General features: G+C 40.2%; 1 protein-coding gene across 5 annotated transcripts; it reads left to right on the forward strand.

The window, feature by feature from the left end:
• Positions 1-13,361: 13,361 nt before the first annotated feature.
• LOC149173433 (Rhomboid-related intramembrane serine protease family protein) lies at positions 13,362-213,620 on the forward strand. 5 transcript variants are annotated; one of them, XM_089424599.1, is made up of 8 exons: positions 13,362-13,517; positions 13,620-13,750; positions 80,796-81,545; positions 117,759-118,029; positions 140,909-141,074; positions 173,476-173,646; positions 184,451-184,605; positions 213,289-213,620. In XM_089424599.1, exons 3-8 carry the CDS (start codon positions 80,867-80,869, stop codon positions 213,548-213,550), a joined length of 1,704 nt encoding a protein of 567 aa, XP_089280725.1. In that variant the 5' UTR covers positions 13,362-13,517; positions 13,620-13,750; positions 80,796-80,866; the 3' UTR covers positions 213,551-213,620. The 5 variants fall into 5 exon arrangements, with proteins under 5 accessions (XP_089280725.1, XP_089280726.1, XP_089280724.1 ...); XM_089424600.1 differs by having other exon boundaries at positions 13,620-13,733; XM_089424598.1 differs by having other exon boundaries at positions 13,620-13,709.
• The last annotated feature ends 74,738 nt before the right edge of the window (positions 213,621-288,358 follow it).

Here is a 288,358-nt window from a genome sequence, read left to right on the forward strand (position 1 = left end):
TAGCATTTCTATTTTTAACATTCCTTGTTGCTATTTTCCACATTGGTACCTGAAATTCTATTTATAGAAATGTTATTTATAACATTTCTATTTTTAGCATTTCTTGTTGCTATTTTCAACACTTCCTCTCAATAAGAAAGACATTCAACTCGAACCCAATCCTGAACCTTTGGAATGTTCTGCATGCAACAATTCTCTCAAGTGTTGTTGCTCCAGTAACTCAAAAACAAAATAATATCCAACCTGAATCAAAATGATGCCTCCGTCATCAAAGTCTCTGACTGCTATTGCCTCTCTCGATTGAAAACTCTACACCTCTGTGCCCTTCAGTATCTGACTACTCTAGCCTCTGTCACTTTGATCTCTGACTGCATCAATCACACTAATTCCTCTTTCTGCATCCGTGCTGATGCTGGTCCTATCTCCCAGCACTGCATCGGCACTACACCTCCTCTCATCATGTTGGACCGTGTTTCCCACTACTGCACTACAATTCAGTTACTGAGAAGTAAGTAACTGATCTCCCAACTGACCTCCCTGTTGGGCTAGAAACGCCCTCTGATGCTGAAGCTTCCTCTGTTGGTCCATCCACATCTGTCTCTACCCATTAAGCTAGTCCTGCTACTCCTCGTTGGGGCTCCCATAGCAAGGTCTAATCAAAGAGGCTGGTACCCTAAGGATCCTACCCCTATTTCAGCCTTCTTGGGACTATAACTCCACATCACCCCACCTCCCACCTGGAGGTATGGATGCATGTGATCCCTCTGCCCACTTGGCTTGAAATTTCCCCCTACTGGAGGTCTCTACGTGAGTGGATGCCTCCACTCGATCTCCTCTTGGTTTCTTCAGTTGTGGTTTCTCCACAACCTCCTGAAGCTGCTTCACCAATTATGGCTCCTCCACAATTGTCTGAGACTTCTTCTGGCACTACATGTTGAGAGGTAATGTACTCTCCCTCTCAACCACCAAGTCTCCAACATTTTCCTTGCTCCTCAAGGCTTTGCATGCATCTTGAACCTCAAGAGCATATAGGGTCTTGACTCATGAACCGATCTGCTTTACTTATCTCATGGTGATGTGTCTGAGGAAAACCTTTCTCTTACTGAAGACTACATCATAGCCTTTGTCCTCCAACATCGCAATCGATACCAAGTTCTTCTTCAATCCTGGCACATACTTCACATCTGTCAAGGTGATGCGAGCTCCATGCTCCCTCTGAAAAGAAACTGTGTCCACTCCTGAAACACTATACTTTTCATCATTACCCATCTCTATGCACATCTGGAGGTCTTTCGCCTCCAAGGTACTGAACAAACTCTTATCGCTGGTCATGTGGAATGAGGCTCCACTGCCAAGAAACCAACTACAACCCATCATCGATGAAACCATGCATGCGATGAGGGTAAAATCCAATTCGAACTAAGAGGCTAATGCCTCACCTTCCGATCCTTTCGAGGATCCCTTCATGGACTTCTTCAAAGGGCAATCAGTTGCATAATGTCCCATCTTGTGAATTCGGTTTGCACCTGCAATCCCGAACTTCAAACTTCAAATTCTTCTCGGTAAATTGTTTACAGCTATGATAACCTTTGCTCCGATACCATGTAGAACTTTTAGAAATTTCACCGTAGATTAAACTGATTATGCAATGTAGTAAAGCAAAATACTTAATCTACGTCTACAATCAAACTTGTGGAAGCTTAATCGATTTTGAGCAAGATCAAATAGAACACATATAATAGAGAAGAAGGTTCAATCACACATGAAACACAGAAGAATACTCTGGGGAAAGCCTCTGCTAAAAGCCCCGCTATCTGTATTATCATACAAGTGGAAATATCTCAGGATTACACAAAGCTTTAGCTCACAAGCTATCCAGCTCTCCGTACAATCCCTCACTGCTGCTCATTGATAGAATAGACAACACATATGCCTTCCTTCAGTCCTCCAAGCCTCTTATTTCCTTGCGCAATTTGTCCTGGGTCCTCAAGCTACCACCTGTGTGTAATAATCCCTCACACATTGCTCTGACCTTTGAAATAACTGCGCAATCCTAAAGGAATGAATTCCTTCTGCATGGATGAGTTTCCTTTATAGGAAAATTCCTCCAACTGATAGTACATTGTCCATTCCATTAATCTCAACTAGGTCTTTCTCTGAACTAACATGCATGAGTTATTTATGAGAGAATATTCAGTTATCTGGAGAACACTAGTTGCATGCATGCATGAATTAACTGACTGAACTCAAAATTAGTTCCTCAAACTGTTTGGAACTAATTTAACTGGACTTAACTCAGTTAACTGAGCTAACTAATTACAACTCAAATACAACTCATTCTTATCTCCTTAATTAAGGGATAACTTCCTCAATCAAAGGGATAACTATTGCATGTCTTCACATAGACTTCATGTTTGATTTTCTCCAACTAATTAACTCAAGATGAATTAGTTTATTATTTTTCAAATAGCTGCTGAGACCAAATTTGAATTTGAATTCTCAATTTTAATTCAGGGACTAATTAAAATTGGAATATATCCTGAAATGTTATCTATAGCAATACTATTTTTAGCATTTCTATTTTTAACACCTTGTTGCTATTTTCCACACTGGTACCTGGAATGCTATCTATAGCAATGCTATTTAAAGCATTTCTTGTTGCTATTTTCAACAGATATTATGGTGGAAGTAATGTTACAACAACAATTTGCAATTTAAATCATTTCTTGTTGCTATTTTCAACAGATATTATGGTGGAAGTAATGTTACAACAACAATTTTATGTGTATATGAATTGGAAGGATTGTTCAAATGAATTGTGGAACATTTTAGAACTAAGTTGGCAGATGGATATAATTGAAGATTTAACCATTGAAGCCAAAGAGCATTTTGCCCTATGTATGGAAGAATTGGAAGCATAATAAGATGAAAAGGTAGAGGAACAAAAATCTTGGTGTGTAGATCAACTATGATGCCAAATCCTCCTTGGGCATGCTTGGGTGAGACGTTGGCAAGATGGCCTAGAATGTTGGAAAATTGCAAGGGCATAATTGGTGGACATGCAAATGTGGAAGATCTTCCAAACCTTTTGTAGAACTTGGATGCTAGATGGACTAAGGAAATGGGCTTGATAGCCACTTACGTTCTCATTGGGAGTCGATTGGTTCATTATCTAGGAGCGTGAAGTGAAGTTTTGGGGCATTTGAGAAAGTGTTGTGTGGAATTTTTGTTGGGCATAAACATGATAGAATAACATGGAGTTAAGAGTGGTGACCTTTCCTTGGTCTAAAGAGTTGTGTGGAGGAACTAAAATGGACATGGAAAAGACTAGTTTGGGCATGAGGGATGTGCCCTCCCACAAATGAGCATGACAATTGTATTGACCATCCAACCAATTTGAGACTCGAGGGCATTAGTGCATAGAAGCATGTTGAAGATGGTCAAGTAAGGACATATTAATAGGTTCAAAATTTCAACACTTAGATGTTTTGGAGGTTTTGTGATGGAACTTTGGTTTTTAATGGTTGTAAGAGACAATCATAGTAGTGATCGTAGCCACCACAATGATTTGTCCATCCATGGATGAGAGGTTCATCCATGGAAGGGTGAATTAGTCGTATAGAAACTTTGGATGGAGAATAATGCATAGAGTTGGGCACCTATGGTCGATCGTTGTGTATGTCAAGATTTGAAAATTTAGGGTTTCCAATAATCATTACTGTAGAACTTGGGATTTATAATAGACATTAGCATAACATTTTTGAGTTTTTATCAGTCCTTTGTTGTGGATGGATGCATGAGTTCATGTAGTGACTTGGAGGATAGGAGGTCCATATGGATGTCTCCCAGGATGACAATGAGTTTTAGTGGGGGAGGATGTACGACCCTCACTTAGAATGGTGTTGGGCGACCTTCGTTGAACCAATGTGGATGGATTTGTTAGGTAGGTGACTTGATTGGGATGCTAGCGATGTGCACTATGGATGAGCTTAGATGTACTTGTAGTTGGGAAAGAAACATTTTGGGGTTGCCTCAAACAAGTAGATGCCTTGGCTTGTTGGCCAAACAAGACTTAGAAAAATGTCTTGGCCTATTCGCAAGATAATGTAGATAGCTTGTAGAGCCTTGGGTATGCTTGCGGATATGTAGGGCGCACTTTAGACTTGGGTGATCTTGTGGATGAATAGGACACGCTGTGGATGCGTCAAGTTAGACACACTAAGGAATTTTGGTAGATTTGGCTGGAGACATGAGGAGTTGGGTGCCAAGGCTTAAACAAACTAGTTGAGTGAGAGCATTACACATGGGGATTGAGTTGGATGATCAAGATATATTGAAGCATAAGTTACCATAGATGTAATCATGGAGTGTACTTTCTTGGTAGACTCCCTTAGGCAAACGGTCCATGGGCACATACTTATGGAAACATCTTGGGCATACAGTTTGGGTGCGTAAGCTTGAAGGTGATTGGTTGGATCCCATGACTTGCAGATGAGTTGGCCTTGGGCGCACTTAGATGAATGAACATAATTATCAACTGCTTGGGCATGGATAGATGGAATGACCAAGAGCCTTAGGCACACCTGGGCATAGATGGAGTTGCATATGAGCAGCAACGAAATGACTAGGTACAAAATGAGATGACTTGATAAAACGTGTCAACTAGGGTGTAGATGAATTAGGCAGATGACAATAAGACGACCTTGGTGTGACTTGGGTGGATAGGTATGAAATAGAATGACTCCACCAAAAAATTTGGAATTAAATGACTTTGGGTCCACTTTATACAACGTGACTTGCTAGATGGTGGGAAATGATCGTATAAGTAGATGGGCATCTCATTGTGTTGAGTCAAATAAGAAAGAGAAAAGGAGTTCTTCGTTGTGCCAAATGATCAAAACAATGGAATGAATTGTGCTACGTTATTGAGAGGAGTTTTGAAACGAATTTTGGAATAACTTCTCAAACAAGTTCGGGATGACTTCTCAGACGAGTTGGGATGATTTCTTAGAGGAGTTCATTGATGAATTTTGGGATGAGTTTCAAAATGAGTTCAACTTTGTGCACGATTCTTAGAGTTTACTTGTTTGGATTTTGTTGGACAGTGTTAGAAGAAGGTAGTGCACCTTAGCATTTAAAGTCCTATTGTAATTGAGTTGTGGTAGTGGTCAAAATCCCCTCATTATATCTTTGTATCATATTGCAACATTCTTATATGTGTATGGATAAAGGTGTTAGACATTGACTTGGTGCCACTCGAACCACATGAGTTGTGCATTGTCTTATATATGGGGTTGAATGTTACATTGGTCCATGTATGCTTTATTTGACTATTTGTTGGATTAGTTAAGTATGGTTGTGGAATGTTTTACTTCACAATTGGTTGTGTGCCTGGTGTGGTGTTGGACACAACTAAGTAGAGTAGTACTTGGTACATTGGCTAACGCATTATAGATCAAGGTAAGGTCATAGGCAAACCTTCAGTGAAGAGGCGTAGCTTGGTTGTAGTAGGTGTGGCTTGGCCCAGTCATCACAACCAAAATAATGCAATGTTGCTTGACCTTAGGTGTTGGAACAACTTAGGCAACAAATTACAAAAAAAGAAAGAATTTCCGAGTGGACTACAAGTCTTTAACAATTGACTTCTCTTAGTTAACTAAGTTTAAGGAGATGGAATGTGAACTACATCTCATTAAACTAGCTAAAAATCTCTAAAGAGATGAAGAATTTACTTTTCTTAATTCACTAAAATTAAGGAGACGAAGAGTTAAAATTTACTTAATATTATCTAAAGAAAATATAGAACTAATTTCTTTACATGAATATGTAAACCTCGTGGAGATATATATTTCAAATTATATGAAAAACATATTTATACGATTAAAACAAAATATATATAATTTTTATGTGATTTTAATTAATTTCATATGGATATGTGAAATATTTTCCACAAATACATATGTTTTTTTTTTCCCCTGGGAAAAAGTCGTAATTTTCATTAAGGTTAAGAAAATTACATTTTGCAGATGCCGAAGCATATTCAAAAGCAGGCTTGTGCCTGTCGAGTTCATTTTATAGCTGCTATATACAAAAGTCTCCACGCAGGGAGCATGTAAATAAGTCTGAGCTATGTTCAAAATATTGTGCTGGCTCTTCGCAGAGAGCAATATATACTGCTGTAATATAACAAAAAGATTTACTGTTCAACTGTATCTACATACTGAAAATAAACAAAAACTGCATATGTATATAGGCTTATAGCCCATCATTCCAATTGTTCATCAAATGGCCGATGATAGTACTGATAAAAGGTGCCATTGTCTTCCTCTTGGATCCACCATTCCTCCCCTATTCTGTGCGCTGCCTCTTTGGAGAGCTGATCTGCAGTGGTGTTCTGTTCCCTGTAGATATGATGACAGACAAAAGATTCAAAGGAAGTAATCAATCTCTTTGCTTCGTCAAGAATATGTCTCAAAGCAAAAGCATGACAATGAGATGCATTATTGAGCCAATTGCAAACAACTTTGGAGTCACCAAAAATCTGTAAGTGTCTGCAATGTTTGAGGATAGCAAAATGAATGATATGCTTGGCTGTGATGAGTTCTGCGAAATTGTTTGTGCCTCTGCCTAAGTTAATTTGAATCTTGAAGCAGTGTCTGTCATTTAGGTGAAGTATGGCTCCCCCCCCGCACCCATCATCTTGGGCAGAGCCATCAAAAAAAGCCCAGGGCTTTGATGGATCAATGGGGATAGGAGTGAGAGTTCTCGGTGGGTTGGAGAGGTCCTCCTCAGGTAACATATTATAATCTGCCACAGTATGAAGAATAATCGATGGCCAGTGTGGCATTTTCAGTTGGAAGATAGATTGGTTACGGGCGATCCATATAGCCCAACAAACCAGCAGGGGTAGGTTCTTGGCCTTGCCTGTATGCTCTAAGCACCAGTTAGACCAAGCCTCCTGAAGGGTGTTCCCATGCCATTGCTTCAAATGTGGGATATGAGATGTAATAGACTGCCAGAAGTTAATGGTCGTGCTGCAAGTTAGGAACAGGTGCTCTGTGCTCTCTTCCGCATTAAGACATAGATGACAGCGAAAGGGTCCATAGAAGGATCGCTTCATGAGATTAGAACCTGTGGGAATTTTATCAAAGATGATATTCCACATCAGTAGTCTCGTCCTGGGCGCGGCCTTGAATTTCCATATCGACTTCCAAGTGGGTCGGATGTCAGGTGGTTTATGTGGCTCCATAAGTTTGAGGTATCCCAACTTGGGTGAGTACACTCCATGTTTTGCATATGCCCAGATAATCTCATCTGGTCCTTCCATAAGTCTGATTTGTGCTTGTGTGAGAGCAGATGTATATTCCTTCCAATCATCAGTCCATTGGTTAGGCAGGTTTAGAGCTCTGGCTGTTAACCAAGCCTGCTGGAGGAAAGAGGAATTAGCTTGGTCACCAATGTGTTTGATATGTGTGATACCTCTGTCATGGAGATAGTGTATGAGGTCAGCTGGCAATCTGTGGGCATTCCCGCATCCAACCCATGGGTCCACTCCAATACGAACTGCATTCCCTTCTTTTATCCGCCAAGTGATGCCATCTCGAAGCAGGGGTATTGAGTCAATGACAGCTTTCCAGATGTTGGAGAAGAGATTATTGTGTCCATGTCTAGTACAAATCCAATCTAATGTGGACAGTGGCTTAATGTATTTGGAGTATGCCACCCGGGTCCAGAGACTGTCTGCTGTGAGTAAACTCCATCCGAGTTTGGCCGCCAGAGCTTTAGAGAAGATAGCCAGCCTCTTTATGCCCCATCCTCCCCAGCTCTTAGGTTTAGTAATGGTCTCCCATTTTACCCATGCAAATATACGCCCCGGCTGGTGTCCTTTCCAAAGGAATCTGCAACATATGCTCTGGAGCCTGTTCAGTATGCCCCTTGGAATCCAAGCAAGGGCCATCCAGTACACAGGTGTGGCTTCAATGACCGCTTTAATGAGTACAAGTCTTCCCGCTCTCGAAAGATATTTGTGGTACCAGACTTGTAGCCTCTTCTCTACTTTGGAGATAAGCCATAGCCAGTCTGCAATTTTATAGCCAGATGGTTTCAATCTAAAACCAAGATACTTTATTCCATCAGATAATTCCAAGGTGACAAAGGGGAAGCGCTGTGAGGCGTAGTTGATTTCATGTGCCGAGCAGCCAACTGATGTAATAGTGGATTTATTATTGTTGATCTGCATCCCCGTGGCCTGCTGGAAGAGTAGGAAAGAGTTATGTAAAGTGGAGGAGTCACCGATACTGCCATTCAGGAAGATGAGAATATCATCAACGAATAGAAGGTGAGTAAGGAAGAAGTTATCCACTATTTTGATTCCAGAAAATAGATGGCGATCTCTGTTGGATGAGATAATCCTACTCAGTCCTTCCATAATAAGGAGAAAAAGTAGCGGAGAGAGAGGGCATCCCTGCCTGAGCCCTCTCTCAGCAGTGAAAAAGGGAGTAGCTTCTCCATTGAGGAGGACACTGTAAGATACATCAGTGATGCAGCTCATCATCCATTTGATGAAATCATATGGGAACCCAAGATGAGTAAGCAACAGTCTAAGGTACAGCCAGTTTGTTCTGTCGAATGCCTTAGAGAGGTCTACTTTGAGAATCATTCCTTTCTGCTTCTTGATCTGTAGAGTATGCATAAGCTCCTGTGCTGTAGCTATGGCTTCATGGATCTGTCTGTGGTGTAAGAAGGCAAACTGTTCAGATGATATGTGCTGTGAGAGGATGGGCTTGAGGCGGTTTGCAATGATCTTGTAAAGACAGTTACAGAGTGATATGGGCCTGAAATCATCAAAGGAGATCGGATCATCAGTCTTAGGTATGAGGGCGATGAAGGTGGATTTGATAGCTGATGATATCCGACCTCTTCTCCTGCTGTCCTCCACTATACTCAATAAATCATGGCCCAAAATGTCAAAAAAAGAGATGTAAAATTCAATGGTCCATCCATCTGGGCCAGGGCTTTTATCCTTTTTAAACCATTTCAGTGTGGCTTCCAGCTCATCCATGGTCACCTCCTTCAGTATCTCTTCCGAATTGTCCTGGTCCACATATCTGGGAAAGAGTTCAGCCACTGTCATGATCTCCAGTATGTTTACATTCCCTGGCGCCTTGTAGATACCTCTGAAGTGTTCAGTGGCAAGCCTGGCCAAGTTCTGCTGATTAGAGATGGTGAGGCCATGCTCATCCTTTAGTTCCCATATAGTATTGATGGCTTTCCGGCCATTGGCAAATTTATGATAGAATTTTGTGTTGTTGTCTCCCTCAGTGAGCCAAATAGCCCTGCTTCTCAATCTCATGCTTTCTTCTCTTTCCTTCAAAATTTGAGATCGTTTAGCAAGCAGTAGGTTATACTGTTCCTTACTCTCCGGAGTGTTGAAAGTTCCTGATGTAGAATTTTCATACTCAGTGATGATCCGTTCTGCCTCCATGAGGGTGTGGTTATCCAGGATCCGCTTCTGATGTGCCCATTTTTTAGTAATCTGCTTGAGTTCTGTTAGCTTCCTGACAAAGCCTGCAGAAAGATCCTCATCTTCCCGGATAGGGTTGTTCTGCCAGTATTCATGGACCAGCTGTATGAATGAAGGATCTTGTAGCCAGGAAGCATTAAATTTGAAAGGGCTCTTAATTTTACGAGTGAGGCCATCTGCCTCCAGGAAGATAGGTCTGTGATCTGATAAGCCACCGGATCCTACCCATTGACGAGCTCTGGGTAGATCATTGTATAACTGTTCTTTAATGAGGAAGCGGTCGAGTCTTCTGGCCAAACTCTGATCACCACTCCTATTATTAGTCCAGGTATACTGTAGTCTAGCAGATGGGATGTCCACCCAGTGGTGGTCCTCCAATAGGGAAGAGATGGTATCAGAGAGAGTATCCACTTGTGCCATATGCCCCCAGGATTCACAATAGCCCAGGGAGAAATTTAGGTCCCCCCCCAATATAATGTTATCTGCTTGAAAGAGCCCCCTTTCAAGAAGGGATCTCCAGAATGTAGCTCGATCAGAACAGGGTCCATAGACATTTATAATGCGGAGATCCCTCTCAAGTGTATGATCATATATATCGAGGCCTATGAACCCTTTGCCTCCCCAAAAATTGCAGATGTCCACAGTCTTGTTACAAACCCCTATTGCCAGGCCTCCAGATCTTCCTGATGCATCAAGTGCATGGAATGTCCAATTCGGGAGCCAAGAGGTAAGAGAGCGAATGAGATGGTCTGCTTGGCAGAGGGTCTCCTGAAGAAAAATGATATCCAGTCGTTCCGAGGTTAGCAACCTCCTGAGTGCTAGTTTTTTGGCTGAACTAGCAAACCCTCTACAGTTGAATGAGAGGAACTTCATGAGGGGGGAGGGGGAGGGCCATCCTTCGCTCTAAGGGCCCCAAAAATGGTGTGCTGTCGCCCAAGGGCGACCTCCTCATCCGCAGTCTGCCTAGCTTTAGTAATACGAGATGGACGACCTCGTGAGGTCTTGTGGGAGGTGGGGGGACTAACAGGGTCAAGTCCTACAACATCCGGGCCTCGGTCTTTGATCCGAGGACGAAGGGAATAACGGGGAGATGGCCTGGATAGTACCAAGGTCGAAGTGATCAAAGTGGGGGGAGCCAAAGGAGGAGGGGGCGGGATCGAGCAAGTGAGTGATGAATGAGATTGAGTGAGTGATGAAAGAGTTACAGGGGGAACAGAGTGTGAGACCGATGTAGTGCAAGATGCATGAGATGTCAAAGAGATAGGAGGAGATGACATACCCGTAACCGCTGAGTCCGCCGGAGGGGTCAGTGTGTGCTCCTGAGCCTCTGAGGACGTTGGCGGTACCGGGGGAGGTGCAACAGTCTCTATACTTGCAGGCCCTGATCCTTCCTGAGGTGCATCTTCCCCTTGAGAGCGCTGATGAGTCTCAGGAGGCTGAACCGGATGTTGTTCCAGAGGGGTCGATCGGGTGATATCAGCGACCTCTTCCTTCTCATTCCTTTGTGATTTCCGAAGAAGCGGGCAATCCCTGTAGAGATGCCCTACTTTGTGGCACCTGCGACAGCGATATGGGATACCCTCATAGTCGATAATCTGCCGTCGCGCCGAATCTTTCCACTGAATAGTGATGTACTCATAAAGTCCTCCCCTAGTATCCATGTAAATAAGAATCCTGGCATAAGCCATCATGCCCGTCTGTAGATAGGACTTGTCATAGCCCATATAGGTTCCGAGTGCATTGCCTATGCGCTTGAAAATTTCTTCAGACCAGTATTGAAGAGGGAGTCCGGGTAATCGAATCCAAATAGGTCCGACCCCAATCTGCTCTGTCTCAGGATCAAACAAGGGTGTCCATCGCTTAAGGAGCACAGGCGCATGGTCAAAATGCCAATGTGAGGATAGAACCCAGTTTGTGTGATCGGCACGCGCGAACCTCAGTGCAAACCATCCCCTCACAAATGTCTGCACAAAGGGGATATCTACCAAGTGATGCCCCCAAATCTCGGTAGCCCAGGCCTTCAAACGTGCCGCCGTATAGCTGCGTCCCCTGATGCGCCCGACCAAAACCCGATCTGCAAAGTCCATCGCTTCGCCCCACTGTATGTCCTCTTCCAGTCTGAGGAAATAATCAACTTCTCTTGATTTGAAACACTTTGATTTCCTTCTAGGGCCGCCGGGAGGGGTAGGGTTCCGCGGATGACCAGATGCCGGAGGAGAGAAATGAGCTGGTACCGAGGGTTGGAAGGTGGCAGGGATACCGGCAAGAGAATCGTGAGTAAAACCAGATATGGGGCCCGAGAGCGGGGGTACGGATGAAAAACAGCCTGATGAGGGACCAAGGTAACCCAAGGGGCCGGATGAGGCAAGAGCCAGGTTAGCGTTGTAAGGAAGGCGGTGAGTTGAATCGGCAGATAGAGGGACTAACCCTGAGGTAGGGTTTAGGCTACCAGCAACAAACCCCAGGGTCGCCGGAGAGCGGGGAGGCGTCGAGAGTGCCGGCCAGGTGGGGGGTTCATCCGGGAGGACCACCGGCACAGATCTGGAAGATTCACCAAGCGAGTACTGTGAGTAAATCCCAGTAAAGTCATCGTAGAACATACCTTCTGAGCTGGCGTTTGGGGTTCGCCAGATGGAGACCCCCTCCAAGGGGTCAGCAGAATAATCGACGGTCTCCAGGTCCTCCATAGTCATCTGCGTCTCGGAACGGTGAGCTTTTTGCGGAGCAGTGAAACCCGGCGAAAACGACATGTAGCGGTTGAAGGTTCAATGAGAAACCGCCGCAAACAGGTGCGATACCACAGGTTCAGGTGAACGTAACCCCCGAGAGTCGTGAATCCAGACGGCGATAGAAACGGAGGTGAAGCTGACGGATAGAGTGCGCGTTGGTGAGTGAACGGAATGCGAGTTAACAGCGCCTGCAGGGTTTCAGAAACCCTACCCTAACCTTGAACGCGCGGTAGTCCTTCGCGGCTTCCGCATCATGACCCTCACACCATCTCTTCCACAAATACATATGTTTAAAAATATGACATTTATAAATACCTATTCAAATATGGAATGATTAATAACTTGACTATTATGCACAACTTGAGTGAATTTAATGGTTAATAACATATGTTTTCTCTTAAAAGTCATAGGTTCAAATCTAGAGAGAGATAGAGTATGTATACTTCCGTAGTCAAATCCCTATATCGAGGAGTGTCCTTTGCCTCACAAAAAAGAGGATCACACACCAATTTGGTGTCTAATTTAAACATAACCTTAAAATTAAATTATTTTTATTACAATTTAAAAATTCTATATACACATCATTAAACTTACAAAATACATTTAAGTACTTTGTCAACTTAAATAAATGCTTTTAAACACTTTTTTTTAACCATGATGAATTTGTAATTCGTTGGAGTAATTTGAACGAGGCCCAAGATCAAACCTAACAACTGCCACTATAACACTAAGAGTATATCTAATAGCCCATAAATCATATATACTAAGAATTTATGACTTAACAAGAGTCAAAACTCCATAAAAATAGAAGAACCTACTCCTTGAGCCTTATCACAACAGGACAAAAATACCCCTCAAATTTAAAATCAAATAAACATTAAAATCTCATTCATTATGCTAACCACTCAATATTCCCAACCGAAAAAGACTTTTAAACATCTTTACTGAAATATTCCCAACCGAAAAAGACTTTTAAACATCTTTAATAAAGCAATGAAATATTCAAACTTGACATTGCTTGTGAAATTCCGACCCTCCACTCATGTTTAAGCCTTGCTTGCTCATTCAGCACAAAGTTTATCCCTTGAAGATTCAGCTTCTTTCATGATACACCCATAGTAAAGTGTCGAATATGGTCAAGGAGAGGAGATTGCAAGAAACCTTTTATATATACATGATTGGTTGGCTGTGATCCGCTGGTCACTTGACCTCCCACTTGGTGATTTACACATGGCATTTTGCTGATGGATGACATGGATAAGATGGTGAGAAGATCTGACTCGTCCTTACATAATAGGCCACTATGCATTCCCAGCCCCCAGACGATTTCATATTTTTGGATAATAAGGTGGTAGTTGTCCATACAGTTATCGAGGACAGCTCCAACAAATGAAGAGGAGTGGCATAAAAAGCAATGAAATCATAACATGGCGCATGATATTTCAACCATTTGCCCGGTACGCCGCTTAGCAATGACCTCTGTAACTTTCTGTTCCAGGCCATCCAAACTTCATTTTCAACTATTAATTTTGAAATGGTTACCTCTGAAATCTTTGTACAAAGTTCTGGGTTTATCGAGTTTTTGATGGTGTCTGCCTGTGCAGCGTTTTGGATTAGTATTGGTAGAATGATGATGATATCCTTGTGCGTTTTCATGCGTTTTGATTTTTCAGCCAGAATATTAGAAACATTGACCTGGGAGTAGTCCTCTCTCTCTCTATATCGGGTTTGCCTTTTTGTTTTGATTCTATTCAGTTAAAGCAAGAAATGCCATTGAATCAGGAAATTTGATAACTTGACCTAAAGGGTAAAAGCAACATTGTTAAAAGGTCTCATTTTATATGCTCCTATAGTTCGTCTTGGTCTCATAGCGGAAGACAAAGACAGAATTATAAGTGACAGGAAGTAGCACAGAATCATCTAAACCTGAGTATGATATGCACCTTGAGGTTGCCCAGGTGGAGCTGCATTTCTTAAGATCATTATGTTAATTGTGTTTATTTTAGGTGGTTGGGAGGAAGGATTGTTATCTTCTTTACCCATATTCAATTCCTACAATTGACATGATGATCTTCATTGTAATGGTGTTGTAATGGTTTTGAGCCTCCTTATTGAATTTGAGCTGTACCTGAGCACTAGAGCAGTCCCTGAGCACTACAACATGCATATTCCTGATATGGAACATAAAGATATTTCTTATTGTATATGATGCACCATTTAGATTCAATGAACAATTACAAACAGGAACAGATATACACAAATTGTTGTAAGGATTAACCCGCCCCACACCTAGGCTCCAGACTGTCCTGATTCCCTCGGTGCAATAAAATAAATTTATGCGAATAGCTCTATGTGTTTTGAAACTGTAAGTATTTAAAGTTAGGTGGAGGGTTGATATAGAATGCAGCTACAGGTATGTGAAGTTAGGTAGAGGTTGCTTCCCTTGCATATAGAATGCAGCTACAGGTATGTGAAGTTAGGTAGAGGTTGCTTCCCTTGCATATAGAATGCTGCCATTGGCAAAATTTGCAGGGTGTACTTATGTTTGGGGACACATCGCAGTCTACTCTGTTTTGTGATTATAAAGAAGCTTCTAAAAGCACTGTCCGTGTCTTATACTGTTTTACTCTGTATTCCATATACTTCAAATTCTAGTTTGCCAGCTACATTATTGGATCAATGTTTAAAGTTGCATTGAAAAATAGTGTGTAGATAAGCTGTTATTGTTGCCTTCCCTGAATGGAAGTTGCTCCTGTAAAAGTTTGATCTTTAGTAATCAAATCATCGCGTAAATGCTTCAAATAGCATTATAGCTCTCAACTTAATGGGTAAACGTGATCAGGGATAAATAAAAGGAGTTGACTCCCATAACTACTTGGTTGTATTCCTCCTATGTTTTTTTTGGTTGGAGAGTGGGGCAGGGGTTGTTAAGAAAGAAAAAACCCTCTATCAATGCAAATATAATATACATTACAACTGGCACATTTTCCACTGGGCAAAACAGATCTAGGGTCTAAAATTCAATACTTGACCCCGGTCTAAGCTAAACTAATACAGGTCTGATATTTTACATTTAACCCCCAAACTAGATCTATTGAATAGTTGCTATCCATACTAAAAAGAACAGACCAGAGCTATAAGAGCTATTACATTTGTCCTCCAGCCTGGCCGCTATGCTGGTGCCAAGGAGGGGCAACTTTCTTCTGATTTTTACACAGCACATTGCATTATCTTTCTCCTTTCTCTTTTCTATTTCAATTCAACCTTTACTAGTAGGGTCTAAAATAGTCTTCCTTGAACTTGTTGAAATCTCTAGCTCTAGTAATTGCAATGCTTCCACAAGTTTGTGAATGGTTCACGTCTGAACCCACTGCGAGGACTCAGGACAGGAGATAGTCAGTTGTAGGGGGAGCTTCTTCTCCACCAGTGGATCAACATTTCCTTCACACTCCAACATGATTTCCTTGGGGTTACCCTTGCTAAAAGCATAGATTCAGACCACGGAGAAGGCTGGCTTAACCTCAGTGGCCAGGGTAATAAACGTTACCACGGCTTTGCCAACGGCCATGATAAAATATAGAGGGTGATTGGCAGATTAGATAACTTTACCATGGCTTTGCCAATGGTCATGAGAAAAATACTGTGGTAATATCATAGAGGGAGATTGGCAGATTAGATTGGTATCGACAATAATGTTTGTGACATTTTGTATGTGCCTTGTGGACTGAAGCCTGATGTCCATTGAGTCTTTTAGAGGCCAATTACTCCATGAACCAGGGGCTTTTTCTATATCCACCACAATTTCCACCTCGTCTGGAAAGTCTAGGATTAAGACTCCCTGGCACAGAGTGTATCAATCCTGTATCCTTGAGGAGAGAGCTCCAAGGCTCAACAATCCAAGCTTGGAAGTTTTTCAGCTTTGGTAAAGAGCCTTTGAATCTGTAGATCATCTCGAGGGCTCAGACCTAGGAGATCGATGCAATGGTTGACTTGTCAATGTAAAATGACAGAGTTGAGGGCGATGTTCTTTAAAGGTTATCTTCCAAAGGGTTGAACCCATAGGTGGAAGATTCTTTGAAGCTAGGGCAAACTCTAAGACAACTTTTGTGGGACCTTGTAGGTCTGCCCTTTGTAGAAATTTCAAGAATTGGGCAATGAATGCAACTTCTGAAATTTCAACTCAGCCTTGAGGTTTTTGTTGATTTGGGGTAGCATCGAATGTGATCTAGCCACAAATTGGTGGAGAGGCTAAGGCACATGAGATCTCCAATACCCAGAAAGAGTTTGGGCAGATTCTAAACAGTTTGGGAGATATTAAAATAATTAATATTTTTAATGGACTCCCTAAGTCTAAACTTAGGGAACTTAAAATATTAATGTGAATTAATATAAAACTGTGTTAGAATGGTCCAAAAGTCATGGATCAAGCCAGATCTAATCTTAGCCGTTGATTAGGGACTTAATTTCGGCCGTTGAAATGTCAACGAGAAAAGTATAAGAGGAGGCTTGAGGGTCACTTGGAGAACACACCAAGAGATCAAGATTTCGACTTTCTAGGGCTGGGTTTGTTGAGAAAGTTGAGAGAGTGATCAGAGTTGTAGTTGAGGGGCAGTGAATACAGAAGCAGAGAGATAGAGATAGCAGTGGGAGGATCAACGCAGTAGCCGGAGAGAGGGATGCAGAAGCAACCAAGGGTTCACACAGAGCCAACCAGGAGCTGCGCAGTGCCTCAGAGGGCCAGCGTGGGTGATGCAGAGGGCCAGAGGACTGACGCAGTGCCTCTAGAGGCTGACGCAGGCCAAGCCAGAGTGACGCTGGGCTAACGCTGGGCTAGAGAGAGGTTGACGCAATCCCTAGAGGCTGATGCTGGGGTTTCATGGGGCAGATTGGCGCTGCCAGAGTGTTTAGCCGGGGTTTCAGCCGAAGTATTTGCTTCCGAGTAAAGAGGTACTATTGTCGAGATTTTTCTCTATTAGGTGAGCTGGATTTGGCACCCAGATTGTATTCTGAAACGACTTAATAAATCAAACCCTCAGATAGCTGCACCAGTTTTCCGACATTGGGTTTTTCCGGGGACATTAGTCCAAAAACAACGGTGTCACTTGTGTGTTTGTTCTGTTTCCTTCAGTTGATGATCTATAATGTGTTGAGCATGCACTTGTATTTATTTCCAGTATTTACATGGTAAATAACTTGTTAATTAACAGAACAAGTAGGTAGGGATAAATCAGTAAAGTGCATGAAGGGTTTCTAACGGGTTAGACTTAGAAATTCCAACATGGTATCAGAGCGTGGTTGCAGATCACAGGGGAACTAAGGACTTCAGCCGAGCAGAGAAACAAAAGTGGAAAACAACTGTTCCGAGTGACAAAAGCTATTCCTAGCAGAGTAGCAACAAGGAAGGGGTGACGCAGTGCCTGCATCATCAAGATTGAGCCAGGAAGAGGCAGCACTGAGGCTGAGGGAGGCAAAGACAGGCTCACACAGAGGCCAGGAGGGTTGACACAGTTGGCTGAGGAAGCTGATTTGCTGGTGTCGGGATTGCGCAGAGCCTAGGAGCTCTAACCTTTAGTTTGCTGAGGTTTAGGAGGTTGTGGGTAAGTTGTAGAGTGGAGCTGGTGGGGTGCTGTAGTCAGAACAATACTTAACAGGGCAAGGCCAAGGAGGAGGGAGTTGCTACCGAGGATTTCTAGTCGAGAAATCCGGATCAGTGGTGCAGCTGCAATAACGATCGGAGTGGGGGCATCTCGACATTGGCAGAAAGATTTCTAGAAGGGAAATCGAGGCTCAAAGAGAGTCACACTAAAAACTTCCAAGAGGGAAGTAGAGTAGCAGCGAGATGGCAGTGAACAGGGTAAGAGACCAGGACAGACTGGACGGAGCCTCAAACTTCGTAGTCTGGAAGGCCAGAATCCCATCCGTTCTAGATAGGAATCGTGTCAAGCACTTCGCCTTGAGGACGATAGCTATCCCAATTGACCCAGTTGATAATGACAAGTATGAGGATGAGTGGTGAGGGCCAAGAGCATCCATTTTGACAGGGTCAAGGACCATATAGTACCACATATTGCCGAAAAGGAAATGGCAAATGAGATGTGGGAGGCCTTAAAGAAATTGTACTAGCATACTTCTGTGCAGAGAAGGATGTTACTAGAAAATCAGCTGTGATCATATCAGATACAGAAGGGAGAATAGATCGACCCATTCCTCGATCGATTGAAGGAGATCTGGGATCAGTTGACTTCCATAAGGGCAACGCTGGATCCAGAATTGATGGTGAGAACAGCCCTGAACACAGTCTCAGAAGACTGAGAAGTGTTTGTCCAGAGCATACTGGGCAAGACGACCCTTTTAGATTGGGAGGAAATGTGGGCTGCTCTGAGCCAAGAAGAGATTAGAAGGCTGAGCAAGGCGGGAAGCAACGGCAAGGGGATCAGAATCAAGGAGGAGGAGGTGGATGATGCCCTAGCATCTGAGGGAAAGCAGGAGAAATGGAAGAAGGACCTCTCCAAGGTCAAATGCTTCCATTATGGGGAGCTGGGTCATTATGCGACCTAGTGTCCAAGGAAGAAGAGCAAGGGAGAGGCCTTCGAGACCAAGGCTGCGCCAACAAGGGCAGAGAAGGAAGTGGAGACAGACGATGACTGTGCCATGAGTGCACACACACCACTTGAGCGGAAGTGGGGAGACATCGAGCTGTAGTCAGACGGACTACAAGCGATGAGGGGCAGGATCCTCGAGGTACCTAGCCTCTTGGATTAGACCTTGCTACGGGAGCCCCGAAGAGGAGTAGCAGTACTAGCGGATGTCAGTAGAGACGGATGCGGATGGAGCGATAGAGGGAGCTACAGTGCAGGATTCCCAGGACAATGTGAGGCAGCAGTGTGAGAAGCACGGGAGTGTTGCACCAATGCAGGATGACACAAAGAGGTGTGCAACGGTGCGAGATGCATGGAGTTGTTGCAACAACGTAGAGGTTAGAGAGGGAGAACTTGTCAGCCACATAGGGAGTTTCAACATCAAGGGTGTCTCTAGCTTGACAGAGATGTCAGAGTTGGGAGATCAATTACTTACTTCTCAGTAATTGAGTTGCAGTGCAGCAGTTAGAAGTGGTAGTGCTATGGGCAGCACGATGCAACATGATGAGAGGGGTTGCAGTGCAGATGCAGGAGTGGCTGGGGCAGGGCCATGGGCAACAACACGGATGCAGAGGGAGTTGCAGTACAAATGCAGTAGTGGCAGTGGCGGGGCCATGGGTAGCAGTACAGGATGCAGCAGTGCAAATGATGGGCAACATGCCTAGCATCAACACAGGGACCGATGCCAGATGATCAGGGTGATACTTAGTAAGAAGTATTGCTAGAGCACAGTCCTCGCTAAGAGGGAGTGTTGATTTGGGGTAGCATCGGATATGCTCTAGCCACGAAAATTGGTGGAGAGGCTAAGGCACATGAGATCTCCAATACTCAGAAAGGGTTTGGGCAAATTCTAAACAATTTGGGAGATATTAAAATAATTAATATTTTTAATGGAGTCCCTAAGTCTAAACTTAGGGAAATTAAAATATTAATGTGAATTAATATAAAACTGTGATAGAATGGTCCAAAAGTCATGGATCAAGCCAGATCTAATCTTCGCCGTTGATTAGGGACTTAATCTCGGCCGTTGAAATGTCAACGAGAAAAGTATAAGAGGAGGTTTGTGGGTCACTCAGAGAACATACCAAGAGATCAAAATTTCAACTTTCTGGGGCTGGGTTTGCTGAGAAAATTGAGAGAGTGATCAGAGTTGCAGCTGAGGGGCAGTGAAAACAAAAGCAGATGTTGATTTGGGGTAGCATCGGATGTGCTCTAGCCACGAAATTTGGTGAAGAGGTTGGGGCACATGAGATCTCCAATACCCAGAAAGGGTTTGGGCAGATTTTAAATAGATCAGGAGATATTAAAATAATTAATATTTTTAATGGAGTCCCTAAGTCTAAACTTAGGGAAAATAAAATATTAATGTGTATTAATATGAATCTGTGTTAGAGTGGTCCAAAAGACATGGATCAAGCCAGATCTAATCTTAGCCGTTGATTAGGGACTTAATCTCAGCCGTTGAAATGTCAATAGGAAAAGTATAAGAGGAGGCTTGAGGGTCATTTGGAGAGGACACCAGAGTGATAAGTCATTCTATTCTCTAGAGCGGGGTTTGCTAAGAGAGATAGAATTAGTGATCGAAAGTTGCAGCTGAGGGGCATTGAGTACAGAGGCAGAGATAGTGCTGGGAAAGCAGCAGAGCAGCCAGAGAGAGTGACGTAGGAGTAGCCAGTGCTCATGCAAGGGCAGCGAAGTGCTGTGCAGAGCACCAAAGAGGCCAGCATAGCTGACACAGAGGCTCAGAGAGCTGACGCAGGGCCTTTTGGGGCTGACGCGGGCCAAGATAGGATGACGTAAGGCCAACGTTGGGCTAGGAGAGGCTGACGCAGTCGAGATTGGGCAGACTCTGGGGTTTCTATGGCAGATTGGTGCTGAGTAGCTGCCGGAAGGATTATTCGGGGTTTCAGCCAATAGATTTGTTAGAAACTGAGAGGTATTACTGCTAAGGAAATTCTCTGTTGGGTAGGCCAGTTTCGGCACCCAGATTGTACTATGATATTGATTAATAAAAAAACCCTCAGATAGCTGCACCGATTTTCCTACATTGGGTTTTACTGGGGACATTAATCCAAAAATAATGGTGTCATATGGTGTGTTTGTTTCTGTTTCCTTTTAGTTGCTGATCTGTAATATGTTGAGCATGCACTAGTGTTTATTTTCAGTATTTACATTGTAAATAAATTGTTAAGGAAAATAACAAGTAGGTAGGAATAAATCAGATAAAGTGCATGGAGAGTTTCTAAATAAGTAAACTTAGAAACTTCAACATGGTATCAGAGGTTGATTGCAGATCACACGAGGACTAAAAGACATTAGTCGAGTGGAGCAACGACAGCAGAGAACAACTGTCCCGAGGTGACAGAAGCTATTTCTAGCAATGTAGAAGCCAAAGAGTGTGACGCAGAGCCATCCAGGGCCACGCAAAGGAAGCCAGGAGATGCGCAGAGCCTCAGAGAGGCCAGCATTGCTGACGCAGAGGGTCAGAGGGCTGACGCAGGGCATCCCAAGGCTCACGCAGACCCATCTGGGGTGATGCAGGGCTAGCGTGAGGCAGAGAGGTGCTGACGCAGTTCACAAAGAGGTAGTTGCTGGGGTCTAGAAGGATGCAGGAATATTGCAAAGTGGAGCTGGTGAGGTATTGTAGTCAGAACAGTACCTAACAGAGGAGTGCCAAAGGAGTTGTTACCGAGGGTTTCTAGCCAAGGAACTTAGATCAGTAGTGCAGCTGCACAAGTCAATTAGAGTAGGGGACATCTCGACAAGCGGCAAAAGTATTTCCAAGAGGGAAATCAGGACTCAGAGGGAGTCCAAAAGAGAACTTCCAGACGGGAAGTAGAGACTCAGAGGAGTCGAACAGAGAACTTCCAGGAGGGAAGTAGAGGAGCATCATGGCACTACATGGGGTAAGAGACCAGGATAGACTGGATGGAGCATCGAACTTCGCAGTTTGGAAGTCCAAAATCTTATCTGTGCTTGACAGGAATCGTGTCAAGAACTTCGCCTTGAAGGTAGTAACTGTCCCAGTGGACCTCAATGATAATGACAGGTACGAGGAGGCGATGGCGTGGGCCAAGTGCATTATCCTTTACAGGGTCAAGGATCATGTGGTACCACATATAACCGAGAAGGAAACGACATTTGAGATGTGGGAGGCTCTCAAGAAGCTATCCCAACATACTTTTGTGCAAAGAAGAATGTTGCTTGAGAATCAGTTGAGGTTGTATCAGATGAAAAAGGGACAATCGATTGACACCTTCCTCGGAGGACTGAATGAGATCCGAGACTAGTTGACTGCTATAGGGGCGACATCGGATCAATAGCTAATGGTGAGGACAACCCTGAATGCTGTCTCAGAAGACTGGGAAGTATTTGTCCAGAGTATACTGGGCAGAGGGACACTTCCACCTTGGACGAAATGTGGGCAGCTCTTCGCTAGGAAGAGATCAAACGACAGTTGAAGACAGGTAGCAGCAACAAGGGGATCAAAGTCAAGCAGGAGGAAGATGTGGCCCTAGCATCTGAGGGAAAGTAGGAAAAGCGGAAGAAGAAAGATCTCTCCAAGATCAAGTGCTTCCATTGTGGGGAGCTGGGTCATTATGCGACCCAGTGTCCAAGGAAGAAGAGTAAGGGAGAGTCTTCCGAGACTAAGGCAGCGCCAGCACGGGTAGAGAAGGAAATTTTGACAGATGATCACTATGCTATGAGTGCACACGCACCACTTGAGCGGAAGTGGGGAGACATCGAGCTGTAGTCAGATGGACTACAGGCGATGAGGGGCAGGATCCTCGAGGTACCCAGCCTCTTGGATTAGACCTTGCTACGGGAGCCCCGTCGAGGAGTAGCAGGACTGGTTGAGTTGGGTAGAGGATGCGAATGGAGCAGCAGAGGGAGCTATAATGCAGGAGTCTTGTGACAACGCAGAGCTAGCAGGCTGTAGCAGTGCGAGAGGCACAGGAGTGTTGCACCAGTGCAAGAAGGCACAGAGAGGTGTGTAATGGTGCGAGATGTAGCAGCGCAGAGGTCAGACAGAGGGAGCACTTGTCAACGGTAGAGGGAGCTTCAGCATCAGTGTGTGTTTCTAGCCCAACAAGGAGGTCAGTTGGGAGATCAGTTACTTATTTTCAGTAACTGAGTTGCAGTGCAGCAGTGGGCAACACGATGCAACATGATGAGAGGAGGTGCAGTGTTGGGAGGAAGGACCAATAACAACACGGATGAGGAGGGAGCTGTCGTACAGATGCAGCAGTGGCAGTGGCAGAACCATTGGCAGCAGTACAGGATGCAACAGTGCAGAGGATGTTGGGCAAGAAGGCTTAACATTAGCACAGGTACCAATGTCGAATGATCAGAGTAATACTCAGTGAGGAGTATTGCTAGAGCACAATCCTCACTAAGAAGGAGTGTTGATTTGGGGTAGCATTGGATGTGCTCTAGCCACGAAATTTGGTGGAGAGGTTGGGGCACACGAGATCTCCAATACCCAGAAAGGGTTTGGGCAGATTCTAAACAGATTAGGAGATATTAAAATAATTAATATTTTTAATGGAGTCCCTAAGTCTAAACTTAGGGAAAACGAAATATTAATGTGTATTGATATGAATCTGTGTTAGAGTGGTCCAAAAGACATGGATCAAGCCAGACCTAATCTTAGCCGTTGATTAGGGACTTAATCTCGGCCGTTGAAATGTCAACAGGAAAAGTATAAGAGGAGGCTTGAGGGTCACTTGGAGAGGACACTAGAATGATCAATCATTCTAGAGCGGGGTTTGCTAAGAGAGATAGAATTAGTGATCAAGAGTTGCAGCTGAAGGGCATTAGTACAAAGGCAGAGATAGTGTTGGGAAAGCAGCAGAGCAGCTAGAGAGAGTGATGCAGGAGCAACCAGTGCTCACGCAGGGGCAGCTAAGTGCTGCTCAGAGCACCAGAGAGGCCAGCGTAGTTGACGCAGAGGTTCAGAGAGCTGACGCAAGGCCTCCTGGGGCTAATGCAAGGGTAGCGCTGGGCTAGGAGAGGTTGACGCAGTCCAGATTGGGCAGACACTGGGGTTTCTAGGGCAGATTGGTGCTGAGTAGTTGCCGGAAGGATTATTCAAGGTTTCAGCTAGTAGATTTGTTACAAACCGAGAGGTATTTGTAGAAATTTTGAATAATTTAACACATATTCAATGGAGATTATCCTGATCATGTACTATTGCGGAAAACATACACAATACATAAGCTCCTCTACGTTGATCATCAATATAGCAGCATCAATAACAATAAAACATCAAGAGCATTCACACATTAACACAGTATGTATCCCGGGGAAAGCATCTCGCTAAAAACCCCAACTATCTATATATTAATGATTGAGTCATGTAACATTACACAGCATAATACTTCTCACAAGTATCTCCACCTCTGTTACACACAATACAGCTCAGATCTGATCTCCAAATCTCTTCCACTGCTTGCCTGCCTCCACTGCTCAATACCTGCTCAAGAACTGATGAGAATGGCGCACCAAACTCGTTTTTCACCTGCAAAATAGTCACTCATTCTTTGTTGGACGTGAGCACAAGCTATAATGTGGGCAAATACGTGAGCAAACTCATTGGCATACTCAATCCCTTGATTGTGCAAGATCTGGTGCACAACTATAGTCACAACTGATAGCAATCTGATTCTCTACCACCTGTCCCTGTTGAACTGAACATGCACTGACATGCAACTGAGTTAACTGATGTATTCATTAGTTGTATTATGAGTTAATAACTTGTGAATTAATTAATAACTAATTCACCCAACTCATCTCTAGTCTATTTGCCAGTTAGACTAAATACAACCAGTTTAACAAAGCTAAACTGAACACAACTCCATCAACTCCACAATCAACTCCACCAAACTCAACTGATTGAGTTCTAACTGAAGTCATGCATGCAACAACTCAACTGACTCATAAAAAAAGCGTATTTCCTTCTGACAGCTGCATGTGCCACCTCTGTAGCTCAAACTGAAGTGCTCCAAGAGAATAAGATTAAGTTTATAGTCCAAATATTATTGTGAGATAATAATATTTGACTTTTCTATTTTTGACAGCCAGTCTAAAAATAGACTTTGATCACTCACATTGTGATCACTCACACTTTCATCAAAAATAGAAGTCCATCTATTTTTTCCCAACTTGATCAATCATCCATAAACAACAACCTGCAATCTATAGACATGATCCATATGTCTAAAAATAGACATAGTCTAAAAATAGACTTGCGCCAAAAATAGCCTGCGGGCCCACTTAGTGAAGGCGACTCTTTTCACTAAGCTCCATCATCTTGTTGCAATCTCAACACTCCCTCTCGACAAGATATGGATTATCAGCAACCCCTATCCTGCCTCGGTGGTATTCGAATTTGCTCCTGGTGAGAGCCTTCGTCAGAATATCAGCATCATGATCCTCCGTTGGAATGTACGAAAGTAACATGATCCTCCGCTGCACACAATCTCTGATATGATGGTACCTGATGTCAATATGTTTAGATCTATCATGAAATACAGGATTAGCCGAGAGTTTAATGCAACTCTGGTTATCACAGTAAATCACAGTAGGATCCAAATGAGAACCGAACGAACCAACTAGGATCTTCCTCATCCATATAGCCTCGCATGCAGCCAAACTTGCTGCCATATACTCGGCCTCCGCTGAACTGAGTGCCACGGATCTCTGCTTCCTGCTGTACCAAGAAACTGCTGTCGATCCGATACTGAAGACCCCTCCTGATGTGCTCTTTCTGTCCGTTGGGCTCCCTGCCCAATCTGCATCCGTGAAGCCACATAGCTTCACCTCATCCTCCTGTCTGTACCACAAACCATATCCCGATGTGCCTCTCAAGTAGCGCAATACATGCTTGCCCGCCTTCCAGAAGAGCTTGGTAGGCTTAACCATAGCTTGTGAAAGCTGGTTAACTGCATAGCATATATCAGGTCGTGTATTGACCAAATACATCAACAACCCCACCAACTGTCGATAAATAGTGGCATCCACTTCTTCTCCCGAAGTGGCATCCTCCTTCCTCCAACCTCCAGGAAGAGGAGTATCAACAGGCTTGCAGCTATGCATGTTGAACTTCTCCAGTATCTCCCGAGCATACTTGCCCTGAGAAACAAATAGTCCACCACTGCGCTGCCATATTTCCAATCCCAGGAAATAGTGAAGGAGGCCCAAATCCTTCATCTCAAACTTTGTAGCAAGATCCTTCTTGCATGATAGTATCAACAGCTCATCACCCGTTAGAATCAAATCATCAACATACAGTACAATGATAAGCAACTTACCCTCCACCACAATCTGGTATAGGTTCGGATCCGCCTCGCTCTTGGAGAATCCAAGTCCTGTGAAATAGCTGTCTATCCGTGTGTACCAAGCACGTGGTGCTTGCTTCAACGCATACAGCGCTCTCTTGAGCCTGCACACATGCGACTCACTGCTGAAGACTTCAAAGCCTTCGGGTTGCTCAATGTACACCTCCTCCTCAATGACTCCGTTGAGGAACGCAGTCTTCACATCCATCTGATGAATGTGCCATCCCATCTGCGCTGAGAGAGCAAGAATCGTCCGTATGGAAGAATACCTTGCGACAGGTGCAAAGGTCTCCTCATAATCGATCCCCTCAATATGTGAAAAGCCTCGGGCAACAAATCTTGCCTTGTACTTCTCCACACTCCCGTCAGCTGCCTGCTTGACTTTGTAGATCCATCTCGAACCCACCACTGATTTCCCTTCCGGTCTAGGAACAATCTCCCATGCACTGTTTCTGACAATAGAATCATACTCTTCCACCATGGCGTCTACCCATGCGGGATCCTCCACAGCTTCCTCGAAAGAGGATGGCTCAGTCACAACACACTTGCTCATAAGAGCCATGTATCCAGTGTACCGATCAGGGGACTGTCTCTGCCTGCGTTGGGCTGTAGGTGGTCCTAAAACTTTCTCTGCATCTTGAGCCAGTCGCTCAGCTTCTGTCAAGCGCTTTCGCCCTTTGATGGTTGGCGCTGCATGAGTGGTCTCTTCCACTCCATGAACCTCGTCCTGTGGCTGATCCACGTCTTGAAGCTCATCCTTAGGAACTAATAGCTCCTCATCTGCATGCAAGTGTAGCTCCCTCTCAAGCGAACACTTCATGGCTTTCTCCTCCTGAAATTTTATATCTCGTCGCACAACAGTTTTACCACTGTCTGGCAAATACACATGATAGTTGTGGGGCGTATCAGTGTACCCCACAAATATCCCAACCTCTACGGTCGGCTCCAACTTCTTCCTGGCATCCTTCGTCACATGCATGTAAACGTTAGCACCAAAAATCCTCAAATGAGAAAGATCAGGCTTCTTACCAGAATAAGTCTCCTCAGGTGTACTCATGCCAAGTATCCTATGAGGACAACGGTTCTGCACATAAACCGCTGTATTGCATGCTTCCGCCCACAAGTGAAGGGGTAGGCCCTGATCATGCAACATTGCCCGTGCAACACCCACAATCGTTCTGTTCTTCCGCTCAGCTACCTCGTTCTGCTGTGGGTTATGGGGAGCTATGAGTTCTCTACGAATCCCTTCTGTCTTGCAGAAATCCTTGAACTCGTCTGAGATGTATTCACCACCATTATCGCTCCTAAGAGCCTTCACCTTCTTCCCCGACTCCTTCTCGACCAGTGCTTTGAATTCACAGAACTTTGAATATGTCTCGCTCTTCTTCTGCATGAAGAAGATCCAGCACTTACGAGAGAAATCATCAACAAAAATCACATAATACCTGTGTTTTGCTGTCGAAGCAACTGAGAAAGGTCCACGCATGTCTGTGTGAATTCTCTCAAGGATCGTCGTGGCGCGACTATCCTTCTCGTGAAAGGTGGCTTTCACAAACTTCCCCCAAGTACACCCCTTGCACTGATCTGACTGTGCAAGTGTGCCTTTAGGAAGCCCTGTAGTGATCTGCTGCAGTATCTTCAAGGCTCCATGGTGAAGGTGACCCAATCTCCTGTGCCACAACTCGCCATCATCCCGGCTCACCAATCCTTCTGCCTTGCCTGCCATTGCTGCGCATCCATCTACATGCAACTGATAAAGATTCCTCACTCGAACCCCTATCTTCCGGGTCTCACCAGTTGTCTTGTTGCGCAGGAAGGCCTTTCCCTCGCTGAAAACAACATCATACCCCTTGTCTTCTAACATCGCCACTGAGATGAGATTCTTCTTCAATCCTGGAACATGCATGACTTCCTTCAATACAAAGGGTTTACCAGACTCCCTCTCAAAGGAAATGGTATCGATACTGGTCGCACTGTATCTACCATCATCGCCCATCTCGATGTGCACTCCAAGATCTTTGTCCTCCAGATCAGAGAACAAATCTATATCTCCCGTCATGTGAAAAGACGCACCACTGTCCAAGAACCACACTGATCCCATCACACTTGAAACCAAGCATGCGATCAATGAAAAATCAAGCTCAAACTGAGAAGCTAAGGCCTCTCCCCCTGCAGATCCAGCAGCTTGCTTGTTCTTCTTCTTCTGCGGACAATTTGTGGCATATTGTCCGTGCTGGTGACAGTGAAAACACTTCACCTTGGACATATCCTGCTTCTTGCCTTTCGCACCAGACTGAGAAGCTTTCTTGCTCTTCCCTTTCTTTGCTTTGGCAGCCAAAGCACAATTCTCTTCATCAGATGCCTTTGATGAAGATCCATTCTCACCTTTATTGTTTCTGAGTTTATCCTTGAGCGCCAGGTCGCTCTTGCTTTGGAATAACATTTGCAATCCGTTGAAAGACATTTCAACAACACTGTTGCAAATTCGATTTTCCACCAGCTCCAAACTCAACTGCTTCCAATCCAAAATTCATGAGAACACAATATTTCTCGTACAAAGATTGACTGTATGGGCATTCACTGGATATCTCACCTTCAAAAAGAAGGATGAATCCAGAGGCTACCTGGCCCGATTACAGACTCTGCCTGAAGAAATAGAATGTAAACATTTCCTGAATAGTAGATCTGATGATCAATCCTCGCTTGATATCCTGTAAAAATCTCTTCTACAAATCAAGCAGCTCTGATACCATGTAGAAACTTTTTCTACAATTATCTAGCTCGCTCTGATACCATGTAGAAATTTTGAATAATTTAACACATATTCAATGGAGATTATCCTGATCATGTACTATTGCGGAAAACATACACAATACATAAGCTCCTCTACGTTGATCATCAATATAGCAGCATCAATAACAATAAAACATCAAGAGCATTCACACATTAACACAGTATGTATCCCGGGGAAAGCATCTCGCTAAAAACCCCAACTATCTGTATATTAATGATTGAGTCATGTAACATTACACAGCATAATACTTCTCACAAGTATCTCCACCTCTGTTACACACAATACAGCTCAGATCTGATCTCCAAATCTCTTCCACTGCTTGCCTGCCTCCACTGCTCAATACCTGCTCAAGAATTGATGAGAATGGCGCACCAAACTCGTTTTTCACCTGCAAAATAGTCACTCACTCTTTGTTGGACGTGAGCACAAGCTATAATGTGGGCAAATACGTGAGCAAACTCATTGGCATACTCAATCCCTTGATTGTGCAAGATCTGGTGCACAACTATAGTCACAACTGATAGCAATCTGATTCTCTACCACCTGTCCCTGTTGAACTGAACATGCACTGACATGCAACTGAGTTAACTGATGTATTCATTAGTTGTATTATGAGTTAATAACTTGTGAATTAATTAATAACTAATTCACCCAACTCATCTCTAGTCTATTTGCCAGTTAGACTAAATACAACCAGTTTAACAAAGCTAAACTGAACACAACTCCATCAACTCCACAATCAACTCCACCAAACTCAATTGATTGAGTTCTAACTGAAGTCATGCATGCAACAACTCAACTGACTCATAAGAAAAGCGTATTTCCTTCTGACAGCTGCATGTGCCACCTCTGTAGCTCAAACTGAAGTGCTCCAAGAGAATAAGATTAAGTTTATAGTCCAAATATTATTGTTAATAATATTTGGCTTTTCTATTTTTGACAGCCAGTCTAAAAATAGACTTTGATCACTCACACTGTGATCACTCACACTTTCATCAAAAATAGAAGTCCATCTATTTTTTCCCAACTTGATCAATCATCCATAAACAACCTGCAATCCATAGACATGATCCATATGTCTAAAAATAGACATAGTCTAAAAATAGACTTGCGCCAAAAATAGCTTGCGGGCCCACTTAGTGAAGGCGACTCTTTTCACTAAGCTCCATCATCTTGTTGCAATCTCAACAGTATTACTGCTAAGGAAATTCTCTGTTAGGTAGGCCAGTTTCGGCACTCAGATTGTACTCTGATATTGCTTAATAAGAAAACCCTCAGATAGCTGCACCGATTTTCCCACATTGGGTTTTTCCGGGGACATTAGTCCAAAAATAATGGTGTCATATGGTGTGTTTGTTTCTGTTTCCTTTTAGTTGCTGATCTCTAATATGTTGATCATGCACTAGTGTTTATTTTCAGTATTTACATTTTAAATAACTTGTTAAGGAAAATAACAAGTAGGTAGGAATAAATCAGATAAAGTGCGTGGAGGGTTTCTAAATAAGTAACTTAGAAACTTCAATAGCAGAGAGGCAGAGATAGCACCGGGAGGATTAGCGTAGTAGCTGGAGAGAGGGACGCAGAAGCAACCAAGGGTTCACGTAGAGGCAGCCAGGAGCTGCGCAGTGCCTCAGAGGGCCAGCGTGGGTGACGCAAAGGGCTAGAGGACTGACACAATGCCTCCAAAGGCCGACGCAGGCCAAGCCAGAGTGACTCTGGGCTAACGCTGGGCTAGAGAGAGGCTGACGCTGGGTTTTCGTGGGGCAGATTGGAGCTGTGGAGCTGCTGGATTGTTTATCCAGGGTTTCAGCTAGAGTATCTGCTTCCAAGTAGAGGTACTATTGCTGAGATTTTTCTCTGTTGGGTGAGCTGGATTTGGCACCCAAATTGTATTCTGAAACTGCTTAATAAATCAAACCCTCAGATAGCTGCACCAGTTTTTCCGTGTTGGGTTTTTCCGGGGACATTATTCCAAAAACAATGGTGTCACTTGTGTGTTTGTTTATGTTTCCTTCAGATTGATGATCTGTAATGTGTTGAATAGGCACTTGTATTTATTTCCAGTATTTACATGGTAAATAAGTTGTTAATTAACAAAACAAGTAGGTAGGAATAAATCAGTAAAGTGCATGAAGGGTTTCTAATGGGTTAGACTTAGAAATTCCAACATGGTATCAGAGAGTGTTTGCAAATCACAGGAGAACTGAGGACATCAGCCGAGCAAAGCAGTAGCAGTAGAAAACAGCTGTCCCGAGTGACAGACGCTGTTCCTAGCAGAGTAGCAACAAGGAAGGGGTGACACAGTGCCTGCGTCATCAAGATTGAGCCCAGAAGAGGCAGCGCAGAGGCTGAGGGAGGCAAAGATAGGCTCACGCAGAGGCCAGGAGGACTGACGCAATTGGCTGAGGAAGCTAATTTCCTGGTGCCGGGATTGCGTAGAGCCTAGGAGCTCTAACCTTCAGTTTGCTAGGGTTTAGGAGGCTGTGGGTAAGTTGCAGAGTGGGGCTGGTGGGTACTGTAGTTAGAACAGTAACTAACAGGGCAAAGCCAAGGAGGAGGGAGTTGCTACCGAGGATTTCTAGCCGGGAAATCCGGTTTAGTGGTGCAGCTGCACTAACGATCAGAATGGGAGCATCTCGACATTGGCATAAGGGTTTCCAGAAGGGAAATTGAGGCTTAGAGGGAGTCACACCAAGAACTTCCTGGAGGGAAGTAGAGGAGCAACGAGATGGCAGTGAACGGGGTAAGAGACCAGGACAGACTGGACGGAGCCTCAAACTTTGTAGTCTAGAAGGCCAGAATCCTATCCGTTCTAGACAGGAATCGTGCCAAGCACTTCGCCTGAAGGACGATAGCTATCCCAGTTGACCCAGTTGATAATGACAAGTACGAGGAGGAGTGGCGAGGGCCAAGAACATCATTTTTGACAGGGTCAAGGACCATGTAGTACCGCATATTGCCAAAAAGGAAATGGCAAATGAGATGTGGGAGGCCCTAAAGAAATTGTACCAGCATACTTCTGTGCAGAGAAGGATGTTACTAGAAAATTAGCTGTGATCATATCAGATACAAAAGGGAGAATAGATCGACCCATTCCTCGGTCGATTGAAGGAGATCTGGGATCAGCTGACTTCCATAAGTGCAATGCTGGATCCAGAATTGATGGTGAGAACAGCCCTGAACACAGTCTCAGAAGACTGGGAAGTGTTTGTCCAAAGCATACAAGGCAGGGCGACCCTTTTAGATTGGGAGGAAATGTGGGCTGCTCTTTGCCAAGAAGAGATCAGAACGCTGAGCAAGGCGGGAAGCAACGGCAAGGGGATCAAAATCAAGGAGGAGGAGGTGGATGATGCCCTAGCATCTGAGGGAAAGCAGGAGAAATGGAAGAAGGACATCTCCAAGGTCAAATGCTTCCACTATGGGGAGCTGGGTCATTATGCGACCCAGTGTCCAAGGAAGAAGAGCAAGGGAGAGGCGTCCGAGACAAGGTTGCGCCAACAAGGGCAGAGAAGGAAGTGGAGACAGATGATGACTGTGCCATGAGTGCATACACACCACTTGAGCGGAAGTGGGGAGACATCGAGCTGTAGTCAGACAGGCTACAGGTGATGAGGGGCAGGATCCTCGAGGTACCTAGCCTCTTGGATTAGACCTTGCTACGTGAACCCCGAAGAGGAGTAGTAGTACTGGTAGATGTCAGTAGAGACGGATGCGGATGGAGCGACAAAGGGAGCTACAGTGCAGGATTCCCAGGACAACGTGGGGCAGCAGTGCGAGAAGCACGGGAGTGTTGCACCAGTGTAGGATGACACAGAGAGATGTGCAACGGTGCGAGATGCATGGAGTTGTTACAGCAGCGTAGCGGTTAGAGAGGGATAACTTGTCAGCGACATAGGGAGTTTCAACATCGAGGGTGTCTCTAGCTTGACAGAGATGTCAGAGTTGGGAGATCAGTTACTTACTTCTCAGTAATTGAGTTGCAGTGCAGCAGTTAGAAGTGGTAGTGCTATGGGCAGCACGATGCAACAGATGAGAGGGGTTGCAGTGCAGATGCAGGAGTGGCAGTGGCAGGGCCATGGGCAGCAGCACGGATGCAGAGGGAGTTGCAGTATAGATGCAACAGTGGCAGTGGCAGGGCCATGGGTAGCAGTACAGGATGCAGCAGTGCAAATGATGGGCAGTAGGCCTAGCATCAACATAGGGACCGATGCCGGATGATCAGGGTGATACTTAGTAAGAAGTATTGCTAGAGCACAGTCTTCGCTAAGAGGGAGTGTTGATTTGGGGTAGCATCGAATATGCTCTAGCCACGAAAATTGGTGGAGAGGCTAAGACACATGAGATCTCCCATACCCATAAAGGGTTTGGGCAGATTCTAAACAATTTGGGAGATATTAAAATAATTAATATTTTTAATGGAGTCCCTAAGTCGAAACTTAGGGAAATTAAAATATTAATGTGAATTAATATAAAACTGTGTTAGAATGGTCCAAAAGTCATGGATCAAGCCAGATCTAATGTTAGTCGTTGATTAGGGACTTAATCTCGTTCGTTAAAATGTCAACGAGAAAAGTAGAAGAGGAGGCTTGAGGGTCACTTGCAGAACACACCAAGAGATCAAGATTTCGACTTTCTGGGGCTGGGTTTGTTGAGAAAGTTGAGAGAGTGATCATAGTTGCAGCTGAGGGGCAATGAATACAGAAGCAGAGAGGGAGAGATAGCACCGGGAAGATCAGCGCAGTGGCCAGAGAGAGGGACGTAGAAGCCGGAGAGAGGGACGCAAAAGCCGGAGAGAGGGACGCAGAAGCAGCCAAGGGTTCACGCAGAGGCAGCCAGGAGCAACGCAGTGAATACAAAAGTAGAGAGGGAGAGATAGCACCGGGAGGATCAGCGTAGTAGCCGGAGAGAGGGATGTAGAAGCAGCCAAGGGTTCACGCAGAGCCAGCAAGGGCTCACGTAGAGGCAGCCAGGAGCGGCGTAGTGCCTTAGAGGGCCAGTGTGGGTGACGCAGAGGGCCAGAGGACTGACGCAGTGCCTCCAGAGGCTGACGTAGGCCAAGCCAGAGTGACGCTGGGCTAACGCTGGGCCAGAGAGACGCTGATGCTGGGTTTTCGTGGGGAAGATTGGAGTTGTGGAGCTGCCAGAGTGTTTATCCGGGGTTTCAACCGGAGTATTTGCTTCTGAGTAGAGAGGTACTACTACCGAAATTTCTCTTTGTTGGGTGAGCCGGATTTGGCACCCAGATTGTATTTTGAAACAACTTAATAAATCAAACCCTCAGATAGTTGCACTGGTTTTCCCGCATTGGGTTTTTCCGGGGACATTAGTCCAAAAACAACAGTGTCACTTTTGTGTTTGTTTCTGTTTCCTACAGTTGATGATTTGTAATGTGTTGAGCATGCACTTGTATTTATTTCTAGTATTTACATGGTAAATAACTTGTTAATTAACAAAACAAGCAGGTAGGAATAAATCAGTGAAGTGCATGAAGGGTTTCTAACGGGTTAGACTTAGAAATTCCAACAGTTTACCAAATCGATTCCCTGTGAACTTTGAGCCTTAAGGTTGATCTAAAATATTAAATTATAGCAGTAATATCTCCCTTCCCTTCAACTCAATTTCATTCTACAACCCAAGAGAATAAATACCATATGGGTCTATGTCAATGCTGCAATGCTACAGCCCTTAGGGCATAAAACAGATCTGATTTTTCTTATTACAGCAGAATATAACTGCAGTAATTATGCTTCTTTATCTTTCAGATGTGTTAAATCATATAACCAATTTAGCTATATGTTACGTCAAATCAGCATGAACAAGGGCTGAAATCTACTCACTCATAGAAATAACATAAGCTGAAAATCAAATCTGCAGTTACACAAAATTTGGAATTGGAAACTTCACACACACACATATATGAAGTACAAGTACGTGCCATAGCTTTATCACAAAGCTGGTAACTTCATATATATATATATAATACAAAGTATAAATACATGCCACAACTTTATCACAAAGCAGGTACAAGTGAAGCTTTCCAAACCCTAGCTATGAAAACCATGAAAACCCTAGCCACCAACTTCTCCTAGTTCGGAATCACTCCCAACCAAAGCCTTGTCACTCTGCTAAAGATCCTCAACATTCTTGCATCGACATCGAAAAGTTGTCCTTGGCACATATACCAAACTTGTATCATACAAGCACTCCACACTATTGCTTTTGTCTTCTATAGGGATAGCCTTGTTGCATCACACAAGTACATGGCATGATTTGGATTGGATCATTATATTATTTGTCATCTATATCGATGCTTTCAAAGTGGAGAAATAGGAGGAATTAGATTTCAGGGTCATCTTTATCAGTGGGTCCTAGTTTGGAGAATTGGGGCTTGTTGACCACACTTTGTCAATAGTCCAAGGAAGCCGAATGCAAAGACATGAAGAAATTTTTTCGAAGTTCAAAGTCATCAGCGAACACAGTTTTATCATTGTAAACCCAATTTCTGCAAGTTATATTGTAAATGATGCTAGTATCACTGTTTAATTATGTAAGAACACCTAGGTAAGCCTTTGATGTTAGCAACGGATTTCATCCTAGGAAGTTTTTTAACCTCGCTGAATTATGTGTGTTTCTAAACACGGATAATCGACAAAGTTTTTCTTCCAACTTAAACCCCAAAACTAGGGTGGAATCTCTTGAAAAGGTCTTAGGTGAGTCCTAGTGTTATATCGAGTCTTTGTAAAAATGTGTTTGGGAATAATTTAAGCACATTTGGTTAAATTATATTATTACAAATGCACTTGGTCTATACTAGATCATATTGTGTCACAGAATTAGGTAATGTCATAAGGGTCTATGTGTAAAAGTGTATTCCCCCTTTGAGGGTTGAATTAATTATAATATCTTAATGTAAAAAGATATTTTTGTGCATGGTCCCTCATACTTAGACACCATGACTAAAATATTTTGAGGGTGGAAAAATTATTAATCCCCTCGAGTGTCAATTAAATTAAAATCCTAAGCCAGAAAATTAATTAATTTTGAGTCAAAAATAATTATAGAGAAATTTATTTATCTCCAAGTGGAAAATTCGTGGGTTAAAGAGAGGTCAATTTTTGAAGGCCCCCACCAAGGGAAAAATAGATATTTTTAAGAAAATTTGAACCCTTGGCCCTTGGTGGTTAAGTCAAAGTCAAATTTTTGAGGAAATTAAAAATGAGTTTGAAGAAAAATTCGAATTTTTCCCCAAAAGTAAAAATTCGACGCTGGAGATTAAAAGATTATCAAGCTATTTTCAACGGTCGAGATTATTTTGACGGGGATCAAGCCAACTAGTCGTTATTTTTTACTTGGAGGGGTTTCTCTATATAAGGAAGTCATTTTGCTTCTATTCGATATCTTTAGATGATGTAATTCTTGAACACTGATATTAAGCTACTGCTCTACTGGGAACATTTTGTATCGTAATAGAAAGATTTTGAGGTTCAGTTCATGGTGTTTTTCTTCCGCTAATTTGTGGTATGTGTTAGCTCTGTGTGATCCTATATTGTGCTAAACATTGATAAATAATTGTTATTTCATTTGTTGGTGATAAGAACATTTTATTAGTACATGTTATCTTAGGTGATTTGGTTCACCATATGATCTAACAATTTTTCTTGAGAATATTATAGAGATTTACAGGTATGCTAGCCCTTGAGCTCCAAGTTCACAGACTGTGGGGAAGAGCTGACTATGTTTGGGCTCTGAGATTTCTTTATGGTATTTGATTTTGTAGGAGGGTTTCAACCAATATTTATTTTTCGAAATTTGCTCATCCATTGTTATTTATCCAAACTTATTTTCTCCATTTTTTTTTAAATTCTGTAAATATATATTTGTAATTATTTGTAAATAATTTTTAAATTATTTCTAACCCATTTGTTTTGCAGCACTTGGGGTTTTATTATTTTTTGGGGTTTTATATTTTGTATATATATTTGGGGTTTTGGCATTCTTTGATTTATTTGTGCAGGTGAACTTCAAGTTGATCAAGAGAATTTTGCTGGGGTTTTGAGGTAGATCTAGGCCTAGGAAGGCAAGATCTAGCCTCCAAGCTCAATGTCCAACCTAAAGAAGAAGCTGTCCAACAATTTTGCAGCAAATTTGTAGATAAAATTTTGTTTGTAGGGGTTTCAAAAATTTTTAGGCCCTAAGGCTTAGCTGTCTACCCTTTTCTAGCCCTCTTTTCCACTTGGCCCCCTTGGTTTGGCTAGCTGCAGGCCTGAAAAGGCCTCAGCCTCCCTTGTTTGCCCTAGCTGTGGGCCTCAAAAGGCCTCGACCGTCCTTTAGAGGAGTTGTCGAGCCCTCAAGGGGCCTTGACCCCTGCCGTGGCCTCTAGGAGTCCCTCCTCCCTCTCAGCTTCCCTTTTTCACCCAGCAGCAACCCTTTAAGGGGATTTTTCCTTGGCCGCTAGCCCTTTATGGCTTTTTCGGCCCCAACGTCAACCTTTCTAGGCTTGACGTTAGCCCTTGTAAGCTTATCTCCCCTAGCTGTGACCTTTTCTGGTCCTTTTGGGCCTTCCTGTGCCCTTGTTTGCCTTTTCTTTCTTCTTCTAGCCCTAGTCTTGGGGTTTTCGAGCCTTCTAGCCCTTGCCCTAGTCTTGTATTCAGTCATTTCTAATTTGAGCGGGCTAACATTGTGATTTTGCAGCGATATTAGAGCTAACTTGGTGATTGCAGGTAGTCAAGTCCATTGGAAACTTCATTATCCATCTACAAGGCCTCAAGGCCTCTTGGTTTGCTCTCTAACCCTCTTGTTTCATCACTGTCCTAAACTTGAATTCTGAAGTATTTTATGACAACAGCATATTCAGGGCCTAAACATACTCTAAATAAGCCTAAATTTACTAATTGATCACCTAAGGCATTTATAATTAATCTAAAGTTGAATTTGAGTGCATAGAAGTGGGTTTTTGTGGACTGTTGGGTAATCTTCAGATCTGATATGTTTGCTACAGCCACATAAAAATACCTACAACAGTGATTAAATTTCATAAAAGTGACATAATAACTTATTTGTGATCAGATTTTTTCATTGTATTGTCACTTGCACTCATTGAGCTTATCTCTCTATGCATATTTGATCAATTTTTTTAGGTTGTCATAATAATTTAAGCGCTGATATTTACTGCATAAAGATCTGATATAAAATCTGCAGTGGTGATAAAAGTGGTTGAAGGTTATCTATCTCGCTTGCCTCTTGTTTCTTGCATCTTGTGGATTTTTGATAAGCGTTTAATTGGATAATTGGGTGATTTCCTATCGCTGCAATCATATGATTATTCACATATACATATTGCATTTCTGCATAATCATCATCCATTTGCGCTCTTGCATTAACACACACAAGTGCCCTAATCAAATTGGTGAGTGTTTAGTATAATTGGCTAATTGCTCTAAGTGACATTGTGGATAAATGCTCTAAAATTCTCATTGCCATTATTGTCATTGGATAAATAGATTCATTATAGAATTGGGTAGCTCTTGTGGATGCTATTTTAAATCTTAGTTGTGATAAGTCTTCTATCTAATTGGCATATTGGTGAAGCATTGATCTTGCATTATTTATCTCTTGAGCAATTGTCTATTGATATCATTGGCAACATTTTCTGGCATTGTTAAGTTTTGAGCACTTCTTGTGGTTGAGATTATTGTTCACTTATTTGTTTAAGTATTTTATTGTTCATCATCATAACTAAGTACTTAAGAAATTTTGATAATCTCACCTCACGGGCATTCACACCTTGCACTTGTATATTAGGATTAGTCTCTTGCATTAATTAATTTACTTCCAAGCATAAGCTTGGTTGATAGAGACATAGGCCCACCTTTCTCATCTAGCTTGAGGAGTTTAACATCTCTTTAGTGGTTAACACGGTGACTTTGTAGTCGTCGGATCCACAGTCTCTGTAGCGCCGGAGGTATCGGGTGGTTAGAACCTAAGGGGAGGTATTGTTAATCAACCCTTTGTTTACTTCCCCTTGGCTTCTCTCTCACAACCTACTCTAGAGAATAGCTTCAAAACAATTAAGAGGAATGACACACTTAGAATAGACATATATTTAAAATAAACCGAGATTCTGCATCTCACCTAGATTGTAGGATTTGCATCTCATTTAGGATAGTGAAACATCCTTAAGCAACAATTGTTCATCCGGTGACTTGGTAAAAATCTATCTTAAGCAAGTAATTGACTCCATTTAAGGCACTAGTCTTTCAAATCAAATCAAATCCAATCTCCAACTTGCTAAAATTAACCAAGTTGCTAGGCCATTCAGTTGTGTCTCCTGGTTTTGTTGCTAGGCCATTCAGTTGTGTCTCCTGGATTTGTTGGTTGCCAACGAATCTTCCATCTTTACATTTCATAGGGACTATCCCCCATAACTTGCTGTAGGGAGACAACTAAAACAAAGAGGATAGGGATTAGAGTGACAACTCTCGCTCAAACTGTACAGGCATGATGCGACAATGGGGCCTAAAACCTTTCAAAGGCATTTTGAGGCCTTAAACGAAGCTTGTGGGGTTTGAAAACTCCCACTTGTGCCAAACCACTGGTGTTGTTCTATGCTCAGAGGCCTTTCCAATGGTGCAAGAATAACATCAAATGGAGTTTGTATCCAAAAGTTATCCCTCTCGTAAGTTGATCTACTGTGTTGATCACCATTGTACGAGTGGATACCACGTCCATCCCCATTACTCATGCATATGGGGCTAGCCATGTGTGGACATTGAAGAATACTCTAGAAGGTTTAAACTCGTAACTCTAGTTGAGGTTTGAAGGAGTCAAACCTTACCCCTAGTTGGCTATCGGGCTATGTTATCTACCAAACCACTAGGAGGAGTACAGGTTCCTTTCGATGCTATTGTATTTTGTTCCATAGTTGAGCAGAGCAATTGGGAAGAGTGAAAAACAAAGGGGATTAAGATTTTGTAGTAGCCATACAGGCCATGGGACTCGGTTAACTCCATAGAGAGTACCGCTTTCTTTGTACTAGCACATTTTCCATACTAGATAAAAGAGAGGAGAGTAGCCTCACCTTCTAGCTAGGTTTTCTCGTAAAGGTTTCCCACTCCAGAGATTAGCTTCCACTCAACAAATTACTTCCCCCTTTACGGTGCTCTCAAATCAGGGCACCAAGTGATAGATCGAGAAAGTACAAAGCATCATGATGTGTGCAGGGGGTGTGCTTTGGGAAAGCACACCAAGACATCTTTCCAGAACAGTGACAACAGAGTTGCAGGGATCCTTGACTTGATTCATTCTGACGTATGTGGTCGTATGTCCCATGTTCCATTGAGTGGATATGAGTACTATGTGACATTCATTGATGACCACTCCAGGAGGACATGGATTTACTTCTTGAAGACCAAGGATGAGGTCTTCCGAAGATTCCAAGAGTTTAAGGCTCTTGTGGATAACCAAACAAGGAGGCAAATCAGGGTGTTGAGATTAGACAATGGGGGCAAGTACACTCATGTGAAGATGAGGGATTTTCGTGGGAGTGTTGGCATCAAGAGGGAGCTCATTGTGCCCTATAACCCTCAATAGAATGGGGTGGTAGAGAGGAAGAAGATGACCATTGTGGGTGTAACTAGAGCGATGTTGCATGATCAAAGTTTACCTTCCTTCTTGTGGGCCGAGGCATGTAACATTGCTGTATATTTGCAGAACAGGAGCCCACACAGAGTCTTAGGGAGCAAGACTCCTGAGGAGGTGTATACCAACAAGAATCCGAAAGTTGGGCACATTAGGATATTTGGGTGCCTTACATATTCACACGTCCATGAGGAGAAGAAGACAAAGTTGGAACCCACTGTAGAGAGGGGTATCCTAGTGGGTTACAGTGAGACTAGTAGAGCCTACCATATATATCTTTCTGCAAAGAGGAAGATTGTCCTTAGGATGTAACATTTGAGGAGGTCTCGGGAGGTTGATTAGGTAGAGAAACAGGCTCCTTAGCAGGGGGCCACACCACAGGTTTCAGGTGCATCAGGTGGTACTTCAGGATCAGGAGGTTCACCTTCTTCAGGGGTGACCAGTTCATAGAGCACAGTTTCGCCTGGTACCGGATCACCTCGTGTAGGTTCATCAGGCACAATATCTTAGATTTCAGGTTGGCTTTAGGAGACCCTGAAGGAGGCTCAAGAGGCAGTGGGGAGACCCAAGTGGTCAGTGAGGGAGATAAGATAAGATAAGATAAGATAAGATAAGATAATTTTATTAATGTCCAACGAATGACCACAAAGTAGGTCAAAGGGACTGTCGGTTGCATAAGGGGGCCGTGCCCAGTAGGAGAACCAATCGGTCTCCTCAGAAAGACAAATGATGAAAGGAAGATAGAAACTAAAAACTAAAAGCGAGGCTGGTTGGGAAGAGCGAATGGAGCTCCGATCCCGGCCACGCCTGTTGATCTCTAGACTGCGTCGTAGTCTCACTGGTGAAGAAGACCCTGGGGACTCGGATGTGGGAGTACACTACTCCTAGCATCCGAGGCCGAGAGAAAAGAGCTGTGGGTAGTTCAGCAAGGTTTGCTGGTTTGAAGCGGTGGGCGCTGGTTGCCTCCCATTGTTGGGTGAGAGCAAACCACCAGAGAGGTTGGGTGGCTTTGTGGCAGATGTTGTGGAAACAAAGCCAACTAGTTTTGAGAAGGCCATTAGACAACAGATCTGGAGGGATGCCATGTTGGAGGAGTATGCTGCTATCACGAAGAATGATGTCTGGGAGGTAGTGCACGTCGTGATGGGAAGTCAGTTGTGACTTCTAGGTGGCTCTACAAGATAAAACATGCTGTAGATGACAGCGTGGAGAAGTTCAAAGCTCGGTTTGTGGCGCGGGGGTTCTCACAAGTAGAGGGAGTTGACTATGAGGAGACCTTTGCACCGGTTGCTCGTTATACTTCCATTAGAGTAGTGATATCTATAGCAGCTGAGATGGGATGGAGGATTCACCAGATGGATGTGAAGACTGCCTTTCTTAATGGTGTTATACAGGAGGAGGTGTACATTGAGCAGCCTAAGGGATTTGAGTTGCATGGGAGGGAGTCTCATGTGTGTAGGCTGAAGAAAGCCTTGTATGGGCTGAAACAGGGAACGAGGGCATGGTATGAGAGGATAGATGCCTACTTGCAATAGATGGGTTTCCAGAAGAGTGATGCAGGATTCAAACCTATACATGATCTTGGTAGGTGGCGATCCAGTCATTCTGATACTCTATGTGGATGACTTGTTTATTACAGGGGAGGACAGACTCATCCAACACTGCAAGAGAGATCTTGCTTTAGATTTTGATATGACTGATATGGGGCTGATGCATTGCTTTCTGGGGTTCGAGGTTTGGCAAGAGGATGGACATATATTCGTTGACTGGGCAAGTATGCAGGAGATATCTTGAGGAGATTCCATATGGATGGCTGCAGGTCTATGGCTACTCCTATGATCACCAACTGGAAGAAGTTACATGATGCTGATTTCAAGTTGGTGGATCCCACTTTGTATCGTCAATTGATCTATTCATTGATGTATCTGGTTAACACTAGACCGAATATTTGTTTTGCAGTCAACACATTGAGTCAGTTTATGATGGAGCCCAAGAGAGTACACTGGGTGGCTGCAAAACATGTGTTGAGGTACTTACAGGGCACAGTGGATCATGGTTTGGACTATGTCAGATGTGATGGAGTTAGATTGATTGGTTGCACAGACTCAGATTGGGCTGGCAGTGTTAGTGACCGGAAGAGTACTTCCGGATGTTGTTTCTCATTGGGCTCAACAGTTGTGTCATGGTTCAACAGGAAACAAAAGTCAGTGGCATTGAGCAGTGCAGAGGCAGAGTATATGAAAACTAGTCAGGTAGGGTGCGAGGCATTATGGCTTTGCAAGATGCTTCATGGTTTATTTGGTCAGATGTTGAGACCAACTACGATTTATTGTGATAATTAGAGTTGTATTAAACTCTCCAAGAATCCAGTATTTCACAATCGATCAAAGCATAAAGAGATCAGATACCACTTCATAGAGGCTGAGTTCAGCGAGGGGCAGTGAAGCCTGAGTATATATCCACTGATGAGCAGGTAACAAACATTCTCAACAAGTCTTTGCTAAGAGGCAAGCATGTTTTCTTCAGAGACAGGATGGGAGTGGTGAGCAACACCTTCCTCGGTAAGAGGGAGTGTTGAAAATAGTACCAAGGAGAGGTGTTACTAGGCTTTTATCCCTTTTAGCCTAGTGAGCACATTAATGGATTTTGTCTCAATGACATTTATGAGTTAAATTAATGTCATGGGTGGAAAAGGTACTTAGAAGTGTTGTACCATGTACTTTTTTCTAATATTAAAGTCACTTGTACTTTATAAAGTGACTTTATGTGTAAAGTACTAAGTGTACTTTTCTAATATTAAAGTGAGGTGAAAAATCACTTTATGAGAGAAAATAGAAAAGGTACACAACTTGAAAAAGGTACTAGGAGACTTTTAAGTGATGGGGCCAATGTATGAGGGGGGTCATTTGGGAGAATTGATCTCAACCACACATCTTGAGATTTGGAGATTAAATCTCAGCCATTGGATCCTAGGTTTAGGGATTCAATCTTTTCCAAGGAGACAAAAGAGGGAAAAGGGATCTCATTCTTCACTTCACACTTGAGAGAGAGCATGAGGAGAAGAGAGGAGAGGAGAGACTTCATGAAGGAGGAGAGATTGCAGTAAGGAGGATGCTCGAATTTCTAGAGGGAGGTCGTACAACAACACAAAAATCGAGGAGAAGAGCAACTATAACAGGCATGAATTTTGAGGCAAGGAGACATGATTTTTGAGGGACTGTAGCATGAATTTTCAGCAGAACAACTCGAAATTCGAGGAGGATTCTATTGCTGTTAGGCCCAAAATTTGAGGCACGAATTTCGGGACAACAACCACTGTTAGTGTGAAAATCGAGGCAGCAGTCAGGCATGAATTTCGAGGCAGAATTCTGGGCACATATTTCAAAGAGCTGAGCTGTGAGAAAATGCAGAAATTCTGAGCATGAAATTTTGTGAAAGACATAAAATTACAGCGGGCACAAATTTCCAGAAATTTGCATTTAATGCTATAGCAGAAAAGGGAGATAAGTACTATCTTTATTTAATGTACTTATTCTAAATTTCTCAAGCAATAAAGCCCTCCTTTAAAGACTGGTCTTCCCCAAGAAGCTGTGGGGTTTTTTCAGGGTCAGCTTGACCAAAAACAAGTGTCTCATATGTGTGAATGCTTGCCTAAATTTTGTATTAATTACCAGCTGATAGGAAAGTGAAAAATAGTAGAAGTACTTTTTTAATGTTTACTGTTATCACCCCAAGAAACTCACCTAGGTTGTAAATCGGTGATGCTCAGGAACATTAAAAATTCAACAGTTTTGTTGGATAAAATGCTGGATCAATGGAAGATATGCAACACCTTTAAGCCAGATAACCACTCCTACTATGATTTACCCCAGACATGGGTGAAGAACCCCAAACTACAAGGCTTTCAACCACCAACTACTCACGGTTTAAGGTAAAAGTGACAATGGAGAAGACTGATTGCACCAGCAGATACACAGAGCTCTGTGATGGCCAGCTGCAACCAGTTAGAGGATCTGCAATACTATTATTCAATGGACAGTGAGGATGACAGCTCCCTGATACCGAACAATAGCAATCTACAAGCAATTTTCAGTGAACCACTAAACTTTAACATAGAGGTGGGATGACAACCCCTCTGATATTAAAAATCCATAGCACATCAAATAAATGCAAGCAGGCACAACCTAGAACATAGAAGAAGAAGTGGAAAGTGAGCAGGTGACAGCAAAAGAAGCTTATATTAATGGAAATCAAGACCAGAAGTTGCAGGTCTCATGGTATTAACAGTCTCCAGAAGTTAAAATGTTACATAAGCTCTCATTCATCAAACACTCCTCTCCCATTACATCTGAGTTCTAAGTATATATAGTGTTACAATACAAAATATCTCTACTACACATGCGTGGAGGAGCCCATAATGGATCACCAACCGCTTTGACTGCTTAGCATGGGTCTCTGCTATAGTGTGATTGTGTCAGTAAACAAAATTGATCTTCTCTAATATTCTATTGTCCTTCTGTGGCAGCTGGAGCATTAACTGAAAGACGCCCTATGACTGATAAATGCAGTGATCTGCTCGAGGCTGTCCTTTTCAATCGTCGGCCACTCTCTTAGTTGAATGCGGTTACTTGTACTGTTTTAAACAGCGCCCCGCCACTGAAAAATACCGCCCCTCTTGCCATTTTTAAACATGAATGGTCCATACATGCATAACTTCTCTATCGGGTTGCCTTTCGGGTCGCAATCGCACATGATAGCCGACCAATCCTCTGTTTGAAAACACATTGAAAAATGCTGCAAAACACGGGAAATTTGCCTTTGGCAGACTTGAAAGCATATATATACTTTGCTTCCCGGACCCCATCGGGTCCGGGCTTCATCGCTATCGGCACCCGCCAGGCATCCTTTGTATTTTCTTTATACAAAGAAAATACATGAAAAACATTTAAAAACGCGAAGGGCGCGGACCTGAAATATTATGAAATGGAGTGCTGTACTGTCGTCGGGTCCGGCCCATCGGGTCGCAACATAACTCATGGTAAAGCCCGCCCCCTTTGTTATCGCCGATAGCGATATCAACGATCGCTCATCGCAAACATAAAAGCCCCGATTTCTTTGATAATGCCGATGCAATATTGCTGTGGACCCGAAATAATATAAAACGGAATGTTGAAGGGCCATCGGGTCCGGCCCATCGCATCGGCACATAACTTATGTTAAAGCCTGCCCCTTGTAATTGCCAATAGCGAAATGCTGACACGATCTGGACCGTTGATCGGCCAGATCCAACGACAGATATGATTTTGGACCCTTAAGTCTGCAACTTTGGTTTTTCGCATGATTTCAACGCGCTTGTGCCTCCCGATAGAGTGTTCCCGCCTTCTCAAGGGCTTTCCTCTTGCAACTTTTTCATTCGGTGGAGGCCTTAAGAGGATTTTTGAAGGCTTTTGGGGCACTTTGCATCCATTTTTGGGCATCCTTCTGTGCGCAAACAACCCAATCAGGACTACATTTGATCCTCAAATGTTGGATTATGTAGCAGAGCTAACACTGGCTCCTTCTGGGGATGAGATCCTCCCTGTGAGGTCTCAAGAACCTGCAGACCAATGCCTTCATACAAAAACAGCTATAAAAACACTTGCCTAGTGTCCATTGGGCATGGAGTCAACTAAGCATACAACATAAAAACTGAACAAGAAACTATTTACAAACATAAAAGCCTGAAAATTTAAACTTCAAAATTTGCCCATTTGCTGGGCCACCAAAATTGTTTCTCCTGTTCTCAGCCTGGTTCATCATATATCAGCAGGACAGGATTTATTTGATCATCCACTTCAAACAGTTTAGGACACTTGAGCTTAATAGGTAGAGATGATCGGTGCTTCATTCCCTTTCTGTGTGTTTTCCTCCTTGGACGTTTTTCAGAGGAGCCTTTGTACAGCTGCTGGATAATCATGGTTGCAGTGTACGAGTCTGTGTCTTTTGCGGCCTGCTACACTAATATAAAAGATGCACCATTGTATCCTTGTGCAGGGGACACAGAGACATTTTCTGCTCGTTCATCTTGCTTAGAACAGTCCTCATCCAAGGAGGAATCCCAAAACTGTACACCCTCTTCCTCTGTTAATTGATAAGCTGCCTTTTCAGTCTGTGTGGAGGCCATCTGAGCAGGTTTCATAATATCAAGACTGAGATGATCAGCTTCAGCCTCGATCATTGAACTATTTCCTGCCTCAGTGTTTAAGGGGCAACTAGGAGGGATTTTCACTTAAGCAGACAGAGAAGCAAAAGATGATGGGGAGCTTTCCTCCCTGTTTTTAATCACTGAACTGGGGACAATAGCAGGCTGGAAAATTTGCAGATCTGCATAGCCATGTAAAGATGAGCTGGCTTCAGGCACAAATTCTTCGAGGGGGAAGGGATCTGCTGCTGACTGCCACTGCTGGTCAACTTGTTCTTCTGCAGTTACGACAAATTGTTGAACAGTGACTTTGGATATTGCTTCCTCATAAGCAGCCCTTGTTAAGAAAGGAGCACCTTCCAAAACATGGACCTCCTCCTCTTCGGGATGCTCTTCTTCCATGACTATATTTTGACAAAGGGTTTTCACCCTTTGATCTTTGTTTACCTCTCTGCTTCTCTGCAAAATCTGCGCATGCTCATGTGTTCGTCTACATGGATCTGGAGTTGGAAAAGAAATAGAACAATGAGCTCCTGCTTCTTCAAAATGCTGCTCAGCTCTCAACTTGGAAACTTCAGAGGTCAAAAGCTTGATCATCCTAGCTAATTTATCAATCTCAAGCTCTGAGGATGATGAGGATTCACCTCCCTGACTTCTGCATTCATCATCACCTTCAAGTCTTCGTGCAACCATAATATTGGCTTCTACTTCAAAGGCTGCAGCTTGCATATCAGCCAAAGAAGTACATCTTCGTTCTCTTAACAACAGGCAAAATTGAGAATCGAAGGCATTGGCATATGTGAGCATGGCAGAAGAAGGGGTAGGTTTTATTTCTACTGGCATTCTGTTGTACAAATGATTAAATCTGATATTGAAATCAGACAACAGCTCACCATCTTCTCTCTGCAAGTTCCCAAATTCATCATGATAGAAGAGCAGATCTTTATTATTTCCCCAGTGCTTTAAAAATATATCATCTAAAGCATCAATGTCTGCAATGGACCTAGGGGGTAAATCTCTAAACCATTTTCTAGCCTCCCCATCTAGGCTTTGAACAAAAACCCTCATCCAAACATCCTCTTCATTGATATCTAAATTGTCAGCATAACTATAAAAAGCTTCAAGATGTTCTTCTGCGGTCACTCCCTCAGTTCCAGTAAATCTAGGCATATATTCCATATAATCTCCTACAAGCATGGCATTCAAAGGGGTAGGCAAGACCAAAGGTGCATACCTAGCAGCAACTATTCGTTCTATCTTTGAAAGGGCTTGCTGGCCTGCCATGACCGAGGTAAGGTAAAAAGATACTGGTAAACTGAGTGATATGAATCAATAAAGAGGATAGGAGAGACAGAGGAAAACGATAGACAGCATGGATGCTTCTTTCAACTGAGGTCCGAAAGGGAAATGAATGGGGGAAGGAGCTGAATGAATCTCTGAAGGAAATACTTCAATCAACAAGATACATAAACTTCTTTAAGGCTTACCTGACCCTGATGCTCCTTCTACAATATTTTCTTCGATTAATGATCTTCTTAAGATCAGGCACTGGCCAGCTAGTGATTTCTGAAGATTTCTCCGAGCAAGCTTCACAAACTGCGCCAGAACTTCAATGTGGAGTCGCCAAAGGATGGCCTTCCTCCAGTGGAGTCGCCAGACAGATGATTACAACCAAAATCTGTGTTCAAGCCTTGTCTGTCATCAAAGCTTGAAGCTGTGTCGTCTCCCAGGGAAGATGAGCTTCGATTCTCCTCTCCCCGGCAACGGCGCCAATTAATGTTATCACCCCAAGAAACTCACCTAGGTTGTAAATCGGTGATGCTCAGGAACATTAAAAATTCAACAGTTTTGTTGGATAAAATGCTGGATCAATGGAAGATATGCAGCACCTTTAAGCCAGATAACCACTCCTACTATGATTTACCCCAGACATGGGTGAAGACCCCCAAACTACAAGGCTTTCAACCACCAACTACTCACGGTTTAAGGTAAAAGTGACAATGGAGAAGACTGATTGCACTAGTAGATACACAGAGCTCTGTGATGGCCAGCTGCAACCAGTTAGAGGATCTGCAATACTATTATTCAATGGACAGTGAGGATGACAGCTCCCTGATACCGAACAATAGCAATCTACAAGCAATTTTCAGTGAACCACTAAACTTTAACATAGAGGTGGGATGACAGCCCCTTGATATTAAAAATCCATAGCACATCAAATAAATGCAAGCAGGCACAACCTAGAACATAGAAGAAGAAGTGGAAAGTGAGCAGGTGACAACAAAAGAAGCTTATATTAATGGAAATCAAGACCAGAAGCTGCATGTCTCATGGTATTAACAGTCTCCAGAAGTTAAAATGTTACATAAGCTCTCATTCATCAAACACTCCTCTCCCATTACATCTAAGTTCTAAGTATATATAGTGTTACAATACAAAATATCTCTGCTACACATGTGTGGAGGAGCCCATAATGGATCACCAACCGCTTTGACTGCTTAGCATGGGTCTCTGCTATAGTGTGATTGTGTTAGTAAACAAAATTGATCTTCTCTGATATTCTATTGTCCTTCTGTGGCAGCTGGAGCATTAACTGAAAGACGCCCCATGACTGATAAATGCAGTGATTTGCTCGAGGCTGTCCTTTTCAATCTTCGGCCACTCTCTTAGTTGAATGCGGTTACCTGTACTGTTTTAAACAGCTCCCCGCCACTGAAAAATACCGCCCCTCTTGCTATTTTTAAACATGAATGGTCCACACATGCATAACTTCTCTATCGGGTTGCCTTTCGGGTCGCAATCGCACATGATAGCCGGCCAATCCTCTGTTTGAAAACACATTGAAAAATGCTGCAAAACACGGGAAATTTGCCTTTGGCAGACTTGAAAACATATATATACTTTGCTTCTTCATCGCTATTGGCACCCGCCAGGCATCCTTTGTATTTTCTTTATACAAAGAAAATACATGAAAAACATTTAAAAACGCGAAGGGCGCGGACCTGAAATATTATGAAATGGAGTGCTGTATTGTCGTCGGGTCCGGCCCATCGGGTCGCAACATAACTCATGGTAAAGCCCGCCCCCTTTGTTATCGCCGATAGCGATATCGACGATCGCTCATCGCAAACATAAAAGCCCCGATTTCTTTGATAATGCCGATGCAATATTGCTGTGGACCCGAAATAATATAAAATGGAATGTTGAAGGGCCATCGGGTCCGGCCCATCGCATCGGCACATAACTTATGTTAAAGCCTGCCCCTTGTAATTGCCAATAGCGAAATGCTGACGCGATCTGGACCGTTGATCGGCCAGATCCAACGACAGATATGATTTTGGACCCTTAAGTCTGCAACTTTGGTTTTTCGCATGATTTCAACGCGCTTGTGCCTCCCGATAGAGTGTTCCCGCCTTCTCAAGGGCTTTCCTCTTGCAATTTTTTCATTCGGTGGAGGCCTTAAGAGGATTTTTGAAGGCTTTTGGGGCACTTTGCATCCATTTTTGGGCATCCTTCTGTGCGCAAACAACCCAATCAGGACTACATTTGATCCTCAAATGTTGGATTATGTAGCAGAGCTAACATTTACAATAAATGCATATTGAAATTTATATCAACATGACAAAACATGTGGGTTGGGCCTAAACAAACACATGCAAACTTGTAAACTGGGTTAAGGGTGCAGATCATAAATTTTCTACAACTCCAACGATCAAGATTAAAACTTAATCAATGGCTAAGTTTATTTCTTAATCGATCCATGTGAGTTTCTAGATGATTCACACCTTTCTCAATTAATACTTATTAATTAGTCCCTTTTCCTACGTTTAGACTTAGGAAATATTTAAAAATAGGCTAATAATCTAATTGAGACACTTCTAGGTTGAATTTCCAGAAACGATTTATGGGTTATGGAGAACTCTTGTGTTTTAGCCGCTCCACAAAGTTTCGAGACTAGAACACCTCTGATGCTACAAAACTAACATTCCGTCTTAACGAGAAAGGTGTTCTAGTGTTGCACTACTGCTACAACACCCTGTCTCTATATCACCCTCTGTCACGCTATTGATGTTTGGCCACTGTGACTGATTGTCACTGCCCACCAACCACTGCGCAACTTTGATGCTGCATCTGTGCTGCTGCTGACATTGTTGTACTGCTGCCAATTTTACATCTTCACTGCGACTCCCTCTCATCTGTTGTTGCTGCTACTGTAACTATTGTAACTGAGAAGCATCCTAAACATTGAATCAATTGTGTCTCTATGCTTTCTCTTGAGCATTTGACTGCTACTAGCCTCTACACTGTCCATTGGGGAATCTGCCCTGCTGCTGACTCTACCTCTGAGCCACTTGCTCTGCTATCAACACTGCTCTGTGCTCCTTAACACCTAACTGCTACTAGTCTGCAACTGTCACCCCGAAATATGATTGCAACACTGGCGCTAATCCATCCTGCTACTGAATACTTTGGGCCCCTGTAGCAAGGTAATGATCCATGAGGAGGACACCTCAATGGACTCTGCCCAAACTCTGCGCTGCTATGGGACTATAGCTCCATATTGCCCCACCTCACTCCTGGAGGTATAACTACAAACATGGCGAATTCTTCTCCAACTTGGATCACAACTTGTCTATCTCTGTTGACACTGCCACCTGGTCCTGCTTCTCTTGCTTGTCCTTCTTCATGAGAGGACTCTCAGTACTATAGTGGCCAAACTCGTCACACCTGCAGCACTTGACCTTAGATAGGTCCTTCTTCTTTTTCTCCCCCAATCCCTGATGGGACCCTTTGATGTTAGGGCCACATTCTCTTCTTCCTTCTCACCCTTCACGCCCTTGCTGCTACTTCCGCTGATGGTGCTCTTCAACAGAGCTTGCCTCAACTCCTCCTGCTGTAGGTTTGACCACATCCTGTCCCATCTAGGCAAGTTGTCTCGACCCAAGATACTTTGGACAAAGACTTGCCACTCCTCTGAGACATTGTTCAGTGCCAACCGTACAAGCTCTGTTGGTTGAGGTGCCTCCCCAATGGCTGCAAGCTGATCACAGACCTCTTGAATCTTGGTGAGGAAGGGATCTATGCCTTCACCCTTCTGCATCCTGATGCTTCTCAGCTTCTCCTGCAGGAACATCTTCTGCTGCTCGAAAGTATTCTGATATAGCTGGTCGAGAGCATCCCACATCTCCTTGGAAGTGTTCTTGCCAGATATATGTGAGACTATATGGTCTTGAACTCCATCTAGGATCAATCACTTTGCCTTCGCCATCTCTTTCCTGTATTTCTTCAGCTGATTTTCATCCTGGCCAATTGCCACTACATTATCTGCATACGACTTCAGGCCATACTCATCCAACAGGAAGGACATCCTAGCCTTCTAGATGACAAAGTTGGAGGCTCCCTCCAACCTGTCCTGATCTCTAAGCCCAAATGTGGCCATCTCTAAATCTGGACAAAAATATCCCTCTTCCTCTGCTTGGCTGCTGAATCTGCTACTCGCACTCCCTTTTGGAGTGAGAAAAACTGGCTGCAGCAATTGCTGACTGCAACTAGGAAAATTGAATTTCGAGGCTAGAAACCCTCTGAGAGAAATTATCTCCGTGTCTGCCTTTCTCTTTCACCTGACGTTGATTCTGCTACTGTAAACTGCTGCAAAACCCTTTTGTGCCCAAACAAGGAATCTGCCCAGTCAAAATATTGGACTGCTGCTCCCTTTGCCTACTGAAATCACTCAATCTAGCAAGCCGAAATTTTTTGCCAACCTCTACTGAAAAACTGAACTGACCAACAATTCACATTGCCTGGCTTAGGCTCTGCGCAACCCCCATAAATTTGTTCTGCTGCTCCCTCTAAACAACAAATTTCTTCCTCCGCTTCTGAGCTTCTCCGTCTGATCAAAATCGCTCTGATACCATGTGAAAATTTCAACTATTGCAGCAACTGAAAATTATTCTTCTAACTGTAAATTAATTAACAATTTATTTTCCCACACAAACAACGAATAATTCACAATTGCAATTTTCACCAAATTAAATTTTGTAGAAGATAAACTGGAAACTAAGAAAATACTAGCGCACACACAAAAATTGGACAACTTGGGAAAACTGGTGCAACAACTTAGGATTTTAATTACTAAGCAACAATGAAATAGTATGAGTACAATCTGGATCTCGAAAACTGGCAATCCTGCAGAGAAAATACTGGCAAAAATCTAGTGAGGATTTTTCCTCACCCCACAAGCAATTCGGGCTCAATCAAGCCAATCGAACTAGCTCTTCAACTGCCTCTGCGCAGGCACTGCGTCAACTTTGCACAGACTTGAAACTTTTTGGCCTGGAACTACCTTGATCTAACTTCTAACTGACTGTCGTTGGTCTGGAAGCCTCTAGCTTGGCTCTCTAGAAATTCTTCCGGCCACTAGCACCTGAAATGACCCTTCCTCCAGCTGAATTGAATTGCCCTCTAGAGGCTTCTGTGCAACCCTTGTGTCAACCTCTCTGCAAGCTACTCTCTAGATCTGGAAAATCTTCCTTTGGACTCAGTGTCCCTGCTGTCTCTGCTTCCCTTCTCTGGCTCGAACACTTCCGACAATTGCTGCTGCTCTCTGGAGGATTGAACTACCCAAGGAAATCGATCTCAAGTGTGTCAAGTGTATATTCTCCATCTACCCATCGACTTCTTGTAATCTTCTATTGGGACTCCAACAACGAAGATTAAAACTTAATCAAGGGTTAAGATTATTTCCTAGTCGATCCGTGTGAGTTTCTAGATGATTCACACCTTTCTCAATTAATATTGATTAATCAACCCCTTTTCCTAAGTTTAGACTTAGGAAATATTTAAAAATAAACTATTAATCTAATTGAGACACTTCTAGGTGGAATTTCCAGAAACGATTTCTAAGTTATGGAGAAATCCTGTGTTTTAGCCTCTCCACAAAGTTTCGAGACTAGAACACCTCCGATACTACAAAACTAACACCTTACAAGTTCTCAAATCAGAAATATAGGCAGCCAAATGCTTTTGAATGGAGTCAATCAAAATTTTCTTAGCTTTGACCTCACCTTTTCTATACTTCATTTTCGCAGCAACAGGTGCATTTGAAGGAGGCTCCACCACTTTTCCCTGCACATAGTACAATACTTCATGCTCCTCCAAAGTCAGGTCCAAAGTCATCTTCCATGCATGATAGTCAGATTTATCATTGAACTTGTCCTCAGTCTTGAAGTAAGATGTAGATGCCATGAAGACTTGTCCAATAATCTTTGTCCAATAGATCTCTTATTAATTGCTTTTCTCTCTTGCTTGGGCTTTGTCCTTACCTGGGCTCTGATACCATATTAATTTTAGATAACAATGTTATGTTCTATGCTTGCAACAATTACTTCAATGTCCTTTGGTTAGCCCAATGATAATTTCCACTTATTTCCCAATAGCAATCACATAAACCACTAATCACATTGATAATAACTATAGATAGAGCATAAACAATAAAATGCAAAAGACAAGCTAAGAAAAGAGAACACAAGAATCTGGCTCAAGCTAGGGAAAAACCCTAATATGGGGAAAACCTTAATCATTTCTTATTATAAATATCAAATGTTCAACAAAAAGAGAGTACAATAATACAAAGTCAAAGTCAAAATTGACTTGCCAAATCACTGTCCAAAACAACCTTGTCAAATCTGCAATGCTGCTCTCAGTCAACAAAAGTCAAATCAACCCTAACTAGAAAGTCAACAATAACCAAATTCTGGTCAAACTTCTCCAAAACAACTTGGTCAAAGTTTGCACTTCTTGCTGCAGTGAAACCAGTGGTCAACTAGCCCAAAAATCCTCAGTTTTTGTGCCAATTAATGCGGCCTACCTAAACATAAAATCTCCCACAAAAACCGCAGTCAAAGGAGGTCAAATACACCCAAGTTAACGTTGGTCCTGAAATTCGACCAATCTGAAACAACCACCCGTCCCTTCGCACGTTTGAGAGATTCCTTCTATTTCTGAGCTATACGAACCAATAGAATGAGGAGAGAGAAGATTGTGTTGAGTGAGTGAGGTGCCAAATGAGGTTGGAGGACACTCTTATTTATATGATTCAATGAGGGTCAAAAGACATGTCTCTTGGGCTTCACGAGCCTACATGATGATGTGGCCAACCTTGACAATTTGCACATGTGTGAGATTTACTTCAAAAACATATTTCTCCTTGTTTGAATTTAGTGATCATTAGGTCGATTTTGGTCCTCTCGAAAGAGGAATTCAATGCAATAATTATCTCCATCAAATGAGTTGTCCAAAGTGGAATTTGGCTCTAGTTGCCAACTTTAACACTTCTTTAGTGCATTCCAATCATCAAATAGTAATGCATGAAAAATTTCAGCCATTAACAACAGAGCAACAATAGAGATCATAGTAAACAATAAGACAAGAGACACCAAAAATTATGCCAGTGGCCAGGGAAAAACCCTCAAGGGGAAAACCCATCAAATCTTTCCTTATGAGAGAGAGAGTTCAATTAATCAAATTGTACATTAGCATATTTCAGTCAAGACATCGACATAGACAAAAACTAATAATTAGGCAACCTGCCACAAGTGCTAGATCAATTCTTCATTATGCTAAGACAAACTTCCTCAAATTTGGTCTCTAAGAGTGTCTCTTCCTCAACGTCAGAGTTTCAGATCATCACAAAATCATAACTACACATACTTCATCGACTTAGCATGAGTGTAGACCACAAATTTCACATAGTGCAGACCTCGCATAGGATAGACCACATACTTAGTATAAGAGCCACAAAACTCGCACAAGTCACAGAGAGATGGTGCCAAAGAACTCATATAAGAAATGCCACAGAGCTCCATAAGACATGCCACATATCCGTATAAGAGATGCCACAAAGCTCCATAAGAGATGCCATAGATCCACATAAGAGATGCCACAAAGCTCCATAATAGATGCCGCAAATATGCATAAGAAATGCCATATAGCTCCATAAGAGATTCCTCAAATGCGCGAGAAGACTCTCAGATCCGCACCTGCTTAGCCTCAGACCTTCGTTGTTCCGTAGAGATGAATCTTCCTCAGACCGGAACTTACTTAGCCTCAGACTCGAACTTACTTAGCCTCAGACCTTCGCATAAGCCTCAAAGATAGGTAACCCGAAGTGTGCGTTGGAGGAGAGCAAATAGGCTCTATTTATAGTTGTTCTTCCATGCGAATAAATGTGTCTCTTGGGCAGACCGACTTGATTGATCTTGGAGGTGCTGACTTGGTCAACATCAAAAATATAATTTTTCTTCTTTGATTTGCCAATGAAAATAGCCACCATAGCTACCAATTTTCAACATCAACGACCACAATCTAACTCCAATCGATGGATAAGATCACATCAACTTCTAAAAATCTCTAGAGGAAAATGAATTTGTCTGAATTAATCCTGATAAATTAACACATATCCCTAAGTTAGGAAAATAACAAAAACTAGTTAGTTAAATCTAATTAAGACATTTCACTTAGAACCTTTTTCTAGGTATTGGAGAGAATTAATCCGCCTATGCTCATAGCCTCATAGACACCATCTAAGACTAGAACACCTGTCTGAGCTACAAAAACTAACATCACTTCTTTTTGGGGTTTGGAAATACCTGATAGGGTTGTCTATTAGCCATTTCTACCTAGGGAGGTAACACCATGATGTGACTAAGGCCCCAATTTTGGAAGAGGAGCCACATATGGTGTTATTATACCCATTTATTTCTTTCTGGGTTCACTTAAATGCACTAATGATTAATGTACCTTATGATGAAAGTTGCAACACTGGATATTGTGTGTAATCGGTTGGTGTTTCCATCTATAGGTTTGGGCAACTTAATTGTGGTGCAGGTTCTCCAAAGGGACATATTGACACCCATAGGTGATGCGTTGAGAGCCCTGGGACTATGGACATTTGTAGAGCATTATTCATAGCCATGGGCACTTTCAGCACCCATAGCTTCTACACTTTTCCCTATATTATCAATGGGATGATGCACCTGGACCAACATGCCCTTAGTTGGCTTAGCAATTCATGAGGGTCAGACAGTTGATCTAGGGCCCATCTGAGGTTTTTCTCATACCTTGAGACATGGTAAGGCTAGCACCATATTCAATGCACCATATTCAGTGCCCTCAGGATTGGAGTAGAGACAAAGATTCTATCACTTGGAGACCCATGAGACCTAGTTTTGTGCCCTAGAACCATTTTTGGGGGCTATAGGATGACTTGCATTCATTTATGGCTAGGGGCCAACCCTTAGGCCTTAATTTTAGAGGCCCTCTTCACACATTATGGCACAAGAAGGCCTTGACGCAAGCCTTAGAAAGGCTTATGACTAGATGACGTCAACATGTTGGCGCTTCTAATGGAGATTTATCTTATTTGCACATTGATTACTAGGTTGGCCTGTGACCTAGAGCCTTATTATACATTATTTTACAATTTTAGGGGCTCTTTAGGCATAATATGCTTTAGTAGGACTCATAAAAGATCATTCCATTTGATCTTCTCATCATCAAACTTGTGAATTTCGGACCTCTTAGAGAACTCACACTTGCTTCTTATGGGTAATTTTGGAGATGCTTGGATGCATTTTGATGTATGGAAGCTGATTTTGACATTATTTGGAGCTATTTCTTGGTCTAATGGAAGAATATATTGCATGCTATCTTGTAAGTGGAATCTATTGTTGAATATATTTTTCTTGAATGTTTAATGCCTGGAAATATTGATTCTAGGTTAAAATTTTGTGCCCTAAGTTAGTGAAGATGAATTTGTTGAAGAATATCTAAATCAATGTTGTATGCATTACTCATTGTAACATGTAATGAATGTTCCTAGTGGAGTACTTCTTGTTATTCTCCATCAAAATCCATTATTCCATTAAGTGGGTAAAGGCTGGAATTTTGATAGCTAGGGCATCAAATTTTGGCCTCCTTAGAGGGAAATTAGGCTTATCTTATGTGTTGTAGACTTCATATGCCCATAGGACAAGGCACTAGTCGAATCACTGGCGATCATCTCAAATTATTACCCATAACTCTCTTCTAAATTCGGTCCTTTTAAGGCTAGAAGGAAGACCTAAGGCTTTGAGCGAAATTCTAGGGAGGAGGCTTCTTAGGGTTTTGAGAGCCTAAACATCAAGATATAGGTCTTGGCTACATGACCTATCATTTTGATGGGCATCCACTCAAAATTCATCCATAAAATCTCTTGCCCTAGGTGTTGCCCTAAGAGGGAAACCCTAGTTTCCTCTTTCTCAACTTGAGAACCTTATTGAAGGTTTCATGAGCCTTGAAATTGTTGAAATAACTCACAGGAGACCTTTTCTCCTTGCCTTGACTTTTGGGAGCTCCAACACTCGCCTAATCTATCAAACCCTAGGTGTTGTGCACAATTTTCTAGGTCTTCTTGTAGAAAGCATATTACTTCCTATTGAAGCCTTGAGCCATATATTGAGTCTTTCTTAAATAGGTCCTAGCTTATCACCTGTGAACATCTTTCATAGGTGATCTTATCCTACCAAGACTCCTGCCATTGGTGAAAGTTTGTAAAGAGTAGAGGGTTTTGGCTATGGTGACAGTGGGTCACTACCCCATCGTTAGCACTTGGTTTAGCTTTAGCCTTGTTGGGTTCCCTCTCCAAGGCCTTCTCAATTTTGTGGTAACATGCCATATATTCGGTGTACCTTTGTGGTTGTCTACTCTGTCTGACTGATGTACAAGGAGCACCAACTCGCTCCTGCGCCTCCTGGATCAACTATTTTGCCTATCTTGCTTTCCTTCTCCCTATGTTGGGAGTCACTGCTTGAGTTGGATCCACTGTCTTCTCCTCATCCTTTCGCTGCTTGGCCTGCCATCAACATGTACAGTTGTAGTCCGAGGTGCTGGCTGACCCTCCTGGTTGGGAGCCTGCTCCTCCTCCTCCTACACGCTCTAAGGACTTACTTAAAGCCCTTCCCTCCTCAAACCTCACATCTCTCCTGATCATTGTCTTCTTGTGTGCTGGAATATACACCCTGTACACCTTGGATGTCTCACTATAGCCCACAAAGATGCCCTTCTCTGTTGTGGGCTCCAACTTCTTCCTCTTCTCCTCTAGAACATGGCAGTACACAAGGCTACTGAATATCTGGAAATGTGACACATCTAATTTCTTCCCTGTAAATGCCTCCTTTGGTGTAACTCGCCTCAACACTCTATGCGGGGTCCGGTTTTGCAAGAAAATTGTTGTATTGCATACCTCAGCACAAAGAATCTTGGGCAACCCCTGGTCATGCAACATGGCTTTGGCCGCTCCAACTATGGTTTTGTTCTTGCGCTTTGCCACCCCGTTCTATTGAGGATTATATTGTGTATTGAACTCCCTTCCTGATGCCCTCTTTGACACACAACTCCTTGAGTGTGTTTGAGGTGTACTCCCCACCATTATCAGACCTCAACGCCTTGATTTTCTTGTCGGTCTAGTTCTCAACAAGGCCTTAAACTCCAGAAACTTCGAGAAGACTCCATCCTTCCTTTTCATGAAGAATATCCAAGTCTTCCTTGGGTGATCATCTATAAAGGTGACATAATACTTGTACCCACTAATGGATGCCGTAGAGAAAGGACTACAAACATGTGAATGAACAATGTCTAAGATACCCTTGGCCTTGTTATCTCTACTTGGAAAAGATGATTTGGCATACTTGTGAAGTTTGCAACCCTTGAACACCTCATGTTGATCGACATTGCACTGTGGCAGTGTTGTTGCTATCTCCGTGAGAATCTTTAGCGCTCCATGGTGCAGATGCCCAATTCGCCTATGCCATAAATCCCCAGGCTCGCTACCTGAGTCACACCCCCCTTTGCTGGTTAATGGTGTCGTTGGTTCAAACTGCAATTGATACAGACTCTTGTGTCTAATCTTGATCTGCTTTGCAACCTTGGAGTTTGAGGGTTTTATGAAAACCCTACCTTGTCTAAAGGTTAGCTCGTACCCCTCATCCTCCGATGCTGAAACTGAAACAAGATTCTTCTTGAGCCTAGGTATGTAAGGGACATCTTTGAGATAAAGAGGGTTACCAAACTCCCTCTTAAATTGCACTGTACTAGTACCCTCAACTCGATACTTTCCATGATCTCCCATCTCAATCTCAAAATGCATGTCCCTTTTTTATAGTTTGCTGAAATACTTCTTGTTTCCCGTCATATGATAGAACACACCACTACCCACATACCATAAACTAGTAGCCACTAAGCTTTACGTGCAAGCAATGAGTGAAAACTTCTTCTCAAAATGAGAAGAGAACTCCTTCTTGGACCTGTTGCACCTATTTTGTCACAATTCCAAGGAAGTAGTTGTACACAATTTTTCAAAGTTCAGAATCATCAACCAACCAATTATCATGTCATTGTAAACCCAATTTCTGCAAATTATAATGTAAATGATGCTAGTATGACTGTTTAATTATGTAACAACCTAGTTAAGCCTATGATTTGGCGACGAATTTCATCTTAGGAGCTTTTTAGTCTCACCGAATTATGCATGTTTCTAAATGCAAATAATCGACAAAGGTTTTCCCTCTAGCTTAAACCCCAAAGCTAGGGTATAATTTATTGACAAAGTCTTAAGTGAGTCTTAGTGTTTTTAGTCGAGTCTATTGTAAAAGTGATTTGGGAATAATTTAAGCTATTTGGCTAAATTATTTTATTATAGATCACTTGGTCTACTAGATCATATTGTGTCATAGAATTGGGTAAATATTATGAGGGTCTATAACGAATGGGTATTCCCCCTTTGAGAGTCGAATTTGTAATTATCTGAAGTAAAAATATTTTAATGCATGGTCCCTCACAATTAAACACCATGGCTAAAGTATTTGGGGGTGGAAAAATAATTAATCCCTTCTTGTGTCAATTAACTAATTTTTCAGACAAAATTAAATTAAATCCTAAGCCAGAAAATTAATTAATCTAAAGTCAAAAAATAATTTCTAGAGAAATTATTTTCTTCAAGTGGAAAATGACAAAAAAAAATCGTGGGTCAAAAAGAAATTAATTTTTGAGGTCCCCCACCGAGGCAAAAATTTGTGGGTCAAAAAGAAGTTAATTTTTTGAGGTCCCCCCACCAAGGCAAAAATTGGATATTTTAAGAAAAATTGAGCCCTTGAACCTTGGTGGTTAAGTCAAAGTCAATTTTTTGAGGAAATTAATCCAAAATATTTATTTTTGGATTAATAAAAAATGGTTTTTATGAGAAATTCGAAAATTCCTCAAAAATAAATATTTTTGATGGCAGAGATTAAAAGATGATCAAATATTTATCAACAGTCGAGATTATTTTGACAGAGATCAAGCCAACTAGCCGTTATTTTCCACTTGGAGGATTTATCTATAAATTAGAAGCCATTTGCTTCTCAAGTCATGATGATGAAAGCTCTGACTCTAGTCGATGTAATTTTGTAATGCTGGTTTTGTTCCACTGATCTGCTGGGAATGTTTGAAATATCATAATAAAAGACTTTGGGGTTCAGTTCATGGTGTTCTTTGTCTGATGATCTGTGGTATGTGCTAGGTATGTGCTTTCCTATATTGTGCTTAAAATTTTATAAGCTTGTTTATTCATTAGATGGTGATAAGAACATTCTATTGGTAGATTTTGGGTCTATCTTAGGTGATCTGATTCGCCATATGTCTAATAAGTTTTCTTGAAGAAAATATATAGTGTTAGTTCTTGTAGCATCAGATGTGTTCTAGCCTTGAATTTTGTGGAGAGGCAACAATACATGAGATCTCCAAAACCCAGTCGTTTTTGGAAATTCCACCTAGAAATGACTTAATTAGATTATTAGTCAATTTTTAAATATTTCCTAAGTCTAAACTTAGGGAATATGACTAATTAATCGGAATTAATTAAGTTATGGTGTGAATGTTCTAAAAACTCACACGGATCGACTTCAAGTTAATCCTAGCCATCGATTAAGATCTAATCTTGGTCATTGAAGTCTCAACAAAGGATTATAATAAGAAGTCGACGGGGCTTGGAGAACACACTTTGAGAGTTCGATTTCACTGGCAGATCAATTTCTAGAGTAGCAGCGTTCAATTGCCGAAGAGAGCCAGAGATCGAAGCAGTGTGTGAAGGGCAGGGACAGTGATCTGGAGGAAAGATTATCCAAATCTGGAGAGGCAGCAGCAAGAGAGCCGAGTTTCCCAGAGAGGCAGCGTTGAGGGACAACGCAGTTGCTTCAGCTAGGTAGTTCGATTTGGAGGAAGGAAAAATCGTTCTCAGTTCCAAAGGCTGGGAAGAAGCCCTAGAAGGCCGGAGAGACGATTTCCTCAACATCCGAAGGCAGAATGACTTCATCAGAGCTTAGTCCGAGGCAAGCCGTTTAGACAGCTACGCAAAGGCTGACGCAGAGCTCTAGGAGGCCGAGTTTTGGTAGGCAAAGTCGTGCCAAAGATTGCTTGTGGGAGAAGGGTAATTCCCTTCAATATTTTTCCTAGATTTTCTTGCTGTTTGGATTGCCAATTGGGCATCCATAGATGTACTCAGATTTAACTGTTGCATAATAAAATTAAACCCTCAATGCTGCACCGGTTTTCCCGAGTTGGGTTTTTCCGGGGACATGGGTCCAAAAATCACTATGTCATTTTATGTGTGTGTGGTTGTATTTCTTCCAGTGTTTATTTCTTCCGCAATCTATTTGTGTAGGTTGCAGTGTCATTGATTCAGTATTTGCTGTAGCTCATAGTAACTAAATTGTTTAATTTAATTAACAATTAGGAGAATTATTTCTAATTTCTCCAATAGGATTCTGGTTTTGGAATTTTCACATAGAGTTCGTAGGTTTCCTGACCCTTGGGCTCCAAGTTCATAGAATTTGGAGGAGAGCCGACCTTGTTTGGGCTCTAAGAATTTTGTTTGGTTTTCTTACTTCGCTAAGGCTATGGGCAATTCCATAACTTTCGAAACACATTTGATATGTTGTCACTATTCGTCATTTAAAAATTATTTCTCAAAATATATTTTTATTTTTAACCATTGTACATTTGTAAATTATTTTTGTAGAATAATTTTTGTAAATAATTTTTTTTGTTTTGCAGCTAATTGGGGTTTGGGTTTTATTTCAAATTTTTGTATATATTAGGGTTTTGGGTATTTCATTTTTCATTTGTGTAGGTGAGCTTCAAGAAGATTTGCTGGGGTTTGAGCTAGATCTAGGCCCTTGAGGGTAAGATCTAGTCTCTAGAAATTTTTGCAGGGCCAACATCAAGAAATTTTGCAGTGAAATTGAGCAATATTGAAGATTTGAAGCAAATCAAATTTTTGGCAAGGGTTTCAAAAGTTTTTTAGGGCCTCCAAGCCGAGCATCCTCCCTCTAGCTTAGCCTTTGCCCTTGTTTACCCTTCCTTGGCTGGCCATAGACTTGAAAAGGCCTTTAAGGCCTTGCCATGAGCCTTTTTTCCAGTGTTGCACGAAACACCCCTCTCGGATCAAAACCCCGAAACACGATCTCTACGGATCGCGACCGGTTCCGCCGTGGGGCCCCACAAACACGATTTTTTTAAAATTTTTACTTTTCTAGTGGTTGGGGGTGGGTCCAAATTGGGTTAGGGTAAGGAATGAAGGGATTAAAAGGCCCTTTCACCTCTCATTTGCTTACTTGTATTTTTTGAGAGCTTGGAGAAGAGAGCTGGGAGAAGAGAGGAGAAAGAGAGGAGAGACTTGAGGAGAGCTTGCAGGAGTGAAGAAGGAGGAGCTTGGAGGAGTATAGAAGGGCTTCCATCTACAAGAGCTAAAGAGGTAAGTGCAAACCCCAAACTCCCTCATTTTTTTGTCATTGTTTTTTGTATTTTTATCCTCTCTCTCCTACTCTTTCCCATTATTTAATTGTAGGTTGTCCACCACCTATATTCATATTCCAAGATGGTGTTCTTTTGGCTTCTATGTATCATTCCACTTTTGGTTTTAATGATGGCAAGGCGGGATAGGAATAAAAGGGAAGAAGAACAAGAGGATAGGGGTCCCCATATGAGTGACCCAATGTATGATGAGGAGGAAGGGTTTGAAGAGGAAGGGAATGAACCTGAAGGGAACACTGAAACACTAGAGGGGAAAGCTGCATTGACACCCTTGTGGAACTATGTGACCAAACTTGAAGGGGGAGAAGGTGGTGGAAGCTACAATTTTTTGTGCCCTCATGGTTGTCATGGAAGAAAACCATTTAGTGGTTCATATACCCGTGTGAGGAGGCATCTTTGTGGGGTGATGGATAGTTATGATAAAAAGGGCGCTATGGGGATACAAATTTGCCCAAACATTATAGCTGAACAAAGAAGAAAATACATCCAAATAGAGGAGGTTGACTTCTTCCTACCGGGCACATCTGAACGGGAAACTCCCAACCGCCTACATACCTCCCCTTTCGTGGCACAGTCTTGGACAAGTGAAAATATCTTCAAGCTCAAGGGACACACACAGATGCTTAGCATTTAGTAAAACACACAAAGGCAGGCACCATGTTGCGTTGGCCCAGATCTTTTCAAATTGATCATTTGATGTTTCCTCTAGGGTTTTGACATTGGATTGAATACAATAAGACAACAAAAAAGCAAAAAACAAAAAACTCAGTCGGAATCAAGTGCAACCTCTAGATTTGGTAGCTCATATCCTCATGGTACTTCTGCAAGCTTTGGAGTTTAAAGAACAATAGGGGATTTCCTGAATGTTGCTAGGAGGGATGATGTGGATGGAAATATAGTTCGATTTCTTTGTGCTTGCGGTGTATCATTCAATGTGCTTTGCTCTCCCTATTGGCATGAAATGGTAAAGGTCATCAATGAAGTCCCAAAAGGATACAAGTCGCCCAACTATGAGAAATATAGAACAATGTTATTAGAAAGAGAAAAAGCAAAGGTTCAAAGAGCTTTGACACAAAATGAGTGGGTGGATTGTGGGGTATCCATTGTATCAGATGGGTGGACAAATATTAGAAACCAACATTTGATAAATGTTCTTGCTGTTTCTGCTAGTGGTGCAGTATTATTACATGTCTTGACTCCTCCACGAATGCAACTTCCCAAAACATTGCAGATCTCCTATTGTAATCAATTAGAGATGTTGGTCCGAATAATGTGGTTCAAGTGATCACAGATAATGCAGCAAATTGTAAGGAAGCATGAAAAGTTATTGAGCATACTCATCCACACATATTTTGGTTTGGGTGCTTGGTGTACACATTGAACCTTTTGATACATGATATTGTGAAGCATAAATAATGTGGGTGGATTAATGAGCTTTACAAGAAAGGGAAGCAACTCATTAAATTTATCACAGGGCATACAAGGGTAAACTACTTCTATGGCACTTACTCCCAAGTTGCAGTCGCTTAAACTTGCAAAAACAAGATTTGCAAGTTAATACCTCACCTTTAGGCGACTAGTGAAGGTGAGACATGCTTTAACTAATATGGTGACCTCTGAATCATGGGAGGAAATTAACATTGATAAAGTTGGTGGTGCTAATGTAGCCAAGGACACTATTCTTGACATGTTCTTTTGGTCACAGGTTAAATATGTTTTGCAAATCACCAAATCAATTTATTACATGATCAAGTTTGCAGATTTAAATCGGCCAATAATTGGGGAGGTGTATGAGCAAATGGATAGCATGTTGGGGCAGAGTAAAGACATTGTTGAGCCTAGAGATATCACCTTGTACAATTATATTCGTGCAGAGGTGGAGAACCGATGGGAAATGCTAAATGTTCCATTGCATGCATTAGCATATGTTTTGACAACTAAATACTATCATCCATCATGGCTTTCAACACCAACACTTGGGGGGGCGGGGGTGGGGCGAGCAGGAGAAAGCAATACTTAGATCCAGAGGTTCTAGCAAAATATATGATTGCATTGGGTAAATTAGTCCTTGATGAGGAGGAGGCTGCCATGGTATGGAAACAGTTGAGCAACTATACGCTTAGCACTGGTCCATTTGGGAGCATGCATGCAATTAGAGATCGAGAGAGTTTTTCTTCTCTTGAGTGGTGGAGCATGCATGGAGGTGCTACTCCACTTCTACAGACCTTGGCATTGCGGGTGTTATTACAGGTGGTAAACACTTCTTTCATCCGCAGTGTTAAAAGGAACAAATTGAGTTTAGACCGGGCAGAGAGCTTGGTTTATGTTCATTACAACTTGTGATTGTTGCCCCATTACTGTGATGATGCAAAAACTAATAAAGACCTTAAGGTTTGGGACAGGAACCCAAAGGAGCCCAATTTGGAGGATGGAGTGTTGTGATTAGAGCAATTAGAGGATGCTCTTATATAAGTATGTCTATTGTGGTATGAATTTCAAAATTCAGTCAATAAGTGGTATGTCCATTGAACTCAAATGTGATAATTTTGCTCATAAAGCATTTCTCTAATTCCCGTTTTTAATTATTTTTGTTAACTATTGTTTCTTTTGCTATGAATTTTTTGAGCGATTCCAGGATGATGATGATCGAGTTGAGATGCCACCCCCATCTGGTCCCTTGGTTCCCAGGTTCCATGGTTCAACACTAACAACAGGGGCTTTGTCTTCATCAGTTTCAGTTCCCTTCCCACAACTTGCACATGCACCATCTTCTTCATTGCCACCACGTGGAGGCCCACCGCCACGTACTCTTCATGGTGGAAGGAGGAGAGATTAGTAGATATATTCACAATTTACTACTTGTCATAGATTCATCACTAGACTTGTAGGCTTGTTGTGAATTTGAACATTTTTGTCTTGGCGGTGGCCAAGTGGCCTATTTTGTAAACATTATTATTTGAATTTTGGACATGTCTCATGTTGACAGTAGCTCACCTGTGTTGAAGTTTCTAAGTTTACTTAGTTAGAAACCCTCCATGCACTTTATCTGATTTATCCTACCTACTTGTTATTTTTCTTAACAAGTTATTTACAATGTAAATGCTGAAAATAAACACTAGTGCATGCTCAACATATTACAGATCAACAACTAAAAGAAACAGAAACAAACACGCCATATGACACCATTATTTTTGGACTAATGTCCCCGGAAAAACCCAATGTGGGAAAACCGGTGCAGCTATCTGAGGGTTTTCTTATTAAGCAATATCAAAGTACAATCTGGGTGCCGAAACTGGCTTACCCAACAGAGAATTTCCTTGGCAGTAATACCTCTCAGTTTCTGACAATTCTACTGGTTGAAACCCCGGATAATCCTTCCGGCAGCTACTCAACATTGATCTGCCCTAGAAACCCCAGAGTCAGCCTCTCTCTGGACTGCGTCAGCCCCTCTCTGCCTCACGCTGGCCCTGCGTCACCCCGGATGGGTCTGCGTCAATCCTGGGAGGCCCTGCGTCAGCCCTTTGGCCCTTTGCGTCAGTCATGATGGCTTCTTTGAGGCTCTGCGCAGCTCCCGACTGCCTCTGCGTGGCCCTGCATGAGCCCTGGCTGGCTCTGCGTCACTCTCCTTGGCTACTGCACCGCTCTCCCGGCATTATCTTTGCCTCTTTGTCTCTTTGTACTCAAATGACCCTTAGCTGCATCTCTTGATCACTAATTCTATCTCTTAGCAAACCCCGCTCTAGAGAATAGAATGATTGATCACTCTGGTGTATTCTCCAAGTGACCCTCAAGCCTCCTCTTATACTTTTCCTGTTGACATCTCAACGGCCGAGATTAAGTCCCTAATCAACAGTTAAGATTAGATCTGGCTTGATCCATGTCTTTTGGACCATTCTAACACAAATTCATATTAATACACATTAATATTTTATTTTCCCTAAGTTTAGACTTAGGGACTCCATTAAAAATATTAATTATTTTAATATCTCTTAATCTGTTTAGAATCTGCCCAAATCCTTTCTGGGTATTGGAGATCTCATGTGCCCCAACCTCTCCACCAAATTTTGGTGCTATATCACAGTAAGGACCTCGATGTGATCTCTGTCTTACAACAAAGAGAATTCGGTGCTACTACAACAAAGAGAATTTAGTGTTAACACAGGAAGAAGGTCACAAGTGTGTGACAAGGTCTCGGTACTATTACATGAAGAAGGTCTCGAAGCGAAGAAGGTTGAAGTGGAAGAGGAGTCAAGAAGAAGGTTGACTGTCAAGAGAACTTGTGTCTTGGTCTTGGTCTTGGAGTGGAAAATAGGTCAAGGGTCTTGGTCTTGGTATTCGTCAATTGGAATCTCTATAAGAATAATTTGTGCGGGTTCTCCTCTCAAAGAGTGAGAGGTTTTGGCCCTAGCTCATAGCCTACATTCTGCTTCTCTTGTCTATTTATGTTCATGCATTGGTAGCTTTTTGATGAAGAAAAACACTAATAACTTAAGCTAAGAAGATCCTAATCTAAAGTTGTATAAAGCACTCAAAGCAGCTACTAATTGAAGAGAAATCACCTAACTATTGATATCCTAGATTTCTCAACAAACATAACCAAAATAACATTGAGTGCAATCCATCTCTAATCCAAAAATACATCAACAAATAGGCTCTAGATGCCCCTAGCATCCAAAAAAAATTATGCTACAACAAATGCCTACATATCATCAAAATCATTGCTTATATTGGGATCTTTGTCATCAATATAACCTTCTAAGCATTAAAATAAGATAGAAAAAACGTAGCATGTCAAGTCAATATTTTGTTTGACTGATGGGTACATTTTTAGTAGAGTTATGATTAGAGGAGTTCGACATCCAATGCCACTAATATCAAAGTACATAGAAGGATTGGTGATCTTTATTAAATACTAGTTCCTTACCCTTGTACATGACAAAATCCAATGGAAATGTTGCAATCCCCGCAATTCTAAAGTCCTGAAAAATTGTTAAGTCTGTTGGATTTTGAGTGAAATCTAAAATTCTACTTTCTCCATATGAAATCCAACGAGGTTGGAACTATCTTCAAACATCTCAAGTCATTTCATGTTAATGTTAAAAATTTAAGCATGGAAATGTAAGATTAAAGAGAATGTCACTTTTACTTTAAGAATTTAACATTACCATGAAATGCATAGCAATACTAGGAACATAGGCTTGAATATTAGGTGGAGGGCCATAGGCTTGAATATTAGGTTGGCCTAGGGGAGAATTAGAAGTGGGCCAAGCAAATGAAAAAACCAAAAAATAAAAGAAGGAAAATTTTTTACGCTGCATAAGAAGGTACAAACTGCACAAAACCAGTCCTGAACCGGCCTAGTCAGTACCGAACCGGCCTATTCCAGTTTGGAGGCCCAGTTCAGACTGGTTTTGGGCCAAAAATGGCCAGACCGGTCGGTTCCACCGTTTCCGGTCTAATTCTAATAACATTGGCTAGAACGGAGAGGTCGAGGATCAGGGTGACAATCCCCAACTTGAATCGTTGTCACATCGTGCCTGTACTATCTGAGCAACAACATTTTATTTGGCGCCGTTGCTGAGGACCAATTTGTTGGACCTTGGTGTTACGACATTGTTCTTAATTATCTTCACTTTCTCATTATCTCATCATTCCTTATCCCATCAATGCCACATTTTCTGGTGTTGTTGTGATATTCACCTTATCTCTTTGTCTTTTCATCACCTTATCCTTTGTCCTCTCACTAATCTCTTCATCTTCTCTATCCGCACCTTTAGCACTTGGACATTTCGATTGGTTCCTGTTTGGGTGGCGACTCCACTTATTCATCTATTCACAAGTGCTTACTCTAGAAGAAATCCTGGTAGCTTGTTTAACCCCACTCCCGATCCTGAAAAGGCCCTGAGAGTTCGGTTAAACACATTACATTCTAGCAAGCATTTAAGCTTTCTCGGATAGGAAGCCCTCCTTGATATCCACTTGCTTTTCCTTAATCCCACCAATCAAGAATTCATGGATTATTACAGGCCTTGCAACTTTGCCAACATTCAGGGGCATCCGCATGATATTCTATATGACTCTACTATGAACAAACTTCCAACATTCCAGGGGAATAATGCAATCAATGTTGATGCTCACATAAAGAAGTTTATGCTCATGCGATCGCATACAATCATGAGAATGTTAGAATGAAGTTATTTGTCCTTTCATTAGAAGATGATGCATTGGAATGGTTTCATGACAAGCTTGATTATGCTTTTGATTCTTTGCAAGCTCTCACCAATGCATTCAAAGATAAATATGGGGACAAGAGAGAAGGTAAATATTTGGTCAAAGAACTTAACTCCATCAAGAAAAGGGAAAATGAGACAATTGAAGAGTTTAATTAGAGATTCAATGGTATCCTTAGAGACATGACTCAAGATTACAAGCCACCTGACAAGACAATGTTAGAACAATATCTTGAGGCTTTTTGTGTTGACACTCAATATGAGATAAGACGTACCAAGCCTGCCAATTTAGCTACTGCTCAGAATACAATGGAAGAATTAGAGAAAGATAAGAAGGCTTCAGGTAAGTCTGAGATTCTTGGTTTTGAAAGAGGTCCAGTCAAGAGTAAAGGAAAGGAAATTAAGGAGGTAGAGCATGATCCCATTAAAGAATTAACGCAAATGGTTAAGGAAATGAGAATTGAACATGCTCAACAAATAAGTGCCATGCAGTCTAGGTTGATTCAGATGGAACGAAATCAAGCTCAGAATATTCAACCTAGAAATAATAATAACAATAGAGGAAACAATAATCCATGGCCAAGAAGGAATCCTCCTAATGATCAGAGACCTCCTACTCCTCTTGAGTCTGCCAATGTTGTTGATCAACCTATCCCGTTTTGTAGACCATGTGAAAGTTTCCATGAAGAAAGTGCATGTGCTATTGCTAGAAAAATCTTCGATGAAGCAACAAATGAACAGATAAATAATGTAAGTCAAAATTCTTCCAAAGAAGATTGTTGCACATATATGATTTCCTCCTCTTTTGCGATCAATAACTTCAGTAACGAAAACGATTCTATCACACGAATATATGGTGAACCTCCATCTGAGGAACAAATTCTGGAAATTGCTAAAAGTAAGGGTTATACTTATCAGAGAAAAGGTGTTGATGATGATGCAGAGACAAGGTGTTGGAGTAGTTCAGCACCAGAACGCCTTCCTCGCTAAGGAGTGTTAATTTTTGTAGCATCGGAAGTGTTCTAGTCTTCAGACTTTGTGGAGAGGCTAAAACACAGGAGTTCTCCATAACCTAGAAATCGTTTATGGAAATTCCACCTAGAAGTGTCTCAATTAGATTATTAAGCAATTTTTAAATGTTTCCTAAGTCTAAATTTAAGAAAAATGGTTAATTAATTAGTATTAATTGAGAAAGGTGGTAATTATCTAGAAAATCACACGGATCGACTAGGAAATAATCTTAGCCATTGATTAATGTTTAATCTTGGCCCTTGGAGTCCTACAATGAGATTATAAGAAGAAGTCCATGGGTAGATGGAGAAACATACTTGCGACACTTGAGATTGATTTCCTTGGGCAGTTCAATTTCTTCAGGGAGCAGTAGCAGTTGCCGAAAGAGTTTGAGCCAAAGAAGGGAAGTAGAGAGGGGCAAAGACAGGGGAATCTAATAAGAATAATAATTTGAAAGGGTTTTCCCCATAGTCGGTTTTGCCTTGGTCTCTGACCAATTCTGGTGTCTCTATGTGTGAATGCTTTTCTTCTATTGTTCCTTTATGTTCCACTGCATTGATGATGATGATATTGTTCTTTCTATATAGTTGCATATGCTATTGAATAAGGATGTAAATATGAATAATGTTATGATGTTGTGGGTTGAATTTAATGTGTAAATGAAGAAATGCAATTATCAAAACAAAGAACAATATAGCCCTAAGAAAATTTAACATGTTATTAGCGTTGGGCTGAAGAAAAATGATGGAGATCACCCCTATGACGACACCATTGAAGGATGCAACAGAGGATGGTGGAGACTAAAAGAGTACTAGGGTTTGAAGGTAACCCTAGGCAATTAATGTATTAGAGTTTGATGGATATTACGAGATTAGGGTTTGAGAGAAACTCTGGTTTATGGCAAAGATTTGAGATATGAAATCTAGAAACCCTAGCATGGTCAATGTGAAGATGCTCAAGCACTTGTGACAAATTTGATGAAACCCTAGATGGGATAGTCTCTATCAGGCCCGATTGCCGATAAAGTTGGCTGAAATATTGAAGGAAACATTGTTATATGGAGTTGGACAATGGACAATGTGTTAGTTTTTGGTAGCATCAGATGTGCTCTAGCCATGAAAATTGGTGGAGAGGCTAAGGCACATGAGTTCTAAAGAACCCAGAAACCGTTTGGTGAAATTCTACCCGGATTGTATTTTATTAAAATAATTAATATTTTTAATGGGGTTCAATCTAAACTTAGGAAAATTAAAATATTAACGGGTATTAATCAAAATATGGGTGAGAATGATCTAGAAGGCGGATCAAGTCAAGTTTTAATCTTAGCCATTGATTAGAGACTTAATCTTGGCCGTTGAAGTCTCAACGAGAAAAGTATAAGGAGGCTTGGGGTTCATTTGAAGACACACAAAAAGTTGATTAGTCAATTCGATTTTCCTAGGGCAGGGTTTGCTAAGGAATTCAAACAAGTGATCAAGCAGTGAGGATCAGAGGCAGTTCTGGAAGGAAGTGATTTCCAGTTTCAGTGAATATACTTCAAAGAAGACAGTGAAGGACAATAGAGCCAGCGCAGTGCCAAGGAGGGACAATGCAGAAACTAGAGGAGGTTGACGCAGAAGGACAATGCATCAACTGGAGGAGGTTGATGCAGAAGTGTTGGGGATAGTAGAGATCAGTGCCAGGAATCACTGTGGGTGATTGGCATGAGAAATCTCGATTTCTCAGCAGCAGAAGTAGCAACAACCAAGGTTGACGCAGTCAGAGGGAGTCTCCACGCAGAAGTGATGCTGTGGCTGCGTAGGCTCACACAGAGACTGCGCAGTGGGTCATCCAGGAGCTGGGGACAGTATAAAATTTCCAGATTTAGTGTGAGAGAATTCTCAGTTATCTTCTTTGAGTGGATTTCCATTTTCTCTGGGGCATCCAAATTGTATTAAAAAATTTACTGCCAATAATAGAAAACCTCAGACCTGCTGCACCGGTTTTCTCACATTGGGTTTTTTCGGGGACGATTGTCCAAAAACAAGTGTCAATGTGATTGTTCATGTTCGAAGCTCACATCTCTGTTTTAGTGTTTTAGGCTTCAGTCTCTGGCACAACATAGAGAAATCTCGACTATAGTCGTTCACTGGTCGGCTCATTCGTGCAGTCGCTCGCACAACATGTCCTCCATGCGAATGGAAGTTAGGGTTTTATTTTTTAGTTATCCAAAGTTTTTGCTCGTTGACCGCAGTGTTCGACAGTGGATTGCAGACAACGACAATTCATTACAGGCTTCAGGATCAGGGTTTTGAGTATGACCATGATTGGGTTCATGTCATGAATATTGTTTAGTTGATTTTCGCTGGATAGTTGTATGGATGAAGATATGGATCATTGTACTCTCTTTTGCTGAATCATTCAATGACAATCTAATAAGAAGAAGACTTTGAAAAGGTTTTCCCCATAGTGGGTTTTGCCCTGGTCTCCGACCAATCCTGGTGTCTATGTGTGAATGATTTTCTTCTATTGTTCCTTTATGTTCTACTGCATTAATGATGATGATATTGTTCTTTCTATATAGTTGCATATGCTGTTGAATAAGGATGTAAATCTGAATAATGTTATGATGTTGTGGGGTGAATTTAGTGTGTAAATGAAGAAATGCAATTATCAAAGCAAAGAACAATATAGCCCTAAGAGAATTTAACAAATCTCAAGCACATATCCCATCCATGAAGGCTTGCTACGATTTGGGGAAACCCAATATAGCAAAATTTACCAGATCCCTATCTGAAATTATTTCATCCACACTAGCCAACTCTCCTTTTACTTTGAATAAGTTGGTGAGGTTAGACACCACAGAATTTGACTTGGACATTATAATATTCCTGTGCTTGTCCTTCAATACCAGCTTAGCCTCGGTCGAACCCTGATAGAGACCAATAATCGCTGTCCACATGGCTTTCGCTGTTTTCTTCTTAGTCAGGTGAGGAATAGTGTGGTCTTTAACTCCCTCCAAGATGATTCTTCTTGCTCTGGAATCCATCTTGTTACGCTAAGCCAACCACTGGGGGTTAGAGGGTGCGGCTGGGACATTATCAACAAAATCCCATACCCCTTGCTCCTACAATACCACTACTATCCTTTCACGCCACAAACAGAAGTTGGACGCACCATCCATTCTATGTTCAAATTTGAGACCCTGATATGCCATACTACCAAATTGCACTACACAAAATAGATCGCACTTTCGAAAAACCCTAGCGACCAAATCAATCTGATAAACTCCCTCCCTTTGAATCACAAAACTTGCTTCAGAAGATAAAACTGTGTTTCGTCTTCAATTAAAGGCTTTACTCTGATAACATGTTAGATTTCCTTAAAACTCAATAATTAATTCACAATTTTCTAAGTGTAAAAACTAGAAATACAAACAACTGTTGAACTGGAAACTTGAATTGCAAATACACTGAGTTTTCTAACTTAGCATGCACAACATGAAATAAATAAATCAAAAGACAAACACTTTCAACACATAGAACACAATATATACCCAGGAAACTCCAACTCCGGGGGAAAAATGGCTGAGATTAGATCGTGATGAAGGGCTAAGATTAAATCATAAGTTAACTTAGGAATTCTAATTTTTCCTAAGTCTAACTTTAGGAAATAGTTAAAAATTTAATATTCTACTAAAGTGGCTGCCTTGCGGGTCCCTCTGCTAGCCTTAGTAGTTAGGCAAGCAGAACCCTTACTTCTCTACTCCAATCAACATTGTGGTTAGGGGCTTAGCAATGAATATACCCAGAACATGTTTCCCATTCTCTTCAATAATGATCGAGTTTCAGGAAAGCATATGACCTGTTTTAAATAAGCATCAATCATTTAATGGAGTTGAGAAAGACATTGAATGTTTTCATTTATAATCAAGAAATCAACTCATCTATTTTTAGTTTCTTTTTTCAGTGTTTAGGTACTCTCCATGCTATTCTAGACAGGAAAGCATATGACCTGTTTTGAATAATCATCAATCATTTAATGGAGTTGAGAAAGACATTGAATGTTTTAATTTATAATCAAGCAATCAACTCATCTATTTCCAGTTTCTTTTTCCAGTGTTTAACTACTCTCCACGCTCTTCTAGAATACACAGTTTGAAATGCTCCAAAACATGCCCACCCCCAAAATCCTTTGTCACTTTTATAGCTTGATAATATTGAAGGATATGGAAATCTATCTCTTGAGTGGAGCCTGTTGACCACTCTGTGTCAACGACCCCATAGCAGTACACCCTTTTTTCACAAAAGGGATCTATCATGTTCGAGTGTTCGCGCCTTTTGGATTTCATCATCAGCCGTCAGTTTTGTTAAAGATGTAAACTCATTCTGCATGGTTATAATGTAAATGATCTTAGTAAGACCATCATGTATGTAACAACGTAGTTAAGCATAATATTTTGATGACGATCTCTACCTTAGGAGGTTTTTTGTCTCACTGATTCATCTGCGTTTCTAGACACAAATGATCAGCAAAGTTTTTCTCTCCAACCTCACCCCAAGGTTAGGGTGGATTTTTTCGACAAGATATTAATTGAGTCTTAGTGTTTTTTTATCGAGTCTTTGTAAAAGTAATTTGGAAATAATCCTAGCTAATTGGCTAGATTATTTTGTTACAGATTACGTGGTCTACTGGATCATATTTTGTGTCGCAGAAGTGGGTAAATGCTTAGGGTCTATAACAAACGGGCATTCCCCCTTTATGTATTAAACTGTAAAATCTTGATGTAAAAAATATATATTTAGTGCACGGTCCTTCATAGTTAGACATCATGGCTAAATATTAGAGGGTTGGAAAAATATTAAATCCCCTCACAAGTCAATTAGTTAAATTTTCTAGCAAAATTAAATTAAACTTTAAACCAGAAATTTAATTAATTTTGTGTTTAAGTATGGGGGTTTTACGCAGTGCATTATATTAGATATCATTTTTGGGATTCAACTGCGTTAAGTAAGATCATTCACGTATGACCATTTCCATGAGAGGTAGTCGTAACTGACTAATTTCTCATGATTTTTGAATAGTTCACTTAGCACTCATTGCATCGGGTGATGCTCACAGGGGTGAAGAAGTGGGATTGAAACTAGTGAAATGTGGAGAACGAATCACATAGCATCAATCATCACTTCCGGGGCTTGCACCCGGTAACCAGGACTTCCCAGGAGGTCACCCATCCCAGAACTCCTCTGGCTCAAGCGCGCTTAAATTAATTTTGTGTTCTAGGTAAAATTAATTTCTCCAAAGGTGAAATTCGTGGGTTTTGAAGAAGTTAATTTTTGGAGGCCTTCGACCAAGAGAATATTGAAGAAATCAAGAATTTTTGGACCCTTGGACCTTGGTGGTTAAGTCAGAGTCAAATTTTTGAGGAAATTAACTCAAAATAATTAATTTTGAGTTAATTAAAAATCAATTAAATGATAAATTCGATTTTTCCTCAAAAATTAAATAATTTTGACAGTGATGATTAAAGATTAGTTAAATATTTATGAACGATCGAGATTAATTTGACAGGGATCAAGCTGACTAGCCGTTGGAGATTTTACCTATCAATTAGAGGTTAGTGTCAATCTGTCTTTTCATCCGATCTTTGAATCATGTACTAAGCTCTCAAGCTCACTTTTATGCTTTTTTGAATTAATGCAAAAGTCTTTGGGTTTCAACGTGCTGTGGTGTTCCTCTTCACGAATTTATGGTAACATTGTTTTAATTTCTGCTAAATGTTATGTGAAAACTATCAATCAATAGCTCTTTTAGAATAATCTGAATACATGTATCTTATTCAGTTTGTTGGATCTAGGGTAACATTTTTAATTTTGATGGAAGTAGCAGGTATCTCTATTTCTTGAGAATTTCATTGTTGTTCTATTTCTCTACTTGGTTTGATGGTTGATCTAGTGTTTGCAGGAGATCTTTTGAGTTTTTCTTTGAGCGTTGGGGGATAGTTCTTAGTTGGACCAGCCAACTCTCAGCGTATATCTTCTGACGAGCCCACTTCACATAAGCTCTGGGACTTATCTAAAGATTAGATTATTTTTCTTGCAGGGTGTTTTTGGGCTAGTACCTCTCCAAAAAATTCAAAATCCATTTTTAGATATTTGTAGAAAATTGATAGATCTGGCTGTCAAGAGCCTTGGATTATCCGAGTTGAGAGCATAGTTGGACTCATACTCCTCAGATCTAATAGATCTACCATCTTTGTACAAAAATTTGTAATTTTTTTTAGGTTTTCTAACTTGGGTTTCTGGGGTTTTATTTATTTTTGTATCTCTGGGTTTTGGGTGTTTTGTTTTTGTTTTTGCAGGTGCAGATCTGAAGATAAATTTTTATTTGAAGCCGGATCTAGGCCCTAGAGGGTAAGATCTGGCCTCAATATCATGTTTCAAGGGCATTATTCCTAATTATTTTCCATTTGTGGGTTTCAAAATTAAGATCTTAGGATTTTATAAGTGTTTCGAGCACAAATCTGAAGCAGAAGAATATTTCATTTTAATCAAAATTTTATGGGAAATTTTTTAAGGTTTTTAGGCTACCATTTCCGGTTGCCTTTTTTTCTTCCTCTCTGAAATTTTTCCGAATTTCTCTGCTGCTTGGGGTTTTCCATTTCTTTTCTCCCTCACTGCTGCCATCGCTCCCTCCTTGTTGCGTCTCTCCATCTTCTTCCCTGCGCGATTTCATTCCCTTCCTCACTGCGCTGTCCCTTCTTCTCCTTTGCTGCCTATGTGTTGCCATCAAACCCTGCTCTCTTAACTCTCATTGCTCTGCCTGCAAACCCACGAGTCCCTTCATCCCCGACCCTCATCGCATCCTTTCTTTGCTGCTTGTTATTTCTCTTCGCAGCCCTACCCATCTCGCTCGCAGCTCCTCCTCTTCTTCTCCCTTCGCTACTCGACCTGCAACGCATTCCATTAACCTCTATTGGTTGGTCCTTTTCCTCATTGTTGTCGTTCCTCTTCCTCGAGCTCCTCCGCCATCATACCTGCAAGCATACAACTCGTTTTCCTTTTCTTTTTTGTCTTTATCCTTTCTTTATTTGTTAGGATTAGATTAAGTTTAATTTTTTTTATGATTCTGCTTTTTCATTTTAATTTTTTAACTTTTGAAAGCTCTAAAATTTTGATTTTTTTTAGGTGTGCCATTTTGATTTTATTTTTTATTTTTTTGAGTTTGATTTCTTTGAGAAATTGAATTTCAATTTTTTTTTAATCTTTGCTTTTTTTTTTTTGATTTTGATATTTTTTCACATTTGGATTTTTCTTGAAAATAAAAAACAAAAACTTAAAAAAAATTCATTTTCATTTTATGTGACTTTGATTTAAATCAAAAGAAGACTTTGCGCTTTTACATTACAAATTTTAAATTTTTATGTGGCCTTTGGCCCATTAAAAATTTAAGTTATTAAACCCTTTTGATTTTTTACTTTTGTCACATTGAGAAACTTAATTAATTATTTGCCACATTAAATTTGCTTCATAAGACTTAGCATATTAAAAAATGCCTAAGGAATAATTAAAATTTTAATCTAAAGTTCCTTCTTAGTCTCTTTTGTGTTAGGGGTAAAAATCTAAAAGGAGAACTTCGTGGTATTATTTTTTTTTTTAATTTCTCTACATCCACATGCCTAATATTTTTTTTTAAATCATATCTAAAGATTGACTATAGGAAATTAATAAATTTTCTGAATTTGGGTCACTAAAGAAAACTTATTTTATTTCTGGAATTATATAAACTGCATAGCATTTGAATTTTGTGGTTCCTCATGGCATTTAAAATTTCGAAATTTAATTGCTAGAATATTTTGCATACTAAGGTTATTTTCTGCTTGACATCTATTGAATTGTTCATCGTTTAAAGTAGCTCTAAGTGCGATTTAATTACTTGAATTATTTGATATTGCATGCTAAATATTTTGCGAATATTTCAAGTAATTATTAAAGTACTCTGTCATAGAATTGTGATAAATTGCATATCTTTTGTTCCTAAGTTGAGTATTTTTGTTGGCATTGATATTAAATTGTGAAGAAGATTTTTTCTCTTTGAGCTATAACTATATCAAAATGATTTGAAGTAAGCTTGTGGTTTAATTGTGATTTTCTAAGGGGTTTATCTTTAAGTCTTTATCTAGTAAAGTGAACATTTCAATTTGGTGATTAAGGGCTTTTGCGACACAAATGTTTATAATCCTCGAGTCTAAATTCATCTCATCTCGTCGTGCATTTGCATATTAAGTTAGTTTTGCATAATTAAAATTTACTTCCAAGCATAAGCTTGGTCGATAGAGAGATAGGTACCCATCTATCTTTGCTTGAGAAACCTGCTTTTAATAGTATTTAAAACGGTGACCTTGCGGTCGTCAGAGCCACAACTCTCTGCAGTGCTGGAGGCACCAGGTATGTTAGATTTTCAGGAGAGGTATCGGTAATAACACCTTAGTGTGCTTCACCTTATCTTCTCTCTGCCAATTACTATGAAATCAGGGTCAATATAGAAAGGATTGAAGGGTTTAAATTTAGATAGACATTTAACTAAAATTTACCAAGATCCTGCATCTCACATTAGCTTTAGGATCTGCATTTCATATAAGATACTTATTCATCCAAGCAGCAATTGCAAATCAATTCCTTGGTCGTAATTTCCTTAGCAAGATTGTTGACTCCATAAGGCACTGGTATCAATCATTTAAATTTAATCAAATCTTATAAGTCTTGCTAAATCTTAATCAAGTACTTGGTCGTTTCACTGTGTCTCCCGCCCTGGTTGGTTCCCAACTAGTTCTTCTTCATTCCATTTCCGTAGGGTCTACCCCCCTTAGCCCGTTGTAGGGAGACAACTTAAATGGAGAGATTGGGGATCAGGGTGACAACCCCCGATCTAAGCCGTTGTCGTGGTGCCTGGACATTTTGTGTGACAACAAAGCCTATGTGAGAAAATAGTGACAGTTTATCAAGCTTGAATGGATTTAGGTAAAGAATATCAGGGAATTGTTAATTCTGATTCACACAAATGGAGAAAGTATCTGAACATTAGAACATTATGGAAATGTCGGTTTTCGAAAGAAGCAATAAGTTGGCAGGTGCACATGTTCATCAGAGTTCTGGATGGAAAAAATGAAGTTTATCACCACTTCGAAATGGTATCATAGGATGCTCAACATACTAAAAGAGCAGCTTGGCAAAAATTCATTTTGGAGGGAGAATAGTAGAAATTGAAAAAGTCAAAAATGGTTTCTGAGAAGGATTGTCTAAATTGCTTATTGAAATCATCTGATTGTCTCAAGAAATACAATGCTATTCATTCATTATTAAGGAGTAACATGACCCTAATTTCTGGAAATTTGTTCACCTTCTTGTTCCCTGAGTCAGAGTGAGGCAGGTGTGGTAACTGATGGGAAATTGCAGGTGGAGAAGCTGAATGCAATGGATGAAGCAAATGGCCCTCCAAATTTTCAACGAGTGAATTCAAAGAAACAGCTAATCAACAAAACTAATGGGCTGTTTGTAAACAAATCCATTATAATAGTTGAGCATTGTTTATATTTTCTGGAATATTATCCTGTAAACTGCCGTCGTCACATATAAAATATTAGGTGGGCATACCTACGTTTATTTTTATGTCTTCACAGACTAGCAATCTGCACTTTCACGTATTTTTCCTTTTACTAACTTCTTTCTCTTGGGAGTTTGCTCAGCTGAGATTTTTTTCTGAAGAAAATGGTCATTTGCAATAGATAAGTTAGTTTATGTAGATGATTTAAATAATGCTAATTGATTGAACTTTGGAATGTGCATATAGCTGATTACTAGGGAATGGATTTGTATGGAATCTGGATTACTACTGTGGCAGAGATGTTTAAATAATATTCTATGAGAAGTATGGGTCCACTATATTGCAGCTGTTTGTGCAAGGATTTGGTCAGTAGTCAAATGTATCCAGTGGTTCTCTACGAGGGAAGTGTGTTAACAGATGGTGTTTTATTTGAAAGTTTAAATAGAAGGCGAAATACTCTCTGCAAGTCTGAAGCATGGGTTAGATTGCAAAAGAGAGGGCCAAAAGTGTCTCAGGTTGGATTCTTAAAATTGAATAGCCAAAAAAATACAGGCTATGGTATTCGTAGAGGAGGCAAAGGATCCATAATCTCTCACTCAGTGCCGCAGGATTCTACTCAACATAGTGAGACTGACACAGGTGCTTCTGCAACACATAATCTGGCAGAATTAGATTCAGGCAGATCTGAAGAGAGAGAGGGATGTAGCTTGGCAGCTGCTAATTCTGAGCAGCAACAAAAATCACACAAACAGTTGGGTATCTTAGATTCTTATTTCAACAAACTTCATGGCAAAGCACATCAGGGCCAGGATGTAGCAGCTAAATCTGATCAGTTAATTGTTGCAGAAGTTTATGCTACAAAACTGGAACCAAACCAAGATGAATTGGCTTCACAGATGCCATGTGCAGAAAGCAAGTCTACAGAAGAAGATGAGCAGTTGAAAATGGCAACAGAATTGGATGTTTTGGACAATTATATTAAGAAACTTAATCCAGGTAAGCATTTCTCTGTCAGTAAAGGTACATTTTAGTTACAGATCTCAGCATCGAAGCCTTTTGTTCATCTGAAATAATGTCACAACATGATTTGTTTAGAGGAATATTCTATGCATGCTAAAAAAATTAACCGTATTGTCATCTTAAACTTATGCACTGTTTTTTTTGGAAAATGCTGCTTATATGAACAGAAAATATGATACAAAGATCATAAACAACCAAGTACAGGACTACCTAAAGGCCAAAAGAAGGGCCTTTTAGGGCTTGGAATTGTTTCTACGACATAAATACCTCTTTATACTTTTGTTGTTTAAATATTTTAGATGGGGTCCCTGACACATGTTTCCCATTTTGTTTCCTAAAATTTGGGGGTTGTTTCAAGTTTTAACACATCCCCTGAACATGTTTTTTCGTTCCCTCACCCTGCCTCCCAGAAACATCATGGAACATTGGTATTTATGTTTCACTACAGGAATCAATTATGGAAGGATGGAAGGGCCCAATGTCTATGGTTTTGTTATCACTTGAAAGCATCATTTGAAAGGAGTCGTTCTGTGATAAGCTAGAGAAAGTACTTCTGCTACCAATTCTATCTCTTACTTCCAGACTAGCGTGCACTAGTTTAACAAGGGGGGTCTCCCTAAGGACTTGAAGCTTACTCTTCAAATATCAGCAGTGAAAACAGCCTCAAATATGCAATCAAACTCTCCTATCTGTGAGGAAATTATTCAAAATTTCTACTTCTAAACCTCAAATTGTTAAGTGATCAATTCAGATCTGTGATATAAATGCCAAATTTGCAGAATTTATGTGTTTGGATCACCCTTTTGGTTCAGGAACAGCTGTTTGGGTTCAGTTCAGTTTATGCTCAAATCTCAATTTTAAAAGGACCTGTCTCTGGGATTGGATGGCTTCAGTTTATGCTCAAATCTCAATTTTAAAAGGACCTGTCTCTGGGATTGGATGGCTTACTCCTTCCCAGATGCAGATCAAATCATTGGTGGTGACTTTCATATGGTTGAGTGGGATGGTGATTGGGGTAGTAGTGTTGGTATGATGGTTAGTGGTGTGGAAAAGCAAGCTTGGATGAGGTGTAAGGCAATGCTTTGACCCCAATTGAGGAAAAGTGCTGGATTATGGGAGTTGGATCACTTGATCCAACTTTAGATAGGGGAGGATAGAGTTCAGGTGAGATTGGATTGTGTGTATGGCCTTGTCATGACATCTCTTTCTTTGGATGTTTGTGCTGTTTGGGAAAACAGTGTATTCCATACAGGATGAACACCTGTAGTAACCACCCACACAACTAGAGCGAAGATTGTAATGCTAGTATTTTCATATGGTTAGAACTCTCTACGAGGGAAATAGTCCATGGGCTTCACCAATGTGGCCACTTGAGGCAATTTTGTTAATGGATTTTTTTTTTCACATAAGAGAGTTCTCACAATCGATCATCAACCATGACCCTCCATGCTCTTTAAATAGTGATCATGGACCAATTGGGTGTTAAGCCACAGATCAATAGCTATTAGTATCGAGGAGAATATCGGCCATCGGATCACTCTATATCTAGAACTTAGTGACTATTGGATTACAATGCAACTAATGCATACATACTAAATAAACACATTGAGAAACACACTTTTACCTAATAGACACATTAGACCAAGTTGAATTTAACTAACTCCTAAGTGTCTAAATATCCTAACATCCCCTCTTAAGAACAAGTTGGGATAGGTTTGAAGGATTTGCAAAAGTGACACAATAGGAAAAAGGAGGAGGCATTAGAGCCTATCCCTCCTTAATGACAATTTTCTGAACTCCTAACTTAGGTTGAAGTTTAGAAAACTTTGCTTTTGTAAGAGACTTTGTGAAAATGTTTGCAACTTGATCATTTGTAGGGTGAAAGAGCACTTCTATAGCTCGATCATGAATGAGCCTTTTGATGATGTGCATTTGTAGCTCAATGTGTTTTCTGCATTGATGCTGAATTGGATCTTTGGCAAGCTTGAGAGGGTGGTTGGATGCCACTGCTGGAATCCAAACTCTGAAAGGATCTATGGAAGCCACAAGACTTCTTGACTTGCATTAACTGTTGCTCCATACTTTGCTTTTGTTGAAGAACGAGCAATAGCTCACTGCTTTTTACAAGCCCAAGTGACAGGTTCAGAATAAAGACTAAAAACATAACTTGTAGAAGACTTTTGATCATCCGGGTTGCTAGCCTGATCTGAATCAGTGAAACCAACCAACAAAGGAGTACCCCTTGAAATGTAATATGTATCCCAAACTAAACTGTACCTTAAATATGCCAAATGATCCTTTTAGCTATTTTCCAATGACTTTTATGGTGTAACACACCCCCTACTATCCATAGCGCCTACTAAGGGTAGAAGGAGGCAGTTACTCTGATGACTCGATCTCTAAAGTCTAGTTATGCAAATGGGGTCTAAATTTTTTGATCTCTTTCGACTTCCTCAAAATTTAACATGGATAACATCATTGTGTTTGCCTCATTTAGATCTTTTCGATGATATAAGATTTGCCTCAATTGTGAAAATTCCTAGATCTAACAATCTCAGGAATCCTACTGCAACCAACTGAATCTACTTCTCTTAGATTGTAAATTATGTTACAAACTTATTTCAGATTTTTTCATGAAATATTGAAGCAAATTACTAAAGCAACCCACACCAAATTAAATATGATTCTGAAACATAGAAACTGAACAAGTAAATTAGAAACACATAGGACACCGTTATTTTTGGATAATAGTCCCCGGAAAAACCCAATGCGGGAAAACCGGTGCAGTAGCTCTGAGGGTTTATTATTATTATTAGGCAGTAGCAAATTATGAATACATCACTGTGTTATTCAATTACAGAGAGAAACACTGGCAGGCTCTGCGCTATCACTGCGTTGCCTCTACACTGTCCCAGCGTCAACCCTCTCAGGCACACCGTCACCTAGTTGGAGAATTGATCAGTAGCCCAGAGTCACTGCTCTCAACCTCCCGGTTTCACACCCCCGCTTCCGGCTGCTGGAACTGGCCCTCTGCTCTGATTTTCGATTTTCTCTCTCTCCCTCTGCGTTGCTTTTGCGTGGCCCTTCTGGCCCTGCGTCAGCCTTTGCGTCAAGGCTATTGGATCACTCTCTGCCTCTCTTTGCTGATGATTCTCTGACTGAGAATCACTCTCTCTCTCCGGAAGCTGCTATCCTTGCCCCTTTGCTGCAAGAAATCTCCTCAATCGATTTTCTTGATCTCTCGGTGTATTTTCCAAATGACCCTCAAGCCCCTTCTTATATCTTCCTGCTGGACAACCATTGGCCTAGATTAACTCCTAATCAAAGGCTTAGATCGTTTTGACTTGATCTCTGTCTTTTTCTAGAAGTTTCACCCAAATTAATACCCATTAATATTTTAATTTTCCTAATTTTAGACTTAGGAACTCCATTAAGAATATTAATTATTTTAATAAAATCGTCTCTGGGTGGATTTTCCAAAAACGGTTTCTGGGTTCTTTGGAATGCATGTGCCCAAGCCTACCTGCAAAATTTGAGGCTTAGAGCACATCCGATGCTACCCCATATCAACACGCCCTCTTCGCGAGGACTGTGCTCTAACAATATACTGATGTTGCATAATGCTCTGAATCTAAAGCATCGTCCTCTGCGCAGCTGATGTCTGACATGCTGTCCAACAACTACTGCATTGCTGTTGTAACTGTACTGCCGCCTTTGACACTACCACATTCAATGCTGCATCTGTACCACAACTCCCTCTCAAATGCTGCATCTGCTATGCTGCTAGCACTGCCACTGCTAACACTGCATCCATACTGCAGATCAGTTGCTGAGAGAAGCAACTGAAAAACATCCAAAATTACTGAACTAAGTGTGTTCAATATGATACCACGTGAATGCTAGAACTGATTGCTGCTAGTCTTTGCGCTGACCCACTGAATCTACTACGCTGCTGCTGACCTCTGCTTTGTGTCATCTGCACTGCTGTCAACTCTGCTCTGCGTTGCTTAGATTCTGGTGCTCCTAGCCACTGCAAATGTCTCCCCGACACTCTTCGGCACCACCCAACACTAGTCCATCCTGCTACTGCAAGACTGGGCTCCCGTACCAAGGTATTGATCCAAGAGGCGGACTCCTCAAGGATCCTACCCATCTGTAGCTCTTTCGAACTACAACTCCGAATCAGCCCACCTTCCTCCTGGAGGTATCTTGGTTGTCATGGCGAACTCCTCTTGTTCAATCTTTGCTGCCGCAACCTTAGGATTGTGCTTCTCATCCTTGTCCTTTTTCTTCAAAGGACACTGGGATGCATAGTGGCCCATCTTGTCACATCTGAAACACTTCACCTTGGAGACATCCTTCTTTCGTCTCTGTTGCCCTTGCTGCCCCTTTGATGCAAGGGCTGCATTCTCCTTCTCCTCCTTGGGCTTTGACCCACTGCTACTGCCGCTTTCGTCAAGTTTGACCTTGACCAGGTCTCTCCTCAACTCCTCTTGTTTTAGAGCGGCCCACCTCTCATCCCAATTAGGCAATGTTGCTCTACCCAGGATACCCTGGACAAAGACTTGCTACTCATTTGAGACAGAATTTAGGGCCTTTCTAACTAACTCTGAATCCTGAGGTGTATGTCGCGCAGCCGACAACTCATCATGGGTCTCCTTCAGCTTCGTGAGGAATGGATCCACACGCTCTCCCTTCTGCATCTGAGCAGATCTCAGTTTCTGTTCCAAGTACATCTTTCGCTGCTCGGAAGATCCTTGATATAACGTGGTCAAGGCATCTCACATATCCTTAGTAGTCGCTCTGCTAGCAACGTGGCACACCACGTGATCCTTGACTCCATCCAGGATCATCCTCTTGGCCTTTGCCATCTCAGCCTTGTACTTCTTCAGCAGATCTGCATCTGCAGGTTCAACTACCACACTATCGACGTACGTCTTGAGGGCATGCTCATCTAGAAGGAAAGACATTCTAGCCTTCCAGATGACATAGTTGGATGCTCTGTCCAACCTGTCTCGATCTCTCAAGCCACTGGTTGCCATATCTGCCAAAATTGTTGAAAATACCCTCTTTGCTTCTCACTACTGTTGCTTAGCTAATGAGAAAACGAACTTCTTGGCGGGAAGTCTGCTGAGGAAAAGTTCCCTCAAGGTGGTTCTCTTCTCTCTTCTGATGTTTTTTAGCCTAACAAACGACTTGTTGAAAATCTGCGTCCCACTAGCTCTCTCACGCTGAGGCTTCAATGTCGCTCCCTCTGATCCTGCAAAAAATCGAACTAGAAGTCCTCTCTATCGGCTCCCTCAGAGAAAGACTGCCTCGAAAATCTGCACTCCCGGCTTGGAACTACGTTAGCCTTTGGGGGTTTCGAACTGCTGCCTCCTGCAACCTTTCGGTTTCCCTTTTCTGCTCAGCGCTGGATCTACCAGCTCTGCTCTTCTTGCTTCACTTGCAACTTCGATACCATGTGAAAATTCCACAATAGGAACCCTTACTATAGCAACCTGATGTTACTTCTCCTACTTGTTAATCCACACAAATTATTTACTGTGTTTTATGGTAAATATCGAAGTAAATACTACTGCAGCCTTCACTTAATTAAATTATAAGCGGAAACAAGATACCGAGAAAGAAAAAGAATGCAACATAATGGAAACCGTTATTTTTGGACAAATGTCCCCGGAAAAACCCAATGCGGGAAAACCAGTGCAGCAGAGGGTTTATTATTATTAAGTAGTAACAAATTTTGAATACATCTCTGAATACCTCACAAGGTAATGCAGTTACAGAGAGAAATACTGGCAAAAAGAATTGCGAGGTTACCTCACACTATCACTGGAAATCCTGGCTGATCCAACTCCAGACTGATTGCCCCTGGCTTTTCTGGCTGCCTCTGCATAGTATTTGCTTTAGCCCAACATCAAGCTCTCTGGGGACTGTGTCACTGCTATGGCTGGTCAATTTGCTGCCCAGGTGATTTGATTTCCGCCTCCCGCTCTCACACCCAGGCTCTCGGCGTCTGAAACTCTAATTCCCTCTGCAAATTTTGGACTCCTCACTGGCTTCTGTGCTGCCTATGCGTCAGCCCCTCTGGCTCAGCGCTGCCATTGCTGGATTACTCTCTGCCTCTCTCTGCTAATGATTCTCCAGCTTAGAAAATCACTCTCTCTAGAAGCTATCCCTGCCCCTCAACTGCAAGAGCCCCTTCTTATATCTTCATGTTGGACAACCAATGACCTAAATTAACTCTTAATCAAAGGCTTAGATCGTTTTGACTTGATCTCCGTCTTTTTCTATAAGTTTCACCCACAATTAGATTGATACCCATTAATATTTTAATTTTCCTAAGTTTAGACTTAGGAACTCCATTAAAAATATTAATTATTTTAATAAAATCATCTCTGGGTAGAATTTCCCAAAACAGTTTCTGGTTCTTTGGAATGCATGTGCGTAAACCTCCCGTCAAAATTTGAGGCTTAGAGCACATCTGATGCTACCCCAAATCAACGTCGATCTGACTCTCGGATCAAAAGATGTGGTCGTTCAAAGTCTGGCTTGTTAGGTCTCGCCACATCATCTAACTTGCCACATGGTGCCCATGTGGCTATCCATGTCATTGCCTACATGGAAGCTGCTAACCCAATCTTGCTAGGTCATTTCATATCAGCTGCCAACCTGTTCATGTCCGGTGTAATGGCTTTCCACAATCATAACACATATATATTATAAAACATACGTTGTTTGGGCTCCCTTTGCCACCTCACCCCGAGGATAAAATCCTGGCAGGTTCCTTTGTAGTTCCCTGTTGAACATATTGTGAGGAATGGCTGGGGTTATGTGGACCGACACACCATGACACCACATCAAGCTGCTAGATAAGCACTACAACCGATGGCTTGTCATCCTCATGGACCCTCCTCCCTACGCAACTTCACCTTTACTTGCCATCGCGCGCATATGGGCCCCATCGTCTCCACATCACCACACGGATAAAATCCCGGTGGGGTTAAACCCAGCACCACGAGAAATTGCCGGGGATGAGGTGCTAGGATGACGTCAATGACTTTTATTATCGGGGTGACATCACCCTCCATGTGGCTCCACTTTGGGCTGCCACATGTCAATCATTTATAGGCCACATGGCCCCAGAAAAACCCCAAATCTAACTGACACGTGTCTTGCTCCTAGGTTGCCACGTTGCACTGTGGATGTGAAAATTTCAACTATCACAACATTTTGAAATTATTTTCCAAATTGTTAATTTAATTTGACAATTTATTTGCTGTTTGGTACGACAAATATCAAATAATTCACACTATGATTATCACAAATAAACTGCAGAAGAAAAATAGCGTTGGAAACTGAGAAAATCTGGCACACATAAAAATATGACAGTTATTTTTGGACAAAAGTCCCTGGAAAAACCCAACTTGGGAAAATTGGTGCAATACTTGAGGGTTTTATTATTATGCAGTAGTGAAATCTGAGTACCATCTATGGATGCCCAACTGACAATCCAAACAAGTATTTAACAAAAATAATTAGAGAGAAGAAATTCTCACTCCACAAGCAATCCCGACATTGGATCCTCTTGAAAAAACTAGCCGTCCAAACCCCAACGTAGGCCCTCTGCGTAGTCCTTGCGCTACCTCTCACACATGTGGCTTAGATCAACTTCCAAGCAAGCCGCCTTGCCTCTCTCTACTGCTTGAAGTGACTCTCTGGCCCTCTGGAAGCTGAATCGGCTTCCTCCCCAGTTAAATCGAACTGCTCTGCCTTAGCTACTGCATAGTCCTTGCAATGCTTTTGTGTGGATTACTTCTGTCACTTATTGCTGCCTCTCCAGATCTGGAAAAATTCCTTTGGATCACTGTCCCTGCCACTCAGTGGCTTTGCTTCGATCTTTGGCTCTCCGACAACTACGGCTGCTCTCTGGGAATCGATCTGCCAAGGAAATCAAATTGCTCAGGTGTCTCTAGCGTATTCTCCATCCACCCATCAACTTCTTCTTATAATCCTCTGCTAGAGCACCAACGACCAAGATTAGAACTTAATCAAGGGCTGAGATTAATTCCTTGTCGATCCGTGTGAGTTTCTAGAAAATTCTCACCTTGACATAATTAATTATGATTAATTAACCAATTTTCCTAAGTTTAGACTTAACTAACATTAAAAAATAGGTTAATAATCTAATTAAGCCATCTCTAGGTGGAATTTTAAGAAACGATTTCTGGGTTATGGAGATCTAATGTATTCTAGCCTTTCCATGAAGTTTTGTGACTAGAACAAATTTGGTGCTACAAAAACTAACACTCCCTCTTATCGAGGATTGTGTTCTAGTGTTGCATACCTTGCTACAACACCCTATCTCTGTATCATCCTTTGTCACACTATTGATGTCTGACAAGAAACTCTGCTGGAAATGATTGCACTACTCCCTCAGTCACAATGCTGCTCCCTTAGTCACAGTGCTGCTTCCTCAGTCACTGCGCGGTTTCCTTAGTCGCTATCCATCAACCACTGTGCTAACTCTAATGCTGCATCTGTGCTGCTGCTGACACTTCCATACTGCTGCCAACCTTGCATCTGCATTGCAACTCCCTCTCAACTGTTGCTATTGCAACTGCAACAACTGTAATTGAGAAGCATCCAAAATACTGAATCAGTTGTGATTAGTATGATGCATCTGTCTCTCGAGACATGTCTGCTACTAGCCTTTGCACTGTCACTGAAGAATCTGCGTTGCTGCTGACTCTGCATTGTGCCACTCTGCACTGCGCGCCCTAGCACCTGACTGCTACTAGTCTGCAACTATCAATCTGGTATTCGCTATTTCAACTGCCACTAATCCATCTTGCTATTGAACACTCTGGGCCCCTATCGAAAGGTAATGATCCATGAGGTGGACTCCTCAATGGATCCTGCCCAATCCTGTAGCTCTCTGGGGCTACAACACCAAATCACCCCACCTCACTCCGGGAGGTATATCTGCGAACATATAAAACTCTTCCTCTAGCCCAGAGAAAAGCTTGTCTATTTCCGCAGATGCTGCTTGCTGGTCTCGCTTCTCTGCATTGTCGTTCTTCCTAAGAGGACATTGCGTACTATAGTGACCAAGCTCACGACATTTGAAGCACTTGACCTTTGTTAGGTCCTTCTTCTTCTTCTTCTGCTCCCCTTACCCTTTGCTGAGACCCTTTGATGCAAGGGTCACATTCTCCTTTTCCTTCTCAGTCTTCACAGTCTTGTTGCTGCGACCGTTGATGGTGCTCTTTACTAGAGCTCGCCTCAACTCCTCCTAATGTAGATCGGCCCACATTCTGTCCTAACTAGGCAAGTATCTTTGCCCAATATGCTTTGGACAAACACTTGTCAGTCCTATGAGACACTGTTTAGTGCTAATCGTACAAGCTCTGTGGGTTGGGGTACCTCCCCAACCACTGCTAGTTGATCTCAGACCTCCTGAATTCAAGTGAGGAAGGGATCTATGCCTTCACCCTTCTGCATCCTGATGGTTCTTAGCTTCTCCTAGAGAAACATCTTCCTGCTCGGAAGAACTCTGATATAGCGTGGAGAGAGCTACCCACATTTCCCTGGCAGTATTCTAGCTAGAAATATTCAAGGCTATATGATCTCGAACTCCATCCAAAAGCATCCTCTTCGCCTTTGCCATTTCCTTTCTGTACCCCTTCAGCTGATCTGCATCTTGGGGTATTGCTACAACATTGTCCACATAGGCTTTTAGGCCATATTCATCTAGAAGGAAGGACATCCTAGCCTTCTAGATGACATAGTCCTGATCTCTAAGCCCAGCTGTGGCCATCTCTGAAACTGGTTTGGAAACTCCCTCTTCCTCTGTTCGACTACTGCTTTGCTACTTGCACTCCCTCCTGGAATGCACAATTTTGCTAGCTGCTATTGCCACCTGCAACTGGAAAAGAAGTGGATTTCCTGGCGAGAAACCCTCTGAGAGAAATCTTCGTCTGTTTGTGCAATTTCTCTTCCACGTGACGTTGATTTTGCTACTGCAAAACCCTCTGTGTCCAACCAGAAATATGCTCAGCGAAAATCGGAGCTGCCACTGCTTCCTCTCACTGTTGGAATCATTGTCTTGGGCAAATCGAATTTTTCTGCCAACTTGCACTGAAAAATCAAACTCCTGCCCCAACAATTTGTACTGCCCCAACAATTTGTTCTACTTGTTTGGGTACTGTGCAACATCTGAGAATTTTGGCCTGCTGCGCCCTCTGAACAACGAAATTCCCTTCTCCGCTTCTAAGCTTCTTGGCCGATCATTCACACTCTAATACTATGTGAAAATTTCAACTATCACAACAACTGGAAATTATTTTCCTAAATGTTAATTTAATTTAACAATTTATTTGTTGTCTGCTACGACAAATATCAAATAATTGACACTGTGATTTTCACTAATAAATTATGGAAGAAAAATAGTGCTGGAAATTGATAAAATCTAGCACATAAAAATATGACAATTATTTTTGGACAAAAGTCCTCGGAAAAACCCAACTTGGGAAAACCGGTGCAGCAGTTGAGGGTTTTATTATTATGCAGCAGTGAAATCTGAGTACAATCTATGGATGCCCAACTGGCAATCCAAACAGCAAGTATCTGACAAAAATAATTAGAGAGAAGAAATTCTCTCACTCCACAAGCAATCCCGACACTGGCTACTCCTGAAAAAACTAGCTGTCCAAACCCCAGCATAGGCCCTCTGCGCAGTCCTGTGCTGCCTCTCACACGTGTGGCTTAGATCAGCCTTCAAGCAAGCTGTCTTGCTTGCCTCTGCTGTTGGAAGTGACTCTCCGGCCCTCTGGAAGACTTTCCCGGCCTCTGGAAGTTGAATCGACTTCCTCCCCAGCTAAATTGAACTGCTTTGCCTCAACTACTGCGTGGTTCACTTTTGTCACTTGTTGCTGCCTCTTCGGGTCTAGAAAACTTCCTTTGGATCACTGTCCCTACCCCTCACTGTCTTTGCTTCGATCTTTGGCTCTCCAGCAACTGTTGCTGCTATCTAGAAATTGATTTGCCAAGGAAATCGCACTGCTCAAGTGTCTCTAGTGTATTCTCCATCTACTCATCGATTTATGCTTATAATGCTCTGTTTGAGCACCAACGGCCAAGATTAGAACTTAATCAAGGGCCCAGATTAATTCCCTGTCAATCCGTGTGAGTTTTTAGAGAATTCTCACCAAAAATAGGTTAATAATTTAATTAACCCATCTCTAGGTGGAATTTCCAGAAACGATTTCTGTTATGGAGATGTCATGTATTCTAGCCTCTCCACCAAGTTTCATGACTTGAACACATCCGATGCTACAAAAACTAAGAGTGGCCACGTCACCTGCTACGTTGATTGTTGATTTTTAATGTACCTTAGACAGGTGGTTTCCCATGGGTTAGTCTCTACCTAGGGAAAAATGTCCAAAATAATTCTTTTCCTAAGTGTAACTTTATAAAGTGAAAGTGACTTTATAAGTGGTAAAGTCAATGTTAAATTATAAAGTGAAAAGTGACTTTAAACAAAGTACAATGTGGGTACTTTATTTAATGGGTGGGTTAAAAAATAGAAAATGATAATTAAATGCACATTAATACTCATCCCTTGATTTAAATTAATCTGAGCCATTAAATCTTAGGGTTGCCCAAAAGTCATTTAGGAAAACAAAAGGGGGAAAAGAAAAGAGACTGCATTCATTCTTCATGAGCAGATTGAAGAAAGGAGGCTGAGAGTTGGAGAAAGTTCTAAAGGAGAAATTTGTTGTAGCAAGCTGAAGGAGTGATTTCTTGGCAAAGATGGGCACGAAAATCAAGGCATAGAATACAATAGAAGGTACAATACGTGTTGATTTGGGTTAGCATCGGATGTGCTCTAGCCATGAAAATTGGTGGAGAGGCTAAAGCACATGAGATCTCCAAGACCCCGAAATGGTTTGGACAAATTGTACCTAGTTTGGGAGATATTAAAATAATTAATATTTTTAATGGAGTTCCTAAGTCTAAACTTAGGAAAAATAAAATATTAACGGGTATTAATATAAAATTGGGTTAGAAGGTTCCAAAAGTCATGGATCATGCCAAATCTAATCATAGCCGTTGATTAGAGATTTAATCTTGGCCACTGATGGACCAACGAGAAAAGTATAAGAAGAGGCTTGAGTGTCAGTTGGAGAATACACTAGAGTGATCAGTCATTCATTTTGCTAGAGTGGGGTTGCTAAGCAAAGTTGAATCAATGATTAGTAGCGAGGGGCAATGAGTACGAGGCAGAGAGGCAGAGACAATACTGGGAGACCAACACAGAAGCAGAGAGAGCGAGATCAACAATCAGTCTAGGCTACGCAGAGCCCAGCAGAGGTAGCGTAGAGCCCAAAGAGACTGCGTCATCCACGCAGAGGGCAGAGGGAGTGAAGCAAAGGCTCCCAGAGGATCCGCAGTGCCTCAGAGGGTTGATGCAGAGGGTCCTGGGGTTGACACAGAGGCCAAAAGGGCCAGCACTGAGCTTTAGTTGTGCCGGAGAGGGTTTTGTGGGACAGGTTTTCTGAATCCCTGTTTTCGGATATAGAGGTATTGCTGCTGTGTATTTTTCTCTGTCGGGTGAGCCGGATTAGGCACCTTGTTGCACTCAGATGGATTGCATAATAATATAACCCTCTGAATAGCTGCACTAGTTTTCCTGCATTGGGTTTTTCCAGGGACATTTGTCCAAAAATAACGGTGTCACTTGTGTGCTTGTTTTCTTTCAGTTGATGATCTGTAGAAGTTGTGACTGTATTGTGTTTATTTCGATATTTAAATGTATTAAATAACTTGTTCGAATTTAAACAAGTGGAAGAAATAAACCAACAGAATACACATTAATTTTCTGATGGATAGACTTAGAAAATTCAACAGTGTGAACATCATTTAATGCTGTGAGCTACACGTTGTTTGAGATATTGTTTTGAAACATCCGTACAGTCCGTACAACGGTACGAGAATCTGTACAGTTTGTAGGGAATCCCTACAGTACAATACATACAGTCTGTATCCGTACAATACTTATTTTTAGCTTCAAGTGGGCATGGAAATCGAGGCAAACTGGGCACAATTTTCAAGGAGTTTTGGGTTGAAGAGATAAGTTGTATTTTGCAGTTTTGTTTTGTCTGCAAATGTATTTTTCCTGAACTTGAAAGATAAATAAATTTGAATAGCTCTCTAATAGGTTTTCCCAGAGAAGATTAAAGGGGTTTTGCCTGGGTCTAAGTTGACCAAAAATCTGTGTATATTTTTATGTGTTGCTGGTCTGTTTATGGCCATATTTATTTTCAGCATGTGTTGACAGTCCAATGTGTTTTAATCTGAAAATTTCATTTCCAGAATTCTATATCTTGATTGTATGTTTATGGGATATGACATTTAACTGAATGGGAGTGATAAGATGAAATTAAAACCGGACTGGGATTGCAGGAAAAGTTTTAGTCATCAAATTTCAAAATGGTATCAGAGTTATAGGCTGAAAATTGCAGTTTGAACAACAGACAGTAGTTTGGGACAACAAACAATGGTTTTGACAACAAAATGAGTTTTTGGACAACAAACTCAGTTTGGACAATAAACTGATATTTTGGGACAGCAAGGTGAAATTTCACATAGATTGAACTTTTGGGACAACAAGGTGTGTTGGAGAGTTCATTTCTCCAATTTCTTGGTTTTGTAAATTTTGAATAGCAGTCATGGCCATGTTCTTAAGGATAGAGGACAGACTAGATGGGATATCCAACTATGCCGTCTGGCAGAACAAAATTCAGACAGTGTTTAAGGAGTCAATAGTTTGGGACATAGTGCGACAAATGGTTGTACCTCCTACTGCTGCAGATGAACTTGCTGAATTCACAAGAAATAATACAAAGGTAAAAAGGATTTTGATGGACAATCTGAAGGATCATGTGGTTCCTCAGATGAGAGGAAACACATATGCATATCAGATGTGGACAACTCTAACCACTCTCTATCAGAGTACCAATGAGAGCAGGAAGATGATACTCAAAGAACAATTGAAGAACATCAGGATGACAAAGGCTGAAAGTGTAGTTCATTATCTTGGCAGGGTCAAACAGGTATGTGATGATTTCACTGCTATTGGTGAGGCAGTTGCACCCACAAAGTTAGTCAGGATAGCTATAGCGGAACTTCCTAAGTCTTGGGAGGTCTTTGGAGACGTTGTTACCTCTAGGGAGAATCTTCCCAATTGGGACAGATTCTGGGATGATTGTGTGCAGCGTGAGATACAGAAGACTGGCAGTAGTGGGGTGAATATAGCAGATTAGGAGGATGTAGCCTTAACAGCCAGGGGGAAGAACAAAGGGAAGGCCAAGAAAGGGGCGTCATCAGATGGGGTTAAGGGAAAGGGGAAGAAGAAGAAGAAAGATACAAATATGTCCAAAGTCAAATGTTGGGCATGTCAGAAGATGGGACATTATGCTGCTACGTGTCGTGAGAGGAAGAATAAGGGGAAGAAGGGTACTGCAGCTTCAACAGAGGTGGAGCAGTTTGCTTCACAGTTTGACAAGGATTTTGCATTTATTGCTTGTACATCTAGTAGGAGTATATCATCTGATGTGTGGTACATAGACAACGGGGCTTCCCGCCATATGACATGTGCACAAGAGTTATTTTTAGAGATTGCAGAGAGGGCACTTGATATTGAGTTGTACCAGGAGATGACCACATTTTGAGAGCTGTTGGTGTGGGGAATGTGACCTTTGAGAAGGAGTCTTTGCCTCCTTGGAAGGTCATGGATGTTTTGTATGTTTTGGGGATGAAGAAGAACTTGATTTCAATGTCTGCTATGGAGGAGAAGGGGTTTGATGTCACTTTCTCAGGAGGGCAGGTATTGATGCATCTCAGGGGAGCTTCCATCACTTAGGCCAAAGTGATTGGAGTTCACTCTGGGAAACTATAAAAATTCAGTTTTCAGTTGGCAGGAGCATTGGTGAGTAGCACATCTAGTAGCACTCACACTAGTACTACCAATAGTAGAGTCTTGTGCGAGTTATAGCACTAGAGGATGGTGCATATGCATCATGGAGCTTTGAGAATACTGAGGGAGATCACTACTGGAGTTCCTGATTTTGTTGTCGAGCATTATGAGGTCTGTAGAGGGTGTTCTTTGGGCAAGTACACCAAGTTACGATTCCCAGCGAGCGACAATAGATCGTATACTAGACTTGATTCATACTGATGTTAGTGGTCGTATGTCTCAGTGCCTTTGGGTGGTTATGAGTATTAAGTTATATTCATTGATGATTACTCTAGGAGGACTTGGATATGTTAGCATTTGAAATCTCACCTCAGGTTGAGAAGGCAAATCTCAAAGCTACATCAAACCATTTCACCTCGTAGCTAGCCCTACGGGGTATGAGAAGGCTCTCTCTGGTCTATCTCGGCAAATTTTCAATGGGATGAGATGACCAATCAAAGGTAACATGGATATTAGGCTAGTAAACTGATTAAAAGGTTGATTTAAAGTTTTTGGGGTTTTTGGTGGCAATTGGAGGGAGTGCAATTCAGGGTGCGGGGATTGAGCTCAGGTTTTGCAGGTGGGTCTTTGGGGCGAGGTAGGAGTTTGTGCTGATGCCTTTAACTGAGATGGATGATCAAGGAAGAAAAAAGAGAAGCTAAAGAGGGCAAACAATGACTTTGAATCCTCTCTAGACAGTGGAAAACATAAACATTAAACAAATTTGAAAGCTGAGCATGGCAAGCATGAATTCAAACTTTATCACTTCATTTGTTTAATAAGCTGCAGTAAAGAAAGAGATGGAATACATAAACACACTTACAATTACAATAAGAGAACACACCATCAACACAAGAGTCCACAAGAATCCCAATGATGTCTGCAAAACCCTGGTCTTCCTTAGCCACAAATTGCAGAGATACAAGCAAAATATACAATGATAGTTCCTCCCTCAAGAGTCCAACCATGAAAATGAGCAAGAAAGTACATAATATAGATGATCTAACCTCTTCCCCACCTCTAGGGGTCGAGCTCACCATCCTAGGAGCTGTTTGAACAACTCCTAAACTAAGCACTACAAAATAGGCAGTCAAAACAACTTGCCTCTAAAAACTTGGAAACCAGTTCATACAGTCAATTTTACTCTTTTACATGAGGAAAACTTCTAGAAGAGTAAAACAATAGTAAAAGTATCTAAAAAGTGCCACAAGTACAGTCAAAAAGATCATCATCGACCTCAGCAAGTCAAACTGGTGTTAATCTGCAAATTCCGGGCTGAACTGGTCAAATCTGGCCAAAATTCCCCAAGGGGTCGCGCACATCCAGCCGAAGGGGTCGCGCACTTTGGAGGCCTTCTCGGTATCAGAATCAGGTGCAGGATAGCTCGTTGGAAAGGTCTCTGAGTCTACTTTCCAACTCAACCGGAATTTTTGGATTTGGAGGTCATTTGCCCAGTCAAAAGTCACTTCTCCCAAGGCTACTTCTGCAGCTCAAAAAAGGGGCAGAAAGTCAAAATTTGGCTGTATTTTGACTTTTTGGAGACCCAAAACTCCATGAAAACTCAAGCTAATCCATAGGCATGTGTAACTTTGCATGACAAATCCATAAATGTTGAGTTTTTGCAAAACGGAGCTACGAGGACAAAGGGTCTCACCGGGGGTGAGACCCCTTGAGGAGCCAAAACTTGTAAATTGCACAAAAAATTCACAAATGACAAAATTTTCTCCAAATTTCTTGAAATTTGGGCTGGGAGTCCCCAATCAAGTACCATGCTCAGTCAAAGAGGCTTTGGCCAAAGTTTGGAGTGGATCGGGCGTTTTCCTTCGTTTTTGTGCTTTGGCCAACCGTCCTTGGAGCACCTTCGTTCTCGCCGGTATTTTTGACATTTCTCTCAAACCATGACACCTGTGTAAAAAGTGAAAGAGGTTTTTCTTCTTTGGCATGTTATGGACAAAAACCTCTCTCAGTTTTCCAAAATTCATCTTTTATTGCTCTGAAACATCATTTGAGTGCAACTTGTCCCGATGTGTGAAACAAGGAATTTTGTCGAAATGGAGCGAAATGAAGGGGATAGGGGGCTTCTAAATTCTTGGGGAAATTTTTGGAAGTAGGGAGGGATGTTAGGAAGCAGGGGAAAGTGGAATCTCAGAGATTGAGTGAGGGGAAGGGGTCCAAAAGGGCAAAACACAGGCCCAACCTAGAAAATTGCCAGGTTGTAGCTAGAAACTAGGGTTTGTGCAAAAATGAGGAATTTGGGGGATCTGAGTGATGGGAAGCATTTGATAAGGTACTTTAAGGATAGGGGAAGGTGTATGAACATCAGGAAACAAGTTTTGCCGGTGATTTGACCATCCAAGAAAAATTAGCTTTCAAAACCCTAGGAGAGGGAAATGAGCTTGCCTAGGCACAACTGAAGCATGAACAAGATGTAAAATGACCCATTAGATACTGACATGACGATGACAACCCTCTGAATGATGATACACTCAGCTGAATGATGACATAGACTGACATTTGGGCAAACCCTAGGCCTAATGCCTAGTGACCAAATTTTGCTTGAAGACTCACTGAAATGACAAAATTTGACCTTGACACTTCAAAATCACTTTGTAAGAGCACATGTGATCACTGGAGGAAGGCTGAAAAGACTGACACTAACAGGATACATTTCCTGATGACCAAGGGTTAGGTGTTTAGTCACTTTAAAAGTTCAAAGCTCTTGTGGAAAAGCAGACAGGTAGGAAGATTCAGATCTTGAGGTCAGACAATGATGGTGAGTACACCGATGGTGGGTTTTCTGACTTCTGTGAACAGGAGGGCATTAGAAGAGAGTTCACGGTTCCTTACGACCCCCAGCAGAATGGGGTGTTTGAAAGGAAGAACAAAGCTATTGTTGGGGCTGCTGGAGTGATGATTCATGATCAGGGGTTGCCTTTGTTTTTGTCGGTCGAGGCCTGCAATACTACTGTTTATCTTCAGAACAAGAGTCCTCAAAGAGTATTGGGGAATATGAGTTCGGAGGAGAAGCCTCATGTGGGACATCTTCGTATCTTTGAATGTCTCACATATTCTTATATCCCCAAGGAGCAGAGGAAGACGCTGGAACCCATGGTAGAAAAGGGTATCTTTATGGGTTACAGCGAGACTTCGAAGGCCAATCAGATCTTCATTCCTTCTAAACGGAGAGTGGTGATTAGGAGGGATGTGAAGTTCGAGGAGGAGAGTGCCTATCGGAGATCATGGGAGTATGATGAGAGAGAGTCACAGACTTCTCCTCAACAGGGAGGTCAGGTACAGGGAGCAGGACCTCAGGGTTCTGGATCCACTGGTACAAGAGGTACTTTAGTGTCAGTGACATCTAGGGCACCAGTGGCGAGTTCACCAAGCACTCTTTTAGGGAGTCCACTGGTACAGAGTTCACATGGCACTTTAGCTGACACAGGCATAGGTGCCGGTAAATGTTCTTCGAGGACAGGTGCTAGTACAGGCACACCAGGGTTAGTTGGCAGACCTTCAGGTTCACCAGACTGGGGCGTAGAGGATGAAGTTCCCTATGGGGAAGCTTCTTCAGGGAAGAGGAGGCCCAAGTGGCTTCAAGACACCTTGAAGGAATCAGAGTCCGTTGGTCCTTCGAAGAGGGTGAATAGGGAGAGTGTGCCACCTGAGTGGTTTTGCAATTATGTAGCCAAGGCTACCAACATTGTTGACTTCGAGCCTACTAGCTATGAGGAGGTTGCTAGCCAGGAGGTATGGAGAGAGGCTATGGTGGAGGAGTATGCCTCTATCATCTAGAAAACTGGAATTGGAAATCTGGAAATTCCTCCCTCTGTGTGTGCACTTTTCTCTTCCACCCAATATTGCTTTTGCTCTAGCAACTGTTGCAAAACCCTTCTGTGCCAAAATAAGGAATCTGCCCAACAAAAATACTAGATTGCTGCTCCCTCTGCCCGCTGGAATCTCTTAATCTAGCAAGTTGAATTTTTCTGCCCACCTGCACTTAAAAATTGAACTGCTCAAGCAATTCACATTGCCTAGATGAGGCTCTACGCAACCCCTAGAAAATCGTCTTGCTGCTCCCTCTGAAAAACGAATTGTTGCCTCTACTTCTGATCTTCTCTGTGTGATCAAAATCACTCTGATACCATGTGAAATTTCACCATTGAAATCCTATTGCAGCGATTGGAATTATTTCTTCTAACTATAAATTAATTTAACAGTTTATTTCTATGACAACAACGAAATAATCACACTGCAATATTCACAAAAATATTGAGAAAAATAAAAGCGCTGGAAACTGAGAAAATATTGGCACACACTCACAAAATTATGAGAGTTATTTTTGGACAAAAGTCCCCAGAAAAAATCCAACTTTGGGAAAACCGATGCAACAACTGAGGGTTTTTATTATTAAGCAGTGGTGAGAAATTTTGAGTTCAATAAATATCACCAAATTGGGGAATCTATCCAAGAGGAATACTGGCAAAAATGATCTTAGGGAATTTACCCTCACTCTAAGCAATCCCAACACTTGACTTCCTCCGAAAAGGTAGCCATCTAACTAGCCCTGCGTCACCCTAGTAGTCCCTTCCATTCTCTGCCTGAATTTGCTGCCAATCCAACCATCTTGCCTGCTGCTAATTGAGAAACTGTATCTCTGGCCCTTTGGAAAACTTTCCCGACGTCTAGAACTGAAACTCAGCTTCACTCTAGCAAAATCGAATTGCCCTCTTAACGCTGTACGCTGCCTTTGCGCAACCTCCCAGAGAAAGTCTCGACCTCTGTTTTCTGACTCTTTGGAACTAGAATCTCTTCCTCTAGGCTCACTGTCCCTGCCCCTCTCTGTGTTTGCTTCCCTTCTCTTGCTTGAACTCTTCCGGTTGTTGCTCTTTGGAAAGTCGAATTGCTCCAGGACATTGATCTCAAGTTTGTGTTCTCCATCTACCCATCGACCTCCTCTTATAATCTCCAGTTGGGACTTCAACGACCAAAATTAAAACATAATAGATGGCTGAGATTATTTCTAGATCAATCCGTGTGAGTTTCCAGATGATTCACACCTTTGTCAATTAATACTGATTAATTAACACCTTTTCCTAAGTTTAGACTTAGGAAATATTTAAAAATAGGCTAATAGTTTAATTGAGACACTTTTAGGTGGAATTTCTAGAAACGATTTCTAGGTTATGGAGAACTCCTGTGTTTTAGCCTCTCCACAAAGTTTCGAGACTAGAACACCTCTAATGCTACAAAAATAACACCTATTAGGCTTGCGGTTAGGGTAAATAAGCCTAGAAATGCCTGCAGCTAGGATTAATAGTCCTAAACAGGTCTACGGCTAGCCAAACCAATATCTCCAACAAAAAGCTTAAGCCACAAAGGGTTATATTCGTTGCAAAACCAAGACCCAAGTTGTAGAGAATAACACTAAAAAAATTTACAAATCTCTTTGAAACCCTTGCAAAAATTCAACCTTTAATGTAGAAAGAGGATCTCAAATCCTCGCGGCCCTCTCATATATATATATTTTTAATAAATGGAGCCACAAAATGATGAACTTGATCTTTAATAAACCTAGGAGAAAAGCCTAAATCCCTGCGGCCCTGAAGAAAGAGGGTTTATGAATTATTTATCTTCGAAATAAGCTTGAAAAACCCTCAAGCCTGGGTGTCTAGGCTAGAAGAGGCCTCAACCTCCGTAAAAGATCAGATCTCCATTAAAATAAGAAGACCCATGTGCCAAAGAAGCCAGTGTCCCTCTCTTCAAACTTGCAAGAAAAAGCTTCAAAAATACAAGACTATATATACAATTAAATGAAATATGTGCAAGATCTAGATTTATATACAAATTTACTTACGAATGTACAAGACTAATAACTCTTATAAGCAGATCTATCATTTAATAGCACAAATAAATAAAGATATAGATGTATATTTAAGATTTTTTGCAGTTTGGATAACAAGGAAAACCCTCTTTGAGAAACAATCTTCTGATGAGCCTTTGAGATCAACCACCATGAGTTCTTTAGCATTCATGTTCAAGTAGTTGAATGGTCTGGCTAAGACTTCCCCGAGTATCTGAGATCTAATTCAAGAAGAGTTATACAAACACTTGAAAAATATGTTAGATGCAAATGGGATTAATTGGCACAGGGAGAGGAGAGTCTAGGGATTCAGGTAAAATTCACTACAACTGCCCAATCAACAATGCTTCCTTAATGCAAAAAAGTAGTGTTAGGTAACTATTACCCACCACCTGTGGGTGACACCCACAAGAGAATTTTTTCCCCTAGATGGTCCCCAGTGGACAACCAAGATCCTCTCGCAACCACCAGATAGCTCGATGTGCCACCATCTCCGCCACCTGAGCCAACCATTATGGTTCCTCTCCCATCTGTTATGATCTTATGTTTGAAGGTGGGCCTTCCAACCCTAAAGGTATGGCTTTTCATTATGTAGTTGGGTATCTTTACTTACTTGTCATGGACACTCCTAGACATGGATTAGTGGGGGATTTAGCAGAAAGAATGGGATTGGTTTCTACTCTTGTCCCCTTGTCCAATTCAGTGGTTAATCTTGTAACCTAATGTAATGGGAACTCCTTTATTGGCTACTAGCTTTAGGAGTGCCACTACATGGGAAATTTCGATTTTGGTTGCGTGGTCTAGTTCCTCGACTCCACATAAATCACTCCCACGGTCGGAATTGCCTCAAATTTGGAGGGCTCCTAGGAGACACAACAACGCTGTAGAGGGCAATAGATTGAATTTTTTTTGATGGGTGAGTTGTGAGAAAAATGATGCCCTAGGTTACCTATGGAGGCTAGGCCTAGAAAGAAAGAGAGAAGGGTGAGAAAAATATGCTTTTAGGTGATCACCTATGGAGGATCAGTGCCTAATCCTTTGGGAGAAATGGAGTCAAGGATGTTTCAATGCTTGGAATGAATTCACTTAGTCAAGGAGGCCTCTAGAACAATTTCGCATGGCAATTAGGGCATGGGACAATTGCTTCAAGGTCTTTACACTTTGATATTCAATATATGATGAATTATCAAGATAAAATTTCGACAAAATATCTCTAGGAACATTCACTGATTCATACATGTCCCATGACATGATGCAATGCTATAAAAAGACAAATTTCCACAATTTCGCATAAGAAAAGCAATAAATTTCAGCCTAGTATAGCGAAAATCCCCAGCAACATGCATGTGACATAAGAAAGTAACAAAATAACATTAAAAGAGTACTTACATGTAAGTGTTAATCTAGGTTGTCATTGATGTCAATATAGCAGTGTTTATGATGGAAAATTCTTTGAGACATGATGTTGCCTATTGATGCCCATTGATCATAATGCTCATAGTGATGAATGTTTGATATATGATGATATGATAAGATGGAAGATCCAAGTGGATTAAATACATATATACAGACAAAATAAAAGCAGTAGACCCAAGGAGGAAATTTATCGGAAGCCATCAAAGAAGAGCTATCAAAAGTCATAGGAGTGAAGAGAAGCCATAGGAGCGACAAGCCAAGACAATGCAGGTTATCGCATATGCCCAAGGGTAAGTGCTTCGGAAGAACGAGGAACATTACGTCGGAGGAGTAGAACTATCAAAAGAGGAGTCATAATGGAGGAGTTAACAGTAAAGACCACAAAACACATCGGCACTTTATCGACAACTTTATTATATGCCACCGCACAAAATCTGCGATTGCGATATCACTGCGGACCCGAAATAGGCTATGAATACATCGTTATGTTATATCGTGTTCGCCTCGTCGGGCTTCATATCACGAGTCTTAAGGGTTGACACGGCCAGACCGCCGATTGCGATAAACCCCCGAACCGCCAATTGTGATAACATTGTAGACCCGTTGCATCATTATAGCATGACTTAATCAAATATCACGCAGTAATCACAAAGTTCATAGGGATGTCAAACTGCCGATTGCGATAGAGTTGTGGACCCGGGTAAAAATATTTTATTAAATATCGCATCCGCTATGGGGTGATATGTGAATATCAGTGATATTGAATGTTGTGATTGCTAGATTCTCGTGAAGTTGCGATTGCAGGATTAAAGCCACGATGTGGCGTGTGGGGACCTCTATTAATATGGATTTTCATAAAGTTGCGATAGCGGGAGCCTTATGAAAATATGATTGCGATAAAGTGGTGGACCCAATGGGTTTATCAAAACAGTTTAATATAATATTGCATTTGGTAGGGGCAATCAGCCATCGGCTATGTTATGGGCACAACTTGTAAAAGACCTCCGGAAGTTGCGATTGCGATTGAGGTAGTGACGTGGCATGTGGGACCTCCCTGTGGGTATTGCCTCTCTTATATGGGTTTCGTGAATAATCAAGTCTATGGATGAAAGACTCTTCGACATGTTTTTAATATACAAGTCGGCCTCCTTCCAATAAACATGTCTTTCCAGTCATTGGTGAAACCCATATAAATATAAGTTAAAACGTATCATTTCTAACTATCGATTGTGTGCATCGATCATAGAACAGAATGATAGTTCATGAATTGTGAACATGAAGGAACTGTAGAAAGAAAGCCAAAGGTCGAGTGAGCACAGAGGAAGCCGAAGGTTCAACAGAAGACGAAGGTAAAAGAATTCCGTTGACTGGGTTAATCATTGAAAGTTCAGACTTATTATTATAATGAGTCCGTAAAAGCATAGCCCGTGATCTGTTAAAGAGATTGCATAAGACAGGGTTGTTTTATAATTGTACGCACAACCTGAAGCCGCGACAGTCACTCTTTTGAAGTAATTACTCCTAAATCATACTCCTAAAGCAGTTATCGCGACAGTTAGAACAAAGGATTGAAACAAAGAGTTGTGTGTGTGCAGATCATTGAAGATACATTGACAATTGTGTAAAGACTATTGAAGACCATGGTGTATTAGTCATCATGATGTGACTTGGAGATTCTGTTTGGGCAAGATGAAGAGTTGTGAAGACTCCTTCATATGAAGACAAATTGTCATTGATGTAATAGTGAAGCTGTAGATTGACAGAATTCAGTGAAGAAGATTTTGGGAGCAGAGAATTACCATCAAACATATGTAGACAAAATATAGCAGTGGGTTGGAACCTAGAAGGTTGGTGCCCTGAAGGTTGGAGCCTCGAACAAACAAGGTCGGTGCCTCAGAATTGGAAGGATTGGTGTCCTTGGAGTTGGTGCTCCTAAATCCAAAGTTGGTGCCTTGATAAGACAGGGTTGGTGCCTTGATAAGACAGGGTTGGTGCCCTAGGAGCCTCACAAAAGACCAATTTGGTGGTTGGCAATGGGTTGAAGCGCTATATATATTGTACCTAACTTATTGTAAAGATTATAATAATAAAATTATTTACTCCTATTGTGCATTTTGTGTTCTGAATATAATTGATTTAATTGGTAAAAGTAACAATTGAAAAGAAAAATTGATTCACCCCCCCTTTCAGTATTTCCAATAGTAAGAAAGAGTATATCCAATCATCATTATATGCCAATAGTGAAGCTCCAAGACAAAAATGAAGAGATCCAAACATCAAAATTCATCCATTCATCCAATTTTGTCCTCCAAAAAGAATAGTGAAAATCTCACAAGAGAGAATGATCCAATCTAAGTCATGATGGTCAAAATGATTTATCACACTTGTATTTATACACTTCCTAATGAATTTTATTTAGCTAATTAAGCCTAATTTAGCCCCTAAAATAAAATAATATGCATAATAACAAAAATTTTGGTGATAAGCAATACATTGGTGGCTCTTATGCTGGTTCCTGTTTTCTTCTGAAACGCTATGGTGCCTCTCCCTACTGGAGTACACTTTGTTCTATTTCCAATAGTGATTTGGAAGTCCATCTGCTCTTCTTTATAGCTAGAGAAGTATTTTCATACTCTAGTCATGTATGCTGAAGCCCTACTATCAATATACCAAACACCTACTGATGTTGAACTTGACAAACATGCAAATTATTCTTCTAATTTGGAAGATAATACATGTTGACTATATCCATGTTGTTCTGTGCTATTCTCCTTCTCTTGACGTTTTTTTGCCTTCGCAAATGCTACAAAAAACTACGTCCCACTTGAAGACTGTTCTGCGCTGGATCTGTTGCTGCGCTGCTTCGTCTGCCACTGACAAATCATGAACTGGAAATCTTACCTCTCTGTCAACTCACTTAGAGAGATATCTTCCTCGATAATCTTGCCCTCATGGTTTGGTCTGCGCAATCCCTCTGGGAATTTGATATGCTGCCTATGCAACACTTCAATCTCCCTCCTCTTTAATGCTGGGCTCTTCCACTTTGCTCTCTTGCTTTACCTTCGCTTTGATACCTTGTGAAAATTTGGAAATTCCAAATCCTACTGCAACAACTGATAATATTTCTTCTATTTCCTAATTTTCTGAAACAAATTATTTGCAGTTGTCTACGGAAAATATCGAAATACATACACTACAGTCTTCACAAATTAATTACTGCGGAAAATAAATGTAAGGAAAATACTAGCACAATAATAGCACATTAACATAGTTGTTTTTGGACAATTGTCCTTGGGAAAACCCAATGTGGGAAAACAGGTGCAACAGATGAGGGTTTCTTTTATTAGTATTCAACAAAATCTCGTGTACAATCTATGGATAGTAGAAAAAAAAAGAATCACTGAGAGAAATTTTACAAACAAATTTCTCCACCCCATAGTGATATTCTAACACTTGAGAGGACCTGCTGCCCTCATGCCAGCCACATTGCGTCACCCTCACAGTGACTATGATGTTCTTGCATCACTGCCTTTGCGTGGGTGATCAACGTCCCTCTTCTGCGCTGCCTCTTCCTTCCTTATTTTACACTCTCGAATATTGTTGATATGCTCTCCCTCTCACCTGCAACTCACCCTCTGATTCGATTTCCTCTTGCCGAACTTCAGCCAGTGAGAAAATCGATCTACTTGGGCTACTGAGTATGTTCCTAGTGTATTTTTCAAATGCCCATCGAAGTCCTTCTTATAATCCTCTCGTTGATCAATCAACGGCCCATATTAGATTCGAATCAATGGCTCAGATCATTTTGACTTGATCCTCGTCTTTTTCTAGAAGTTTCACCTCCAGTTTAATTAATACCCTTTAATTATTTAAATTTCCTTAGTTTAGACTTAAGCATCGATTAAAAATCATTAATTATTTTAATAAAACAATCTTTGGGTGGAATTTCCCAAAACTATTTCTAAGTATTTTGTAACACATGTGTCCTAGCCTCCCTGCAAATTTTGAGCCTTTGAGCACATCTGATGCTACCATAAATCAACAATTTCATCAAAGATTGTGTACCACGTGGTGCGGTCCAGCTATAGTATGTTTCCATAGAAGAACAGGTTGCAGATATACTCACAAACGCTCTAGGGAGAGCTAAGTTTGTCTATTTCAAGAACAAATTGGTATGGTTAGAACCCATTTCAGTAGCAGGGACATATTATTTTGGATACTTCTTACTTGCAGTTGCAGCAACAACAGATGAGAGGGAGTTTTAGGGTAGATGCATAGTTGGCAACAATACAACAGTGTCAGCAACAACACAGATGCAACGTTAGAGTTATGTAGTAGTTGGTGGGCAGCCACAGCCAGACATCAGCAACATGACAGGAGGTGATACAGAGGCAGGGTGTGTAGCATTAGAACACATTCCTCGCTAAGAGGGAGTGTTAGTTTTTGTAGCATCGAATGTGTTCTAGCCACGAAATTTGGTGGAGAGGCTAGAATACATGAGTTCTCCAAAACCTAGAAATCGTTTCTATAAATTTGACCAAGAAGTGTCTCAATTAGATTATTAGCCATTTTTTATATATTTCCTAAGTGTAAACTTAGGGAATATGGTTAATTAATCAATATTAATTGAGATAAGGTGAGAATCATCTAGAAACTCACACATATTGACTCCAAGATGATCCTAACCATTGATTAAGTTTCAATCTTGGCCGTTGGTGCTCCAACAGTGGATTATAAGAAGAATTCGATGGGCACTTGGAGAAGATACATCAGAGTAGACACTCAGTGATCTAGGCAAATCAATTTTCCAGTAGCAGAGTGATTCAATAGGAGAATAGTTCGATCTAGCTTGGGAAACAATTTAGTCAGTAGCTTGTGATCGAGATTTTGATTAGGAGGACCAGTGAATCAAGTTCTAGAGCCAAAGAGAAGCAAAGTTATAGATTTCAGAATTTTTCAGAGGTAGTAACAGCAAGGCCTGCACAAGCATTGCACAAAGGCTGATGCAGAAGAAACGCCGTATTGTTTTGGGGCCAGTTTTGGAAGCTGAAATCAATGGTGGTGTGAGGAAAAATCCTCATAATAATTTTTCCAGGTGATTCTCTCAGATTGGATTGCCAGTTCTGCATCCAGATTATTGTACTCAGATTTCACTGATGCTTAATAATAAATAGAACCTCATCTGCTGCACTGGTTTTCCCACATTGGGTTTTTTCTGAGAACAATTGTCCAAAAATAATAGTGTTAATTTTTTTTGTGTGTGCTAGAATTCTTAGTTTACAACATTTTTATTTTTCGTAGTATTTTTATGGTGAATAATTTCCAGTTGCTGCAATAGATAAAATTTTCACAAGGATCCCATGTAGGGAGACCAAACGCTAAATGAAGATCCAATGAAAATCCACCTGCAATCCTGCATAAGATCCAATGCGTCCCCTTGCCCTCCAATACAACAAATCATTAGAATAATTAAGTAATAATGCTTACAAGTCATGGGATCAATGGGGCACTTCATGGTGGCATGCCCTTCCATAGTGGACTTTGGCATGTACAAGTGTCTCCAAGCTCAGTAGGGGGTTAACCAAGGACCCTATTAGGTGGTTTCAACCTCTAAAAGGGGTGACATGTCCATAGTACTTCATTTAAGTGTTAGGTGGCAAATGAGATAATAATGGAATGGAGTGGGGATCAAGGGAATCATCCGGACCACATATCAAGATTCATGGGTAGATATAATGAGGGAATCCCACACTTGGGTATGTGAATGTAGGAGGGAGCAAATCGTGGTACATGAGTTACCTCGACATTTGTTTTTGCATCCTTCTTCATATGCCTTTTGCCTTTTATTGAATTTTCTTTATAACTTCTCGAGGTTCCATGGGATGAAAGCATGATGTGTAATATGTAGCAGTGGATACCCCCTTAAGGTGGGTGGTTCATCACCCACCATGGGTTGGGACAATCATGGGTTCCTTAATGATAGAGGGGGTTCATCTAGGGCCCATAGGAACCAGGGTGATGGCCATGGATAAGGGGTAGAGGCTAGAGCTAATGTTTGGTTTTTACCCACGTGCTAAATTTGTATGTCTCGACCATTTTTTGCATTTTGTGGAACATTTCTTGTTGAGAGTGGCCAAATTATGCTTTTCTTTTCTTTTTAGTTGCATCAACCTCATAGCGTCTTTCTGTTGAAATTTCTAAGTTTAGCTTGTTAGAAATTCTTACTGCACTATCTGGTTTATTTCACCTACTTGTTTATTCCTTTAACAAGTTATTTAACCATATAAATACTGAAAATAAACACAAATGCAGTCTCAACCATTTAAAAATCATCAACTGAAAGAATAGACAAATACGCAAGGGACACCCTTTTTTTTGGATAATCGTCCCCGGAAAAACCCAACTTGGGAAAACCAGTGCAACAATTCTAAGGGTTTTATTATTAAACATCTTTCTTGAGTACAACTAGGGTGCCAAACTGGCTCACCCAACAGAGAAATCAATTTGGCAGTGATACCTCCCTTCAGAAGCAGATATTCAACAAGTCTGCTTCACGAAAACCTCTCGACGCTTATCTGAAGCTCTGCCATAGCCCTCCTGGCCTCTACGTTACTTAGAAGCCCCCTGCGTCAACCTTTTGCTGCTCTGCGTTGGCTCTTTGGCCTTCTGCGTCACCCACGTAAGCCCTGCTAGCCTCTACGCAGTGACTCTGGCCCTCTACGTGGTTCCTGCTGGCTCTGTGTAGCCTCCTCTGCCTCTGCGCTGGTCCTTCAACACCATCTATGCCTTTTTGCTATGCACTCACTGCCCTTCGCTGCAACGCAGATCACTTATTCGAATTTTCTCAACAAACCTCGCTCCAGAAAATAGAACTCACTGATCAATCTTGGTGTGTCTCCAACTGACCCTCAAGCCTCCTCTTATACTTTTTCTGTTGAGTCTTCAACGACTAAGATTAAATCTCTAATCAACATATAAGATTAGATTTGGCTTGATTCATGTCATTTAGAACATTTTCACCTAGTTTTATATTAATGCCCATTAATATTTTAATTTTCCTAAGTTTAGACTTAGGAACTCCATTAAAAATATTAATTATTTTAATATCTCTTTAATCGGGTGGAATTTTCCCAAACCATTTCTGGGTCTTGGTGATCTCATGGGCTTTAGTCTCTCCAACAATTTTCATGGTTAGAGCACATCCGATGCTACCCCAAATCAACACTCCCTCTTAGCGAGGAATGTGCTCTAGTAATGTTACATCACTAAACATCACCCTGATCATCCGACACCTGTACCTGTGCTGATGCTTGGCCTGCTGCCCAACATCCTCTGCACTACTACTACCTGTAGTGCTGCCCATGGCTTTGCCATTTCCACTGCTACATCTGTACTGCAGCTCTCTCTGTATCCATGTTGTTGCTGGTCCTTCATCCTAACACTGCATTTGCACAACAACTCTCTCTCATCATGTTGCTTCGCGCTGCCCATAGCACTACCACTGCTAATTGTTGCACTGCAACTAAGTTACTAAGAGGTAAGTAACTGATCTACCCAACTATTGACATCCTTGTCAGGCTAGAAGCCCCCTGATGCTGAAGCTGCCTCTGTTGCTATCCTGTGCTCCCTTTGCTGCCTCTGTGCTGTTCCAACATCTCTGTTCCTCTCTCGTTGTTGCAACCATCTCTGTGCCTTTCTGCACTGCTGCAACCATCTCCTTGCCTCTCGCACTGCTGCAACCCTCACTGTGCTGCCAGAGACCACTACACTCTAGCATTGCCTTGTCGCTCCATCCGCATCTTGCTTCTACCGACATCCGTCATCCTGCTACTATCTCTCGAGGCTCCTGTAGCTGGATATGATCCAAGAGTTTGGGTACCTCAAGGATTCTGCCCCTCATCTTTTGTAGTCCTCTTGACTACAGCTCGATGTCACCCCACCTCTTCTCTAGAGGTGCATGAACACTCATGGCACAGTCGTCATCCGTCTCGACTTCTTTCTCCACCTTAGCGGGCGCTGCCTTGGAGTCAGAAGCCTCTCCCTTATTCTTCTTCCTGGGACACTGGGTTGTATAATGACCCAACTACCCACAAAGGAAGTACTTTATCTTGGAGATGTCCTTCTTCTTCCTCTTACCCTGCTGTCCCGCATATGCCAGAGCCGCATCCTCCTCCTCTTTCTTGATTCGACCTCCTTTGCTGCTACTTCCCACCTTGGTCAACCGTCTGATCTCTTCTTGGCGAAGAGTTGCCCACATCTCTTCCCATCCTGGAAGAGTCACTCTGCCCAAAATGCTTTGCACGAATGTCTCCCACTCCTTGGAGACTGCGTTCAAGGCAGTCCTCACGATGAACTCCTGATCTGGCGTGGCCCCAATCTCTTGCAACCTGCTGAGGTATAGATCTATCTGCTTCCCCTTTTGCATCTGATACGACCGCATATGATTCTCTAGTACCATCTTCCTCTGCATGGAAGTGCCTTGATACAATGTCGTCTAGGTATCCCACATCTCCTTTGTCGTGTTCTTCTCAACAATACGCTGAATTACATGATCCTTGACCCCATCAAGGATTATGCATTTTGCCTTGGTCACTGCATCCTCATACCTTATGTTATCAGCTGGGTCGACTGGGATAGCCACGGTTCTTAAGGCGAAGCCTTTGATGCGATGTCTATCCAGAACAGACATGATCCTGGCCTTCTAGATGACGAAGTTGGATGCCACGTCCAACCTATCCTGATCCCTCAGTGCGTTCATTGCCATCTTCACTCATCTCCTCGACTCCCTCTGAGCCTCGACTTCCCTCTTGGAAGTTCTCTCTTAGACTCCCTCTGAGTCTCGATTTCCTTTGTGGAAATCCTCTCCTCGACTCTCTTTGAGTCTCGATTTCCCTTTGGAAGTCCTCCTGCCAACTTCCGAACCGCTCCTCTCCGATCCCCTTTGCTATTGCAACACTGATCTGGATTTCTTAGCTAGAAATCTGCCTACGTAGCGACTCCCTCTACCTTGGTTCTATATATTAGGTATTGTTCTGCTTCGACAACAGCAATACCCCCCCAGTTTCTCAATCCACAATTTGCCCACAGCTAGTAGGTTCTAGCAACTGAAGAAATTGAGCCACTTAGCTCTGCGCAATCTTGGCAAGGCTGAATCGCTCCCCTGGCCAACTGCGTCAAGCCTACCTGTCTGAGTAGGATGATGTGGCTCTTCGTGAGCCCCTTCTGCCTCTCTCTGCCTCTGCGCTGGCCTATCTATGGCTCGAAATGATGACGCAGGCCCTCTGCGTCACTCCTTCTCTGCTGCCTTCTGCTTAGGAATAAATCTGTCTCTCGGGACAGCTGTTTCTGCTGCAATTTTTCTGATTTAACTCGTGCCTTCAGTTCTCCTGTGATCTGCAACCCTTTGATACCATGTTGAAATTTCTAAGTTTAACTCGTTAGAAATTCTACCTGCACTATTTGGTTTATTTCACCTACTTGTTTATTCCTTTAACAAATTATTTAACCATATAAATACTGAAAATAAACACAAATGCAGTCTCAACCATTTACAAATCATCAATTGAAAGAATAGACAAACACACAAGGGACACCGTTATTTTTGGACAATCATCCCTGAAAAACTCAACTTGGGAAAACCGGTGCATCAGTTCTGAGGATTTTATTATTAAACATCTTTCTTGAGTACAACTAGGGTGCCAAACTGACTCACCCAACAGAGAAATCAATTTGGCAGTGATACCCCTTTTCGGAAGCAGATATTCAGCAAGTCTGTTCCACAAAAATCTCTCTGACACTTCTCTAAAGTTCTGCCTCAGCCCTCCTGGCCTCTGCGTCACTCAGAAGCCCCTTGCGTCAGCCTTCTGCTGCTTTGTGCTGGCTCTCTGACCTTCTGCGTCACCCACGCAGGCTTTGCTAGCCTCTGTGTAGTCACTCTGGCCCTCTGCGTGGATCCTGCTGGCTTTGTGTAGCCTCCTCTGCCTCTGCGCTGGTCCTTCAACACTATCTCTGCCTCTTTGCTATGCACTCACCGCCCCACGCAACTCAGATCACTTGTTCGAATTTTCTCATCAAACCCGACTCCAGAAAATCAAACTGACAAATCAATCTTGGTGTGTCTCCAACTGACCCTCAAGCCTCTTTTTATACTTTTTTTGTTGAGTCTTCAAGAGCTGAGATTAAATCTCTAATCAACGACTAAGATTAGATTTGGCTTGATCCATGTCATTTAGAACATTCTCACCTAGTTTTATATTAATACCCATTAATATTTTAATTTTCCTAAGTTTAGACTCAAGAACTCCATTAAAAATATTAATTATTTTAATATCTCTCTAACCGGGTGGAATTTCCCCAAACCATTTCTGGGTTTTGCAGATCTCATGTGCTTTAGCTTCTCCACCAATTTTCATGGCTAGAACACATCCAATGCTACCCCAAATCAAGACTTTTTGGCCTCGACCCAAGGTGTGGACAAGGGGAGGGGGAGGCTAACCACATGTGGACCCAGTGGACACAAGTGAACCCGGTTGAGAAAATAGATTAACAAAGCCAAAATGAGTGGAATGGGAGGAATGTAGGTGTGCCGGAAGGCGGGACCACACGACCAAAATTGGGATTTCCCATGTAGTGCTAAGTTCTAACCCAAAACCAAATGGTTAGTAAAGGAGATCCCACGGGACTAGGATACAAGGGTAACTATGAAATCAGGCAATGGAGACAAGAATACAAACCTAACCCACTATTTCTTCCAAATCCGCCCAACATTTCATCCCCGAAAGTCCCCATGACAAGTAAGGAAAATTACTCAAGTATACCAATTGAAAGTCATAATTTTGGGGTCGGGAGGCCCATCTTCAAACATGTATTCATAAAAGATGGGCGAGGGACCACATCGCTGGCTCATGGAGCGGAAAAAATGGCACATCGAGCTATTTGGTGGCTACAAGGCGCTGCTGGCTGCCAGTTGAGGATCATCTAGGAGAAACATTTTCTCCTATATACACTACCCAAGGGTGGTGGGTAACAAGTCCCAACTGCTTCCACCCAAGGTGGACCTAGAATTATGTCAGTATCATAAAAAAAATAAAGATCTAACAGCGAATTGTTATACGAAAGTATACTCCCCAATGTTCATCTGTAAAATGCTTATGTTATATTGTTTTTCATTTTACAAGTGTCTTTTCAATTATATTTTACTCAGGAATCAATAATTAGTTAGCTCATTTGGTACCAATATAATTATTATCCCTACTAGAACCAATAGAAATAACGATATCTTTTCTGATAAGTGTTCGTTTGAGTCTAAGTAACACATTTTGTTGAGGTTTTGAAAATCTTCCTCTTTGCTTCATTTTATTAAAATTGTTTTAGATCCTCAAACAGTTAAATCATCCGATTTTTAATCACTTTTTAACTTTTGATCTAAACCCTTCGTCCAAAAATTGAAAAAAATGTGAGGAATAGATGTGACTGCACGAACAATCGCGACCTCTTAAAATGGCGGTATTCTGATAATTGTAGAGATATGGTACCAATATTATGTATGGATGATAGAAAAAATTGGTGGCTGTAGTACGACTGTATTAGCAAGTATTATTTTGGCAGTAAATTGTAAGACTGATGCCGGATGGTGGTATGCAGTTGCTATATGGACGGCGGCAATTATTATTGGGATGGTTAAAATAATCGTACAACTGTATGGATGCGCTGTGGTTTTTAATTTTTATTTCTTTTTATAAATCAATCGTACAAACGGTATATTCTATTGGCAAGTGTACAGCTGGTTTGGCGGCTGGGCTGGGAAATGTATGGTGGCGGTGGCTATTATGACAGTGGGATGTTGGGATGACAGCAGTAGAGATTTGGCAGATTGGTGGATTGAACTATAACTTTGTACGCAAATAATTAATTGCAGATTTAATTTGTCAATCTTATGGCTGTACAGGCACCCAACTTATTAGTAGTTAGATGTACAGTGGTTGAAATTACAAATAACAGGTTGTGCAGATGGCATCAATTCTTTAATGGCTATATGTTCATTATGGCAGCAGGTACAAAGAATGACACGCACAGCTGCTGGTAATTGTACAGATGGTGGAGGAAGTGGCAATACACCCCCGCCCCCCCGGGGCCCTGTTTTTCATTAAATGAAAATTTTGAAATATAAATGGCCAAAAGTCTGTTGTGGTCAATGCACCCAGAAAATCACAGAAACTCTGAAAAGATAAGCATTGGCCAATAGCCAGATTAAATGAGGGAGTGTGGCCAAAGGCTGGGATCAGAACAACTAAGCTTTGATACCAAATGTGACAATCAAATCTGGTTCACCAATTAAAATATCCAAAATACTTCGAAATATAAAGATGTTCATTAGGATAAATATATAATATATATTTCAAAGATGTTCATTATGATAAATATATAATATATAAATGTATCAGTAAAAACTGATATATGATAGGATATAATGAAAATTTTAAATGAGAGCCCCATTATAAATACTAGGCAGGAGTGCCTCTTCAGAAGAACTCGTGTTTTCATTGAGACACGCCCTTTCATGTTCCTCTTCATTAATTATGAATTACGAAATATATATATAAATGCTTATAATATTTTCATGCATAGGTTTCTCACAGATTATTTTTCTACAATTAATTAATCATTGTTTAAGGCTTAATAGCATTATATTCAGAACTGGACCTGCTATAACCAAATGAGTACATAGCTCATTTGCAGTCTGACTCCTAAGTTGGCTCAACCAGTCTAGAGATCTGAATATTGCTTTTCTCTTGGTGAATGGCTTCAACAGCTGCTGCCATTTGATGTTTTCAATCGGTTGGCACAGGCAGCATTGGGCATCATATATGTTTCCTTTAGATGGCACCATTGAGCAACCTATTCACATTCTCGGTTTATATCTTAAAATCACCAAATTTCTAGCTCAAGGGATGCAGGAGGAAGGGGTTTGGCAATACCCTGAAATATTGGAAAAATATTAACTGTGCTGCTAACTGAAAAGCACCCAATTTCGATCTTTCTTTGAGTAACCTGATGGATCTGATTTCATCCGAAGACATTCAGTTACCAGTATTAAGATTAAAAGTTAATGGCAATTCCTAAAATGGGGATTATTTCGTGTATTTTTTGGGGCTCTTAGTGAACTGTTTAATTGAATTTGTAGATTTGAAATGAGAACAGGGGTCTGTGTTTCAAATGGTGCTTCCAAATTGTGAAATGCTGCCCAAAACGTTTCACGGCATTTCAATGCCATTTGGAAAAAAATGTACGTTTTGGGGCATTTTGGTTAATGGAAATGAAGGGGGCACATTTCTTGCAACTTATCTTTCAAAGTTTGTCTGTTACATTCAAGTTATCTGTTTTAGTTTCCTTGTAATATCATGCTTCCATTGTATTAGTTTAGAATTGTCACCTGTCATCCGAGTTTATATTGGTGTATGTAAATATGCTTGGAATGTTCGATCAAGCCTTTATTACATTTGAAAACAATATTCCAATACCCAAAATAAATTTTATTAGCCAGAGTTTTTGTTAATGTCTTTAATTTGTCATATACTGAAATGTCTACAGAAGTAGTCACGCTTTTATTTAGTTCCAATTAGATTAAAAATAATATCTTTTTATCCTGAAGATATTGCTCGAATATGTGTTTAGTAAAAACTTAATCGAAATTGTGTACTTTCTCTCTTTACATAGCTTATCTTTTGTTTAAAAATTAAAATAGATAGACTCATGGAATTACGTCTCTTTTCATCGAATTTTGAATACTCGTAAAATGTGCAAGGCTTCTTTTTTGGATTAAAGCATGCCTTGGAAATTGAGAATGACCCTTTTGAAATTGTTCACAATTCTAATATCTAACTCTTAAATGCAGGACGACAAGATGCTCAAAAGGATGATATCCCAGAGAATAATAGAAGTGACAAAACTAGAAATAGTTTAACAGCCAATGAAGCTGAATCAGCTAGAGAGTTTTTTAGTACTGTGAACAAGATCATAAAGGACTTAAACTTAGGATCTGAGGTGGTTGATGAATGGATAAAGGATTTAGATTCTGAAGTGAATTCTAAGTTGGCTGAAGATAAGAAAGATGTACCTGATGGGCTTGTTTCTTCAACTGATGTATCCTACAACTCTTATTTAATGTAAGCATCCTTTGATATTTTAACTTTTTTGTTTGTATAAAATATACTTAAGATATACAAGCACACGCACATTGATATAGAGATAATGTATAAATGGGAGTAGGCTTTTGATATGAGAACGGTGAGATTAGAAGACAGAGACCTCATAATTGCAACTAGAGAAGTAAGTTTTCAAAAAATTACATAATATGTATTAAACCCTAGGAAATCCAACTCGTACAATTTCCAAAAGGCATTGGCCTTAAATAAAAGTAGGCTAGCAGCATATATTTGACACCTAATTTTTAATTGATCTAAAGTAGAGGAATGTTATGGTAGTTACAATTTCCTATTGAACAGCTACACAGATAAACTATAATACAAAATTGACTAAATATAGGAATTAATTTGAGGATTGTCCACTTTTTCCCTACTTGTACATTCTAGTAGCCAGTGGTTTGGGTTATTTTCTAGAAGCGGGTAAAAAGAAAAAAAGAATTCGGGTTATCCCTCTTCGTGATGGTTCTGAGATGGTTAATGATCACATTGTTGATGATTCTCCTTTCTTGGTTTGGGTGGATCAAGAGTTGTTTGAGGCTGGGGGTGTTTGGACATCTTTTGCATTGCCTCTAGAACATTTGTCACTAAGTTGAAAACTGACATTTTTCTTGTTGAAATTGATAATCCTCCAGCTTGGATTTTTTTTATGGAATTATGTATATCTGGTCAGGTGTGACTTTCTGCTTGCAGAAATTTCTATAAATTAAAGGTTTAATGCAAAACAGAAATTTCACCTCTTCGTCTAGAGGTTTCCTAGATCTTAACACTGAGAATTTTTAGCCTTAGGGATGTAACGAAATATAGAATATTCAATAAAACAGCAGCAGAAAGTGAACAATATCTGAATTCATATCAACCCAGTCTTCTAGGCAATTCAAGGAAAAAATTCAAAAGATATCAAAGTGTCTTGATAAGTTTCATCCCTCTACGGAAATCTTATCATGCATAAATTAGATCTGAAAACACACTTTTACAGCTGTTATAACAGCAATAAAACAGCCCTTATCTTCTTTAATTACGATGTTAAATCACTTAATGTAATTGCCCTTTATTTATGTTTAACCCACCAAAATGGGTAAGCCCATAGGAGAAAACTTTTCTCCTACATTTGACAGCCAGCCGGACAGATACCCAGCCAGCAGCCCTTGACAGCCACTATTTGATGATCATATGCCATGTGCCTCCACCATTTGCATCAGCCATCTGCCCCTCACCATCCGGCATTTACACTTGGATGAAGGTGAGCTACTATTCAAAAGGTACTTTGATCATTTTGCAATCAGGTGCTTATACTTGTTTGTTTTGGGCATTTAGTATGGACAAAGGGGTGATTTGGAAGATTGACCGATTTTGACTGTAAATCTATTCTCTCACCTTACTAGGGATGTTAATCTTTAGGCCTAGTCCAGTGGGACCTACCTTAAGGCCTTAGGGTTATAGGGGGGCACTACTTGGAAAACCCAGATTGAGATAGCATGTTCATTATCCCCTACACCATACTTGACACTTTCCATGCCACATTCGAAGCCCCATATACCACATCTGTTCTTCAGGTCTAACTTGTCATTGGTTCATTGGATTTGGCAGGCACATATCCACACTCTTTGAGTAGGGCTGGAAAACTGTTGCCCTAGAGGTTGATATAACTAAAAGAATGGAAAAGCATATCATGGCCACAATTAAAGAAAAATAAGAAAATCAAAATGCAAATCACTTGGTTCCTAAGCACATAATGCTCTTTTACATCAAAAGGAACCCTTGCATGTACCAATGTTGATGAGTAATGAATCGACTCATCTTAAGGGGTAATAAAAATGCTACATCATAAAGGGCAAGATCTAACCCTTGAGCTATATGCGGTAATACAAAGCATTATCAAGGAGAAGTAAAAGGAGCACAAGAGGGGTGGAAAAATAAGGTCGAGCAGGGTAACTCATGCTTCCACGATTGCTCCCTCCTTTACATTCATGCACTCTGGATGTGGACACCCCATTAGTTGGTCCCCTTGACCATGGCACTTGGCCATGAAGCCTTTCTCCTTCATTTTCATATATTACACTAACACCTATTGATTGAGGGGTTGACCTTCGAAATGTCACTTCCCTTGAGGTTTGGAAGCACCTAATAGGGTTGATCATTACCCACCTCTACCAAGGTAAACACCTTTATGGGACTTGGTCTAGTTAAATATCAGAAGGTGATCTTTGTTTGAAGTATTATCATGCCTCTTCATTTTCATATATTACACTAACACCTATTGATTGAGGGGTTGACCTTCGAAATGTCACTTCCCTTCAGGTTTGGAAGCACCTAATAGGGTTGATCATTACCCACCTCTACCAAGGTAAACACCTTTATGGGACTTGGTCTAGTTAAATATCAGAAGGTGATCTTTGTTTGAAGTATTATCATGCCTCTAACACTCAAGTTTGGTCCACTTAGATGCATTCATGATCTTAGTCTCTGATGGATGTTTGCTTTCACATGAGTTCCTATTGTTTTTGTTAGGTGGTCCACAACATCCTAGACCTTGAGGGCACGCACTTTGTAGGTACATTATGAAAGTGGCCCCTATCCAATATTAAAATAATATAAAAGCCATCTCCTCCATGTTCCAATTCGTGAATGATACAATGACCACATCAATATGACATTATTGTTTGTGAGTTGTGTTACCCACCACCAGTGGGTGACCCCTATAGGAGAAAATTTCTCCTAGATTTGTCTTCAGCCAACAGCCAACAACCCCTTGCAACCACATGATAGCCTCATGTGCCACCTATTGATTTTTGGTAGCATCGAATGTGCTCTAGCCATGAAAATTGGTGGAGAGGATAAGGTACATGAGATCTCCAAGACCCTGAAATCGTTTGGGGAAATTCCACCCGGATGGAGTGATATTAAAATAATTAATATTTTAATGAGACCCTAAGTCTAAACTTAGGAAAATTAAAATATTAATGTGTATTAATATAATATGGGTGAGAAAGTTCTAAATAACAAGGATCAAGCCAGATCTAATCTTAGCCATTGATTAGGGACTTAATCTCGGCCGTTGAATCGTCAATAGGAAAAGTATAAGAGGAGGCTTGAGGGTCAGTTGGAGATACACCAAGAGAGATCAAGAATTCGATTTTCTGGGGCGTGGTTTGCTGAGGAAATCGAACAACTGATTAGTTGCAGTGAGGGGCAGCTCGGCAGGAGGCCGAGAAATACATATGAGAGAGGCAGCAGAGTGCCAGAAGAGGCAGCGCAAAGCCTTGGAGAGTTGACGCAAAGGCAACAAGGGCTGAGGAGGCCAGCGCAGAGGACACAGAGGGCCACGAGGCTGACGCAAAAGTCGTTGTGGCTGACATAGTTGACGCAAAGGGCTTCAGAGGTTGCTGTGAGGTGATTCAGTGGGACAGACTGAGAGCTGATAGGCTGACGCAAAGCCAGAGAGGGTGACGTAGTCCCTAAAAGGATGACGTAGTTCCAGAGAGTGTGTGGAGCAGCGTTCGTTGTCCAGCACAAGGAATAGCCGGAGTCACTGTGGGATTGTTCATCCAATAGCTGATTTGCCAGAATATCCGTCTCCGGATAGAGGTATTGCTGCCAAGGATATTCTCTGAAGGGTGAGCCATTTCTGCCACCCTAGTTGTATTCATAAATCTGCTTAATAATAAAACCCTCATATATGCTGCATCGGTTTTCCCGCATTGGGTTTTCTAGGGACGATTGTCCAAAAATAATTGTGTCCCTTGTGTTGTCTCAGTTTATTTCAATGGCTGATCTGTATGTTTGTGAAGGCTGCAATTGTGTTTATTTCGATGTTTATATTATTAAATAACTTGTTAATGTAAAGAACAAGTAGGAGATAATAAACCAGATATTGTAGTAGGGGTTTTTGATGTGTTAGATTCATAAATTTTCACATGGTATCAGAGCGATTGTACACATGAGGATTGAAGACACCAGTAGAAGAAATTTGAAAAATTTGTAGTAGAAGCAGCTATCCCGAGAGACAACACTGTTCCAGAGCTAAAGTGGCAAGAGAAGAGGTGACATAGTGCTTAGAACGTGACGCAGAGGCTCACGCAGAGGCTGCGTTAGCATTTCGAGCGAAGGGAAGGGCTAGCGCAGAGGCAGAAGAGGCTCACGCAGAGCCACATCATCCTTCTCAACCAGGTAGGATTGACGCAGTTGGCCGGAGGAGCAGATTCAACCTTCGCCTGGATTACGCAGTGCCTAAACGGATCAAATTCTTCAGTTGTTAGGACTAAGGGAGTTGTGCAGATTGTGATTTGAGGAGTTGGTGGGGCGTTGTTTCTGTCAGGTGTAGAATAGTGTCTAAGGAAACCGAACCAAAGTAGAGGGAATCACTACCTCGACGGATTTCTAGCCAAGGAATCCAGATCTGAGTTGCAGTTGTAAAGGAGGATTGGAGAGGAGCAGTTCGACAGTTGGCCAGAGGATTTCTAGGAGGGAAATTAAGATTCAGAGGGAGTCTCGAAGAGGAGCTGAGATGGCAGTGAACGGACTAAGGGATCAGGACAAGTTGGACGGGGCTTCCAATTTTGTCATCTGGAAGGCCAGGATCTTCGCAGTCTTGGATAGACATCGCATCAAGGACTATGCCTTGAAAGTAGTAGCTATCCCAGTTGACTCAGCTGAGAATGAGAAATAAGAGGAGGCCCAGGGAAGAGCGAAGTGCATGATCCTAGAAGGGGTCAAAGATCATGTCTTAGCACATATCACTGAGAAGAACACAATAAAGGAGATGTGGGACACCCTGACCACCTTATACCTGGGCTCTTCTGTGCAGCGGAAGATGCTATTGGAGAATTAACTGAGGTCATATTAGATGAAGAAGGGAGAGGAGATAGATCCCTTCCTCTTTAGGTTGCAAGAAATTCGGGACCAACTTACTTCCGTGGGGTCTACACTGGATCTAGAGTTTATGGTCAAGACTGCTCTAGATGGAGTGTCCGATGACTAAGAGACATTTGTCCAAAGCATTTTGGGCAGAGCGACTCTCCCCAGTTGGGAGGAGATGTGGGCAGCTCTTTGACAGGAAGAGATCAAGAGGATGACCAAGGCAGGGAGTAGTGGTAAGGGAGTACGAGTCAAGAAAGAGGAGGATGCAACTCTAGCATCTACGGGACAACAAAGGAAGAGGAAGAAAAAGGACATCTCCAAGGTCAAGTGCTTCAACTGTGGGGCACTGGGACATTATGCATCTTAGTTCCCCAGGAAGAAAGGCAAGGGAGAAGCTTCCGATTCAAAGGCAGCTCCAGCTAAGGCGGAGAAGGATGTTGAGACTGATGACGATTGTGCCATGAGTGCTTATGCGCCTCTAGAGAAGAGGTGGGAAGACATCGAGTTGTAGTTAGGAGGACTACGATGTTAGGGGCAGGATCCTTGAGGTGCCCAAACTCTTGGATCACATCTCGGCTATGGGAGCCCTTAATGACAGTAGCATGATGACAGGTATGGGGTGGAGCAAAGTGTGGTGGAGCGACAAGGCAAGTCTAGAATGCAGAAGTCTATAGCAGCACAGCAGACGTTGCAGTAGTGCGAGAGGCACAAAGGTGTTTGCAGCAGCGCAGTGGCAACAGAGGGAGCACATGATAGCAACAGAGGTAGCTTCAGCATAACGAGGCTTCCAAACTGACTAGGATGTCAGTATTTGGGGGGAGTCAGTTACCTACTTCTCGGTAGCGGAGTTGTAGTGCAGCAATTAGTAGTGGCAGTGCTAGGGGCAGCATGGGCAGCATGTTGAGAGAGTACAGATGTAGCAGTGGTGGTGGCAGTGTCATGGGAAACAGTACAGGAAGCAGCAGTGCAAGGGATGTGAGGCAACAAACCAAGCATCAGCACAGGTACCGATGCGGAGGATCAGTATGATGTTCCTGTGGTGAAGCATTACTAGATCACATTCCTTGCTAAGAGGGAGTGTCAATTTTTGGTAGCATCAGATGTGCTCTAGCCATGAAAATTGGTGGAGAGGCTAAGGCACATGAAATCTCCAAGACCCAGAAATCGTTTGGGGAAATTCCACCTGGATGGAGTGATGTTAAAATAATTAATATTTTAATGAGATCTGTAGTCGCACAAAGTGTCTAGGCACTGCGACAACACTCAGAGTAAGGGTTGCCACTCTCGATCCTTACTCACTCTGTTTAGACTCTCTCCTAGGCAAGTCAAGACGGGTAGTCCCTAGGCAAATGGATGAGGATAGCTTGTCAACAACAGACTAGGAGATTTTAATGATGGACAACTTGACGAAAGCAAAAGAATCTCGATTAATTCAGATGAATAGATTAAACGCCAATATAACCAAGACACGACCACAAGATAGGGACAATTATAGACCAGTGCCTTTATGCTCAATTAACCGTAGATTAAGTAAGAAGACAAGTTATCTAAAACAATTTTCCAATATGCGACGAATAATGACAATCATGAATCATCAATATAAACGCCCAACACTGTAACATACAAAAGATTCCAGCTCTAAAATGATTTTCATTAACTGCCCAAATTTAAATTCAATTGACAGTCTACAACAATAAATCTAATTTAAAATGTTTATCGCACTTTGATCATAGTAGAATTATGAAAATTTAAGATTTAGCATTTAACATCAGAAACACCAAGGAATTTTATGTTAGCACTTCAGTCATTCCTTAGGCAAAATGTAAAGAAGTAAAACAAGTCAACGGGTTAATAAATCGAATTTTTTAATGGGCCATAGGCCACATTAAATAATTTTATGTTTAAGCGCAAATCCCTTTAATTTATTTTAACTTCTTAGGCACAAAATTTAAAATTTTTAGGATTTTTTCATGTTTTTCAAATCTTTTAGATTTTTTTTTCAAGTTTTTAGAAATTTTTAATTTTTTGTGATTTTAATGAATTTTTTAATGTTTAAATGAATTTAAATGTTTTAGTTTTTTTTAACTTTAAGGATTTTTTTATTTTTATTTTTGTATATTTTGAGAATTTTAATTTTCTTAGGATTTTCAAATGTTTTTTTTTTTATAGATTTTTAGGATTTTAGATAATAAAATCAAAACCGTAAAAAATAAGAAATAAGAAAATCAAAATCAAATAATTTTTTTTTTTTTTTTTTTTAAATAGAAGTCAAAACAACAATTCGAATCTAAAAAACATCAAAAAATTAAAATCGAATTTCAAAAAATGAATAATTAAAATAGATTCTAATCCTAAAATTTTAATTTATATACAAACCTAACTAAATGAAAATGAAACTTAAACTAAACGATGAATATATACAAATAAAATGAAATCGAATACATAAAAGAACCCTAACCCTCGCACATTAAAAATAAAAATAAAAAATCGAAATGAGTTTGTTGTTGTGTTGATGCAGGTCCGAATGGCGGAAGGAGAGCTCGAAGGGAAGAGGGGATTGGACGCATTTGCTTTGTAGGTGGATGGAGTTGCGGCAAGGAGATGGAGGCTGCGGGAATGATGAGGGACAAACCCACGTGGGTAGCAAAAAGGGTAGCGGATGTGAAGTGCGGATGGGCAGTGTGGAGAGCAAATGAGGAAGCTGTAGGGAAATGGTGAGGAAATGGCTGCGTGGAGGGGGAAATAAGGCGGCGGATGCAAGAGATGAAGAGCTGGAGGGTTAGCACGTAGGTTTAGAGACTGCGTGGAGGAGGTTTGATGTGCGGTTTGGATACGCTGCAAAGAGGTATGCATGCAGCAGACTGGCAGCATAGATGGACAACAGAGAAAGGCGTGGAGTATGGAGGTGTAGGTGGGCAGCGATGGAGAGGTTTTGGAGGTGAATACGCAGAGGGCAAAGGTGATGAAATCCATGGGAAGGTAGAGCAGGTTACATGCAACAGGTGAAACGCATGGAAGGGTAAGGCAATGCCAACAACGATAAGTAAACAATTTCGAAATCTCCTCGAGACCCTAAAAAAAAATAGTAAGAGTAAACCCAAGGCGGAAAACGAATCTAAAATTTTCTGTTGAAAACCCAGGCAGTAAAAAAACAAGGTTTGCAGATTTGCAGCGGCAGCAAAATGACTGTGATCCCTCTAAAAAAATTGAAATGCACAGTGAACTCCACAAATCAGGCCGCAAATCAAAGGAAACATCCAACAAACTGGTAGCCTAGAAACCCTTAATTTTTTTTTTAGAAATCTTAATTAAAATTTTAAATCCTTCTGCTTCAGATTTCTTAATGAAACCCTCACAAAATTTCCAGATCTAAAAATAAATAATTTTAAACCCTAGGACTACAAAATCTGGATATGATCCCTGCAAAAATGATGCTGATGAACCCCAAAGATCCAGATCTTACCCTCCAGGGCCTAGATCTGGACTCTGCACAGTTTTCTTCCTCAGATCTGTAGCTGCAAAAAACAGGAAAACACTCAAATGATATATACAATAACCCCAAAAAACTAAAACCTAGAAAACCCAGGTTGGATTTTTTTTTTATAGATCTATGCACAGGAACAACAGATCTACTAAATCTGGCGAGTGTGAGTCCAACTCCGCTCCCAGCTTTGATAATCTAAGGCTCTTAAAAGCCAATTTGTCAATTTAGCACATAAAATTTTTGAAATTTTAAATTTAAACGGAGGTGCTTCGCCCAAAACCCTTCATGCATCACCAAATAAAAATCTTTTGATAAGCCCGAGATCAAATCAAGCTGGGCTCTTCAGAAAACACGGATCAGGAGTTGGCTAGTTCAACCGAGAACCCCGAACGCCCGATGATATAATAATCAAGGATTTCCTGCAAAAGCCTCAATTTAACCATCAACATAGAGCGAGAAAACGATAATAAAATTAGGATAAATAGGGATACCTGCTATTATATTCAAAATTTAAATTATCATTCAAAACCTAGCAACTGAGCAAGATACCTGTACTCAAATTGCTCTTCAGAAAGCTATCATGAATGGCTAAAAAGAAATCTATGCATGAAAATGACACATCTTACAGTATTTCCACGAAGAGTAACACCAACAGAGATTTAACCCCAAAGTCTTTCTTTATTGCTCATAAAAAGATTACAAGAGAGCTTTTCACTTAGCACACGATCTAGAGATCGGATGAACTGACTGATAAATGACCTCCTATTTAAAGATCAATCTTCCAACGGTTAGTTCGGAGTGATCCTCGTCAAAGCAATCTCGACCGTTGATGAGGATTAAAATTTCTTTTAATCTCATTCGTCGAAATTTTAAATTATTGAGGAAATTCAAAATTTTCAATTAAATGCATTTTAATTAATTCAAAAATTAAATTTTTGAATTAATTTCCCCAAAATTTCGACTTTGACTTAATCTCAGGGACCAAAGGCTTAAAATTTAGCAAAATAATTAATTTACCTTAGTCCTTGGACCTCTTAAACTTTAATTTTTCAAGGACCAACGGATTTTGTCTTTGGAGAATTTGAATTTACCTAGGACCTAGAATTAATCAAATTTCTGGCTTAGGATTTTAATTAATTTTGGCCAAAAAATTTAATTAATTAACCTATGAGGGGATAAATTATTTTTCTAACCCTCAAGACACTTTACATCATAATTTTTACATTTTTTACATCTCAAGTGGGAAAACCCATTTGCAAAAGACCCTCATAGACTACCCATTTCTGCGACACAAAATATAATCTAGCAGATCAAGCAATTTGTAATAAAATAACCTAACCAAATAGTTAGCATTATTCCCAAATCACTTTTACATAGACTTGATCTAGAACACTAGGACTTCCCTAAGGTCCCAATGGGAAAATCCATTTCGGCTTTGGGGTAACGCTGAAGGAAAACTTTTCTGACCATCTGAGAATGGATCAGTGAGACAAAAAACATCCCGGAATGTAGATCGTCACCAGAAAAGTAGGTTTACCTAGGTAATTACATACACAGCATGGATCTGCTGAGATTATTTACATTATAGACATGCAGATTGGGTTTACATTATAAGATGATGATCAAGCTGATGATGATAGCTAGACGGCATGAACACATCAATCAGGCACTATCCCTTTTGCGAAAAAAAGGGGGTGTATTGCTATGGGTCGTTGACACGTAGTGGTCAACATCTGGCTCTACTTGGGGACACGTTGCTGCACTGGGGGAATGTGAGAATCCAAAATCTTCATCCACGCAACACACAACATAAGTAGTGTCCATCCAAAAATCATCATGTAACGTTAAGCACAGGAAAGATATAGGCTTTTCATTTATTAACTAATCTAATAATTTGAAAAACACAAATTTAACTACAAAATGAAATACTGAAATAACAGGGTATAAGGTTAGAAATACAATACAAAGATGCCCCATGGCATCAAATGTGTTCAATATAGTGCATACTGAGCATTTGCCTGCTTTCAGGCAAATCTGTCGGCTGTTTCTCGAATGTGCCATGTCCAATCCTGCATACGGTAGGACCTTTTCCTATCCGAAAATCAAACTGCTCGCAACCATCTGATGCATCAAATCGCTTTCTCATTCTCTTTCTCTTGCGCTTTTTCTTTGTGGCAGGCTATATCACTGATGATGTGGAACATTCTGCTTCAAAACTCTCAGATGAAGTATGTAAGATATGCATGACATGTCTCTCTTCATTTTGCATCTGCTCTGTCAAGAATGATGGATTAGTCTCACAAGTGTCATGAGTTATAACTCGATCTTCTATGATTGGTGGATTAACCATGTGAGCGTCGACTTGATCTTTATCAATTTCAATTTTATCCGAGTCACCTTCAATTAACCACTTTTCAATGGAACAAATGACCTCCTCGTAATAAGATGGAGCTTGCTGCAACAGATAAGGAGGCTTCTGATCTGTTGACGTCTCCTTGTTTCTTTCATCCTCTGACTGATGTTGAAGTTTCTGTACCTGTATTGTTATGGCATCCATCTGGATAGAGTGTTCAACCTTCATAGCACTGACTTCCTTGCAATGGTTTTCCTCCATGGTCAATAACTTACTCTGAAGACATACCTGACCAGCTTCCACATCTTTTATTACTTTTTCATTCTTTTCTTTCATGCCCATGAAACAATTTTGCATATGGTTTATCTCTTTCTTATGATTTGATTGCATGGTAGCTAATTGATTATTATAATCGAATCTCATGATGGTCATTTCTTCATCCATAGTTAATAAATTGCTTTGCATAGAATTAATTTCTCTGCCATGATTAGCTTTCATGGTTTCCATTTCCTTCTGTATGTCGGCCCTCATATCCTCCATATCCTGAGCACACTCTTCTACTACTGTGTTTACGTGATCAGATTGTTTAATTTTCATGATTTCCATCTCCTCATCATGTTTTTCCAGTGGAGTTTATAAAGTTCTCGTATCCTTGACGTAATCAATTACAAAATTTTCTTGATTAAGCTCCATATTTTTTCCCAACTGCATTTGAATGAACTGCATGTCTTTAACCAACTGCTTTAGTTCTTCTATAATTTGCTTATTATTTTCCCTTTCATTGTTGACACTGATTTGATAACTTATCCCCGTTTTTCACTGTCATCGATTTGACTTGCAACGATACAAGTGGATGGCACATTCTGATATGGAGAATTGTCTTGAAATCTTTCATTGACAGTTGGATCCTTCACAAGATCACTTTCATTCTGGTGCATAATTTTAGGGGCACAAGGCGAGCTACCTTGATAACTGTTGACCACTACGTGTCAACGACCCATAGCAGTACACCCCCTTTTTTCGCAAAAGGGATAGCGCCTGATCGATGTGTTCCTATCATCCAGCTATCATCGTCAGCCTGAGGATCATGTTATAATGTAAACCCATTCTGCATGTGTTTAATGTAAATAATCTCAGCAGATTCGTGTCGTGTATGTAATCACCTAAGTAAACCTACTTTTCTGGTGACGATCTACATTCCGGGAGGTTTTTTGTCTCACTGATTCATTCTCAGATGGTCGACAGGGTTTTGCTTCAGCCTTACCTCAAAGCCGGAGTGGATTTTGTCACTGGGATCTTAGGGGAGTCCTAGTGTTATAGATCGAATCTATGTAAAAGTGATTTGAGAATAATCCTAACTATTTGGTTAGGTTATTTTATTACAAATTGCTTAGTCTGCTGGATTATATTTGTGTCGCAGATATGGGTATTTTGTGAGGGTCTATTTCAGATGGGTTTTCCCCCTTGTGATGTAAAAGATATGAAAATGATGATGTAAAGTGTTTGAGGGTTGAAAAAATAATTTATCTCCTCATAGGTTAATTAATTAAATTTTCTGGTCAAAATTAATTAAAATTCTAAGCCAGAAATTTAATTAATTATAGGTCCTAGGTAAATTTAAATTTTTCACAGGCAAAATTTGTGGGTCCTTTAAAAATTAAATTTTAGGAGGTCCAGGGATTAGGTTAATTGATTATTTTGCTAAATTTTAAGCCTTTGGTCTCTGGGGTTAAGTCAAAGTCAAAATTTTGAGGAAATTAATTCAAAATTTTAATTTTTGAATTAATTAAAATGCATTTAATTGAAAAATTCGAAATTTCCTCAATAATTAAAATTTCAACTGATGAGATTAAAAGAAATTTTGATCTTCATCAACGGTTGAGATTACTTTGACAAGGATCACTCGAACTAGCCATTGGAAGATTTATCTTTAAATAGGAGGTTAGTTGTCAGTTGAGATCATTCGATCTCTGGATCGTGTACTAAGCTCTCAAGCTCTCTTGTATACCTTTTTGAATTAATGCAAAAGTCTTTGGGGTTTCAACGTGCTGTAGTGTTCCTTTTCATAAATTTATGGTAACATTGTTTTAATTTCTGCTTAATATTATGTGAAAACTATCAATCAATAACTCTCTTAGAATAATCTGAATACAGGTATCTTATTTAGTTTGTTGGATCTATGGTAAGATTTTTAATTTTGATTGAAGTAGCAAGTATCTTTATTTCTTCAGAATTTTATTGTTGTTCTATTTCTCTATGTGATTTGATGGTTGATCTAGTGTTTGTAGAAGATCTCTCAGGTTCTCATTGAGCGTTTGGGGATAGTTCTTGGTTGGACCAACCAACTCTCAACACATTTTTTGAAGAGCCTACTTCATATAAGCCTCAGGATTTATCTAACGATAATCTTTTTTTTGCAGGGTGTTTTTGGGCTAGTACCTCTCTAAAATTTGAAAATCTCTTAAATATTTTGTGGAAATTTTGATAGATCTGGCTATTGAGAGCCTTAGATTATCAATCTGGGAGCAGAGTTGGACTCATACTCTTCCTATCTGATAGATCTGTAAATTATTTGTATAGATTTGTAAATTATTTGTATGGATCGGTTGTTTACTTGTGTAGATTTGAAATTTTGTAACATAATTTTGAACTTTAACACTTGGGTTTTTGGGATTTTCTTTATTTTTGTACATATTGGGTATTGAGGTTTTCTCTTTTCATTTGTGCAGAAATAGATCTGAGAAATCAGCCAAGTAAATCTTCATATCTGAGCTAGATCTAGACCCTAGAGGGCAAGATCTGGGCTCAGATTGTTTGCAGGAATAGATTTAAGAAATCGACCAAGTAAATCTTCAGATCTGAGCTAAATCTAGCCCTGGAGAGCGAGATCTGGGCTCAAAGATTGTTTGCAAGAATAGATCTGAGAAATCAGCCAAGTAAATCTTCAGATCTGAGCTAGATCTAGACCCTGGAGGGCAAGATCTGGGCTCAAAGATTGTTTGCAAGAATAGATTTGAGAAATCAACCAAGTAAATCTTCAGATCTGAGATTTTTCAAGCAGATCTGGGGGTTTTGAGACAGATCTAGGCCCTGGAGGGCAATATCTTATCCCAAATCTTTTTACAAGGCCAGCCATTAAAGATTTTGCAATAAATCTGAAGATCCGAAGCAAAATATTTTTTTCAGAACAAGGGTTTCAAGTTTTAGGGCTCCTAAGCCCAATTTGCCTTCTCCTAGCCCAACACTAGTTCTATTGGGCCTAGTGCTAGCTCTCATTGGCCCTAGATTCCCTTGCTCCATTTCTAATTTGAATTTTTGATTTTCTGAAGCTAATCATTGGTGGGATTTTGCAGAAAATTTGGTAAAAATTTGTGTTTCAGATATTGAAATTTTTTTGGGCAACTTGGGCAAGTGATCTTCAAGGCCTAGGGCCTAAGGGTTTGATCTCTAAACCATCTTTTTCTTCACTGTATGCTACAGCAGTCATATACCTTTCTAATAGTGGTGAAAAACACATCTAAGTAGTTTGAAAATAACTAAAAAATTGCTAAATACATTAATAAGTCATTTATGTTTGATATGTATCAAGAATTTGGCCTAGATCTACATTTTGGGTCACTGTTATCTCTGAATAATTATGTTTCTGAAGTTTGAAATATAACAGTGGAAAAATTTCATGTGAGTTAGCCTAAAATCAGTTCCTAAGTTGTCTAATACATTAAGGAATTAATTTTTTGAGTTGGGCATTCATCGTTAGGTTTATTTCATGTTTTAATTGCTGGTTGTAATAAGTATATCAGATCTTATATAATTCCGGAAATCACATCACAATAGGCTGAAAATTTTTGATAATTCATGTGGGCAAGTTTGGAAAAATTTCGGTAAATTTTTGGCATAAAGATATCATTGATAGTTTACTGTTTTCATTGTCATATTGCTGCTGTCATAAAGTTTTTCTTACTGCTGTCTTAAAAATTAATTTCTGAAAATTAAGTACTCTGTCATGGAATTGTGATAAAATGCATATCCTTTGTTTCATAAACTAAGTAATTTTTTTGAGCATTTATTGACATTGATATCGAATTGCAAAGTTGTTTTTGTTCTCTTTGAGCTAAATTGTATCAAGAAGATTTGAAATAAGCTGGTGTTTTAACTATAGTATCTTCAAGAGTTTATTTTCTAAGTCTTCATCTAAAAAAATGCGAGCATTTCATTTGGGTAATTGAGGGCTTTTGCGGCATAAGTGTTTTCCCATTCTCGAGTCTAACTTCATCTCATCTTCCGGTGCATTTGCATATAAGTTAACTTTGCATAGATAAAATTTACCAGTGTTGTGAAAATCGCGATATTATCATTTTATCGCGATTTTTTCCCAAAGCCGATATTATCGCGAGTAATAATCGTAGATTTTTTTATACCCGATAATTTCGAGAAAATCGCGATAATTTGAAAAAATCGTGATTTTTTTTTTGAAAAAATTGCGATTTTTTCCAATTTATCGCTGAGGGTCGGGGCAACGCGGTTTTATAAGGGATGCTAAATGTTCGAAATGCAATTTTTTTTTTTGAAAGAAACAAATATTTTTTGAGTGGGGCAGGTTAATGATCAAGTCTAGGCCCTGGTATTGATATGCTATTCATGGTAATGTTAAATTCTTAAAGTAAAAGTGACAATCTCCTTAATCTTCATTTTTATCCTTTTGCTTAAATTTTTAACATTACAATGAAATGACTCAGGATGTTTGAGAGTGGTTCCGGCCTCATTGGATTTCATATGGAGAAAGTAGAATTTTAGATTTCATTCGAAATCCAGCAGACTTATCAGTTTTTTAGGATTTCAGGATTGGGAGATTGTAATGTTTCTAGGTGACACCACCTGTCTGAGCTACCCCTGCCACCAGTAGAGGACGTGGTCTACCTCCTATAGCTCCTACTTTAGTTCTTCAACTTCTAGAGCACAACAGACTCCACTGCCAACTCCACCAGCACCAGCATCTACATCTAGAGGGAAAGGGAAAGCTATGGCATTTTCTCGCAAGAGGAGCAGAGGAAATCAATAGCATTAAACTTTAGTTATTTTCTTCATTTTATTGTATATGACATTATGACATGATGAGATACATTATTATATTTTTTGTTGATATTTTGAGGCTGAGTTGGGACTCAGGAGTCAAGACTTACTATTCAAGACATGATTCAATGTTATGTGTGATTTTAGCACTAGAAATGATATTAAACATCTTATATATTAGTTCTTTTATCACATTTATGTGTCAATGTATTTATTTTATGTTGTATATGGTTTAGATTTTAAAAAAATGAAAAAAATGAATATTTTTGTACCAAACGATTTTTTCCCGATTATTTCTCGATAATTACAATTTTTTTTCCGATTTTTTCCTCGCGCCGATATTATCCTGATAACGATTAATGCAACATTGAAATTTACTTCCAAGCATAAATTTGGCTGATAGACAGATAGATCTTCATCCGTCTTTTTTTGAGAAACTTGTTTTAATTGTACTTAAAACGGTGACCTTGCAGTCGTCAGAGCCACAGTTCTCTGCAACGCCGGAGCCACCGAGTATGTTAGAATTTCAGGAGAGGTATCGTTAATCACACCTTAGTGTGCTTCTTCTAATCTTCTCTCTGCCAATTACTACGAAACCAGGCTCAACACAGAAAGGATTGAAGGGTTCACATCTAAATAGGCATTTAACTAAAGTTAACCAAGATTCTTGCAGCTCACATTAGTTTTAAGATCTGCATTTCATATAAAATAGTCATTCATCTAAGCAGCAGTTGCTAATCGATTACTTGATCTTAATTTCACTAGCAAGATCGTTGACTCCATAAAGCACTGGTATCAATTGTTTAAAATCTAATCAAATCCTATAAGTCCTGCTAAATCTTAATCAAGTACTTGATCGCTTCACTGTGTCTCCCGAACTGGTTGGTTCCCAATTAGTTCTTCTTCATTCCACTTTTCCATAGGGTCTACCCCCCTTAGCCTGCTGTAGGGAGACAACTTAAACGGAGAGATTGGGGATCATGGTGACAACCCCTGATCTAAATCATTGTTGCACTGCCTAGACATTTTGTGCGACAATAATAACCATATCTATCTGTAAAAGCATTGATGATGTCTTGTAGAGAAGCGAAAGAATCTTCAAGACAATTATTAAACCAATTCAAAGCATCACCCTCTAAAGAAAAGACAAATAGACGCATTTTGACATCTTCATGATCATACTGGGGAGAACTACAATATCTGAGTATTGTATGAGTAAACCTGCATAGATGCTTTCTAACAGCGACTGAATCACCACCCGAGAACAAAGACAATTTATGAATGGCCACTTCCGGAATATCATGGAGAAAATCAGTAAAATGACATGGGGTAAACGAATCATCCATGATGATTTGCTTGAAGGAATAATGAGGGACCAAATGGATGATAGAGAGAGACCCTTGCTCAAGAAAATCAAGAGATCTAGTAGAAATTCTTGTAAGAAATGAAATAAATGGATTCGCTACTTGAACATGAATCTAAGTCTAGGATCTAAAAGGCAAAAAACAACTGGATATAAGGGAGGGCTTCTTGTTTGAGAAATAATGAATGAATAAGTGGAGTCGTCACCCAAACAAGAAACGAACTGAAATGTCCAGGTGCTAACAGTGCAGATGAAACAATTAATGAGATGATGAAAGATAGGGCGATGAAAAGATCAAATGATGCCAGTAAATGTTGTGCCGCTTGACAGGCTAATGAATGGCGAAAAAAGATGATATGATTAAAACGATGTCGAGGAAACTAAGGACATAAAAACTCTATGCCTGGGAACGACGCCAAAAAATGTCGTCGCACAAAGTGTCTAGGCACTGCGACAACGCTCAGAGTAAGGGCTATCACTCTCAATCCTTACTCACTCTGTTTAGACTCTCTCCTAGGCAAGTCAAGGGGGGTAGTCCCTAGGCAAATGGATGAGGATAGCCTGTGAAAAATAGACTCTAGGAGATTTTAATGATGGACAACTTGACGAAAGTAAACGAATCTCGATTAATTTAGATGAATAGATTAAACGCTAATGTAACCAAGACACGACCACAAGATAGGAACAATTATAGACCAGTGCCTTTATGCTCAATTAACCGTAGATTAAGTAAGAAGACAAGTTATCTAAAACAATTTTCCAATATGTGACGAATAATGACAATCATGAATCATCAATATAAATGCCCAACACTATAACATGCAAAAGATTTTAGCTCTAAAATGATTTTCATTAACTGCCCAGATTTAGATTCAATTGACATTCTCTAGCAATAATTTGATTTAAAACATTTATCGCACTTTGAACATAGCAGAATGATGAAAATTTAAGATTTAGCATTTAACATCAGAAACACCAAGGAATTTTATGTTAGCACTTCAGTCATTCCTTAGGCAAAATGTAAAGAAGTAAAACAAGTCAACGGGTTAATAAATCAAATTTTTTAATGGGCCGTAGGCCACATTAAAGAATTTTAATGTTTAAGCGCAAATCCCTTTAATTTATTTTAACTTCTTAGGCACAAAATTTAAATTTTTTAGGATTTTTTAATGTTTTTCAAATCTTTTAGATTTTTTTTTTTAATTTTTTGTGATTTTAATGAATTTTTTAATGTTTAAATGAATTTAAATGTTTTAGATTTTTATGACTTTTAGGATTTTTTATTGTTTATTTATTTTTTTTGTATATTTTGAGAATTTTAATTTTTTTAGGATTTTCAAATGTTTTTTTTTTTTTTAATATTTTAGGATTGTAGATAATAAAATCAAAACCATAAAAAATGAGAAATAAGAAAATCAAAATCAAATAAAAAAAATTTAAAAAATAGAAGTCAAAACAACAATTCGAATCTAAAAAAGAAATCAAAAAATTAAAATCGAATTTCAAAAATTGAATAATTAAAATAGATTCTAATCCTAAAATTTTAATTTATATACAAACCTAAACTAAATGAAAATGAAACTTAAACTAAACAATGAATATATACAAATAAAGTGAAATCGAATACATAAAAGAACCATAACCCTCACACACTAAAAATAAAAAAAATCGAAATGAGTTTGCTGTTGTGTTGAATGCAAAACCAGCCAAAGAGAGGGACACAAAACCAGCCAAGGGTTCACACAGAGCTAGCTAGGGTTCACGCAAAGGTAGCCAGGAGCTGCACAGTGCCTCAGAGGGCCAGCGTGAGTGACGCAGAGGGCCAGAGGACTGATGAAGTCCCTCCAGAGGTTGACGAAAGCCAAGCCAGAGTGACGTTGGGCTAACGCTGGGCCAGAGAGAGCTGACGCAGTCCCTAGAGGTTGACACAGGCCAACGAAGAGTGACGCTGGGCTAACGCTGGCCAGAGAGAGTTGACGCAATCCCTAGAGGTTGACGCTGGGGTTTCGTGGGGCATATTAGAGTTGTGGAGCTGCCAGAGTGTTTATCCGACGTTTCAACTGGAATATCTGTCTCGGAAGGAGAGGTACTACTGCCGAGATTATTCTCTGTTGGGTGAGTTGGTTTTGGCACCCAGATTGTATTCTGAAACTGCTTAATAATATAAACCTTCAGATAGCTGCACCGGTTGTCCCGCATTGGGTTTTTCCAGGGACATTGGTCCAAAAACAACGTCACTTTGTGCTTGTTTTGTTTCATTCAGTTAATGGTCTGTAATGCATTGAGCATGTACTTGTATTTATTTTCAATATTTACATGTTAAATAACTTGTTAATTAATCAGAACAAGTAGGTAGAAATAAATCAGAGAAGTACATGAAGGGTTTCTAATAGTTAGACTTAGAAATTCCAACATTTGATTGGTCAAGCCTTGTTATCCATCCTTCTCCAATAGGTTGTATAACAAAATGAGATTTTCCTTAAAGACCTGCTACCATGTAAAGTCATGTCATTATGATGGTACACCCTCTAGGTCATCACTATAAGATACATAATACAAATCTATATCAAGTATGTCAAGGTTGTATGTCAATATGTCAAATTACATTCATTATAGTTCTATTGATATCAAGTCAAAGTCAAAGGTCAACTTCATTATGCCAAGTGTCTATACATATCAGATCTATGAGTCAAGTTAATATATTGATGTGTCAATGTGTGTCAAGTCAATCAACTCATATGATGTTATTGTCATTGTCACAATCATTTTCATTTCACTATTCAATGTATCAAGTCACTAAATGTGTATCAATTCACCAAAGATTTGTTAGTACTGCTATAATATATTATACAGCCTCATGGCATAGATCATCAAGTCAAGTGTCTCATCATAGAACGCTCAATAAGTCAATCAATACTTCACATCATAATCAAGGTACCTGATGTCGAAGTCATGTAATTGTGTTAAGTCAAAGTCAATATATTGTATCAATGTCAATGTGTTACTTGCTGTCCCATTACATATAATCACATCACTTGTTAACACTGTATCACTAGATATAGATAGTGTGAATCCTAACAAGCTCTTAAGTGTCAAGAAGCTCTATTGACTATTGAAGGCTACAACGACTGTTTAAGGGTATGTCGCTACACTTGATCCAACTGTAGTGAGTGCTGATCAGAACCCTAGCAAGTACCCTTCCTTCCACATAGTTTGCTTCAATAATTATTAAAAGATGGTACCAAGAGTATTTTGTTGTAGATTACTCTTTATGTCAGTGAATAAAATACTACTGTGGCTAATATGATAAAATAATAAGACTTCTGCCTGAACCCTCAAATGACTGCATTAATAAAGTACCTCAATGATGATCTATACAAGGATGACAAAACATTTGATGACAACGATGTCTGAATTCTTAGAGACAAAATGACACTATATTGTGCCCTAGTTTTAGGTCTGCTTGAGGACTGAAATTCCTAAATCACAATACTTCGTACATGATCTGATAAGTGATGTTTCAACAGAGAATCAAGGTCATGGAGCTAATGATCATGCCATGCATTGCTGTCCTCAATAGGTCTGTGTAATGTGCTTAGAAAGATGTCCTACTACACAGGTCCGAATCCTGAATTAGTTTATTCAAGGTTATGAAATGGATTCCTTCTTGCTGTTGTATGAGGACCGAAGTCCTGAAGTTATTCTTCTCAACTGAAACCCAATAAACAAAGTCAACGAATCACCAAAGTAAAAGGAAACAAAGGAATCCTAACTAACTCAGATATTTCGCTGTTCTGAAAAGTATGCCCTGACTGCAGGGTCTATATACACAAAGAAAGTTGCCCAACCAAACATGAAATAGGAGATCAACAAGCAAAAGAACTTACCTAAATAAACCAAGTAGAAGAGGACTGACTTCGCTGCCTTAAAATCTGTCCATGTACTTCAGGAAGTCCGAATTCCTTTTCTGCCTTAGACGTCCCAACCACAGGTAGGTCGAAGTTATTTCAGAGCTAGACACCAAGATAAATCGTTGAGATATGATATGTCTTGAGAGTGAATAGGTCTCCCTTTTATAGATTTGTCTTTAGTTTAGGAGGGGCTTCTAAGTGACCGTTGGAGAACTTAGGAAGGGGTTTTAAGGTAGACGTTACAGGGCTTTAGTTATTAAAAAAATGATGCTGCCATTAAAATTATTAGATCAGACATGTAAATCAAGGAAGGGACACTCCTTGTGAGTGAAGGTAGTTTGATGTCATTTTTTAATATAATTGTTCTTTTCAAACCTTAAGTTAGAGGTTTAATAAATTTAATTTAATTTAGTAATTGTTTATAACTTGTTTATTAAACTCTAAGTAATTGTACACTAACCCTCTTTGGTGTGTTTGGTAGGTGACACATGAGTGCATTAAGTCAATGATTGATTTATTGTCTTTGGTTTTTGAAGTTATGTAACTTATATGGGGTGAGATTACAATGATAAACAATGTCATATGTTGACAACCGTAGGAGGTGTCATGTCACTACCCCTTGGGGTTTTAGCCCAAAAACTGGGTCACTAACTTCAATTGTGAATATCTCTCAAACCAGGAGGCCTCTCGGGGCATACCACACATCAACAAAAACATCTTTTTGAGGAGAATCTAATGACATAAATCTCCGACCCAAACTCAATTTTTTGACCTACCAAAAACCTTTGACAATATCGGGGTACATCCTCAGTTCAGGGAACATAAACCCTAGGACTTGGGTTTTCAACCATCCAATAGTATAACTGCCATCTTGATGTAATCCGACAATTACTAAGAAGCGTTCATTAACCATTTGACATCAATGACTGGTGTTTTTGGTCAATGTCAAACCCAGTCAACTACATGGGTTGACATGAATGACAACACCATCCAACACTTTAGGATACGTTGGTGTGACCACTGACAAAATAGCAAGGATCTTGAATAAAAAGAGTACAAGGATTGCTTTTGAGCCCTCAAACACCTTAAAGAATATGCTTGGCCATGCCAAAATTACAATAAATCCCAAACAACAAAGAGGTATTTATTCAGTGTCATTCTCCTCCCGTAGGTACACATAGGTGAAACTTGTCGCTCAGTTCAAACAAGATTGAAAGAGCATTCTACCAACTTCTTGTATAAATCTATAAAAGTCCACTATTGCTGAGGATTCTCATGCTTCAAAACATCATATCTGCATTGAGAATGCAAAGTTCGTTGCAAAATTTGATCCCTGTATTAAATGACAGATAAGAGAAGGTAAGGATATTGAAAAACACAAATAATCTAAATAGAGACGATGGGTCGAAATTAACTTTAAGTGAATCTTGGAAGCCTATTCTCGGCCATCTTGAGGAGAACACCCCTCAATACTTTAGAAGTTTAGTTGGATTGTAAAGTCCTTCGGTGACCTTTTATTTCCAGGATGGCTCTCTCTCTCCCATCCAAATGAAATTTGTACTTTTAGGTGGATCAATGATGTCTTTCCATGTGGACATAACTATCCTGATGATTTACTTTGCTATATTAAGTCTGAAACATTGAGATACAGTAAACATGGATGGGATGCTCCAAATAAACCAGTCTGAAAATCTGAACTATGAAAGAATGAATGGATAAAATCATAAAAGACATGTTAAACAATGCTAAGGTAGACATAAGAGTTCTTATTCTACATATTTTCATGACTTTGTTCTGTGCAGAAATACTTTGGCTGCAATAAACATTGCAGTTTTCCTCTTCGAGCTTGCGACTCCAGTGAAAAGTTCAGATGCTGCGATTATTTCCTTGCCTCTACTTTGTGGAGCAAAGATAAATGAGTTGATTTTGAATGGAGAATGGTGGAGATTAATAACACCAATGTTCCTGGTATGCTATAGCTGGAAGTTTTTGAATTTCCATAAATACTTTTTAGTCAAATTACTCACTAATAGAGAAGGTTCCTTGTTAGATATTTGTTCCTTGATTCTATAGAAATTATAAACAGCAATCTCAAAGGGTATAACCAATGTTGTCTTATTCCTTGGTTTGACTTATTTTACTCTACCTAGAACTGTTAGAGAATGCTTTGAAGAGATTGTTCGAGATAAAAACGCTGTATATGCATAGTTATTCCTATGAAATGTTATATTTGATCTCGACCTTTCTTGTATATTTATTCATCATTTCTCTGCATTTCAACATTTTCAAGTCTTCTTCAGGTAGAATTGTTTTTCTTGAAAGCTTTCTACACCTGCTAGATGCCTTGTTTACTGTCATACTACAATGTGCCACTAACCTTAAACACTGACAACTTATCTCTATTAACGATGGTTTGCAAGTTTAGAAGTTTATAATATTGCTTGGATCTTTCATTTTCATAGGCCTGCACACACTGGAAAAAACACCCTTTTGTCATTTTAGTATGCAATGTCACGGAAATTCTCTAAAGGTTGTTTGGTCAGCTGTTAATGTGGAACTTTGCTATTTTAATATATTTTCCATTGTGATTTTCTAATGTACTGCATGATTCTCCTAACTTTTGTTGATGATGCTTGGTGAGGGAATTGTTCTTTCAGCCCTAAAATGTTGTTATCTTTATTTCTTGAAATTACTACTCTAGAGATACATTTTTGAGGAGAAAAAAACATAGTGCCATAATGTTCTATTGACACATTTTGAACACACTGCTTTAAAGATTGTGAAATGAAAAAAGTTTGTTCTTCAAGTTAAATACTCCAGAAAATTTGGAATATGTAGATCTCCATTTAGGATAAAAAAATTTATATTAAAATATATGAATAAAATGATGATACAATTGGGAATGAGGGTCTTGTATATATACCCAGGTAAGTACCCTTTCACGAACAGGCAAGTCTGTAGAGACATGCCTCTTTGTTTAACTTAATTACTATTTTAATTACATATTATTATGATTATTATTTATTATCTATTTTTATTATTTTTACATAAATTATATTCATAACATTGTCTTTCCCTTCAAAACGCTGTGTCGTCAAAGTTTGTTGATGAAAGGGTTTGATTTCTTTTTCTACTACGAATGCCTTCTCGTCTCGGGACAGTCATTTTTGTCGATATAAGTTGATATGATCCTTGGAGTGATATATAAAATTGTCATACAGAGGAAGGATCTGACCATCCTAAATTAATCTTTTGTGAAATCTTTTGATCATTGGAAACTTGTGATGAACTGTTATCACTGGACTGAGTTGTGCGCACTTTAGTATTCTTTGGAACATATGTTTGTTTCTTATGTTCTAAGTGACATGGATTCGTAGATTGATTGAGATGTCTGTTCTTGTGATTTGGATGTAGATAAAGAGTTCTTTTGGTTTCCCTTATCATGTGTGTGGCTAGATTCTGATTTACTTCAGGTTCTGTTTTTGTCGAGTTTGTTACAAAATCTTTACTTGGAATTTCCTTCATCTCAATATCTGAGTGTGTTTTTTCTTTAACTGACGTGTCTTCTTCTTGAGTTGTGATATTCATTGGATCAGTGTTCATTCCGTTTTCTTCAACTTGGACTGAAACGACTGGAGACATCGATACTACTTCTTCAATTTGTTTTAACTAGTCATTTAGTGACTTCTTGTCACGTTTAAGCTTCTTTATTTGTGTAAGCAGGTTTTGGTTATGATTCCTTGGACGTAAAACCTCTTCTCTTTCTGGATTGTCGATTTTATTCTTAGTAACCTCATCATCTTTTAAACTTTTGATTTGTTCTAATAATGTTTGATTAAGGTTTTTTAAACATAAATTTTCCTCTTCTTGTTCTAATAAGTGCCACTTGAGTTATTTCTTGGTGGCCTTAGCTTTCTTGACATGTTCAAGTAGTTTTTCACTGCGATCTTTGAGGCACAAAATTTCTGTCTTTACTAGAGATGACTTCTTCAAGCTCTTTCTGCTTCTTTGGTATAGTTTTTTATTACCTTGAAACATTAATTTTGAAATATCCTTAAAGTATTATGATGAAGGCTTTATCGGTTTTGACTTCATTGTCAAATCCTGGAAGATGGTCATTGTCCTCTTGTAAGAAAACATCAAAAGATTTTTTTCTAAGTTAAACATGAACGTGCCCAATTCTTTAAACCAAGTCTGACCCAAAATAATGACAATTTGTGGGTTAAACATAGTTACTGTGAAAATTTCTAAATTGAAATTCTATCACTGCAACAACTGATTTATTTCACCTACTTATTATTCACAATAAGTTATTTATGAAATTCCTTCAGCAAATATTAAAATAAATTCCACTGCAGTTATCACACAACTACCTAGAGAAAAATACATGCACAAGAATCAATCACATCAACACAATTATTTTTGGACAATTGTCCCCGGAAAAACCCAATGTGGGAAAACTGGTGCAGCAGATGAGGGCTTTATTAATCTTCAGTAGCAATTGCTTTTACAAAGAATGATTTTATAAAAAAACTGAAAGAAAACACCCGAGACTTTCCCTCTCAGACCATCTGACACTTTCGAGACCCTGCTCCCACTTCTGTGTCACCCCCGTGTCACACTAATTGACCCAGCGTGGCTCTGTGTCCCTCTGCATCAGCTTGCATAGGCTCTGTGTCTCTCCTCTGGACTGCGTCTCTCTTTCTGCCCTGACTTCCACTGTCGCTGCGTCACCTCCTCCTTGGTCACTACTTGTTGTTGAAGCCCTCCTCTTCCTCCACCCTGCAACTCCCTCTGAAATCAATCTCTTCTTCCTTGAGAATCGAATTTCCTTGAGATACTGAGTATCTGCCATTGTGTCTCCAAATGATCCTCAAGTCTTCTCTTATACTTTTTCTGTTGATGACTCAATGGCCGAGATTAAGTGTCTAATCAACCACTAAGATTAAAACAGATTTGATCCTCGTCTCTTAGAAGCTTCTCACCCTTATCTTTATTAATACCCATTAATATTTTTATTTTCCTAAGTTTAGACTTAGGAACCCATTAAAAGTATTAATTATTTTAATAATTCCTCATTCGGGTGGAATTTCTCAAAACGATTTATGGGTCTTGGAGATCTCATGTGCCTTAGCCTCTCCTTCAAATTTCATGGCTAGAGCACATTCGATGCTACCAAAAATCAACAGTTATGAAACAGAATTGAGAGGTGCATTCATAGTGGTCAATTATTTCTTGTAAGTCATTCATTTCATATTCTTTTTTGCGAAAAAATATCTATTCTTTCTCCTATGTTCGACTCTGGAATTAATAGTTGATTTGCCAGATTAACATTGATGTAATTTTCCTCGTGATTTGTGTTGATAGTGATATTAATCTTTTTCCATTGGGTATTCCCTTTTAATGTAATTAATCTACGGTCTGCAATTGGAATACTTTTATAGGAAAATTTTCCTTCCTTCATCATTTTCGAATTATTCTCTATTTTTTTCTCTTCACTAGTTGACTCCAATTTGCTTTACTTTTAGGGTTTTATAATAATGCCTCTCTCATCTTGAATTAAATTATTATTTTTTTTTCGCTTCTTTCGCTTTCGTAATTTTTTTTTTAATCTATATTTTTGTTTTTTGCCTTTTGATATAGACTTATTTTATTTTTTATTTTTTTACTAAATAATAATAATATTATTATTTTTTATATGTATATTTTTAATAATTAAACTAATTATATAGCGATAACTATATATATATCATTAACTATATGATATATAGTTGCTATCAATGTAACTATACGATATACACCCTCTATATATATCGTTGTTATCAATGTGCTCTAGCCATGAAAATTGGTGGAGAGGTTAAACCACATGAGACCTCCAAGACTCAGAAATGGTTTGGACAGATTGTACCCGGTTTGGGAGATATTATAAATAATTAATATTTTTAATGGAGTTCCTAAGTCTAAACTTGGGAAAAATAAAATATTAATGGGTATTAATATAAAATTAGGTTTGAATGTTCCAAAAGTCATGGATCAAGCCAAATCTAATCTTTGCCGATGATTAGAGATTTAATCTCGATTGTTGAAAGACCAATGGGAAAAGGATAAGAAGAGGCTTGAGGGTTAGTTGGAGAATACACCAGAGTGATCAGTCATTCATTTTGCTAGAGCGGGGTTGCTAAGCAAAGTTGAATCAGTGATCAACAGCGAGGGGCAGTGAGTATGAGGCAAAGAGGCAAGGACAATACTGGGAGACCAGCACAGAAGCAGAGAGAGCGAGAGCAACAATCAGTCCAGGCTATGCAGAGCCTAGCAGAGGCAGTGCAAAGCCCAAAGAGACTGCGTCATCCACGCAGAGGGTAGAGGGAGTGACGCAGAGGCTCCCAGAGGCTGTGTAGTGCCTTGGAAGGCTGACATAGAGGGTCTTGGGGCTGATGCAGGTCAACAGGACGTTGACACAATGGCCAGAAGGGCTAGCGCTTAGCTTCAGTTATGCCGGAGAGGGTTTTGTGGGACAGGTTTTCTGAATACCTGTTTTCGGATATAGGGTATTGTTGCCGTTTATTTTTCTCTGTCGGGTGTGTAGGTTTAGGCACCCAGTTGTACTAAGATAAACTGCATAATAATCTAACTCTCTGAATAGCTGCACCAGTGTTCCCGCATTGAGTTTTTCCGGGGACATTGGTCCAAAAATAATGGTGTTACTTGTGTGGTTGTTTTCTTTTAGTTGATGATTTGTAGATGTTGATATTGTAGTTGTGTTTATTTTCAGTATTAACATGGTAAATAACTTGTTAAGTAATTAAACAAGTAGGAGAAATAAACCAGATAGTACAGGAAGAATTTCTAATGGGTTAGACTTAGAAATTCCAACACGTAGGGCTGACGCAGTAGAGAAAGGAAGCTCTCCAGGGTGTCAGAAAGTCTTGGAGAAACGTCTCAGGTGTTTTCTCCCAGTGTCTATGTAAATTTTTTTGTAGAAGTGATTTTTGTTGAAGATTAATAAAACCCTCCTCTGTTGCACTGGTTTTCCCGCATTGGATTTTTCCGAGGACAATTGTCTAAAGATAACTGCGTTGATGTGATTGATTCTTGTGCATATATTTGCTTCTGTATAATGATGTGATATTTGTAGTAGAACTTATTTTAATATTTACTAAAGGGATTTCATAAATAACTTACTCGGAATAATAAATAACTTATTGGGAATAATAATATTTTTAATGGAGTTCCTAATTCTAAACTTGGGAAAAATAAAATATTAATGGGTATTAATATAAAATTGGGTTAGAAAGTTCCAAAAGTCATGGATCAAGCCAAATCTAATCTTTAGCCATTGATTAAAGATTTAATCTCGGTCGTTGAAGGACCAAAGAGAAAAGTATAAGAAGAGGAGGTTTGAGGGTCAGTTGGAGAATACACCAGATTGACCAGTCATTCATTTTGCTAGAGCAGGGTTGCTAAGCAAAGTTGAATCAATGATCAACAGCGAGGGGCAGTGAGTATGAGGCAGAGAGGCAGAGGTTGTACTGAGAGACCAACGCAGAAGCAGAGAGAGCGAGAGCAACAGCTAGTCTAGGCTACGCAGAGCCCAACAGAGACAGTGTAGAGGCCAGAGGGACTGTGTCATCCATGCAGAGGCTGCTGGAGTGACATAGAGGGTCCTAGAGGCTGCATAGTGCCTCAAAGGGCTAATGCAGAGGGTACTGAAGCTGACGTAGGTTAGCAGGAGGTTGACGCAGTGGCAAGCATTGAGCTTCAGTTGTCCCAGAGAGGGTTTCATGGGATAGGTTTTCTGAATACCTGTTTCCAAATATAGAGGTATTGTAGCTATGTATTTTTCTCAGTCGGGTGAGCCGGTTAGGCACCCTGTTGTACTCAGAAATATTGCATAATAATATAACCCTCAGAATAGCTACACCGGTTTTCCCGAATTGGGTTTTTTCAGGGACATTTGTCCAAAAATAACAGTGTCACTTGTGTGCTTGTTTTTTTTAGTCGTGGATCTGTAGATGTTGTGACTGTATTGTGTTTATTTCGGTATTTAAATGTTTTAAATAACTGTCTCAAATTTAAACAAGTAGAAGAAACAAACCAACAAAATATAGATTAAATTTCTAACGGATAGACTTAGAAAATTCAACACAAACAGACAACATTTCCTTCAATCCTCTAATATAGAGACAACTGCTCTTAATTCATGCCTTGAACAAGTCTTTTGTTGATTTGGGGTAGCATCGGATGTGCTTTAGCCATGAAATTTGGTGGAGAGGTTGGGGCACATGAGATCTCCAATACCCAGAAAGGGTTTGGGCAGATTCTAAACAAATTAGGAGATATTAAAATAATTAATATTTTTAATGGAGTCCGTAAGTCTAAACTTAGGGAAAATAAAATATTAATGTGTATTAATATGAATCTGTGTTAGAGTGGTCCAAAAGACATGGATCAAGCCAGATCTAATCTTAGCTGTTGATTAGAGACTTAATCTCGGCCATTGAGATGTCAACAGGAAAAGTATAAGAGGAGGCTTGAGGGTCACTTGGAGAGCACACTAGAGTAATCAGTCATTCTATTCTCTAGAGCGGGGTTTGCTAAGAGAGATAGAATCAGTGATCGGGAGAGCAGCTGCGGGGCATTGAGTATAGAGAAATAGAAAAGGCAGAGATTGTGCCGGGAGAGCGACGCAACAACCAAGGAGAGTGACCCAGAGCTAGCAAGGGCTCACACAGGGCCACACAGAGGCAGCCAAGTGCTGCGCAGAGCACTAGAGAGGCTAGCGTGTCTGACGCAGAGGCCCAGAAAGCTGACGCAGGGCCTCCTGAGGCTGATGCAGGCCAAGAAAAGTTGACGTAGGGCCAGCGTGAGATAGAGAGGGGGTAACGTAGTCCAGATTGGGCAGACGCTAGGGTTGTAGAGCAGTTTTGTGCTGAGGAGCTACCGGAAGGATTTTCTGGGGTTTCAGTCAGGAGATTTCTCTCAAACTGTAGGTATAGCTGCTAAGAAAATTCTCTATTGGGTAGGCCAGTTTAGGCACCCAGATTATACTCTGATATTGCTTAATAAGAAAGCCCTCAGATAACTGCACCAGTTTTCCCGCATTGGGTTTTTCCAGGGACATTGGTCCAAAAATAATGGTGTCATTTGGTGTGTTTGTTCTTGTTTCTTTTAGTTGCTGATCTGTAATATGTTGAGCATGCAATGGTGTTTATTTTCAGTATTTACTCTGTAAATAACTTGTTAAAGAAAAATAACAAGTAGGTAGGAATAAATCAGAAAAAGTGCATGAAGGGTTTCTAACTAAGGAAAATTAGAAACTTCAACATGGTATCAGAGCATGATTGCAGATAACAGGAGGAGTAAGAGACAACAACCAAGCGGAGCAATAGCAGCAAAAAACAATTGTCTTGAGGTGACAAAAGCTGTTTCTAGCAGGGCAGAAGCCAAGAAGTGTGATGCAGAGCCAGCCAGAGCCACTTAGAAGACACTGGGAGCTGCGCAAAGCCTTAGAGAGGCCAGTGTTGCTGACACAGTGGGCCAGAAGGCTGACGCAATGGGTCAGAAGGCTGATGCAGGGCATCCCAGGGCTGACGCAGAGCAAGCGTGAGGCAGACGTAGTTCATAGAGAGGCAGTTGCTGGAGTCTAGAAGGCTGTAGAAATATTGCAGAGAGGAGTTGGTGAGGTACTGTAGTCAGAACAGTGCTTGACAGAGCAGGGCCAGAGGAGTTGTTACCGAGGGTTTCTAGCTAAGGAACCTGGATCAGCAGTGCAGTTGCACAAGACGATCAGAGTAGGGGGCATCTCGACAAGCCGCAGAAGGATTTCCAAGAGGGAAATTAGGACTCAGAAGGAGTCCAGAAGAGAACGTCCAGACAGGAAGTAGAGACTTAGAGGAGTTGAACAGACAACTTCTAGGGGGGAAGTAGAGGAGTGTCATGGCATTACACGGGGTAAGAGACCAGGATAGACTGGACGGAGCATCGAACTTTGCAATCTGGAAAGCCAAAATCTTATCAATGCTTGACATGAATCGTGTCAAGAACTTCGCCTTGAAGGTTATAGCTATCCCAGTCGACCCCAATGATAACGACAAGTTCGAAAATGCGATGGCGAGGGTCAAGTGCATTATCCTTGACGAGGTCAACGATCATGTGGTACTACATGTAGTCGAGAAGGAAACGATAGTTGAGATGTGGGAGGTTCTCAAGAACTTGTACCAGCATACTTTTGTGCAGAGAAGAATACTGCTCGAGAACCAGATGAGGTCGTATCAGATGAAGAAGGGTCAATCGATTGACACCTTCCTCGGAGGACTGAATGAGATTCGAGACTAGTGGACTGCTATAAGAGTGACAATGGATCAGGGGCTTATGGCGAGGACAACCCTAAATGTTGTCTTAGAAGATTGGGAAGTGTTTTTCCAAAGTATCCTGGGTAGAAGGACTCTCCTACCTTGGGACGAGATGTGGGTAGCTCTTCGCCAGGAAGAGATCAGACGACAGTCGAAGACAGGTAGCAGCAGCGAAGGTATCAAAGTTCAGCAGGAGGAGGAGGATGTGGCCTTAGCATTTGAGGGAAAGCAGGAGAAGCAGAAGAAGAAATATCTCTCCAAGATCAAGTGCTTCCACTCTGGGGAGATGGGTCATTATGCGACCCAGTGCCCAAGGAAGAAGAGTAAGGGAGAGTCTTTCGAGACTAAGGCAGCACCAGCACGGGCAGGAAGGAAGTTTTGATTGACGATGACTGTGCCATGAGTGCACACGCACCACTTGAGCTGAAGTGGGGAGACATCGAGCTGTAGTCAGGCAGACTACAGGCGATGAAGGGCCAGATCCTTGAGGTACCCAGCCTCTTGGATTAGACCTTGCTACAGGAGCCTTGACGAGGAGTAACAGGACTGGTTGAGTGGGTAGAGACGGATGCATATGGAGCGGTAGAGAGAGCTATAGTGCAGGAGTCCTGAGATAACGCGAGGCTAGCAAGCTGCAGCAGTGCGAGGGGCACACGAGTGTTGCACCAGTGCAGGATGGCACAGAGAGGTGTGCAATGGTGGGAGATGTAAGGAGTTTTTGCAACAACGCAGAGGTTAGAGAGGGAGCACTTGTTAGCGGCAGAGGGAGCTTCAGCATTAGTGGGTGTTTCTATCTCAACAAGGAGGTCTGTTGGGAGATCAGTTACTTACTTCTCAGTAACTGAGTTGCAGTGTAGCAATGGGTAGCATGATGCAACATGATGAGAGGAGGTGCAGTGCAGATGCAGTGCTGGGAGGAAGGGCCAGCAACAACACAGATGCAGAGGGAGTTGTTGTACAGATGTAGAAGTGGCAGTGGCAGAACCATGGGCAGCAGTACATGATGTAGTAGTGTAGAGGATGTTGGGCAGGAAGGCCTAGCATTAGCATAGGGATCGATGCCAGATGATCAGAGTAGTACTCAGTGAGGAGTATTGCTAGAGCAAAGTCCTCACTAAGAGGGAGTGTTGATTTGGGGTAGCATCGAATGTGCTCTAGCCACGAAATTTGGTGGAGAGGTTGGGGCACAGGAGATCTCCAATACCTAGAAAGGGTTTGGGCAGATTCTAAATAGATCAGGAGGTATTAAAATAATTAATATGTTTAATGGAGTCCGTAAGTCTAAACTTAGAGAAAATAAAATATTAATGTGTATTAATATGAATCTGTGTTAGAGTGGTCCAAAAGACATGGATCAAGCCAGATCTAATCTTAGCCGTTGATTAGGGACTTAATCTCGGCCGTTGAGATGTCAACAGGAAAAGTATAAGAGGAGGCTTGAGAGTCACTTGGAGAGCACACCAGAGTGATTAGTCATTCTATTCTCTAGAGCGGGGTTTGCTAAGAGAGATAGAATCAGTGATCGGGAGAACAACTGAGGGTCATTGAGTACAAAGAAACAGAGAAGGCAGAGATTGTGCTGGAAGAGCAGCGCAACAACCAAGGAGAGTGACGTAGAGCCAGCAAGGGCTCACGCAAGGCCATGCAGAGGCAGCCAAGTGCTGTGCAGAGCACCAGAGAGGCTAGTGTGTCTGACGCAGAGGCCCAGAAAGCTGACGCAGGGCCTCCTGGGGCTGACGCAGGCCAAGAAGGGTTGACGTAGGGACAACATGAGACAGAGAGGGGCTGACGCAGTCCAGATTGGGCAGACACTGGGGTTGCAGAGCAATTTTGTGCTGAGGAGCTGCCTGAAGGATTTTCCAAGGTTTTAGCCAGGAGATTTCTCTCAAACTGTGAGGTATAGCTATTAAGGAAATTCTCTGCTGGGTAGGCCAGTTTCGGCACCCAGATTGTACTCTGATATTGCTTAATAAGAAAACCCTCAGATAGCTACACCGGTTTTCCTGCATTGGGTTTTTCCAGGGACATTGTTCCAAAAATAATGGTGTCATGTGGTGTGTTTGTTCTTGTTTCTTTTAGTTGCTGATCTGTAATATGTTGAGCATGCACTGGTGTTTATTTTTAGTATTTACTTTGTAAATAACTTGTTAAAGAAAAATAACAAGTAGGTAGGAATAAATAAGAAAAAGTGCATGAAGGGTTTCTAACTAAGGAAAATTAGAAACTTCAACATCTTTAACACTACTACTGCTGGGCTTTTTTGTGTATTTGAGACAACGAATTGAGGCTTCTATAAGCTTGAGATTAGGGCCTCTTCTAGGCCTCCTTACTGTGACTTAGGGTAGTGTATGTATAGAAGGCTTGTCCTAGCTGAGTATATATATTCTTGATACTTAAGGACAACGTTCAAACTTTACCGTGACAACGTAGAGGGCTTATTTCCCATGACAGAGTAGAGGGCATCTCTTACGACAACGTTAGATCCCTTGCTCCATGACTGCGCTAAGAGGCTTCTTCATTAAGCAACGTTAAGGCTTTATTAGGGCAGTGTTAGAAGCCTATCTTCATTGTTGAAATTTCTAAGTATTACTTGTTATAAATTTAATTTGTATTCTTCTGGCTTATTTCTTCTACTTTTTAATTTTGAACAAGTTATTTAATACATATAAATAACGAAATAAACACAATATAGTCTCAACATCTACAGATCAACAACTGAAAGAAAACAAACACACAAGTGACACCGTTATTTTTGGACAATCGTCCCTGGAAAAACCCAATGCAGGAAAACTAGTGCAACGATTATGAGGGTTTATTATTATGAAATATTTCCTTGAGTACAACTGGGTGCCAAACTGGTTCACCTAACAGAGAAAAACAACCGGCAGTAATACCTCTCTATTTGGAAATAGGTATTTAGAAAACCTGTCCCACGAAACCCTCTCCAGCAACTCTGAAGGACTTCGTCAGCCTTAGAACCCTCCGCATCAGCCCTCTGAGGCACTGCGCAACCTCTGGGACCCTCTGTGTCACTCCTGTTGCCCTTTGCATGGATGACGCAGGCCCTCTGGCCTTTGCGCTCTCTGATGGGCTCTTCGTGGCCTGCTCTGGCTGCTACGTCTCGCTCTCTGCCTCCGCTTTGGTCTCTCAGCACTATCTCTGCCTCTTTGTCCATTACTCACTGCCCCTCACTGCTCATCACTTATTCCACTTTGCCTAGCAACCCCGCTCTAGCAAATCGAATGACTGATCACTCTGGTGTGTTCTCCAACTGACCCTCAAGCCTCCTCTTATACTTTTCCTGTTGGTCCTTCAACGATCGAGATTAAATCTCTAATCAATGGCTAAGATTAGATTTGGCTTGATCCATGACTTTTGGAACCTTCTAACCCAGTTTTATATTAATACCCATTAATATTTTATTTTTCCTTAGTTTAGACTTAGGAACTCCATTAAAAATATTAATTACTCTAATATCTCCCAAACCGGTTAGAGTCTGCCCAAACCATTTTTGGGTCTTGGAGATCTCATGTGCTTTAGCCTCTCCACCAATTTTCATGGGTAGAGCACATTCGATGCTACCCCAAATCAACACTCCATCATAGCAAGGACTGTGCTCTAGTAATACTCCTCCCGGAGCATCACTCTGATTATTTGGCACCGGTACCTGTGCTAATGCTAGGCCTCCCCGCCCAACATCCTCTGCACTGTTGCATCTTGTACTGCTGCCCATGGCCTTGCCACTGCCACTGTTGCATTCGTACAACAGCTCACTTTGCGTTTGTGCGGCTGCTGGTCCTTTCTCCCAACACTGCATCTGCACTGCAACCCCTTCTCATCATGCTGCATCGTGCTACCACTAACTACTATTGCATTGCAACTCAGTTACTGAGAAGTAACTGATCCACCCAACTACTGACATCCCTGTCAGGCTAGAAACACTCCTGATGCTGACGCTCGCTTTGCTGCTAACAAGTGCTCCCTCTACTGACTTCTACGCTGTTGCAACAACTCCCTGCATTTCGCACTGTTGCAAAGCTCTATGTGCCATTTTGCACTGTTGCAACACTCTCCATGCCTCTCGCACTGTTGCAGCCTGCTAGCCTGGCGCTACCTGGGGACTCCTGCACTGTAGCACTCTCTGCCGCCTCATCCGCATCCGTTTCTACCGACATCCGCCAGTCCTCCTACTCTCTTCGGGGCTCCCTCATCGCCTGTAGTCCTCCTGAGTACAGCTCAATGTCTCCCCACCTCTTCTCTAGAGGTACATGAGCACTCATGGCACAATCATCATCCTCCTTGACCTCCTTCTCTGCCTTCGCTGGCGTTGAGAGTCAGGCACCTCTCCCTTACTCTTCTTCTTCGGACACTAGTTCGCATAATGACCTAGTTTCCCACAGTTGAAGCACTTGACCTTGGAGAGGTCCTTTTTCTTCCTCTTCTCTTGCTTTCCCGCAGATGCTGGAGCTGCATCCTCTTCCTCTTCCTTCTTGATTCAGACTCCTTTGCTGCTACTTCCTGTCTTGCTCAATCGCTTGATCTCCTCTTAGCAAAGAGCCGCCCACAGTTCTTCCCAATTTGGAAGATCCACCTTGCCCAGTATGCTTTGGACAAATGTCTTCCACTCCTCGGAGACTGCGAAAATTGCGGTCCTCACCAACATCTCCTCGTCCGGCGTGGCCCCTATGGAAGTTAGTTGGTCTCGAATCTCCTTCAACCGACCAAGGAAGTGATCTATCTGCTCCACCTTTTGCATCTGGTATGGCCACAACTGACTCTCAAGTAACATCATCCTCTGCACAGAAGTATGCTGGTACAATTTTTTCAAGGCATCCCACATTTCCTTTGCCATCTGCTTCTCGGGAATATGTTGGACCACATGATCCTTGACCCCATCAAGAATGATGCATTTCGCCTTGGCCATTGCCTCCTCGTACTTCTCATTATAAGATGGGTCAACTGGGATTGCCATTTTTCTCATGGCGAAGGCCTTGATGCGATGTCTATCTAGAATGGACAGGATCCTGGCCTTCCAGACCACAAAGTTGGATGCCTTGTCTAGCCTGTCCTGATTCCTCAGCCCATTCATGGCCATCTCTCTATTCTTCTTTCGACTCCTTAGAGTCTCTCTACTTCCCTCCGGAAGTTCTCTCTTCGACTCCTGCTGAGTCTCTCTACCTCCCGCCTGGAAGTTCTCTGCTGGACTCCCTCTGAGTCATCATTTCCCTTTTGGAAATCCTCCTGCCAATTGTCAAGTTGCACCTCTCCGATCTTCTGTGCACCTGCAACACTGATTCGGATTCCTTGGCTAGAAATCCGCCTCGGTAGCAACTCCCTCTATCTTGGTTTTGCCCTGTTAGGTACTGTTCTGCCCACAGTACCCCACCAGCTTCGCTCCCGCAAACTGCCCACAACTTCCTACGCCCCAACAACTGAAGGACTGAGCCTCTAGGCTCTACGCAATCCCCACACTGGCAAAATAGCTCCCTCAGCCAACTGTGTCAACCCTCCTGGAATCTGCGTGGCTTTGCGTGAGCCTCTTTTTGCTCGCCTCAGCCTTTGTGCTGGCCTCTCTCTGGCCCGGACTGATGACGCAATCCCTCTTCGTCAACCCTTCTTTTGTTGCTTTCTGCAAGGATCAACTTTTGTCACTCGGGACAGCTAATTCTGCTGCAAATGCTCTGCTTAGATGATGCTCGCTTTCTGCAAGGATCAACTTCTGTCACTCGGGACAACTGATTCTGCTGCAAATGCTCTGCTTAAATGATGCCTTCAACTCTCCTGTGATCTGCAACCACGCCCTGATACCATGTTGAAATTTCAAAGTATTATTCGTTAGAAATTTAATCTGTATTCTTTTGATATATTTTTTCTACTTGTTAATTCTGAACAAGTTATTTATAACATATAAATAACGAAATAAACGCAATACAGTCTCAACATCTATAGATCAACAACTGAAAGAAAACAAACACACAAGTGACACGGTTATTTTTGGACAATTGTCCTTGAAAAACCCAATGCGGGAAAACTAGTGTAGCTATTTTGAGGGTTTATTCTTATGTAGTATTTCCTTGAGTACAACTGGGTGCCAAACTGGCTCACCCAACAGAGAAAAACAATTGGCAGTAATACGTCTCTATTCGGAAACAGGTATTCAGAAAACCTGTCCCACGAAACCCTCTCCAGCAACTTTGAAGCACTGCGTCAGCCTCAAAACCCTCTCGTCAGCCTTCTGAGGCATTGTGCAACCTCTGGGACCCTCTACGTTACTCTTGCTGCCCTCTGCGTGGATGATGCAGGCCCTCTGGCCTCTGCGCTGTCTCTGCTGGGCTCTACGTGGCCTGCTCTGGCTGCTGTGTCTCACTCTCTGCCTCTGCGCTGGTCTCTTGGCACTATCTCTGCCTCTCTGTCCAGTACTCACTGCCCCTCGCTGCTGATCACTGATTTGACTTTGCTTAGCAACCCCGCTCTAACAAATCGAATGACTGATCACTCTAGTGTGTTCTCCAACTGACCCTCAAGCCTCCTCTTATACTTTTCCGGTTGGTCCTTCAACGACCGAGATTAAATCTTTAATCACCGGCTAATATTAGATTTGGCTTCATCCATAACTTTTGGAATATTCTAACCCAGTTTTATATTAATACCCATTATTATTTTATTTTTCCGAAGTTTAGACTTAGGAACTCCATTAAAAATATTAATTATTTTAATATCTCCCAAACCGTTTAGAATCTGCCCAAACCATTCCTGGGTCTTGGAGATCTCATGTGCTTTAGCCTCTCCACCAATTTTCATGGCTAAAGCACATCCGATGCTATCCCAAATCAACATTCATGGCTCTGTTAGACTTCTTCCATGACTACGTTAGAGTCTAGGACATCCTCTAGGGCAGCGTATTAGGTTCCATGACATCCTTCCATGACAACGTATTATATTCTTCCATGACTGCTTGCAAGACTCCTCCTTTGACTGTGTTAAGGACTTGCTTCATTAACTGAAAAGTAGGGCAGCGTAGGATCTACAAGAAGACCCTTTTTCTTCCACAGCTAGGGCACTTCATGGCAGCGTATATCCTAGAGCACTCCCTCTAGATCTCTTCTTCATCAAACCCAAAACAGAATGAAGAGAGATCACAAGAGTGTGTGTGGCAAATGACTTAAAGTCCTCTTCTATTTATACTAAAACGTGGAGGATAAGTGGGGGCAATTTGGTTGCTGGTCGACCTTGACGAATTGTCCCATAACACAAATAAATTCATATCTCCATGAGTATATGTCGGAATCGGATGATGTTTAGATCAATCCTACACCTCTCGACGAGAGGAATCCAAGTGAAATTTTAGTTGCCATGAATAAGAAGACCCACATGGAGTTGGCCCTAGTTGCCAATTTTAACACTCCCTCTCAACTAGGGAGAACTCCATTTGCTAATCCATCTGCTAGACTGTACTATCTTTGCCATCAGTGCCCTGCACTGCTCTGCTCTGCTGAACTATGAAGAAGAAGTGATCGAGAATGTATCATACCATCCTCTACTGACCTGAAGTCAGTCCCATATAAAGAGAGTGTCTCATACCACTCTTACTGATCTGAAATCAATTCCAAATAAAGAGAGTGTATCATACCACTCTTGTTGATCCAAATTCAGTTCCAAGGGAGAGTGAGTTATATCACTCTTACTGACCCGAAGTCAGTTCCAATTGATCCCAGATCAATATCATCCTAGCATAGGGAGTACAATAATAACACGATGCGTCCATCAGTACTACTATGGTCCCTATCCTCATTTCCCTATGTTGAAATGTCTAAGTATTACTCGTTAGAAATTTAATCTATATTCTTCTAGTTTATTTCTTCTACTTATTAAATTCAAACAAGTTATTTAAGACATATAAATAACGAAATAAACACAATACAGTCTCAACATCTACAGATCAACTGCTGAAAGAAAACAAACACACAAGTGATACCGCTATGTTTGGACAAACATCCTCGGAAAAACCCAATGCGGGAAAACCGGTGCAAATATTCGGAGAGTTTATTATTATGCAGTATTTGCTTGAGTACAACTAGGTGCCAAGCTGGCTCACCCGACAGAGAAAAACAATTGGCAGTAATACCTCTCTATTCGGAAAGAGGTATTCAGAAAACCTGTCCAATGAAACCCTCCCCAGCAACTCTGAAGCACTGCGTCAGCCTCCCGCTACTCTGCGTCAGCCTCCTGCTGCTCTGCATCAGCCTCAGAATCCCCTGCGTTAGCCTTTTGAGGCATTGCGCAACCTCTTGGACCCTCTGCGTTACTCCTGCTACCTTCTGCGTGGATGATGCAGGCCCTTTGGCCTCTGCACAGTCTCGGCTGGGCTCTGCGTGGCCTGCTTTGGCTACTGCTTCTCGCTTTCTGCCTATGCGTTGCTCTCTCGTCACTATCTCTGCCTCTCTGTCCAGTACTCGCTGCCCCTCGCTGCTATCACTGATTTGACTTTGCTTAGCAACCCCACTCTAGCAAATTGAATCACTGATCACTTTGATGTATTTTCCAACTGACCCTCAAGCCTCCCCTTATACTTTTCCTGTTGGTCCTTCAACAGCCAAGATTACATCTCTAATCAACGACTAAGATTAGATTTGGCTTGATCCATGTCTTCTGGAACCTTCTAACCCAGTTTTATATTAATCCCCATTAATATTTTATTTTTCCTAAGTTTAGACTTGGGAACTCCATCAAAAATATTAATTATTTTAATATCTTCCAAACCAGGTAGAATCTGCCTAAACCATTTATGGTTCTTGGAGATCTCATGTGCATTAGCCTCTCCTCTAATTTTCATGGCTAGAGAACATCTGATGCTACCCCAAATCAACACTCCCTCTTAGCGAGAACTGTGCTCTAGTAATACTCCACACTGAGCATCACTTTAATTATATAACACTGGTACCTGTGCTGATGCTACGCCTTCCTGCCCAACATCTTCTGCACTGTTGCATCTTGTATTGCTGCCCATGGCTCTGCCATTGCCACTGCTGCATCTGTATGGCAGCTCCCTCTGCATCAGTGCTGCTGCGGGTCCTTTCTCCCAACATTGCATCTGCACTGCAACCCCCTCTCATCGTGCTATTGCTAACTGCTATTGCAATGCAACTCAGTTACTGAGAAGTAAGTAATTGATCCATGCAACTACTGACATCCCTGTCAGGCTAGAAACACTCTTGATGCTGAAGTTCTCTTTGCCGCTAACACGTGCTCCCTCCACTGCCTTTGCGCTGCTGGAACAACTCCCTGCCTCTCGCACTGCTACAAACCTCTCTGTGCCATCCTACACTATTGCAACACTCTTCGTGCCTCTCGCACTGTTGCAGCCTGCTAGCATCGCATTACCTGGGGACTCCTGCACTATAGCACTCTTCGTCGCTTCATCCTCATCCATCTCTACCGACATCCGTCTTTACCGACATCTGCCAGTCCTGCTACTCTCTCTTCGGGGCTCCTGTAGCAAGGTATAATCCAAAAGGTTGGGTACCTCAAGGTTCCTGCCCCTCATCGCCTGTAGTCCTCTTGACTACACCTCGATGTCTCCCCACCTCTTCTCTAGAGGCACTTGAGCACTCATGGCGCAATTGTCATCCTCCTCTACCTCCTTTTCTGCCTTCGCTGGCGCTGCCTTAGAGTCAGATGCCTCTCCCTTACTCTTCTTATTCGAACACTGGTTCGTATAATGCCCTAGTTCCTCACAGTTGAAGCATTTGACCTTGGAGAGGTCCTTTTTCTTCCTCTTTTCCTGCTTTCCTGCAGATGCCAGAGCTGCATCCTCTTCCTCTTCCTTCTTGATCCAGACTCCTTTGTTGCTACTTCCCGTCTTGGACAACTATCTGATCTCTTCTTGGTGAAGAGCCGCCCACTTTTCTTCCCAATCTCGAAGATTTACCCTGCCCAGAATGCTCTTGACAAATGTCTCCCACTCCTCGGAGATTGCGTTTAGAATGGTCCTCACCAACATCTCCTGATCCGGCGTGGCTCCTATGGAAGTCAGTTGGTCCCGAATCTCCTTTAACCGATCAAGGAAGTGATCTATCTGCTCCCCCTTCTACATCTGGTATGACCGCAGTTGATTCTTAAGTAACATATTCCTCTGCACAGAAGTAGGCTGGTACAACTTTTTCAAGGCGTCCCACATTTCTTTATCGTCTCCTTCTCGGCAATATGTTGGACCACATGATCATTGACCCCATCAAGGATGATGCATTTCACCTTGGCCATTGCCTCCTTGTACTTCTCATTATCAATCGGGTCAACTGGGATCGCCATTGTTCTCAAGGCGAAGGCCTTGATGCGATGTCTATCTAGAATGGACAGGATCCTGACCTTCCAGACCACAAAGTTGGACGCCTCGTCCATCCTGTCCGGATCCCTCAACCCATTCATGGCCATCTCTCTGCTCTTTTGTCGACTCCTCCGAGTATCTCTACTTCCCTTCGGAAGTTCTCTCTTTGACTCCTGCTGATTCCCCCTACTTCACACCTGGAAGTTCTCTGCTGGACTCCCTCTGAGTCTCGATTTCCCTTATGGAAATCCTCCTGCCAATTGTCAAGTTGCACCTCTCCGATCTTTTGTACACTTGTAACACTGATCCGGATTCCTTGGCTAGATATCCGCCTCAGTGGCAACTCCCTCTACCTTGGTTTTGCCTTGTTAGGTATTGTTCTGCCCATAGTACCCCACCAGCTTTGCTCCCGCAAACTGCCCATAGCTTCCTATGCCCTAGCAACTGAAGGACTCAGCCTCTAGGCTCTGCGCAATCCCGACACTGGCAAAATAGCTCCCTCAACCAACTGTGTCAACCTTCCTGGTCTCTGCGTGAGCCTCTTTCCACCCTCCTTAGCCTCTGGAGTCTGCGCTGGCCTTTCTCTGGCCTGGACTGATGACGTAGTCCCTCTGCATCAACCCTTCTTTTGTCGCTTTCTGTAAGGATTAACTTTTGTCACTCGGGACAACTGATTTTGTTGCAAATGCTCTGCTTAGCTAATGCCTTCAGTTCTCCTGTGATCTGCAACCACGCTCTGATACCATGTTGAAATTTCTAAGTATTACCCGTTAGAAATTTAATTTGTATTCTTCTGGTTTATTTCTTCTACTTGTTAAATTCGAACAAGTTATTGAAGACATAAATAACGAAATAAACACAATACAATCTCAACATCTACAGATCAACAGCTGAAAGAAAACAAACACACAAGTGACACCGTTATTTTTGGACAAATGTCCCCGGAAAAACCCAATGCAGGAAAACCAGTGCAGCTATTCTGAGGGTTTATTATTATGCAATGTTTCCTTGAGTATAATTGGGTGCCAAACTAGCTCACCTGACAGAAAAAAACAACCGGCAGTAATACCTCTATATTTGGAAACAGGGATTCAGAAAACTTGTCCCATGAAACCCTCTCCAGCAACTCTAAAGCACTGCATCAGCCTCCTGCTTCTCTCCGTCAGCCTCAAAACCCTCTGCGTCAGCCCTTTGAGGCACTCCGCAGCCTCTGGGACCCTTTGCGTCACTCCTGCTGTCTTCTGCGTGGATGATGCAGACCCTCTAGCCTTTGCGTTGTCTTTGCTGGGCTCTGCGTGGCTGCTTTGGTTGTTGCTTCTCGCTCTCTGCCTCTGTGCTGGTCTCTCTGCGCTATCTCTGCCTCTTTGTCCAGTACTTACTGCCCCTCGCTGCTGACCACTTACTCGATTTTGCTTAGCAACCCTACTCTAGCAAATCAAATGACTGATCACTCTGATGTATTTTCCAACTGACCTTCAAGCCTCCTTTAATACTTTTCATGTTGGTCCTTCAACGACTAAGATTATATCTCTAATCAACGGTTAAGATTAGATTTGGCTTGATCCATGTCTTTTGGAACCTTCTAACTGTAGAAATTTCTCATTTCCCACCCCGGTTTTCAGTTTCTCCTTATTTCTCCTATATAGTTAAATGCCCTTTCCCATAACCATACATTTAACAAGCTAGAAAAAATAAATTTGCTGAAAACACAAATTCTGGAAATTTTACAGAATGCTGGAAATTGCAGAAATAAAAATCAGCAGTAATAAACAGCCATTAAAACACATTTAAACACTGAGATTTTTGGTCAATGTGACCCTGGAAAAACCCCCTACAACTCTTGGGGAAAACCAGTTTGAGAACTCTTATTTATTTATGGAAAATGCCTTTTTACAGTAAGAGAAATATTTAGCAAAAATCAACAAGCAAACTTTTACAACTTATCTCAGCCTTGCTGAAACTCAGCCTTGCTGAAACTCTGCCTTGCTGAAACTCCGCCCTGCTGAAACTCCGCTGTACAGACTTGCTAAAACTCCGCCCTGCTGAAACTCCGCTGCTGAAACTCTACTTTGAAACTCCACTCTGCTGAAACTCCGCAGCTCACCGTCCAGAAATCTCTCTTGCTCTTTTGCTCTCCTTCTCTCAATCTGCTCATGAAAGAATTAATGACCTTTTCCTCTTTTTCCTCCTTTAATCTAACCCCAAGTGGCTTTTGGGTGATCCCTAAATCCAATGGCTGAAATAGATTGAGATCTAAGGCTGAGATTAAATGCTCATTTAAATCTCACTTTTTATTTTTTAATTCACCCCACTTTAATAAAGACCCACTTAGTCATTTATTTCCAAAGTCACTTTTCCTTTCTACTTTTTCATTGACTTTATAAAAGTCACTTTAAAATTAGACTTAGTAACTTTATCACTTAAAGTCACTTTTAAATTAGATTTAACTTTATAAAATTATAAAGTCACTTTAGGAGAAAAATTAAATTCTTTTGGACACTTTTCCCTAGGCCAAAGATCAAAGCCTAAGGAAACCACCTGTCCTCCGGTACCAAATTTCAACACTCCCTCTTACCGAGGAAGGTGTTCCTCACCACACCCATCTTGTCTCTGAAGTAGACATGCTTGCCCCGTGGTAAGGCTTTGGTAAGAATATCTGCAACCTGCTCATCAGTGGAAATATACTCAAGCTTCACAGCTCCCTTCTGAACATAGTCTCTGATGAAATGATATCTGATCCCGATATGCTTTGACCTGTCATGAAATACTGGATTCTCCGTGAGTTTAATGCAGCTCTGATTATCACAGTAAATCACTGAAGGTCTCAACGGCTGACCAAATAAGACAAACAACATCTTGCGAATCCAGATAGCCTCACAACTAGCTAGACTGGCTGCCATATACTCTGCTTCCGCTGAACTCAGTGCTACTGACTGCTGTTTCTGGCTGAACCATGACACTACTGCTGAACCCAACCCAAAACAGCACCTTGAAGTGCTCTTCCTATCAGAATCAAAACCTCCCCAATCAGAATCAGTGTATCCTGCCAATCTCACTCCATCTCCCTGCTTGTAGTCCAGACCATAATCCACTGTCCCCTGTAAGTACCACAAAATGTGTTTTGCAGCCACCCAGTGAACCTTCCTAGGTTCACACATAAACTGACTCATCGTGTTGACTGCAAAACAGATATCTGGTCTAGTGTTGACCAAATACATCAAGGAACCAATCAACTGCCTGTACAATGTGGGATCCACCAACTCGGAATCCGAAGCATGAAGCTTCTTCCAGTTGGTGATCATCGGTGTCGACATGGGTCTACAATCCTCCATGTGGAATCTGCTAAGGATGTCCACAATATACTTCCCCTGCCCCAGGAAGAAATGCCCCTCCTCTTGCCACACCTCCAAGCCCAAAAAGTAATGCATCAAGCCGATGTCCTTCATCTCAAACTCTGTCGCAAGATCTCTCTTGCAGTGCTCTATGAGTCTCTCTGCACCTGTAATGACCAAGTCATCCACATACAACACCAGAATGAGAGGCTCCTCACCAATCACAATAAAGTAAAGGTTCGGATCTGCCTCACTCTTTGTGAAACCCATCCCCTGCAAATATGTATCTATCATGGAGTACCAAGCTCTAGGAGCTTGCTTCAGGCCATAAAGGGCTTTCTTTAGTCTGCACACATGGGACTCCTTCCCATGCACCTCAAAGCCCTGTGGCTGCTCAATGTACACCTCCTCCTGTATGAAGCCATTGAGAAATGCAGTCTTCACATCCATCTGGTGGATCTTCCAACCCATCTTTGCTGCTATCGATATAATGGAGCGGATCGAAGTATATCAAGCCACGGGAGCGAAGGTCTCCTCATAATCAACTCCCTCTACCTGGGAGAACCCTCTAGCCACAAACCTTGCTTTGAATTTCTCAATGCTGCCATCTGCAGCATGCTTTACCTTGTAAAGCCATCTGGAAGTAACCACGGATTTGCCCTCAGGCCTCGGCACCACCTCCCAAACATCATTCTTCATGATAGAAGAATACTCCTCTTGCATGGCCTCTCTCCAGACCTGCTGGCTAACTGCCTCCTCATAACTAGAAGGCTCAGAGTCAAGGATGCTGGTAACCATCGCCATATAGCTACAAAACCTCTCAAGTGGTCTACTCTCTTTGACCGGCCTCTTCGGCTCAGCAACAGATGAGGCATCTCTCAAGGTGTCCTGAAGCCACTTGGGCTTCCTCTTCCCTGAGCGCACTTCTCCCACCGGAGAATGAAACTCCTCCTCCTCATCATCATCAGGAGCCTGAACTCCTGACTGTCTGTCTGCTGTCCTCCTGCCTGCACCTGATACTGTAGAAGCTGAGGTACCGTGTGAACTGTCCATCAGTGGACTCCCTAGTGAACTGCTCTGCATGCTGCCCGGAGCACCACCCCTCTGGCGCGGTGAGCCACTGCTCACTGACGGACCTGACATCCTCATAGATGTACCTCCTGATCCCTGCCCACTGGATCCCTGCGACTGACTCAACTGTTGTTGAGGGTCTGGCTGATCCAGATACTCTAACTCCCGTGACCTCCTAAAGGCCCTGTCCTCCTCGAACTTCACATCCCGTCTGACAACAACTCTCCTCTGTGCAGGAATGTAAATCCGAAAGGCCTTTGATGTCTCACTGTAGCCCACAAAGATACCCTTCTCTGCGGTGGGCTCTAGTTTGGTCCTCTTCTCCTTGGGTATATAGGAGTATGTAATGCATCCAAAGATATGAAGATGACCAATATCAGGGTTCTTCCCAGAGAACGCCTCCTCCGGAGTCATGTGCCCCAAGGCATGATGCGAACTCCTGTTCTGCAAGTAAACAACTGTGTTGCAGGCCTCTGCTCACAAGAACAATGGCAACCCCTGATCATGTAACATGGCTTTGGCAGCCCCTATGATGGATCTGTTCTTCCTCTCTGCAACCCCGTTCTGCTGGGGGTTGTAAGGAACAATGAACTCCCTCCTAATGCCTGCCTCCGCACAATAGTCAACAAAATCTCCAAGGGTGTACCCTTCTCCATTGTCCGACCTCAGGGACTTGATCTTTCGACCTATCTGTGTCTCCACAAGAGCTCTGAACTCCTGAAACCGCTTGAAGACCTCACTCTTGGTCTTCAAAAAATAAATCCAGGTCCTCCTGGAGTGATCATCAATGAATAAAACATAGTACTTGTTAGCGCTTGGAATTCACCTAGGCTAAGATAGACAAACTCTCAAGGCTACATCAAACCATTTCACCTCGTAGCTAGCCCTACGAGGTATGAGAAGGCTCTCTCGGGTCAGATTCGATAGATCTTTCAATATGATTAGGCTGACCAATTAATAATAAAGATTTTAGGCTAGTAAATTGATAAGGGATTTGATTTAATGATTTTTTGGGGTTTTTGGTGGCAATTGGTGGAAGTGCAATTCAAGGTGCGGGGATTGAGCACAGTTTTCACAGGGGGATCTAAGGGGCAAGGTAGGAATGAGTGCTGATGCCTTAATTTGATATGGATGATCAGAGATGATAGAGGAGAAGCTAAAGAGGGCAAACACACAATTCGAATCTTCTCTAGACAGTAGAAAACATTAAAATTGAACAAACTAAAAAGCTGAGCATGTCAAAACATGAGTTCAAACTTTACCACTTCATCTGTCCAATTTAGAAGCATAAGAGAGATGTGAAACACATAAACAAACTTACAAGAACATGTAGAGAACACACCATCAACAATCAGATCCACAAGAATCCTCAAAGATGTCTATAAAACCCTGGCTTTCCTTGCCTTCAATTGCAGAAATAGATGCACAATATACAATAATGCTTTCTCCCACAAGAGTCCAACCATGAAAATGAGAAGGAGAGAGCATAATATAGACCATCTAAACCATCTAACTCCTTTCTCCACCTCTAGGGGTCGAGCTCAGCTTTCTAGGAGCAGTTTGAACAAATTCTAAACTAAGAACTAGAAAATAGGCAGCCAAACAACTTGCCTCTATTACTTAGCTAACTCATCCATGCATTAATTTTTCACTTTTTACATCATGGAAGCTTCTAGAAGGGTAAAGAAAGATAAAATCTACCAAAGTGCCATGAAAATATTACATTCATCCATCATCTACAAGTAAAAATGGTCAACCATAGTCAAAACAGTGTTTTTTGACCGAAAATGGCAATTCTGGCAAATCTGGAAGTTCTGGTCGCGCCCCTGGAAGTTCTGGTCGCGCCCCTTTACAGCTGTTTTTGAGTGGGTTCCACTGGTCCAAATCAGGTGCAAGATGGCTCATTGGAAAGCTTGGCCTGTCTACTTTCCATCCCAAGTGGAATTTCTGAATTTAGTGTTGATTTGACCCCTCAAAAACCATTTCTCCCAAGGTCACTTTCTGCAACTCAAAAAGTGGGCAGAAAGTCATTTTTTAGGTGTATTTTGAGCTTTTGGAGGCTCAAAACTCAAAATCAGGCTTCTCCCAAGTATTGGTAATTTTTATTTTTGAATGTCCTTTCCAAAAATGCCAAGTTTGCAAAATTCCGAGCAGCCCTTCAAACTGGTCTCACCCGGGGTGAGACCAGTTCTTGGGAAAAACCTGTAATTGGCACAAAAAATTCACAAATGACAAAAGTTTCTCCAAATTTCTTGAAATTTGGGCTGAGAGTCCCCAATCAAGTACCATGCTCAGTCAAGGAGGCTTTGGCCAAAATTTGGAGTGGATCGGGCGTTTTCCTTCGTTTTTGTGCTTTGGCCAACCGTCCTTGGAGCACCTTCGTTCTCGCCGGTATTTTTGACATTTCTCTCAAACCATGACACCTGTGTAAAAAGTGAAAGAGGTTTTTCTTCCTTGGCATGTTGTGGACAAAAACCTCTCTCAGTTTTACAAAATTCATCTTTGATTGCTCAGAAACAGCTTTTGAGTGAAACTTGTCCCGATGTGTGAAACAAGGGATTTTGTCGAAATGGAGCGAAATGAAGGGGATAGAGGGCTTCTAAATTCTTGGGGAAATTTTTGGGAGTGGGTAGGGATGTTAGGAAGCAGGGGAAAGTGGAATCTCAGAGATTGAGTGAGGGGAAAGGGTCGAAAAGGGCAAAACACAGGCCAAACCTAGGAAATTGCCAGGTTGTAGCTAGAAACTAGGGTTTGTGCAAAAATGAGCAATTTGGCGGATCTAAGGGATGGGAAGTGTTTGATAAGGTACTTTAAGGATAGGGGAAGGTGTATGAACATCAGGAAACAAGTTTTGCCGATGATTTGCCCGCCCAAGAGAAATCGCCTTCAAAACCCTAGGAGAGGGAATTGAACCTTGCCTAGGCACAACTGAAGCATGGACAAGGTGTGAAATGACTCATTAGACACTGACATGACAATGAAAACCCTCTGAATGATGATAGGCTCAGCTGAATGATGACATGGACTGACATTTGGGCAACTTTGAACAGAGTGAAAGCAAACCCTAGACCTAATGCCCAGTGACCAAATTTTGCTTGAAGACTCACTGAAATGACAAAATTTGACCTTGACACTTCAAAATCACTTTGTAAGAGCATATTTGATCACTGGAGGAAGGCTGTAAAGACTGACACTAACAGTACTCATATCCACTCAAGGAAACATGAGACATTCGACCGCTCACATCGGAATGAATCAAATCAAGTATCCCAGTCGCTCTGCTGTCACTATTGGGAAAAAGGGGATTTGGCAAACTTGCCCATCGCACAACCTCTGCAAGTATCAAGGTGATCAGTACTGAAATTTGGCACACCTGTAGTGATCTTCGGCAATGTTCTCAAGGCTCCATGATACATATGTCCCATCCTGCAGTGCCAAATCTCACACAGCTCAGAACTGCTAGCTCTGCTGTCGGTACTACTGCTCAATGCCAAAAGGGGCTGGAATGCAAACTTGTACACCTTTGCATGGCGTACACCTATAACTCTAGCTGAGTCAGCTGGAGTGCCCCTGGGATACATCAACACCTGTCCTCCCTTGAACAGTACCTCATATCCTCTGTCCTCCAAAGCTCAGACGGATATGAGGTTCTTCCTCATCCCTGGCACATAAAGAACATCTGACACTTTCAAGGGAGGTTTGGACTCCCTCTGAAATGTCAGTATCCCCACTCCGACTGCTTTAACAACTCTGTCATCACCGAGTACTACCTCTATATCAGTGCCACTCTCTGAAAGCTCTGAGAAGTACTCACAGACTCCTATCATGTGACGTGAAGCCCCACTGTCCACATACCAGATACTTGGAGATGCTTCGCTAATAGAGGGAAAAGCATGCTCCCTCTGAACCTGTGTGGCAGGTGATCCTGCACTAGAGGACTCACACGTAGTGAACGCAAACTCCCGGCCAAAACGACCTGCAAAGTTTTCAATCTCTGCTGAAGCTGCCACGTCCTGGTTCTTCCCCTTCTTCTTCTTCTTCTCCGGACACACAACTGCATAGTGTCCCATCTTTTGACAATTCCAACACTTCACCTTGGAATAATCCTTCTGTGTGTTCCCCTGTTTACCTTTACCTTTGCCTTTGCCCCCACCACTGCTTGTGGAAGCCTGCTTCTTCCCTTTGCCTTTCTTGCCTCCTGCCACCAGTGCTACATCCTCATCTCGCTCAACTGGCTTCGCTGCCCCAAGCTGACCTTTCCTGATCTCTGTCTGAATGCAATCATCCCAAAACCTCTCCCATGTGGGAAGGGTCTCACGTGCACAAACCCCATCAGCAAAGTTCAACCATGAACGGGGGAGGCCATTCACTGCAATCCGCACCAACTCAGTGGGTGGAATGGCCTCTCTAATCGCTGCCAACTCATCTCTCACATTAGTAATCTTTGTGAGATATCCAGCTGCACTATCATTACCCATCTTAATGTTCTTTAGCTTCTCCTTCAGGACCATTTTCCGGTTCTCATTGGTACTCTGGTAGAGATTGGACAATGTTGTCCACATCTCATGGGCATTGCTTTTTCCTCTCACACGAGGAATGCAATGGTCTTTGATTCCGTCTAGAATCAGCCTCTTACCCTTCTTGTTCTTTTTATTATAAGTTGTCAACTGAGTAGCATCAGTAGGCACAACAACAGGGTTCTGTGTGGTATGCACCATGATATCCCAGACTTCTGCCTCCTCAAAGATACTCTGCATTCTCTCCTTCCAAACGCTGTAATTTGTATGCCCATCCATCCTATCCTCCACCCTCAATCCCAATGACATCCTGCTGTCCTAAAACTGAAAAATAGCACTGTTGTAGTAAAGATAAAACTGTTGTTTATGAAAAAAAATCAGTTTGCTGGAATTTTCAGAGTGAAAAATCAGCAGCTGTAATTTTTTCCTTTTGCTGTCCCAAACTGTCCTTCAGCACTCAAGCTCTGATACCATGTAGAAATTTCTCATTTCCCACCCCGGTTTTCAGTTTCTCCTTATTTCTCCCATATAGTTAAATGCCTTTTCCCATAACCATACATTTAACAAGCTGGAAAAAATAAATCTGCTGAAAACACAAATTCTGGAAATTTTACAGAATGCTGGAAATTGTAGAAATAAAAATCAGCAGTAATAAACAACCATTAAAACACATTTAAACACTGAGATTTTTTGTCAATGTGACCCTGGAAAAACCCCCTACAACTCTTGGGGAAAACCAGTTTGAGAGTTCTTCTTTATTTCTGGAAAATGCCTTTTTACAGTAAGAGAAATATTCAGCAAAAATCAGCAAGCAAACTTTTACAACTTATCTCAGCCTTGCTGAAACTCAGCCTTGCTAAAACTCCGCCTCGCTGAAACTCCGCCCTGCTGAAACTCCGCTGTACAGACTTGCTGAAACTCCGCCCTACTGAAATTCTGCTGCTGAAACTCCGCTCTGCTGAAACTCCGCAACTCACTGTCCTGAAATCTCTCTTGATCTCTTGCTCTCCTTCTCTCAATCTTCTCATGAAAGAATTAATGACCTTTTCTTCCTTTAATCTAACCCCAAGTGACTTTTGGGTGATCCCTAAATCCAATGGTTGAAATAGGTTGAGATCTAAGGCTGAGATTAAATGGTCATTTAAATCTCACTTTTTATTTTTTAATTCACCCCACTTTAATAAAGACTCACTTAGTCATTTATTTCCAAAGTCACTTTTCCTTTCTAATTTTTCATTGACTTTATAAAAGTCACTTTAAAATTAGACTTAGTAACTTTATCACTTAAAGTCACTTTTAAATTAGATTTAACTTTATAAAATTATAAAGTCACTTTAGGAGAAAAATTAAATTCTTTTGGACACTTTTCCCTAGGCCAAAGATCAAAGCCTAAGGGAACCACTTGTCCTCCAGTACCAAATTTCAACACTAACCCAATTTTATATTAATACCCATTAATATTTTGAACCCCATTAAAAATATTAATTATTTTAATATCTTCCAAATCGGGTAGAATCTTCCCAAACCATTTCTGGGTCTTGGAGATTTCATGTGTTTTAGCTTCTCCACCAATTTTCATAGCTATAGCACATCCAATGCTACCCAAATCAACACCCTACACATTGGCCAGATGAGAGGTACTTCCCATGAGTCCCAGATTGCATGGGTAGGATGTCTCAGCAGGAGAAGGATGAGCCACTCATCCTGCCTACATGTCGCCAAGGTTATCCCGAGGGAAGGCTGAACCACTCATCCTGTACACAACAAATCACTAGGGGAAGGTTGAACCACTCACCCTATGACTGTGTCTCGGCAGGAGAAGGATGAACCACTCATCCTGTCTACATAGCAGACCACTAGGGGAAGGTTGAACTACTCAACGTATGGTTGCTCATCGCTCCAAGATGTACCTCCAAGCCCCCCGGAGCTCTCAGAGCTCAATGTCCATATCGTACAGGACCCTTAGGAGAGAGTCTCTTCGTGATTCCTAGTTGTTTTCGGAAAGTCAAGAATTTGACCTTTCCCAGGGGCTTCGACAGAATATCGGCGACCTGCACATCAGTGGCAATGCGATGGAGCCTTCTTGCTTTTCGACGTACCATATCCCAGATAAAGTTGTACCTGATGTCTATATGCTTGGAGCGATCATAGAACACAAGATTCCTCAACAATTGAATTCCCCTCTAGTTGTCACAGAAGATCACGATGGTCATTGGTATCCAAAACATGTCCAAACAATTCATTGAAGAGCTTCCACAATCAGACAACTTCACACGAGGCCATACTCACAGCTATGTATTCGGCCTCAGTGGTGCTCAAAGCAACCGACTTCTACTTCCTGCTCATCCAAGATATCGAAGCAGAACCCAAAGAGAACCAACACCCATAAGTGTTGTTGCGATCCTCCACATTGCGTGCCTATTCAACATCAGAATAATCATGCAGCTTCACATTTCCTGCATTGTATCTCAATCCATGAGAGATTGTGCCCTGAAGTGGTAGTCAGCCACAGTAGCCAGACATTAGCAGCATGATAGGAGATGACATAGAGACAAAGTGTTGTAGCAAGGTGTGCAACACTAGAACACATTCCTCGCTAAGAGGGAGTGTTAGTTCTTATAGCGTTGGATGTGTTTTAGCCATGAAATTTGGTGGAGAGGCTAGAATACTTGAGATCTCCAAAAAGCAGAAATCGTTTTTGGATATTCCACCTAGAAATGACTTAATTAGATTATTAACCTATTTTTTAATGTTTCCTAATTCTAAACTTAGGAAAAATGTTTAATTAATCAGAATTAATTAAGTCAAGATGAGAATAGTCTAGAAACTCACACGAATCGACTTCAAGATGATCCTAGCCCTTTATTAAGATTTAATCTTTGCCATTGGAGTCCCAACAGAGGATTATAAGAAGAAGTCGATGGACTCTTGGAGAATACACAAAAGACACTTGGAGAATTCGATTTTCCAGAGTAGCAGCAATTAATTGCCGGATAATTCGAGCTTCAGTGAGGAAGCAGAGATGGTGAGGGGCAATGATAGTGAGGCTGGAGGAATATTTCCAGATCCAACGAGTGCATTTGCAGAGAGCCCGAGATTTCTCTAGGAGGTTGCGCAGACGCAGTGTAGAGCCTCAAGAAGATAGTTCAATTTGCTGAAGAGGGAAAACTTTTTTAGTTCCAAAGGTCGGAAAGGAGTCCTAGAATATCAGAGAGACATCTTCCCAGCCAGCAACGAGCAAGACGGCTAGATTAGCAATTAGTTTGGGCAGCAGTTGCAGTAGGCAACATCTGGTTGACGCAAAGCCTGCATAGGCCAAGTTGGATGGCTTGGTTTTTAGAAGCAGTTCAGTGCCAGAATTGCCTGGAGTGAGGATAATTTCCCTCTAGTATTTTGGCCAGTGTTTTTCTCTGTAGGATTGCCAGATTTCGACATCCAGATTATTGTACTCAAAATTTCTCACTGTTGTATAATAATAAAATCCTCAGCTGTTGCACCAGTTTTTCAAAGTTGGGTTTTCTTGGGGACATTTGTCCAAAAATAATGGTGTCATATTTTTGTGTGTGTGTGGTAGATTTTCTCAGATTCCAGCGCTATTTTTCTTCCACAGTATTTATTTGTGAAAATCACAGTGTGAATTATTTGGTATTTGTAGTAGCAAACTGCAAATAAATTGTTAAATAAATTAAGAATTAGGAAAATAATTTCTAGTTGCTGTGATAGATGAAATTTTCACAGGTGTGGGGGATTCCTCCTTCCCCTCCTATTCAACACCTTTTTCTGATGTTTGGTAATGTTTTATCTTCTTGTATATAGTGTTATGATTCTGTGTTTGGTTACTTTTCTCACACAGTTTGGCTTCTTTCATTTTATGCTTATCTTTATCTTATAAGAGATGCTTTGACACTCCATTTGGTTGTCTTGATTCTCTGTCGGCTTTTATTTTTGAGTTCCAATGACCTTGTTTTGGTCATTTGTGCACATTAATAAAAGTTTATTATCTTGTCTTGTCCAATTCCAAGTATTGGAGTGAAGAAAAGCAATGTAGCTGGTCCCACTTATTGCCACATAATACCAACAGAAAATTGTTAATATACTTCATCAATTGAGTATGAACATTCCTTGTCCTCTATAGTGCTCTCTCTTTTATTGAAAATTAGATAAATGGAAATTTATGCATTCTTTATGAGAGTCGTTGAAGAATTAATATGTTTCATGAAACAGCCTTTTTCTCACAACCTTACTTGCAAGCACATTTACTATTATAGATATTTTTAAGAAAGTCTAGGTGCATCCCTACCTCATGAAATCAGTTGATACACCTTTTTTGTTTAGTTAAACTAGAATCGATAGTGTTGTTATTCTGTTTAGGCTGAAATATATCTACTAAAGAATGTATTTCACTGCAATTAATTTAATAAATTATATATTGAATTTCAAGAATTGTACCTTGAAATGAAATGAAATTATATTGATGTCCACTAATGAAATAGCTCAATGGGACTCGAAAGGTTCAAGGAACAATATTTCTTCTTCTACTTTGTAGCTTAAGCAAAAATAGATGCCAGCCCTTGCTTTAGTTAGGCAAAGATGTCATTGAGGAAGACAGACATCAGTATCATCTCATTTATTGTATATTTGTAGGTTCAAACCTGCACAACGAAACAAGAGAAATTTTATTTAGTAGTCCACTATCTGTTGTTTTTGCACTCTTGACATTTTTGGGGCCTTTTATTTTAACTGATCATGACCACTGGAAATTTTTTGTTGCAGCATTCTGGATTGCTGCATGTTGCTTTTAGTTCCTGGGCAATTCTCACATTCGGACCTCTGGTTGATAGAGCTTATGGATCGTTTGCATTTTGCATGATATACTTTCTTGGAGGAGTTTGTGGCAACTTAATGAGCTTCTTCCATACCCCTGATGCTACTGTAGGTGGGACGGTAGGTTATAAACTGAACTTATTGAAGGTTTTGTCTTATCATTCTAATTCAATAGGACATATTTCAAAAATCTCACAATTGCTAAACCAAGTTTCCTAATGTGCTTGTTATCTTGTTAACACTCATGCCCATTTTTGGAAAAAATTCTCTCACTATTTGTTTTCTTTAGAATCAATACTGTATATTTCAGTGTATAAATTAGAACATGCATGATTGTATGCCTTGTCCCTTGTTCTCGACATTGGAGTCTGTGAGAAGTCAAGGATATAAGCAAATTATAAACCAATTTAATTGCTTGCAACTAACATAGAAGCTGCTTAATATTTCATATTCAGAGATGACTTCCTGCAGTTCATGATCAATCTTCTTAGAATTTGGTGGAAAATGTTAATTTTCTGAATACCAGATCTGATCTACATCTCAAGCAATTTTTTCTAACCCAGTAACTTAATTATCCCAGTAAATTATTTTCTGAAATTGCTGAATAAAATGCATTGGTATTTTAATTGTTAACAATAAAATTGACAGCAGAAGCAAAGTAGAGAGTTGATCACACAGCACAAAATATAAATCCTCCTATATATAGAGAAATTGGTGTGAAAATTTCTAGACAGAAATTCTATTACTGCAGCAACTGATTTATTTCACCTACTTATTATTCCCAATAAGTTATTTATGAAATCCCTTCAGTAAATATTAAAATAAACTATACTGCAGATATCACATCATTATACAGAAACAAATATATGCACAAGAATCAATCACATCAACACAGTTATTTTTGGACAATTGTCTCCAAAAAAATCCAATGCAGGAAAACCAGTGCAGCAAAGGAGGGTTTTATTAATCTTTAGCAACAATCACTTTTACAGAAAAATTTACATAGACACTAGGAGAAAACACCTGAGACTTTTCTCCGAGACTTTCTGACACCCTGGAGAGCTTCATTTCTCTATTGCATCAGCCCTACATCATTTTGCGTGGCTATCCGCAACTTTGGTACCTCTTTGCGTCATCCCTGCATCTCCCTCCGCGCTCTCTCAAAGTCCTTGCGTCACTTCTTCTGAGCTCTTTGATTGCTGCTAATCCCCCCTCTTCCTCCACCCTGCAACTCTCCCTCTGAAATCGATCTCTTTTTTGAGAATCGATTTTCCTTGAGATACTGAGTATCTACTGGTGTGTCTCCAACTGACCCTCAAGCCTCCTCTTATACTTTTCCTTTTGAGCCTTCAATGACCGAGATTAAGTCCCTAATCAACGGCGAAGATTAGATTGGGCTTGATCCTCGTCATTTAGAACCTTCTCACCCAGTCTTATATTAATACCCATTGATATTTTAATTATTAATTATTTTAATCTCTCTCCAACATGATGGAATTTCCCAAAACGATTTATGGGTTTTGGAGATCTTATGTGCCTTAGCCCTTCCACCAATTTTCATGGCTAGAGCACATTCGATGCTACCACAAATCAACACTCTCTCTTAGCAAGGAATGTGCTCTAGTAATGTTCCATCGCTGAAACATGACATTGATCCTTCCGCACCAGTACCTATGTTGATTCTTGGCCTGATGCCTCACACCATCTGCACTGCTTCTTTCTGTACTGTTGCCTATGACACTTATCCATTTCTGCTACTGAAATGGATTCTTTACCATCCCCATCTTCTCCCTGAAATAAATGAACTTTGTTCTTCCTAGGGCCATGGTGAGGATGTCTGCTACATGTTCTCCTGTAAGAGTGTAGCTCAATTGTACTGCTCCTCGTTGGACACAGTCTCAGACAAAGTGACACCTGATATCAATGTGCTTCGACCAATCATGAAATACTGGATTCTCAGAGAGCTTGATGCAACTCAAATTATCACACGTGATCCTGGTTGCATCCATCCTTCTACTGAATAGGTTCACAAGCAATTTTCTAAGCCATATGGTTTTGCACGAAGCTGTGCTAGCGACCATATATTCTGCTTTAGCTGAGCTTAGAGCTACGGATTTTTGTTTCCTACTACACCAGGAAGTCATCCCTGATCCAATGTTGAAGCAGTACCTAGTGGTACTTTTCCGATCTACTAAACTTCTAGCCCAATCTGCGTCAGTGAACCCACTCAGCTTGATGTCATTGCCTCTGGTGTACAATAGTCCATGCTCAATTGTTCCTTGTATATACCTGAGAACATGTTTGGTTACTGCCCAATGCGCCCTCTTAGGTTCCACCATAAACTGATTCGGGGTGTTGACAACGTAACAAATGTCTGGCTTGGTATTGACCAGATACATCAGGTATCCTATGAGCTGTCTGTACAAGGTGGGATCAACATCTTTATCTTTTGATGCATCAATTTTCTTCCTGTTGGTGATCATTGGAGTAGCCATAGGCCTACAGTCCTGCATCTTGAATCTCTTCAGGATTTTTGTAGCATATCTCCCTTGCCCAAGGAAGATCTCACCCTTTTGCTGCCAAACTTCCAACCCCAGGAAATAATGTATCTGTCCCAAATCCTTCATGTCAAATTCTGTGGCTAGATTCTTCTTGCAGTCCTTGATGAGCTTGGATGATCCTGTCAGGAAGAGATCATCCACATATAATACTAGGACTAGAGGCTCATTCTCTACAACAAGATAGTAGAGATTGGGATCTGCATCACTCTTCATGAACCCCATCTTCTGCAAGTAGCCATCAATTCGACCATACCATGCTCTAGGTGCTTGTTTAAGCCCGTACAAAGCTTTCTTTAATATGCATACATGAGATTTCTTCTCATGTATCTATTCCTTCCTTCTGAGCATACCCCTTTGCCACGAACCCAGCTTTGTATTTCTCCACACTGTTGTCTGCAACATATTTGCTCTTGTAGATCCATCTCAAACCTATCACTGATCTATCCTGAGGCCTAAGCACCACTTCCTAAACATCATTCACTATTATAGAGTTGTATTCCTCCACCATATCATCCACCCGTACTTGATGTTGAACGAGATCCTGAAAACTGGAGGGTTCCCCAACCTGAGCTACTAAGGCCTAGTATTTGTTTGGATATCTTCACTCCCTTTTACTGTTCCTGGGTGCACCAATGAATTCTTCTGCATCTTGTAGAATCTGTCGGAGTTCTCGGCTCGTTCTTTCTCTAGTAGTAGGTGCATCTGTCAGCTCTTCCTCTTCCTGTGATTCCTCCTATTCGAAAGGAGAATTTCTGGTACTAGCTTCCGCTGGTTGAAGTGGTTTGACCAATGACTCATCCTTTGACTGCTCCTTGGAAGGCATTTCTCGAGATTTTTTGAAAGGTCTATCCTCCATGAACTTTACATCTTGTCGAACTACTACCTTCTTGCTCCCTGGAAGATAGACTGTATATGCCTTAGCATTCTCGCTATATCCCACAAGATATCCTCTCTCTGCAGTTTGATCTAACTTCTTTCTCGTACGACGATATGCTAAACTCCCAAATATCCTAAAATTCTAACTTCAAGTGTCTTCTCGGTGAAAACCTTCTCTGGAGTAATCTTGCCCAATGCCCTATGAGGAGTTCTATTCTGAACATAGACTGTCGTGCTGCATGCTTCTGCCCACAGGAATTTTGGCATATCCTGATCATACATCATTGCCCTAGCTGCTTCCACTATAGTCATGTTCTTCATTTCTGCTACTTCATTCTGCTCCGGATTGTAGGGAGTTGTTCACTCTCTTCTAATGCCCTCCCTAGCGCAAAAATCGGTGAAGTCCTTGTCAACATACTCTCCACCATTGTCTGAGCGCAACACTTTTATCTTCTTTCCTGTCAGATTCTCCACTAGAGCCTTGAACTCTTTGAATCGACCGAAAACTTCATCTTTGGTTTTCAGAAAGTAGATCCAAGTCATCCTAGAATGGCCATCGATGAAGGTGACGAAGTATTCGGCACCACTAAGAGCTTTTGTGGACATCGGTCCGCATATGTGTGAGTGTATCAATCCTAGTACACTCTTGGCCCTATTGTTACTTCTTGGAAACGTTGCTTTGGCATACTTGCCCAGAGCACACCCTCTGCATGCATCATCTTGTTCAATACTAAGATCTGGAACTCTTGTTACAGTTTTTCTGAGAATTCTCAGAGCCCCATGGTGCAAATATCCCATCCTTCTGTGCCATAGTTAATTCAAATCATTGTCTCCATTACTGCCTATTAGTGCCATTGGTGATTCTAGCTGCAACCTGTACAACCTGTTACTTCTGATTCCGATCTGGACCACCTTTTTCCAACTCGGGTGTTTGACATATACTTTTTTCCTTAATGAAGAAAACGTCATAGCCCTTGTTTTAAAGTTGAGATACGAAAAGTAAGTTCATCCTCAATCCTGGCACATGTAGCACATTGGTAGCTCGGAACCGCTCTCTTGTTTTTGTTTGAAAAACTATACTACCTTTCGCTACTGGAGTACACTTTACCTTATTCCCCATGGTGATCTGAAAATTCATTCTTTCTTCCTGATAATATGGAAAACATTCTTGGATTCCTGTCATATGCCAGGAAGCTCCACTATCTATATACCAAACCTCCGAGGAGGCAGAGCTTGCTACACAAGCAACTTCTTCTTCCAATCTGGAAGCCAACATAGAATAATCATAATTTCTGTCTCTTGTGCATTCTTCTGAAAATCTGCACGAATCTCCTTGAGTGGATGCTTCTGCATCATGCTCTTGACCCATAATTGATTTTCCCTTCCTGTCGCCGAATCTTTGCTCTGATACCATGTGAAAATTTCTAAACAGAAATTCTATTATTGCAACAACTGATTTATTTCACCTACTTATTATTCCCAATAAGTTATTTATGAAATCCCTTCAGTAAATATTCAAATAAGTTCTACTGTAGATGTCACATCATTATACAGAAACAAATATATGCACAAGAATCAATCACATCAACACATTCATTTTTGGACAATTGTCCTCGGAAAAACCCAATGTGGGAAAACTGGCGCAACAGAGGAGGGTTTTATTAATCTTCAGCAACAATCACTTTTATAGAAAAATTTACGTAGACACTGGGAGAAAACACCTGAGACTTTTCTCCAAGAATTTCTGACACCCTGGAGAGCTTCCTTTCTCTACTGCGTCAACCCTACGTGTTGGAATTTCTAAGTTTAACCCATTAGAAATTCTTCCTGTACTATTTGGTTTATTTCTCCTACATGTTTAATTACTTAACAAGTTATTTACCATGTGAATACTGAAAATAAACACAAGTACAGTATCGACATCTATAGATCATCAACTGAAAGAAAACAAGCGCACAAGTGACACCGTTATTTTTGGACCAATGTCCCCGAAAAAACCCAATGTGGGAAAACTGGTGTAGCTATTCAGAGGGTTATATTATTATGTTGTTTATCCGAGTACAACTGGGTGCCTAAACTGGCACACCCGACAGAGAAAAATATACGGCAACAATACCTCTATATTAGGAAACAGGTATTCAGAAAACCTGTCCCACAAAACCCTCTCCGACACAACTGAAGCTCAGCGCTGGCCCTTCTGGCCACTGCGTTAGCCTCCTGCTGACTTGCGTCAGCACCCTCTGTGTCAGCCTTCTGAGACACTGCACAGCCTCTAGGACCCTCTGCGTCACTCCCTCTACCCTCTGCGTGGATGATGCAGTCTCTCTGGGCTCTGCGCTGCCTCTGCTAGGCTCTGCGTAGCCTGGACTGACTGCTGCTCTCGTTTCTTCTCTTTTGTGCTGGTCTCCCTGTATTGTCCCTGCCTCTTTGCCTCGTACTCACTGCGCCTCACTGTTGATCACCGATTCAACTTTTCTTAGCAACCCCGCTCTAGCAAAATGAATGACTGATCACTCTGGTGTATTCTCCAACTGACCCTCAAGCCTCTTATTATACTTTTCCCATTGGTCTTTCAACAACCGAGATTAAATCTCTAATCAATGGCTAAGATTAGATTTGGCTTGATCCATGACTTTTGGAACCTTCTAACCCAATTTTATATTAATACCCATTAATATTTTTATTTTTCCCAAGTGTAGACTTAGGAACTCCATTAAAAATATTAATTATTTTAATATCTTTCAAACCGAATAGAATTTGCCCAAACCATTTCTGGCTATTGGAGATCTCATGTGCTTTAACCTCTCCACCAATTTTCAGGGCTAGAGCACATCTGATGCTACCCCAATCAACATTGTACTGTGGCATGTGGCTTGGAGTCTTCCCTTGATGCCCCGCTCCATTCAATCGTTATATCACATGCCACCTACCACTTGATGAATGTACCATGGACATGGCACCCCCTTTAGAGGTAGAAGCCACTTAATAGGGTCCATGGTTAACCCCCTTGTTGAGCTTGAAGACACTTGTATATGCTAAAGCCCACTATGGAAGGGCATGCCAATATGAAGTATCCATTTGATTCCATGACTCGATTACTCTAATGATTTGTTGTAGAGGAAGGTGAGAGCACGCATTGGATTGTATACAGGATTGCAGGTGGGTTTCCATTTGGGGTTTGGTCTACCTATACGGGGTCCACATCCTCCCAAGGTCATATTGGCACTTGTAGGGTGAGCGTTTAGAGCCATGGGCCTCCACCATAACAGAGAGTAGATTACCACTTCATGGATCCCTTAGAATCATTCATTGATTGCTTGTGTTCCACCTTTTTGGATGAGGATAATGCACCTGGACCACCATGCCTAGTCGACTTCACACTTGCACCACACATTTGGCAGATGTTCTAGGGCCCAGATGAGGATGTGTCTCATCATGGGAGACAAAGGGAGGGCTTATGTCATCATTCTAGCCCTTACAGGTGGCATACAGACATTATCAATCCTCATGGAGACCCAAGAGGATGTCATTCTGCCCCCTCACCCACTTGGGGAAACCAAATTTGATTTGCTTGGATATCAAGGGGCCACCCCCTTGACCACTATGTTTAGAGCCTATTCTTTCACCTTGGCACACTTTGGACTCCACTAGGTCTCTTCAATGGCCCAACGATTCATTGTATTTATTATTTTCCTCTTGAGTGTCTTATGTTTGTATTATGGAGCTATCTTCATGTGCTTGTCACCAAGTCATGTCATTATTGTACATTATTTTATTATTTGGGGCTTAATTAGGCATAATTAGGAAAATCAAACTCTTTAGGAAGGATATAAATTGATGAGAGCTCATTTGTATTTCAACACCACTTGGATTTGGATCATTTGTTTCTTTTGGGAATTTCGCTTGGCCTTTTGATGGATGAATTGGAGATTTAATGCATTTCGATGTTTGGAAGAGCTTAATTTCTTGTCTTGGAGCTTTGATTTTCTTGCATCTTGATGATTGGAATAATTTTTCTATACTTGTGATTACTTTTCCACGTTTATCTTGTAATTTTGTCTCACGAAATAATCTATGAAATATTTTCATTCATAAAACTGGTATAGTTGCTCTTTGTCTTATGCAAAATTGCTAATTTGTCTTCGTATGGGATTTTGAATATGATTATTGTGAATTATGGTGAATTATTGTCCTAGGGGTGCATGATTATTCATGATTTTCCTTGATAAGTCATCATTTTGCAATGTAGAGAAGTATAAATTTCATTTGTAACCTAGTTGCTATTAAGGCCATACGAAGTTGCTGGGGAACTCCTTGGTTGGAAGTAAGCCTATCTAAGCATTGATCTCATTTGACTCCATTCTCCCAATTGGCTAGGCATTGGTCTAGTCCTAAGGTGATCAACAAAATAAATTCTTCTCACCTCCCTTCTTTATTTCTAAGCCCTAACCTAGTAGACCTCCTAGGGCATCATCTCAAATCATTTATAGCCATTTAAAATCCTTGAAAATTGGTCAACTACTGCGTAGGGGTCTTCTTGAAAGGCCCTCCAAATTCGAGGTCAATCCCACAGTGGAATCTCAAGACATTTCAAGCCCTAGCTTGAAGACCATTCCCATCCCTAGGTTCCCTTTGGTTGGTGGCTTCAGTAGGATCATTGTATTCAAATTCCAAAAGAAATTCAATTCCTTTGATCCTATTCTCATCCCTAACTTGGTGAAGATCATCAATTTGTTGCTCCAATCCAAACCCTTGACCTCGTTTGGACCCACTTGGGCTTTACCTTATAAATTCAATTTCACAAAGATCGCTTAGAAACCCTAGTCTTCTAGGATTCCTTGATCTTGGGCACTTATTTTCAAATAACACTCCTCAAACCCCAGGTCTAGGCATCCTCTTAGCCCTTGTAAGAGAGCCATCCATCTTGCTTCTATGACAAGTAAGCCTATTCTCTGAGCCTCTCTTGTGAATAGGCTTGAGGAATCACCCGCATCCTATCATTGATCTATCTATTCTAGTGATTCCTCTCATACCTAGACTGTTCCCATCCGTGAAAGTTCGTAAATAGAAGGGAGTTTTAGCTGAGGTGACAGTTTGCTATTGCTCCATTTTGCCACTTGACCTAGTAACTGCTCTATAGGATCCCCCTCCTAGGACCCTACTAGTTTGGGTGGTAACAGTTTTGGTGCCGTCGTCGGACAGCAAGCAGGTCTACCTCCCTAGTGAATCATTGAGGAATTGATTCATTAACGATAATATATGTATTCCCCCGACGACTCCATAACACCCTTCTTAGAATGGAGAACCCCTAAATCTTGGCATGTCATCAAAGAGGTGATGAGTCACCTCATACTTCTTTCTTTGACAGGGTGTTCAATAAAACTAAGCTTAAGCATGGGGTTTTCACTCCTTTCAACTTTTCTAGTATTCTTGGGGCCCTTCTTTGTCCTCCCCTAAAAGACCTTGATAGACCAATATTTACTGGGAAGGAAGATCCCTAAGAGAACCTCACAAATTTCGAATATCGAGTGTGTGACTCATCCTATAGTGAAGATATCTGCATGATTTCATTTGCCATGACTCTTTAATGTTGATTTCTGGTAGCATCGGATGTGCTCTAAGTCTCAAATTTTGCAGGGAGGCTTAGGCACATGTATTCCAAAGAACCCAGAAATGTTTTGGGAATTTCCACCCAGAAACAATTTTATTAAAATAATTAATTACTTTAAAAGGGACCCTAAGTTTAAACTTAGGAAAATAAAATAATTAAAGGGTATTAATATAAACTGTGGGTGTAAGTTCTATAAGAAGACGAGGATCAAGCAGAAATGATCTTAGCCATTATTAGCTTCTAATCTGGGCCACTAAATGTCAACGAGGAGATTATTTAAGGAGGCTTGAGGGTCATTTGGAAGAACATAAAGAGAAAGATTAGAGAATCGATTTTCTGAAGCAAAGCGCCTACCCGAAGATTTTCAATAGTGAGCTTTTGTAGTGAGGGGCAGGGATAGTTGGGTTGGAGTATCTCCTCCAGGACCTAGGATCAGCAGTAGAGACTCGAGAGGCAGAGAGACACAGGGAGGAAGCAGCACAGACCTAGGAGGGGTCGATGCTTGGCCAGAAGGGCCCACGCAGAGCTGATGCAGAACCAAAAGGGTTCACGCAGAAGCAGCATAGTTTTCCAGTGAAAAAATCCGAAATTTGCTGGGGAGTTGAGATTTTTGAGCCGGGAGGGCTTGAAACTGCTCCAGGGGGTAAACATTTCCCAGTTGCGGGACGACCAGGTAAGTTGTTTTTTTCTTAATAAATATATAATCTTTATATATATGGTTTTTTTTAATGATTTTATTTTAATATAATTTTTTTTAATGTCCTATTGATCCTTTTTATTATTTTTTTTCCCTACACTTTTTTTTTTATAATAATTTTTTTCTCACTTATATATATATATTTTAATTTTTTTTTATTACTTTTCTTATTTTTATATAATTTTTTTTTTTTTATTTTTCTGAATATATATGTATATAATATTTTTTGTCTTTTCGTTATTTTTTTTAAATGGTCAAAGGCCTAATGGCAGAATGGAGAACCTTCAACATTGTGTAGCGAAACGCTTCGACTACGATGGCAACAAGGTTGACAACAAATTGATGGCCAAAAGTCGGATTACACTGGCTCTGTGCAGCGGGTGAGCGGCCAGAGGATCGAACAACTCTGAGACCAATGTAACGAACAAGTTTCTCATACGCAATAATCTTTAGAATACTTCGAAGACAAAGACATCCATTGTAGGACAAGTAATTGTATATTGAATATTATTTAAAAGAATTGATGTGAGATGATTGTGTTACAAATGAGGGTCTGCTTTATATACCTAGGCAGGTACACTTTCATGAATGGGCATGTCCCATAGGGACATGCCTCTTGATTAACTAATTACTAAATTAACTATTCCTTATTATTATTTATATATTTATATTTTATTCATAACATAGGGAGTTCCCATGTGGTCATGATGTCATTTACATGTATACTCTATAGTTCAGTGTAAGTTGCATGCAGCATGAAATAGAACCCTGATAAGCAAGATAACATGAAATTAGAATAATACCTTTATTATTTCAATGAAAGGGAATACAGTATGATGTTAATGAGTACTGAAACAGAGAACTAGTCAGCCAATTAAAAAAATAGAATAAATTCTGAGTTTTAAAAATGGCCTAGCTATTTATGGAAATACAATTCTTATCGTACTCCTTTTTGTTTTTTTTTTCTTTAAATTAATGCAAATAAACCAACTTTGTGACTTTTGCATGTAATGACCTGGTTGGAAACATTTATGGGCGAAGGATATGTTCTTTTCATAATACCAACTCATGTTTACTTTTGATCAAGCAGCAAGCTATATCTTTGGACATTACATTCATATCTGTAACATATAAACTATTATTGTGTATTTGAAGGCTTTGTGTGTGGGAAACATGCAGGGTCCAGTTGTTGCCATCATTGGTTCTTGGATTATATATTTATTTCAGAACCGGGAGGCACTTGGAGAAGAAATGGTAGACAGTTTGATTCAGAAAGTAGCTGTTGCTAGTGTACTAAGTGTTGTGTTGAGTTACTTGACCCCTATTGATGACTGGTATGAATTCCAAGCCTTTTAGACACATTGTTAGATTATCTATCAAGGTTTGCTTGATTTGATTATTTTATGCTCTCTTAATAGAGCAAGATATCACTTTTGATTCGACCCCTCAAATTCCTTTATATTTTTACACGTATGCATATATTGGACCAGTTTGGGTTTCTGGTAACATCTTTGTATTACCAAGATATTCCACAGTTATCTCTCTTTTGGCATTTTGGGTCAAATAAAGAAAGATTTACTGTAATTATTTCCTTTTTCTTTTTGAAAATGCATCATACATTATATCATCGAATGAAGAGAGTTACAGCAAAATAAGAAACAGGATAAGAAGGGAAGGAGTCCATGTTTTTATGGAAAAAACTGAAGTTGACTTCAACAAGCAAAGCAAATCCCTGCTTAGAAAAATTCAATTCTTGAAGGAAATATAGCCAGACACAGGCATTTCCACACAAATCCAATAGTAGACAGCTGGACTGTGTCCCATAACAATTTGCAGTGGTCCCTAGTCATCCAAGTATCTCCAGGGAGTGAACCTTTCCACACAAGTGGATCTGTTAAAAAAGGTTAAATTAGCTTGAAACCATGCCCAAAAAGTCTTGGAAGGCGGGAATCTCCAACAGACATGCTCCATCGTTTCATCCCCTGCCACAAAGCTTGCATGCGACAGTGGTAACACCAACTTTATCAAGCTTGGTCTTGACAGCCAAACCTTGGGTGGGGGGATTAGGCGGAGGGCACCAATCACCCCTATATTTTGTGCTTGAAAGAAGAATATGATTTACAAATAGAATGGTACCTCCTTACTCAATGTGCTTTTGGATCGTTTACCCCCACCTTTTGTTCAAGAGTGTTCAAGAGTGAGACAACATCGGAGGTATGCCATACATGGTCATGAAGGTCCTTTTTTCATGGATGCAAAAGAATTTTTCCCACTAATCCACCTCCAATCCCTCCAGAAAGGACCAAACCCATGAAGTTATATATATATATATATATATATATATATATAAATGTTTCTTATAGTAACAGAAAAGATAGTACAAAATCTATATACAACCACATACAAGACTATCTGAAGGCCAAGAGAGGGGCCTTTAAGTCTGATTGCACTTCCATCACACGGCCTCTCGACATCTCTTGGTAAAACACTGCTTTTAACTTTAAAGTTTAAACAGTAAAATTATGTCACTGAGAAGATGCTTCCTAACAGAATAAAGGGAATGCATATTGACTGAAACCTGCTGCATACAGCTTCTAAAGAATATACAGTGAAACAACTCTAATACAATGCCAAGTAACTCAGAAGTGAAAAGGTCCAATGGAATCAATATCACCTATCAACATTGATTTCCTAGAAATCTTGCTGAAGGAAGGATGATACCAAGTATCCCAAACAAAGTTCCAGTGATCCCGAACATACTTGCAATTCCAGAACAAATGATGGATAGTCTCAACCAACCACAATGAGGACATAATTCATCTGTGGAACCTGTTTGTGACAATTGTTCCTTGAGTGGTAAACCATAAAAAACCAGAAACCAAGCAACTACCCTCATTTTATAAGAGACTCTGAAACCCAAATCGTTTGGAGACAATTGAGCCACTTCTTGTCGACATATGAAAGATCCCAACATCTGTTTAGCTACTCCTAAAAGTAAAAGGTTGCACATAAAAACTAATACAATTGCCTAGGTTTGTAAACCCAAATGGGTTTACTATGAAACTTTATCCAGTCCTACCAAATAGTCGTTGGAGTATCCATATTTATCTTTTAAGACTCCTAAAGATAAAATTGACTGTTGCTGTTCTTGAATAACCAATCTATCAGAGTGCACCAAACCAAACCCGTTTGTGTAAAAGTAAACCAATTCTTCCATGTCCTTGTGTCCTTATCCCAAAGATCTCACTGCTAGAAAGTCCTTTACGAGCTAGCCTACTGGGAAGGCATCTATCTACATGAACTATGGACGAGGACTGATCTTTCTAGGCCCAGATCAAATCAGAAACAAGATGAAGAGCTCCTCTATAACCATCCCAATGCCAAATAATAGCATGAACCACTTTCTTCAATGCTTCCACATATGTTTTAAGGTTTAACATAGGAGAGCCTCCAATGTCGAAATCATCACACAGAGATGACATCATTTATTGAGAAACATTTTTTCACTCCGACTTTATTACGTGGATGAGAAAACATATTATTCTCATCTAGCATCCAGGAGCATGTGATCGTCCCCTTTAACTGAAGTATGAGGAACAATTCTAAAGGCAACTATGCAAATAGCTCACCCTTTGCCTTCCTCACGAGAAATAGTGACATAATCACCATTCCAATAGTGCATCAGAAAAAACATAACTAGAAGCCAAAGAATTTAACTTCTTAAAGGAAGAGAACATCAACATGTAGATTGGCCATGACAATATTGTTTATCATCCCCAGAAACCCCCCAACAATCCAGCCATAATCTTCAACTTCATGAGAAAATTTCATCAAGTCCCTACTCAAGGATTGGAAACGGTTTTTGGATGAAAACCTCCTTGAAAGGGGGATTGTTCAGAGAGGCATGCAACAAAGGCCATTAAATGGGTGGATCATTTCCATGAATAAAGTTCATAATGGCTATGGAATTCACTTTTCTCTCTGCTTTCACTCTTGATGACTAATCATTTGATTTACACATGGCATTGTGTTCAAGACCCTTTGTAAGATGCGGTGATACACAACACTGCTCACTCTGTATTGGCACTCATTTTGACTCTCCTAAAGGCACAGGATTTGTGCCCTACTTGGACAACTACTTGTTCTGCATTCCTTGCCATCCCTGAGATTCAATTTTTTGCTTCAAAGGTGATTCAATGCCTTCTTTTCCTGTAAAGAAGTAATGAGAAGGAGGAACCTAAGAGCTTTCTTCTTTCTACAAGAAGCAACTAATATTTAATCTTTGAGAAAGGGTCTAATTAGAGAGATCAAGATATAGGACCTTTTGAACATGCACAAAACCACAGAACAAAAGATGCATCTTTAAAGGGAGCTACCTCGAAATGTCCACCTTCACACAAAATCTTGCATTAGGCTGCAATGTGTATGAACCTCTTTTGTTGCCAACAAGTGAACCACTGAATGGATGCACTATCTTCTTGATTCAGGCTCAGAAGTATTCAGTTACGCATGGCAACTCAGCCATAGAGGATACTTATGTTGTCATGCAAATTCTGGATTAAAATTCCCTTACCAGGTATGCACATATGCCAAAACACAAATGATCATCCATACTCCATTCGAGGACCTAGCTTGAGCCACCTTCTCCTTGGTGAGCACAACACAAATATATCTCTTGTCCAACCACTAAGAAGATTCCACCTTCTAACCCATCAGTCCCCAATTATCAGCATACTGCTTGTAGATCTCTCTTTTGAGAGGCACATCCTTCTTTAAAAAATGAGAATAATAGCTCCCTTCTTGAGTCATTCAATAAATATTTTGCTGCCTCATCATTGGAAAAATTATTATCAAATTCACCCTATTGTGCCTGGGATTGTGAGCTTGACAATGAAGGCTCACATTGGTGTTAATTTCTAAGTACCAGGTTCATATTAAAGGTTCTTACAGCTATTTTATCCCCATAAATTACTTTTAACTCATCAAATAAATTCTCTGTTGTAAAATAAAATCTGAAAATTGTAATACATAAATACTCTGGTATTTTTAACTCCGAAAATTAACAGTGGAATTTTGCAGAAAATCAGTCACAAAAACAGCCACAAAAAACACAAAATCAAATTCTCCTTTGTGAATTCTTCTCTGAAATATTGGAGGATCCCTTACCAAGGAAATTGGCCCTCAGAAACACGGAAATTACAACAGAAATAAACCTGGAATATTTAGAAAAATTTCCAATAGCAGCAATCTCCTTCTCCAAACATGCCTGAATGCCCCCCTCGACCTCTCACTTTTGTAAATTTCTGCAGCATTTATCTGTCTTCAACCTCTCAAACCTCAATTGTTGAATGGTGTTGTCATTGATGCCAACGTCGGTTCTTGAACGCTCTTAATATTTGTATGGATTCTATTAGTTGAAGCTCCAAATCTCTAGAAGCCTTGGAAAACCCTAGAGGCCCCGTGTTGACCACTACGTGTCAACGACCCATAGCAGTACACCCCCTTTTTCGCAAAAGGGATAGTGCCTGATCGATTTGTTCCTGCCATCCAGCTATGATATTCAGCCTGAGGATCATGTTATAATGTAAACCCATTCCGCATGTGTATAATGTAAATAATATTAGCAAATCCGTGTCGTGTATGTAATTACCTAGGTAAACCTACTTTTCTCGTGACGATCTACATTCTGGGAGGTTTTTTGTCTCACCAATCCATTCTCAGATGGTCAGCAGAGTTTTCCTTCAGCCTTACCCCAAAGCCGGAATGGATTTTGTCACTGGAATCTTAGGGGAGTCCTAGTGTTCTAGATCGAGTCTATGTAAAAGTGATTTGTTAATAATCCTAACCATTTGGTTAGGTTATTTTATTACAAATTGCTTGGTATGCTGGATTATATTTGTGTCGCAGAATTGGGTAGTTTGAGGGTCTTTTGCAAATGGGTTTTCCCCCTTGAGATGTAAAAAATGTAAAATTTATGATGTAAAGTGCCTTGAGGGTTAGAAAAATAATTTATCCCCTTACAGGTTAATTAAATTTTTTGGCCAAAATTAATTAAAATCCTAAGCCAAAAATTTAATTAATTCTAGGTCCTAAGTAAATTTAATTTCTCCGAAGGCAAAATTCGTTGGTTCTTAAAAAAATAAATTTTAAGAGGTCCAGGGACTAAGGTAACTTATTTATTTTGCTAAATTTTAAGCCTTTGGTCTCTGGGGTTAAGTCAAAGTCAAAATTTTGAGGAAATTAATTCAAAAATTTAATTTTTGAATTAATGAAAATTCATTTAATTTAAAATTTCGAATTTCCTTAATAATTTAAAATTTCGACGGATGAGATTAAAAGAAATTTTAATCCTCATCAACGGTCGAGATTGCTTTGACGAGGATCACTCGAACTAGTCGTTGGAGGATTTATCTTTAAATAGAAGGTCATTTGTCAGTCAGTTCATCCGATCTCTGGATCATGTACTAAGCTCTCAAACTCTCTTGTATACTTTTTTGAATTAATGCAAAAGTCTTTGAGGTTTCAACGTGCTGTAGTGTTCCTCTTCATGAATTTATAGTAACATTGTTTTAATTTCTACTTAATATTATGTGAAAACTATCAATCAATAACTCTCTTAGAATAATCTGAATACAGGTATCTTATTCAGTTTGTTGAATCTAGGGCAACATTTTTAATTTTGATTGAAGTAGCAGGTATCTCTATTTCTTCAGAATTTTATTGTTGTTCTATTTCTCTACTTGATTTGATGGTTGATTTAGTGTTTGCAGAGGATCTCTCAGGTTTTCATTGAGCATTTGGGGATAGTTCTCGGTTGGACCAGCCAACTCTACATATATTTTCTGAAGAGCCTACTTCATATAAGCCTCAAGATTTATCTAACGATAATATTTTTTCTGCAGGGTGTTTTTGGGCTAGTAGTTCTTTAAAATTTCAAAATCTTTTAAATATTTTGTGGAAATTTTGATAGATCCGACTATTAAAAGCCCTAGATTATTAGATCTAGGAACGGAGTTGGACTCATACTCCTCAGATCTGATAGATCTGTAAATTATTTGTATAGATATGTTATTTACTTGTGTAAATCTAAAATTTTGTAACATAATTTTTAATTTTAATACTTGGGTTTTTTGGGATTTTCTCTATTTTTGTACATATTGGGTATTGGGTTTTTCTCTTTTCACTTGTGCAGAAATAGATCTAAGAAATCAGCCAAGAAAATCTTCAGATCTGAGCTAGATCTAGACCCTAGAGGGCAAGATCTGGACTCAAAGATTGTTTGCAGGAATAGATCTGAGAAATCAGCTAAGTAAATCTTCAGATCTGAGCTAGATCTAGACCCTGGAGGGCAAGATCTGGGCTCAAAGATTGTTTGCAGGAATAGATCTGAGAAATCAACCAAGTAAATCTTTAGATCTAAGATTTTTCAAGCAGATCTGGGGGTTTTGAGACAGATCTAGGCCCTGGAGGGCAATATCTTATCCCAAATCTTTTTACAAGGCCAACCATTAAAGATTTTGCAATAAATCTGAAGATTTGAAGCAAATTTTATTTATTTATTTATTTATTTTTTATTTTTTTCAGAACAAGGGTTTCAAGATTTGGGGCTCCTAAGCCCAGATCTGCCTTCTCCTAGTCCAACGCTAGTTCTATTGGGCCTAGTGGTAGCTCTCATTGGCTCTAGATTACCTTGCTCCGTTTCTGATTTGAATATTTGATTTTTTGAAGCTAATCATTGGTGGGTTTTTGCAGAAAATTTGGTAAAAATTTGTGTTTCAGATATTGAAATTTTTTTGGCAACTTGGGCAAGTGATATTCATGGCCTAGGGCGTAAGGGTCTGATTTCTAAACCATCTTTTTCCTGACTGTTTGCTACAAGAGTCATATACCTTTTTAATAGTTGTGAAAAACACATCTAAGTGATTTGAAATTAACTAAAAATTTGCTAAATACATTAATAAGTCATTTATGTTTGATGTGTATTAAGAATTTGGCCTAGATCTACATTTTGGGTCATTATTATTTATGAATAATTCTGTTTTTGAAGTCTGAAATATAACAGTGGAAAAATTTCATGTGGGTTAGCCTAAAATCAGTTCCTAAGTTGTCTAATATATTAAGGAATTAATTTCTTGAGTTGGGCATTCATCATTAGGCTTATTTCATGTTTTAATTGATGGCTGTAATAAGTATATCAGATCTGATATAATTCCGGAAATCACATCATAACATGCTCGAAATTTTTGATAATTCATGTGAGCAAGTTTGGAAAAATTTTGATAAATTTTTTACATAAAGATATCATTGATAGCTTACTGTTTTCATTGTCATATTGCTTCTGTCATAAAGTTTTTTTTATTGCTGTCGTAAAAATTAATTTATGAAAATTAAGTACTCTGTCATAGAATTGTGATAAAATGCATATCCTTTGTGAGTATTTTTTGAGCATCTGTTGATATTAATTGCAAAGAAGTTTTTGTTCTCTTTGAGAACAAAAAGATTTGAAATAAGCTTGTGTTCTAATTGTAATATCTTCAGGGGTTTAATTTTGAGTCTTCATTTAATAAAGCGAACATTTCATTTGGGTATTGGAAGTTTTGCGACATAAGCATCTTTTCATCCTTGAATCTAACTTCATCTCATCTTTTCATCATCTGGTGCATTTGCATATAAATTAGTTTTGCATAAATAAAATTTATTTCCAAGCATAAGCTTGGTCGATAGAGAGATAGGTATCCATCAATCTTTGCTTGAGAACCCTGTTTTAATAGTACTTAAAATGGTGACCTTGCAGTCGTCAGAGCCACAACTCTCTGCAGTGCTGGAGGCATCGGATATGTTAAAATTTCAGGAGAGGTATCGTTAATCACACCTTAGTGTGCTTCTCCTTATCTTCTTTATGCCTATTACTACGAAATCAGGCTCAACACAAAAAGGATTGAAGGATTCACATTTAAATAGGCATTTAACTAAAATTAACCAAGATTCTTGCATCTCACATTAGTTTTGAGAATTACATTTCATATAAGATAGTCATTCATCTAAGCAGCAGTTGCTAATCGATTACTTGGTCTTAATTTCCCTAGCAAGATCGTTGACTCCTTAAGGCACTGGTATCAATCGTTTAAAATCTAACCAAATCTTATAAGTCTTGCTAAATCTTAATCAAGTACTTGATCGCTTCACTGTGTATCCCGAACTGGTTGGTTTCCAACTAGTTCTTCTTCGTTCCACTTTTCCATAGGGTCTATCCCCCTTAGCCTGCTGTAGGGAGACATCTTAAACTGAGAGATTGGGGATCAGGGTGACAAGCCCCGATCTGAGTTGTTGTCGCGGTACCTAGATATTCTATGCAACATAATTTTTGGTGCCGTTGCCGAGGAATATTTTATTCTCGACGCTTCAACGACATTTTATCTTCATTCTCCTCATATTATCTTTATCATTTTTACCGACAATGCCAACATTTTTTGGCACCGTTGCCGGGGACCGATTTATTGGGCCTTGGCTCTTCGACATTCATCTTTCATCTTCCTCATCCCTCATTCGAGCTGGCAAAGTCAACATTCCTTGAAATTGCCACCAAGGATAGAGTTTTTCTATCCTTGGTTTCTCGACGCAGTGGCCAGAAGGGCTAGCGCTAAGCTTCAGTTGTGCTGGAGAGGGTTTCGTGTGACAAGTTTTCTGAATACCTGTTTCTGGATATAGAGGTATTGCTCCATATATTTTTCTCTGTCAGGTGAGCCGGTTTAGGCACCAAGTTGTACTCAGATAAACTGCATAATAATATAACCCTCTGAATCGCTGCACTGGTTTTCCCGCATGGGGTTTTTCCGGGGACATTGGTCCAAAAATAACAGTGTCACTTGTGTGCTTGTTTTCTTTAAGTTGATGATCTGTAGATGTTGATACTGTGCTTGTGTTTATTTTCAGTATTTACAAGGTAAATAACTTAAGTAATTAAACAAGTAGGAGAAATAAACCATATAGTACAGCAAGAATTTCTAATGAGTTAGAATTAGAAATTCCAACATGGTTACAGATCATAGGATAACTGAAGACATCAGCCGAGCAAAGCATTTGCAACAGCTTCAAATGTTGATAGAGCTGATCTTTGCAGAAGGCGACAGAGGAAGGAGTGACACAGAGGGACTGCGTCATCATTCTAGACCAGAGAAAGGCAACGCAAAGGCTAAGGGAGGCAGAATCAGGCTCACACAGAGGCACACAGAGGCCAGGAGGGTTGACATAGTTGGCTGGGGGAGCTGATTTGCTGGTGTCGAGATTGTGCAGAGCCAAGTGGCTCAATCCTTCAGTTGTTGGGGCATAGGAGGCTGTGGGTGATTTGCGGAGCGAAGCTGGTGGGGTACTGTGGACAGAACAATACCTAAAAGGGCAAGACCAAGGAGGAGAGAGTTGTTGTCGAGGCAGATTTCTAGCCAACGAATCCGAATCAGTGTTGTAGTTGCACAGACGATCAAAGTGGGGCAACTTGACGTTGGCAGAAGGATTTCCAGGAGGGAAATCGAGACTCAGAGGGAGTCCAGAGGAGAACTTCCAGATGGGAAGTAGAGAGACTCAATAGGAGTCGAACAGAGGACTTCCAGGAAGGAAGTAGAGAGACTCAGAGGAGTCAAAAGAAGAGCAACGAGATGGTCGTGAATGGGCTGAGAGATCAGGATAGGCTGGATGGAGCGTCCAACTTTGTGGTCTGGAAGGCCAGGATCTTGTCCATTCTAGACAGACATCGCCTCAAGGGCTTCATCTCAAGAGTGATATCTATCCCAATTGACCCACTAGCTAATGAAAGGTACGAGCAGACAATGGATAAGGCTAAGTGCATCATCCTTGATGGGGTCAAGGATCATGTGGTACCGCACATTGTCGAGAAGGAAACGACAAAGGAGATGTGGGACGTCTTGAATTATCTGTACCGGCATACTTCCATGCAGAGGAAGATGCTCCTAGAGAATCAGCTAAGGGCATACCAGATGCAGAAGGGAGAGCAGATAGATGTCTTCTTCGGTCGGTTGAAGGAGATCCATGACCAGCTAACTTCCATAGGGACCACGCCAGATGAGAAATTGATGGTGAGAACCGCACTGAATGCAGTCTCTGAGGATTGGGAAGTATTTTTCCAAAGCATATTGGGTAGGACGAGTCTTCCAGATTGAGAAGAACTGTGGGCAGCTCTTCATCAAGAATAGATCAGACGGCTGACCAAGGCGGGGAGTAGCGCAAAAGGGGTCAAAATCAAGAAGGAGGAAGAAGAGGATGCGGCTCTAGCATCTGTGGGAAAGTAGGAGAAGAGGAAGAAGAACCAGTGTCCTAGGAAGAAGAGTAAGGGAGAGGCTTCGGACTCGAAGGTAGCGCCAGTGAAGGCGAAGAAAGAAGTCGATGAGGAGGACGATTGTTTCATGAGTGCTCATCTGCCACTTGAAAAGAAGAGGGGAGACATCGAGCTGTAGTCAAGAGGATTACAGGCGATGAGGGGAAAGATCCTTGAGGTACCCAACCTCTTGGATTATACCTCGCTACGAGAGCCCCGAAGAGGAGTAGTAGGATTGGCGGATGTCGATAGAGACCGATGCGGATGAAGTGACGGAGAATGCTACATTGTAGGAGTCCCTGGATAGTGCGAGGCTAGCAGGTTGCAACAGTGTGAGAGGCACGAGAGTGTTGCACCAGTGCAGGATGGCACAGAGAGGTGTGCAACGGTGCGAGATGCAGGGAGTTGTTGCAGCAACGCAGAGGTCAGTAGTGGGAGCACTTGTTAGTGGCAGAGGGAGCTTCAGCATCGGGAGTATTTCTAGCCTGACAGGGATGTCAGAAGTTGGGTGGATCAGTTACTTACTTCTTAGTAATTGAGTTACAATGCAGTAGCAGTATGTAGTAGCACGATGTAGCATGATGAGAGGGGATGCAGTGCAGATGCAATGCTGGGAGGATGGATTAGCAGCAGCACGGATGTAGAGGGAGCTGCTATACGGATGCAACAGTGGCAGCGGCAGGGCCATGGGCAGCAGTACAGGATGCAGCAGTGCAGAGGATGTTGGGCGTGGAGGCCTAGCATCAGCACAGGGACCGATGCTGGATAATCAGGGTGATGCTCAGTGTGGAGTATTACTAGAGCAGAGTCCTCGCTAAGAGGGAGTGTTGATTTGGGGTAGCATCGGAAGTGCTCTAGCCATGAAATCTCAAAGACCCAGAAATGGTTTGGACAGATTGTACCTAGTTTGGGAGATATTAAAATAATTAATATTTTTAATGGAGTTCCTAAATCTAAACTTAGGAAAAATAAAATATTAATGGGTATTAATATAAAACTGTGTTAGAAGGTTCCAAAAGTCATGGATCAAGCCAAATCTAATCTTAGCTGTTGATTAGAGATTTAATCTCGGTTGTTGAAGGACCAACGAGAAAAGTATAAGAAGAGGCTTGAGGGTTAGTTGGAGAACACACCAAAGTGATCAGTTATTCATTGTGCTAGAGCAGGGTTGCTAAGCAAAGTTGAATCAGTGATCAACAGTTTGGGGCAGTGAGTACGAGGCAGAGAGGCAAGGACAATACTAGGAGACCAACGTAGAAGCAGAGAGAGCAAGAGTAGCAGCCAGTCCAGTCTATGCAGTGCCCAACAGAGGCGATGGAAAGCCCAGAGAGACTGCGTCATCCACACAGAGGGCAAAGGGAGTGACGCAGAGGCTCCCAGAGGCTGCGTAGTGCCTCAGAGGGCTGACACAGAGGGTCTTGGGGCTGATGCAGGTCAGCAGGAGGCTGATGCAGTGGCCAAAAGGGCCAGTGTTGAGCTTCAGTTGTGCTGGAGAGGGTTTCGTGTGACAGGGTTTCCGAATACCCGTTTCCGAATATAGAGGTATTGTTGTTGTATATTTTTCTCTGTCAGGTGAGCCAGTTTAGGCACCCAGTTGTACTCAAATAAACTACATAATAATATAACCCTCTGAATAGCTGCGTTGGGTTTACCGCATTGGGTTTTTCCGGGGACATTGGTCCAAAAATAACGGTGTCACTTGTGTGCTTGTTTTCTTTCATTTGATGATTTGTAAATCTTGATATTGTACTTTTGTTTATTTTTAGTATTTAGAAGGTAAATAACTTGTTAAGTAATTAAATAAGTAGGAGAAATAAACCAGATAGTATAAGAAGAATTTCTAATGGGTTAGACTTAGAAATTCCAACATGTCATCAGTGCACTTCATTGCTCTGCTCTGCTCTACTGAACTATGAAGAAGAAGAAGTGATCGAGAATGTATCATACCATCCTCTACTGACCCGAAGTTAGTCCCATATAAAAAAGAGTGTCTCATACCACTCTTGCTGACCTGAAGTCAGTTCCAATAAAGAGAGTGTGACATACCACTCTTACTGATCCAAAATCAGTTCCAAAGAAAGAGAGTGTATCATACCACTCTTATTGATCTGAAATTAGTTCCAAAAGAGAGTGAGTTATATCACTCTTACTAATACGAAGTCAGTTTCAATTGATCCCGGATCAATATCATCCTAGCATAGGGAGTACGATAGTAACACGATGCGTCCATTGGTACTACTATGGTCCCTATCCTCATTTCCCTACTCATTGGCTAGATAGAGGTACTTCCCATGAGTCCCAGATTGCAGGGGTAGGATGTCTTAGCAGGAGAAGGATGAACCACTCATCCTGCCTACATGTCGCCAGGGCTATCATAGGGAAGGTTGAACCACTCACCCTATACACAACAAATCATAAGGGGAAGGCTGAACCACTCACCCTATCACTGTGTCTCAGCAGGAGAAGGATGAACCAGTCTTCCTGCCTACATAGCAAACCACTAGGAGAAGGTTGAACCACTCACCCTATGGTTGCTCATCGCTCCAAGATGTACCCCCAAGCCCCCTGGAGCTCCCAAAGCTCAATGTCCATATCATACAAGACCCTTAGGAGAGAGCCTCTCCACGACTCCTAGTCGTTCTCGGAAAGTCAAGAATTTGACCTTTCCCAGGGGCTTTGACGAAATATCGACAACCTGCACATCAGTCCCAATGCGATGGAGCCTTCTTGCTCCTCAATGTACCATATCCCATATAAAGTGGTACCTGATGTCTATATGCTTGGAGTGATCATAGAACATGGGATTCTTCAACAATCGAATCCCCCTCTAGTTGTCACAAATGGTCACGATGGTATCACATATCCAAACATCTCACTGAAGAGCTTCCTCAACCAAGTAGCTTCACACGAGGTCATACTCGTAACTATGTATTCAGCCTCAGTGGTGCTCAAAGCAATCGACTTCTGCTTCCTGCTTATCCAGGATATCAAAGCAGAACCCAAAGAGAACCAACACCCTGAAGTGCTCTTGCGATCCTCCACACTGGCTGCCTAATTAGCATCAGAATAATCATGCAACTTCACATTTCCGGAAGTGTATCTCAATCCATGAGAGATTGTGCCCTGAAGATATTCCAAATGATTCTTGGCACTAATCCAGTGAGGCTCAACCATATATGAGCTCAACATGCTAACTGCAAAACATATATTTGGACGAGAGTTCACCAAGAACATCAATGCTAGTATGAGTTTATGAAACTCAGAGGCATTTTCCAAATCAGGTCCAACATCACTATCACATAACTTCTTAAAGTTAGGCTTCATCGAGGTAGTCACGGGCTTGCAGTTCACCATTCCAAATCCGGAATCCAACTCCCTCTTACTTTTGCAACTGAGAGGGTCTGCACCTGCTAGAATGAGGTTGTTCTCATAAGGTGCCAGTATGAGAGGTCTATCATCCACAACCTTCAAGCAATGGTTTGGATCGGCTTCACTCCTAGTGAATCTCAACTTCATCAAATAGTTGTTTATCCTTTCATACCAAGCCCGGGGTGCTTGCTTCAAGCCATAGTGGGCTTTCTTTCACCTGCATACATGAGATTGCCGATCATGAATCTCAAACCCCTCGGGTTGTTCCAAATTTGTGGACTTGCCATATGAGGGGAATGGTACCCTTTTAAGTTTTCCTTCGGTACATGTTGGACATGTACCTCCATGGTCTTCTTGAATTCAGGCATCCCTGTCACTATCTGACTTACATCGGGTAGGGCCCCATAATGAGCAGACTTCCGTTGCTATAGAAGAGATGTGTAAACCGATATGGCCCCCAATGGACTTCTTGCAACTTGATACAAATTCCCAACCCTGAATTCAAAAGCATCTTTTAAGAATTCCTTATATACACATGTACCTTTCCATTGATGAATGCCACCTTGAAACCTTTGACTATTATTGCCGAAATGGACAGCAGGTTCTTCTTGAGATTAGGTACACAAAGAACTTCTTGTAAATGAATTGTGTTACCCTCATTCAATTGAGGGGTAACTTTCCCTACACCCTTTCCAGGATAAGTGGCATTGACTCCAAGTATAATCTCCATGATTATTTCCTTCTCTATCAAATTAGAGAGAGATTCCTTCTATCTAATGAAGTGCCTTGAAGCACTACTATCAATAAACCAGATTCCCAAAGAGTTCGGAGGATAAGTAGTGGAGAGGGCCAATATAAGATAATACTCTTTTAGCTTATCAGAAACAACATTTGATTCTTCATACCTGGAGATCCTTGCTTTCTTGAAGAGTCGGCCATTTCCCTGATGACCTGCGTTCCTTTTTCCTTTGCCATTGTACCTATCATTCCTTCGATCATTGAAGATGTCCCCGGAATGAATGTTATCATCATCAAGTGATGTGTCCCTTCTATTTGGACACTTCGTTGCATAATGGCCAAACTTATTGCACGCAAGGCATCTGCCTTTCCTTCCATTCTCAGGTCCATACTTCCATTGAAGTGTCCTGTAGGTAGGCCGCCAGATGCTTCCGCTACTCCACTTTGACAATCTTCTTTGCTTCAACTTCACCTTTAGTGAATTTGAAGAGGGATGAGGAACCCATTAAGTCTTTTGTCCTTTCCAGCTGTCTTCGGTGACTTCTCTTTCACTCTTGCTTGGGCTTTGTCTTTACCTCAGCTCTGATACCATGTTAATTTTAGGTATGTTCTATTCTGAGAGCAATTTACGTAAAATTAACATTAACTCAATATCAATTCCAGATTAGCAATCACATTTAGCATGATAGTAAAATGCAGATAAAGCATAAACATAAATTGCAGAAAACAAGCCAAGACAAGAGGACACAAGATGTAGCCCCAGCCAGGGACAAACCCCAATGTGGGGAAACCCTTGATCAATTCTTCTTATGTTCTTCAATAGTTCGGCAGAGAGAGAGATAGTAGATATACATCAGAAGTCAACATTTTGACTTATCAAAATAAGAGCAGAGATCTTCACTAGGAATATGACACATGAGGTAGCTGATCTGAACTCAAGTGAAGGCATACTACTTCAACTGATCCTCCAAGGTGACGCCATCACCATGCCGCACCCATCACTGTGCTACACCTCATAATCATGTTGTACCCATCATACCATCATCATCACTGTGCTGCACCATGCTGCACCATCACACCATGTCCATTATCATTGTGTTGCACCATCACACCATGTCCATTATCATTGTGTTGCACGATGCTGCACCATCACACACTCAATGCATACTGCAATACATCATCATCATGCTGCTGCACCCATTTATGTTGTTCCATCCATCACATCATGCTGCACCTTATTACATCACGTTGTACCTTATTACATCATGTTGCACCTCATTATGTCACGCTGCACCTTATTACATCATGCTGCACCTTATTATGTCATGTTGCACCTTATTATGTCATGCTGCACCTTATTACATCATGTTGTCTTCAAACTAAGACAACAGCCACAAGGTAGTCCTAGCTATGGTGTTATGGACTGTGGCCTAGCACATAGCAATGCTGAAGAGAATGCCTTCGAAACATATAAGGATTGTGACTTTACTATCATCAAACCATGAAAGAGTACAGACACACACACATATATATATTATACCAAGGCTATTTATTGAGTTGCATTGATATACATTGTAAGGAGGCAGATCCATATACTGTAATACAGTGTCCTCATCCGAAGTCATTCCTCTGAGAGGTCATAGGTATATTGCTCCTTGTCATGCGAGGCTAACATGGATAACAAGAAGACAAAGCCATTCCAAGAATGTATGAGTCCAGACTTTTACTCCTTGCTGCGGGTGGGTGTCTTTTGTATAGCATATAGGTTTGTTGTAGATAACACCCTTAGGACAGCGTATAGGCTTCCTTTTGACAACGTCTTAAGGTCTCTTATTAGACCCGCTTTTAGGGCACATGGACAGCGTTAGATAGGCTGTATATATGTCTCCTCTTTTCTGCTAATAAATCTTCTCACAAGCCTGTGGCTAGGGCACATTGTTACAACAGATTAGGCCCTCATAGATCAACGTCATAGGGTCTCCTAGACCTGTGTTATAGATGTCTTTTCTACTGCGTTAAAGCCTTCCTCACCATGACCGTGTTAGATTCTAGGGCATCCTTATATGACAGCATATTAGATTTCTTCATTAGGCCCGTAGTTAGGGCTTCTCCATACCAGCGTTAAGGTTCTCTATGGCAACGTAGAGCTAGGGCATCTTCTTCTTAGGGCAACGTATACTCTTAGGATCTGTCCTCCACCAAAACCCAAAGACAAGTGGAGAGGAAGAGATCATAAGAAGAGTGTGTGTCCAAATGACTAGCAAGCCTCCTCTTTTTATACTAAAACGGTGAGCACAAGTGGGGGCAATTTGGTTGCTGGCCGACCTTGACGAATTGTCCCATAACACAAATAAATTCATATCTCCATGAATACATGTCGGAATCGGATGATCTTTAGATCAATCCTACACCTCTCGACGAGAGGAATCCAAGAAAAATATCAGATGCCATGAATAAGCAGACCCACATGGAGTTTGGCCCTAGTTGCCAATTTTAACAAAAACCCACTATAGAAGGGCATGCCACCATGAAGTGCCCCATTGGTTCCATGACTTGTAAGCTCTTTTACTTGATTATTCTAATTATTTGTTGTATTGGAGGGCAAGGAGACGCATTGGATCTATACCGGATTGTAGGTGGATTTCCATTTGGGGCTTGGTCTCCCTATACGGGGTCCTAGCCCTCCAGAAGACCACATTGGCACTTGTAGGGTGAGCATTGAGAGCCATGAGCCTCCACCATTGCCGAGATTACTTCATGGATCCCCAACAACGTTCGTTGATTGCTCTTATTCCACCTTTCTGATGAGGATGATGCACCTAGTTCACCATGCCCAGTTGACTCCACAGATGCACCATACACTTGGCAAATGTTCCAGGGTCCAGGGGATTGTTCCCTGCTACAGAGGCAGGGCTTATGCCATCATTCTAGCCCTTACAGATGGTCTACAGGCACTTCCGATCCATTTGGAGACCCATGAGGATGACCTTGTGCCCCCCACACCCACTTGGGAGCACCACAGGTTTTTGCTTGGAAAATAAGGGGCCATCCCCTTGTCCACTATGATGGAAGTCCATTTCTACATTATGGCACCCTTTTGGACTTCATTAGGCCTCCTCAAAGGCCCAACGACTTACTTGGTTGATCATTCGACCCTCTTGAGAGGCTTATTCTTGTATTATTGAGCTATTTGGTGGGCTTGTCACCAAAATTATTGTTATTATGCACATTATTTTATTTAGGGGCTCAATTAGGCCAAATTTGCTAAATTGAACTCATTAGAGATTGTATAAATAGATGAGAGCTGATTCATTCTCTCATCATCACTTGAATTGGATCATTATCTCTTGAGAGATTTTCGCTATTCTTTTTGGAGGACGAAATTGGATGGATGGGTGAATTTTGATGTTTGGATCTCTTCATTTTTGCCTTGGAGCTTCTATATTGGCATATGATGATGATTGGATATACTTATTCTCACATGTAGGTGCTTTTTAATGCTATTTTGTCGCTCTTTTTATGCCACATGCATGTTGTCGGCAATTTTCGCTATACTAGGTTGCAATTTGTTGCTTTTCTTGTGTGAAATGGTGGAAATTTGTCTCTTTATAGCGTTGCATCATGTCATGGGCCATGTTTGAATAAGTGAATGTTCCTAGAGATATTTTGTTGAAATTTTATCTTGATAAATCATCACATATTGCATATCGGAATATAAAAACCTTGAAGCAATTTTCCATGCCCTAATTGCTATTCGAAATTGTTTTATAGGCCTCCTTGACTAAGTGAATCCATTCTAATCATTGAAATATCCTTGACTCCATTTCCCCCAAAGGATTAGGCACTAGTCCTCCATAGGTGATCACCTTAAAGCATATTTTTCTCACCTTCTCTCTTTCTTTCTAGGCCTAGCCTACATATGTCACCTAGGGCATTAATATCTCAAAATCTAGCCATCGAAACACTTCAATTTTTGGTCCACAATTGTGCAAGAGTTTTCTCTAGAGGCCCTCCAAATTTGAAGAAAATTCGATAGTGGGATCTCGAGATATTGCAAGCCTTAGCTCGATGATCGTTTCTTGCCCTAGGTTTCCCTTGGCTAGTGACCTCATTGGGATTATTGCATCAAATTCAAAGAAATTTTTTCCTTTAATCCCTTTCTCCCCCTCAATTAGGTCAAGCACACCCTTGGTTGATCAAATCCATCCCTTTGACCTAATTCTGGGTCCACTTGGTCCCATGTGGCCCCACAACCTTTTAAAGATAATTCCATAAAGACCACTTGGAATCCGAGTTTCCACAAGGATTTTAGGGTCTAGGAATCTCCTTGACAAGTCATATACTCAAACCCTACCCCTTGGAATTCTCCTAAGCCCTTCCTGGAGAGCCTTTCATCTTGCTTTCCAAGCTGGTAAGCCATATATTTGAGCCTCTCTTGTGAGTAGGCTTCTAGGATCACCTTTCACCCTATCATTGATCATTCATCTTTGTGATCCTCATTATACTGGGTCTCCTCCCATTAGTGAAAGTTCGTAAAGAGCAGAGAGCTTTAGCTGAGGTGATAGTGGGCTATTTCTCCATTTGTTGCCCTTGACCTAGTATTTGCCCCTTTAGGATCCCCTCCTAGGATCCCTGCTAGTTTTAGCGATAACAAGCTTGATGGGAAAGGTCACTTTCCCGATATTTAGAGGGAGCCATGGTCAAAGTTACAACCATTAATTATATTTGTCCAACAGATGATGATCCTCTCATTTATCAATATGAGAGGGAGTTAACTTTTTAAAGTCAAAATGAATGACAGGCTTGATAAAATGGAGGAGTTGCTAATTCAGATATAGATAACTTGTGAGATCCGGATGTTCTTCATCAAACGCCCGATCAGATATATACCTTGCTACAAAACTTTGTAACAATTTATGGTTGAGCCTCATCGCATACATTGGATTGCTACTAAGAATCTCTTGAGATATCTTCGTGGCACAATCAACTATGGGTTGAAATACGCTGTCGAGAATTTGAGGCTACATGGATATTCTGATACTGACTGGGCTGGCAGTGTGATGGATAGAAAGAGCACATCATGATGTTGCTTCTCATTAGGATCTGCTTCGATTTCTTGGAAGAGCAGGAAGCAGAAATCAGTTGCTCTAAGCACCGCTGAGGCCGAATATATTGCAGCTAGTATGGCCTATTATGAAGTTGTTTGGTTGAGGAAGCTCTTCAGTGAGCTGTTTGATCACATGTTGGATAACACCATTATCCATTGTGATAACCAGAGTGGGATTCTTCTCTCAGAGAATCTCGTGTTCCACGACCGCTCCAAGCTGTTGGGAAAAATGTTGAGAGGGGGGTGAATCAGTATTTTAACTTTCACAATAATGATTTTCCTTTTCAAATAGTATATTTTATTTTACTAAAACTTATCGGAATTGAATAATCTTTAGATCAATCCTACAACTCTCGACGAGAGGAATCTAATGAACATATTATCAGCCATGAATAAGATGACCCACATGAAGTTTGGCTCTAGTTGCCAATTTAACAAGGCTTACCATACCAAAGTTCATATGGAGTTTGATCACTATTTACACGAACATGAGCTTTGTTAAGAATATTTACTGTAGTATATGCAGCTTCACCCCAGAAGGTGTCAAGAGTTCCAAATTCATCAAGCATAACTCGAGCCATTTTTTGAACTGTTCTATTCATTCTTTCCACCACACCATTTTGTTGAGGAGTTCTGGCAACAAAGAACTGTCTCTTTATTCCATGTTGTTCACAAAATTCAAAAAATTCATCTGATATGAATTCTCCTCCCCGATCAGATCTGAGACATTTGATTTTTAGATCCAATTCATTTTCAACTAAAGCTTTGAAGACTTTAAAATTTTCAAATGCTTCATCTTTATGCTTTAGTAAACCAATCCAGCACATTCTAGAAAAATCATCAATGAATAAAATGTAGTATTCTTCTCCATGAGGTGACTTTTTCCTTGTTGGCCCACACAAATCAGTATGAATGAGTTCAAGAGGCTTATTTGCTGATCCTTTTTGGCATTGAATTGTACTTTGGTTTTCTTACCGAATTGACATGGTTTGTAGATGGTATTTTCTGAGATTATGATATCTGGAAGATCACGAACTGCCTTGAGCCTGCATGCTTTTCTTATTTGAGAAAAGCTTAGATGTCCCAATCTTCTATGCCATAACCAGTTCTATTATGTTTTGCCTAGATAACATTGTTCTTGACCTCCTTTCAGTATATATAGATTGCTTGGAGTTCCTGTACCTTTGATTATGGTCTTTCTTGTGTCAAGCTCACGAACCACACATTCTTTTGATCGAAACACAACTTTGTTTCCTTGATCACACATTTGACTAACACTCAACAAGTCTTTAAACCATCAACATACATAACATTTCCAGCTTCAACTTTTTCTTTTAAATAAACAGAACCTTTACGCTTAATGACAGCTGGTGTGTCATTTCCAAAAGAGACATTCTTTTCTTTTTCTAAAGCTTTGTATGAAAGGAGTTTATCTTTATCACATGTCATGTGTTTAGAGCATTCGCTATCAATGTACCACTGATTTTCTTGTCCTTCTGCAAATAGAGCTATGCCACATCTTTCTGACTGAAATTCCTTCCTTTTCCATACCTTGGATTTTGATGATGTTTGTTCCTTTTGAATTGTTGGTCAAAATTTGCTCCTGCATTCAGATTCTTCATGACCAAATCAGTATGAATGAGTTCAAGAGGCTTACTTGCTGATCCTTTTTGGCATTGAATTGTACTTTGGTTTGCTTACCGAATTGACATGGTTTGTAGATGGTATTTTCTGAGATTATGATATCTGGAAGATCACGAACAGCCTTGAGCCTGCATGCTTTTCTTATTTGAGAAAAGCTTAGATGTCCCAATCTTCTATGCCATAACCAGTTCTATTGTGTTTTGTCTAGATAACATTGTTCTTGACCTCCTTTCAGTATATATAGATTGCTTGGAGTTCCTATACCTTTGATTATGGTCTTTCTTGTGTCAAGCTCACGAACCACACATTCTTTTGATCGAAACACAACTTTGTTTCCTTGATCACACATTTGACTAACACTCAACAAGTCTTTAAACCATCAACATACATAACATTTCCAGCTTTAACCTTTTCTTTTAAATAAACAGAACCTTTACCCTTAATGACAGCTGGTGTGTCATTTCCAAAAGAGACATTCTTTTCTTTTTCTAAAGCTTTGTATGAAAGGAGTTTATCTTTATCACCTGTCATGTGTTTAGAGCATTCGCTATCAATGTACCACTGATTTTCTTGTCCTTCTGCAAACAGAGCTATGCCACATCTTTCTGACTGAAATTCCTTCCTTTTCCATACCTTGGAATTTGATGATGTTTGTTCCTTTTGAATTGTTGGTCAAAATTTGCTCCTGCATTCAGATTCTTCATGACCAAAGTTATTGCAAAATGAACATTCAATTTCATCTTCAAAAGGAGAAAAGTTATTATAAGAGCTTTTCTTGATTCCTGTCACACTCCTTTGTTTTCTTGCTTCTCTAGTCATGATAGTTTTGTAAGCAACACATTGAGCAACCTTATGACCAAAGTTATGGCATGAAAAACATTATCCATTAAAGAAGAAGTTTTTGTGATCATAAAATCTTTTGGTATTGTTCACCTTTTGGTTGGTGCTTCTATTGATGTTCACCCTTGGAGTAAAATAAGCATGATTTATCTGGGGAGTACCTTTAGGCTTTTGTTGAGGATTGACACATTGTTCACTGGTTTTTGTTGCATCAAGATAGCTTTTGGTGATGGTTGAAGGCTTTTCTGGTTGGGATGTTTCTCTAGTATATCCAAGACCAGTCTTTATAAGAGGAGAACGTTGAACCTTGATGATTTCATCTAAGGTTTCTGATCCTTTAGCAAATCTAAGATTCAAAGATTTTGTCTTCTCAAGTTCTTTTCTTAGACCCACTACTTCACATTCTAATTTTTCATTGTGCTTTTCTCTTTCAGTGAGTTGATGTGTCAAAGTGTCTATGACCATATTCTTTTCTTCCAAACAGATTTTAAGTTGAGTGATTTCTTCAAGAAAATATTCCTCTTCTAAGACATCCATAAAATCATCATTGTCATAAGCCATGAGTAATTTAATATCTTGTTTAGATTCATTTTCATCACTATTAGACAAGCCATCAATATCTTCATGAGTATAATAACTTCTTCTATTAACAATTGTTTTCTATTACCTTTTGTAGACTCCTTTCCTTTGTCATGGTTATCTTTATGAGGACATTCAACAACATAAATACCAACTCTACCACAAGCTAAACTTTTGAATGGAAGCTACCTCTGGATCTTCTGGAACCCCGTTGAAGCTTCTTTACAAAGTTTACCTCATCTTCTTTTGAAATTCCTTGAGATCTTCGTTTTCTTTTCCCTTTGCCGAAGCTTTGAAAGCGATTTCTCTAATATCTGATGGACCTCCTTTCCTCATTTCAAAGGCAGTTAAAATTCCAAGAAGTTGAACAACAGTAATAGATTGTAGATCCTGCTTCTCTTCAATGGCAGATACTTTTAACTCAAATTTAGAAAATAGAGATCTCAAAATTTTCTCTACTAAAGTAGCCTCATTTATTTTTTCACCCAGATTCTTCATACATTTTACAATCTCATCTACTCGTAAAAAGTAACTAGCAATACTTTCATCACTATGCATCTTGAGAGTTTCATATTGAATTCTGAGAGTTTGGAGCTTAGCACGTTTTACCTGGGAGTCTCCTTCGTAGCTCTAAATGATTTTGTCCCATATTTCTTTGGTTGTGTTGAGTTGCATGACTTTGACGAATTCTGATTTTGATAGACTTCCCAATAATGCATTGACGACTTTGGCATTGTTTTCATATGCTTTCTTTTCTGCTGGATCTGTGGGGACTGCTACTAGATATTGGTATCCTCCTTCCACAATTGCCCAAACATCAGCTCCAAGTGATTGAAGATAGGCTTTGGTTCTTATCTTCCAATATGCTAAGTTATTTTTGTTGAAGATTGGTGGTCTGATAGATCCCATGCCTTCGTGATTGTTCATCTTGAGAGATCTCCTTCAAGTGATCAAGCTTCTCCTGAAGGACCTCCTCTGATACCAATTGTTGGGAAAAACGCTGAGAGGGGGGGGGTGAATCAGTGTTTTAACTTTTACAATAATGATTTTCCTTTTCAAACAGTATATGCTATTTTACTAAAACCAACCAGCTTATTTCCACGACTATGAAGAGTTAAACCAGTGTATATATAATAAACAGTTAATTCATTGTCTTAAATCAGAGTGTGATGCATTAACTAGTAAATAGAGGCAGTAAGAACAGAATAAATCAACACACATAAGCAGCACACATGAACACCAAGATTTTTCAGGCGGAAACCCAATGTGGGAAAAAACCACCGTTGCTATCGTCCCAGTCTTCAATCTTCTTATAATAAAAAGTGTTTACAAGTTTTGTACTGGTGCAGACTTTTCCAGTACGCAGGCATCTACTTGTTGAATGCTACAGCCTTCACTCATTTTCCAGCTTCTATTGGAAGGGAGCTCTAACCCCCTAGCTCTTGTACTCGTTGATATGTTTACCAGTACGTAGATGCCTGCATACAAAAGGCTACTACCTTCACTCTTCCTCCAGGGACCACGTTTCATAAATTTTCAGACTAGATACTCCTGGTACACAACAACACAATATGTAAGCCACGTTTCATCAAATTTTCATACTGGACCCATCAGCAATATTGAAGCTCAAAATTAATCACCATTGCAATAACTGCATCTACCAACAATCGGTCAATCTGAACAGTCAGATCACTGTCACTAGAATACATCCTGTTGAACCCAGAACACTGCATCAACAACTAGAACCAACTGCAACCTCAAAAATCATATGTCAGAATGTATACGCTACTTCAGTGAAGCCAACCTGCATGTATACACTACTTCCTTTAACCCAACCTGCGTATACCTCTAAAGATACTAAATCATAAAACCTCTGAACCACAAACTTTACCAATCAGTGACATTCCGAAGATCTACTGTCAGAGTATAGAGTTCTAAACAGATAGCAGCAAAGATCACCCTTTTCACTCAATCAATCAATCAATCAAATTCAATCTCCTTATATAGTCAGTTCTACTTTTAGATCTCATGAAGACATCATTGATAGACAACAATAAAACAACAGCACTGATCAGATAGATCAGCCATCTCTGAACAACAGGATTTTCTTCTGCATACGCTACTTGGAAGAGCCGAACCGGCGTGTATACGCGCCTTCACCAAGGCGAACAAGCGTATAGCTTTGCAAATAATAACTTATAACTTCGCAGCTATTCCAGACTTCAGACAGACCCAAACCATAACATTTAAAGAATAAAACATGTGTTAGCATTCAGATCTAGCCCATCCATTATCAGATCATACAATGATAAGTCATTTCAAGTCTCATGATCTTGATCCAACATTGTATCCAAAGGTGCACAAGATATTTCAGATTATATCATAATCATAGCCCTTACAACATAAAATATACTTCAGATAGATGTATTCATGAAAAACCCTTTCACTTGCACTCTTAGCCCTTTCATCTTCTCCTCCTTATATAGTTTTAGCCTTTCTCAATACCTTGGACCAAAACAACACTTAGAACCTGTGGTATTCTTAGACGGGATCAAGTAACCGTTATTCCACTCAATATTGTGGGCTAATACCATGGTATGGACCCTTGGTATTATTTAATCTTAATTTTCCTTAATTTTCCATCCCATATGCGCTTTTCTTCTTGTGAAAGTGCGTGCATATGTATACGTTCCTTTTGTTATGTGAACCCGCTTGTATATGCTACTTGGACAAGGTGAAACAACGTATACAACTTAAACCATTCTCTTCAATTTCTGGAATCTGATCTGTAATCCTTTGTTGTTATCTCTGAATTGACCTATTACAATGTAAGTTTCCCTTTATCAATTCTGAACTGACCTTTGAGTGGGTTTCCATCAAGGACAACACATGTACCATAATGTCAACATAAGCACATTGATATCAGGTACCACTTTATTCGGGATATGGTACAACGGGGAGCAATAATTATCCAACACATCAAGTTTGATGAGACGGTTGTTGACATACTCACAAAGCTTCTTGATAAGTTCAAGTTTATCTTAATTCAGAGAGTGGTTGGGAGTCGTGGAAAGACCCTACTATGAGGGTCTCAGTTTAACATTGAGCTCTGGGGGTTCCTGGGGTACTTCTTGATGCTATGTGCGACCATAGGGTGAGTGATTCACCTTCTGCTATAGGTACAGTGTGTACAGGATGAGTGGTTCACCTTCCCCTGTGATACCCAATGACGATATATGACACATAGGGTGAGTGATTCACCTTCCCCTATGGTGGTTGTCATGTGTGTAGGGTGAGTGGTTCACCTTCCCCTACGATTGATGAGATATGCATAGGATGAGCGGTTCACCTTCTCCTATGTCATATGGGCAGGATGAGTGGTTTACCTTCCCCTACGACTGATGAGATATGCATAGGATGAGTGGTTCACCTTCTCCTATGGCATATGGGCAAGATGAGTGGTTCACCTTCTCCTGTGGATGCTCCAACATATATCTTAACCATGTAGTCCGGGGCTCATGGGAAGTACCTCTCATCTGGCCATTGAGTTGGGAAAAGAGGATAACAACCATAGTAGTACAAATGGACTCATCGTGTACTGTCGTACTCCCTATGTCTAGGATGCATGATGTTCAACAACTTGATCCGAAATCAAGTTTGATTTGGGTTCTACCCCTGGTTATGTGGGCTGACTTTTGTTAGTGGAGAGTGGCGAGGCCTTGTGACTCACTCTCGATCAATTCTACTTCATTATCTATATCAGTTTTCAACAGAGTTGAGAAGGGATGCAAAGATAGTTCATGATGATGGATGAATTGGGAGGCAGCATTCTCCCTAGTTGAGAGGAAGTGTTAAAATTGGCAACTAGGGGCAATTTCCACTTTGAAAAACTCATTTGATGGAGCTAATTATTGCATTAAATTCCTCTTTTCGAGAGGACCTAAATTGATCTAAAGATCACTAAATTTGGATAAGGAAAATATATTTTTGAAAGAAGGCCCTCACATGTGTAATTTATCAAGGTCGGCTTGGGGTCAATATGACAAGTTGAACCCCTCTCCATCTCCTAAAGAAGGAAGTGTCCTCCAACCTCGTTAGATACATCCTCAACACATATTTCCTCTCTCTGAAATAGCCGTAGAAGGAAGGATGACTCCAGCCGAAGGAGGAAGGGCAAGCTTGACACCATTGTTGGGTTGTTTAACGGGCTGAGATCCTTAGGCAGGAGGCAGAGGTTGTTAGGGGCAAGTCTGGGCTAGTTTGAGAACTGTTAAGGGCAACATTTATCCTCTTTTGCAGGCCAAATCCTACAGGAAGGCAGTCGCAAGCTTGAGGGTTGTTTTGTGTAGGGTTTCTCTTGTGCAGGTAGGCCGCAACATTGGGAGGTTGTTTCAGGCAGGCCGCAGGCCTAAAAGAGCTTGGACAAGTGTCAAAAGGCTAAGAATCTACCCAGTGTAGCCCACAGACTCTGTATTGGACAGCAGGTTGGTCTTGTGGCAATCTTGACGGTTGAATCAAGCCCAGATCAGCCTAAGAGTGTGGACAAAGATACTAGAAGAGGAGCCGCAGTCTTAAATGGTGGTCTGGAGGTGAGCAGAAGACTTGTAATAGTGAGCCAATAAACCCTAACCACGATACAGTTTGTTGCTGATGAAGTCCGAACTCCAGAGGGACTGCTTTGCTAATGCCATGACCATTGTTGACCATTGGATAGGGCACAATTTGTCTGTTGTTGACAGAGTGCCAAAGTTGCAGTTTTTGGGCCATCTGCTTGTCTAAGGGCAGTGACATTGGATCTTCAAATTGGCAAGTCAATCTTGACTTTGAATTATTGTACTATCTCTCTCTTTTAAACATTTCATATTAACAATAAGAAGAATTGATCAAAGGCTTTCCCCATCTTGGGGTTTCTTCCTTGGCTTGAGCCAATTCCTATGTTCTCTTGTCTTGGCTTGTCTTCTGCATATGTTATGTTCTTTCTTCAATTATTGTCAATGTGATAATGGTTTATGTGATTGCTAATGAAAGAAATGGAAATGAAAATTGGGCTAATATGGAACATTGAAGTAATTGACCTAAGCAAAGAACATGTTAACCTAAAATTAACACCGATGATAGCTACAAAACTCAACAATTGGCCCTCAGAAACGCGAGAATTACATCAGAAATAAACTTGGAAATATTCAGAAAAAATTTCCAACAGCAGCAATATCCTTCTCCCACACCTGCCTAAACACCCTACTTGGCCTCCCTCATGTGGCTGATCGATATCCCCATGCTTTGGTAAATTTTTGCAGCTCTTTTATGTGTCTTCAGCCTCTCAAATCTACAATTAGCTCTAACAAGTCTGCTGGAATCTCTCCAAATGAATGTGTCTTCATCTTCTCCTTTAGGCAATTTCAAATTGAGCAAAATCCCTAACCCTCAATCTGCAAAGTGATAGACAAGTAGGATTAGATCTTAACTTAGATCAATAGCTGAAATTAGATCTAAGTCATTTAAAATTTAAATAATTAAATATTTATCTTTAGTAATTTGATCAATTAGCCAACCTTAATCAATTAAATTAATTAATGTATTTTTCCTAAGTTAGACTTGGGAAATAAATCATTTTCGTTGTTCCTCCCAAACAACCACCTAAACAGGACATGTTCTCCTACATGCAAAACACTAGCCTATGCAGAAAACCTTTTGAAGCTACAAAATCAAGAATTGACAATCAAATAAAATGTCCACTTCAGAAAGTGATACTGATGGATGGAGATCGTTGGTACCTCAGGGCTTGCAACTATAAGCAATAGTTCATGTTCTACCTCCTCAAGGGTCAGCATATGAGAAGGAAAGGTTGGGGGGGGGTGGTAGGAGTGGAAGTTCAGGAAGGGTACCTTTGTGCTCGATAGTGATAAATCATATTTTGGATTTCCACTTCCTGCCAGTGTCATCACTGAAGGCCCTAACCTCTTAGTTCCTGTTTTATCCGTCACTGAATCCTTGTGGCTTTAGAAGCTATGAATGTAGTCTCCCTAAGTCTGCACCCAACCGGGGCTTTTGGTGCCTCAACCTTGGCTTTCAAGGTCCCATGTGAGGAAGCCATATAGCAACTAAACCCTAAAACACTAAGCATGGATTGTTCCAATATGACCTGGAAGATCCAAGCTGGCAGGAAAACAATAGGAGTTCATTCCATGGTAATTATCACACTCTGTCAACCTCCTTCTCGACCTGAGACATTAAATATTTTTTCTACATCTTTACAGATGCTGCAGGACTTGGTAGAAGTCAAGTCGTGAAATCTTTTATTTTTTAAATATCTTGGCTATATTTGTCATTTACTCATGGCTATGTAAATATGTTTCTGTGATCATCCTTCTGGCAAGCTCCAAGTGATCAAAGTTCGTTCTATTTTGGCAGGACACATTTGGGAGCAGCATGTGCAGGTCTCATATTTGGGATTCTCATTTGCCCTGTTGTGCCAGTTCATGCACCTTCTGAAAAACTATCTTATGACCCCAATGATGGTCAAGAAGGATTTCTTTTAGTTAATCAATGGCCAGATGCTCGTAAATTATTTGCAGTGTTTACTCTTTTTGTCGTTACATTAGTTAGTCTCTTCTTTGTCCTTGCTCCTATTGTTACAGAGTTCCAGTTATCTGACATGAGTAACAGTTTCTGATAATATTAAAAAATGATCAGTTTCCACCAATTCAGACTTTGAGCAATTGATTTTGAGTGAATTAATCTTATAGATAAGTCTACTTGTTCTGGGTGAATTGAAATATTGTGTTTGTACTTTTAATCTCATACAAAAGAAGATGATGTAAGCAAATGTGTATCTCAAGTCATTGCTTTTGTCCTAACATTATGCTCAGTGTTTAAAAATTGTCAGAAAGAACTTTTACCTGCATTTCATGTAAACCAAATTTCAGAAAGCACGTTCATATGATTACTTGCTAGTTGTGTTAAGTTGCCCAATGTCTGTAGTCTTCTTGTGCCTACGCAGTGCATGGGTCAGTATGCATTCTCAGATTTATTCAACTATGAGGAACTGAAAATCCAATTACCAATGGAGCATGGCTTCACCTTGCTCTCTTTCTCTCCACAGGTCATTAGGTGATTAGTCCTAGCTTTTCTGAACATGCTTAAGTTTCAATTTCCATTCAAATTAGATTACTATTATGGAATTTTGAGAGTACAAATTATGCGTTTGGGGAATATGAAGCATTTAAATGCATTGAAATGATTGAGAGATGGGCATTATAAAAGGTGCACAGTTAGAACAGCATTTGAATTTTGATCAACCAAAGGCTCAGCAAAGATGGCTTAAGATCAAGTCCTGCTTTAAACCAGCCAAGGCATTGTAGCATCAGTGATCCAGTTGTCATGGAAGATTCAATGAATAACATGTTCACATGGTATGTTAACAGTCCATGTTTTGAGATGGGGATTACTTTTCCTACATCTTAAAGTAAGAGCGTTGATTGCCATGAACTCTATGTTCTTCAATCTAGCAAATAATTGCTATGCCAATCAATTCGCCATATTTAAAGGTAACGAGTTTGACTATCACAGCATCTGTCTCATCCAGTCTTCATCTAGCGATTTACAATAAGCTTGTAGGACAGGTAAACTACTTTCTTACATGGTGTTTGTATAGAAAATTATTTGTGACCGTTTAGGACTTGGAGTAGTGGTCCCTTTAATTTAGAGGATGGCATTGGTTAAGGACATGTTAATGCTTGAAACTGGAAGAGTTCCAAGGTAACTAGAGAAAGTACACTGTTACCTTGTACAATCTCTCTACACAGACATAGTGTTCCCTAACTTTAGTGGGGAATCCTAAATGCAATCTGGAAACAAAGAATGTGGGAAAGCAACAACATTTATAAACTCTGCATTGTACTTGTTATATAAAAACCAGATGTAAAATTCCCTTCTCGGAATTTCTCTGAAACTCTACAAATTTTCTGAGCTTATATAGTTTGGTTCATTGTGGAATTTCTACAAACAGTTTGAATACAAGGTACTGCAGGTGTATTTTTTCATTTATTTAACTCAGATAATGTGCATAGCGGTCATTACATGCTATAAGAAACCCTCAAAACTCCCATGACATATATATTATGAACTCAGAAATATACTCAAGACTGATATAAGTATTGTTGAATTTAGGCTTCTGTGATCCATATCAAGTTTTTTGAGAGGAGTTTTTGGCAGAAATCACATCATAATTCATTTGTCGACATGTTTCAAACCAACAAGTTGGTTCATCGTCAGGACAAGTTGAAGAACCAGGTCATGGCTGCAGGAGAAATAGAGAGAACAGGGTATCTAACAGCTACATTTGACCAAGAACGGCTACAATTGACCAGGGAACGACTACATTAGACTGGGTAACCAGACAGGACCAAGAGATATGGAGGGGGACATATAATTAGTTAATTAAATAATTAATTAGTTAGTTTTATTTTTTTTGCGATTAAATGCAAATTGCTTGCATTCAACTAAATTGAGAGTAAACTAAGAATTAATTAATAGACTCTTTTTTATTATTTAAATCTTCAAAGACTAGAAAAGACTTATATTAATCCTATTATATGAAATAATAAATGAGTAATAACTAAATAACCTAATTAGTTAGTTCTCTGACTTAATTCTTAGTTTAATAAAAAAAAAATTAACTATATTAGAAATGTAGCAATTTCTATTAGAATATAAATAAAAGTCAATGGAAAAATATAACTATTTTCAATTAGTTAGTTAATTTGATTTATTTATATTTATTATACTCAAGGTATAACAGGATTAATTGGTTTATCTAATTACAATTATTTTATCTATGTTTAGGTATAACGGATTTTTATTCATTTATATATTATGCTAAAAATTTAATAAAAATAATTTAGAACCCATTTAAAAACAACTAATAAAAAAAATTTCGATTAAAATGAATAAATAAGTTAGTGAATAAAAAGTCAAAGAGAAGAAAGGGAAAAGGAAAACCAATCCAGAGGACGAGGGGGAAAGGACAACACAAGGGGCGAGGGAGGGAGAGGGGGAGAGGTTGGCTAGGAAGAAAGGGCAGGGATCCAACAACTGCTAATTTTCCAGCCGTCATCCCTATTGAAATTGCTCGGCCTTTTTTCAATTTCTATGGCTTCCCTAAATTTTGGTGATGAAAAAGCATAATCTTGGCAATAACCCGGGCCTCCTCAATACATATGTGATGCTTAGCCTTTTCCACGTGTTTTTCTAGGGCGGAAGACCGGGTTCTCCCATGTTTTATGTCGGCTGAGTGCTCATGAATCCTCTAATTAATAAAGCGACTAGTCTCACCAACATAGGGGGTCCCACAGGAACACAGAATAACATTGACACCTTTCATGTCCTTGGGGTCAATAAGGTCTTTTACTGATCTAAGGGAGCTACGGATGGTATTAAGGGGTCTAAAGGTTGAGGGAACATTACGCTTCCTACGAATTCTCGCAATCTTATTAGTGGTCCCCTAGATGAAAGGGAGATGAACCCCTGAGACTCGATCTTTAGGGTCTGTTGTCGCACAGATTGTCACGACAACGTTCAGACCGGGGGCTGTCACCCTGATCCCCGATCTCTCCGTTTAAGCCTGTCTCCCGCGGCTAAGGGGGGTAGACCCTATGAGGTGATGAAGACCAACTGTAGACCAGTTGGGTTGGGAGACACGAATAAACAAGCACTAAATTGATTTTGTTAAGTTAAAAGGCCAGTGCCTTGTGGGTTTGATGTTTAAATGATTATTTACTAGATGTTGCAGAGATGTAAACCATGTACAACAATCATCAAATAACTTGAACGATGCAAGATATCCAGTAAAACCACAATGTTCTTATAATGGTTAAAGCTCAATAACGATATCCAGCGATTAAAAATTTCGAAAAAAATAAATGCTTGATACACAACCACACAATTATGAACATTAACCAGATATCATATTCATGTGGCTAATCTTCAAAAATGATCATTCATGCGTGCCAACTCACATAAAATGATAATCATCCATTCCACATCGAAAATTTAGCCTCAGCAAAAGAAATAAAAAGTAACAGATCCCTCGGCTAAGATTCAAAATGGCAAAATATTTCAAGTATATTTTTTATGATTTTTCAAAAAATAAAATAAAATTAAAACAACAATTTAAACTAAATGTAACTTAAAAATCTAAATCTACACTAAGAAAAGAAAAACTCCCCCCCCCCCTTTTTTTTTAAAGAAAACTTTTTTAAATTTAAATCTAAACTAGACTTTACTCTAAAAGACAACTTGAACACTATACGAATTTTAAACTAAAAAAGGGAGAATATGAAAATCGATTTTTATTTTTTGTAAAACCTAAACAAATTAAAATTAAAAAAAAAGAAAGAAAAGGAACGATCTACGCTAGACGTAAGAATGAAAGCACATCATATACAAAATAAAGAAGATTGAAATCGTGTTGTGTGTGCAGGTAAAGCCGCGGAAAAAAAAATAAAAATTTGAAGGTCGAAAAGCTATGGAGAAAACGGCGGCTTGAACAGCGATGGAGAGTGCAGCTACTAGACTCGAAGGCAGCTTGAAAGCAGAGCTGGGAGCTGGGACGGGAGTTACCGCTGCGTGGAGGCGTGGCAATGTAGGTTATTTTGCAGGGATCGAAAGCCAGAGAGAACCGAGCAGAGAAAACCGTGGGCGTGAGGAATAATAGAACTACGCAGGTGGCTAGCGTGGACGATGTTTGGAGGCAGCGTGGGTACACGGGGTGCTGAAAAATAGATGCGACAGAGAAAGGCTGAGGGATGGCAGCACGTAAATGCAAAGAAGTCTGAATGGCGGCGTAGTAATGAACGCATGAATGGCTAATGATGTGGAACTGATTGTTGTTTGAAGGGCAGCCAATGGTCTGGAAGGGGGGCGGATGATGAGATAAGAAAAAATGCGTGGAAAATAGAGAAGGATGGGCAGCAATAGAACAGTTAGTTGGCCAATCGGCAAGGGATTTGCCCAGGTCACAAACGCCCTTGAGAAACTTCCTCCTCATATGCAATGAAAACCCTTTAGATCTGGAGAACAACCGATATTCAAAACCCCTGCACAGCAAAATAGTGTAGATAAACCTTGAAACTCCTCAGAAACCCTGCAACCTGGAATAGAAAATCACCAAAAAAAATAATATGTGCACAGAACCAAAATTTAAAACCCCAGATCGGCTAAACAACTTTTGACTCTTTTAACAGCCAGATTTAGCAATAACAGCAGTAATATTTTCAGAATATCAGATTTACTATGAAAAACTTCAGAAAATATCTCATGCAAATTCAGAAAAATAAACTAAATGATAAACCCAGGATCAAAACTAGCTGGGCTCTGCAAGAAAATGCTTGCGGGAGTTGGCTGGTTCAGCCGAGAACTTCCCCAAACACCCGCTGATCTTCTTCAATAAGGGTTTCCTGCGCAGCTCACTTCAACCATCAATAAAGAGAGAAAAAATAATACTAGATCTCAAAAAGCAATGGAGATACCTGCCATTACTTCAGAAAACCTAATACCATTCAAACCCTAACAAGTGAACAAGATACATGTGCTCAACAATACTCTATAATAAGCTATTACTAATGGCTGAAAATCAAAATATGCAGAAAATAAAATAGCTCACAGCACTTCCAGAGAGTAACACCAGCAAGATTTTAACCCCAAAGTCTTTTTTTATTAGCACCAGAAAAGTTTACAAGAGAGCTTCTTCAGCACAAGACTCACCGATCGAATGATCTCAAATGACCCCTAGCACCCTATTTAAAGGAAAAGATCCCAACAGCTAGTTCAAGTGATCCACGTCAAAATAATCTCGACTGTCGATGAGGATCAAGATATCTCTTGATCTCATCCGTCGAATTTTTAATGTATTAAAAAATTGAAATTCTGCATTTATTTACTCAAAATATTATTATTTTATTATTTTTAGGTTTTTTACTTTATTATATTTTTTTATTATTTTATTATTTTTATTTTTTATTTTTATTTATTTATTATTTTTTAATTTATTTTTAAATGGATCCTTGAACTTAGCTTTTGGGAAAATCACCTAGGACCTAGGACTTAGGACTTATGAGGGGATTAAAACATTTCTTAACCCTCAAGACACTTTACATCATGACTTTTACAACTTTACATCCCAAGGGGGAAAACCCATTTGACATAGACCCTCATAAACCACCCAGTTCTGCGACACAACTATAATCTAGCAGATTAACACACTAGGATTCTCTTAAGATTCTAATGATAAAATCCATCCTGGCTTTGGGGTTAGGCTGAAGGAAAACTCTGTCGATCATGGATCGGTGAGACGAAAAACCTTCCAGAACGTAGATTATCACTTAGAAAATTAGGTCCACCTAGGCAATTTACAGGCATGACTCATATCTGCTAAGATTATTTACAATTTATACATGCAGACTGGGTTTACAACATAAATTGATCAAGCTGTCGATGACTGTAGAATGGCACGGACATGTCGATCAAGCGCTACCCTTTTTGCAAAGAAAAGGGGGTGTACTGCTATGGGCAGTTGACCGGTAGTGGTTAACATCTGGCTCTACTTGGGGACACGCTGCTGCACTGTAGGAATGTGAGAATCCAGAATCTGCATCCACGCAACACACAACAGAAATAAGTAGCGTCCATTCAAAAATCACCATATAACATTCAAGCACATAAAGATAGAAGCTCTTTAACTATGAAAGTAAATCTAATCTAAAACAGAAATGAAATGCTGAAATGACAAGGAGTAGGGAGAGAAATACAATACAAAGGATGCCCTATGGCATCAGATATCATCTTTGAAGAACAACTTGAGCATTTGGCCATTCGCTGGTAGATCAAGTGGTTCGCCATCCAGTCTGCTCAAGTGGAATGAGTTTGTTCTAGCTATATCTCGAATGATGTAAGGTCCCAGCCACAAACTGTCAAACTTTTTATGTTTTCCTGGTTTCTCATTCTTGCGGTCCCAAAGCAATACCATATCTCCCACCTACAAAGATCTAGATCGAGAGAATTTATCAAAGCTTTTCTTAATGTTAGATTGATTTTTACATATAGCATCAAAAGTTGTCCTACGAGCTTCATCTAACTCCACAATCTGATCTATTCTATTCTGAACAACATCTTTATTAGTAGAAAAATTCTGGAGGAGCTGATAAGCTGGCAATTTGAGGTGCACAGGTAAAGTTACATCGAAGCCATAAACTAATTCAAAGGGAGATTTACCAGTAGCTTTCTTCTTAGTGATTCTATCTGCCCATAAAGCACACTTGATTTTGCTGTCCCATGATCTCTTATTATCTCCTACTATCTTCTTGATAATGGTTATGAGATTCTTGTTACTTGATTCAGCGATACCATTACCCTGAGGATAGTAATTTGACGAATGAGATAAGACAATGCCATACTTGAAACAAAAAGATGAAAACTCTAAGGAACTAAAAGCTTTGGCATTGTCTGTAGTAATCTTGGCGGGGACACCAAATCTAGTAATGATGTTATTTTCAATAAAATCCATAATAACCTTTTCAGTGGCATTCTTAGCAGGAATGGCTTCAACCCATTTAGTAAAATAATCCGTAGCAGTCAAAATCCATGAGTAGCCATTGCTAGAATTTTCATGGAACTTCCCTATGAAGTCCAGCCCCCAATGCTGAAAAGGTGCCTCTACAATGACAGGTTGTAGAGGCAGGGCAGCAAGCTTCTGTTTCCCAGTGAATAGTTGATAGGCTTGACAGGCTCTAACAAACTTATCCACATTAGAAAAAATTGAAGGCCAATAATAGCTAGCTCTCAGGATTTTGTGGGTGGTAGTTCTAGCAGCATAATGACCACCACAAAATCCTGAATGAAACTCAGAGATTAATTTCTTGGACTCAACGTCATCAACACACCTAAGCACTATGCCGTCAGGATTTCTCCACCCAAGGCCATCCTTCATAAGGCAATACTTAGTGGCTTTTAGTCTAAGAGCCCTTCTCTTATGAGCAACTAAATGGTTAGGACATGCAAGATTCATCAAGTAATAAACTATGTCCTTGTACCACTCATGCTCTGCTAATCTTTGCAGTTCCGGCGAAGATAGATCGCTAAGACAGAACAAACCAAGAGTCTTTTCGTTACCTTCAGTGAACATCTGAGCTAAGCCTTGGCCTTTGACCAGCTTGGTGGGTTTGATTTCTAAATCATACTCTTGTATTTTAGTAACCCACCTAGCGCGAGTCCCTAAGCAATGGATTTGAGTTAATATATCCTTAACAGTAGAATGTGGGACGAAAGCAATGATTTTAGAATAACCCACATAAGTTTTAAAGTGCTTAAGAGACTTGACTAGGGCATAACCCTGCTTTTCCATGGTATTGTACTTCAATTCGGAATTTTGAAGTGCTCTACTCATGAAAGCAATAGGCTGCTCGTGACCATCTTTATTCTTTTGAAGCAGGACACCAGCAATGGTATCTTCGGAAGCGAAAGAAAAAATCATGAAATCCTTGGAATAATCGGGACTAACTAAGACAGGAGCTCTTGCACTAGCACATTTGATTTTTTGGAAAGTCTTTTTCCCTTCTTCTAGCCAAACAAATTTTGCATCTTTCTTTAGAAGATTTTGAATAGGCTTAGCTATTTCTGCATAATTTGGAATAAACCTTCTAATAAAATTTACTTTCCGAGGAAAGACTGAAGGGACTTAAGATTATGAGGGAGAGGAATCTTATGGATTGCTTCAATTCTTTCAGGATCAATCTTGATTCCTTCCTTAGAAATGATATGGCCAAGTAATTTCCCTTCCGTTACAACAAGAACAGACTTAGAAGGATTCAAAGAAATCCTGTATTCTCTACATCTATCGAAAACCTGCCTAAGATGATTTACATGACTGGTACCATCTTTAGAGAAAACAGTAAGATCAGCTTGGTAAATTTCAATAAATTTCCCGATTAACCCTTTGAAGGCATAATCCATAGCCGTTTGGAATGTAGCCCCAGTGTTTGTTAATCCAAAAGGCATTCTGATGTATTCAAAGGTACCCCATGGTGTGGTGAATGTGTTTTTATGACGATCTTCCTTCTTAACCCATACCTGATTGTACCCAGAAAAACCATCTAGCAGCGACATCATTCCAGAACCGATTACTCTTTGCAATAAAGTCTCCATGTTTGGCAAATGGTAATTATCTTTCTTGCATGGTAGATTGAGGTTTCGAAAATCGACACACAGCCTTATCACACCATTCTTTTTCCTAACAATCACCAGATTCAAACACCATGTTGAATGTCGTGTTTGGGCGATAATCCTTGCTGCAAACATTTTCGCAAGTTCTTTCTTAACCAAGGGGGCTAATTTAGGATTAATTTGCCTAAGTTTCTGATGAAAGGGTTTAGCATTTTCATCCTTTAAGGGGATAGTATGTTCCATGACATCTTCCCTATAGCCCTTTAATTCATCATAAGAAAAGGCTAAAATATCTCGATATTCGCGAAGTAAATCAATTAACCTTTTTCTTTCCTCCACACTAGTACCTCTACCAATTTTAACGATCTTTGGATTTTCAAAAGTACCAATGTTTATCTCGAGATATTCGCCTGGTTCCATCTTATTTTGTTCTCTCAGCTTCGTGGCATCATGCCGATCAAAATGTTGCTCTAAGGCAACCACATTCCTAGGAGTAGGATTTATGATATGCTCATGATTTAAAGATCCATCATCCTCAGAAACAATCCGGAAATCCTCAAACTCATCCAAACTATTAAGAAAACGAATGACTTGCTTTTCATCATTGAAGACCTGCCAATGCTCTGAGTTATCTGGAACAAATGGTCTGAATATTACTTCCATTTTGATCTTATCTTCAATTAGCTCATCAGATAACTGGAAAGTAGTAGCAGCTACGACAAGTTCATCTGCCAAACTATTTTTCTCTCTTGAAATTGCCTCGAGGTCAAGGGCATCAAAATGCTCCATAGTATCCCACACAGCATTTCGATAATTTCTTAATCTTTGATTTCTGCATGTGAATTTATTTTTAAGCTGCATGATAACTAAATCAGAATCCCCCTTAATGCTAAGCAATTTAACCTTCAAAAACTTTGCCTACTCAAGCCCCAACAATATAGCCTCATATTCAACGACATTGTTGGTTGCTTCAAATTCTAATCGATAGGCAAACTTGAAAATGTGACCAAGGGGAGATTCAAGCACTATTCCAACACCTTTACCATGCCTAGACATTGCACCATCGAAGTACATATACCAAACTTTACCCTTGAGATCCCTAATCTTATCATCAGAAGGAATTATAAAATTAGACATGATGGCATAGTTCCCAATGTCAGATTGCTCTTTGATTATTTCGTTGTGAGGTCTCTTAGGATCTTCAACATGAAATTTTCTTTCGGGCTCTCTATTTAGTCTTACAAAACCATTACCCCTAGGAGAAGGAATCATAGCATATGACCAATTCATTTGAATACTTCCTCCTAGATCAGAGGCCCACTTTCTAGATAACAGCATACCCCAGGCATCAGGCACATCCACAACAACAATATCCATGACAACCATGATGTCTGGGTAAACTAAAAGATGAACTTGCAAATCTTTGATTAAACCATGCACTTCGATTTTCTTAGAATCCATGGCGCATATGTTATAGTAGGGTCTAGAAACTCTTAAGTTAAGCTGTTCCATGACCCTTTTAGTCATTACACAAGCTGATGCACCAGAATCCAACATGCAATTATTCAATTTATACCCATTAACTAATAAGGTGATAAAGAAAGGCTGGTGATCTTTGTTATCAGCATCTAAGCTTTGCAGGTATATGGGAGCATCATGATAGTCAACTTCCCGAGTCTTCTTTTGAGAAGTATTGACTTGAGGACCTTGAATCGCTTTTAGTAACTTGTCTCTTTGGGAAGGGATTTTAGCAATCTCGGAGACAGGAACCCAGATTCTTGCATTGTTAAACCAACTTCCCAAATCGACATCTATTCCAGAGTTTACACCAGGGTTAAAAGTTCGAGGGGGAATTTTATTTCCCGCTTTGATCTTTATCCCTTCTCTGATAGGTCAAACCCTTATCTCTAGCAATTTCCAAGATTTGCTCGGGAGAGGGTTTTTCACCATATAACCTAGCCAAAATATCATCTTCATTTTCAAGGTTATTTATACTAAAAGCTGATGAAGGATTCACAACATCACGACTCTTTTCCTTGACCTCTATCCAATCATCCATAGACAAAGAAAACTTGTTGCCTACTACATTTATTTGATCACTTGTTCCAAACATTCCACTATCTAAAATTCTTCTAACGATGGGACAAGTGGCCTCTTCATGAAGAGCATCACAAACCCGACAGTAAGGAGGAGCATTATCAACCAAATTAGTTAGCGGATTAGGAGGTCTCTGCACACTAGATTGACCCTTCCTTTGCCAATTGTTATTTCTATTATTATTATTTCGAGGTTGAACATTCTGCATTTGCGCTCATTCCATTTGGATCAACCTATTCTACAAAGTGGTTATCTCCTTATTATGATTAATTTCCAAGGTTTCAATTTTTTGAAGCAATTTGAGAACAAGTTCACTTTCAGGTTCTTGGACTGCTTTTCCTTTAAGTTCCTTTAGTTTCGTAGTAGCCCTATCAAAACCTGGGATCTCATATTTCCCAGATGCTGCCTTGTCCTTTTCAAGCTCTATAGCTAAGGCTTGGCAATCTCTATAATCATTAAGCCTAGCACGCCTTAATTCATAAGATGGCTCAGGACTAAAGGCATCAATGTAAAAATCTCGGAGAGATTTGTCTGTAGGTTTGTAATCTTGAGGTAGTTCTCTAACAATACCATTAAACCTTTTATTAAATTCTTCAACAGTTTCATTCTCTCTCTTTTTTATTATGCTAATAGCTTTTACGAGGTGTCTTCCTTCTCTCTTGTCTCCATATTTTGCTTTAAAAGCATCAATGATCGACTGTAAGGAGTTAAATGAATTCTGAGGCTTTTCTGCAAACCAATCATAGGCATCGCCTCCTAGAGTTAAGATGAAAAGAGTCATTCTGACATTCTCATGATCGAAATCAGCAGATCTTGCGTACTTACCCATCCATATGCTAAAATCTCGCAAATGAGAGTTAGCACTAATCGCATTATCTCCTTGAAAGTTAGGCAATTTATCGATCCCAATAGATGGAATATCGTTGGGATATCTTGGAATGTTAGAAAAATCACAAGGGGCATACATATCCATGATGTTGTGCCTAACTTGACTTTTAAAAAGCAAATGAATATCAGAGAGGGCTTCTTGTCCAAGGTTTACAAGAAGTGTACAAGAAGTGAGTTTGTGTAATCGTACCCTGAGGACCTTTTCAGGATCAGGAGTAGGATTGCACAGACTGCTTGGATGTCTTCTAGCGTACACTCTCGAAGATAATATATGAAGTGGAGTCGCCACCTGAACAAGAAGTAAAACACGAAAAGGCTCGAAATGAAAGAATCGAGGACAGAAAAACTCTATCCCCGACAACGGCGCCAAAAAATGTTGTCGCACAGATTGTCACGACAACGCTCAGACCGGGGGCTGTCACCCTGATCCCCGATCTCTCTGTTTAAGCCCGTCTTCCGCGGCTAAGGGGGGTAGACCCTATGAGGTGATGAAGACCAACTTTCGACCAGTTGGGTTGGGAGACACGAAGAAACAAGCACTAAAATGATTTTGTTAAGTTAAAAGATCTGTGCCTTGTGGGTTTGATGTTTAAATGATTATTTACTAGATGTTGCAGAGATGTAAACCATGTATAGCAATCATCAAATAACTTGAACGATGCAAGATATCCAGTAAAACCACAATGTTCTTATAATGATTAAAGCTCAATAACGATATCCAGCGATTGAAAATTTCGAAAAAGATAAATGCTTGATACATAACCACACAATTATGAACATTAACCAGATATCATATTCATGTAGCTAATCTTCAAGAATGATCATTCATGCATGCCAACTCACATAAAATGATAATCATCCATTCCACATCGAAAATTTAGCCTCAGCGGAAGAAATAAAAAGGAACAGATCCCTGGGCTAAGATTCAAAATGGCAAAATATTTCAAGCATATTTTTTATGATTTTTCAAACAAAAAAATAAATAAATTAAAACAACAATTTAAACTAAATGTAACTTAAAAATCTAAATCTACACTAAGAAAAGAAAAACTCCCCCTTTTTTTTTTTAAAGAAAACTTTTTAAAATTTAAATCTAAACTAGACTTTACTCTAAAAGACAACTTGAACACTATACGAATTTTAAACTAAAAAAGGGAGAATATGAAAATCGATTTTTATTTTTTGTAGAACCTAAACCAATTAAAATTAAAAAAAAAAAGGAACGATCTACGCTAGATGTAAGCATGAAAGCACATCATATACAAAATAAAGAAGATTGAAATCGTGTTGTGTGTGCAGGTAAAGCCGCGGGAAAAAAAAAAATAATAATAATAAAAAAAAAAATTGAAGGTCGAAAAGCTATGGAGAAAACGGCGGCTTGAACAACGATGGAGAGTGCAGCTACTAGACTCGAAGGCAGCTTGAAAGCAGAGTTGGGAGCTGGGACGGGAGTTACCGCTGCATGGAGGCGTGGCAATGTAGGTTATTTTGCAGGGATTGAAAGCTAGAGAGAACCGAGCAGAGAAAACCGTGGGTGAGAGGAATAATAGAACTACGCAGGTGGCTAGCGTGGACGATGTTTGGAGGCAGCGTGGGTACACAACGTGCTGAAAAATAGATGCGACAGAGAAAGGTTGAGGGATGGCAGCACGTAAATGCAAAGAAGTCTGAATGGCGGCGTAGCAGTGAACGCATGAATGGCTAATGATGTGGAACTGATTGTTGTTTGAAGGGCAGCCAATGGTCTGGAAGGGAGGCGGATGATGAGATAGATAAGAAAAAATGTGTGGAAAATAGAGAATGATGGGCAGCAATAGAACAGTTAGTTGGCCAATCGACAAGGGATTTGCCCAGGTCACAAACGCCTTTGAGAAACTTCCTCCTCATATGCAATGAAAACCCTTTAGATCTGGAGAACAACCGATATTCAAAACCCCTACACAGTAAAATAGTGTAGTTAAACCTTGAAACTCCTCAGAAACCCTGCAACCTGGAATAGAAAATCACCAAAAAATTAATATGTGCACAGAACCAAAATTTAAAACCCCAGATCGGCTAAACAACTTTTGACTCTTTTAACAGCCAGATTTAGCAATAACAGTAGTAATATTTTCAGAATACCAGATTTACTATGAAAACCTTCAGAAAATATCTCATGCAAATTCAGAAAAATAAACTAAATGATAAACCCAGGATCAAAACTAGCTGGGCTCTACAAGAAAATGCTTGCGGGAGTTGGCTGGTTCAGCCGAGAACTTCCCCAAACGCCCGCTGATCTTCTTCAATAAGGGTTTCCCGCACAGCTCACTTCAACCATCAATAAAGAGAGAAAAAATAATACTAGATCTCAAAAAGCAATGGAGATACCTGCCATTACTTCAAAAAACCTAATACCATTCAAACCCTAGCAAGTGAACAAGATACCTGTGCTCAACAATACTCTATAATAAGCTGTTACTAATGGCTGAAAATCAAAATATGCAGAAAATAAAATAGCTCACAGCACTTCCAGAGAGTAACACCAGCAAGATTTTAACCCCAAACTCTTTCTTTATTAGCACCAGAAAAGTTTACAAGAGAGAGCTTCTTCAGCACAAGACTCACCAATCGAATGATCTCAAATGACCCCTAGCACCCTATTTAAAGGAAAAGATCCCAACAACTAGTTCAAGTGATCTACGTCCAAATAATCTCGACCGTCGATGAGGATCAAGATATCTCTTGATCTCATCCGTCGAATTTTTAATGTATTAAAAAATTGAAATTCTGCATTTATTTACTCAAATATTATTATTTTATTATTTTTAGGTTTTTTACTTTATTATATTTTTTTATTTTATTATTTTTATTTATTATTTTTATTTATTTATTATTTTTTAATTTATTTTTAAATGGATCGTTGAACTTAGCTTTTGGGAAAATCACCTAAGACCTAGGACTTAGGACTTATGAGGGGATTAAAACATTTCTTAACCCTCAAGGCACTTTACATCATGACTTTTGCAACTTTACATCCCAAGGGGGGAAAACCCATTTGACATAGATCCTCATAAACCACCCAGTTCTGCGACACAACTATAATCTAGCAGATTAACACACTAGGATTCTCCTAAGATTCTAATGACAAAATCCATCCCGGCTTTGGTTTAGGCTGAAGGAAAACTCTGCCGATCATGGATCGGTGAGACGAAAAACCTTCCGGAACGTAGATTATCACTTAGAAAATTAGGTCCACCTAGGCAATTTACAGACAGGACTCATATCTGCTAAGATTATTTACAATTTATACATGCAGACTGGATTTACAACATAAATTGATCAAGATGTCGATGACTGTAGAATGGCACGGACATGTCGATCAAGCGCTACCCTTTTTGCAAAGAAAAGGGGGTGTACTGCTATGGGCAGTTGACCGGTAGTGGTCAACATCTGGCTCTACTTGGCGACACGATATTGCACTGTAGGAATGTGAGAATCCAGAATCTGCATCCACGCAACACACAACAGAAATAAGTAGTGTCCATTCAAAAATCACCATATAACATTCAAGCACATAAAAGATAGAAGCTCTTTAACTATGAAAGTAAATCTAATCTAAAACAGAAATGAAATGCTGAAATGACAAGGAGTAGGGATAGAAATACAATACAAAGGATGCCCTATGGCATCAGATATCATCTTTGAAGAACAGCTTGAGCATTTGGCCATTCGCTGGTAGATCAAGTGGTTCGCCATCCAGCTGCTCAAGTGGAATGAGTTTGGTCTAGCTATATCTCGAATGATGTAAGGTCCTAGCCACAAACTATCAAACTTTTTATGTTTTCTTGGTTTCTCATTCTTGCGGTCCCAAAGCAATACCATATCTCCCACCTACAAAGATCTAGATCGAGAGAATTTATCAAAGCTTTTCTTAGCGTTAGATTGATTTTTACATATAGCATCAAAAGTTGTCCTACGAGCTTCATCTAACTCCACAATCTGATTTATTCTATTCTGAACAACATCTTTATTAGTAGAAAAATTCTGCAGGAGCTGATAAGTTGGCAATTTGAGGTGCACAGGTAAAGTTACATCCAAGCCATAAACTAATTCAAAGGGAGATTTACCAGTAGATTTCTTCTTAGTGATTCTATCTGCCCATAAAGCATACTTGATTTTGGTGTCCCATGATCTCTTATTATCTCCTACTATCTTCTTGATAATGGTTATGAGATTCTTGTTACTTGATTCAGCCAGACCATTACCCTGAGGATAGTAATTTGACGAATGAGATAAGACAATGCCATACTTGAAACAAAAAGATGAAAACTCTAAGGAACTAAAAGCTTTGGCATTGTCTGTAGTAATCTTGGGGGGGACACCAAATCTAGTAATGATGTTATTTTCAATAAAATCCATAATAACTTTTTCAGTGGCATTCTTAGCAGGAATGGCTTCAACCCATTTAGTAAAATAATCCGTAGCAGTCAAAATCCATGAGTAGCCACTGCTAGAATTTTCATAGAACTTCCCTATGAAGTCCAACCCCCAATGCTGAAAAGGTGCCTCTACAATGACAGGTTGTAGAGGCAGGGCAGCAAGCTTCTGTTTCCCAGTGAATAGTTGACAGGCTTGACAGGCTCTAACAAACATATGCACATCAGAAAAAAATTGAAGGCCAATAATAGCCAGCTCTCAGGATTTTGTGGGCGGTAGTTCTAGCAGCATAATGACCACCACAAAATCCTGAATGAAACTTAGAGATTAATTTCTTGGACTCAACTTCATCAACACACCTAAGCACTATGCCCTCAGGATTTCTCCACCCAAGGCCATCCTTCATAAGGCAATACTTAGTGGCTTTTAGTCTAAGAGCCCTTCTCTTATGAGCAACTAAATGGTTATGACATGCAAGATCCATCAAGTAATAAAATATGTCCTTGTACCACTCATGCTCTGCTAATCTTTGCAGTTCCGGCGAAGATAGATCGCTAAGACAGAACAAACCAAGAGTCTTTTCGTTACCTTCAGTGAACATCTGAGCTAAGCCTTGGCCTTTGACCAGCTTGGTGGGTTTGATTTCTAAATCATACTCTTGTATTTTAGTAACCCACCTAGCGCGAGTCCCTAAGCAATCGGTTTGAGTTAATATATCCTTAACAGCAGAATGTGGGACGAAAGCAATGATTTTAGAATAACCCACATAAGTTTTAAAGTGCTTAAGAGACTTGACTAGGGCATAAGCCTGCTTTTCCATGGTATTGTACTTCAATTCGGAATTTTGAAGTGCTCTACTCATGAAAGCAATAGGCTGCTCGTGACCATCTTTATTCTTTTGAAGCAGGACACCAGCAATGTTATCTTCGGAAGCGAAAGAAAAAATCATGAAATCCTTGGAATAATCGGGACTAACTAAGACAGGAGCTCTTGCACTAGCACATTTGATTTCTTGGAAAGCCTTTTTGCCGTCTTCTTGCCAAACAAATTTTGCAGCTTTCTTTAGAAGATTTTGAATAGGCTTAGCTATTTCTGCATGATTTGGAATAAACCTTCTAATAAAATTTATCTTTTCGAGGAAAGACTGAAGGGACTTAAGATTATGAGGGAGAGGAATCTTCTGGATTGCTTCAATTCTTTCAGGATCAATCTTGATTCCTTCCTTAGAAATGATATGGCCAAGTAATTTCCCTTCCGTTACTCCAAAAACAGACTTAGTCGGATTCATAAAAATCCCATATTCTCTACATCTATTGAAAACCTGCCTAAGATGATTTACATGACTGGTACCATCTTTAGAGAAAACAGTAAGATCATCTTGGTAAATTTCAATAAATTTCTCGATTAACCCTTTGAAGGCATAATCCATAACCGTTTGGAATGTAGCCCCAACATTTGTTAATCCAAAAGGCATTTTGATGTATTCAAAGGTACCCCATGGTGTGGTGAACGTGGTTTTATGACGATCTTCCTTCTTAACCCATACCTGATTGTACCCAGAAAAACCATCTAGCAGCGACATCATTCCAGAACCGATTACTCTTTGCAATAAAGTCTCCATGTTTGGCAAAGGGTAGTTATCTTTCTTGCATGCTAGATTGAGGTTTCGAAAATCGACACACAACCTTATCGTACCATTCTTTTTCCTAACAATCACCAGATTCGAACACCATGTTGAATGCCTTATTTGGGCGATAATCCTTGCTTCAAGCATTTTCCCAAGTTCTTTCTGAACCAAGGGGGCTAATTTAGTATTAATTTGCCTAAGTTTCTGATGGAAGGGTTTAGCATTTTCATCCTTTAAGGGGATAGTATGTTCCATGACATCTTCCCTATAGCCCTTTAATTCATCATAAGAAAAGGCTAAAATATCTCGATATTCGCGAAGTAAATCAATTAGCCTTTTTCTTTCCTCCACACTAGTACCTCTACCAATTTTAATGATCTTTGGGTTTTCAAAAGTACCAATGTTTATCTCGAGATATTCGCCTGGGTCCATCTATTTTCTTCTCTCAGCTTCGTGGCATCATGCCGATCAAAATGTTGCTCTAAGGTAACCACATTCTTAGGAGTAGGATTTATGATATGCTCATGATTTAAAGATCCATCCTCCTCAGAAACTATTCGGAAATCCTCAAACTCATCCAAACTAATAAGAAAACGAATGACTTGCTTTTCATCATTGAAGACCTGCCAATACTCTGAGTTATCTGGAATAGATGGTCTGAATATTACTTCCATTTTGATGTTATCTTTAATTAGCTCATCAAATAACTGGAAAGTAGTAGCAGCTACGACAAGTTCATCTGCCAAACTATTTTGCTCTCTTGAAATTGCCTCAAGGTCAAGGGCATCAAAATGCTCCATAGTATCCCACACAACATTTCGATAATTTCTTAATCTTTGATTTCTGCATGTGAATTTATTTTTAAGCTGCATGATAACTAAATCAGAATCCCCCTTAATGCTAAGCAATTTAACCTTCAAAGACTTGGCCAACTCAAGCCCTAACATTATAGCCTCATATTCAGTGACATTGTTGGTTGCTTCAAATTCTAATGGATAGGCAAACTTGAAAATGTGACCAAGGGGAGATTTAAGCACTATTCCAACACCTTTACCATGCCTAGCACCATCGAAGTACATATACCAAACTTTACCCTTGAGATCCCTAATCTTATCATCGGGAGGAATTATAAAATTAGACATGATGGCATAGTTCCCAATGTCAGATTGCTCTTTGATTATTTCGTTGTGAGGTCTCTTAGGATCTTCAACATGAAATTTTCTTTCGGGCTCTCTATTTAGTCTTACAAAACCATTACCCCTAGGAGAAGGAAACATAGCATATGACCAATTCATTTGAATACTTCCTCCTAGATCAGAGGCCCACTTTCTAGATAACAGCATACCCCAGGCATCAGGCACATCCACAACAACAATATCCATGACAACCATGATGTCTGGGTAAACTGAAAGATGAACTTGCAAAACTTTGATTAAACCATGCACTTCGATTTTCTTAGAATCCATGGCTTATAAGTTATAGTAGGGTCTAGAAACTCTTAAGTTAAGTTGTTCCATGACCCTTTTAGTCATTACACAAGCTGATGCACCAGAATCCAACATGCAATTATTCAATTTATACCCATTAACTAATAAGGTGATAAAGAAAGGCTGGTGATCTTTGTTATCAGCATCTAAGCTTTGCAGGTATATGGGAGCATCATGATAGTCAACTTCCCGAGTCTTCTTTTGAGAAGTATTGACTTGAGGACCTTGAATCGCTTTTAGTAACTTGTCTCTTTGGGAAGGGATTTTAGCAATCTCGAAGACAGGAACCCAGATTCTTGCATTGTTAAACCAACTTCCCAAATTGACATTTATTCCAGAGCTTACACCAGGGTTAAAAGTTCGAGGGGGAATTTGATTCCCGCTTTGATATTTATCCCTTCTCTGATAGGTCAAACCCTTATCTCTAGCAATTTCCAAGATTTGCTCGGGAGAGGGTTTTTCACCATATAACCTAGCCAAAATATCATCTTCATTTTCAAGGTTATTTATACTAAAAGCTGATGAAGGATTCACAACATCACGACTCTTTTCCTTGACCTCTATCCAATCATCCATAGACAAAGGAAACTTGCTGCCTACTACATTTATTTGATCACTTGTTCCAAACATTCCATTATCTAAAATTCTTCTAACGATGGGACAAGTGGCCTCTTCATGAAGAGCATCACAAACCCGACAGTAAGGAGGAGCATTATCAACCAAATTAATTAGCGAATTAGGAGGTCTCTGCTCACTAGATTGACCCTTCCTTTGTCAATTGTTATTTCTATTATTATTATTTCGAGGTTGAACATTCTGCGTTTGCGCTCTTTCCATTTGGATCAACCTATTCTACAAAGTGGTTATCTCCTTATTATGATTAATTTCCATGGTTTCAATTTTTTGAAGCAATTTGAGAACAAGTTCACTTTCAGGTTCTTGGACTGCTTTTCCTTTAGGTTCCTTTAGTTTTGTAGTAGCCCTATCAAAACCCGGGATCTCAGATTTCCCAGATGTTGCCTTGTCCTTTTCAAGCTCTATAGCTAAGGCATGGAAATCTCTATAATCATTAAGCCTAGCACGGCTTAATTCATAAGATGGCTCAGGACTAAAGGCATCAATGTAAAAATCTCGGAGAGATTTGTCTGTAGGTTTGTAATCTTGAGGTAATTCTCTAACAATACCATTAAACCTTTTATTAAATTCTTCAACAGTTTCATTCTCTCTCTTTTTTATTATGCTAATAGCTTTTACGAGGTGTCTTCCTTCTCTCTTGTCTCCATATTTTTCTTTAAAAGCATCAATGATCGACAGTAAGGAGTTAAATGAATTCTGAGGCTTTTCTGCAAACCAATCATAGGCATCGCCTCCTAGAGTTGAGATGAAAAGAGTCATTCTGACATCTTCATGATCGAAATCAGCAGATCTTGCGTACTTAGCCATCCATATGCTAAAATCTCGCAAATGAGAGTTAGCACTAATCGCATTATCTCCTTGAAAGTTAGGCAATTTATCGATCCCAATAGATGGAATATCGTTGGGATATCTTGGAATGTTAGAAAAATCACAAGGGGCATACATATCCATGATGTTGTGCCTAACTTGACCTTTAAAAAGCAAATGAATATCAGAGAGGGCTTCTTGTCCAAGATTTACAAGAAGTGTACGAGAAGCGAGTTTGTGTAATCGTACCCTGAGGACCTTTTCAGGATCAGGAGTAGGATTGCACAGACTGCTTGAATGTCTTCTAGTGTACACTCTCGAAGATAATATATGAAGTGGAGTCGCCACCTGAAAAAGAAGTAAAACACGAAAAGGCTCGAAATGAAAGAACCGAGGACAGAAAAACTCTATCCCCGACAACGGCGCCAAAAAATGTTGTCGCACAGATTGTCACGACAACGCTCAGACTGGGGGCTGTCACCCTGATCCCCGATCTCTCTGTTTAATCTTGTCTCCTGCGGCTAAGGGGGGTAGACCCTATGAGGTGATGAAGACCAACTGTCGACCAGTTGGGTTGGGAGACACAAAGAAACAAGCACTAAATTGATTTTGTTAAGTTAAAAGACCAGTGCCTTGTGGGTTTGATGTTTAAACGGTTATTTACTAGATGTTGCAGAGATGTAAACCATGTACAACAATCATCAAATAACTTGAACGATGCAAGATATCCAGTAAAACCACAATGTTCTTATAATGATTAAAGCTCAATAACGATATCCAGCAATTAAAAATTTCGAAAAAGATAAATGCTTGATACACAACCACACAATTATGAACATTAACCAGATATCATATTCATGTAGCTAATCTTCAAAAATGATCATTCATGCGTGCCAACTCACATAAAATGATAATCATCCATTCCACATCGAAAATTTAGCCTCAGCGAAAGAAATAAAAAGTAACAGATCCCTGGGCTAAGATTCAAAATGGAAAAATATTTCAAGTATATTTTTTATGATTTTGCAAACAAAAAAAATAAATAAATTAAATCAACAATTTAAACTAAATGTAACTTAAAAATCTAAATCAACACTAAGAAAAGAAAAACTCCCCCCTTTTTTTTTTAAAGAAAACTTTTTAAAATTTAAATCTAAACTAGACTTTACTCTAAAAGACAACCTGAACATTATACGAATTTTAAACTAAAAAAGGGAGAATATGAAAATCGATTTTTATTTTTTGTAAAATCTAAATAAATTAAAAAAAAAGGAACGATCTACGCTAGACGTAAGCATGAAAGCACATCATATACAAAATAAAGAAGATTGAAATCGTGTTGTGTGTGCAGGTAAAGCTGCGGAAAAAAAATAAAATAAAATATATATATATATATATATAATTATATATATATATATATATATAAATAAATAAAATAAAATTGAAGGTCGAAAAGCTATGGAGAAAACGGCGGCTTGAACAGCGATGGAGAGTGCAGCTACTAGACTCGAAGGCAGCTTGAAAGCAGAGCTAGGAGCTGGGATGGGAGTTACCGCTACGTGGAGGCGTGGCAATATTAGTTATTTTGCAGGGATCGAAAGCCAGAGAGAACCGAGCAGAGAAAACCGTGGGTGTGAGGAATAATAGAACTACGCGGGTGGCTAGCGGGGACGATGTTTGGAGGTAGCATCAGTACACAACGTGCTGAAAAATAGATGCGACAAACAAAGGCTGAGGGATGGCAGCATGTAAATGCAAAGAAGTCTGAATGGTGGCGTAGTAATGAACGCATGAATGGCTAATGATGTGGAACTGATTGTTGTTTGAACGGCAGCCAATGGTCTGGAAGAGGGGCGGATGATGAGATAGATAAGAAAAAATGCGTGGAAAATAGAGAAGGATGGGCAGCAATAGAATAGTTAGTTGGCCAATCGGCAAGGGATTTGCCCAAGTCACAAACGCCCTTGAGAAACTTCCTCCTCATATGCAATGAAAACCCTTTAGATCTAGAGAACAACTGATATTCAAAACCCCTGCACAGCAAAATAGTGTAGATAAACCTTGAAACTCCTCAGAAACCCTGCAACCTGGAATAGAAAATCACAAAAAAATTAATATGTGCACAGAACCAAAATTTAAAGCCCGAGATCGGCTAAACAACTTTTGACTCTTTTAACAGCGAGATTTAGCAATAACAGCAGTAATATTTTCAGAATATCAGATTTACTATGAAAACCTTCAGAAAATATCTCATGCAAATTCAGAAAAATAAACTAAATGATAAACCTAGGATCAGAACTAGCTGGGCTCTGCAAGAAAATGCTTGCGGGAGTTGGTTGGTTCAGCCGAGAACTTCCCCAAACGCCCGCTGATCTTCTTCAATAAGGGTTTCCTGCACAGCTCACTTCAACCATCAATAAAGAGAGAAAAAATAATACTAGATCTCAAAAAGCAATGGAGATACTTGCCATTACTTCAGAAAACCTAATACCATTCAAACCCTAGCAAGTGAACAAGATACCTGTGCTCAACAATACTCTATAATAAGCTGTTACTAATGGCTGAAAATCAAAATATGCAGAAAATAAAATAGCTCACAGCACTTCCAGAGAGTAACACCAGCAAGATTTTAACCCCAAAGTCTTTCTTTATTAGCACCAGAAAAGTTTACAAGAGAGAGCTTCTTCAGCACAAGACTCACCGATCAAATGATCTCAAATGACCCCTAGCACCCTATTTAAAGGAAAAGATCCCAACAACTAGTTCAAGTGATCCACGTCAAAATAATCTCGACCGTCGATGAGGATCAAGATATCTCTTGATCTCATCCGTCGAATTTTTAATGTATTAAAAAATTGAAATTCTGCATTTATTTACTCAAAATATTATTATTTTTTTATATTTTTATTTATTTATTATTTTTTAATTTATTTTTAAATGGATCCTTGAACGTAGCTTTTGGGAAAATCACCTAGGACCTAGGACTTAGGACTTATGAGGGGATTAAAACATTTCTTAACCCTCAAGACACTTTACATCACGACTTTTACAACTTTACATCCCAAGGGGGGAAAACCCATTTGACATAGATCCTCATAAACCACCCAGTTCTGCGACACAACTATAATCTAGCAGATTAACACATTAGGATTCTCATAAGATTCTAATGACAAAATCCATCCCAGCTTTGGGTTTAGGCTGAAGGAAAACTCTGCCGATCATGGATCGGTGAGACGAAAAACCTTCCGGAACGTAGATTATCAATTAGAAAATTAGGTCCACCTAGGCAATTTACAGACATGACTCATATCTGCTAAGATTATTTACAATTTATACATGCAGACTGGGTTTACAACATAAATTGATCAAGTTGTCGATGACTATAGAATGGCACGGACATGTCAATCAAGCGCTACCCTTTTTGCAAAGAAAAGGGGGTGTACTGCTATGGGCAGTTGACCGGTAGTGGTCAACATCTGGCTCTACTTGGGGACACCTTGCTGCACTGTAGGAATGTGAGAATCCAGAATCTGCATCCACGCAACACACAACAGAAATAAGTAGCGTCCATTCAAAAATCACCATATAACATTCAAGCACATAAAAGATAGAAGCTCTTTAACTATGAAAATAAATCTAATCTAAAACAGATATGAAATGCTGAAATGACAAGGAGAAGGGATAGAAATACAATACAAAGGATGCCCTATGGCATCAGATATCATCTTTGAAGAACATCTTGAGCATTGGGCCATTCGTTGGTAGATCAAGTGGTTCGCCATCCAGTCTGCTCAAGTGGAATGAGTTTGGTCCAGCTATATCTCGAATGATGTAAGGTCCCAGCCACAAACTGTCAAACTTTTTATGTTTTCCTGGTTTCTCATTCTTGCGGTCCCAAAGCAATACCATATCTCCCACCTGCAAAGATCTAGATCGAGAGAATTTATCAAAGCTTTTCTTAATGTTAGATTGATTTTTACATATAGCATCAAAAGTTGTCCTACGAGCTTCATCTAACTCCACAATCTGATCTATTATATTCTGAGCAACATCTTTATTAGTAGAAAAAATCTGGAGGAGCTGATAAGCTGGCAATTTGAGGTGCACAGGTAAAGTTACATCCAAGCCATAAACTAATTCAAAGGGAGATTTACCAGTAGCTTTCTTCTTTGTGATTCTATCTGCCCATAAAGCATACTTGATTTTGGTGTCCCATGATCTCTTATTATCTCCTACTATCTTCTTAATAATGATTATGAGATTCTTGTTACTTGATTCAGCCAGACCATTACCCTGAGGATAGTAATTTGATGAATGAGATAAGACAATGCCATACTTGAAACAAAAAGATGAAAACTCTAAGGAACTAAAAGCTTTGGCATTGTTTGTAGTAATCTTGGCGGGGACACCAAATCTAGTAGTGATGTTATTTTCAATAAAATCCATAATAACCTTTTCAGTGGCATTCTTAGCAGGAATGGCTTCAACCCATTTAATAAAATAATCCGTAGAAGTCAAAATCCATGAGTAGCCATTGCTAGAATTTTCATGGAACTTCCCTATGAAGTCCAGCCCCCAATGCTGAAAAGGTGCCTCTACAATGACAGGTTGTAGAGGCAGGGCAGCAAGCTTCTGTTTCCCAGTGAATAGTTGACATGCTTGACAGGCTCTAACAAACTTATGCACATCAGAAAAAATTGAAGGCCAATAATAGCCAGCTCTTAGGATTTTGTGGGCGGTAGTTCTAGCAGCATAATGACCACCACAATATCCTGAATGAAACTCAGAGATTAATTTCTTGGACTCAACGTCATCAACACACCTAAGCACTATGCCCTCAGGGTTTCTCCACCCAAGGCCATCCTTCATAAGGCAATACTTAGTGGCTTTTAGTCTAAGATCCCTTCTCTTATGAGCAACTAAATGGTTAGGACATGCAAGATTCATCAAGTAATAAACTATGTCCTTGTACCACTCATGCTCTGCTAATCTTTGCAGTTCCGGCGAAGATAGATCGCTAAGACAGAACAAACCAAGAGTCTTTTCATTACCTTCAGTTAACATCTGAGCTCAACCTTGGCCTTTGACCAGCTTGGTGGGTTTGATTTCTAAATCATACTCTTGTATTTTAGTAACCCACCTAGCGCGAGTCCCTAAGCAATCTGTTTGAGTTAATATATCCTTAATAGCAGAATGTGGGACGAAAGCAATGATTTTAGAATAACCCACATAAGTTTTAAAGTGCTTAAGAGACTTGACCAGGGCATAAGCCTGCTTTTCCATGGTATTGTACTTCAATTCAGAATTTTGAAGTGCTCTACTCATGAAAGCAATAGGTTGCTCGTGACCATCTTTATTCTTTTGAAGCAGGACATCAGCAACGGTATCTTCGGAAGCAAAAGAAAAAATCATGAAATCCTTGGAATAATCGGGACTAACTAAGACAGGAGCTCTTGCACTAGCACATTTGATTTCTTGGAAAGCCTTTTTGCCGTCTTCTTGCCAAACAAATTTTGCATCTTTCTTTAGAAGATTTTGAATAGGCTTAGCTATTTCTGCATAATTTGGAATAAAACTAGACTGAAGGGACTTAAGATTATGAGGGAGAGGAATCTTCTGGACTGCTTCAATTCTTTCAGGATTAATCTTGATTCCTTCCTTAGAAATGATATGGCCAAGTAATTTCCCTTCCGTTACTCCAAAAATAGACTTATCCGGATTCATAGAAATCCCGTATTCTCTACATCTATCGAAAACCTGCCTAAGATGTTTTACATGACTGGTACCATCTTTAGAGAAAACAGTAAGATCATCTTGGTAAATTTCAATAAATTTCCCGATTAACCCTTTGAAGGCATAATCCATAGCCGTTTGGAATGTAGCCCCAGCGTTTGTTAATCCAAAAGGCATTTTGATGTATTCAAAGGTACCCCATGGTGTGGTGAACGTGGTTTTATGACGATCTTCCTTCTTAACCCATACCTGATTGTACCCAGAAAAACCATCGAGCAGCAACATCATTCCAGAACCGATTACTCTTTGCAATAAAGTCTCCATGTTTGGCAAAGGGTAATTATCTTTCTTGAATGCTAGATTGAGGTTTCGAAAATCGACACACAGCCTTATCGTACCATTCTTTTTCCTAACAATCACCAGATTCGAACACCATGTTGAATGCCTTGTTTGGGCGATAATCCCTGCTGCAAGAATTTTCGCAAGTTCTTTTTGAACCAAGGGGGCTAATTTAGGGTTAATTTGCCTAAGTTTCTGACGAAAGGATTTAGCATTTTCATCCTTTAAGGGGATAGTATGTTCCATGACATCTTCCCTATAGCCCTATAATTCATCATAAGAAAAGGCTAAAATATCTCGATATTCGCGAAGTAAATCAATTAACCTTTTTCTTTCCTCCACACTAGTACTTTTACCAATTTTAACGATCTTTGGGTTTTCAAAAGTATCAATGTTTATCTCGAGATATTCACCTGGGTCCATCTTATTTTTTTCTCTGAGCTTCGTGGCATCATGCCGATCAAAATGTTGCTCTAAGGCAGCCACATTCCTAGGAGTAGGATTTATGATATGCTCATGATTTAAAGATCCATCCTCCTCAGAAACTATCCGTAAATCCTCAAACTCATCCAAACTATTAAGAAAACGAATGACTTGCTTTTCATCATTGAAGACCTGCCAATGCTCTGAGTTATCTGGAATAGATGGTCTGAATATTACTTCCATTTTGATCTTATCTTTAATTAGCTCATCAGATAACTAGAAAGTAGTAGCAGCTACGGCAAGTTCATCTGCCAAACTATTTTGCTCTCTTGAAATTGCCTCAAGGTCAAGGGCATCAATATGCTCCATAGTATCCCACACAGCATTTCGATAATTTCTTAATCTTTGATTTCTGCATGTGAATTTATTTTTAAGTTGCATGATAACTAAATCAGAATCCCCCTTAATGCTAAGCAATTTAACCTTCAAAGACTTGGCCAACTCAAGCCCCAACAATATAGCCTCATATTCAGCGACATTGTTGGTTGCTTCAAATTCTAATCGATAGGCAAACTTGAAAATGTGACCAAGGGGTGATTTAAGCACTATTCCAGCACCTTTACCATGCCTAGACGTTGCACCATCAAAGTACATATACCAAACTTTACCCTTGAGATCCCTAATCTTATCATCGGGAGGAATTGTAAAATTAGACATGATGGCATAGTTCCAAATGTCAGATTTCTCTTTGATTATTTCATTGTGAGGTCTCTTAGGATCTTCAACATGAAATTTTCTTTCGGGCTCTCTATTTAGTCTTACAAAACCATTACCCCTAGGAGAAGGAATCATAGCATATGACCAATTCATTTGAATACTTCCTCCTAGATCAAAGGCCCACTTTCTAGATAACAACATACCCCAGGCATCAGACACATCCACAACAACAATATCCATGACAACCATGATGTCTGGGTAAACTGAAAGATGAACTTGCAAATCTTTGATTAAACCATGCACTTCGATTTTCTTAGAATCCATGGCGCATATGTTATAGTAGGGTCTAGAAACTCTTAAGTTAAGCTGTTCCATGACCCTTTTAGTCATTACACAAGCTAATGCACCAGAATCCAACATGCAATTATTCAATTTATACCCATTAACTAACAAGGTGATAAAGAAAGGCTGGTGATCTTTGTTATCAGCATCTAAGCTTTGCAGGTATATGGGAGCATCATGATAGTCAACTTCCGGAGTCTTCTTTTGAGAAGTATTGACTTGAGGACCTTGAATCGCTTTTAGTAACTTCTCTCTTTGGGAAGGGATTTTAGCAATCTCGGAGACAGGAACCCAGATTCTTGCATTGTTAAACCAACTTCCCAAATTGACATCTATTCCAGAGTTTACACCAGGGTTAAAAGTTCGAGGGGGAATTTGATTCCCGCTTTGATCTTTATCCCTTCTCTGATAGGTCAAACCCTTATCTCTAGCAATTTCCAAGATTTGCTCGGGAGAGGGTTTTTCACAATATAACCTAGCCAAAATATCATCTTCATTTTCAAGGTTATTTATACTAAAAGCTGATGAAGGATTCACAACATCACGACTCTTTTCCTTGACCTCTATCCAATCATCCATAGACAAAGGAAACTTGCTGCCTACTACATTTATTTGATCACTTGTTCCAAACATTCCATTATCTAAAATTCTTCTAACGATGGGACAAGTGGCCTCTTCATGAAGAGCATCACAAACCCAACAGTAAGGAGGAGCATTATCAACCAAAATAGTTAGCGGATTAGGAGGTCTCTGCTCACTAGATTGACCCTTCCTTTGCCAATTGTTATTTCTATTATTATTATTTCGAGGTTGAACATTCTACGTTTGTGCTCTTTCCATTTGGATCAACCTATTCTGCAAAGTGGTTATCTCCTTATTATGATTAATTTCCATGGTTTCAATTTTTTGAAGCAATTTGAGAACAAGTTCACTTTCAGGTTCTTGGACTGCTTTTCCTTTAGGTTCCTTTAGTTTCGTAGTAGCCCTATCAAAACCTGGGATCTCAGATTTCCCAGATGTTGCCTTGTCCTGTTCAGGCTCTATAGCTAAGGCTTGGCAATCTCTATAATCATTAAGCCTAGCACGCCTTATTTCATAAGATGGCTCAGGACTAAAGGCATCAATGTAAAAATCTCGGAGAGATTTGTCTGTAGGTTTGTTATCTTGAGGTAATTCTCTAACAATACTATTAAACCTTTTATTAAATTCTTCAACAGTTTCATTCTCTCTCTTTTTTATTATGCTAATAGCTTTTACGAGGTGTCTTCCTTCTCTCTTGTCTCCATATTTTGCTTTAAAAGCACCAATGATCGACTGTAAGGAGTTAAATGAATTCTGAGGCTTTTCTGCAAACCAATCTTAGGCATTGCCTCCTAGAGTTAAGATGAAAAGAGTCATTCTGACATCCTCATGATCGAAATGAGCAGATCTTGCGTACTTAGCCATCCATATGCTAAAATCTCACAAATGAGAGTTAGCACTAATCGCATTATCTCCTTGAAAGTTAGGCAATTTATCGATCCCAATAGATGGAATATCGTTGGGATATCTTGGAATGTTAGAAAAATCACAAGGGGCATACATATCCATGATGTTGTGCCTAACTTGACCTTTAAAAAGCAAATGAATATCAGAGAGGGCTTCTTGTCCAAGGTTTACAAGAAGTGTACGAGAAGCGAGTTTGTGTAATCGTACCCTGAGGACCTTTTCAGGATCAGGAGTAGGATTGCACAGACTGCTTGGATGTCTTCTAATGTACACTCTCGAAGATAATATATGAAGTGGAGTCGGATTTGACTATATTGTGACCCCTTAGACTCTTATATATAAAAAGGAGGTCTTGTCATTTGTATCATCCAAGAATTGTTCATTTGTGTAATGTAAAGGAGGTTTCCCCTCGAAGACCCTGATTTTGAAGTCGTTTCTCTATATTTTCTTCTATTTTGTGAGTTGGTTGCATAACAAGGTACGGTCTAGAAGGAAGGTAGAGATAAAAAGGTCAAGTCTAGAAGGGAGGCTAAAGTTTTGAAGCTAAATAAGGTTGAAGAAGAAGAGGAGTCAAGAAAAGGAGAAAGAGAAGAAGGATGATTGTTGTTGTCAAAGGATCTCATCAAGAGAAATTGTGTCTTGGTCTTGGAGTGGAAACTAGCTCAAGGGTCTTGGCCTTGGTATTAATTAATTGGAATCTCTATAAGAAGAAGAATTTGTTCAGGTTTTCCTCTCAAAGAGTGAGAGGTTTTGGCCCTGGCTAATAGCTTACATTCAGTGTATCTTGTCTCTTTATGTTTATGCATTGGTAGTTGTTTGATGAAGAAGAACATTATAATAACAAAAGTTAAAGAAGATCCTAATCTAAGACATAAAAAGCATTCACAAGTAGTTATTAATAAAAGAGAAATCACTTAATTTCTCTACCCTAATTTCCTCAACATGATATCGGAGCTAAGGTTACTAAGTCAAGGAAGGGCATCTTATCAAGGGACACCCAAGGATCAGATCTCAAGGAAGGCATCAAAGCAAAGATCATCTTGAAGTCAAGAAGCCTACAAAGAAGTATTAAGATCATCATCAAGAAAATAAGGCCAAAACCCTACATCTACTCAAGATAAAGGGTTTTGAAGATTATACATCCAAAAGAAGTTAGATCAAAAGGTGGTGTCATCTCACTCTCTGTGAGATCAAGGATCATTCTTGAAGAAAAAATACCTTCATCATGGAGAATTCTTTTATCCTCTATATTATCATCAACATCAAGGAAGAAAGGAGAAAGGAGCATCTTATCAAGTAAGTATATAACCTTATTCGAATATGTAAAAATATCTTTTTGCAAGGAAAGCAACAAATTGGTTGGGGCTTCAAACTATCTTGCATGGAAGAAAAGGACATACCTAAATCCCATTGAAAATGAGGTCATGCATCATGTCAAAGGATCCATCACAAAACCTAGAGAGGAAGATTCTAAAGTTCTTGCGAAGTACATGAAAGGGGAAGTTAGGGCTCAAAGGATTCTCATAGAATCCATCAAGGATCCCCTCATCCCATATGTATCTAAACTCGCAACTTCAAAAGAAATCTATGACGAACTGGTAGAGTTGTATTTCGTAAACATTGTCGAAAAATACATCTCATTAAGGCAAGAGCTCTACAAGCTGAAGATGTCTAAGGAAGATGGAATAGCTGATACTTTATGAGGATATCTGAGATCCAGGATCAACTACAAGAAATGGGAGAAGTCATGTCTAATAGTGAAATAAATACAATGGTATTAAATGCATTACCAGAGGAGTGGGGTAACTGTACTTCAAGTATTTATGGGAAGAAATAAGCTACTCCATTCCAGGATCTATGGTCACTATGCAAGATTGAAGAATCTAGACGAACAAATATAATGTGGGAGCAGGTGAGAAAAATCAAGTTTATGCTGCAATCACAAGAACAAAGGGACAATTTTGAAAGTTTGGTCCTCAGAAAAAAGAAAAATAACGTGGATAAAATCCAATGCTATGGATGTCAATAATATAGACACTACAAAAGAGATTGTCCTAAGATCAAGAAGGACAATAACAAAAGAAGAAGAGAAGAAGCCCATATCACCGAAGAAGTGGAGGAAGCTGAAAAGAAGAAATCCAAGGAGGAAGTAATAGAACTCCACTATTGAGATAGCCTTCCTCACCTAAGTTCTTTTCAAGTTCCTAAGTAATCTTGTAAGATATGTCTATCATGATTCATTAAATGATTTATTAAATGGTTAGGAGCATTGAAAGCAAGAGCTCGGGACATCGTTATAGAAAAGAATGAAAGATGGTTAGAATCTATGGAAGTCAAGAATATAGTCCTGGGGAATCTCATTGGGAACATAAGTGGAAAGGTCATCTAGTATAAGGTTCATCATACATCTGTCAAAAGGAAACATCTGCTAATGGGGATACTTTAGATCCTCAAGATTCTCTAATGGAATCTTCATTGAAAGGTTCACTGACCATGAGGAAAAGAAAGTGCTTCATCAAGAATTCCAATCTTGTAGAATTCATGGGATGATGGTATGATGACATAAAAGTGAAGCAGTTCAAGGGACTGAAGCTCTTTGAATCAAGGAAGTTGTTGTAGGAAGTCTAGATGACCCAAAAGAAAAATGAGGTATGTATGCTTACATGTTATATTATGGAAGTCATGTCATATGGTTGCAGGTAACATGGATCAGTGCTCTATCTTGAGAGCATGATCAAAAGTAAGGATCTCCTCCCTCAAAGGAATGCATGAATGCATGGGTCACATATCCACTAGATGAAATCAACATAAAATTTCCTCATATGAAGTATGAGGTGGTTGACTATAATTGAGGAACTCTGATTGAAAGCTCCTGGGAATGTAATGTGCGAAGAAAGGAAGGAAGAGATCATGGAATATGCAATTATGTTAAAGGAAATTAACATCCAAAATACCAAGAAGACTTGACGAGGATATCTCCATGAAAGATATGAAGACTATGATGAAGTTTAAAAAAGAAAGAGACCCTTGGCAATATATATCTTTGGGAGATGTGTCAATATGTATGCAGGATGTTGATGCAAACTAGAAGATATCATGATGAAATACCATCTCAAAGGTAGTGTTGATTTTAATGTTCATTCCTTTATTTTTTATATCTGGATGGGTTTATGCAGAGCTTCCAAGGGAAGATCTATTGATGTCTTCCACCACTGATGCACATGTAGTAGGATGTAAGATCCTTAAGTAAACATGGCATGAAGGAAAGACAAATATGGAGTGATGGATCACTTTCCGATGATGACATGGCTGACTCATGGATGAAAGTGATGCATGGTCAGTGCCCTATGTAGAAGTCCCAAACATGAAGACTCCTAAATAACGAAAACAAGTTCATGAAATCATGAGGAGGATCTCTTCAAGCAATTGGTTTTCTCATCATCCCCACATAAGGAGTTGTTGTAGGTCCCTAATTAAGAGGGAGCCCAAAAACAAGTTTCTTACTTGGAAGAAACTTGGAAATTCCTAAGCCAAGAGGGAGCTTAGGTACATCCCTTTATTGGAATATATATGTCCTCCCTAATTAAGAGGGAGAGATAGACACGTCATTCTTGCCTTCACTTGGGAAGACTTAATGGAGGATTGGGTAAGAATCTGGCATCCGATGCTCTTTGAGGATGTATTAGGGCATCCAAGACAATATTAGTCATTGAGGACCGATATTCTTTAAGGACTGGGAATCCAAGATAAGAATAGTCCTGGTGGAACACACCCTGAGAACCTGGGTGGGGTATGTTCCGAGAGAGCCAATGATGAGAGTGTTTATACTATTAAATTTTTATATTGTTCTATGTTGTATCAGTTACTTTAGCCCAATTTATCTTTTCATTAACAAAGCATCCAATTTTTCAGTAGTATAATAATTCATAAATGTAACTGAAGAAAGAACAACATATGAAGTGATAGAGAAGACAACTCACAACCATAAGAGACAACAGATTGGTCCAAGACCAAGGAAAAAACCCACTAGGGGGAAACCCTTCCAAATCTTCTTCTTTAGTAGATCATCATGAAAAGTTTACAACAAAGAGTACAATGAGCCCAATACTATAATTTTCAGCGAAAAATAATAGATCAGATATATAGATCTACAGATATTTAATAATAGCGGAGAAACTCAGATCTAACGAATCAATGAAGATAATTGAAGTTGAGATGTTGAAAACTTAGATCTGCACTGGGTTTCCCTCATAAACATTTTCTGTGGGTGACTTAAACTTTAGGGCCGCTCTCATGAATATTATATGCGTCCGACTGTAACTGCACAGTCACTCTCAGGAGGTCACTGTGTGTGTGACCTTGGCCCCGAACTGTAAAAACCCATAGTCGCACCCTTAAGGAGTTGTGCGAGCGACCAAAAGGGCCAAAGTCTCTCTCTGGCTGAGTTGTGCCAGCAACCATACTGTCAAAGTTGCTCCCAGGGCTTCTTAGTGTGAGAGACTAGGGACCGAACCCTTCAAAACTCAGAGTCGCTCCCTCTGAACTGTGTCTGAGCAACCAGAGAGCCAAAGTCACTCTCTTGACCACTCTGTGCTTGCGACTATGGGCAAAAAACTTCTGATCTGTGACAATGATCGAGATCCAAATTACCCAAACTCAGAGTGAACCTTACGCCTGTACTTTTGGACCCAATACGAACTTATGTCGATGAACCTGTGCAAGCCAAAACAAAATAGAAGAATAAAACATGTCTTGATTGAGTGTGTCCAAATGAGCTTGAGGTCTCTTCCTTTTATAGTTTTTCTTGAGGGTTTACTTGGGGTTAAGATTGACCCAAGCAATTACTCATGTGGTTAGAGCCGACCCATTCCATAATGTATGCATGAATAAAATAATTCAAAACTTAATTTATGTTTAACCAAATTAGGTGATATTTAGGTCATTTTTGGTTCTCTTGAAAAGAGGAATTTAATGCACATATTATCTTGATCATATGAGTTGTCCAATGTGGAATTTGACCCTAGTTGCAAAAATTAACATATACATCATTGGTCTCGCTAGCATTGTGCTCAGATCTCGTGGAGAGATAGAGTTGTTAGTCAAGGCCTTGTTATGTGACAATGTTGGTTGATATGATGCTATACAGATATGTTACCAATCTGATTCTTCTTATGAGAAATTCTTCAGATTGAGAATGACCAAGTACCATTATGAATACCTCCCTAGTTAAGAGGGAGTGTTAAAAAATAACTAGGTTCGGTCTTCATAATAACATGTGTAATTGTGGTTTTATGTAATTGATGAAAAGATAGAAAAATAAAATTATTGTAATGCTTGTCCCATGGGTTTATGAGCAAGGAATTTTATTTTAGTAATGGCTCCCATTGTGAGCCTTTAGGATTGATTCATCTAGTCATTAAAATCAAATTTAGTCTATGTCATGTATGAAGTACCCTTCTTGGGCATGATGCATTTGTATATGAGTCAATAGAAGTGTCAAACAACCCTCCAAGACAAGCACAAGCATCCTCCTATAGGTCAGCTTCAAATAAATAAAATTATCTTCATAAAGGACACGTCGGCTCACTTACTATCATGTCGACTCATATACATGGGCAAACAGCTATAAATAGCCAGTTCATATTCCACTTCAACGCAGAATTCCAAAATAGAATTTTGGTTATCAAGTCTAAAGCAAAAATTGCAGCGAGTTACCAATTGGTACAGTGTGGTACAACAAAGGAAAGAAGAGAATAATTTGAGCTCTTATATGATTTGTTTTTGGGTTTATATCTCCTCCACCGAGTTTACTTGCAATAGAAGAAGAGTAGCACAGTCTGATTTTACTTGCAGCAGAAGGAAGGCCGAAACAAGAAGGTATAGTCTAGAAGGAAGGCTGAGATAAGAAGAAGGTCAAGTATAGAAGGGAGGTTGAAGTTTTGAAGCTAAAGAAGGTTGAAGAAGAAGAGGAGTCGAGAAAAGGAAAAAGAGTAGAAGGTTGATTGTCGTTGTCAATAGATATCATCAAGAGAACTTCTATCTTGGTATTGCAGTGGCAACTAGCTCAAGGGTCTTAGTATTGGTATTCATCAATTGGAATCTCTATAAGAAGAAAAATTTGTTCGGCATTTCCTCTCAAAGAGTGAGAGGTTTTGGCCCTGGCTGATAGCCTACATTCGATGTCTCTTGTCTCTTCAATTTTTATGCATTGGTAGTTGTTTGATGGAAAAGAACACTATAATAACATAAGTAAAAGAAGATCATAATCTAAGAAGTAAAAGGCATTCACAAGCAATGATTGATAGAAGAGAAGTCACTTAATTGCTATGCCCTAGATTTCTCAACAGATGTAAACCTGAATAATGTTATGATGATATGGGGTGAATGTAATGTGTTAATGAAGAAATGCAATTATCAAATAAAATAACAATATAACCCTAAGAATAATTAACAAAAGACATCCATCAATTGAGATCTAGCTGCCAAACAAGATGTTACATATATTCCAAAACTGTTAGTACAATGTTTGGAGGTAATGGCTTCAACTACAAAGCACTCCAAGGGACATCAAACACCTATCACCATGGTTTAGGGGTGAATTCATGTGAACAACATGGTAGTGACCCCTAACTCTCAATGAATAATATGCTCTTTCACACACACATTTCAAAAAGGTATGAAGATAAAAACTCAAGCAATAACAAATATCAAGAACCATAAGGAACCCATATGTTCACTAATCCTCTAGCCTTGAAAGAATATCCTTGGAGGTGTACAAATAACATCACCATGGAATAAAGAGCTAAAAATAAATAGAAGTCAAAGAAAGACCTCAACTATGGCACATGACAAATATAGGGAAAATCACATCAAAATGGACATATAGCTAATAATGGGCCTCCACAAGTGCACCCTACTCTAAGGATAGCTAAGGTGTGAGGGTAACACTAGTCTCCAAGAATAGCCCTCCAAGATGACTAACAATTTGCGTACCTTAATGAGTACATAAATATGTTATTTTCTTGATAAATAGAAATCAAGAAAAGCTACTCCAAATAAAAAAATATTCCCAATAATTCATGTTCCATCTCTAAGCATAAATAGCATGTATATATTAGAAAAATTCACAAAAAGATTCTTTAAACTCGTGCTCTCCATCTCTACGAAAAAATAGAAAGGTGATCCGAATTTAAACGGGAACACAACAAATTACAGATATAACCATACATACAGAGATGCACCAAAAATAATACTTCATTTCATTACTGTAAAACACTGAAATATGCTTTCAAACATAAATGGAAATAAACTAGCTAGGGCGATGGTAGCTTATCTCTGAGAAGAGATGTGGTGGCTACATGCCTCTAAACTGCGTTACAATGAGGCTCAAGGGCCTTTTTATTATTGAACAATAAGAGGAAACCCTAAACAACCAAAACCCTAACCCAAAGAGATGTAACACCAAGAGTTTATGGGCCCGTTGGGATGAATTGGACAACCAACTTCCCGAGGTCGCCACTTGGTCATATTATCTCCGTTTGACGCACGTGATAACCCGTTGGATATATACCTCCGAGGACTACGACGGAAAAGTCAATTTTAAATAAACTATTGTTGGCGGTAGATTTCCAAAAAAACATCGTTTAGGGCCTCAAAACAGCTCTGGAAGTTTAGGACCCGAAAAATTGCTAAAAATAGTAAATTGTGCTACAATTAAGGAAATTGAAAAACTGAAAGAAAAAATGGTGGGGGTCCAAATGGGATTGGCGGGTGGCCACCAATATCCACCTGGATCATTCCCCGCCCCTTAGGAAGCAATGGTCCCCATTGCGTTGAGTTCCTCCATGAGATGAGGAAACTTCTGCTGAACTTGGCCCCTGGTGAGCCACTTGCCCTCGTGAAGGAGTTGGCCTGCTTTGACAACTCGATACAGTTGGATCTACTATTGGCGAGTGTTCTTGATCTGTGTGTCCATGGTCCGATCAGTTGCATCTTGTTCCATGCAATCTGGATTTAACTCTATTGGTGTGAGTCGTTCTGCAATGTCGGATGTGTCTAGTAATGGTGGAAAGTATGGATGAAGGTGGTCCACATTGAACACTAGGTGCAGGCCAAGGAACGGGGGAATGTTGAGCTCAAATGTATTGTCTCCCATAGCCTTGGTAATGGTGTAAGGACCATATCAGAGTGGTCTGACTTTCCGATAGGTTCCGGTAAGGCATTCCTTTTGCAAATGCAACCAGACTTTGTCGCCCACCTGAAACCTATGTGGCACCTGATGTTGATCATGTCGCTGCTTGTACTTGGCATTTTATTTCCCCAGAATATCGTGGAGTTGCTGGTGGATATGTTGGACGTGCTCAATGAAGCTATTTGCCTTATCTGTTTCGGACTGGACCTGAGCCGAATCTGCCTGAGTAGTTGTAAATGGCATGGACACATCAATGGGACATAGTGGCTGGAATCCCAAGCCCACCTAAAAAGGGTTGTGGCCAGTCGAGCTGTGGAGAGCCCGGTTATAGCTGTGCTGAACATAAGGGAGGCTCTCATCCCATGTGCGTGGATGCTTTGAGTTGTACATGCGCATAATGTGTACGATCATCCTGTTGACAACCTCTGTTTGGCCATCATTTTGGGGATGGAAGGCTATGGACTTAGTGAGTTTGGTGTCCAGCATCGACCAAAGACTGGACCAAAATGTGTTGAGGAACTTGTTGTCCCAATCTGAGATGATAGACTGTGGGATCCCAAAGTGTACCCACACTCATTTAAAGAAGAGCTTAGCAGTGGCTTTTGCTGTAATATTCTTCTTGTAGGCCGCCATAATGGCCATCTTCAAGAACTTGTCGACGACCACAAAAACACAGTCGTGTCCATTCTTAGTAGAAGGAAGGCCCGACATGTAATCCATGGAGATGGATTCCCAAGGTTGAATAGGGGTTGGCAATGGGGTATAGAGGCCTTGCTTCTTGATGGTTGGTTTGGCAATGGCGCAGGAAGTGCAGGATCTGATGTACTTCCCAACATCCTGTTGAATATTCAGCCAATAGAAATACTTCTGCAGTACTACCACCATTTTCTCGACCTTGAAATGCCCAACGACTCGACTGTAGTGTGCTTCCCAAATCATCTTGGCACACTCGCGTGAAGGAACATAAAGGTGACCCAGGTGGCATAACAGGGAATCCTGGAGGTGAAAATCTGGAACATGCTGACCCTCCAAGAGTGTCTGGTATGTGTGGTCGAATTCTGGGTCGCTTTTGTAAAGAAGTGGCCAATCCGAAGTCTCGTTCCCACAAGAGTTGAGCACGGTGGTTAACGCTATGATCAGTGGTTGATTGAGGCAATCTGCAACATTATTGGTGTTGCCCTTCTTATACTTGATATTCAAATGGAACTGTTGCAGGTATGTGGACCACTTCTGATGGTGACCATTCTACAATTTCCCGTGGGGTCTATATGAACTGCAGGGGCCGGTGGTCTGTGTGGATGACCATTTCCTTCCCCAAAATGTAATGCTTCCATTGTCGGCAGGCCTGCACAATGGAATACATCTCTTTGTCATAAGTGGGATACTTCTAGACTGTGTCTAAAAGTGTCTCACTGTGATAAGCCACTAGATGCCCGTGTTGAGTAAGGATTGCCCCAATAGCATAGTCAGAGGCATCTGTCTCGATCTCAAATGGTTGTTGCAAGTCTAGTAATGCGAGCACTGGTGCCGAGAAAAGGCGATGTTTCAACTCTGTGAATGCCTTTTGTTGAGATTCAAACCAAAATAATTTTGCTTTCACTTCTCCCTTGGTTACTTGACTCAAGGGCCAAGTGATATGAGAAAATCCCAACACGAACTTGCAGTAGAATTTGGCAAGAACCAGAAAGTTGCAGAGCTCTATCAGAGTGGTTGGAGATGGCCAATCCCGAATTACTTGGATCTTGGTTGGATCCACATGCACCCCCTCGTTCATCAATAATGTATCCCAGATACTGAACCTGGGTCATGCCAAAAGTGCATTTCTCCAAATTGGCACATAATTTGTGTTACCGTAGTGTTTGGATAACCTGTTGGATGTGGTTGAGGTGCTCTTCCCAACTCTGGCTGAAGATCAATATGTCATCCAAGTATACCACTACAAATGAGTTGGTGAATGGCCACAAGATGTCATCCATTAGCCTCATGAAGGTTTTAGAAGCATTTGTCAACCTGAAAGGCATAACCAAACATTCGAAAAGGCCCTCCTTGGCTTTGAAGGCAATCTTCTACACATCGGAGGGTTCGATTGGTAGCTAGTGATATCCTGACTTCAAATCAATCTTGCTGAAATATTTTGCCCCCTTCAGTTGGTCTAGGAGGTCATCAATTTGTGGGATCGGGTACCTATTTCGAACAGTGATCTTGTTCAGCGCTCGATAGTCAATACAGAGTCTCCAAGTCCCATCCTTCTTCTGTAACAACATGATCAAGCTCCCACAGGGTGATGAACTTGGACGGATGTGACCTTTCTGTAGCAACTCTTGAATCTACCTCTTGATTTTATCGTTCTCTAGAACGGAGCGCCAGTAGATTGGTCCATTGGGCAGCGGCGCACCTGGGGTCAGATCGATGGAGTGCTTGACCTAACAGTGCAGAGGAACCCCTGCGAGGAGGTGAAGATGTCCACCTACTCCTCCACGACCATGTCCATCTGTAGTTGTCGTGTGGAGGGGACCTGTCTGGAGGTCGTGGCCACCGTCTTCTTCTTTTCTCGAGGGTGTATCACCAGGAAAAAAAAATTCCCAGTTTTGGAAATGAGCTACTGCATTGTTTTGCAGTAACCAAAGAGATGGCGGTAGGTAGTGCTACCTCCGGTATCCTGCACAACTTATTTCCCAAAGTAACAATAACAACATGAGGCCTTGATTCATGCATAGCATGTCGCTTCCACAAGTATGGTTGGCCTAACAATACATCACAAACATCAAGGGGAGCAACGTCACACAATACCTTATCCGTGAAGGGCTTGATGTTGTATGGAAGGCGACACTGTTGGCTCACGCGAAGATTCCATCCTTGGTGAAGCCACCTGATGGTGTACGGTTGTGGATGTGTTGTGGTCAGTAAGCCTAGCCGCTTCACGACCTCTACTAAAATGAGGTTCTTTTGGCTCCCGCTGTCAACGATAAACTGTAGCGGGGATCCCTTTGCCCACATCTGGGAGTGGAATAGGCACTCCTCATCCTATGGATCTTTGGGTTCCTCCTTCTGGATCTTTGTCTAGTCAATTTGTTAAATTGGCAACTAGGGCCAAACTCCATGTGGGTCGGCTTATTTATGACAGCTGATATTTTTATTGGATCCCTCTCGTCAAGAGGTGTAGGATTGATCCAATGATCATCCGATTCCGATAAGTAGTTATGGAGATATGAATTTATTTTGTTTATGTAATTATTATCAAGCCGACCAGCTCTTATGTAGGATCTAGAAGCCCAACCGACGTGTCTATTCATCATCCTCATTTTAGTATAAATAGAGGAGTATTTGATGTCATTTTGAATGTGTATCTTTGAGGTGATCTCCTCTCCACGTCTGGGTTTTTGGAAGGAGAGAACCAAAAGATACGTTGGCCTTATGGTGATGCCCTAGCCGCAGGTCGATCTATACGTTGTCAAATGGAGATATCTCATGCGCTAGAATGGAAGACATTATACGCTCAAGATGGAGGCCCAAACGCTGTCAAACCCTAGCTGCAGTAAGCCGCAGGCTTATGAGGAAATCTAGACTCGGATACATGAAGACAGTTATACGCAGTTATGAAGATATCTAAACATGGCATGGACACTGTTCATAATCAAGACGCAGGCAGTGATATAATACACAGGCAATATTCACTGCAACTATACACACATTCGCTGTTCATAATCAAGACACAGGCATTTATATATACGCTGCTCGTGGAGGCATATACTCACATCAACGCAGTCATAATAACACTACTCATGGAGGCATTTAGATGCATCAATGCAATCATGATACGTTGGAGGTATTAATACGCTACTTGTGGATATATATACAAGCAGGTGGAAATATATAAAAGACTCATACGTATGGTATGGTGTAGAAATCGCACGCAGAACTGTTGACACTCTCGATGTATGCGGATCTAGCAGCGTAAATCATATACAGAACCCACAGTTTGAACTGCGGTTATATATGGAACGCTACAGCCAAGGTATGAAACCCTCAGTTTGTATTATATGTGGAACGCTGATCATGCCATGACCTTGGATCCGTTGTCACATGGATTACTCGCTGTTCATGGACAGTCAACGTGATGACTGGAACGTCATTCAACGTTGTTCATGTTATACATGCTATATATATATATATATATATATATATATATATATATATATATATATATATATATACGTTGTTCATAAGAAATAGATTCACTGTCAATGGAACACAGCATGGCACGTAGCAACATAGCAACCTGCAGGTATATATATACGATGTTCAGAAACACAGTCATGATGCTATTGGAACGCAATCATATATGAACGCAGTTGTATGCAGACAGATATTGGAATGCAAATATATATGCTATTGGACAGCAGTTGTATATAGACAAATAATGGATCATTAGGGATTATATACAGTGTTCATAAAGTGATTGCCTAGATATATAAACTTCTGTGGCATAGAGATAAGAAGCGTTGTGTGATCTGGACACATATATATAACGCAGTCTTGGGTAGCAACATGATTTATGAGATATTGTGGATGGGCAGCAGCATGATGGGCAGCACAATGATACATTATGTATGGGCAGCGTGATGTAGCATGAGACAGCATGGTGTCACATGGCTAGGTGCAACAAATGGACGAGATGCTGCACTAAGATAGGTGAAGCAGTCACTTAAGAGAATCAGTTGAAGCAATATGTCTTCAACTGATCTCATGCAATATCAAAAGTCAACGTATTGACTTCTATTGTAAATGTACTCTCTCTCTCTTTCTCTGCTGAACTTTGAAGATAAAAGAAGATTTGATCAAAGGGTTTCCCCACACATTGTGGGGTTTGTCCCTGGCTCGCGCCATATCTTGTGTCCTCTTGCCTTGGCTTGTCTTCTGCGATTTTATATTTATGTTCTATCTGCAGTTTATTGTAATGGTGATGTGATTGCTAACTGTGAAAATTTAAATAAATTTCTCTAGCATAGAACATACCTAATCTTAACATGGTATCAGAGCAAAGGTGAAGACAATGCCCAAGCAAGAGTGAAATATCAATCACCTAAGACAGTTGGGAAAAGACAGAAGGATCAACGGGTTCCTCATAATTCACCGAGGGTGAATTCAAAGCAAAGAATGTTATCAGAATGGCGCAGTGGAAGATTTTGATGGTCCATCTTAAGATCACTTCATTGGGAAGTTCGGATCTAAGGGTGGAAGGAAAGACGGATGCCTTGTTGAAATAAGTTCGGCCGTTATGCGAAGGAGTGTTCGAATGGCAGAGACACATCTCTTGATGAAGATAACAATCATTCTTGGGACATCTTCAATAATCAAAAGAATGACTGGTAATGCAGGTCATCAAAGAAATGGTTGACTCTTCCACGAAAGCAAGGAACCCCAAAATCTCTTTTATGTACCTGATCGAACCTGATGTCCATCTCGGAAATAGAAGTCAAAGGTTGCAGGGTGGCACTTATCGATGGAAAGGTACGTGTTTGAAAATAGATCTTTTAAAGATGTTTTTGAGTTCAGGGTTGTATCAAGTTGCAAGAAGTCCACTAGGGACCATGTCCATTGACTCAGCTCTAGAGGTCTATGAGTCAAATGGTGACTAGGATGTCTGAATTCAAAAGGAAGCATGAAGGTACATGTCTGAAATGTACCCAAGGAAAATATTATAAGGGTACCATTCCCCTCATGCAACAGGTTCACAGTTTTGGAACAACCCGAGGAGTTTGAGAATCATGATCAAGGAATTTCATGTATACAGGTGGAAGAAAGCCCTCTATGGCTTGAAGAAAATGTGAGAGGATTGATAGTTGTCTAATACAGCTGAGATTCACTAGGAGTGAAATCGATCCAAACCATTACTCGAAGGTTGTGGATGATAAACCTCTCGTACCGGCACCTATGTCTGACAGGTGCAGACCCTCTCATTTATAGGAGACGAAGGGAGTTGGATTCCGAATGTGGAAAGATAAGATGCAAGCTTGTGACTGCCTTGAGGATCTTAACTTTCAAAATTTATATGGTAATGATGTCGGACTAGATTTTGGAAATGCCTCTGAGTTTCTTAAACTCATTCGCGTTGATGTTCTTGGAGAACCTCCGTCCGGACATCTGTGTTCCAGTAAGCATGGTGAGCTCATATTTGGTTGAGCCTCACTAGATTGGTGCCAAGAATCTTCTAAGATATCTTCAGAGGCACAATCTCTCATGAATTGAGATACACTGCCGGAAATATGAAACCACATGATTATTCGAATGATGAGTGGGAAGGAAGTATGGAGGATCACTAGAGCACTTCTCAGTGCTGTTTGGAATCTGCCTTGATATCCTAGATGAGCAGGAAGCAGAAGTCGGTGGCTCTGAGCACCACCAAGGCAGAATACATTGCTGATAGTATAGCCTTCTGTGAGGTAGTCTAGTTGCTGAAGCTCTTCAGTGAGCTATTTGTACACATGATGAATACCACTGTGAATCTCTGTGACAACCAGAGATGGGATTCGATTATTGAGGAATCCCGTATTTGACAATTGCTCCAGCAGATAGACATCAATTACTGCCTTATTTGGGATATGGTAAGTCAATGATCAAGGAGGCTCCATCACATTGAGATGATGTACAGGACAGAGCCCTGAGGAAAGATCAAATTTGTGATTTTCCCGAACGACTTGGAGTCGTCGAGAGACCTTTGTAAAAGGGTCCTGCATGCTGCATACATTGAGCTCTAGGAGCTTTGGGGGGGGTTGCAGTTCTATTGGAGCAACATATGACCACATGGTGACTCACCCTCCCCTGGTGGTGTGCACTGAAACAAGATGATTCGCTCTCTTGTGGGACAAGATGATTCGCTCTCTTGTGTAGCAGGATGATTAGTTCTCCTGTGAGGCCTGGATTGATGTGTTCTCCATGGCGATTGTAGCAGGATTGGTGTGTTCTCCTGTGAGGCATGGATTGATGTGTTCTCCATGGCGATTGTAGCAGGATTGATGTGTTCTCCTGTGAGGCCTGGATTGATGTGTTCTCCATGGCAGCCTGGATTGATGTGTTGTCCATGGCGATTGTAGCAGGATTGATGTGTTCTCCTGTGAGGACAGGATTGATTAAGTTCTCCTGTCGAGGCATCCTACCGATGCAGTCTGGGACTCATGGGAAGTACCTCTCATCTTATCAATGAGCAGGGAAATGAAGTTAGGGACCATAGTAGTACCGATGGACGCATCGTTGTATCTACCGTACTCCCGACGCTAGGATGTCCTCCATTGATCTGGGATTAATGATACTGGTCTGGGACCAGTGGTAGGAGTTGTACATGTTATGATGCTGACTTCAGGTCGGCTGAGACTGGTCTGGGACCAGTGGTACATACTCCGAGACTGACTTCGTGTCAGTGCAGTACTGGTCTGGGACCAGTGAGAGTGGTACATACTATGACGCTGACTTCGGATCGATTGAGACTGGTCTGGGACCAGTGGTACACTCTCTGAGACTGCGATACTGGTCTAGGACCAGTGGTAGGAGTGGTACTTACTATGAAGCTGACTTCGAGTCAGTTGAGACTGGTCTGGGACTAGTGGTATGCACTCTCAGACTGACTTCAAGTCAGTGGAGAATGATATGACTCATTCTCGATCAATTCTTCTTCTTCATAGTTCAGCGGAGATGAGCAGAACAGAGCAAAGCTAGTAGAGCTGAGCTGAGCAGAGCAGAGCCAGTAGAGCTGAGCAGAGCAGAGCCAGTAGAGCTGAGCAGAGCAGAGCCAGCAGCGCTGAGCAGAGCAGAGCTAGCAGAGCCAGCAGCGCTGAGCAGAGTAGAGCCGAGCCAGCAGAGCTGAGCAGAGCAGAGCAAAGCCAGCAGAGCTGAGTAGAGCCAGCAGAGCTAGGCAGAGTAGTGCAAGGCACTAATGGCAGAGATAGTACAGTCGTACATATGGATCAGCGGATGGAGTTCTCCCTAGTTGAGAGGGAGTGTTAAATTGGCAACTAGGGCCAAACTCCATGTGGGTTAGCTTATTTATGGCAGATGATATTTTTATTGGATCCCTCTCGTCGAGAGGTGTAGGATTGATCCAAAGATCATCCGATTCTGATAAGTAGTTATGGAGATCTGAATTTATTTTGTTTATGTAATTATTATCAAGCCGGCCAGCTCTTATGTAGGATCTAGAAGCCCAACCGACGTGTCTATTCATCATCCTCATTTTAGTATAAATAGATGAGTATTTGATGTCATTTTGAATGTGTATCTTTGAGGTGATCTCCTCTCCACGTCTGGGTTTTTGGAAGGAGAGAACCAAAAGATACGCTGGCCTTATGGTGATGCCCTAGCCGCAGGTCGATCTATACGTTGTCAAATGGAGATATCTCATATGCTAGAATGGAAGACATTATACGCTCGAGATGGAGGCCCAAACGCTGTCAAACCCTAGCTGCAGTAAGCTGCAGGCTTATGAGGAAATCTAGACTCGGATACATGAAGACAGTTATACGCAGTTATGAAGATATCTAAACATGGCATGGACACTGTTCATAATCAAGACGCAGGCAGTGATATAATACACAGGCAATATTTGCTGCAACTATACACACATTCGCTGTTCATAATCAAGACACAGGCATTTATATATAAGCTGCTCGTGGAGGCATATACTCACATCAACGCAGTCATAATAACACTACTCATGGAGACATTTAGACGCATCAATGCAGTCATGATACGCTAGAGGTATTAATACGCTACTCGTGGATATATATACAAGTAGGTGGACATATATAAAAGACTCATACGCAGGGTATGGTGCAGACATCGCACGCAGAACTGTTGACACTCTCGATGTATGCGGATCTAGCAGCGTAAATCATATACGAAACCCACAGTTTGAACCGCAGTTATATATGGAACGCTACAGCCAAGTTATGAAGCCCTCAATTTGTATTATATGTGGAACTTTGATCATGCCATAACCCTGGATCCATTGTCACATGGATTACTCGCTGTTCATGGACAATCAACGTGATGACTGGAACGTCATTCAACATTGTTCATGTTATACATGCTATTTATATATACGTTGTTCATAAGAAATATATTCACTGTCAATGGAACGCAGCATGGCACGTAGCAACATAGCAACCTGCAGGTATATATATACGATGTTCAGAAACGCAGTCATGATGCTATTGGAACGCAATCATATATGAACGCAATTGTATGCAGACAGATATTGGAATGCAAATATATATGCTATTGGACAGCAGTTGTATATAGACAGATAATGGATCATTAGGGATTATATACAGTGTTAATAAAGTGATTTCCTAGATATATAAACTTCTGTGGCATAGAGATAAGAAGCGTTGTGTGATCTGGACACATATATATAACGCAGTCTTGGGTAGAAACATGATTTATGAGATATTGTGGATGGGCAACACAATGATACATGGAGCATGGGCAGCAGCATGATGGGCAGCACAATGATACATTATATATGGGCAGCGTGATGTAGCATGATACAACATGGTGTCACATGGCTAGGTGCAACAAATGGACGAGATGTTGCACTAAGATAGGTGAAGGAGTCACTTAAGAGAATCAGTTGAAGCAATATGTCTTCAACCGATCTCATGCGATATCAAAAGTAAACGTATTGACTTCTATTGTAAATGTACTCTCTCTCTATTTCTCTGCTGAACTTTGAAGATAAAAGAAGATTTGATCAAAGGGTTTCCCCACACATTGTGGGGTTTGTCCCTGGCTCGCGCCATATCTTGTGTCCTCTTGCCTTGGCTTGTCTTCTGCGATTTTATATTTATGTTCTATCTGCAGTTTATTGTAATGGTGATGTGATTGCTAACTGTGAAAATTTAAATAAATTTCTCTAGCATAGAACATACCTAATCTTAACACAATTTAACGTCTTAAATTGCTCTACATAAATTATCAATCCGAGTATCGTAAACTGATGAAGTGTGGTGCACCATATGTGCTTAGTTAACCTTTTTCTTACTTCGTTGTTTTATAGTTTATGTTGTTTTTGGAGTTTTGTTCTTGTTGATCTCCTAAAGTGTCTAATGAAAATGGAAATCCTATTCTAAGGTCTTAAGAATACTTTTAAAGGTCAAGTATTGATGTAGATTTTAAGATAAGGTTTATGTCCCTTATAGTAACTTCCAAAACTTAGCACTTCAAAATATCTCAAAACATGTTATTTATAAAATCAGTACTTGAACAAAAGTGTAAATATGCAGCTACTTAAATCAAGAAAAAGATGAAATACTGATCATGAAATCACTGTCTCTGCTGCTTATCTAAATACAGAAATAAAAGTTAAGCTATTGCACTCAAACAAATCAAAAAATGCAAACTAATAAAATTAAAACAAATTCACTTCATTTATAGTCCAATAGCTTGCCAAGTAGTCTTTTCGAGGTTAAGCTATGGCTCTGGAGATAACGTCAATAATATGAGGAATTGATATCTAATTGCAGAAAATAAAGCTAAAATCAAATCACATCATTCATAGTCTGATAGCTCGCCAAGTAGTCTAAGCTATGGCTCTGGAGATAACGTCAATGATATGAGGAATTTGATATCTAATTGCAGAAAAATAAAGCTAAAATCAAATCACATCATTCATAGTCCGATAGCTCGCCAAGTATTCTAAGTTATGGCTCTGGAGATAACGTAAATGATATGAGGAATTTGATATCTAAACTAACTGACCAAGCAAATGAATAAGACTAAAATCAAAGCATAACTGAAAGTGAAAAGCTAAAACAAAGTCAGCAGAGAGACAAATCTCATGTTACTATTTGATGCAAAAACATGTAAAGAAAAACTAATCTACAATCAACCGATTGAACACACTTGCATGAATTAAAATTGCATGAATGGAAAATCTAATCTATCAAGCTTGAAAGCAATAAAATGACATAATGAAATCAAAGTAAATTACAAAATAAAATCTACTCTACCTTACATTCTAATGTGCTCCATGAGATCTACTTCACATCTCCTTCCATGTTGAGAACATCAAAGCTTTATTCAAATTCTTTCAAAGTAAAAAGTACAACAAAGCTCTCCAAATCTTTCAAAAGCCATCAAGGAAGAACTACAAACTCCAAGCTAAGCTAAGACTCACAAGCTAACAAGCTAAGCTCTAAACTCAAAAACTAACAAATGAAGGAGAGAGATCTCCTATTTATACAAAAAAATGAGAAGTCGTCTCATTAATGAGAGTCCATGAATCTCTCCCTCTATCTCTAGAGTCCTAATCAAAATAGGAACTGATAAGACACATGTCTTCTTACAGTTTCAATACAATTAGGAGATGTGACACATATCCTCATGATCCCATGATTCTTTCCACTCAAATTCGAATTTGGCCTTAGAGTGCCACATAAGGGTCTTCTAGAAGCCTCCTTTTAACCTACATATGTCAACAATCTCAACCCACTTGTTAGGTATAAGCATATGCACATTATTTCCTAATTTTTAACCACAAATTCAATTAAAAAGGCTAAGAATTAATAAAGTTTGGAAAAACATAAATGTGGCCCAATGATAATGAGGTGGAATAAATGTAGTGACATAGTAGTGAAATGGAGGTGATATAATGGACATAATAGTAAAAGTGTAATGGAAATGAATGACATTTTCAAGACTCAACAACTATGAGAATCATGTATCAAATAATTTTCCATCACAAACACTGCTATATTGACATCAATGACAACCTAGATTAACAATCTCACCCTTTCTCATTGATGGCAATATTCTTCTTCTCTCCCCTTTGACATCAATGGCAAAGGAGTGCACAAGGACTCCCCCTGTCGAACTGGTCCTCTTGTCAAATTACTCCCCTATCATGGTGTTCTTTCCATTGCTCAAGATAGAAGTATTGTTGTTTGTATTCTATTGTCTTCCATGGTCATATTTAAGAGGTCTTCATAGTCCGAAACAATAGAAAAAAAATCCATATTTCTTCAAATCCAAGTTCCTTCATATTTTTGTGCTTCTCCTTAAGTCACTGCCATTCAATATTTTAACATTATTGCATTGCTATTTTCCAAAGTGACTAGCATTAAACTAAGCTTATTTTCGACTGTGAAACATTCCTTATTCTATAGTACTTTTGTTGATCCATTTTTCCATGTGTTCTAATAAAAGTTTCTGCAAGTTATTTCTACTAGAATATTTGACATCCAATCTGTGACTATCCTTTGAATTATTTTTATTGATTGGCAGCTTTTTGCAATGCTCCAATTATGTTAGATGCTACCAACTGCTCTTTCTTCAAGCTCCATTCCCAGATGTGTCTATTTGTTTGAAGGATACCTCTATTACTATCCTTGGTTTACCTGTTCTCATGTCATATCCCTGAGTCGATACATTCAACTTCTGTAATACCAGCAACATAGTTATTTTCCCTATTTATCTAGTATTAGATGGCCTTCTTTGCTGCTCCAATTTTTGCTTAGTGATCAAGTGGGAAACATCTTCAACAACAGTTCAAAGAATGGATAAAAGATCATGTTCTTCAATGTAGTGCTCCTGAGAAATGATCTTTATCAAAAAATGATTGTTATAGCTCATCAAGGATTTCATAAGGACCCTTTCACAGATAGCTTCTAAAATAATTATCAAGAATCACAGGCTCCCTGTAACTGTATGCATGGTCTCTTTTTGGTAGAATCCCATCATCAAACACTCGAAATATCAAGGATATCTCCATCAAGTCAACAACATGTGTTGTTGGCTGGAGAGTTTAGTAGATTTTCATATTGTATTTGATTTATTCTCCATACTTATGTAACTTTCTTCTCTACCATGGTTCTAGCTTGTGTAGGAATCCAAGTTAAGTTACAATCACGTGCCATATGACAAATGTTATGAAACTTGAATCATTCTATGTTGTTCATGAATAAGAATTCATGATTTCTTCCTACAGTATTTCTTCTCGGAGATTGTCGGGGACCATAATGTCTATCTTTGTGATATGCCCTACAATCTTTTGCCATGTGTCCAAAGTTTGTACAAGAATAAAAATAACCAAGAAATATACTTTGGTACCTGGGAGAATAATTTTTCTTTGATGTACTTCTGAAGTCTTTCTATCTTGATATCCTCTGATTATAACCATTTCTTCTTGCATCCTTGACATCATCTGCATTTCTTCTTGGAATAAGATTTCCTTTATTGTTGCCTTGACTCTTATCCTTGCCTTTGCTAGAAATCGAAGCATCAACATTTCTTTTTGGCTTCCTCACATCCTTGTTGTTTGAAGAATTATCATTCTTGATTGAGGATTCTCCTTCACAGCCAAGACCTGATTTATCAAATGGGGATCTTTGATGGCTGACCATGTCATCCAAGGCTTGAGAGCTTTTCAAAAATTTGTCCATACCTTCAACCTTTTTCTTGAGGGAGACAATCTCTTCTTCCAATCTTTCACAATCATTATTCTTCTTAGCAAGTTGTTTCTCAAACTCTTCCTTGATATGTATTGCTTCATTTTCTTCTGTTTTAAGGGAGATATCTGATTTCTTTCGGAAGATTTCTTCATTTTCCTTAGCTAGATTGATCTCCATTTCTTCCATGATCCTTGTAGCTTTACATGTTTTGGCCATGAGAAGGTTAAGGTCGGATTTTAGTTTGAATATTTCTTCATCCTTTGCTTTTAGTTGGCATATCATGGTGTTTTTATACTTTTCTGCTTCATCAACATGCCCTTCTATGATTACCAATGCTTCCATTGTCTGCTCAATTTCTTGTGCTCGTTTCCTTGCTTCTTCTAGTTGTGATCTAAGGGAGGAGACTTCTTCCTTGTATTGACCGATCTCTGCTTCAATTTTGTTCAAGTTCTTGTGCCTTTGTTCAAGGTGGCTTGACAAGTTATCTTCCCATTTCTTTCCTTTATCCAATTGATTTGTCATGGATATAACTTCTTCATGATGCTCTCTTTTTATTTGATGAAATTTCGTCTTAAGCTTGGCAAGCTCTTCATACCTTTATTGTACTTGAAGCTTGACAAGGTCAACTTTCTTCCTTGTTTGGTCTTGGTCACTAGCTAGTGCTTTCTTCTTAAGTTCCTCTTTTTCCTTTTTCAAACTGATAATATCTTCCATGGTAGCCATAAGTTTAGTGAGGATATATTCTTCAAAATCCTTTTAATTCTCTTCATCTTCTAGGTCTTCTTTAGCCTTGATGTCATCATTCTCATTTTCAGCTTCTATGACGTGTTTTGGATTTCCTTCTTGGTGTCATCATCTTCTTGACTAGTGGTCATGGTCAATGCTCCTTTTGAGTGAAGGTCATGAAGTTTGTCCCGTATGCCCTTTGTTGACGAACATTGTCCTAAATTGTTCTTTATAGAATCTGGTAACCCATTCAAGATTTCCTTCATTTCTTTTTCATTGTACTCATTGGATTCTCCATTCATCATGCTATCAGCAATCACTGATTTCCAAATTTTAATGCCTTGAGTCTTTAATAAATTCCTCATTCTTTCTTCCCATATATCAAAGTTTTCATTGAACCATGGAGCCTTTACAAATTGATTGATTTCAACTTTGATGGTTGAGGGAGACATATCTTTAGGAGGATTGGAGACTTTATTCCCTGGATTTTCCATTTGTGTTCTAATTGATCAACCTTCAAGTTGTTAGGCTTTGAGTGAAGGTATTGGCTCTGATACCAATTGTTGGAAATACTAAGAGAGGGGGTGAATCAATATTTCTGTTCAATTGTTACTTTTACCAGTTAAATCAATTTTATTTAGAACACAAAATGAACAATAGGAATAAATTCTTCTATTAATATAATCTTTACAATAAATCAGGTACAATATATAGAGGGCTCCAACTCGTTGCCAAGCACCAACTCGGTCTTTTGTGAGGCTCCAACCTCTAGGGCTCTGACCCTATCTTGTCAAGGCACGAACCTTGGATTTAGGAGCACCAACTCCAAGGACACCAATCCTTCCAATTTTGAGGCACCAAACTCAAGGGCTCTAACCCTGTCTTTGTCAAGGCACAAACCTTGTTTGTTCGAGGCTCCAACCTTCAGGGTACCAACCCTCTGGGTTCCAACCCACTACTAAATATGTTTGATATTAATTATCTTCTCCCAAAATCTTCTTCACTGAATTCTATCAATCTACAACTTCACTGCTACATCAATGAAAACCTGTCTTCATATGAAGGAATCTTCACAACTCTTCATATTGCCCAAACAAAGTCTACAGATTTATCTCATGATGATTTCAAATAGGCATCATGATCTTCCAATAATGTCTTCAAGATCTGCTGATGCTTTTCAACAGGATATCTTTGATTAGTTGCGCTACGCCTCAATGTTTGCACAAAACAATTCTCTGTTTTTCAACCCTCTGTTCTTATTGTCCCGGTAACTGCTTCAAGAGTAATTGCTTCTTCATGAGCCCTTTATAGAAATTAACCCAACCAACAGACTTCCTCGGCCTTCGACTTCCTTCCTTTTGCTGGACCTTTGGCTTTCTTCTTCAACACTGGATCTTCGGCTTCCGTTTTCAACCTTCAGCTCTCTCTAATTCTTTAAGTTCACGAGTTGTGAACTGTTGATTCTTCTGTGTATCCAGTACCGAGATCAATGCCTTTAGTGAAACGATTTAACTTGTATTTATACGAGTTTCACCAATGACTGAGAGACACGTTTATTGGAGGAAGGCCGACCTGTTTATTTACGGAGAAAACAGAGAGGCTATAACCATATTATAATAGAAGTTTGGCGGTCCCCACATGCCATGTCACCGCTAATCGCAATCGCAATGTTTCAGAGGTCTCTTACTACACAATACATTGGTGAGGCCCTTTTCAATATTCATCCAAGGCCCACATGGAGGTCCCACATGTTATGTTATTAATCGCAATCGCAATCTTCCGAAATCCCGCAATCGCAATTCGTGAAAGTCCCGCAATCGCAAATTTTGGAGGTCTCTTACAAGCATACTCATAACATAGTAATTCCCCTACTACCGATGGAGCGGATGTGATATAGTATCAAACAACAATTAATAAATATGTCAGGTCCATAGATTCATCGCAATCGGTGGTTCGAGGTCCACGCCCTTATCGCAATCGACAGTTTGCAATACTATCGCAATCGGCACTTTGGCCGTGTCAACTCTTAAGATTTGTGATATGACTCTCGATGAGGCAGACACGATATAACATAACAATGTATTGTAATGGTCCGACGGGTCCGCAATACATATATCTTAATCAGAGGATTTGGGGTGGTGATACATAATAAACTTTTATGGTTTAGGATTTGCAACGGATTTGATATTGTATTAAGGCGTATTGCAATGGAACCATCGAGTCTGCAATACATATCGCAATCAGAGGATTTGAATGTAACAAGGCTTCAAGACTTGTGACGCAGTGGATATGATATAGGGTTGTTACCATAACCTGTTTCAGGTACGTAGTAATATTGCAATCAGCATTTTAAGGTGACAACCCTTTCAGACTTGTGATATGAAACTTCTAATGCGACGGATGCGATATTCCTTTAAAGCTTGTTCAATTGGAACGGTCGGGTCTGTAGCTCAAATCACAATCACAAGTTTTGTGCGGTGGCATATAATAACGTTTTCGATAAAGCATCGATATAAAGTCATCGATGTGTTTTATGGTCTTTATTGTTAACTCCTCCTTTATGGCTCCTCTTCCGACAGATATACTCCTCCAATGTAATGTTCCTCTTTTTTCTTCCGATAGCACTTACCCTTGGACATATGCGATAACCTGTGTTGTCTTGGCTTGTCACTTTTGTGGCTTCTCTTCACTCCTATGACTTTTGATAGCTCTTTGTTGATGGCTTTCGATAAATTGCTTCGATGGCTCTTCTTCTAATAGCTCTTCTTTGATAGATTCAAAAAAATTTCCTCCTTGGGTCTAATTCTTTTATTCCGTATGTATATATGTATTTAATCCACTTGGATATTCCATCTCATCATATCATCATATATCAAATATTCATCACTATGAGCATTATGATCAATGGGAATCAATAGGAAACATCATGTATCAAAGAATTTTCCATCACAAACATTGCTATATTGACATCAATGACAACCGAGATTAACAGAGAAAAGGAATAGCTCTTACCTGTAGCTAACGGTTCATGAAATGGTGCCCTGGATCTCCCACACTGCTCGTCTGAAGAATCAAGGAAAATAGGGTAAAATGCACTCTCCAATTTACTCCAAGTGAGATGATAGAAAAAAAAAAAAAAAAAAATTCGTTTATTTATAAGTTTTAAATACATTTTTACCAATATTTTATTATTTTCCTCAATATCAGTGACATTTGGTTGCCTTTGTGCAGTTACAGGTTCTTTTTGGTGATTACTGTGATCATTTTTTACTGATTCATTGAGTTTTTGTTTTATCTCTGTTTCAGACTTGTTAAAAACAAACGAAAAAGGAACCCCCTGGAGTCATCTTTAAGATCTTTTCTGACTCTCAAAATATGAAAATATCATTGAGTGCTTGTCTTTTCGAACTCGTTAAATTAAATGAATTGACATCATCTTAGTATATGTTTACCCCTTTTTCGGGCTGAGATTGACTATTTACGAAAAAAAGTTATACTTTGGTCGATATGGTCAAGAGGTTCTCTCGAATATTGTTTTCTACCTCTTTGAGTTCGAGAGACAAATTACGAAAAGGGACATGATGGAGTTTTCTTTTTCGTCTCTTTTTAAAACTCTCTAAATATGAAAAAGATACCGAGTTATTCTTCCGTCGGACTCATAAAAAATTTAATGGCGAAAGACTTGTCACCATGACGAGACCGATTTTCTCCTTCCTAGGACTCATAAAACTCACTAGTATGGATTCATTCGAAGAATGAACTTATACGACAAGCATATGATATCCCCTTCAATCATGTGATTAAAAATAATTGGGGTACACACTAGAAATAGTGGGGAAAATAAAAGTGAAACATCTCTTGTATAGGCATCATGTCGCTCTTGAACATGACACTCATTTGTTTCTCGTGTCAGGTTTGGGATATCCTCACTCAGTCACTTGCCTTTTTGAGTTTGGGTGATCCATTTTTCCTCTCATCTAACTATTCCATTTCGTCATCATGGCCCAGGGTCCTATGTTGAGTAAAATGCTACCACACTTCGAAGTCATGTCATCGATATGTTCAAGAGAAGTCCTATCTGCAGTTTGTTACCTATACATTGTCTAATCCTTTGCTACAGTATTAGATCATACTCATTCATTCCATTTTATTCCTTGTTTCATGTGATGATGAGGAAATCTGTATGGCCCTCCTTTGATGGGTCACCTCTAGTCGACTTCAGCTCATTATCCAGGAAGATGACTTAGAAACTCCCTTTCAGTACCTTGGAGCTTGCATACCTTAATAGCAATTTCTTCGCATCCAACAAAAGGTTTTCATCATTGGCCTTCGATTGGATGATTCCATGAGTGTTCGACTTCAGCGTCATTTTCACATTCATGTATTGTATTGTCGTACCTTGAGGACCATTGTCATTATCAGTGGTTTCTCTTGTGCTTGTTAATGGTTCGCATCATTGGCTGGTAATCACATGCTTTTCTAGCATGTTCAACTTCGACACATTCATTTGCATGTTAGAATTCATACTTTGAACGGGTTGGGATGGAGCACAAGACCCTGAGTTTTGTCTGATATAAGTTTGCATGGAGTTATGTATTGTCCATGATTGTACACATGTTTCTTCTATACAAATGGTTGTGACCATACCGTGGGACTTTATATTTATGATGATGATGATCCTTCTATATCGGGTGGCTGTGTCCATACCTTGGATCTTAGACTTACATATGATCCTTTTCATTCAGATGGTTTCACCCATGTCGTGGACCTTTTCACATAGTCCTTTCTATCTGGATGGTTGTGTCCATACTTTAGATTCATGTTTTGATATCAGATATGTATATGTATATGTGTCCTTGATTTGCAGGTCTCCTGACAATGTTTGTTCTCACCCTTGCAATGTAGGTTTTAAACCTGTACAGAAATTACCTGCATACGAATTTTAAAACATAGAAAATAAACAATACGAGAGCATAACACAGAAAACAAATATACACAGAGATCCTCCCCTGGATCCCAAAACTGGGACTACCAGTTTGATTTTTCAATATGTTCCTTTCAATGTTACAATACATATATATACATGTCGAAGCATGCAATACCATGGACTGAAAACCATCGCGCCCAAAACCATGTGCTAAAACCATGCACAAAACCATACGTAGGTTTGCCCCACCTAATATAGGGTCCCAAAAAAATTTCCTCGGGGCACTCTCCCAGACCCCGTAGAGGGGGGCTACCCACCCCACTCAAACCCCCTGTGACCCTCCCACTGCGCAATCGGCACAACAAAGGGGGGGACTCTGCCCCCCCTCTAACCCCCCAGTTAACTAGGGGGGCTAGTCATGGAAAGAATATAACACAACCCAACATTCTCCCACTTGTTGTTTTCTTTCCACAGGGGACCACAGGAGAGCTTAGTCATTTATCCAGCCCTGCAACACCCATTGTTTCTCTATGCCAAGAGAACTTCTTAGAGCTCACATATTTTTTCAATGCATTTGCAGTATTCTTCAAAGTGTCCACCTTTACCAACAACCCCTTTTTTTCTTCTATCATATCCCTCACAAAGTGATACTGAACATCAATGTGCTTTGTCTTTGAATGGTAAGCATGGTTCTTTGCCAAGAAAATTGCACTTTGGTTGTCACAGTCTATCATTATAGCTCCCTGTACTAACCCCATACTTGAACACAATCTCTGCAACCAAACTTCTTCCTTGCTTGCATGTGTGGCTGCCATGTATTCTGCCTCTATAGTTGATAGTGCCACTACAGTTGTTTCTTACTCATCCAACTGATTGCACCTCCAAATAGGTTAAACACATACCCACTTGTAAATCTTCTCTGATCCAGATCTCCAGCCCAGTCTGCATCAAAAAAGCCATGAATATCCAAAACTATGTCCAATTCTGGTCTTCCTTGGTAGCACAAACCATAATCACTAGCGCCACGCAAATATCTAAAAATCCACTTCACTGTTGTCCAATGCTCCTTCCCTAGTTCTAACATAAACCTGCTCAATACTCCCATTGCATGTGCCATGTCTGGTCTAGTACAGACCATCGCATACATCAGGCTACTAACTACATTTGCATATGGAACACGGGACATGTCCTATTCCTCTTCTTGTGTCTTGGGACACTGTTCAGCAAATAACTTTACACCTACAGGAATAGGAGCCTTCACTGGGTTACTATCCTGCATACTAAACCTCTGCAATATTGTCTTGACATACTTCCTCTGTTTTAACTAGAGCTTCCTCTTTGCCCAATCTCTTTTAATTTCCATGCCCAATATATATTTTGCAGCACCAATATCTTTCATGTCGAATTTGGAGGACAATTGGGTCTTCAAATCCTGGATAATTTCTTTGTCATTTCCAACCAGAAACATGTCATCCACATACAAGACCAGATAAATAACACGGCCACCAATTAATTTAAAATACACACAGTGATCTTCTTTACTTCTGGTGAAGCCAAATCCCCGTGTAAATGTATCAAATTTTTTATACCACATCCTTGGTGACTATTTTAACCCATAAAGAGACTTCTTTAACTTGCATACCAGTTCTTTCTTACCCTTCACCACAAATCCTTCAGGTTTCTTCATGTAGATATCCTCTTCCAGATCCCCATTAAGAAATGTTTTCTTCACATCCATCTATTCTACCTCAAAATCAAAAGCAGCAGCAACAGATAAAAGTAATCTAATAGAAGCTACATTGGCAACAGGAGAAAAAATATCACCAAAATCAATTCCCGACAACTGGGAATAACCTTTTGCTACCAACCAAGCTTTGTATTTCTCCACCTTTCCTTTTGCATTTGTCTTCTTCTTGAACACTCATTTGCTGCCAATGGGTTTCCTTCCATCCAGCTACTCCACTAGATCTCAAGCCTCATTTTTGTGCAAAGATGCCATTTCATGAACCATGCCCTCTTTCCAGAGTTTTCCATCCTCTGAATCTATTGCTTCCTTCACAGTTCTGGGATCATCATCAGTAATGGATAAATCAAAATTTGAACAGAAAGCAGATGGACTATACCTTTCTGGTTGCCTTATTTCTCGAACTGGTCTTCTCATAACTGGAGTTTATGGTTGTTCATCTTCTAATTCATCTTCTGTTGTAGAGTCTAATTCTTCCTCCTTTAGCTCAAACTCTATCTTCTCAGGTTGCTTTGATGGGACTTCATGTTTAATAACATTTTTCACCTCTCTGAACACCACATCTAGGTTGTACACAACCTTACTTGTTACTAGGTTCCAAAGCTTATAACCCTTTAAACCATCCTTATACCCAATAAATATGCACTTTTCAGATTTACTATCCAACTTTGTTCTTTTCTCCTTTCGAACATGTACATATGCATCACATCCAAATACCCTCATATGTGAAAGACAGGGTTTCTTACCAATCCATAACTCTTGTGGAGTCTTATCCTCCAACGCTAATGAAGGTGATACATTGACCAAGTAACATGTTGTCTCCACTGCCTCTGCCTAGAATTCATGTCCTAACCAGGCACCACTGAGCATGCTTCTTGCCCTTTCCATCAACGTCTTGTTCATTCTTTCTACAACTCCATTTTGCTTAGGTGTGTATGGAGTAGTCTTCTATCATGCTATACCACACTTCTTACAGAATTCTTCAAATTCCTTGCTGCAAATCTCTCCACCATTATTTTTCCTCAGCACCTTTATCTTCTTCTCTATCTGGTTTTCCACCAGAGCTTTAAATTATTTAAACCTGTTAAAGACTTTAGATTTATTCTTGAGGAAATATATCCATGTATTCCTTGAGAAGTCATCTATAAATGATATATAGTACACAGACTTGCCGAGTGATGGAACCTTCACAGGTCCAAACACATCACTGTGCACTAGCTCTAATATTTGTTTCACCCTTTTACCACCAAAGGGGAAACTCACCCGATTCTGCTTCCCGTATACACAATTTTCACATAAATCAAAATCCAGAGATTTATTACTCATACCTTCTACCATACCTTTACCATGAAGTATTTGAAGGCCCTTCTCTCCAATATGTCCAAGCCTTTGATGTCATAGCATGGTCTTTTCTCCAAATACCACTAAATTTTCTGCTCCACTTTCAGGAACCACAAAACTGTTGCACCCATCAACAACAGTGCTACCTTGCAGCTTGTACAGAGTTCCAATCCGAACTCCCCGCATCAATACCAGTGCTCCCCGAACCATCTTGTAGGTATCTTTCTCAAACATTATTTTTATACCTACATCATCCATCTTGCTTACAAAAATCAAATTTTTGGCTAATGCGGGAATATGCAGAACACCCGAAGTGTTCTAACCCTTCCACCTTGTAACTTCAACTTGACTTTTCCGCAAACAACAATTCTAGCCTTCCTATCATCCCCCAAGAAGACATCACCACCATCATATTTCTCATACTCGTAGAACCACTCTCTATGGGGAGTGAAGTGAAAGGATGCACCTGAGTCAATCAACCATGCCTCATGATCTACATGTGTACTTGAAGAAGATAAGTATACATCCCCACCTTCATCTGAGGTGGTTTTCACCTTTGCAGAAGGAGCATCATCAAATCCCTTTCCTTTGTCAAGAGCTTTAGATTTACAGTCCCTTTTGTAGTGCCCTTCCTTTCTGCATTTCCAACACACCAGCTTTACAACTTTTCCTATAGATTTAGATCTCCCACTCGATGGCTTATTTTTGCTTCTATTTTGGGACCATCCTTGTACAGACAAGGCATCACCATTCTGGCTCTCCATATTTTTCCGTCTAATCTCCTCCGTCAGCAAGGATGAGACTATTACATCAAACTGCGAGGCAGTTGCATTGCTACCTATTGCAATAACCATAGTATCCCACAAATCTCGTAGAGAACATAACAAAGTAATGCACTTATCTTCATCTGAAATGTTAATATCAATAGACAATAACTAACTTACCACATTATTAAATTCATTCAAATGCTCTGTCACTGAGTCTCCATCTTTCATCCTTAGGTTATATAGCTTTTTTTGTAGGAACAATTTATTCACCAGAGGCTTAGATTGGTACAAAGTCCCTAACTTGTCCCACAAAGCCTTCTTTGTAGCTTCCCCTGATACATTTAGCAATACTAAATCTGATATACACAATCGTATTTTTCTCTTTGCCTTCCGATCCAACTTCTTCTATTCTTCATCGGACACTCCCATTGGTTTAGTACCCAGATCTACTGTGATCCACTGATCTTTGTCCACCAACAGATCCTCCATCTTGAGTTTCCACAACTCAAAACTCTGACCATTAAATTTCTCGATCTCTATCTTTCCACTGCTCGCCATCTTCTTTCACCACCAGAATCGATCCCACAGATCTCCCACTAAACAGGGTCTACCACAGGCTCGAGCAAAACCCCTCAGCGCCAAAGGCGTCCCCTTGAAGCAAAAACAAGTCTGATACCAAATGTAGGTTTTAACCCCGTACAGAAATTACCTGCATACGAATTATAAAACATAGAAAATAAACAATAGCGAGAGCATAACACATAAAACAAATATACACAGAGATTTTCCCTTGGATCCCAAAACTGGGACTACCAGCTTGATTTTTAATTATGTTCCTTTCAATGTTACAATACATATATATATACATGCTGAAGCATGCAATACCATGGACCGAAAACCATTGCGCCCAAAACCATGTGCTAAAACCGTGCACAAAACCATAGGTAGGTTCGCCCCACCTAATATAGGGTCCCAGAAAAATTTCCTCGGGGCGTTGCCCCAGACCTCGTAAAGGGGGGCTACTCGCACCACCTGTGACCCCCCCGTTGCACAATTGGCACAACGAAGGGGGGGCTCCACCCCCTGATTAACTAGGGAGGCTAGTCATGGAAAGAATATAACACAACCCAACATGAAAAAACTCATAAATCATCTCAACCATCACTCCCTATTATGCCTTCATGCTTTAGGGGGCATCTGCTACAAAGTATTTTGTTACGCCTCATACACTTCCTTGTGTCATACCCTGAAGTTTTAGAAACTTGGCGATCATGCAGTGTACCCATCCTAATATATAGTTTAGATCCTCCCTGAAACACTGATGGAAACATGCCTTGAGCCTTCCCTGAAGAAGTAAGCTGATCTAAAACCCTAATTTAAGGACCAGTGCAACCTCGACACTTGCAACTAGTGTTGATGGTGAGTTGCATTATATTGGCCTCGCGCTACCAACTCACTTTTTACTTGGATACTCGCACTGATCCCTAAAAGGAAAGTTTTCCCAAAGAAGACAAGAAGCTTTGTGATCTAGAGGCTTCCAAAACAACGAGTTGGAGGTTGTTCGGTGTAAATGTGGTCGAATTCTCCCAATATTTCCCTTTGATCTTATCCCTGTGAGCTACCTCCTTAATATGAGGGCCTTCCCCTATCTTTGGAGAGATCCTAACTCCCTGTCCCTGCCTATATATTCATCCTCTCCCATTCCCAAACAGTTGGTCTCTGATTATTTGCACCCTTATGCTGAGATAGGGCCTACATGCTACTCATTTTGCTTGGAGAAGGAGTGCTTAGAGAGCTTGAGCTTGGACTTGGACATTCACTCAAGGAAAGCTTATTGAAATCAATGCTTGGTTGTATTCTTCCTCCTTTATTTCACTAATATATACAATTGTTGGTTCACTTTCCGTAAATGTTTGTGTTAATGCATCATTTATCTTAATGCTCCTTGATCTGTTAAGTGGATTAATTTTGATTATGTTTTTTTACTTGTATGCTTTGTTGTGTCTTTGATCTGTTGTGCAACTATCCAAACGTTGTGAGTAGTAGAGTTGAACCTGAGGAGCAAGTGATTTGAGATCTGCAACAAAGGAGTGTGGTATAGCATCAGAACAAGGTAGGCCATCTTCCTCTTCTCTCATTTCGATTGTAATTTAGGAAAGTTTCTGGTAGATTATCATGCAGGTTTCTAGTCCCACTCATTGGGCTAGAGGGATCATCTTTTTCCGCAGAGAGGATTTGCCTAGACAGCATGTACCCGTAGGTTAGTCTCTCATGAAACTGTGTTTGGCTCTCGAGACAAGTTGGTCAAATCTAAGAGGACTTGTACAACTATTAACATATGGTTATCTGTTTTCCTCTCTCTTTATGAAGAACTTGTTGTCTTCATTCGATCATTTCTTGATAGAAAATATGTTCTGTTTAGAGTGAATCTTGGTGAAAACACAACGCTTGCGCTCTAACTAGTACCACCTACTCTAGTCAATTGTTTTGGGTTAACCCTTATCAGCTCAATCAAGTAGAGTAAGGTGAGGGGGAAAACCTTAACAAGTATGTCAGAGGTATGCATAACATACTTACTTGAAGGAACAACCTCTTCTACTCTCAATAAGTCGGGATCCTTCTTCTGCCTATGAAATAAATAAGTGCCTATGCACAGTTCTTTGAAAAATAAAATTAAAAAAAAAAATGAAAATATGAAAATATGAAAATTTTTAAAAAATGAGTAAGGTGAAAGAAGATAAAGGCTTCCTGTGCAGAGACGTGATGCAAGTAACTCCACTGGGGTACTAACCAGGCATGATGGCAATGATGTGATGCTTGTGTTCTTGCGTGGCTCCACCAGGATACTGTCCAGGCCTACTGCCAGTGAACAACACCAGATATGAAACTTAAACTCTGACATTTATATTACTTGTGCATCAATATACCCCTCATCCCCAATTAAAACAACTGAGTTGACTTGGCTTGGAATTTGTTTTGACCGATCAAGAGCATGGCAGGTGCTACATCTTTCAATCAAGCTAGTGTTGAAAATACGATGATCAAAGAATCAAACAATACTTCTAGAAAGGTTAGACTCAATTTTCATAAAACAAGGCCCATTCAGAGAGTTGTAGTTCTATCAGTGTGTCGCCAAGTGTTGTAGCGGCTACAACCACTCTCCAAAATTTTGGCTCGCATGAAAAATTCGAAGCCTACCTTGGATCCTGCGATCGATCATCCTTAGTCACTTATTGGTACACAGATGATTTCAAGATCCACTCCTTGATCTTAAGAGTTATCAGTGTTCTCATCTTTATTCAACATGTGTCATCTTTGGGCATAGGGTTTGTTGTTGGTCATACAAAGGGAATGTTGTTTTGCTTCAAGGGAAAGCATGTGTGCATGAGTGGTTGTCATCACATAGGCATGTTTCACACTCACTTCATGCACTCTTGTCATGAAGGTTGTTGCATCAAGAAAAGTATGTCTTATGCATTATGGATGGTCTATGTTGTGTCACTAAGTGTCTGTGTGCGATCACAATCAAATCTTATTAATGTTTACACATGTTTCACTGATCTCACACTTAGCCATTTTCCCGAGAAACCTAGCCTCATCCAACTTCCCAAAACTGTGCGCTTTTCTTCTGCAACCATCAAGCTTACTCCCTTGCCTACTGAAACCCCAGAGTGCGCAGAGACACCAACCTCCCTTTCCTACTAAAACCCCGTAGCCTGTAGAGACCCAACCAACACTGATCTCCAAAAATGCACAGAGCAGTCAAGTAGCTAGCACTTCTCTCCAAAAAATGCGCAGATAAGTCCAGCTACACTTCACTTAGAAATTGCATAGAGTTTTCCTCCCAGGACCCCCATCCTGTAGCAGTATCACGTGCCTCAAAACTTCGCAATGTTTTCCAAGCTACCCTGTCTGTCTTGCATGCAGAAACTACACAGACGGACCTTCAAGGGCCTCATTCTGGCAGCAGTCATTGTCCGTTGAAATTGCGTAGATTTACCTCTCAATGACTACAGCAAAAGGTGACATGATGAAATTGCTTCCAAGAGGTTGAGGAGAAGGACCAAGGAACCAAGTAATGGAAAAGATCAGGACCACATGCAAACTTCGTCAGATGCATGATCATCTTGAGGGTAAGTATGGTAAGGAAAGAACACCTTCCGAAGTACACCTCTTAATTGAGTTTGCAGGACTTATTTCCATAGTCATATCATCCTCTCCTTAGTAACATGCATGTGTGCAAACATGAAAAATCATTGTATGTGTTTCTTCTACATGTCTTGATTCCTATTCACTTATTCGACCAACTATCGTCTTTGGCATGTTGATTGTTATGTCATGCTTGTGATCTTGTTCTAGTGATTTTGAAGGTTGTGTTTGAGTTGTGTTCGCTATGCAAACATTTATTGCACTCATGCATGATGTTGTAAGTACTTCCGCACAAGTTTCGTCACGATCGTCTAAATATCTATCACAAGTGTTGCGCTTGTTGCTCGCACCATCGATCAATCACATGAGTGTATGTTGTCTTGATGGTTCGAGGTGTCTTGTCGTCAAGTCATGTTGAGTGTGTGTTCGCAAGGTCATGCATGTACGAAGTCACTCGTTCACACACTTAGTCATTTTTGTTGAAGTTATGTCGACTAGACCAACCCTAATAGTCAGACCTTCATTGAGTTGCACTACGAAGTTTTAGCCCTTAGTGAACATGTACTGCTGCCCAGAATTGCACAGAGCTTGAGGCTGCTTCCCAGGTAGTCTGCACTGTGAAATCCTGGAGTTGACCTGACTGACTGTCACCCAAAACAGCACAGAAGTTTCTCAGCAATCCATCTCAATCTGCGTTGCCCACAAGCAACACCATCAAGCCTCCATCTAGTCAACCAGAGAGTTTGACCAGGCAGTGACCCCGGGACTCACTCCTCTAAAAAATTGCACAGAAGATGCCAAGCATGCCCTCTTCCGCTAACTGAAGAAATTGTGCATACATGTTGGACAGACACTCATTACCTGTCACTGCACTGCCCTCAAAAATTGCACAGTTTTTCCAGCCAGTCACCCTATCAGTCGACCTGCTGCTCATCCTGAAAAATGCACAGTTTTCATGAGCAATCTCCCAATTGTCCAGAATCTCGCTCAGCTCAAAAACACGCAAGGATGTCCTGCAGGCCAACCTCCCAGCATTACGTAGTTTTTGGCAACAACCTCCCACAGCCATCTCCCCAGAAAATTTGTGCAATTTTTTCCAGCATCCTCCTGCAGCCCACTGTCAGAAATTACGCAATTTTCACTGCCAGTCTCCCTCTACTGCCTGCACTGTCTCCCTAAAAAAAATTTGCAGATTTGTCCTCCAGCCGAGAAAGATCCCACAGACAGTCACTACTAATCTGGATTTCCCATCTCAGCCTCCTAGTGACCTCTACACAACTTTCATGGACAGTGCCCGAAGCCTGCATCCTGGCTTGAAATCTGCCTTGTGCAGTTTCAGAGCCTTGTCCTCTCTCCTGGTCACCTGCATCCGAAAGCGAAAAACAATGCATCATGGTAGACTAGGAGATTTCTGGATTTGATGTCGTCTCATCATGAGTGATTGCAGATACAGGTACATGGATGAGACATGGCGCGACAACAAACGAGATGAACAAGGAGCGCATGCAAGGAGACTTGTTCACGAATGGACGAACACATGAAGCATGCCAAAGTACAAGCAAAGGAGCGACATGCACGTGCAACATCAAGCAAACACCAAGACTATCGAAAAATCCACATACCTTTCCATGCGAAGGTGAAGCTATGATGCACCAAGACAACATCCATCACTCAACAGCGCTGCAGCTTGACACACACACCACTAGCAGCATGAATATACCACCTTTTTCGTGTCGAGTCATGTCATGAGTCATCTCAGCCACATCACTATTGTGGGCCACACTATTGTAATCAATGTAATGTAACATGGAAGTCCAAGAGACCCACATGTAAATATGAAGAGTCATGTAATTCAAACAGTCGTGCAAAGGACTTTTTCACCTTGGCTCCTCCCACATAGTCTTGAGAGTCTATAATATTTTCTTTGAGTAGCGAGCAGTGGCTCCAACGCCCCGCTATCGGGGCGAGTGATGTAATGGTGTACGGATGTGTCTTGTAATTTTCACTTAATTCAGAAGCCTGTTAACAGGCCAGCACATTTTCACACATGTATTGTATTCATTTGTAACACTATTCTTTGGACGCTTGTAATGTATGTTTCTTTAACCTATATTAAGATAGCTGAACTATTTCGGTTGTTTTAGTACATATTCTATTGGAAATGTGTTTTATTAATTTCTAACGTTGTCTCGCCCATGTGGGTTATCCCGCCAGACACTCAATAGGTTCATTCTTGTAACTTGTTATCACGCTCGTCGCTCTCATTTGGACTATTATGTTGGGTGTTGTACGTGATATATGTTCACCTTGTGTTTGTGACTTCCACATCCGTGTGGACTACTCTGTCGGAAGATGCGCATGTCATGTTGTGTTGTGTGTCTCTAGTAGAGTTGGGACTATTCCCTTTCGACCTGAGACTCACTTCCACCCTCTCCCTCCTCAGTGAAAGAAATTTGACACAAGCAGCACTAAGCACTCACCAAGCACGTGAACCTCGTTGTTCGAAGACAAATAAAACCACTCTCACGTGCTAACAAGCAAGAGTTAAGTTATATCTTTACGATAATGGAAACCAAACCATCATACCGGATGGGAATCCTACACCAAATGGTGTGAGGTCTAGTTGGGACTTCATACCAGGGAGATCCCTTGAATGTTGGCAGGTCCAACACCGTCAACAATAATTTAGACTATAATACATGGTGAATTTATAGCCTAGACTTTACAAGCAGATTCCCCAAAATAAATAACTAGAAAGACAAACTTAGATTACCTATATTATAGGACCCTAACAAGGGATAAGATACTTGAGACTTGTGTCTAACCGAGATTCCTGAAGTATCTTCTGTGAAAGATTTGAAGATTCCATTATGGAACAACTTGTGCAAGGTTTTGGGGTTTCATATTATGTAACAATGTTTTCTATATACATACTATGATTGAAAATGTATGCGAGGAAATTGGGAACATTTCTTAGTATGATATGAAGTTTCCCTTGCTATAGTAAAGACATTTTTGTAATTGTTGGAAGGTCTCTTTGCTATGGCTATGACCCTAGAAAAATAATATGGCTAAGCAACTAGAAGAATTATGTGTGGATGGCTAACTGATGACATACATATGTTGAAGAGAAGCATTGTAAGTATGAACAGGAGAATTTGCTCATATTGGTAGGTTTTGTGGATCTAGTTATTAACCCTTGAAGAAACCTTCATTGTTATTGAAAGAAGTCCTAGATCTTGAGAATGGCAGATGGGAAAAATGATCTTATAGCTCAAACTGACTTTTTTTGAAAGGTGAAGCTGAGAAAGTGGATGCATGAATTCCATGTATTAAGAAAGGGTTGATCATTTTCAAAAGATAAGTATTCAGTGTCTTTCCTCCTTTATTGAGGGTTTTGGTTAGTTTCTTGTTTATATGTTCTCTGTCTCTTTCATATCAGTGGAATTGCAATGCCTAACTAGGGTTTAGCAACAAAATGTTGACATGGAAGAGTGTTGCATATTCAGAACAATTTCTAGTCTTATAGAAAACGTAACAATTGAAGGAATTAACAGTTTGATGATTGCATTTATTGTGCCCTAAGGACTATCAATTTGGAGTGGCAAAGGATAGTCAGTGGGTTGTTTATGAATGTCCTAAGAACTATGATTTGATGTGTTAGCATATTTTTGTGAGGGATATCTTATGTGTGCCCTGAAGTACAATACTAGACATGACAAATCATAGGTTAGTGGGTTGGTCATCAAGCCCTAGATATGTAGGTTGTGTAAGGGATGGTTTGATACCCTAGTTCAATGAAATCTGTGATATGTGGGATTTGTACAATATATCATGAATTTACTTTTGGAGTAGCGAAGTGAAAATCAATGGGTTGTCGATGTGCCATAGGAATAGAATTTTGAAGTTATCAGATAGTTGGCAAGTGGATGCCTAGAAGACCTCATGTACAGTAAAGGATACAATGTAGGAAGCAATGCATGACGCAATGTTGGATGTTGTAGGTGAAGACCTCAAGTGCAGGATCATGAAAGAAGTCATGGAATGTTAGGAGGTGGATTTGGAGCCCTTGTTCAGAATTTGTAGTTAGGAAAACTCGGTGATAAGAGGGTGGTTGGAGGAAGCTACAATAGATCTCCACATAATAACAAGTAGATGATGTAAGGTAATTATGAGTACTTCCGACACAAGCTAAGGCTTGTTGATGTACTCTCCATGTTTGAGAGGGAATGAGTATGGATTTTTCCTCTCACGTTGAGATGGAGTGAGTTTAGACACATGATTCTCCTTGTGTAATGTACTATGACAGATTAGGATTGACACCCTAAGTCAAGTTCATGGACATGAATAAGGAGAATTGTGATTGGATAAGAATCTTGGACAAACATTCTTGAGTCATGTATTGTGGCAGATTAGGATCAACATCCTAAGTCAAGTACATGGACTTGGATAAAGAACGGTCTGGTGTACAAACATTTCCTTGAGGGAAATGGTCCGGTGGAGGACACACTCTAGGTATCCTAGGTGGAGTATGAGCCTCAGAGAGGCAGTGTGGTGTCCTATGGAATGCCTCCCAACATTGTGCTCTAATCTTGTGGAGATATAGATTGTACCTTCCAAGGCCTTGGTATTGTGACAATGTTGTCTATGATGACAGTATCATCATTGATGGTTATCATTTTGGATTATTTCTTATAGATGAGAATATGAGGATGAGTCATTATGAATACCTCCCTAGTTAAGAGGGAGTGTTGAAAATTTTAACTAGGTTCAATCTTCATAATTACATAAAGAAATCATTTATTTACCAAAAAGAAAAATTTGAATTATATTATGTCCCATTTGGACAATTGAAAGAAAAGAAAAATTATTTTTTTATAAGTAATATTTGTCCTCCTAAATTTCCAAGTCGGCCCTCCTAGGAGACAGGTCAACTCAGCTCTATGATGCACCCTTTTAGGCGTGGGAACAACTATATATAAGCTAGTGTGCTCTCATCCATTTGAGAGGAAGTTTGTGCAATCTTCTGTGGAAGTATTCGAATCCCTATGGCAGAGGAAATTCATATCATTTTCTGTGATGAAGTGTAAGCCTTATATAGTTTATGTTTGTGGAGATAAGCGAGCCTCCTATGGAAATATATATGTATATCTTCTGTAGAAAATTCGGTTCTTTGTGGGATAGATAAAAAAAAATAAAAATAACACACATTTCATATACACCATATTTATTTTGTGGGATACATAAACAAAAAATATTTCGCAATATTTCATTATGAAAGATACTTCATATTTATGTTTCATGGATTCATGGTAAAATATTTTGAACAAAATATTATTCATTCAAAATTATATTTCCCTTGAATAACCGTCAATTTATTCTTATCTTTATCATGTCATGCAAAAGTCAACCAATTTTCTTGTAAATCTAGGAATTATAGCTATATATCCCTTTTTGAGTCATGACATAAAGTATGAAGCCTAAATCTTGTTCATATATCCTTTAATGCATGTTTGAACCCTTATTAAAATGTCTGTTGGGGACTCTTATATAAACATATGAAAATGTAAACTTGTATATAAAATTTCTAAGTGAAGGCTTTTTCTATGGCTAGTTAAAATCTCATTATTTTCCCATATATTTTATAGCTCAATCATGAGAAAAACCCGAGTCATATAACTAAACAGTTAAATTTTCAAAACCATTCACTTACACCTTTATTGTATGTGACATTGAGTAGATGTTTAACCAAACATCCCATATAACTCCATTTCTTTACAAGCTACAACCAAACATATTATGCATCCTTATTGCTACGTTATTCATTGAATAGAGTGAGGTGAACTGAGAAAAGCAAAGGGAATATGAAAAATGGAAATATGAGCATATGAAAAAAAACATAACTGAATTTTCAAAATTAGCATTGCTAATGTGCTATACGAAGTATTCTTTCTTCGGCAATGACGTAACAAAATCATTCAATGCCAAACTCACAGTAGCATATTGTAATGACACAACAATTCATTTTTCTAAGTGAAGGTATAAAATAAGAAAGAAAACAAGCAAATCCATCCAAATTATGCCCTAGCTGAACTTGAAAATTTAATAACAAAAGTTAGTTAATGATATGTCAAACCATAAGAAGTACTAACCTTACTCAGAAATGGTGTTGAGTGTTGAGCTTAAAAGATCATTGAAGTTATTAAATAACTAGTGCCAAAGTTGCTTTGCAGAGCCAAACATACAATAGCTACAAAGCACTCAAGTGACCGAGAAACATAATGAATGAATTCAAAGGAACCCAAACGTATTCAAATTGGTGGAAACTACAAATTTGATGGCATAAATGCCACTTCCTTTTAGATTTTAATGCATGGGCTCTATGTCCATGTCAACATAGTATACACATCATCAGCCTTAATGAATCACCCAAAAATCATATAAAGTCCAGTCGAAACATTAACAACCAACAAATGGCATGACTTCAAGGTAATACAACATTTCATTTGCCATCAAGATATGTGAGACCCGTGATCAAGCTTATAATATATTGCAACTTCACATAACATGTATTATGCCATACCAATTAACATTATATACCCATTCATAAAGCCATATAACTTGCAACACTAAACGTATGCCATATACTTTGCACAAGGTATCCTATGATATCATACTTAAAATTATATAACCCATGAGCATGCATTAAAAAAATTATCTTTGACAACCATAACCTTTGCATAGTATAATTAATAATTAAGGTATAACTCCTTTACTATAAGAATGCAAATGAAGTTAAGGCCCCATTCCATGGCTCTTGGCATAAACTTAATCTATAAACATCAGTGAACATGTGAACATTTGTATGATTGACTACTTAGTTATATGTATATCACAATGTCAATTTTCACTTTAACCAAGTAAGGTGATGTGCATTTGGTAAAGGAGATGTCGCAAGCCTCTTATTAAATATCAATATCTATTTCGTATATGCTTACTCAAGATGTTGTTGCAACTACTTATTTCACCTTTCAAATGTGACATAATGGCATGCATATCATACAACATTGCATCATGAGTCGTTAACTATAGAAATACTCTTTCACATTGATATGATATACACTAATAAGGATGGTAAACCATCTTTTTCATGTGCAATAAAAAAAGGTGTCATAGAGAAATATTACACATTTTTACTACAGGGTCTTACCTACTTTAATTTATCTTTAACATAGTGATATGTGTTTTGCAAGCTTTATACATAGGTGGGTGATTTACGAGTCAACAGGGACATGTCCCAACTAAAAAGATGTGACTATTAATGAAAGGGAATTCCCGCCTAGCTTTATATACAGGCCCTCATATGTAATATCATATCATTTTCATTCATAAAATTTATATATTTATTATTCCTGTGGATATTTTATTGATAAGCCATATTTTGGTTATCACATTTGGTATCAAAGCTTAGAGCTCCGATTTTTAATCTTGCTAATTGGCCACACTTTATTTAGTGTTTGTCTGATTTGGCTTTTTAGCCAATCCTGTCTTTTAAAATTTCTTTGATTTCTTGGTTATTTGCCACAAGTTAGAATTTCACTATTAGTCGATCAAGCCTTATGAGACGAATTATATAATCAATGCTATTGTACTAGCATACACCATCATCCATATAATTCTTTGGCATACCAACCATTCCCACCCATGCAATTCTCAACCATCATACTCTAAATGACCCCAAACCATCCATGGTACATTTAATTCAATGATTTTTTTTGATCCAATAAGAGTAGTTCCTTCCATTAATCAAGAAAAAATATTACATAATGTACATTTTGCGAGATAGTGCCAAAAAATAGCAACATCTGCAACAAACAAAACTACAAAACCAGTGCATACAACACCAATGCACTACTTAATCATCAAAATTCGCACTAGAAAACCTTCTTTCCTTCTTAACCCGAAAGAAAAAAGCAAAGTTCTAATGCGCTGACGGGTCTGCTAGACTTTGGAAGTCCCGCGCCACAAAGAGCCCTTCACTCCTTAATGAGGAGGGCCCACCAAAACCTACGACCCAAAAAACCAATGGCCCACAAAGCATAGAGTGTCTTGTCATCCCGAAGAACGAGCCATCCAACCCTCAAGGATCCGATGGCTATGATCTATTTCAGATGAACCAACATGCCCACCACTTAAAACCCAATCGGACCCGAAATGAAAACAAAACTTCTTTCTAGGAAATTTCGGGTCCGTTTTCTGTATTAACTCTCGATTAGTTAAAATGCCCAACTCCCGTGTGATCTGGACCTCTCCGATCCGATGGTCCTGAAAATATTTCAGGCCCATAACATGCACACCCATTAAAATTCCAAACGGACCCGATGGGTGGCCTTAACCGCCACTCTATAATTTTTTGGGTCCGTTTTTTGGGCTATCTTCCATGCAACTATCCGCCCGATATCCGTTGGATGTTGGTGCTCGTTGCCCTCAAAGGTCGTCTGCCCATCAACCTGCTCCCTCTTTACTCCTTTCCTCTTTCCTAACATTGATGCATTATTTACTCCTTTCCTTCTTACTCTCGTCAACCTATTGTCTCCTTAGGTCGAATTATTGCTTGTCTTTCATGTTTTGAAGATATTCCCTATCTGTAGTCGCCTGTCTGTGACAGTCCTCACGCAGTTTCCCTGAGGGAGTTGCCTCCCACTCATAGCACATGTTATCTCCTGTACAGAGCACACCTTCAGTCGCTAGACGATCTGCTAATCTATTGGCATTTCTGCGAACATGAACAAATCTGAGTGTTCTTAGGGCTCTCAAGTGGAGTTGAATATGTTGATAGACCTACAATAATCACCAATATTTTGATACTTTTTCTGGTGCCGAGCCATTGCCTATCATTTTTATCAAGTTAATTGTCAATTCAGAATTTGCCTCTATGATTATATTGTATAAATTGTACTCAATCAAGATTTCTAAACATTGTAATTAAACTAACTATAAAAAATAATTAAATTAATTCACTTATACAATTAAATAAATTATCAATTGGCATCCCATACGATTAATAATTAACTCAGCCATTTGAATTAGTATAATTTCATATACTAATCAACCCTACAATCCACTGTGTTGTTGCTGCATTCCTATCCTACAATCAATATATTGTCACAACTGCCTTTCCATGATACAGCTATCATACCCATTGTCATTCGTCATATGGCCAACTTTTGCAACGACGGTGAAAATTAAAAGAGAAATTAGATTTCAATCCAACAGTCCAACTATGTTGTCAATCATTTGAGCCACCGAATTAGATTTCAATCCAACAGTCCAACTATGTTGTCAATCATTTGAGCCACCGAATTAGATGAATAGTGTATCCAACAGTGTCTACCAATCATCATGGAGAAGGATAAGGATCACAACCCAAATTAAAAATTGCAACACTCCAAAATCAATTAATTATGAGATAACCAAGATTTAAGGTTAGACAACTATCATATTTACCTGGAAAAAAAAGGTTATTACAACAGGTGTACACATTACACCAAGGAAATAATAAAATATCTGGAAAAAAGGTTTTTACAATAAGTCTAAGCCTATCAAGTCAAGTTTAAAATATCTTTTTATTAGAGTAAAGTTTCAATAATTGCTGGAAGGAGGGAAAAAAGTCACTAAATATAAAAATATTTTTATATAAAAAGGGCTAGGTTGAAGTTAAAATGAGGGTTTTGAACATATATGTATTTAAAAGTTTCCAAGTCTTTAATTGCTTGAGGATTAACATTTTAATAAAATAAAGAAATATTTTGTTACGAAGATCGTTAAATTTCATGTTATAATATGGATTATTTCATTAAAGAAAATATTGTATATATAATTTTGAGGGTTTTTAATTAATCGAAATTTTGTTGATAAAGTATTTTTGTTATTAAGAGTTTATGAGTTTAATTTTTCTCGACACTTTTAAAGTGAGGA

Source organism: Pinus tabuliformis, chromosome 4_2 (assembly GCF_031772625.1).
Source record: "Pinus tabuliformis cultivar Carrire ecotype Pingquan chromosome 4_2, CPIR1, whole genome shotgun sequence".
NCBI classification, from domain to species: domain Eukaryota; kingdom Viridiplantae; phylum Streptophyta; class Pinopsida; order Pinales; family Pinaceae; genus Pinus; species Pinus tabuliformis.

Bases quoted from the DNA above. Each gene is read 5' to 3' on its own strand.
- LOC149173433 (XM_089424599.1), top strand. From the start codon at position 80,867: ATGAGAAGTATGGGTCCACTATATTGCAGCTGTTTGTGCAAGGATTTG. The intron at 81,546-117,758 runs GTAAGCATTTCT...TCTTAAATGCAG, and splicing joins TATTAAGAAACTTAATCCAG to GACGACAAGATGCTCAAAAG. The intron at 118,030-140,908 runs GTAAGCATCCTT...TGTTCTGTGCAG, and splicing joins TCCTACAACTCTTATTTAAT to AAATACTTTGGCTGCAATAA.